The sequence below is a fragment of the Geotrypetes seraphini genome, chromosome 15, assembly GCF_902459505.1.
Source record: "Geotrypetes seraphini chromosome 15, aGeoSer1.1, whole genome shotgun sequence".
NCBI lineage: Eukaryota > Metazoa > Chordata > Amphibia > Gymnophiona > Dermophiidae > Geotrypetes > Geotrypetes seraphini.
This window is the reverse complement of record NC_047098.1, coordinates 1,159,671-1,363,055: the sequence shown is the minus strand read 5'-3', so window position 1 is coordinate 1,363,055 and position 203,385 is coordinate 1,159,671. Positions and strand designations below refer to the sequence as shown.

At 42.4% G+C, this 203,385-nt stretch overlaps 1 protein-coding gene and 1 long non-coding RNA gene across 8 annotated transcripts; one reads left to right on the top strand and one right to left on the bottom strand.

Annotated features, from left to right (window-relative positions):
- Positions 1-58,130: 58,130 nt before the first annotated feature.
- Positions 58,131-187,705, bottom strand: PAX7 (paired box 7). 5 transcript variants are annotated; one of them, XM_033922112.1, is made up of 9 exons: positions 187,614-187,705; positions 175,281-175,516; positions 174,599-174,725; positions 173,474-173,617; positions 111,546-111,745; positions 102,546-102,711; positions 99,548-99,738; positions 65,999-66,245; positions 58,131-59,752 (listed from the first exon to the last, which is right to left on the bottom strand). In XM_033922112.1, exons 2-9 carry the CDS (start codon positions 175,416-175,418, stop codon positions 59,637-59,639), a joined length of 1,329 nt encoding a protein of 442 aa, XP_033778003.1. In that variant the 5' UTR covers positions 175,419-175,516; positions 187,614-187,705; the 3' UTR covers positions 58,131-59,636. The 5 variants fall into 5 exon arrangements, with proteins under 5 accessions (XP_033778003.1, XP_033778002.1, XP_033778000.1 ...); XM_033922111.1 differs by lacking the exon at positions 187,614-187,705 and adding an exon at positions 176,940-177,024 and having other exon boundaries at positions 174,599-174,728; XM_033922109.1 differs by lacking the exon at positions 187,614-187,705 and having other exon boundaries at positions 173,474-173,611; positions 174,599-174,728; positions 175,281-175,637.
- Positions 187,706-187,749: 44 nt separating this feature from the next.
- LOC117348925 lies at positions 187,750-202,050 on the top strand. Of its 3 annotated transcripts, none has more exons than XR_004537075.1 (4): positions 187,750-187,820; positions 189,419-189,572; positions 192,273-192,430; positions 201,726-202,050. It is a non-coding gene; the product is annotated as an uncharacterized LOC117348925 (long non-coding RNA). The 3 variants fall into 3 exon arrangements; XR_004537073.1 differs by lacking the exon at positions 187,750-187,820 and adding an exon at positions 187,827-187,935; XR_004537074.1 differs by lacking the exon at positions 187,750-187,820 and adding an exon at positions 187,941-188,005.
- Positions 202,051-203,385: the final 1,335 nt, after the last annotated feature.

Sequence of the window (203,385 nt, the reverse complement as noted above, 5' to 3'; positions counted from 1 at the left end):
TGGCAGCCAAAGCACACGCCCTCACTGAGTCCAGACAAGAACAAGATGGCTTCCTGACAGGAAAAAGCAGTCATGGCTGGCTTGCTTGGTGAGGCCCACTGATACCAACTGATTCTTCCCTTCTCAGCCCTGGAGAAATTCAGTCTTCTTGGTCTTGACAACTGCTCTTTAAGGCAAGGGGACCTCCATTTGATGCCATGGCTTCAGCAGGTTTAGAGGGAGAATACAGAAATTTTGATGGTAGTGGAGGGTGAAGCCTCTACAACAGGGGTCCCCAAAGTCCCTCCTTGAGGGCCGAATCCAGTTGGGTTTTCATGATTTCCCCAATGAATATGCACTGAAAGCAGTGCATGCACATAGATCTCATGCATATTCATTGGGGAAATCCTGAAAGCCCGACTGGATTCAGCCCTCAAGGAAGGACTTTGGGGACCCCTGCTCTACAACATGGGAATACTCCATGATACTCAGGCTCACAAACGGCTTTTGAGCTAGTGGGGTGGGGGTAGGCAGACATCCAGTCTCGTGAAATAATATGGTCTGAGTCAAGCAGACCTCTGAATTTTGGTCATTCCTAAGGTCTTGTTTGGGGCTGATGGTAGTGGGAGCACTCTGGTCATGGTTTAGATGTTCAGCCTAACATGGCAAAGATGAAATGTGATTAGGGCATTAACTATTGCTTACTCAACAACTCACGTATTAAGATCTCACCAAAACAATAGATAAGTATTACCAGCAGCAAATAAAAAAACCTGGGAGTCTACTCGAAACAAAGCTTTTTTTTTTTTTTTTTAATTTAGCACTTGGGGATCCTTTTATCAAGCCGCGCTAGTGGGATTAGCACGTTGGATATTTCATCATGCACTAACCCCCGCGGACGGCTAAAAACTAATGCCTGCTCAATGCAGGCGTTAGCGGCTAGCGCATCAGGTGGTTTAACTCGCGGTATTACACTCGTTAAACCCCTACCGCAGCTTGATAAAAGGACCCCTTAGTCTTTGGAACAGACTTCCTAAGGATATAAGTCTTGAATTGAATTTTGAAGCTGTTAAGACCCTGTTAAACACTTTTTATTTTAATTTAGCTTTCGGTTCTGACATGCCTCAAAATGATTATATAGGTTTAAATAGAGAAACCTAAGGTTTTTTGTTGGGAGGGGTTCCCTCTCCCTCTCCCTCTTTTCTTGCATGATAGAATGTCTTTCCTGTATTTTATGGAGTTCCTTTCTTTTTCATGTGATTTCTTTTTCTGATGATTCAGACAGGTCTTGACCTGTTTTGGGCCGCCGCGGGAGCGGACTGCTGAGCGGGATGGACCTGTGGTCTGACCCGGCGGAGGCACTGCTTATGTTCTTATGTACAGTATTTGATTTTAATTGTTAGCTGCTGAGAAGTGTTGTAAGCTTCGGTGGGATATCAAATTTTAATAGACATAAACATTTATGACATTTGGGAAAGTGATTAAACAGTGCCCTGAGAGAGGAATAGTGTGGTATGGCAGCTCTCTGAGGCTGGACTAAGTGTTTTCGGTTCAAGGGATTTGGAACCGTTTGTAACTGGTTCTCTGGGCCACCTCACCCAGCCCTGCAGCTTTCTACTTCATGCCATTCCACATGTGCAATCTTAGCATTAGTCAGCAGATGGTACTGTTTACCTTGTTCTGCAATCTGCTCTCACCCCCCCAGCCTTGGAGCATCTCCTACATTTAAAACCCGGCTCCTACTGATTTTTCTGTGAACATCAATAATGGAATGTAGATAGCCCTGTTTTCAAATCTCCCTGTTAGAAATGCTTTACTTTATATTGAGAAATTTTGCAGAATCAGATGTGTAAATTTAATGTCTCCTACTACGATTATTCATTATTTCTATAGTGCTACCAGATGGATGCAGTGCTGTACAGAGTCACAAAGGAGACAGTCCCTGCTCGAAAGAGCTTACAATCCAAATAGGATGTCATGGATACAGTTAAGGGTGAACGGTTAATCTGCTGCTGTGGGTTAGAGGGCAGTGGGGAGTAGGGTTATGGATTGAAAGCTATATTAAAAAGGTGAGTTTTCAGTCTGCTTTTGTCAATAGGAAAGAACAAGAATGTCCCTGAAATGTTCCTTTTCCCATCTGTGCTCCATTGAAATTACACACTAAGGCCTAGCTTTACTCAAAGCTGCCTTTTGGGGATAATATTGCCAAATGGATTTGTTTTACACATCCCCTGACACTAATGAGACCTCCCAAGCCAGGGTATGTGTGTAATTTACTACAGGTCTTATTTTTGGGAAAGGGATTGGGACTTGTATACCACCTTTTTGTAGTTACACAACACACTTTGACTGGGTAACGAAACAACTGGATGGGGGGAGAGTTCCTGGATATCATGTATTTAGACTTCAGTAAGGCTTTTGATAGTGTCCCACACTGTAGGTTATTAAACAAAATGAATAAGATGGGACTAGGAGAAACATTAACTGCATGGATTAAAGACTGGCTTAGTGGTAGACTTCAAAGGGTGGTGGTAAATGGTACTCCCTCAGAAACGTCGGAAGTGACCAGTGGAGTGCCACAGGGCTCGGTCATGGGTCCGATACTATTTAATATCTTTATAAGGGATTTGCCTCAGGACTTTGAAGTAAAATTACATTATTTGCCGATGACGCTAAGCTATGAAACGTGGGCAGCGCAACCAAGCCCGACAGCACAACCATGCCTGACACTATGAGGCAGGACCTATGTTTACTGGAACAATGGTCTAAGACTTGGCAACTGAGTTTTAATGCCTTGGTAGAGGTAACCCCTGCAGAACATACACCCTGAATGGTGAAAACTTAATAAAAACTGTCGCAGAACGGGACCTGGGTGTAATCATTAGTGAAGATATGAAAACTGCCAATCAGGTGGAGAAAGCTTCAGCCAAGGTTAGACAAATTCTGAGTTGTGTCCGAAGAAGTTTTATCAGCCGAAAGCCTGAAGTTATAATGCCGTTGTACAGGTCCACGGTGAGACCTCATCTGGAGTACTGTGTTCAGTTTTGGAGGCCACATTATCAAAAGGATGTGAAGAGAATGGAGTCGGTTCAGCGACTGGCCACCAAGATGGTCTCAGGACTTAAGGATCTCCCATATGAAGAACATCTAAGCAAGTTGCAGTTATATTCTCTCGAAGAACTCAGAGAGAGGGGAGACATGATAGACATTCAAATATCTCATGGGCCGTATTGAGGTGGAGGAAGATATCTTTTTCCTTACGGGTCCCATGGCAACAAGAGGGCATCCGCTCAAACTCAAGGGTGAGAGATTTCATGGTGACATCAGAAAATACTTCTTCACCTTATTGGGAGCCAGAATTGCCTTTCTGGTGTCCTGTGTGTGATGAGCACATCTGTAGTGATGAATCTGAACTACTTGAAAGCAAGGACTCTGTTGAAATCAGCCATCCATCAACGGTGCCCCGTATCCCTCAACATGACTTTGATGCCAAATCAATGCATTTACAATATGTTCTCCAGTGGAGGCAGGTGTTGAAGCTGCTCTGTAGGGGACAGCTGTGTGCTAGAGAGATTCCCATTTCATTTTTTGGTTAGAGGAAGGAGCAGAGTCTGCAGAACAGACTTTTCTCTGGTGTTCCCTCTGTGCCTGTGACTTTGAAGCGTCTATGATCGGGACCCAAGTTCAATAAAGATAAAACATATAGAATGTTTTTTACTGCTTATCTGCTTGCCCTTATAACAGGGCTTCATATTCTGGGCCCCAGTTCTTATAGAACAAGCTTTTCACATCAGGAATACTTTGTCAGGTCGACCTATACAGTCTGTAAAGCCTAATGCTGTGATGGTCATTCCAGATCTTTCAGAAAATGCTTTTGGAATTTAGGGGACATTTGTAATCTGTGATTTCTGTGTTGCTCTATGCCTAATCAGGTTCAAGGCAACTTACAACTCGAGAAGCACATTCTGAATAGAGATATGGCAGGTTCAATGGCAATTTACAACTCGAGAAGATAAGATATGTTTAGGGGTGTAGCAGAGTATCACATTACGGACAGAGGTATAGCAGTGGAGTGTAGGAAAAGTGGGAAATTATTGGAGATACTGGAGGGGGTGATGAGGGAGCCAAGAAGTGACAGGAATACGGAGCATTGATTGTAGATGTTCTTGAAGAGTAGAGTCTTTAGTTTTTAACGGAATCTATAGTAACATGCCCGATGTCCATTGGAAGATTGTTCCATGTCTTGCTGCCGAGATAAGTATTTGTTTGTATTTAACACTTTCTTGTAGTAATAGAGTTTTTAGCTTTCTAGTTGATGAAAAGTTTTAAGAGAAGTTCAGCAGAGTTCGCATATAGAACCTGAAACAGTATAAAAAATAGTTGAAGGTAATGCTACTGGGCTACTCTTAAGATGTTTTATTTCACCACTAGCTGCTGCAGTTTTATGCGGTGAGACCTAGTTATTAACCCAGGTTAGCAGTAAATCACGGTAGCCCATGGAAGCAGAGCAGGTTCAACGTCTTTTTGAAAGAGGGGCACTGTGGCTGCCATGGGGCATTGTTTTAGCTCAGTGGCCCACCTGTAAGCCAGCATGGCCTTTTCTAACTGGTCCCTGCCTTGTCCTCCAGTTGCATGAAACAAGAGCCCAACATTGTATGAAGCAGAAAAGCCCTAGAATTAATTTTTCAGTAGCTCATAATGAATGAAAAGCCATAATTTAGGGTTCCTTAGGCTAAAGCAGATTCTTGACTCTGAAGTGGGCATTTGACAGAATTTTGGGGCACTGGGGAGAGGGAGGGAGTAGGAAGATGGACCAAGCTCAACAGGTTTAATTCCCCCAGCAATGAGTCTGGCATGAGGGTGAACATTAATATGATACAATGCCACCGATACTTGCTTGAAGATTTTTTATGAATTGATAAGGGGGACCACAAATTAGGTACTTGATATTGTATGAGTGATTAAAGGAGCTATGGTAAATCTAATGCAAAATCACTCTGCTATGTTCACATATCACTTTTTAGAAATCATATCAGCTTAAAAAGAAACATGTGCTTAGAGACATGGAGGCAAAAATAAGGGGCAAACCCCAAGAATATTGCCTCACCACCCAATCATTGCATATTCAATATATTTCAGTTGATATCAAAAAATCTTCACGCTGCTGTATACCCACAGTCTATCACCTTCTCATATGATTAATAGTTCAAAAATAGCAAACGTATCTTGAATTACAGGTTCCGACGCGGCCCGTTTCGATCCTGCGTCAGGGAACCAAAATCTTAAATCAAAGTGTTATTTCGAAGGTGGTGCTGTCTCAAAAGATTCCAAATCATTTAAAGATGTAACCAGCAGGTTTCCTTCCTCCACTGGTTACATCTTTAAATGATTTGGAATCTTTTGAGACAACACAACCTTCGAAATATCACTTTGAATTAAGATTTTTGTTCCCTGACGCAGGATCAAAACGGGCCACGTCGGAACCTGTAATTCAAGATAAGTTCACATTTGCCCAAGTATTTTAAAATGCCTCTGCTGAACTGAAGCCATTTGCAAATACAATATAAGTTCAGCTCCTCCTTAAGTCTGTGCATCTCAGGACATTTAGACAGGTTTGTACCAGAACGCTAAATGCTCCAACGCGTATAGGAATTCTATGAGCATCGGAGCATTTAGTGTTCCAGGTCACCTTTACTTTGGCTTAGTAAAAGGATTGGGGGTTTAAACAACAACATTCTGAAATAATATACAGTGGTGCCTCGCATAAAGAACGCCTCGCACAGCGAACGCTGCACACAACGAACTTCATGTCATGATTCATACAACGAACTTCGTTTCACACAACGAAGTCGCCCGAGCTTCCACGATTGCTGCCGATGTATTGCATCCTTCCGCGCAGGCACTGCAGGCAGTCGTTAGTCACTGCGCTTAACGCGTTTCACATAACGAACTTTTCGCATAACAAACTTGCTCCTGGAACGAATTAAGTTCGTTGTGTGAGGCACCACTTGTACATGCAAAAGCCTTCTAAAATAACCTATATTTGTACATCTGGTTTAAGCCATCATTTTAGATACTGCCACTAGGGAGAGTAAGGACTTGAACATGGTCTAGTCACTGAAAATCGAGCTTGATCGCTTCCATCTGAAACTAGAAGCGGAAGAAATTGGGGTAGGAACAGCAGCTAGGGAGGAGGGGAAAAAGGCCGAGCCTTCTATAGCTTCTCTGGATGTTGCAACTTAAAGTCACTTCAGAAATGTGGCCAAAATCTCAAAGTTGAGTCCTTTTTCTGAACAATATGAGACTTTGCATAATTTCCTCAGCGTGTATAAACACATGGCAATTTTGTCAAGCTCATGTGGCTTTGCTTGCAGTAAAGCTCCTATCTGAAACCTGATGGGATTGCAAGGTCAAAAATGTCAGTTATTGGATACCTAACTCAAAGCATCAAAGACGCTTCCCGAGATCCTAAAACAAAAAATTGGGCAGAATTTCAAATAAGCAGTTTGGGATTTCTAAATCTGAGTCTTCCTAACACTGTAAACACAATATGTGAAACTTTTCAAGATCATAGTCTATAATTTAACTTAGCTGCCAAATACATTTTAAGAACTGTTTTGTTCCTATATGGCTTTGAGGAGAACATTTGTTGTATCTAGACATTTGTTGTTACAAAAATGACTGTAAAATGAACATCTTAAACACTGCCTCATTCTGAATCACATTTAAACTCTTATAGCTTTATCAATTATGTTTCTTAGGGCCTCAGTTACGCCACCTCCTCCGCGGAGGCCCTAAGAAAAATAATTGATAAAGCTATAAGAGTTTAAATGTGACTCGGAGTGATAAGTCTATAGCTCACGAGTACACGTGATTTTCCCTGGAAAAGCGGAGACTTAGAGGAGATATGATAGAAACTTATAAGATCATGAAGGGTATAGTGGAAATAGAGAGAGACAGATTCTTCAGACTGGCGGGGGCAACAAAAACTAGAGGGCACTCAAAAAAATTGAAGGGAGATAGGTTCAGAACAAATGCTAGGAAGTTCTTCGTCACCCAGAGGGTGGTGGACACCTGGAATGCGCTTCCAGAGGGGGTAGTTGAGCAGAGTACGGTTTTGGGTTTCAAAAAGGGATTGGACGAGTTCCTGAAGGGTAAGGGGATCCAGGGGTACAATTAGAGGGTTACTATACAAGACAAAATGCATTACAGGTCATTGACCTGGGGGGCCGCCGCGGGAGCGGACTGCTGGGCATGATGGACCTATGGTCTGACTCGGCAGAGCCAATGCTTATGTGCTTATTGTATGAAATTGACCATCTAAGGAAGAACAGTGTAAAATGAACATAGCATAGACATTTAAAGACTGGAGACACTTATACAATTTATATCCCATTCTCTCCAGCGATCTAGGTGAGTTACAAGACAGAGTTTGAATATGAAGAAAAGTTCTGAAGAAGCTTTTAGGAAAGTTGACTTTTCGTACATTCTTGACCCGGCTTCAATGAGTTGTTGCTTCCCATGTTATTGAACAGTCAGAAGAGATGTTAGATTATCTGCACAACATAAACTCACGGATACTGACCTTTTATCTAATCTAATCCTTAAATTTATATACAGGGTCATCTTTTAAAATAAAAGCTCGACTCGGTTAACATAAGATACTTAATGAAATGGAAAGTCAGAGTTATGCTCTTAGAAAAACTCTAGCTAAAATAATATTATTTTTTTAAATTTATATGCAGTCTACTAAGGAATACAGGAAAAGGATGTACACCGCCTACACCTGCGAAGACAAATCGACCATCACTTACCAATTACACACAGACTTCCTGGTTTTCAAAATGTGTATGACACATATTCCTCTCATTCTAGAGCGCTTCCTCATCCCATACACCCCTTTCTGCACCTTATGATCTTTACAGCACAACCTTCTTGTAATAGTAAATCATAGACAACCTGCGTATGACACCACACACTACCATTTTTACAATCACTGCCGCATCCCTCACACTTGCATCTCAAATCCTCTCTTGATAACTTTGAAGCAGTGTTAAAGGCTTAAAAAAAAATTTATTGACGTATGTGGTTAATTTTTCTCGTTTTGAAGAAATTTGCATGTCTTGAACCCCATTTTACTGTTGAATTATATGCAATTACATTAAGTTGCTGACATACTGGGAACACTAATCTGAAATCATAAAAAAAATTGAAAATAAATAAAACACATTAGTAGAATGCTATGCTAGAACACAGTCTGATTGCAACTTGTATGGTTGAGGCAAAGAAGTGGCTTTGAAGGAGAGCTTTACTTTGGAGTCTGGTCTTGCCAGCAATGTTCCCTCTTAGGACTGATAGCAACGAAAAAGTGGAGCATGTGATAGACGCTCTTTATTTATGCAAATCAACTTTAAAATATGAGTGTCTAATCCAGGTTGACGCAGTCTATCCCACACTCTACTTTTTTGTTGGTATTTGACTTTGCTTGGGGTTTCTGTCCCTTTTTCTGTGTTCTGTATTTCCCCTCTAAGGACTGGCCAGGTGGATGCAAAGTATTTCTCATGCGAGCAACAAGTTCTACATTTTTTTTTTTTCGTGTGAGCAACAAGTTCTAAAAGCCAACAATTTTCCAGATTTGCAAGTATTTTTGTGAGCAACACTCTAAGAATGTATGTGCAATTGCTCACATGCTCAGCTTAGAGGGAACGTAGCCTTCCAGACAAATCTGTTTAATTTCTTTGGGGTGGTATCCTTAGATTTTAGAAAAGCCTTTGACATGTTGTATACAGATGACTAAATAAATAGAGTGCCATCAGTATGGGTCCTTAAGTGACTGACTGGGGTAGGAGCTAATTTAATGGAAAGCAAAAGAGGGTAGTCAATGGAGTTGGGCTGTGTGACGGAGTGGGTGGTGTACTGAGAGCAGTTAAGTCACTTTACAGCAGGTAGTGCTAGTCCACTGAACCAGAGAGGTGGGACTCAGGCAAAGGAAAAAGGTCTCCAGGAGTGAGTCCCTGAATACAGAGGTCTCCACTCCAGGAGGAACACTGTGAGAGAAAGAATCCTCCAAGGATGTAGCTGGGCTATAGTACCTGGGGGAGGCTCAGAGAAGCAGAGTTGCCCTCTAGCTTATATGTCCAGAGTAAGGGGGAAACACTTTCCAGGTAGGAAATTTCTGCAAGTACCTTGAAGACTCATATGTTGTTTGGCTAGGCTGAAGGCAAGCCTTTGTTGGACTGTGTATGATAGGAATGATAACCTTGTGTTTGGGGTATGGCTGGAAGCCATCTCCAAGAAAATTCAAAGCACTGCACTGAATTATGGTGCACCAGTAGGGTTACTATATGGCTCCAGAAAATTGCTTTCAATGGAAGTAAAATCCGGATGTCTCAATCCATCCTTCTTTTTCTAGAGCCATATAGTAACCCTACGCACCAAGGTCTTGTATAATACAACACAGAAATAAAAAATTCATCTGTTCACTCTTAACCCTTGTCTTTCTGTGTCTGTGAGCGCCCCCTGCTTGTCCGTCACCCTCGTTCACATTACCACAGGTCAGTTCTTTTTAACATTTTTGTAAGCAATATTGCTGAAGGGTTGTCTGGTAAAGTTTTCTTCTTTGCGGATGTTACCAAAATCTGGAATAGGGTAGATGCCTCTGCCTGAATTTAGCAAACTCTGAAGAATGGTCCAAAATTTTGCAGCTATAATTTGAGGGATTAGTACAATTTAGGGGTTGAAGTATTTCTGGGCACAAAAAAGGAGTGGGTCTTGGGTGTGATCATATATGGTGATCTTACAATAGCCAAACAGGTAGAAAAGGCAATGGTGAAAGCCAGAAGGTTGCTTAGGTTCATATGGAGAGGAATGGCCAGCAGGGAAAAGGAGATGTCTCTGATGAGACCTTTTTTAGAGTACTGTGAACAGTTCTGGAGACCACACCTTCAAAAAGATATAAACAAAATGGAATTGGTCCAGAGGATGACTAAATTGATCTGTGGGCTTCATCATAAAGCGTATTGGTTAAGACTTAAAGATCTCAATATGTTGTACTTTGAAAGAAAGGTGGGAGAGGGGAGATATGATAGAGATGTTTAAATACCTAGGAGACAAGCCTCTTTCAACTGAAAAGAAGCTTTGGAATGAGGGGGCATAAGATGAAGGTGAAAGGGGACAGACACAGGAGGAACCTGAGGAAATACTTCTTTACATAAAAGATGGTGGATTCGTGGAATGACCTCCCGGTGGAGGACTGTGTCTGAATTCAGGAAAGCATGGAAGAACACCGAGGATCTCAAACAGAGAAGATGGGATTGTAGAGGGTATGGAAGGGAAGCTGGGATAGGCAATATGGTCTCTCATTTCTGTGTTGCTATGGTGCTTCACTAGATTACTCTAATGCATTACACGTATTTCTTTCTGGTAAATATATGAGGAAACATCAGATTGTGGAAACATGACTTATCAATTAGTGATTTGGAGCAGAGGGGAGAGAGTTCTTGGCCTCTTTTAAGGAAGCTCCACTGGCTTCCAGAAAGGGAGTCCTGCTTTTCTTTTAGCTGTTGGTCATTGAAGAATAAAATCTGAACCTGCAGACATATTTTCCAAGTTAGAGATTATGGTCCTCATAAAAATATCTGTTACTTGTGCCCGATTGGAAAGAGAAGCCTAGGAAGAAGGCGCATCCTTACAGGATTCAGGGGGCTGGGAGATGGGTTCTAGGAAGACATTACACTATGGTTGTTTCAAAAGGCTATTAAATGTGATTTATTCTTATGTGATTCAGGCAATAGGAGATGGACAGCTGTGATTTTGTCATTGATTGCTAACTTTTTCTGTTCTTATACTTTTTTCTGGGATATTGTTTGGTTTTATCTGTTTGTAGACCATCTTGAATGGACCTGTTCCAAGAAGAGGATATATAAATTGTTAGAAACGAGTAAGTAAAATCTCATTTCTTATGATTGAACCTAGGACTTCATCTGCGTAAAAGTCCGTCGTGTTTTCATGCTTGTACTAAAATTATTGTGTATGTAGAGAATATCTGTTCTGCTCTGGGTTTTCATTCTTCAGAGATAAGCGAGCCATATGGCCACACGAAAATGACTGCATGAAATCCCACAACTCCCTGGCTGTATTTATCTCTTGGTCAGTTGGTAATCCAGTCACAGCTTCCACCCTGCTCCAGCGTTCATCTCGTTTCAGTTTGTTTTTGTTGTGGCTCCTGATTTAAGATCACAAACCTGACATTTCTGTGCCTGTTTTTTCATGCCAGGCGGGCAGCGTAGCCAGAACAATCGATTCTCTCTGCATAATCTATCACTACGATCCAAAACATTTAATCAACGCAAGTTCAGACTTCTCTTCCCCCCCCCCCCCCCCCCAACCATAATGCAGCCTGTTGCACTGGATAGAGTTACAAGGCTGAAAAATGTTTGGGACTTGTGCCGTGATGCAGATGAAGTGAACTCCTGTCAGTCATTAGACAGCATTTGGACCCGACATGCAGCTATTTCTAGAGGGCAGGAGGTCTGTTCTGGTCCCTTGGTTGGTCAGGTTGGGATTTCTGGGCATGCAATGATGAGTTCTTAGCAAGAGGTCCATCAAGGTGTGAAATGTGAGCCCCGGTGACCAGGCAGGAATCCCCTTGGCTACAGCTCTTTCCTCTTGTGGCAACAATATGCACAAGGCTTTACTTACAGTGTGGCTTTACTCAGAAAATGTAGTCACAAGAAAGGCAAGGCAGCACCTCCTTGGGTGGAACAGTTTTCAGAACCAAACTGAGACACTGAAAGGGAAGATCAGAACTACCAAAAATGCAAACCATTCAAAGTTCAAATGATTAGAGGGACATTTTTGATAGGACGTCCAAGTCAGAGTTGGGACATTAGGTCCAGAAATCCAGTGGAGAAAACGGCCTTTCTCAACAGCAAGACATCTATCTTTTTTCTTTTTTTTTTGGATAATGACTTACGTAGACATTTTGCTCCTTAGTACGTCTATCTTTTTTGGCCATTCTCAAATGTACGGTAAATATGTCCACATGAAAAACGGACAGAAGCAAGTTTTCCTCTAGGCAGCCTGCTTTCTTAGTAAGTACTGTAGTGAATTTCACATTAAAAGTCCCAGATACAGATGTCACTATATCTTGCTTCTCTTGTTTGGTGAGCCCTCCAAAACCCAGCCAAAACTTACTGTACCCACCTGTACACCACAAAAATAGCCCTTATGCCTGCGGGTGTCATCTTAATGTAGGTACAGTAGGTTTTGGAGGGTTCACCATACAATAGAAGCAAGATATGGGGAAATCTGTACCTGGGACTTTTAATGTGAAAGAAGAGCCCCTCTGCTGTCTGGGCTCAAATGTTTGTGTTAACATCTGAAGCCGCTTGGGCTGAGAACTTTTCAGCACCCCCTCGCATGTACTATTTTTGTATAACATCTTTGGGTGGTGGAAGGGGGTCTATGACCACTGGGGGAGTGAGGGGGGTGGTCCACAGAGTTGCAGCTGTACAGGAGCACTACGTGTCCAGTTGTTCACGGCTCACCAGTGTTTTCCATTTTTTTCAATAAGATTCTCTAGATTTAAGCAGCATTACATCTCGGACCCCTGAGGAAGGAGTGTTTTCCGAAACACGGACTGTGTCGGGTCCTGTGTCTCTATATATATGAGACAAATTGTGATGAATATCGTGGATGAAAGCTCTCAGATACCTGCACTGACTAATGGCCAATTGAAGCGCTAAGCGCTGGCCTGATGTCAACAATTGCACGAGTTCCATAGCCATGATGTAGAGCAGGGGTGTCAAAGTCGGTCCTCGAGGGCCGTAATCCAGTCGGGTTTTCAGGATTTCCCCAATGAATATGCATTGAAAGCAGTGCATGCACATAGATCTCATGCATATTCATTGCGGAAATCCTGAAAACCCGACTGGATTCCGGCCCTCAAGGACCGGAGTTGCCCATGTTTGGTCTTGCCAAGTCGTCTCCAAAGTCCCTCCTCAAGGGCCGCAATCCAGTCGGGTTTTCAGGATTTCCCCAATGAATATGCATTGAAAGCAGTGCATGCACATAGATCTCATGCAGAGTCATTGGGGAAATCCTGAAAACCCGACTGGATTCCGGCCCTCGAGGACCGACTTTGACACCTGTGATGTAGAGGGATTCTGCCTAAGATAGGAAGCAAAGAATGTGGATTACGTTAAACTGGCTTTACAGCCGAATGTCACCACTGTCCTCGTGGAGTATATAAATGCCACAGTGAGGGATGTGTGTATTCTATAAGTTATGCAAATAATAATAACTTTATTTTTTTTTTTCTATAATAACTTTATTTTTCTATACCGCCATAGTCAGGTGACTTCTAGGCGGTTCACACTGTAAGAAGGCTGGACATTCAGCGAATAACAAGGTCACAATACAATACAATAAGTCAACATACAATACAAGACAAAACAATACAATACAGTACAATACAATACAATGAGTGTATACAACACAGTACAATATAATACAACGAGTCTAAATATACTACAATACAATAAGTCTAAAGACAACACCATACATAAGTCTAATACAGTATCGTACAATGAGTCTAAATATAATACAATAGTGAAGAGGGGAAAGTTACAGATTGGGGTTCAATGGGTAATGAGTAACTGAGTATTTCTTTAGAACTTCCATTTGAATTGGAGTACTATGGATAGCGAATATCTGAGTACATGAGGGGCATCTTGAGAAAGAAAGAAAGGCGTTTAGAGGGAGGGGAGTCCTAGTGCGGGAGGGGACAATTTTAGTCCGTGAATTTTTCGAATAGGGCGGTTTTGATCGATAACTGGGAGCTCTGCCCTTGTTCAGTGACTGCTGGTGCTTTTGTGAGTATGTCTAGTCATGTGCATAAGTGGGTCATATTCTAGAAGGGTAGCTGGGATTACAGAACTGCTCTCTTACAACGGGTTGAATATTCATCAGAAATTCAGTGCCTCTTTTTTTCTAAACACCGCAGCTTGTGTTAGAGCATCTAATACTGATCAATAGGTTTAAATTCTGCCTAATGCACAGCCATGTATATCGCTCCCCATTGAAAAATGGGTGTCCCGGTCCTTTCTAGGTGTATAGAGAATGATTTTCTGAAATTGCTGGTTCCACGTGGAGCCTGCTTTTAACATGAGCTCCAAACTCTCGTACGACTTGACCAGAAGAGGTAGCAAGAGAGCCAAGAAGACGGTGCTGCAGTTCGAGCATTTCTCTGATAGAAAGTTTACTAAGAAAAGTGATTTACCAACAATGGGATGAGTTCCTGCAAAATTAATCTTTGATAAAGTTAAAGTTTTCACCTCTTCAAAGTAAGGCTTATTTTCACTTTCTAAAATGTGTAGTTTTGCCTATTTCCAGGTGCTAAGAGGAGACATCTATGGTTTCCTTTTACCTGCTCCTTCATCTAAAAATGTGTGAAGCAGGAGCATTATAAGCTGCAAACATGCCCCCACGTGCTGTTGTCTCATTCTTGCACCATTCACTTCTGTAGAAAATCTGCTGCTACAGAAAAGACAACTTTATAAGCCATTATTAAAATGGACTTGGGAAAATCCACTCCTTTTTCCTGGAACAAGCAGCATAAAATTTGGTTTTATTTTTTGGGATCTTGCCAGGTACTTGTAACCTGGATTGGCTACTTTTGGAAACAGAATTCTGAGCTTGATGAACCTTCGGTCTGTCCTAGTATGGCGGCTCTTATGTTCCTATGTTATGTCAACAAGGAAAGTCAATGGACGGGGTGCAGTTTGGGCTCTCTGGCTTCCACAGTTCCCCGTGTGGCTGCACATAGCTAACTCTGGCCCTGGTATTAAGGCAAATCCTGCCACTTGTACCACTGAAGAAGACTATCTTGTCGATACACGGACCGTGATGGGTCCCACACTTTCAGCGGACTAGGTCCTTTAGGTTTTTATGTGGATCATTTTATTTGAATGTGGATTGCTTAATTGTATCTTTGGAACTTTGATATTTTTAATAAAGTCCATATCTGGAACATCGTCACTCTACTTTTTATACGGCAACATCATAAAGAAAGGACTTCAGAGGTTGCAGCTACTCCAGAACACAGTAGCTAGACTGATTTTCCATAGGGCCAGTCAATATAGAAAGCTCGACTGGGCTAACTTCAGCCATCCAACTTTCACACTTCTTCTATAACTAAAAAATGACTCAATGCTATAAATTACCTCGTCCCTCTCCATGTCAAGTTCGGAGGAAATCACTCTTCAAAACCACCTTCGAGTTTCAAGGCCCCAAACTTTGGAACTACCTCCCGACCTGCTTATGTCAGACCTTCTCCTATCTTCAGTTCAGGAAGATGCTAAAAACGCATCTGTTTTCATAATAGTCTTGCTATGATTCATAATGTCTATGTTGCTAACCTTATTAATCTTATGTAAGCCGCAATGATTCTTAGTTGACATCTATGGGGTACAAGAAACAATATGGTATGATATGGTATAGTATCTTTCCAAGCTGAAGAGCCCTAACCTCTTTAGCTGCTCCTCATATGAGAGGAGATCCATCCTCTTTATTATTTTGTTCACTCTTCTTTGAACCTTTTCTAATTCCACGACAGTATACTCCCACAAATTTGTGGTTTCAGTAATTCACAGGTTTTTCGGTGCCAGCATTTCCAAGATATGAAGTCACTCGCGTTAGGCTGCCTTCACTCGAACACAATGATTTGGGGACCGCTCTCCCCTCTCCGTGGTCCACCATCACTTCCTGGTCTCCTTCCCGGAGTTTTCCCATCAATAATCCCACATCACTCTTTCTCCGGTGCCCGTCCCCTCTGACACAACAGCTGTCTTGCCTTGCCGGAAACAGGAAGCAACCTCGGAAGAGGGCAGAACCCCAGAAAAAGGGAATGATGTGGGTGATGTAGAGGCAAATTTACAGTATTCACAGTTTTTTGAAATTCGCAGGGGCTACAGGATCGTAACCCCTGTGAATTTCAGGGGAATACTGTATATCGTTTTTGAGATATGGTGACCAGAATTGAATGCAATACTGAAGGTGAGGTTGCACCATGAAGCAATACAGAGGCTTATAATATTCTTGGTCCTGGGCAGAAGGTTTCAGCATACTGTCTATGATGACACATATCTTTTTCTTGGCTGTTGACCCCTAAGGTGGACCAAAGTATCCAGAAACGACGATTTGGATTATTATTCCCAGTATGCATCACTTTGCATTTGTCCACGCCCAGTCTTCCAATTTCCTAATGTCTTCTTGCAGCTTTTCATAGTCACATGCATTTTAATGACTTTGAACAGTTTAGTGTCGTCTACAAATTTAAAAACCTCACTCGTAGTTCTAATTTCCAGATCATTTATAAATAAGTTAAATAGCACCAGTCCCTGTACATATCCCTGCGACACACCACTATTTACCCTCCTCCATTGAGAGAAATGACCATTTACCCCAACCTTTTGTTTCCTGTCCGATCACCAGTTCTTAATCCACAATTCAACATTGCCTCCTATCCCATGATTCTTTAATTTTATTAGGAGTCTCTCATGAGGAACTTGTCAAAAGTTTTCAGAAAATCTAGATACACTACGTCACCCTCTCACCTCCAAAGAAATGAAGCAAATTGTTGAAGTAAGACTTCCCTTGGACTCTGACGTGTTCTGTAATTTTATTCTTTGTAATTTTAGTGCTTTCCACTATCATGTCCAGAACTGAAGTCAGGTAAACTGGTCTATAATTTCCCAGATCACCCCTAGAATTCTTTTTAAAAATCAGCGTTGCATTGGCCAACCTCCATTCTTCAGGTACTATAGAGGTTCTCATTACCTATTTGTACAGTCTATGATAACTGCCGGAAACGCACCAGCATTACTGTACAGTAGTTGATTACCATTTGAAACTCTCTTATTTTACGGTACAGTAGGTGATTAGTGCCTGGAATGGACCCATATTTCGCTCTTTGCGGCATGTTGGTTCCGTAACAGCACAGTTACACCACCTCCCTTTCAGATACTCACAGGAACCCTCAGTTATGCCTCAAGAATGCTCTATTTAGTAAATGACTTTTTTCTATATTTTTACTGTTGAATGTGACCAGAAACTTTTCTGCTTTGGCCTTTTTCTTCTTCTTTGGAATTTGATTACAGAGGCATATGATTCTGGACAAGGAAGAGGTCAACTCACAATAGGAAAGAATATAAATGAAAGAAATCCCAAAGTGAAAGGATGCCAAGCTGACATAAGGCTCTGAGGAATGTGTTCCCCAAGCCCTTCTCCCCCCCCCACCCTCTACCCATGTAATCCTGCAGTGATAACAGGATGGATGGAGACAGCTGGGTTTCTTTCCAATCTGCTCCTTAACATCACAGACTCGCTTGAAACTCAACAAGTGGAGTAAACTGGCAGAGAACACTTTTCTCAGTTTTCTTTCTCCAAGAAAGTGGTGAGGGAAAAAGATCAGAGAATGTTAACTCTCTGTGTGCGGGTAGAACAGGGATGGTCTAATAACCCCTAACCACCTATCAAAAGCAATTAAACTAGATGGAGGCTAAGGGAGAGAGGGCCCTGTACTGTTGTGGGCCATTGGGCACTGCCCTATTGGCTCAAAGGCCAGTCCACCCTTGGTGTGGGGTTCTCTTTCATTCACACAATTAGGCGTTGACTTGAATTGGTAAATTTGCCTTCAGACTGAATGAGCAATTAGCAGAAAGAAATTGAGAGGATGCAGAAAGAAGCAACGTAGAAGAGCGATAAATCTATTGAGTGAATATTTGCAGATTGTGCTAATTGCTTGTGAGTGCTTTGGACTAATAACCCCTAACCACCTATCAAAAGTGATTAAACTAGATGGAAGCTAAGGGAGAGAGGGCCCTGTACTGTTGTGGGCCATTGGTTACTGCCCTATTGTCTCAAAGGCCAGTCCACCCTTGGTGTGGGGTTCTCTTTCATTCACACAATTAGGTGTTGACTTGAATTGGTAAATTTGCCTTCAGACAGAATGAGCAATTAGCAGAAAGAAATTGAGAGGATGCAGAAAGAAGCTACGTAGAAGAGTGATAAATCTATTGAGTGAATATTTGCAGATTGTGCTAATTGCTTGTGAGTGCTTTCCCCCAATGGCAAGCGAGCATGGTAGGATAATGGTTCGCTTATAAATAGCACATTTTCCCCTGGATTCTGTACAGGTTGTCCAAATATGGGTATGATCATGAGATCCACATGCAAACTAATTAGTCAATGAGCTGGTAACTGACATTAATTTGAATTTGTATATGGATCAACCCACCCAAACTTTACCTAGTAATAAGACATTGCCATTGGAAGGGATGTCAAAAAGCATCATAACATGGGTACACTGAACCCTTCTCTTTGGGCCATATTTAGTGTAGCCCCACCCAACCCCACCTAGTAATAACACAATTTGGAAGAAATATTAATGAGCAGTATATCCTCTAGTTAGTTATGTTCTATCAACTCATGTCGAGTCCTAGCAACTTGATGAATTATAGATCTAAAGAGATTGGTTTTGTGCTAATCTGGTAAGGTCCTCCAGCATCATCCCCATGGTTGTTTTCAACATGTCCAGCCATCTGATTACAGGTTGCTCTCTTTGCCTGGTTCTTTCGATCTTCCCAAACATGATATCCTTCTTCAATGATATTTCTCTTCTGATGGTGTGACCAAAATTAGACAGTTGCAACTTCATTATTTGGGCTTTTAGTGACATAATCGATTTGATGTCTTCTAGAATCGATTTGTTAGTTCTTCTGGCGGTCACTGGTATATCCCCTACCCAACCTTTAACTAGTTTAAAACAAGACATTGCCATTGGAAGGGATGCTAACTAGCATGAATAGATCATAACATTGGTGCACTGTACCCTTCCCTTTGGGTCCCATTCAATCTAACCCCACCCAACCCCTACCTAGTAAATAACACCATTAGAAGGGATATTAACAAGCATCAGTAGAGTAATAAATTAATTTAGAAGAAACAATGCCTTCCTCTACTCAGGAAGTTCTAAGATTTTTAGCTCTATCACAGTGGTCTCAAACTCATGGCCCGGGGGCCACATGCGGCCCGCCAGGTACTATTTTGAGGCCCTCGGTATGCTTATCATAATCAAAAAAGTAAAATAAAATCATTTCTTTAGCTCTAAATGACAATATTATTATTAAGACTTAGCCAAAAGGAAAGATTTATAAACTATAAAGAGTTTTTACCTCATGCAAAAATGTCATTTCTTTAACTCTTTTTTCTGAGGCCCTCCAAGTACCAACAAATCCAAAATGTGGCCCTGCTGTATCAACTGCAAGGCACTTGTCTGAGTAGTGGGGCGGGGTCTTCTCTGAGCCTGAGGACGGGAAAAGGTTGGATCTCAGTTGTCCCACTCCATATCTCATTTTTAACACATCCTGCAATTCTGAGTGAATTACAGTAAACATAAACAATTACAATCCAATAACATCTCACATAACCAATAATCCTAAAATCTGTTTCATTTATAAAACCCAGCAATACCTAATATTCATCATTCCCATTTGCATGAATAATGTCGTTGAAATGTTTTGATAAATTTCTGAAAACTGAATAAAGATGGTTCCTCTTTAACTTCAAGCGGCAAGATGTTCCACCACTGGGCAACCTGAACAGCAATCATAGAGCGACGGTGACACACTAGTCTCACCTGCTTCAAAGGTGGAACCTCCAAGCAATGCTGTTCACTGGAGCTCAATGTACGACTGGGCAAATATTGACAAAAAATATTATTCATCTCTAATAGCTGTTTATACTCTGTCTTAGCTTGTAAATTGTACAAAGTACTTTAAACTCAATTCAAGCAGCTACTGGTAACCAGTAAAGCTTAACCAAGATTGGTGTGATGTGGTTGAATCTTGAAGCTCCTTCAAATTGCATTTTTCGGTAATTCTAAGTAAAGGGTGTTACAATAATCAATTGTGGGAATCAAAATTGCATGTATCACTGTACAAAAGTCCCGCAAGGGCAAAAAATCTCTTAAGTTACGAAGCAGCCGAAATTTGAAAAAGGCTTTAGACACTACAATTCTTATCTGTGGCTTAAAAGACAAAATGGAATCTAAAATCACTCCCAGGAATTTGCATTCATTAGATACCAGAACAATTGTATTATCTAAACTCAATACAGATGGAAATAACTCTACTTGTTTTTGGCGACCTATACAGAGTATCTCGGTTTTACTCGTATTCAGTTTCACGTGATTAGTGTCCATTCACTCTGATTACACCCAAAATTTTTTCTAATCATGTCTTGCATTGAATTCTTGACCGGGACCAGGAACTGAATGTCATCGGGGTACAACTTATAGCTAACCCCAAGAGCCTGCAGCTCTCGACATAATGGGAGCAGATAAATATTACAGCTGATAATGCCGATCCCTGGGGTACTCCACAGGTAACCAGTGCCCATTCCGAGTGAGTTGTCCCCATCTCTAAGTGAAACATTCTCCCTGACAAATAGGAGGCAAACCATTGTAATACAGTACCTCCAATGGCCAATTCCTGTAATCTCCATTCAAAAATCTGATGCTCAACTGTGTTAAAAGCAGTGGAGTTGTCCAAGAAAACAAAAACAATTATTTACCCTGATCAAGCCCCCTAAAGATCGAATCTAAGGTTGAAATAAGTAGTAGTTCTGTTGAATGAGATGTCAGAAATCCAAATTGACCATTATCCAGAAGGTCTAACTTCTCTAAGAAATCCTGATGTTGGTGAAACACAATCTTTTCAAGAACTTTCCATAGAAACGGTAAAGATGAAATGGGACGAAAATGTTGCAACTACTACGCTATCCTTCAATAATGGCTGCACCACGGCTCTTTTTAGGGACTTAGTGATGAGGTTTTTGCAGGAAGGCATTGCGCCTAATTTCAATACTAATTATTGAAAAACCCAACTGGACCCAAGTCTAAAGAGTATGCAGTCTTATTCAGGATAGGATGTGTAATATGTTTGAGTATGTTTTGAATGTGTATGGTAATAAGATAATAAGCGGGAAGAAATTTTTAAAATAAATAAATAAAAATAAGGTATGTATCAACTGTCTTTCAGAAATAGGATTGAACTCAGACGATTGTTCAGCTTAAGATTCCTCTCTCAAAGGTGGAATCGTATCCCTAATCTCTGCAACTATTTTACTCAACTTTATCAACAAAAAATAAGTAAAGAGCTTGTCTGTAATCTATGTCCATTTGTCAATTTTTTTTACTATCCTAAATAATTCCTTTGATTAATTTGTCACCTTACATATTTTATCAGCAAAATAGTTTTTCTTCACCTCCAACGTCATACCTTTATATAATGCTAAAGCCTCTTGATATTCGTCTGATGGATTCTTTTGTCACAATCTCTTTCTGTCGAACCTCCCACTTCAAACCTTTAATATCGTCTGAAAACCAGGGAGCACCTCCTTCAATGGTGCTATCGAGTTGAGACGGGATTCTAAACTGTCATACCAGTAATCAGCGATCACAGATGTCTCAAGACCATCTACAGTGGACAATTTAGGAAGCCATAATTCTTTCACCCTTTGCACGTCAACGTCCTCTCTAATCCAATACGAGGACCTTGTTTCTATATATGAACAGAGTAAAGACAGGAGAGATTCCAGGGTACTTCACATCCTTACACTGAAACTACTCTTTAGCAGAGTATCTGAGGGCAATAAGGCCAGTCCTAAGAGAGACCAATTTCACGACAGTAGCACAATCTGTCCTAATACTCCAATTGGACTATTGCAACTCACTAAACGGTGGTATTACAGAAAAAGAATGCGAGAGACTTCAACTTGTACAAAACACGGCCGCAAGACTAATTCTCAAAAAGAATGAATATGAGCATTGGCTACCGATGAACAAGAGAATCCATTTCAAGATAGCCTGCATGGCTTACAAAGTGATCTATGGAGAAAGCTCGTAGGGACTAACATCTGATATCAAAGTCCCACACTCCTTTTTCAATTCACGTGTATTACAATGCTTCAAACTATCCTTCCCATCATCTCAAAAAGTACGGCGGAAGAAGATGTTTGAAACTACCTTTGAATACCAAGGTCCTCACATTTGGAACAAATGGCCAAATGCAACTAAGACAACCCAGCACATACCTTGACTTCAGGAAGAAACTAAAAGACATACCTCTTCTCCCTATAACCACTCTCTTATCTTCACCCCTTCCTCCCAACAACCACCCGTATTCTCAAAATGTAACTTCCAAAACTTGGCTGAATTCTTATTCTAAATCGCATAGATTCCTTGCAGAGAATTGCGGTATATAAGACACTATATTGTACTGTACCCTATCTTGGTCAATCAAGAATAATGTTGATGTTCTCCCAAGAAGTTGAACATATGCAACAGACAATTACAGCAGCAATCAAATAACAATGTATTCCGTATTATGCATTTAAAATTTTGATGATTGAAATTTGTATTTTTTGTTGTTTTCTGTATGTTTTCCTATTTTAATTAGCGTTCCTTTTTAATTTTTTTATGCGTTAGTGTTTATGTAAATCGCTGAGAATTCTATGTAAGATTCAGCAGTACATCAAATCCAAATAAGCATAAAAATATTATTCTATCTTATAATGTTGACACAATAATATGCAAGAAAACATTTTAATAGATAGCATAGGGTGTAATGAAAGGTGGAGCATATAGACAGGTCAGAGAGTAATAAGAGTTAGATAATGTAAAGAAACTTTGCGTGTGGAGTAGGACAAGTGCGTGAAAATGATCTCAGCTAGGCAAGTCCTGCTATGGATTTTTGGGATATTTTGACCAATAGGGGTTTTGGAGATCAGTGAACCCCACTGTGTGACTGCACCCATTCAGGTCTTTTTTTCCCTCCAATTTAGTCCTTTTTTCTTTATTCTTAAACAAGTGGTTTCTTTTGGAAAGGATTTTAATTCCTTTTTTGCAGTGATATATGCTTCTTCCATGTGTCTGTATTTTTCAAATTCTTCCTGATCAGTGTCCTCAGTTCTTGAGCTGGTTTTAAACACAGTAGGCAAATTAGTCCACCTGCTGCCAAAATCCCATATTTTGGGAGGCTTATGTAACTTAAATCACTTTGCGTTCCCTCATCCAGATTTGCACAGAGAGGGCAAAAGGGGGCCTGATGACCTTCTGTCCTGGCAAACGTGGAGACTGCAAGGTTAGCCGTGCTGGTTGCTCATGAGAAGAGGAGCTCGAAGGACTTAGAACATCTGGCAGCCCAGATAATGGTTGTCACGACTTCCACAGAAATGGCGAAACTCAGTAAAAAGTGGCTGTTGGTGGTGGGGTGCATGAAAAAGAGAAAAATCATTGCCCAGTTGTGAATGACGACAGGACAGCCAGGTGACAGAAGAAGCTGAGTGCTCGGTGTCCAGCGTAACGTTGACCAGATGCTACTCAGCTGGAATGGAATGAGCTCTGGATTTCACGTAGACCTGGAGTCTTTTGGAAAACCTGAACCGGGTTATTTGTGCCCTGGCTGCGTGCCCAGAAGTGCCTAACATTCCTTATGAAACGCTTGGAAATGCACCTGTGACTGTGGGCTTAGCCGGCCCCTCACCAGCTTCTTCTAATTGTGGCTGATTACTTTTTGTGTTTGTTTCAGTGTGCTGAGCAGCTGCACTCGAGTAAAGGCTCATCTTTCTAGTCCAGCCCGAGAAAGTCCTTTCCTAACCTCTCAACCTCTTGTTTTCATTACAAATGTTAAGACTTTGGCAGCCCTTCAGCCGTTCTCCTCTTTCCTGGGGTGGGGGGAAGGCAGCTGCACGCTGTCTCAAGCCTGGGAAAATACTTCAGCCCCTTGCAATCTGCTAGGATGTATCGACTTTTCCTCAACATCTTGAAACCTGTGTGGTCATGTTTTTCGGTCCATCTCTTTTACCTCCCACTTTTCAGCATCTAATTCACATGTGTGCAAAGGAGACGAAGCTCTCTGGATCCAGAGGGAACAGCTATGGTGTTCAGTGACTAAGTTTAGGTGCACTCTCTGCCCAGTGACTCATCCCAACAAACCAATCCAGGCTGTGTTATAGTAGGAATTTGCATACTGACCAAAACTGGTGTGGTGCACAATTGTCAAAATAATGGACCAGAAAATGTGGTGAAAGCAGTTAGCTCAGCAGGGTTTAAAAAAGATTTGGCTAAATTCCTAAAACAGAAGTCCATACATCATTATCAAGATGGACTTGGGGCAATCCATTGCTTATTCCTAGAATAAGCAGCATAAAATCTTTTGTGCTCTTTGGAATCTTACTTGTGACCAGGGTTGGCCACAGGATACTGGGTTTAAAGGTCCTTCAGTCTGTCACAGTATGGCAACTCTTATCCTCTTATGCAGAGTGGCTTAAAATATTGAGCAGGCTTCCACTGTTGTGTGCGTTTAGATGTAGAAGTTGAGTTGTGCCTGTGGGTGTGTTAGTGCCAGGGAAAGACACAGACCAAGCACGGAAGTAGCAGGTGTGAAACATGGAAGTGAGTTTAGCATTTGCACAGAAAGAACACGGGTGATGGTAATATGGACCATGTAAATGTGGTTTTATTCTTAACCCCTCCCCAGAATACATGTACATTTTTACCCCCCACAGCAGAGTCGACTTTCAGGCCAGGGAGTGAAAGCATATGTAGAAATTTCATTATGAAATCTCCTTGAATCTCTGTAGAAGGTTCCTATGCGTGGATAGTGTATGTAAAATACTTTATTCCTTTGATCAATAATCTTAGAAAGACAAAACAGAAAATACAAACAATTCCAAGCAACAGCTAAAAATGACATGACATAACAGTTGCAGAAATAATGATAAACAGAAAAGTAGCCAATGAACCGTCATCCTCGTGCACTCTCTAGAAAAACAGTCTTCAATCCCTTTTTCAACCTCTGATGCACATTCCTGTGGGCAGGACACGGAAGAGGAAAGATCCCACTGGCCTGAGAGGCAGTCTTTAGGGCTGTCTCTGCTGGTGTGTGTGTGTGTGTGTGTGTGTGTGGGTTAAGGTGTCAGATCTGGGAGTGCCCACTGGAAGGTGGCCACTGAGTCACAGTTACACTAGACTAGGGTTACCATATTTTTCTCCAGGAAACCACAGAAATATAACTCCACCCTGTTCCGCCTCCAGCCCCACCCAGTTCTGCTTTCGGCCCTGCCCAGTTTCACCTCCAGCTCCACCCCATTCCACTCTAAGCCCCGCCCCCCAAACCTCCTCTCTTCTTATGGACGAGCTCCAGCCATGTCTGGAGGGCCTGAAGCATGTGCGGCTGTGTGTGATGTCATCCGTGCATGCTCTGAGGCCCTCCAGATGCGGCTGGAGCTTGTCAGCACTTTCAAAAACCCAGACAAATGCCGGGTTTTGGAAAATCTTTTCCAGGAGCTTGGATAGTCCTCTAAAAAGAGGACATGTCTGGGTTTCCCTCGACAACTGTTATGGAAGGTCACAAGTACCTGGCAAGATCCCAAAGAGTAAAACAGATTTTGTGCAGACAATGGACAGACTGGATGGACTGTTTAGGTCTTTATCTGCTGTCATTTACTATATCATAGGAATAAGCAGTGGATTTTGGACTTTTGTTTTAGGACCATTCTTCCATAAATGCAATCCTGTATATAGCGTTTTGTTGGATAACATTGTGTGTTAGGGGGAAGAAAAGAAGCAGCAGCAGGTTTTGAACCCGTCCGTCAGTGCTCTAACCACGAGGTTACTCCTCCCCTCCTGACCTCATCAGTGCAAGTTGATTGGACATGAGCCTCTCCAGCCCTGCAAAATCATTTTGAAAATTGGACTCTGTGTAAATAGAAAAAGAGAAAATGGTATTTTTGCCTTTACTACAGAAATAAAAGACATGAAGATAGAACTGAGATGCTGAGAATGAAAATTGTATAGTTTGGGTAATCAAATTCTTGAAGTTGAGTAGGAATGTCGATTTTGGGTGTATAAAAGGCAGCTGTTAAATTTTAAAGAGAAATACACTCTATCTATAAGCTACAAATCAAACAAGACTCCCCACTATAAATTGCACTGTGAGAACGCAGTCAGTTCAGGCCTGAAAACGCTAACTCTTTACACAAGTGGAGAAAAGAGACCTCGGATGAAAGGCGCTCCCTCTCGATACATAAAAGGCAGGGGCCCAAAACACCATCATGAGTCAGAAATCCCTCACTTGACTCCAATTGTGATTCTCAGGCATGGAGAAAAAACGTACTTCAAAACAGGAACATTTAGCAAAAAAATTCCATTTTCACTTATCCTTATGATCGCCATTTCTTTATCAAACACAGTCTTTAATTCATTTGGATATCCAAAAACTTCACAAACCCCGACAGGGAATTCCTCTTTTGCTTCCAATTCGTTGGGGGGGGGGGGGGGGGGAGCTCCTACTCACTAGCCTAACAAAGAGAAAAAAATGGCACCCAGGAAGTAAAACGCCAACCATTAAAAAAAAAAAAAAAAGAAAGAGCTGGAAGGCCCTGGGGTGGGGGGTAGAGGAGTCCCCTCAGCTGAGTTGATTGAAGCTTCTTTTTTTTGTATCGAAAGGGAGCGCCTTTCGTCTGAGCGTTTCCAGGCCTGGACTGGCTACTTTCTCACAGTGCGATTTGTATATGGACTGAACATTGTCTGCTACTAATTTGGACAAGGGATTGTTTAAAATTATTAAGAAACTTTGTCGAGATAAGATGCAGTGAATTTGGGCAAAGAAGTGCCTAGCAGGGATTGGTTTGTGGATTTTCTAAATAAAATCACAGGGGTCAATTTATTCCAAGTGATTTAACTGGCCAGTTAAACTGCTTCTTTGGGGCTAATCGCCGTTTGTAGAATTTGGTCCTTAGTCTTTCTAGAATTTGGGAAGGCTGCCTTGTTAGTTAGGAGGATGTCTCAGCTGGTGGCAAAACTTGTATGGTGTAACTTCCAAACCCAAAGGCAGCTTTTGGCTGGCTAAAGCCACTTCCATCAGTACAAGAGACTGAACTGCCTAGATAACCTGGAGAAAGCAAGCCACTGATCCTAGAAAGAGCCAACCTCAGGAGCTGATCAAAGAGGTCAGGGTTCAGCTGAAGTGAATGACATCTTCACTGCATCCAGTAGCCAGATGTATACAGAGTAGGATCCAGGAAGGCTCAGGGTTCAAGGGAGAAACACCTGCGTCCAAGAAGATGAAGGAAATGGGGAGAGGCAGAGAACGTTGGCCATCTTCATTTTGAGGAGAAATTCAAGTGCAAGGAGAGGGGCTTAGAGCTTTCCATACCTCAGGCTAGAGTGAGAGAAGGGAGAACTTTGTTGTACAAAATGTTTTGCCTTTTTATTGATTTCTGGCACCTGAAAGATTTTCAGTAGACTTTTCTTGGATTGGACTGGACTTTGAACATTTGAAAATGGAAGTGAGTGGAGAATGATCCCAGCCTTAGTGGACCCATCCCGGAACCCACCAAACGCAACAGCGGTTGACCACAGAGCATCAGTGCTGCCATCTCCGCAATCAGTGCCTGCGGTCTCTCTGCTTAGAAGTCAATTCTCCTTGAACCCACAGGGCCAAGGGCCCACATATGCAAAGTAAACTGGAAAATTTGTGTATGCTAATGAGCAGATATTTATAACCTGCTTTATCTCCTATTCTGACCGGTTTACAGCAAAACATTCACAGGCTATGCTATGGTAAAATTGTCTTATATTCTGCATTATCTCCAAAAGAATTCAGTGCGGTTTACGACAAATAAATCTCCACAATAAGAGAGAAGAAATAATAAAAATTTGGTCCAATCTAAACTAAATATTCATCAAGAGGTCTGAGTGACCCATCTCTCAAATAAATATGTTTTCAACAATGTATGGCAAAGATAATAAGATGACAATCTGATCTGATTAGGTAAATCATTCCAATTGTTGACTCCAATATAGCCAGAAGATGATTGGAAGCATTTTTTATACTTAACCTTTTTCAGTGATGGAAAGGATAAAATACTTCTCCTAACAGTCCAAAAAAGACAATGGCTACTAATAGCACATGGACTCTGTGCTGACAAAGACTTAAAAATAAAACAGACTTAAAGACTTAAAAATTAAATTTTGATCTAGATTGAATCAGTAACCAATGAAGTTCTTTCAAAAGAGGGGACATTATCAGTAGTAACGACATAGTGAAACATTTTCAGAATTCAAATATAATATATAACATCATTACAAAACAGCACCAATAATCATCAAAAGCCTGATGAAAAATACTAACTTATCAGTTTATTTATTAGATACCGGCATTAAATAAACCTGGTGCCCTCGGGATGAGCCCCAAAGTGACAGACTGGGTCAGGAACTGGTTGAGTGGAAGACGACAGAGGGTAATGATCAATGGAGATGTGCCTCAAGGTTCTGTTCTTGGGCCTGTTCTTTTTAACATTTTTATACGCGATATTGCTGAAGGGCTGTCGGGTAAGATTTGTCTCTTTGCGGATGATACCAAAATCTGCAATAGAGTAGACACCCAGGATGGTGTGAATAACATGAAGAAAGACCTAGTGAAGCTTGAAGAATGGCCTGAAATTTGGAAGCTAAAATTTTATGCTAAGAAATGCAAGGTCATGTAAAAACAAGAGGGAGCTTAGGGGGTGAAAAACCTATGTGTACAACAGAAGAGCGGGACTTGGGTGTGATTGTATGTGATGATCTTAAGGTGGCCAAAAAGAATGAAAAGGTGACAGCAAAAGCTAGAAGGAGGCTAGGGTGCATAGGGAGGGGTGTGGCCAGTAGGAAAAAGGAGGTATTGATGCCTCTGTATAAGACTCTGTTGAGACTTCATTTAGAATATTGTGTACAATTCTGGAGACCAAATCTCCAAAAAGATATAAAAAGGATGGAGTTTATCCAGAGGAAGGCTGCTAAAATGGTATGTGGTCTTCATCATAAGGCGTATGGGGACAGACTTAAAGATCTCAATCTGTATACTTTTGAGGAAAGGTGGGAGAGGGGAGATATGATAGAGACGTTTAAATTCAATAAACAAAAAACTTATTAGCCTAGTGGTGGAGATACCCCATGAAAAACCATTTAAAATCAGTGGAGAAAAAGCCTCAACTTATCAACCCAATGAGCAGGACTGGCTTACAAACTCATTGGGTTGCTGTCCGTACAGTGTTGATAAGTTGAGGCTTTTTCTCCACTGATTTTAAATGTTTTTTCATAGGGTATCTCCACCACTAGGCTAATAACAGTTTTTTGTTTATTGAATTTATATTTTGTTATTGCAAATTGTATTCTTGAGAGACGTCTAAATACCTATGTGGGTAAATGCGCATAAGTCGAGTCTCTTTCATTTGAAAGGAAGCTCTGGAATGAGCGGGCATAGGATGAAGTTAAGAGGTGAGTAATCTAAGGAAATACTTTTTTACAGAAAGGGTGGTAGATGCATGGAATAGTCTCCTGGAAGAGGTGATGGAGACAAAGACTGGGTCTGAATTCAAGAAAGCATGGGACAGGCATGTGAGATCTCCTAGTGAGAGGAGGAGATAGTGGATGCTGTGAATGGGCAGACTGAATGGGCCATTTGGCCTTTATCTCCCATCATATTTCTATGTTTCTATGAGAACAACATACGAGCACAGGTTAGGCAGATCTGTTATAAAGTTTCCCTTCTTATTCCTAAACTTTGATTTTTCCAATGTCTAGAACTTTACAATAGTTAAATATGAAGTCAGAGATATGGTCATGCATAGGGACCTCAACAAGCTGACCTAGGCCACCGCCTTCAAGGGTAATAAAATCAGTAGCCCTCAGGTCAATGGCAATACCAACATAATAGAAGTTTCCAAGCACAATAAAACATTTTCATTCAAATGTCAACAAAATCAATTTTAATAATGAAACTCAACTTTCCCTTTCAGCTCCTGACAGGCAATCAAGCAACAGAATCCCCATCACTCAGTCTTGACTGAAAGACGTAAACATTTATCAAATACAGAAGAGGAAAAGCTTAAAAAAGTTAATGTAGGAACTAAGAAATGTGGAATCAGGACGGATGGCAGAGCATCATTTTGGAGAGTCATGTGTGCATAAGCTTGAGCTCTTGCTAACAAAATCACATACCTGCAGGCCACAGTGGCAGAGGCCAAGGCAGACTTGGATGTGGTTTATAATTACAAAGACTTGGTGTAATGGAAACCAGGATTAGGATGTGACCACCCAAGATTTAATCTATTCAGAAGAAGGGAAAGAGGGAGGAGAAGCTCTTGAAGTTCCAAGCACAATAGAAGACCAGAGAGAAACCAAATTACTGTGGGTTACCCAGGGATTTCTCTGTATCTGGGAATAACGCAGAGACGAAGGGAAACAGAAAGCTGGCATGTGAAGTGCTGGTCCTTCTAGTATGTGGCTTCAGTTTGCCAGGTGTGGATTGGGGTCTTCTGACATGCGAGAAGCCACTGACTGTAATAGAAATGGCCTGAAGTACATGGCTCGATGAAGAGGTTTATTCCCGTCTAGAAAAACTGAAATCTTAGATCATAGCAATGAAATCAGCTGCTCTCAATCAGAAACAAGCTGATCCCAGTGTAGATGAAGGTCCACAGTGTAACCAAGTCTGAAACAGACCCAGATGACAAATCCACATTGCAGTCCAGATTCTGAGGTCCAGGTATGGTCCAGGAATCCCTGCAGAGCCAGCAAGGAGAGTCACCTGGTTTATATTCATGACCAATCCAACTGGTACCTCTGGGGACACAATGGGTGTTGTCTCCTGTCGGACCCTCCTGTTGGAAAAAGAAGTCTCTTGGTTCTTTTCCATTCCTCTTTCAATGTGTTCTTTCCCCCTGTTCTCTGGGCCACTGGTTGAAATTCTATCCATTCTAATCTAATCAAAGCACATTTATTCTGCTTTATCAATAAGCTCTAGGCCAGTGTTTCTCAACCTTTTCAAGCCAAGTACCCTCTAAGCCTAACAAATACCAACCGAGTACCCTGCACAAACTCCACCCCATAATAATAATACTAATTGTAATGCAATTTCTTCCATTCATTTTTCATATACACACAATATAATCTTATTAATACATAATGCTTACTACAAAATTTAAAAAAAACACAAAGCACATTGTACGCAGAGAAAATGTTAATTATCATTTATATTCAGGTTTTTTTTTCAAAGATGTCAAGGCAGATGACTTTAAAATATGCAACATCACCTCAGTAACAACTATAGAAAAATAGACAAATATAGTGCAAAATATAGACAACAGATATAAATTCTGAAAACTGCCACATTTTGATCACTAAATCAAATTATTTTTCCTACCTGGAATGAGAGGGCATAGGATGAAGTTAAGAGATGAAAGGCTCTGTAGTAATCTAAGGAAATACTTTTTTACAGAAATGGTGGTAGATGCATGGAACAGTCTCCCGGAAGAGGTGATGTCTGAATTCAAAAAGGCCTGGGATAGAGAGAGAAAGAGATAATGGTTACTGCAGATGGGCAGACTAGATGGGCCATTTGGCCTTTATCTGCCATCATGTTTCTATGTAGACCCCCCCCCCCCCCCCCCACTTCTCTGAGCTATTGGAGAACTTATCCGGCTAATTGGAGCTGTCAGGGACATCACCCATTTGTGGCTGACTTATCCTGCTGTCCACGGAGAACCTATGTTACAGGTAAGTAAGTACATTTAACAAATGAGTGCAGACAATGATCAACTCTTTCGGGATTCCCTTCAGGGTTTATCTTCAGGATTTCCTTGAAAATGACTGTGTGGGTTCACATTCATTCTCACTGCTTCCCTTTCACATTGGAGAATGGAAGTGAGTGGCAGGGGAAGGGCTGGTTAAAGAAACCCCAGGGTGTAGCTGTAGAGTCCTAGGTTTCTTCATTAGGCAACTTTCATACTATGTATTATTGGATTCTATGTAAAACTAGCATGTGGCATGCATAGAATACAACAATTGGACCATCCTTATGAAACCAGACCCCATCCTAAACTGTTTTGCTTTTATAGATGTATGTTTTATTATATTTATTATTTATTTGGGTTTATTTCCCGTTCTCCCCAGAAGCCCAGAACGGGTTACATGGATACATTCTCAATATTTGGTGGCGCAGGAGGAAAAGTCCATAGTCTGCTATTAAGCCACTGCTTGCCCTGGATTGGTAGCATGGAATGTTACTACTCTAGGATTCCGGAATCTTTCAATCTTCATACTCTTTGGGATTCTGGAATGTTGCTATTCCTTGGGTTTTGGCCAGGTACTAGGGACCTGGATTGGCCACCGTGAGAACAGGCTCCTAGGCTTGATGGACCATTAGTCTGACCCAGTGGGGCTATTCTTATGTTTTTATGTACATTCACATTCTGTTGAGGGGCAGAAGGGAAATAGAGGTACATCAAGGTACATTCACAATACACTGGGGAAGAGGAGAGAGGGCTACAGAGGTACATTCACACTAGAATTGGGCTTTTAGGTTTAAATCATCACAAGTTATAGTGTCATTTTTGGATGTACTGGAGGCATATAGGAATGAACTAAAAAATGTTATGGAGACATCTGAACAGATTATATTCCAGTGGGGCATATAGAGATGTATGTGATTCTGTGATCCGCCTTGTTAAAAGGCAGATTATAAATAAAAACTATAAACTATGAGGAGAGCAGTCAGTCAACAGGTTATGTGCAAAATACTCCTGCCACAATGCAACAAAGCAGAGTTCAAATGGCAGAAGAAAAACCACTTTGACACCGTCTCCCTCTAACGGCGTTTCAATTGTTGCATGGTCTGAAAACGTAATTCCATGGATCTCGGACCTCCGCAAAAAGAAAAGAGTGTCTTTAAAACCAAAAAATAATTAATTTGGGAACATGACTTATGTACCAGTGAGAAAAAGAAAATGGCTTTTCATGAGGGTGGTGCACCCACCGTGGCTCCACCAAGCCTAGCAGAGATAACCAAGCTGGACTTAGTCTGCTGACACAACCTTGGTGACTGCCTGTCCATATCAACATCCTGAATTTGATTGAAATCCATCCTCCAAAATCAAATAGGTAGAATCAATAGCTCGCAACTGACTTGCCAAATAATGGGAAAAATCAAGGGGATTCCACATTCATAAAGATTCACCACATGAAAGTAAGTAACCCCCCATTGAAAATGGACAGAGATCCATCAGCCCTCCCTAACTGAAGCTTGAGAGAGACGTGCTATTTGAAGATGTCTCTTCATCAAAACAAGCAGCCCATTACGTTTCCCTAGAAGTCATTAGCTCATAACTGGGAATCCTTATGAGACAAAGGCATTATCTGAAGAACTACTAGATCAACCCTGAATGCTTTAAGCAATTTAGGCAGCTCTAAGACTGGCCTGATCATTTTCAGGTGGAAGCTGGTTGGGGTAGAATGGTCTCCTTTGGGAGACCTCTGCTTGAAACTCTTATTTACCGTTGAAAATAGAAAAATTGTTTGAATGTGGAGGCTTGGAAGAGACAGTCCCTGACTCTGTCCAGAAAACCCATTGTGGGAGACAACTGGCATTTGGTTTAAAATCTTGGTTCAAGGAATTTCTTGCAGAAGCCTCATCTGCAAAGTCCTAATTACTGAGCTCTTCATCGTCAGCTAGCAGAGCAAAGAGCAGCCCAAGTCCACCGCTTCGATGAAGTCGTTGAATCCATTCCTCCAAAATAAAACAAAAACAAATGAAACTGTGCCGACACGGAGCTACCTGGGAGTGTGACAGGCTGAGATGCTTGGATCCGATCCAGGCCTAGCTCTCAGCCACATCAGTGCTAGATAAGTGAATCATGACAACGTTAATGAAGGTTGATGGCTGAAAAACCTTCATTAATTGTGGCCTAATCAGCAGAATAAGAGAAGGCAGCACGTAACAGCTGTGAAACTCTGGAGGGATCAAAGCTGAACTCCTCTACAGTCTTCCACTGCTCACATTTTGATTTTTTTTCCCTTTACAGAACAGCTTTCTTTTGTCATGTTACTTAATTGCCGGATTGTGAGAAGGCTTCAGTTTTCAAGTAGCCTAAGGTTTTACTGTACAGTTCTGCTCATTAAGTTATATAGCAACAAAAATGGTTATCTTTAGGTTTTACTGTTAAGGAAGTGTGGAGAAGAATTAGCAAGAAGCTGTGAAGGCCTGAGGCCTGATCCTCTCTCAGGACCTTTGCTTTTCAGCAGGTTTTATGTTCTTATTCACACATATGGACTAATTAAATTTACACGACAGCAACAAGAACACTCCCCCTGTACCACTGAAAATGACAGAAACTTGTAAAATGTCCGGATAAAGGGTAAATCCAGGCGTCTGGTAACCCTAGCGAGATCCCAAGTATAGGATGTAGATCATGCTGCTTATCCTAAGAATAAGCAGTGGATTTTCCCAAGCCATCTCAATGATGGCCTATGGACTTCTCTTTTAGGAATAATAATAATAACTTTATTCTTCTATACCGCCACAATCTTGCGACTTCTAGGCGGTTTACAATCAAGGGAGCTGGACGTTCAGCGAGTTACAATATGCAGATGATCAGAGGAAATACAGAGTGCAGAAATTTTAAGAAAGCAAAAATATAAATATACAGTTTACTGAGAATAAAAGACATACAGTTTGATAAGAAATTTCCGAGAGGACCTGTTAGGAAAAGGTCACGCATTTCAAAAAATACAGTGAAAATTACAATATGATAATAACAACAGTTTATATATATCGCTGAACCGTGAAATTCTATGCGGACTTATGAGGGGAGAAAGGGAATGGGTAAGAGGTCGGGAGGACCTTTGTTGTGGAGAGAGAAAAGAGCGGGTTAGTTGTTTAGGTATTTCAGGAACAGGTATGTTTTTAGGCGCTTCCTAAATTCCTCATAAGTAGTCGGTGAAAGCAATTGATCTAGGTCTTTACCCCATATGGCTACTTGGTGTGAGAGAAGGTATTCATGGTGTTTTTTCAGTTTGCAACCTCTAACTGGGGGGGGGGGGGAAACGAAGTTTGAATGTGTGCTTCTCTTGCGTCTGTTGGTGGAAAAGGAGAAAAGGTCCGTAATGTATTTGGGGGCTAGTACACATAGTACTTTGAAGCAGAGGCAGGCGAATTTAAACTTTACGCGTGCTTCTGTCGGCAGCCAGTGCAATTGCCGGTAGTAAGGTGTCACGTGATCGAATTTCTTCAGCCCGAAGATAAGTCTGAAATTATCCAAGCCTTTTTTAAACTCCGCTAAGCTAACTGATTTCACCACATTCTCCAGCAACGAATTCCAGAGTTTAATTACACGTTGTGTGAAGAAATATTTTCTCTGGTTTGTTTTAAATCTACTATTTTGTAGCTTCATCGTATGTACCCTAGTCCTAGTATTTTTGGAAAGAGTGAACAAGCGATTCACATCTACCCTTTCCACTCCACTCATTATTTTATAGACCTCTATCATATCACCCCTGAGCCGTCTCTTCTCCAAGCAGAAGAGCCCTAGCCGCTTTAGCCTCTCTGCATAGGGAAGTTGTCCCATCCCTTTTATCACCCTCCTCTGTACCTTTTCTAATTCCGGCTATATCTTTTTTGAGATACGGCGACCAAAACAGCACACAATATTTGAGCTGCAGCAGGAGTTCTGGTGATTCATAAGCCTGTTTTCATCTGAGACTGAGGAACATGTTGAGGTATCAGGCAGAATGAATAAGCAAAAAAACCACAACAGGGAACCAAATATCTCTTGAAAACAAAGTTCAATAAAGTGGGGATGGAACAGCAAACTGCAACCAGGGAAATGTTCACAAAATAAATCCACATAGATGAGGCATTCCTCCAAATAAACTTTATTAATGTGAATCCACTTGACCTGACATGGTCTGTGTTTCGGCTCAAACAAGCCTGCCTCAGGGGAACTTATGGTGATGAGTAGGTGATATTCTTCGAATGTAGGAGAAAAGCACTGACACAGGACTTAACTAGTGCATCATTTGTATCTGCTTTTCCCATGGTTTACAGAAACAAGCGATGTAGTTCGTTTACTTGCATTTTTAAAATTAACATCCTGTGTCAATGTTTTCCTCCTACATTCAAAGAATACCACCCACTTTACCATAAGTTCCCCTGAGGCACACTTGCCATGGACCATGTTGGGCCAAGTTGATTCAGATTCATAAAATGTATTTATTTTGTGAACATTTCCCTAGTTGCTCTTTGAGGTGTCCTGCAGGGACAAAGTATGTCATTATATAACAATAACTCCTGGTAGCCAGAATTGAGGTGCATGCATATCAGATTTTGATTGGAGCTGCAGTCTGTGGTCCATTTTTACTTATTGCCTTTTTCAGTAGGTCAAGGCAAATTACCCTCGGGTGCAGTTGGTATTGTCCACTTAGGGTAAAATGACTTGCCCGAGATTACAAGGAATGGTGATGGAATTGGAATCTCCACTTCTCTAACTATTAGGCTACTCCTGTGTGTTATGGAGCTTTGCCACAATGGCTGAATGGAGCATAGAAGGGTGTGGGTTATAATTTCAGGATAACCCAGACTTGCAATTCATGAAGGCTCAAGTAGAGACTGAAAACCCAAATAAGCAAGAGGAAATTATTAGGTCAAAAAAGAAGAGCTGACTTTGTATTAATATTAAATGTCCAGGGAAGCAGAGAGATGCAAAACATTTGAGGTGAAACTCAAACCAGGCAAATTTCAACCAGGTTCAGATTGGGAAGTTTTTCAGATTTGACCAGATTTGATGCAGACTCACTAAAAATTTTCATAATGTCTGATACCAGTTCATTGATTTTAGGTGGATTGATTCAAGTTTTCAAATAAAAAGTATACTAAACTAATTCAGTGAACCAAGTGACAAATATGGAGACTATGAACAAAAGAGCTGAAAAACGTGGCCTGCTGAAGTGGGATGAGAACTACATATCAACTTGCTACTCTCAGCCATCTTTCTCCCCTTCAAATTCAGCTGCAATACTTATATTCCGTGAGAGCTGCTATACTCGCATTGCCCCTCTCCTAAAGTCACTTCATTGGCTCACCAGCCGCTTCTGAAAACAATTCAAACTCTTCCTACTGACCTACAAATGCATTCTCTCAGTAGCCCCTCATTATCTCTCTTCACTTACCCCCCCCCCCCCCTGGGAGCTCTGCTCAGCCAGTAGGTCCCTCCTATCTGTGCCCTTCACCTCCACTACCAACACCAGACTCTGTCCCTTTTAAGACGCTGCACCATATGCATGGAACAAACTGCCCGAATCCCTTTGGCAGGCTCCGTCTCTGGCAGTGTTGAAGTCCAAGTTAAAAGCCCACCGCTTTGAGATTGCTTTCAACTCCTAACTCCTCTTACCTTGGGGTCTGCATCCCCAACCCTATATGTCATGTATATGTCTGTTCAAGTTAGACTGTAAGCTCTTCTATTAAATTTCAAAATGTACACAGCTGTGTACACCTTTCAGCGCTATAGAAGTGATAAATAGTAGTAACACTATCATTGAATAGGGTTACATGTTATGAAAGCACTCTGGAGTAGAAAACGTCTTGATCATGTCTAGCTGTGTGGTCATCCAGGAGTGTATAATGATGGCCAGTAGCAACTTGCGCAGTGAATTCACTGTTCCCATCTCAACAGTAGATTTTCAATACTGAGAATTTCCTGCTTTTACTTCACATATGCTATCATAAATAAAAACATGTTTTTGGTTGTTCGCTCTCTCCAAGATCCCGGTTCCACATTAAACGCTTCTGCCACTCTCAAATTAATTTGCAGCATGAAGGATTTTTTAAATATTTTATTTAAGTGAAAATGTCCCTGGTTTCTTCCTGCCAGTCTTTCTCCCAGCTGACTCTTGGCTTGGCTCTCTTGTCCAGACCTGCTCAAATTTCATCTGCTTTTTTCTTATAGTGCTGTACCCAACGCACCTTACAAATAATGAACTATGAATAAGTTGGTGCAAAGTTAAACAAAAAAGCATCAAAAGTCTTGGAAAGAAACTTTGTGATTAGGAATTTGGGATATGATGAGCACAAAAAATGGACAGCAGTCAGAAGAAAATACAGCTAAGAAAATGGAATCCTGAATATATGAAGACAACTGGAAGAAGAGTAAGAATCAAGCAGACAGAAGATAAGCAAAGTTACGCCGTTCAGATGGGGCAGAGCCGAGTTTGAGTAGTAAAACACAAGGAAAAATAGCCAAAAAGGAGATCCTGCTGTCCATAGTCTTCCTTGGTCCTTGTGGAAAGGCATGTTCTCTTTATGTGCTGACTATAGCTCACTATAGAGCTACAACTTTACTGTACAGTCTTTGTAGATTTCCTCACTTTGAAGTCTTCTCAGGCTTTGTACTGAAAGAAAGGACTCCTCTGAGTTATATTGACAATTGTAGGAGGCTCCTATTCAGTTAACCGTTACTTCTATAATCTTAGTGTTATCAGCTAGTCTATATAGTTCTTGTGCAACTTTAATAACATGAAGTAAAGAATAAACACTCACAATTGATGACTTCAATTTAGTTCAACTCTGTCACAGAATCTTCTCACTCTACCAGCTTTCCCTATCCAAAAAGGGAGCTGGGAGTGTGTCCACACCTTGTGGAAATAACACTGTTCCCCATACTTAGATATAAAACTAAGCTGTGTTAGATTGTTAGAAATAAAGGCAGAAAACCTGGTGGGGGAACAATGCTAAACTCAGGTTCTCATACACCCATGTGGTCTTACAAAACATGGCAATTGTTCTCTCTCAGACTGAACAAGAAGGGTGGGCTTAAGCTCTGTGGTTGCAACCTAGCTCTCTGGAAGAAGCAAAGCCCTCTGGGGATTTAAAGTCCATAGAGCACACTTTACTCATACATCTTAGCATAAACTTATACTAGTTCTTATACAAGAGACTGAGAAAATGCCCACATATAACGATATGAAAGATTCAGCAATGATTGGGTGGTGAGGTGGCAAAATAGGGGGATTTTACCTTCTGAAAAAGCATCTCCATGTCTCTGAGCTGATCTTTACATATGTATAGCATGATTTAAGCTTTATTTAGGCACTTTTCCTGGGTAGTGCTGATATTATAATACACAAAATCTTTCACTGCCTGTTTCCTTTTTGAGGTATCTTTATACCTTGACCCCATGTCCAGCACTGGTCGCTATACATGAAGAAGGACATGGTACTACTCGAAAGGGTCCAGAGAAGAGCGACTAAAATAGTTAAGGGGCTGGAGGAGTCGCCGTACAGTGAGAGATTGGAGAAACTGGGCCTCTTCTCCCTTGAAAAGAGGAGACTGAGAGGGGACATGATCAAAACATTCAAAATACTAAAGGGAATAGACTTAGTAGATAAAGACAGGTTGTTCACCCTCTCCAAGGTAGGGAGAACGAGAAAGCACTCTCTAAAGTTGAAAGGGGATAGATTCCGTACAAACGTAAGGAAGTTCTTCTTTACCCAGAGATGGTAGAAAACTGGAATGCTTTTCCAAAGTCTGTTATAGGGGAAAACACCCTCCAGGGATTCAAGACAAAGTTGGATAAGTTCCTGCTAAACTGGAACGTACACAGGTGAGGCTGGACTCATTTAGAGCACTGTTCTTTGACCTGGGGGCCACCACATGAGTGGACTGCTGGGCACGATGGATCACTGGTCTGACCCAGCAGTGGTAATTCTTATGTTCTTAGAAATGGCAGTGTGGTAGACCCTGAACAATTTTCAGAGGGCTGTGTTTGTGAGGAGCTAGCTAAACTCAAGGAGGAGAAAGTGATGGAGCCAAATGGTATACATACAAGGGTACTGAAGGAACTTGGGGAAGTTCTAATGGCTCCACTTGCTGACCTTTTCAATGCTTCTGTAGAGTCAGGAGTAGTACCAGAGGACCGGAGAAAGAGATTTAACCATGCAGGAGCCTCACCTGCCTGGTGAAGTTGCTTTGAATATTGGGCTCATACTTTTTGCCTACTGTTAAGAGTGAATGAGGGAACCCTTTGAGAAATGTAGGGTAGTTTTGACTTGGAATATTTGATTGATATATTGGTGAGAACCGCCATGGAAGAATCTACTAGAACAAATCTGGTTTCATTTAAATTTATCTAAAATATAAAACACAAAATGCCTCAAGCCCTGTTCATTCTCAAAGAGTGTTTATCAATTGAAGAATCTGGATTTTTATAGATGTTGCTAAAGCCATACAGGAGAGGCTAAGGCCTTTTTAGCAATGAGGCAGGAAATAAAAGATCTTGGTGCCTCCTTTCAATTAGATGTCCATGTAATGTCATATTCAGCATGTAACAGGAAGCCAAAAATAATAAATTGAAAGTAGTTACAGGGGAGAGGCAGGAGGGAAATGCTGAGAACTGCTCAGAGGCTAGGCTCATGCACAGAGCCTGGGAGCTGCAGGGAGATAAAAAGGATAGGAGAGAGTCTGAGCAGGAAGCTTGGGAGAAGTTGCACTAATAGAAGCTGTCTCATTAAGAGCCCCAGGATCATTATTGTGAACTACAGGAGAGCAGAGAGATTAAGGCAACACAAGGAATTGGTGAGGAAATGGTGTGTAGCTGCTGAGTGAAAACTTGCATATCATCTCTGGAGTTTGTTTCCAGTCAGTATTCCTGATACACTAGCAGGCTCTGTGTGTGAGTCTATGAGGTAATTACTGAGGTATTTCATTATTTCTGAATCAAAAATAATTGGATATATAGATAAAGCTGAGGTAGCTCAGATATTATGTCGAAACTCTGTGAGCTGATTTCATATCAGAATAATTTTTTTGTTTTGTTTTCCTGGGAGAGTCATCTTAGGTAGGAATAAAAAGAGTTATCTGTTCTTTTGCACATTTAGTTAGAAATACATGGCCTTAGCCTAAGAAGATACTGACTTTAGCCTCATTCATCCATGAAGGTTAGGGTTTTGCTTCCTTTCATTTGTTTACCATTGGGATAGTAGCAACCATCTGGATTTTCAGAGGAGCTGCTGGTTCTAGACATGTGACAGAAAAACAACTCAGTGATACCCAATGCAAGAAAGCAGTGATACCAATGAAAACAGGTTTAAAAAAAATACTTTATTTTTGTGTTTTTGTATTTTATTGAACTTTGGGACTGAGAAACACTCTCTGGTTTTAAAAGAGTCACCTAGTCAAATATTTACTCTGTGGTTCTGGAAATCCTGGAACAAAGTTGGTATTAAGCTGAAAGGCATGACATGTTGGGTTTGAACTCATATTATCACTGACTATAATGGTGACATCAATGTAAACTTGATCAAAAGTGAATGGTAAATTAGCTTTGCTATTTATTTATATTTTAATTTAATTTACCTTGTTTAAACCACATCCAACATCAATTGTCATCCTCATTTGTTATTGGGGTTTTTTTTAAAAGTTGCAACAAATAAATACAAATATTTAAATGTTTAACCTCTGTTGGTGTGAATTGAAAGAGAAACCTATTGAAACATCTGACCATGATTATAAATAACATCTCATACATTTAATTGTAATTAAATTGTAATGTAACATCACCACTAAGGGGGGGGGGGGAGGGGTTACAAGTACTCTAGAATTTGAGATTTTTTTTTCTTCCAAAACAACTGGAGGTCTTTCTGGACTCCAAGCTAAGCTAATAGATTGAGTACTACTACCCAACTAATGCTAAATGCTCCTATCTACCCAACACTTACCACCTTAGATCTCGACAACTCTCTGGTAATTCTTATTACCCAAACATTTATCACCTTAAGGTCTCGACAACTCTTTGGTAATTCATATGCAACTCTTACGACACCTCTTATGATATTCCTGTAAACTTTTTATGTAATTTCTGAAAACTTTTATGTAATCCGCCTTGAACCGCAAGGTATTGGCGGAATAGAAATCACTAACGTAATGTAATGTTAGGGGGTGATCACTCTTTGCTGAGTTTTTTTCCTTATATTTGTTTTCCTCTTTTCCCTTCTGCTCATCCTACCATGTGGTTTGGTCGGATTATCACTCTTAGGGGGGAATTCATCCCCTTGGCTTTATTTTCTTTAGATTCCTGTTTATTCTAATTGTGTGCTGATGACATCTTTCTATAATTTGTACAGTATTTAGCTGTATAAACTAAAATTTAAAGAAATAAAAGTAAGGGAAGATCGTTTCACTTTTGATTTACACTTATTGAGGTTCTAAGAGCAGCAAACCCTCAAAAATGTTGCTTTCAAAGTCTGGTGTTTGCTCTTTTTCTGAACATTTTGAGTATTTAGATAAACTTTTGGCACCTGCTAGCTGCAGCTGGAAATTGCCTCTCGATTGTCTGCAAATTTTGCCTCGAAAGTTCATTTTTTGCATATTCAGGTATATGTAGGAAAAAATGACGCTGATTTTTTGCACGTTCACAGCATTTTTCTGGAAGCGTATCATTGTTGAGTTCAATATCAAAATCTCAGATGGAGGTGCCCTGCTACCCCCTGAAAGTGAATGAAAGGAGGAACAAGTCCTAACAGTCTCTGCAGCTCCTAAATGGACTTGTTTAACAGGTTACACACACACAAGATGATACCAGGATGAGAGACAAAGCAGAACAAGGGGTGTGACGTGCTGTGAATTAAGCACTGATGAGGCCAGCATGCTGGCAAACAAGCTTTGAATCTGTGTCTGTAGCTGTGATTAAATTAGAAAGCCTTTCCGAGGAAGAGGGCTAATGAAGTGGATGAAAAGTCGCCTGACAAGTGAGGAGAGAGAACCTCCCAAGCTGGGGAGGGAGCGGCTGCTCTTGTTGGTTTGAGTGATCCCTGTGAGGCCATTTGACTGCTAGAAATATTTTGCCAACCAATTTGTCTGTTCAGTTTGTGCTGCAATCACAGTTCCTCCCTCCCACTTTACATCCAACCCCCTGCCCTGGAATTCTTTCCTCCCTTCTCTCCCCCAAGAGCAGGCGCAGGTGACAGAGGATTTCCCAGTTTCCACCAGCAAGCATCCCTCTCTGGGTGTCCTCTTGAAACTGGATATAACTGTTCTTCCAGGGCAGAGCCACCTTTAGGGTCCACTGGGGCCAGCAGTGGATTTAGCTCAGGCCATTCCAGGGTTATGTTTATGCTTATTAAAATTTGATATCCCGCAATTTACAACAGATCAATGCGGCTTACAAAACACAAGAAAAGAACACCATTATCAAAAGGAAAGACCTAATCTAAATATTGAAGAGAACCTCCCCACAAAAAACCCCAACCCTCTATTTGTTGTGGTATCATGAATACAATCTTCTCATGTCCACTAACAAATTTAAAAATCACATCAAATTAAATGCCAAATTTTTTAAAAAAGAGAGTTTTCATCATAGACTTAAATTTTGGAAATGAAAGTTCACTTGTGGAAGGTCGTTCCATAGTTGGCAGATAAAGACTTGTACAGCCAACAAGGGGTTTAGTGCAAGTTCGACTTCTTCATGATTAAACACTGGCATCGTAACAGGGCACTTGGCAACAGGGTAAAAAACCTTTGGCATCTCTCTCAGAAAACAGAGGAAAAGGATGATGGCAATCGCTGACAACAGTAAATCATTCAGGAGAAACATCCGACCTTCTTCTTCCCAAAAAGTGTAATTGCGAGCTCCAAAATGCTTTCCTAATGTGCCTTTTTCCACACACAGGTCTGATGATGCTGGTGGGGGGTCATTTTGGAGCACCGCCTGGCACATTCCCCATCACAGCCGTCGACATCCTTCTAGGCTACACACGTGTGCCAATGAAAGTCTGACATTTATTCTATCCGTTGCTGCTTAGTAAACAGTGAATGCTTTGCCATGCACTGGTTAAAATTGGCCATACTGGTAGTGAGCCATGGCCGCCTTGAATCACTGTGCTGCTTGCTGGACAACAAGACACTCTTGCCCCAGTATTTTGCTAGAAAATCCTCTCTGCATGTGGTGAGAGGGAGCTCTGGGGAAGAAAAGCAAAGCTAATTTACGCCCCTCCTGGCCTCTGCTAGGCTGGCGAATTTCCAATTTTCAGCTAATGCGAAGGTCACGACAGAAGGCACAGAGGGCCTGGTAGGACATAATGGCTGAAGAATTGTAAATGTTGGCTTTAGTGAACACAGAATGGGAGGGGAAGCCTTCCATCGAGCACAGGCTCCTGAAGAAAGGAATACATTTTCCTTCTAGTGTGTCACATTAGATTTTCGGAGGCATTCAGGACCAGGTATGTGTCATTAGTAACACTTTGCCTGGTAATGAATCCTTTTATTTGCTCATGAATAGCTAAAGGAGCTCATTCCAGACACATCTGGCTGGGCTGCCAAAGCTTCACCTAACTTAATTTCATATCCTCTCAGTCGACTCTGAACACAACAGCTGCGGCCAGTCTTAAAGCCCCAACAGCCATATTTTCAAGATGAGCAAGTCAGGGACAACTTAGCTAACACAGACTACTGTCAATTCAAATGACAGGAAAGAGGAATGGAGAAATGAAGCAATAAGGGTATTCCAAAGCGTAAATTCCTCCAAGGCGATTTCAACAAAACCTGTAGCTACAGAGCCCTGCAGCAAACATGCATGGGTAGGCGATGTCTGAGGACGGTGCTTTAAGAACTAGTTACCTGGAGAAATGGCTGTCTGAAAACTGTGCAGGCAGCGATGCTAGGCTTGGAATGGGGGAGGCGATGACAGTCCTAGTCAAAATTTTGAAGAGAGAAACTGTTGGCAGAAAAAGATCAGATGCCAGTCCCTGTGGCTACTTTTTCCCTGGTCATTTTCAGAGGGTTCGAGGGAGTGTTGAAAAGTTCTCAGCCCAACCAAGAAGAGAATGACGTGGATATGGTTCAATCATTGCCAAAAACATAGAATTTCATTTCTGCAAATTGGCACTTAACAAAATAAGATAATGCTCTTTTCAGCGACAGTGGCAAAAGAACGCTCAGAATTTAGGAAGTTGGTTGGTTGGGCTGAGAGCTTTCTAGCCCCCCCCCCCCCCCCTTGTAAGCTTGTGTGTTTTTTCCTAGGAGAATAGCTGCACTGTCTATGGCTAAAAGTATCTGTGGACTTTGATATTTTGAACATTGGCCCCTATGCGCTAAAGCTACAAATACAGTAAATAAATATAGATATGTTTCAACTCACAAATCGTAGTTCCTGTTTCACTTTGACGTTTCTGCGTCTGATGTCCTTGGATGGTACGAGTCACTTGTCTTTTATTAGGAAGGGGTGTTGTAGTATTCAGGAAAGGAAAACATATGAAAGAAAACTGGGAACTGGTGCCTCGGCACAGACTGAGCATTAGAATGAGTAGCTTGTTGGTTTACCATTGCCTCAAAAATGGGCAGAGTGGATGGACCACAAAGGTCTATTTCTGCTGTCGTTTATTATGTCATTGGACAGAAGTCTGTAAAAATGTGAACCGTTAGCATACAATTTTAACGTATGTGATCTATAATTCATCAAGTTGCTCCCGAGAAGAAGAACGGAGCCTCTGCCATCCCTTAATCTTAGAGGTCTGTACCTTGGACACATTACAGACATTGTAGTAAACCCGATAAAAAGCAGAACTCTTATCAAGTTAATACATACAAAAAAGGAAAATGTTCAAAATGATATAAAACTCCAGAAGAAGCTTCTGATGGTTTAAACCGTTTGGTTGGGACTAATCTGCAATATTCAGTGCCACTTAACGGACAGTGCAGGTGAAAATTGATACTAAATGGTCAACTTCTAACAAGATTAGGGGTGGGTCGAGGGTGGAGATTTAGGTGGAGCTTAGCTCTAGCATTTAGCAAGGATATTCAGATTGCTAATTGCTAACCAGCTGAAAAAAAAAGCCAAGTGGACCCCAACCCCCGAAGGAAATAGAAGGCTGCCCGAGTTCCCCAGCCCCACCTGGAGAAGTCCCTGGTGGTCTAGCTGGAAAATCACGCAGGTGCGATGCTTCATTGCTTCTACCTCCAAAGCATTCCAAAATGGCTGCCATGACTTCTAGTAGCAGGTCTGATGATACGCAGGACCTCCACCCCTTTGCTATACAGCAAGTTGTAGGCCAGTTGTAAGGATATGAAAATTCACAGATAGTGGACTTATATTCCTCACATCCCATGAATGGATATAAGTCTGTTTGAATATCAGATTGTATGAGGGCATGTATCTGATATACAAAGACAATACATGCAGAAATTACTTTACAAAACGGAAACATTGGCATTTGTACATGAATCAGCTGTCCCCCCATAGGAGGAAATATTTTTTCATTCAGAGAATAGTTAAACTCTGGAATGTGTTGCCAGAGGAGTTAACATAACTGGTTTTAAGAAAGGTTTGGATAATTTTCTGGAGGAAAAGTTGCATAATCTGCTGTTGAGACAGACATGTGAACATATTTTGATGTTCCCGTTATCAGTCTGGCCGCTGCGTTTTGTATGACTTGCAGTGCCCTACACCTCGTCTTAGTTATTCCAAGGTACAGGGCATTGCAATAATCAAGCCTCAACAGGACCATCGCTTGAACAACAGAACAAAAATCAAAAGGTGACAACATTGGTTTCACTCGGTACAAGAAATGTATCTATGCAAAACATGACAATTCATTGTAAGGCCTGAATCCAGCCTTACGCCCAAGAGAGTCATTGACTCACTCACTGTAACTTTTAATTCCCTAGGCCACAAACATTACCTCTATCTTGTCCACATTCATTCTCAAGCCCTGCTCTCCCAGTCCCATCCATTCAACAATTTTGTTCCTATTCCATTACACTCCCTTGTAATTTCGCAAATTGACTACTGCAATTCCCTATAACAAGGAATAACCCAAAAAGAACTTAGAAGGTTACAAATTATCCAAAACACAGCAGTCAAATTAATTGATCACGTTATTCCACTCCTAATAAAATCCCACTGGTTACCAATAACACATAGTTTAATCTTGAAGATAAGCAATAGGATTTTGTATGTGATTCTAACACACACTCCTGGATTTATAGACAGACTTCTCATCACACATTGTCCATCTAGAACACTTCGATCCGGTAACCAACACTTTCTAATTATTCCCTCTTTATGCCACATGAAAGAACATTTTCTCTGTTACAGCCCCTACATTGTGCAACTCTTTACCCTCACATCTTTGAGAAGAAACACCTATGGACAAATTTAAAGTAAATCTAAAAACCTTCCTATTTAACGACACTTATGATAAGCAATCTTCAGATTTCAGAAAGAAGGAAGAGCATATCCCCCTCTTGCTCTATTGACCTTTAATGTTTATCTCTCCTATTACAGATTGCATTTCTCCCCCTACCCCCCTTGTTCAATATGTCATTTAAGTCTGTTGTTGCCCAATTATGTCCCCCCCCCCCCCGATTTTATCTGTTCATGACTTTGTGCACCGCTTAGACAACTTTTTAAGCGGTCTATCAAATTTTAAATAAAACTTGGAAACTTGGTGACCAAAGAATTGGACAGAGGAACAGCGCTAGATGTGGTGTATTTAGATTTTAGCTAAGCCTTTGACAGCGTTCCACACAAGCATCTAATAAATAAATTGAGTGCCCTTGGTATGGGCCCTAAAGTGACGTTCTGATTGAGTGGAAGGCCACAGAGGGCACTGGTCAATGGAGTCCATTATGGAGATCTCTCTGAGGAAAGGGATGTTACCAGTGGTGTGCCACAAGGTTCGGTTCCTGTGCCTGTTCTTTATAACATTTTTGGAAGTGATATTGCTGAAGGGCTGACTGGTAAGATTTGCCTCTTTGCAGATGATACCAAAATCTGCACTAGAGTAGACACTCCTGATAGTGTGGAAAACATGAAGCTTGAGGAATGGTCTGAAATTAGGCAGCTAAGATTTAATGCTAAGAAGTGCAAAGACATGCATTTGGGCTGCAAAAACCCAAGGGAATGGTACAGTTTAGGGGTAAAGAACTTTTGTGCATGAAAGAGGAGCGGGACTTGGGTGTGATATGATCTTAAGGTGGCCAAACAGATTGAAAAAGCAATGCTAGGGTGCATAGGGAGAGAAATGTCCAGTAGGAAAAATGAGGTATTGATGCCGCTGTATGGTGAGACCTCATTTAGCATATTGTGTACAATTCTGGAGGCCGCACCACCAAAAAGATATGAACAGGATGGAGTTGGTCCAGAGGAAGACAACTGAAATGGTTGATGGTCTACAGTATATGGCATACTGGGACAGACTTAAAGATCTTTGGAAGAAAGCTGGGAGAGGGGAGATATGATAGAGACGTTTAAATACTTATGTAGCATAAATACACATGTGGCAAGTCTCTTTCAATTGAAAGGAAGCTCCAGAGCAAGAGGGCATAGAATGAGGTTAAGAGGTGATGGGCTCAGGAGTAGTCTGAGGAAAAACCTTTTACAGAAAGGGTGGTAGATGCGTTGAATAGTCTCCCAGTACAAGTGGTGGAGACAAAGATTGTGTCTGAATTCAAGAAGCGTGGGAGGAGATAGCGGATGCTGCAGATGGGCCGACTGGATGGGCCATTTGGCCTTTATCTACTGTCATGTTTCTTATTCTTAATCTGACTCTGAACATCCCTCTGTGTTTGTGCCAGGGGCACCTGCCCCATCTGCTTCCCCCCAATCTGAGCCCACACTCTCCTGTCACCAGGGACAGACCTGCAGTACTCTTACTGTACAGTAGAAGTTATGGGAGGTGGGGGGTGGGTGGGAGTAAAGGAAGACTGTAGGTTCTGTGACCTCTCCCAGTGCCTATCTTTGAATTCAGGCCTGACTCTGGGGAGGGAGGACAGTAGTTCTCTTCACCTCTGATGTAATATTTAAAGACAGGGCTGTGGAGCCAAAGCATTGTTGAAAGAAGGGACAGTAATAGATATTATTGCTGTCCTCCTGGATCCCTTTCCTCCAGCTTTGCCTCAGTTTGTACCTGATCACATACCAGGAAAGTAATTCTCATTTCCATTCCCGCCTTGCAGGAGTCCTGACCCGGTTCCCTTTGCATCTGTACATATTACACAAAAGCTGCCTCAGTGCCACTTCTTTCGTTTCTGGCGTTCTCAAAGTTACTTTTCAACGTCTATGGATGACTTAATTTCCTCAACTATAAAATAATTAAGAAATACAAGAAAAACAACCCCCTTCAAACATTTTAACAGAGAACCAACAGGTGAAGTAACAGAGATAATTCTCAAGGCTTTGGAGCCAAATGTTTTGCCATTTCTCCTTCTTTTTGTCTATTTAAAGATGATTTTATCTTGTAAAGTGACAGAGAGGAGGTTTAATCTATGGATGGTTTCTTTCTTTGTTTTAATGTGGTTTGTGGTTTTTTTTTTTTTTTTCAGAAGGTAGGATAATGCACACCCAGGCATAAAAGAGCTTTGGCTATGTCTCTTTTTTTTAAAGCATCGGACAAAAATCAAAATATTTGAAAATGTATTTCATGGTAATTATGTCATATTTCATGGACCAATGGCATTACTGAAAACAGTCTGAATGCCTTAATTTGTATAGAAATTGTAATCATTTGTTCATTTCAAGGTGAAAATTGCATTTTTTAATTTAAATTGTATCCTGCATGATAGTCTATTAGCTAGTAAAATCATCTCCATGTCTCCCTGCTTATATGAGGCTTCATGCGTGTTACAAATCCACTTACATTCATGAAAGCTTTGTGTACGCCTCAACGAATGGGAAACGCTTTCTCAGGCTTTTTTGCCTTTTTCTTCTGCTTTCTCACTGCCTCCTCTTTTTTTTGTTGAAATATTTCCATATCTGTTATCAGCAATAATTAGATGGCGTGTAGAGAAAAATAAGCAGATGTAGAATATATTATGTAAATCCCATAACCCATTTGCCTTCCTAAATTTTTCCCTCTTGAAACACTGAATAGTGTTAGCCTGCATGCAGGTTTAAGGAGAATATTTTCTTTGGAGGAGGGAGCGGCACTGAACCCATCTGGCAAAACTAGTTCTGCACTTTTTGCTGGATGACTCTCCATTAATTCATAGTGTAGTGAAAATGGACATCTTAGATAAAAGAGAGCACGGAGGATCTTCACCTTATCTTTGGCTGGACCTAAGAGCCATCTGATGTGACAGAGACCCCTGCCATCAAGTTCAGTGCTGTGAGGAGAGCTCTCTTTTATTAGGGGTAATCTGGAATTCGGTTCTTAGCTGTGAGGTCAGGTCTGAGGGATCACACTCCGGTTATTTGTTCCAAACCTCACAAGAACATTTGCTGATAAGACTCAGAAAGCAAGTGAAAAAAGTGAGAAAAATACAAGTGAAATATAAGTTCACTTTACAAGATCCAAGGAGTGCTATTCAGGCCACGGTGGTCAGTGGTTTTAAAGCCACTGGTGGCTGTAGGTTTGATTAGACCCAGATATTCTGTGCTAGGCTATGACCAGGTCTTTGGTGGTCCCAGAACTTATGTTGGTACCAACTTAAATTCAGTGCAAAGATAAGACTGCTTTTCATGCGTTCTCATTTATCACCGGTGCCCATATATAAGAACATAAGAATTTGCCTCCGCTGGGTCAGACCAGAGGTCCATCCCGCCCAGAGGTTCGCTCCCGTGGTGACACTCCAGGCCCATCACCTGTGCAATGGTCCCTGACTATTCCTATAACCTACCTCAACTCCTATCTGTACCCCTCAATCCCCTTATCCTCTAGGAACCTATCCAAACCTTCTTTGAAGCCCTGTAACGTGCTCTGACCTATCACGGCCTCTGGAAGCACGTTCTATGTGTCCACCACTCTCTGGGTGAAAAAGAACTTCCTAGCGTTTGTTCTAAACCTGCCCCCTTTTAATTTCTCCGAGTGCCCCCTTGTACTTGCGGTTCCCCACAGTGTGAAGAATCTGTCCCTGTCTATCATTTCTATGCCCTTCAGGATTTTGAAGGCTTCTATCATGTCTCCTCTAAGTCTCCGCTTTTCTAGGGAGAACAGCCCCAGCTTTTTCAACCTGTCAGCATATGAGAAGTTTTCCATACCCTTTATTAGTTTAGTAAAGAATACTAGTAAAGAAGATTCAAGTCTGAGTTTGTTGGGCATTGCATTCCATAAACATGTGGATTATGGCGTAACCATGCCAGTATTAATAACTCTGTAACACTACCACAGAGCTCCATGTATTTCAGTGTAGAGCCCATGTATTGTAACACCTTTACAGAAGCTCATGTATTGTAGTGCCTTTGCAGAAGCTCTGAATTGACTCCCCAGTCATTAGTAGTGGTATAGAAGCTCTCAATAATCAATCAGTCAATAGAGTCAGGGCGATGATGAAGGAGATAGGTTTGTGGGTATGGTCATAGAAAATTTTGTGAACGGGGATGTATAGGAAGAAGATTCTGAGAGTCTGTAGAGACTTGTGGCCAGTTTGGGTCTGTGAATCGCCTTCATCCTAAGCAAATGGCTTTGAAACTTGTTTTTCCAGCGGTGTTCTGTGTGCTTTAGAGTTTTAGCAACTCACATACTAAAACTTTTTCAGCCTGAATTGTATTGCATGGTTTCTAGGCCTTCTCTTATCTAGACAGCAAAGAGGCTCTGAATGTCCCTTGGATTTCCATATCTGCATAAGTCCATTACACATCTCTGATTTGGAGCTCCCGTCTGCTATCTGCCATCTCTCCTTCCCAGATTAGATTAGGAATCAAATGAGAGAAACCGGTTTCTAGGATTTGTTCATAGGTTTTATTACTTTTCGAGGAAAGGTAGAGCTGAGTTAAGGCAGCTCAGCCGTGTTTATATTGATTCATTGCTGCAGTGAGGACTGATAGTAGATAGGATTTCTCTGATTTCCTCATTCCTCTAGTCAGGTTTTGTATTTTACCTGCTTCATAATCTTTCTCAGTAGTAAACCAATGTTCCCTAGTGGGCATTTTTTCTATAATTTTCTGCATCATCCCCCCCAGGAGGGGAGGGGCTGGCGTAGAGAACAGAAGAGTCTTTTCTGCCCTCCTCTCCCAATCCTTGTGATAGCCAGTAGAGAGCTAAAGGGTCCTTTTTACTAAGCTGGGGTAAAAAGTGGGCTTAGTGTACCCTTGTGCAGGTTTTTCCCACCCGCTAAGGCCGGTTTTACCACAGCCATTAAAATGTCCACTTGTTTCTTTTTTTTTAATCAATGGCCATGTGCTAATGTCCGCACTTTCCTAGGGTTACCAGACGTCTGGATTTCCCCAGATGACTTTTCAAAACCTGGCACTTGCTTGCTGACAAAATCACGTTAGGAAGTGACCTCCGTTCATGTGTGCATGCAATGCAGTGATGTCATGTGCGTGATCTCATTGCGTCATGTCCGAACAAGTGTGGGTGCTGCCTTGGGGCGGGGCTGGGGGCGGAACTGGGTGGTCCTGGGGGCGTGGCCATGGGTCGTTCCACAATGCATTTTGTAGGTGGTAAAGGGTTCACCTGATTCTGTCTTAATTTGGAGTGTGGATTTGGTGCAAGGGTGTGTTTTGGACTGAATAACTCAGTAATGGCGTGGCTACCACCCCCAGCCGTATGTTGACTTTACAGCGTCTTGGAATTATTGGCTGGTAGGGGGTGGCGCTATGAGAGATGGGCTATATTATTTACTGAGCACCTTTTTGATATTTTGTGTTTTATATTTGAGAGATTCATTATTTTTTGTTTTAAACCAGTTAGTGCCGCTGAATCACTGTCAACTGATTAGCACAATAACAACCCCCCCCCGACCCACCCCCTCAAAAATATTTTTTCTCTACGCATACATTTAGCATTTATGCGTCCCGTTGTGTGCCATTTTGAGCTGTGTACTTGGGACCTGGGTTGGCCACTGTTGGATCCTGGGCTTGATGGACCTTCGGTCTGTCCCAATATGGCAATTCTTATGTTCTTATGTGAGCCAAGTAAAGGACAATCCAGCCATTGTGACGTCACTGATGAGGTTGGCTCTGAGGCATTGGTGGAATGAGGCATTATGACATCACAATCTCGGCTCTGGAATGTTGCTACTCTTTGGGTTTCTGCCAGATACTTGGGACCTGGGTTGGCCACTGTTGGAAACAGAATACTGGGCTTGATGAACTTTTGGTCTGTCCCAGTAGGGCAACTTTTATGTTCTCATGTGAGCCAAGTATAGGACAATCCAGCCATTGTGACATCACTGATGAAGTTGGTTCTTAGGCATTTGTGAAATGAGGCATTATGACATCACAATCTCAGCTCTGGAATGTTGCTACTCTTTGGGTTTCTGCCAGATACTTGAGGCCTGGGTTGGCCATTGCTGGAAACAGGATCTTGGGCTTGATGGACCTTCGGTCTGTCCCAGTATGATCTAATTCCCTATCATTAGAATTTCAAGCTAGTTTACTGATCAACATATCATTTCTTCTGCTGAACAAATTGAGAAGACTTTGCAATTTATTAGAAATTCATGGTTTTCATTTAAAAGTTCAAAGTTTTCTTCTCATAGTCCTGGACTACTATAATTATATATTTGCAGGAGCTCAAAAAAGGTCTAATTAAGTAAATTCAAACAATCCAGAATACAGCCGCATGACTAATATATTCAGCTCATGAAAATGACAGAGTTTCCCCATTACTAATAAAGTTACATTGGTTACCATTTGAAGTGTGAATGCAATTTAAAATCTGTACATTTAGTTTATAAAATTCTTTATGATCTAGCTCCTACCTGTTGAGTTGAGTGGATTCATTTGGTTTCTACACTTTCCAAATCCTAGTAAACTGAGAAACAAGACTATTTTCTCTGCAGGATTTGCATATCAGGCCCCAACTATTTGGAATTCGCTCCCCATCCAAATCAGAGAAATATGGGATTATCTACATTTTAGGAGAGCATTAGACTTTCCTTTCTAGGAAATATTTGAAGGTTTAAATTGATTTCTACTGTAATTTTGGTTAGCTCTCAGGGAATGCCTGGTCGTCTTTGTGTAGTCCGCATCGAACTTTGAGGGTGTTTGCAGAATATAAGAATTTTTATGATGTAATGTTTTATAATAATAACTTTGTATAAGGATTATTGTTAATGAGCTAGAACCTGTGGAATTATAAAATTAATTGTAGCATTGATTCCACCTGAGAGGTGGCCAAACTTGCTTCCTAGATTTCCTAAAATACTGGAGTGTGATTGCATGTTATCCACTTTAAAGATTAGTAAGGAGAAATGGATTTGTATTTTTGCAATGCTCTTACTCATATGTTTCACTTGTCCCTCTTGATCGTACTGTACTGACTACTCTTGGCATGCCAATGTAATTTGAAAGTCTTTTTTTGTAACATCGCTGTCTGTATACAGTCTCTTCCTCTGTAAACTGTTCTGAACTGCTTGTGGTACTGTGGTATACAAAAATAAAGTTATTATTATTATTAACTTGTCTCTTCTTTGGTATTTCTGGCTCATAGACTCTAAAGTCCACCTGGTATTGTCTTAGGTTCCAAATGCTGAAATTGCCATCCAAGTTCACTCCAGCTTTATCCAACCATCTGAACCTGCTTGAAATCTAAGTGTCCTGGAGCATCGGCATGTGAAAACAAGGCGTTCTGAAATCACCACGTACACACGGAAGCCATCAGTATGGGTAAATGCTTCTATGCTCTTGTATAGATGCCTCCGAAGTGGTCTGCGTAGTTACTCTGACATGAACGTTGTAGGGGTGACAGTTACTCATGGTATAGAAAATAAGTGTACAAGGGATCTTCCAAAGGTTTCCGCACTTTTCTTTTTAAACACTATTGATTAAATATCTGATAGGCAAATTACATCACTTTTCCACATAATCACCCTGTTTTGCGATATCATTTTTCCAGTGTCCTACTAACTTCTTAATGCCATAAGAAAAGAATGTTTCTGGTTGAGCATGATAATATGAAAGTGCAAAAACCTTTTGAAGAACCCTCATATATGCATGTATTCCCTTCCTCCCCCTCCCCCCAGCCTACAACCTGGGCTCCAGAAAGACATCTTCCCAGCACACCTAACATTCCAAGCATTAAGGAATAGCAAGTGGACTTTTATCAAGGAAGGGAAGATTTCAGGCAGCTGCTTAAGATGTGTAAATGCTTTCCACCTGCAGAATCAGCTGAGTGTGTTGGGTTTGCTGGAAGATCTTGGCGTTCTACCACAGGTGGGATTTTGGGGGATATTCCTGTTTGAACCCTTCTGGAACAGTTGAAGATGAAAGATCTTGGTGCTGAGCTATAGAAGAACTGACAGAGTCCCTTCCCTGCCCTCCTCTAGCATAGATGGGGAGAGGGGAGGGGGGGGGGCGTCCTGGCATATTCTGCCCTTTCATCCTTATGTTTTGAGTCTTGTTTCTGGATCTACTTCTTCCTGTGGCATTGGGCAGACATAAATCACTTCACAGTGGCTGTTTTAATTCCACGTTTTTAATGTATAACATTTTTGCCCAAGTTACAGAGAACAATTACAAGCAGCAGGTACTTCCCCCCGTCTACTCTAATAGTCCATATAGCTGAATAAATAATGCCCATCCATGCACGCACTCACACAATCATGCGCTCGACCAGGCAACTGAAGTGAAAGACAGAAGCAACGTACCTGTAAAGACTAGGTCTAGGGAATGTTACATAGTGCTATGTGAGTATCCCAAGTTGGATAAATGAAGGGGTTAGAAGCGTCAAATACACAAGTCTCTGTTGAGTTGCCCGCCACGCCATTGGGCCTGTTCAAAATGTTCTTGGTATGAAGCCATCAGAAAAATAAGCATTAGATTTAACATCTGATTTTGGTCCCGTGTGGACCAGAAGGTCAATACCAGCTAAACTCCGGAGTGTCCTTGCTGTGGTCAGTTTGAAGTGCAGTCTTGCCTGGCATTTGGTGGTTGCCCCAGGGAGCTTCCAGGCACACTTTTCATGCTCGTTACAAGCTGTCTCTTAAACATTCTCATCCTGCTCAAATTATTCTTGTCTTAGTAGGGTATTTGAAGTTGGCTTTGTTTTTTTCTAGCAGAAGCCTTGGATTTCCACAGAAAAGCAGAAAAGTGTAGACTGCATTAAAACACTGGCACTCAGTTGCAAGTGTTTGCAGTTTTAACCAGCATGGCACTTGTATTTTAACAAAATAAAACAAAGACTTTCTAAAAACAGACATCCTATCATCAAAGTTTTTGACTAAGGAACAAGAAACCTTGTATGTCCAAGTTCAGAGAAGGGTGAAGGAGTAACTATTACACAAATGCAGTCTTATTCTCCTATTTACAGGAATGAACACTGTGGAAGTTCTGGTGAATATTTATAGGTCTGCCAGGCCTTGATGTGGCAGTTTCGACAGTCCTACTCGTAAGTAGCACCAAGACAGAATTATTGTCAAGGAACTGAATCGTTTATCATTTTACGACCACAAGGATTTCCATTAGACAGATTGGTTTCTAGAATTTCCAACATAGGCCTAGTTCATTGAATTGGACCACAGCTGAGAATCAACAGAAAAGGGTCATCCCGTTTTTCACTTCTGAGCTCCCTTTTAAAATGCTACCATCCTGGATTCCTCTGCGAAAGGGAGCACTTTCTAAGTCTCTCTCTTCAGCACCCTGTTAGGATCTAAAGTTAAGATTTTGAACCCTACCTTAAATATCGCTTTATAATTCATATTAGAATGTAATGTATGTTTTTGTAGCTTTAATGCTGGTTGTTTGGCCACACTTCTTCTCACTCATAATGGTCCTGACGCAGGGTTCCATATTAGGAAGCACAGCCCAGGAAAATAATCTAAATATTATCATTGATGACACATTGGAAACCTCAGCTCAGTGTACGGTGGGGGCTAAGAAAACAAAAAGAATGTTAGGAATTATTAGGAAAGGAACGGAGAAAACCAGAGAATGGAGGAGTCTGTTATTGAGAAAGACATGGGGGAAGCCACTGCTTGCCCTGGATCGGTATGTTTGCACAAATAATTCAAATGAAAAAAATATATCAAAAAGGATCCGCTGAAGAAAATGGCTCGTTTTCTCCTTATATGAACTCTATACAAAAAGGATGAAGAGCCAACTGAGGATTCTACAGAAAAAGCACTGTTATATTATTTCATACATTTATCACATTAATCCTACTTTCATTAAATAAATAAGATTTTTACTGGGTTGCTAGTGTGTGATTTTTGCCCTGGATCGGTACCATGGAATGTTGCTACTCTTTGAGATTCTAGAATCTTGCTGTTCCTTGGGATTATGTATGGAATATTGCTACTCTTTGGATTTTGGCCAGGTACCAGGGACCTGGATTGGCCACCATGAGAACAGGCCACTGGGCTTGATGAACCATTGGTCTGCCTCAGTAAGGCTATTCTTATGTTCTTAATACCTTTGTACTGCCCCATGTTGCAGCTGAACCTCAAATACTGTGGGCAATTCTGATTAACTGAAGAGATATACCAGAATTAAAAGAGGTACAGAGAATGTTATAGGGGATGGGACGACTTCCCTACGAGGAAAGGCTAAAGTGGCTGGGGCTCTTCAGTCTAAAGAAGAGACGGCTCAGGTGAGTAGAATGGAATGGCTAGATATGAATTCCTTCTTTACTGTTTCCAAAAATACTAGGACTAGGGGACATGAATCAAGAAAATGAAGAGAAAACCAGAGATCGAGCAGGTGTATGTTGTTATAATAGAGAGGGAAATTGGTTGGATTATGATCTTTCTCCACTTTCACATTCAATTCGATCACTGTCAGGGTTAATCTGTTTTTTTGAGTGGAGTTTTATTAACGGCCTTCCAATATGCCCTGATTTATATAGATTTATAATGCTAGGAATAAATAAGTAGGATGTCAAGATGAAGGTTTTGATGCTAGTGAGGTTACCGTCTACGTGGAAAAGGTCCTAGAAGATATGGGGTTTTGTGTGCACAATTGGCAAGGTTGCATATGCAAATGAAGGGGCTAAGAAGTTCACGCTAAATAATGCGGTGAGCTCCCCTCCGTGCTTTTAGCGAAGAGCTCTGTAAGTGAATTCATGTCAACCTGTTATTTAGAGAGGGGAAGCCACACAGCGCAAACTTTTTTAGCTAGCTTCCAAGGAAATAGGGCAAATGGGAAGGCGGAGATCCTGCTGTATCACAGGGGAGTGGCTACAGAAGAGCAGAGAGTTCTAGAACAGTGGTTCCCAACCCTATCCTGGGGGACCACCAGCCAGCTGGATTTTCAGGATATCCCTAATGAATATGCATGAGAGAGATTTGCATACCTGCCACTTCCATTATATGCAAATCTCTCTCATGCATATTCATTAGGGATATCCTTGAAAACCCAACTGGTTGGTGATCCCCAAGGACAGGGTTAGGAAACACTGTTCTAGAAGAAGAAAACCAGGACAAAAACATGGCTGCCCTGGAGGTAGAGGACATAGCGGAAGCCTAAGGATTCTCTGTGCTTTCCTGATGTATTAAAGAGGGCATGAGATTTGCATAGAGAACCTTGAATTACAAAAAAAAGGTGCAGTGTTAGCAGCTGGTCTATCTAGCAAACTGCACTTTTCTTGTCCTTGAATTTGAATGTTAACAGTGACAACTTTGTATGTTTGTTGGGGGTTGAAGGGCTTCCCTGGCTAGCCACAAAAGCCAAATGCAGAGAGCCTCAAGAGCAAATGGCTCTCCTCAAGAGGACCCCACAAAAGCATTTAGGGACATGAAGCTGAAAATCAGGTGGCAGCTGAAAACGGCCATGTAGGTCGTTTTTAGTGGATTTATTGAATAAAGTGACTTTTACAGTGTCTTCATTGGGTGTGTTTTCATGGATGCTTTTGGTCCCACTTCATGTGTGGTTGTGACACACACCAAGTGGTTTCTGGGTTCCAGATTTCATCTCTCCAGAAAAAACAACTTTAGATGCTAATGGTGTTTGTTTCTTATTTTTTCTTTAAGCTGTTCGGTGCAAACACATAGCGTAATTTCAGTCCCCCCCTCCTCAACAACCACTACTAGTTCACGAATCACCCTCAGCCATCATTAGGACATCCTCGCATCAGTAGGGTGTGAGAATCTCCTAATCTGTATTCCCCTTACGTTTCTTTGTCAGGTTTTGGTGTTTCTTTGGCGATTGATCTTGCATGCAATCTGACTAGACGACCTTTCACCCTTTCGCTCAGAAAACCCACCTCACCTTACTTTAAAGTCCCTCTTTTTCTAAGAATTCAGACTCCTACTGAACAACTTTGTCTTCGCCCTGATCTCATATCAGGATCTCACTGAAAGTTCACCACGCATAATGCTTGGCTTTTGGTCCAACGTATTTGTGGTCTATGATATAATATCTTAATTATCAACTTACTGTTTCTTTCCTATACAGTGTTTTACCATTTACAAACAAAAAATATATAACAAAACAGTCAACATGTCCTGCGCCAACACCTTGGAATGGATGGTTGGTTAACTTTTGTGTGAATATCTTGTCTTCTCCTACTCATCGTCTCTGGTCCTGGAGGAAAAGTCCATAGTCTGTTATTGAGACAGACTTGGGGGAAGCCATTGCTTGCCCTGGATCAGTAGCATGAAATGTTGCTACTTTTTGGGTTTTTGACAGGTACTTGTGACCTGGTTTGGCCACCGTGAGGACAGGATACTGGGCTAGATGGACCATTGGTCTGACCCAGTAAGGCTAGTCATATGCTCTTATGATTGAGTCTAGACACTCTTTATCCACAGCTCCGGAAAGGACTGGGATTCTGGGTTCAATTATGATGGTCCCCCAGATGCTGGCGAGTTCTTGTGATGCTGTTTCTGGAATGGTTCTAGGCGGTCCCTTTAATATGCTTGACCCGTTTCCACTGGGAGGAGACCCAGCACAGCTGAATGTTCTCCCAGCTTCATCCTTCGCTGTGTAGACAGGCTGACATTCTTGGCCAGGTAGTCAACAGCACCTTAGAAGCGAAAAGAGAGCACAGAAGTTGTTAGTCATTGTGTATCTGTAGAAGGTGCTGAAAAGTTCTCAGTGCAACCAAGAAGAGGGTGGCATGGATATGGTTCAATCAATGATCTGAAATAATGTCAAAAAACATAGATTTTGGTTTCTTAATGAAATAAGATAACACTCTTTTTAGCTAGAGGCAAAATAATGCTCAGAATGTAGGAAGTCAGTTGGTTGGGCTGAGAACTTTTCAGCACACCATCATAGGTAATAAAAGTAAGTCAAGTGTAGGACAATCAAGCCATTGTGACATCACTGATGAGGTTGGCTCTTATTGGTGGAATGAGGCATTATGACATCACAATCTCAGCTTTGGTTACTACAGACTGAAAGTCTTCTCACTATGAGGGAGTGCTGAAAAGTTCTCAGCCCAACCAAGAAGAGAATGACATGGAAATGGTTCAATCAATGATCTGAAATAATAAAACAAAGAATTTCATTTCTCCAAGTTGGCACTTAAAGAAATAAGATAACTCTTTTCAGCTACAGGGGCAAAATAATGCTCAGAATTTAGGAAGTTGGTTGGTTGGGCTGAGAACTTTTCAACACCCCCTCGTATGTAATAAAAGTGAGCCATTGTGACATCATTGATGAGGTTGGCTCTTATTGGTGGAATGAGGCATTATGACATCACAATCTCAGCTCTGGAATGTTGCTCTGAGGGTTGCTGAAAAGTTCTCAGCCCAACCAAGACGAGAATGACATGGAAATGGTTCCATCAATGATCTGAAACAATGTCAAAACAGAGAATTTTGTTTCTTAATGAAATAAGAACACTTTTTTCAGCTACAGCAGCAAAATAACACTCAGAATGTAGGAAGTTGGTTGGTTGGGCTGTAAAAGCGTTCTGAGCTCCCCTGGGATAATAAATATCGGTAACATTTTATATAGTGGTTATTGCTATGCTCTAAGGCTATTTAACATGGCTAATTCTGTTTATTTCTATTCTGGCTTAAACCAAGGGAGGATCATAATAAAACCAAATAAAAAAAATCATACTGGACAGAAGCTGGTGACTCTGAAAAAATGGTCATGACTATTTCAGCATCGAAACGAGAGTCCACGCCGAAATCTTGCCCCTTGAATGCCTCTCACTGTCCCTCCTTTCCTCTAGGGCAGTGGCTCCCTGGCCAGTTTTCAGAATAGCCACGATGAATATTCACGAGAGAGATTTGCATGAACTGCCTCCTGGGCTCTTCTTCTTTTTTTCCGTCTTCCTCTTTTAGATGTCTTGGAAATGCCATCTGGTGTTTTTTCTTTATGAAACTGAATCCTGGTTATGGCGTTTCTCTCATTCCACACTACTTCCTTGAACGAGTTTTAGATTCTTTTGAGAAGCCAGAGAAGGCTTTATAAATTGAAGATTGTTCCAGACTTACGGATCATTCTGTACCACATTGTAATACATTTTATATTTCTATAATACTGACTCTCTTTAACTCGAAATCCAAAAAAACAATTTTCTGTTTGTAATCCAGCATTTCTGTATAAGTACTTTTTTTTTTTTTTTTTGCTTGACTGTGTATATTTCTAACTTAAAAATAAAATGAAAAAAAGCTTACTAATAATTACATAAATGAAAGAACCCAAACCAGTTTCCAAAGGGGCACACCCACCACCATCCATGGGCTCTTGCACATTGGCATTTTCTGTTGGCTTCAGGAGGACCGAACACGGCTGCAGATAAATACTGGAGCCAGGTCCATAGCAGCTGGAACAGGAACCAGAAACAACTTTACCCATCACAAGGGGCGGCACTCCAGGCAAACCAGATGAAATCGGTCCTAGCCCTCGACTCCAGACCAGGAGGGAATTCTGTAGCCCATTCCACAATCAAAACTGGGAAGAGAGGGTTTGGGAGTGACAGTTCTCATTAGGACACCGTCAGAACACTCTCTCACTTGTTAATTCCCCAAATTAGATTAATAAAGAACTGGAAAGAGATATACAATTGGTGCCAGTGAGTAAACAAATTTCAGCCATCAATGTCTTGTCAAGCGCCTGCCCCAAAGGGAGACCCTTCCAGAGAGGAACTCTTATTAAACTTGTCATATCCATTAGAATTTATTTTCACGCTAATGTATGCCATCACTGGTGTTATTAGCCCAGCTTCAGCCTCTAGAAAGACCAAGGAGGACGATAATGTGACATTTCCTGTGAATGAACCAGGCGCAGATGCTGCACAAGTGTGTGCAAGAGCAAGATGCAAAATGGAAATGGATTTGAGTGTGTAAGACTGAGCTGAGCAGAAAGCAGAATGAAGTGGCCTTGAAAACCCTGGAATGGCTAAATTGCTTTGAATATCTATTCCTACATTTTTAACTCGGGGTGCATTAGGAGCCATTTACTCCCCCCTTTTACATAGCCGAGAAAGCGGTTTTGGGTGCAGGCCGGCATGCTGAATGCTCTGCGCTGCTTCCAAACTTGAGCGTCGGGAGCAGCGCAGAGCAATCAGCGTGCCGGCCTGCACCCAAAACCGCTTTTGTAAAAGGGGGAGGGGGTTAAATACTTATATAGCAAAACTGCTCAGGAGCTACGTCTCTTTCAGCTGAGACAAACAAGGAGTCGTAGGATAGAGGAGAAAGAGGACACCCAGGAGTAATCTAAGGAAAGATTTCTGTGCATGGGATGACTTTCCAGCAGAGGTAGTGTAGAGGAAGACTGAATCCGAATTCAGGAAAGCATGAGGCAAGCCCAGAGGGAGAAGAGCTTTGCAGTTGGTGTAATGGACAGATTGGAGAGGTCTGGTTTAATTTTCTAGGTGGATTTCACAGAAAATGCAGGTTCAGATTTCTGGGTGAATTTTCTCCAAGGAAAATCTTCAAAGGGAAAGTTTGCTTGCTGGTTTTCTTTGAAAATTGGTGCAAGTCTGTAAATGACAGCATCTAAGGAATTTGTGTCAATGTGGGTGGTTTAAAAAATTGTCCCACTTCCTGTCTGTCAATGGCATAGTAAGGGTGAGTGCCCTCTTCTCCGCTGTGGATGGGCAGACTGGATGGGCCATTTGGTCATTATCTGCCATCCATGTTTCTATGACTTATGCAATTACAGGTGAAAATTCAAAAAATCCAATCCCGTCCTGGATCTGTTCTAATCCATCTGTGGAGTTGCACTTTTGATTCCCAGCCTGGGGTAAAGCTGAAACTGTATCTTGTTCATCCCTTTTGCATTGTCATGAAAAAAGCCCCTAAAATGTTACGCTTCCTTTAGAATAAAGACTTTTCTGGAGCCCCTGTTTCCAATGTGTGCTGAGTAATAGTGACATAATGGAGAAGAGGCCAAGATGTCTGTCAAAGAGATCGAGCGTTCCCCATATATGTGCCACGCTGACCTGATGTGGGGTCCATGGCACCGAGACTCAGGGCAACGCTACATAGGGGCTGCTTTCAATCTTCTGACTTCCTGTCCCCCCCCCCCCCGAACCACGCTTAACAAGTAGAAGCATCAAACCATGATCAGGCAAAGGAAGTACTGAAAAATATTTAATTTGAACTTTATTTAAAATGGTATTTTATGCAACTTGGCCAAGGAAAAACCTGGCACTTAAGAAGGCAATGCGGCTAACTGGCCATTTTGAAAGTGGGTGGGAGAGGGGCGCATTGGAAACAGAGTTGGGGAGAAACCAGGAGCTACGTTGGTGCTGGTGTTTATTGTATTTCGTTTGGAAGCAGCATCGCGTGCTGCAGCTTCTCCAATGTGTTACTATCATTTTTGGTTTGTCATTTAACTCATAGGGACTCCATGTTAAGTTTTTGACTAGACTGTTTCATGTACGATTCTGATTGGTTGCTATTAAAGTGGTTTGAAGACCAGGCCTGTCTCTGCTCCATTTCTTGGACAGCATTTATTCTATGCCAGCAACCAATTAGGATGACATAAAACTTTGGCCACTGGCTATGCTAGTGCTGGCAGTGAATATTTGTCGGCAGTCATGTAACTTGTTGCATGCGATCCCCTCCTCCCAAATTTTCCCTGCCGATTGTGACCCTCCCCCAGATGGGCTCTGTCGCTGGCAGTGTTTAAGGCCCAGTTAAAAGCCCACCTCTTTGAGAGTGCTTTCGACGCCTAACTCCTCTCACCTTGGGTTCTGTTTCCCCAACCCTATATGGCGTGTCTCTCTGTCCAAATTAGATTGCAAACTCTTCTGAGCAGGGACTGTCTATAAATGACAAAATATTCAGCGCTGTATACGCCTTTCAGTGATAAGTAGTAGTTATATCCAAAGTGGTCCAGTGAGGGAATCTTTTGGGCAGGAGTGATCTCCACTCACTCCTGCCCCTATTGGCTGGCTGCCTTAGAATGGCAGCTGTGAGTTCTAGCTGTAGTGTTGTGGTACTACCAGTAGAGGTCAGCCTACCATATAAGAGCTTCCTTTGTGTAATGGGAAGAAGGAAGATGAAATGACAGAGAAATAAGATGGCGGAGGTGAGAAGAATGGAATGGAATAGGGGAAAGAAAGAAGATGGAATATAAGATATGTTGCTACTGTTTAGGTTTCTACCAGGTACTTGTGACCTGGATTGGCAACTGTGGAAACATGAAACTGGACCATTGGTCTGACCCAGTAGGGCTGTTCTTATCTTTTCACTCTTCATACTTCTTCCCATTCTCTCTTTTCCTTTAATAATGTACTTTGATGATCCTGTTAGTGTGCTGTTCATGTGAGACCGTTCTATTTGCCTAACTACACACGTCAGGTTCTTCAGATGTTTGCAAAACCTCATCTTTGCAGTTGCTTCAAGAATGACTCCCTGCCATGTTTTTTCTGTCTCACCCTCTGGAATTTTTTTCTGCCTTCCTTTTTCCCTCTTTCTTTCCCTTTTGGCTTGCACATCGGGGTGTGACTAACTTTGCACCCAAGGGCATCTTTGTTGGAAATACACAAGTATTGGAATTTGGTTAGATTTTTATCAATAGCAGGTGTGCCCAGCCTCATGCAGAAGTAACACAGAGGTCAGGGGTAATGGCACCAGTCCCCTACAAAAATTAGGGGAAAGCTGCTATTGATCCAGCTCACCAACCCAGCCGGTTCTAATTTAACCAGAAAAGTTAAAGAAATTAGGGCTGTGTGACGGGGTAAGTGCTGCAGCATATGGAGGAGAGGTCACCGAGGACAAGCCGAGAGCAAACTGGAAAGCAAGAGGAAGAACAGGATGTCTCTTTAACCCCGTGCGGGTCATTCTCTCACAACGTACACTTATTGATTTAACACCAGTGGGTGCTTTGCTGAGGCCCCTCAGGAGCTTCGACTCAACAAGTATAAAGAAAGTGCTCCAGCGAGGAGAAGAAAAACAACCCCCTGGCGGTTTCTTCATCACACTGAGCTATCAGTGACCTTGTTTTAAGGAGTCGGCTTCTGACACTGCCAGCCAGTTGCACTTAGCTGAGGAAACATTAGAGCACGTTACACATAGAAATTGCTGCCCCCTGATGTGGCATTTGGAAGAGACGATCCCAGCTGCGTATTCGAGCCAGGGGCTGATTCACCCAACTGCAGTACAATTGTCTTGGATTCTCTAAACGATGCTCCAACTGCTTTAGCGTGGAAGTATTTTACCGTGCGATTATCAGAACGGCGCACTGTGGTCTTTTCTGAGCTTCCTAGCCTCTGACTCTGACAGGTAGTAAAATGGACTCATTAATATTTAAATGAGCGCTCCGGGCGATTTTCCATCATTACCGTGTGATACTTCAAACAAGGCGCCAACTTTTGAAGAAGAGTTACCAGCAGGTCCGGAGGTGCCGGTACTGTGAAAAACGCGTCTCAGGCATGTGTTTCTGGCTGTGGCTCATGATAAGCGTAAAAAAAGAAAAACGCCAATCACATAAATTATAGTAGTTTCAGGGAAAAATCATGTCAAAAGCACTCTTCTCGGGTGTGGGTACTAAAGGTGTGTCTTATGCGCGCTTGTTGAAGGACAATGCTTTTATAATCGTAAATTTTATAATCGTAAAATCTGGCAACCCTGCCTATGACTACTCTTCTGAAAATGATACCCGGGGATCTAGAGGGAAACCAAGCTTTGGGACCATCATCAATCAGCTATGAAGCCACATGGGTAACTTTCAGGATAGGTATTTTACAACCATCTACTGGGCAGAGTTAACGCCAGTAGTTTCTCACAACAGAACCACAAAGACATTTTGAGAAAGATTCTCCTACATAGATGAACCTTTCTTTTACAGAACTGATACTCACTTTGTCCATACTGGCCATACTGGTAGCTGGCCACTGGGTCCACGCCATAGCCAGGGGTGCTGTAGGTGGGAGGACAGTAGGACTGTGAAGATGGGAGGCTGTCTACAGATTTGATGGAATCACTTCTCTGGCTGCAGCTGGCAGAGATAGAGTTGGTTGTATCCAACCCGCTGTGCAGAGGCGAGATGGAGAAATCCGCTTGGCTCTGGCTTGGCACTCCGCTGGGGTTGCTCAGGATACTCATGACCTGTGATGGGACAGAATAAGGAATAAATCATTTGGGGATTTATTCGTGAACCTCTGCTATCAGTCTGCACGCTCTCTACATAAATGGACGTAGGAACTCAGGCCAGGAAAAGGACAGCAGCTTTGTCATTTGGAAAAGTAAAGTTCACTCCTAGCTTTGTAAAGAAATGGTAAATAACATTTTGAACCTTTCTAGTTCACGGATACAGCTTCTAGACAGTGGGGCGCCACTGGACCTGAAGACGCATCGATGGCGCAAAGGGCTGCTCAGGCTTGTTTTGGGAGGAGTTTGGGCACAGGTGAGGGCGGAGGTGCGATTATGCAGGTACATTTTCACACAGGTGTGATTTATTCATTTTTAAAATTTATATACCATCTATAATACGTACATGGTTTCCATATAAACATACTTAAAAGACAGAAACCAGAGAGCTGCATCCACGGGTTCAATATACAGTAGGCAACACTGGCAATTTCTGTGCTAGTATTTTATAAAGCCCCGTACAGGTAGGGTTACCACATGAGTCCAGAAAAAGGAGGACGGATTTAGACATCCGGGTTTTACTTCTAATGGAAGCAATGAGGACAGAGAGAGACATCTGAGTTTTCCTTCCATTGAAAGCAATGGAAATAAAACCCGGATGTCTAAATCCGTCCTCCTTTTTCTGGAGCCATATGGTAACCCTACGTACTGGGTGAAAAATCAGTCTTCTCCGCCTAGTGGCACTGAATTAATGCACTTGCAGTTGCCCCTGGACATTGCCATTATTATCTGCCTCCTCCTCTCACTGGCTCTGGCTCTCCTCTGATAACTGACCACCACTTTGTTACTGGTACTCTTTCCCCATCTTCGCTGGGTCTCTCTGCTAATCGATGGATAACATTATCTCACCCCTTAAGTCCACACTGCTCCTTAGATATCTGCACCTCACATGAAGGAGTTGGCGTATTCTGGCACTGAACCTTAGAGATAGGGATTTTACAACCACACTCAAAGTGGTACGTCAAGCATTTTTCTTATCTGTCCTGGTGAGCTCACAGTCTATTAATTCCATCGAGCACCTTTCACTAGCATGGTGAGGCATTGGGAGTGGTAATGTCCTCCACCTCCCCAGGGTACATTAGATACTCAGGTGGGCTCTGGTGAGTCGTGACTAATCGCTCCTCCTCTGCTTCCTATCGGCCTGCTTTTCTCACCCACGTTAGATCATTGACGAATTAGCAATATTGTGATTTCCCTCCCACCATGGCTTAGAAATCTTGTTTGGCCATTGATCTTTGAAGTTACAAATAGAAATGAATCAGTGATTGAATGAAGGGTTAAGCAGTTTTAATTTATCTATGGAAATGGGCAAACTAACAAGTTTAAAGAAACTGCCACGTAGAGGTTTCAATGTGGATGGTGTGGGAATACAGTTGTACTTCAAAACATACCTAAAAGCAAGCAAGGGGGCTGTTCTATCCTTAAAAACCAACTAAAACCCCTACATTTCAGAGTGTTGAGTTTGGCTCAGTTGGTGGCTGTTGACTGTGGATTTCCAATGCTCAACACATGTAAGTAGTGAAGAGTGAAGCCATCCCTTTCTGCATGTCATACGATCCATGGACTTGTATATATGTTCAGTGAATCTTTCGTAAAATACCCGGGAAATCTTGAGTACCTCATCTTGAGACCTCATCTGGAGTACTGTGTGCAATTCTGGAGGCCGCACTACCGCAAGGATGTGCAGAGAGTTGAGTCGGTTCAGCGAATGGCCACCAGGATGATCCTGGGGCTCAAGGATCTCTCGTATGAAGACAGGCTGCACAAGTTGCGGCTATACTCTCTCGAGGAACGTAGGGAGAGGGGAGATATGATAGAGACATTTAAGTACATCACTGGCCGCATAGAGGTGGAAGACGACGTTTTCCTTCTAAAAGGACCCTCGTCCACAAGGGGACATCCGTTGAAAATCAGGGGGGGGGGAAATTTCATGGGGATACCAGGAAGTACTTCTTCACTGAAAGAGTGGTGGACCATTGGAATGAGCTCCTGGAGCAGGTGATCGTAACCAGCAGCATACAAGATTTTAAGAATAAATGGGATGCCCACATCGGATCCCTACGAGGGTAGCATAGAGGAGGACAGCTTGGGGACGAGTGATAGAGTGTAGATTAGGGGAGGGTTGTTGGAGTGGGCAGACTTGATGGGCTATGTCCCTTTTCTGCCGTCATTTTCTATGTTTCTATGTCCCAACTTGTGTGTCTCTCTTCTCATCTGCTTATCCTGTGCATGGTGGGACTTCATGAATGTTTTTGGAATAATTACGTGCTGTTACATTGGTATTAGCTATGCTGTGTTTGTGAATGGTGACAAATTGGAGGCTCTTTGAATGTTTGGTTCAGATAACTGAAGAATGATTGACATGTCCCGACTCTTTCTTTTACGTTACTGGGCATCTAAATCCTCCTGCGGCAGTTTTTCCCATCTAAGCATCTGCATGACCTTTGTGAAGGAGTAAGGTTGTGTGTTACGATGTTGTTCCAACAGAAATGGAGTCTTTTGTCAAATGGATTGACAATTTTGCATTCTTAAGAAGGCAACATTGGACCATATTGAAGAATGTGACCCGTGAAACCTGGTAACATGGGACAGTTTATATGTCAAGTGGATTTCTATGTCAGGCAAATAATATCATGGAGAAAGCTGAGTGCCGAAAGAATCAGGAGCCAACAAGTATCTCCATTTCACCACAAAATCAATCTTCGAATGCGAATGTGCTTATGTTGCCTGAAAGAGGAAAGGGGCTGGGACTTGATATACCACTTTTCTCTGTGGTTACTCAAGCATTTTTCCCTGCCTGTCCCGGTGGACTCACAATCTATCTAATGTACCTGGGGCAATGGGGGGATTAAGGATCACAAGGAGCAGCGTGGGTTTGAACCCACAACCCCAGGGTGTTGAGGCTGTAGCTTTAACCCCACTGCACCACACTCTTCCCTCTGAGGGTGAGAGGTGCCCGGGGCAGTGGTGCTATTCTCCTGCTCCTTCCGCATCCCCCCCGCCGTGCATGCACATCCCTTTCCTACTTCCCAGGTGCGAGCAGCATCACCAACTCGCCACCTGCATTGGCATTGGCTAGGCGTAGGAACCGGAAGTGACACCAGAGGGAAAGCCGACGCTGGCACAAGCAGCAGGTTGGAGTTGCTGCTTGCACCAGTGAAGAGATACAGATACATGTGATGGTATGTACGCAGCAGGGGGAGGAATGGGAAGGAGTGGGGGCTGTAGAGAAGGATGGGTGCCCCATGGGCGGGGCCTAGGGGATCTGGCCAGTTGGAATCTTAAGCCACTCCCAGTACATCCCAGAATGCACTGGGAGATGGGCCTAAGATTCTGGTTGGCCAAGGTGCCTAAGGCCCCTCCTACAGAAGGGGCCTTAAGCGCCTAGGCCAGTCAGGGCCTTAGGCCCTTCCCTGGTGCATCCCAAGATTGGGATCCGATCAATACAGATGTGGATAGTGTTTTAAGTTTTCATGAAGAAATAAAACGAAGACCTTGGACATTGTTTGTTTCCACATTTCTATTTTGCCATTTTCTCTGTGGAAACTTGTTTTTTTTTTCTCTTGTTTTTCGTTGGTTCAACCTAACCTGAGATGCCAATTCTTTGGCTATGGAATATTCTGCCTTCAGAGGTTCAATTTGAAGATATGGTGTTTTAGCAAGAAAGTTATCATTATGGGTCTCATAATCAAAACTTAAATATGTCTAAAACCCGCCCAAGTCGGCACTTGGATGATCTAAAAGACAGGTTGTCCAAGTGACGATAATCAAAACGGCGTTTTGGATGTATCCAGGGACATTTTAGGCTTCTGAATCCCGCTGAGCACTCAGAGCTGAAAAGGGCATTTTTGGAGGAGTGGTTAGGGTGACCTAGACTTAGGCCGACCTAGACTTAGTTGCCCTGCATGGATATTTGAACTTTTGATGAGACTGCCTAGGCAAAACTTATACGTTGTGAGTTAGACGATGTAAAGACAGGTATAAGTGCACAAAAGGTATCAAAAGTGACCAGATAACCATTGCAGATACAAAGTAAAGACCCCACACACTCTCCCCCCATATTCACTGACTCCGTTGCACCCCCCCAAAGTTCAGAATAAAAATGTACATTTCTGCCTCTGGAACATCAGCACCTGGCATAGGAAAGCTTAGTACAGCTGCACAGAGGTGGCTTAAGTAGTCTGGGGGTGGGGTGGGCTGGGCTAATGAACCAAAGAGAGGAGGACCCAGGCCCATAAGCCACTCTAAGCACTACATTCATGGTGGAAAATGTGAGCCCACCAAAAACACCCAAAACCTTACTGTACTGCCATATAGGTGCTATCTGAAACCATAAGGACTATTGGAGTTGTAGACAGGTGGGTATAGTGTGTTTTGGGGGGCTCTGGTGAGATGTTTATCTGACACCCTTTTTATAAAGTTCACAGCAGTGCCCTATAAGGTGCCCCTCTGCTCTTTTGCCATATCTGGGTGGCCAGTCTATCACAATGCTGGCCCTTCCCATGTCCAAAAGGTCTTCTTCTGGGCGTTTGGGACTTGGATGAATTTTTGGTCGAGAATGTGGTATAAAGATAGACGTAGTGGTGATCTGGACGATCAAATGGCTGGATGTACAGATAGACGATTTTCAAAATAAAAAATAAAAAATTTAGATGTACTTTTTGAGAATGGACAATTTGCCGCTGCCGACTTTGGGCGACTATTGCCCTATGTCCAATTGGACTTAGGAAATGCAAACAAAACAAGACATATATATATATTTTATTTTTTTTTTGCCCCTCCACCTAAGTCTTGATTATTTGGGGACTTGGGGGTAGGGTTGTTTTTTTAAAATTCCTGTCTGTTCATGCAGTATTTTGTGTCATTTTTGTTGAGTCTGCATGACTAATAAATCACTCTGGCGTGCTACAAATAGTTTGGAGGTTGCTGGACATTATACGATGCGTCCAGGCCCTGATTTGTTAAAAGTGAGCACTTGCTTTGCGTTGGAATTTTGCTTCCAGTTCAGGATTTAGGTGAATCGAGGCACGTGAGCTTCATGTGATATGCCAAAGTGGTGCAGAAGATGGATCAAAATGCCAGAATCTTCTCTCACCCTCTACAAAAGGTCAACTGGCTGGAGTTGCAGACTAGCAGCTCTTTTCAAACACAGGTTAAAGTCATTTTGGTAACCATTTGAACTTTCGGAAGTTTGGGAAGGATGCAGTAATCCCCCTGCAGAATGTACCGCTGCCTCTCTCCTCTTTGACCTTGCCTTTCTTTAATTTCGTACTTCTTGGTACATTACCATTAGTAACAAAAAATCAATCCAACTCTACATCTGTAAGGCTTTATCGGAAGGGAAATCTCTGGTCTGCCAATCAGTCTGAGTGACAGTCCTCTCTTCCCTTGTATTCTCCATCTCTGCCCCCCTCCCTGCTGCCATCTCTTTCCTCCGTGGTGCTGCTCCAAATCAGTCACAGGTCCGACACAAGCTCGCTACGCAGGCTGAGTCAATAAGAGCGCCAGTGCTACAAGCCCTTGGCCTTGTTTCCGCCTTTCAGGAGCTGGTTTGTCAGGGGAAGGTTCAGTGTATCAACCTAAAGATAATGCATAACGGGTCCTAACAAAAGAACAGATCTCCCTGCTACCCCCACCTTTCCTGCAACGAACTCACCCTTCTGCACTCTCTTCCCCTCAGGATGTTTCATCACTTTAAAAGCGGGGGACAAAACTCTAATTAATTCCCTCCATTTCTGAACGGGCCCTCAGGGCCTGTGGCCGTGGAGCCTGTAGCAGGAGAAATGTGCATCTTTTATGATAAACCAACACAGCTTTGGAAAGCGCAGTGCGATTAGGATTGCCTTAAACTTTAGGGTTTCTTGTTTCCTGGTAAGGCGGGGGAGCAGTAAAAATGACAGTCTAATGAAATGGAGTTGGGGAAGATTATAATACAAAGGACAGAGATGAGGGAAAGATTTTGTTATCCTCTAAATAAACTTCCAATCACTCCAAAGCTATTCTGATCAAACCCCTCTCCTTTGTCTTTCTTGCATTATGCAAATTAATTTCATCTCAGCCTCTATTTATGATTGTAGCTGGAGTTGTATGAAACCTTTGATGTTCCTTCTACATATGTCCTGAATAACTTCTAAGGGTTTCAGGCACTTGTGAATTACAAATGTGTCTGCACTGGGAACTCAGGGGGCCTGGACTGTTAGTCGTCAAACAGGCTTCCTCTAAGAACTGGGAGCACAAGAGTTCAACGTTTCTAAGGTCCAGGCTGGATACGTGCTAGAAAAAAGAAGGAAACGTTTGAATTTCACTTGAAGGTTCTAGAAACACACTTTGGCTATACACAGTAACAAAGTAAAAGAGGGCAATACCCCCCCCCCCTCCCACAATAGTTCATCCTGTTTGCTCAACAAGGCTACCAGAGCCACTGTCATCTCTCGAATCTATTTGCTTATCCAAAAATTACTGGCTGCAGATACAAGACTTTTTTTGGATAGGACTCTTGCATTTCAAGCAAGTAAGCAGCAGTCCTGGTGGGATATATAATATAATTTTATTTTTATATACCGCCAAAGCCATGAAAAGTTTGAGGTGGTTTACAACAAGAAGGACCTCTTCGCTGGACAATCAGCGAAGAGGTCAACAATTCAAAGACATCTACACAATCTTATATAATGGAAGAAGTAGAAAGCTATATAGTTCTTAAGGTTAATGGTTGAATTTGCAGTGCTATAAAATTCTTAGTTTACAAATCGATTGAACAAACTCGTTTTTATCAATTTTCTAAAATCGAGGTAGGCTGAGGAGTGCGTGGAGTTATGCTGTCTTATGGTGCATTTCGAAAAGTAATGAAGTCAGCGTTGTTGATAAATTCATTTCCTAAATGTGGATATTACTCTTAACAAAATTTTACATTGAACATTTTTAAGAAACTTGTATTTTAATCATTTGTATTGTATTTCGCTGATTGTCCAGCCTTCTTTTGTGTAAACCGCCTAGAAATTGTTTGATTATGGCGGTACAGAAGAACAAAGTTATGCTCTAACGTGCAGAAACACTGGTTGGCCATTTGCCATCATGCAAACCGCATGTCGGGGTTAACACGTGATAATGGAATTTAACACACGCAAAGTGCTAAGAAACCCATTTAGAACACAGTAATTCCGTTAGCTTTAGTAAATGGGCCCATTGCGCAGTTAAATACGATGCAGTCTTGGGACGAGATAAATGCTTAAAGCAAAACTATTGCTAACAGTATTTAACTTGCTAATCTCCACATTAAGATGTTTTTCCTCCACCCCCTCACTCGTAGCAGATGATAATCAAGTGATATACAATACGCAGACACGATCTTCATCTGTTTTTTGCTATTTGCGGGACACAGACTGTAGAAGTCTGTCCGGCACCGGCCTTAGTTTCCAACTACTGGAGTTGCTGGATCTTTTTATTGATTGATTTCTTTATCAGTTTTTTGAAGAAATTCACCCATTGCAGTGAACAGTAAGAATACATCAGACATAGGGAATAGACAATTACAGTGGTAAAAATACTTAAGTAACAATATAAGGTAAGGCATAGTCTGCTCCATTACCATGTCAACACAAAGTGAAATGAAACATTTGAATAGACAGTTTAGGGGATAAGCAGAAGAGTAACAGCAGCTGGAAAATAAGGGAATTAACTTAAAGAAAGTTGCACTTGACGTCAAAAAGTACAAGACTCTAATCTCAGCCAGAGGTTGTGGTAAGAGCGGATAGCGTAGCTGGTTTTAAGAAAGATTTGGACAAGTTCCTGGAGGAAAAAATCCATAGTCTGTTATTGAGAAAGACATGGGGGAAGCCACTGCTTACCCTGGATTGGTAGCATGGAATGTTGCTATTCTCTGGGGTTCCGGAATCTTGCTATTCTTTGAGATTCTGTATGGAATGTAGCTACTCCTTGGGTTTTGGCCAGGTACTAATGACCTGGATTGGCCATCATGAGAACAGGCTACTGGGCTTGATGGGCCATTGGTCTGACCCGTTAAGGCTATTCTTATGTTCTTATGTCCTGCTCCAGTATGCCATTAGTCTACTCTTGCCCAACATATCAGCTCAGTAGCCAAGCTGTGATCCCTCGTGTTTATCCCTCATTGATTTAGTCCCCACCAGGCATCCACTACTACTGATGTCACTCCTAAGTCTGCCCCCTGCAACCTCAGTTCACGCCCCCTAGTTTTATCGCTCCCCAGCTCTGGAAGAGATTTTTTAAAATATACTGTATCGGATCTCTCCTATCTCACGCATCTTTTGGCACAAATCCCATTCCTTTGTTGTCACTTTCCTTTGAACTGCTTCAGGTCCTTTTCTGTCCTTGGAGAGATCTGGCTTTCAAAAGCAAACACAACACTTCACCAACTTCTGCTGCTTTTGCCTCTTTCTACGCAGCAGCCAAGGCCTTGCCACATTGTTTTTGCTATCTTGAGATCCTCAGGCTCTAACACCCTAAGGTTTCTCTCTTGATCCATGCCCCTGGCACATACTGCGCTTTTGCATTTCTACACCGTCAAATGCATCATGTTGCATTTCTTTACAATCAGTTTTAACTGCTAAACATTAGACCATTCAGTGACGTAGCAAGGGTGAGAGGCGCATGGCTTGGTGGCGCCTCTCCACCCTCATCTCCACCACCCTGCTCCTTCCCTGTCCCCCCTTCCCTTTCCCTGTACCTCTTCTTGTTCACTGCTGCGAGAAAGAATTTCGACGTGCTCCTTGTGACCCTGGTGGCTCTCCCTCTGATGTCACTTCCTTTGTGCAGCACCCGAAAGTGATATCAGCGGTCACGAGGAACACATTGAAGTTGTTACTTGCGACGGTGAAGAACTAGAGTTACAGAGGAAGGGAAGGAGGGGTGTGTGCATGACGAGGGGAGGAGTGGGAAGAGATGGAGGGGGTGGGATGGAGGAGGGGTGACGCACCCCTCACCCCACTTAGACCATTCTTCTAATTATTGTAGATCTCTTCTCATGTTGTCTACTCCCTTCTGGGGCCTCTTCTCTGGCAAAATTTTCCTTCTAACCCCTTCAGCCACATTTCTTAGAAATATATTGGTCTGAATCAGCCCCAGGACTGGTCTCGAGTCCTTCCACGACTTATCCTTCTATCCTAAGAGTAAATTCCATTAAGCACCATCCAATCCAGTCGATCGCCCTGGGGTGGAGGTCAGGGAGATGCTCCTAAGCTGCCCCATTAAAATAATAGGTATCACCTACAACGTGATTGCTGACCGTTATTTCCACCTGTTCTTTGAAAATGTCTGCTAGTTTGTACAGGCCCTTTACCAAAAGAAACAATGCATACATGTTTGGAAATGTAAGGGGGGGGGGATATTCCCTGCCGTGACCATACCGTTACGATTGCAGCAGAATCAAGCACGCAGGTGGGGGACGTGGCAGTTCTCAAAGAGTAGTTTTCTGCATTGAAATGTCTTTGAAAATTGCCCTTCGCACGAAGAATAAAAAAGACCACAAGAAAAAATGTCAGTTAAAATGCAGAAATGCGAAAGATGAATTCTGGGTGCTGCCCACAGGGATTTCACATGGACAGCCGCCACTCCAACGTGCCTGCTATTTTCAGACTTTCCTGTCCATTCCAGGCGCTGCAACCCAAAGCTTTCTCTTTTCTGTCTTCAGCTCTCCACTAGGCCTCTCTGCTCACTCACTATCACAACCCCCTGCGGACACTGGTAATAGAGTCCAAGTGATGACTTATCACTTCCAAACAAGATTTCCAGCAATCTTTTCAGCCCTCCCTAGCCCCCTCCTTTCTTTCTGTGGCGAGGAACAGGAGGTCAATAAAAGTGAAAAAGATCTGAACTACAAAGACTTCTCCAATGACATATCCCAGCCTGGGGCAAAGCTGCTCAGTGCACTGATAGCTCTTCCTGCTATCTGTCCTGCTCTCCCCCCCTCTGATCAATTGAGACTATAATCAGTTAAGGTCTGCTTTAGCTACATCGGTTGAGAAAAGCCTCTGCCTCCAGCGTCCTGTCAATAGGATGGCGAGGTCAGTGGGGAATGAGCGCTCTTTAATGAATACAGTGGAAAGTTAACTTGAACGAAAAACTTGAATAAGGCTGATCTTAGGTAGTGGAGGGGAAGATTATTACCTCCTGCGAGCTTGTGTTTGCTCTTTTAATCCTTAGCTTTCTGGAAAGGCTTTCAGATCATTTGTTTAAAAGAAGAGAGAGAAAAAAAGGTGGAGACATTATCCGGATAGTACAGAGAATATTCAGAGACAGTGTCCGGATAGTACGGGGGGGGGGGGGGGGGTCTGTTTTCTATCCAATAACTCTTTAATTTTCTCAGGAGCCTCTCATGAGGAACTTTGTCAAAAGCTTTCTGAAAATCTAGATCCACTACATCTACCGGCTCAACATTTTACGCATTCTCCCTGGATTTTTTAATATGCTGCTTAGATTTAAGTGCTCTCCCGCAATGCGTGTGGAACTTAATTGGCTAACGAGCTGCTGACCATCAGTAATTGGATGCTATCCAATTACTCATGTTAATTAGCACCAATTAGGAGTTGCACATAGGGTTGTGTGTCTAGATCTCCATAGTGTGCAACCCAAAAGGGAGAGTGGCCAGGTCGGCCTGGACTTTATACCAGGTTTGAAAAATAAGATCATAAGGTCCATAAGGTCCATCAAGCCCAGTATCCTATTTCTAACAGTGGCCAACCCCCAAGTCACAAGATCCTAAGAGTAAAACAGATTTTATGCTGCTTATTTTAGGAATAAGCAGTGGATTTTCCGAAGCCATCTCAATAATGGCCTATGGACTTCTCTTTTAGGAAATTATCCAAACCTTTTTTAAACTCCGCTAAGCTAACTGATTTCACTACATTCTCTGGCAAAGAATTCCAGAGCTTAATTACATATTGTGTGAAGAAATATTTTCTCTGGTTTGTTTTAAATCTACTACTTAGTAGCTTCATCACATGCCCTCTAGTCCTTGTATTTTTGGAAAGAGTAAACATGTGATTTACATCTACCCTTTCCACTCCACTCATTATTTTCTAGGCCTCTATCATATCACCCCTGAGCCATCTCTACTCCAAACTGAAGAGCTTTAGCCACTTTAGCCTCTCCTTAGAGGGAAGTCATCCCATCCCTTTTATCATTTTCATTGTCCTTCTCTGTACCTTTTCTAATTCCTCTACATCTTTTTTGAGTTACGGCGACCAGAACTGCACACCATATTTGAGGTGTGGCCATACCATAGAGCGATACATTTTCATCTTTGTTTTCCATTCCTTTTCTGATCATTCCTAACATTCTATTTGCTTTTTTAGCTGCTGCTGCTGCACATTGAACTGAGGGTTTCAACGTATCCTCAACAATGACACCTAGATCCTTTTCCTAGGCAGTGACTCCTGACACAGAACCCAACACCACCTAGCTATAGTTCAGGTTCCTCTTTCCCACATGCATCACTTCACACTTGCTCACATTAAATGTCATCTGCCATTTTGACACCCAGTCTTCCAGTCTCACAAGGTCCTCTTGCAATTTAACAACTTTGAACATCGTTTGTGTCATCAACAAATTTTATTATCTCACTAGTGGTCTCAAACTTGCGGCCCGCCAGGTACTATTTTGAGGCCTTCGGTTTATTTATCATAATCACAAAAGTAAAATAAAATAGTTTCTTGATCATACGTCTCTTTAGCTATAAACTATAATATTATTATTAGGACTTAGCCAAAAGGAAAGATTTATCTATATATATATAAAATCAGAGGTATGTATGTGTGTGTGTGTGTGTATGTGCCGCGATCACGCAAAAACGGCTTGACCGATTTGACCGAAACTTGGTATGCAGATCCCTCACTACCTGGGGTGATATGTTCTGGGGGTCTCGCAGCCCACCTGCACACGTGGGCGGAGCTACACACATAACATCTGATTTCACCCATTCATGTCAATGGAAAATATGTAAAAAGCTGCCATTCTCACAGTAATTCTAAAACGGCTTGACTGATTTGAACGAAACTTGGTATGCAGATCCCTCACTACCTGGGGTGATATGTTCTGGGGGTCTTGCGGCCCACAACTCTATGTTGCTTGCTCAAGGGTGGGTTCACCCAACAATTTATATGTTCTTGCTCCTGGAGGTGAAACTAAAAATGTTTATAATCACGTTTTGCGTTAGTTGTATTGTATTCATTTTGTCAAATATTTCACATTATAATTTGAATATTGTACTTTTTATTAAGCTGTAAAAAAATACTTTCATTCACCACTATAAAGTATCTTTATTTGAATCCATTTACAGTGTTATTGCTATAATTAAATACCCGTGCAACGCCGGGGCATCAGCTAGTAAACTATAAAGAGTTTTACCTCATGCAAAATTGTCATTTCTTTAATAAGACATTAACTATTTTTTTTTCTGCGGCCCTCCAAGTACCTACAAATCCAAAATGTGGCCCTACAAAGGGTTTGAGTTTGAGACCACTGCTCTAGATGTTATGTTAGCTTTTTTTGTATCTGCCACAATAGAAGTTCAGAGGGAGTCACAATACTTTCTAAAAAATACATCAATTTGCACATGGTTCAAATTATATACAGAGACGATCACAAATCAAAAACAATTAAACTATAAGTTTTTAACTCTACGAAAAACGATAGAAGTTGTTACATGAATTTCTAAAGAAAGTGAGTTCCATATCTGTACTACACAATAAAAATAAGATTTATGATGTACCTGTTTAGACTTTTATACCCTTCATAGATGGAAAAATGAACAGTATATGATCATAACTATAGTGGCAAAATTTTCTCCTAATATTTTAATAAATCTTGGTAAGCTTTCTGGAACTTCTCTATACAAGATCCTAAAAGCTAGAGAGCTTAATTTAAATTCCACAGGAATCAAATATGGACTTATAAAAATCAGTCTCACTGTTGTGTTCTGTATCAAACGAAGTTTCCTCATCAATCTTGGATTTTACTGAACTCCGCTGGTGAGGTAAATGCTCCAACGCTCACAGAATTCCTATAAGCGTCGGAGCATATTCCTCACCGGCCCACAGTAGAAATCTCTATCGCGGGTTAGTAAAAGGAGCCTCAAATTAACAAAAATTCCCCAAAACAGATAATTGCAATAATCCAATAAAGACAAAACAATTGATTGGACCAATACTCTCTAATGTCGGAAAATATAAGATCGAACATGACAGCTGTCTCAATGAAAAAATAAAGATTTTTGAGCTTCTTCATTATCATGATTTTCTAGATTCAATGAGTTGTCTAAATTGACACCTAGGACCTTACAAGAAATTTCAAATTTAAAGCTGGTTGCATTAGCCAAACAGATACTGTAGAATGTGGAATAAGTTGTTTTTGTAAAATAAACCATAATCATTTGGTTTGTATTTATTTAATTTAAGATGATAAAGTCAAAATAACATTTAACAACTTATCAGAAATGTCATCTAAATTCAGATTAACAGAAATCAGCAAAAATATATCATCCGTATCTGAAACAATCCATTCTCCAGGACCATTATGATTGTATTAATGGTGTCATGAAAATATTGTAGACCAGTAGAGAAATGGGGGATTCTGAGGGGACCCCACATGGTGGAATCCAATGATTAGAAAGCATCCCATCATTAAATACTCTATACGTCTGTTGGTCAGAAAGCCCCCAAATCACTGATAAATATGTCCCAGTACAGACCCCTTGGGAACCCCAGTATCTACCCTTCTCATTTGAGAATATTGAGAATTTAACCCTATTCTCTGGTTTTTAACTAGTTCTTAATCCATAATAGGACATTACCTCCTATCCCGTGACTTTCTAATTTCCTCAGGAGTCTTTCATGAGGTACTTTGTGAAATGCCTTCTAAAAGTCCAGATACACAATATCGACTGGTTCACCTTTATCCAAATGTTTATTCCTCCCTTCGAAGAACTGTAGTAGATTGATGAGGCAAGATCTCCTTTGACTACATCTATGTTGGCTTTGTCTCATTAATTCATGCTTATGTATATGCTCTGTAATTGTTTTCTTTATAATAGTCTCTACCATTTTGCCCATCATTGACATCAGACTCCCTGATCACTTCTGGATCCCTATTTTAAAAATTGGCAGTACCTAGTTCATTTTTCAGTTCTATCAGTATTCTATCAGTATTCTGGTCCAGGTGATTTGCTACTCTTCAAACATTTTTAGAACTGATGGAAAACAGGTGCGTAGGCATGAGAATAAGGGTTGGTTCATCTGATGACTTGTAGACACTAGACCCAGCACCTGTTTTCCTTCTCCCCCCCCCCAATCATCAGACCAGATCCAGCAACTGTCTCCCTTCCCTTCAGCTTCAGCCGGTCCACCAGCCCAAGCAACCCCCTCCCCCCTTCATGGGAGCAGCAGCAATCACCCCTCACAAATACAGCAGCACCCCCTCCCTCCCTATTGCGGGTCTAACAAAGGGGCCGACGGGGGAGTCGCAGATTTTTTTTTGCCGGTAGCTGCAATCGAGAACAAAGGAGGGAGGATACAAGGGAGGGAGCTGTTGGGCACACAACAGGGAGGGAGGGAGGGGGGCTGCTGGACCTCTCATCGCGAGGGGGGCTGCTGGACCTGCAATCGCGAAGGGGGCTGCTGACTGGGAGGGGTGGGTAGGGAGGTAACTCACAGCAGATTCTTTACTGCGGGGACAAGGCCATTCACCGCTCCATGGGGCAGTGAAAAGCCTTATCCCCATACCTGCAGCAACCAATTGATTTTTCCCCCCCATTCCTGCGGGATACCCACGGCTAGCTGCGGGAAACAGTCACCATGGAAAATCTAATAGAGGGGCATCAAGTGATCTTGATGTCCTAGTTGGAGTATACAGAATGGTGCTGGCCCAGATGATAGGCTTTGAGTTAAGCAGAGAACTTTGAACACAATGTGATAATGTGCTGGTAACCAGTGTAGTCTAATAAACAATGGTGAATTTTGAAGGGTTTACCAGCATATATCGTGTTGCAATAGTGAAGATGAGATATTAAAATTGCCTGAATCAAAGTGTGAAAGAAAGAAAAGTTTAGTGCAAACCATGGAGTGTCCGCAAAATAAAAAATATAACAAATAGCCAAGTTAGCTGTTTCTCGCCAGCTGCGTTAATTAGAGCAACAAATTTCCTAAAAATAACAGTAAGAAATAAAATCAAGTGCTGTGGCAGAACCATGACAACAACCCAGCAAGAGGGAGGGAGGGAGGGAACTGATCTGAGCTTCCCGGGGCTATAATAGCTGCATCTCTCCCCTCCCCTGATGTTGAGTTGGCCACTTATCACATGGGCTTCCCTCGCCAAAAATTATTTGAAAAAATACCGCCCAATCAGAGCGAATGGCTTTGACTTCAGGTAACCTTTACACAGGCCCCTCCCCTCCCCCATGTGCTAACTGCACTGCCATGTAGCCAATCCAGGCTAAGATGGGGGGGGGGCTTGGGAGACGCCCCCTCCACCTCTCAAATCTGCCCTTGAGTCCTCCTGAGCTGGTATGCGTAATTGAAAAATTCATGAACATTCAACATATTTGTAACCGCTCGTATGTTGTCCTGCATGTCTGTTACATGTCAGCCTCATGTAATGAAGTGACAAACATGGTTCACATATGTCAGCACACCGTAAAACCTTTAGGGCACAGGTTCATTAGAAATGCAGAGAAAGGGATTAGAGTCAAGAGAAAATGGCGATTTTGTTTTAAAGATAATAATTGCATAAATTTAATTAAGACATTTCCATGCTGCAAACGGTCGTTTCTGGCCTTGCAAAGCAAGCGAGATCAGCTCTTTCTTTTTCCTTGTGCCTCACAATCTCTTCCCCCCCCCCACCCCCCCAGCCTCACTTAATGAAGGACAGAAAGCAAATGACAGAAGCGATTTGTCACCTGAAGCGGTGTCAGATGCCTGATTGACTGCTGGAGTTGTGACATGGAGTCAGGTCTCTCTCTCTGTGAGTGAGGGCTTTGGAAAGAGACTGTTGGTTGCTAATTGAGGGACATCAGGAGACAGATTGACTGTGACAGCTACTGGGCAATGACAAGGACCAACAGGAGAGGCCGATTAACAGCCGCACAAACAAGCTGTCACATCTCACAACACGTTAACGCTGAACACTGCGGATATCACTTGAAGCTCATTAACCTCTCTCTCTCTCCTTTAATTTAATTTTTAAACGGTGCTGCACCTCCCTCTGTCTTTATTTGCCCTACACTTCATATGGCAGCACCTTCCCTTGGTCAGTCAGAGGTAGATGACGGCCGTCGACAATGTGAAAGCCTGCGTGTCTGTGCTTAGGGAATCAAGGCTTATCTTACACCTGGAGGTAGGGCAACAACTCCTTCTTCATCCTCCAACTAGGCACAGAAGTCAAACCCGGCCCCGCTAGAATCAAACACGTCCCTGGTAAGATCCATTCTGCTCCCACCCATTCCTGCAAGTTTCAAGTTTTATTCGACTTTGATGAATCGCTTATTTAGCTTTACTAAATGAGACACAAAAATTGTTAAAATATAAACATATATTCTACTCATAACCTTCAAAGGAAGTTATTTAATTTAATTATGCTACTAAAGTATGTTAGATGTTCTGGCAGAAACCGATTTACAAAGTAATTCTTCCCAATTAACATTTCCAAATAAGCAAAGGCACTTTATTCGTTTGGAAATATTAATTGGGAAGAACCCATACTTTGTAAATGGATCTCTGCCAGAGCCTCTATTGTACTCTAGCCGAGGAGGATCCCCCTAGCTCTGTCAACTGAAGACTTCCTCTGAAGGTAGCCAAAACTCCCTTTGACCAAACTTAACAGGAGGCAACAATGTTCCGAAGCCACAGATGCTGGGGGAAAGACATGGGGGAAGCCACTGCTTGCCCTGAATTGGTAGCATGGAATATTACCACTCCTTGGGTTTTGGCAAGATACTAGGGATCTGGATTGGCCACTGTGAGATCAGGCTACCATTGGTCTGACCCAGTAAGGCTATTCTTAGGTTCTTAGTGGCTCAAGGATGCTGCCAGCAATTGCTATATTTGGTAGAAGGGAGTTGAGGCCACCTTTGGAGGAGGTCCTTAGCTGGTGGTGCTTAGGGATCCCCACCAGCTACAGCAATAAATTTCAGTCAATAAATTCAAAATAAAATGCCTTTTTCTTACTTTTGTTGTCTAGACATTTATTTTTCCATCAGTTAGGTTTCAGTTTCTCTTCTTTGCTTTTCTGTCATCGTCTAATTCTCCATCAAGTGGTTGCTGTCCATTTGTCTTTTCTTCTCTCTCTTGTCTTGTTCCATTCCCTCCTTACGACTGTCTCTAACATATTGACCTTTCCATTTAGCTCTTTCCTTTCTACCTTAGTCCACTCACATTTCATCCTGTTTCTCCCTTCTCGTTACTTTTCAGCTACCTATCAATTTCCATCTTCTTCTTTCACCTACTCTTCTGTTCCCTTCCATCTTCAATCTACTCTCCATTACCATATTTTTTATCCACTTTATTCGCTTTCCTCTGGTCATTAATTTCCCTGCCAACTCCCCTCTTCTTCATGGTGCCACCATTCCTAACTTCTCCCTTCCTTCACCCTTCCTGCCTAGCATCTGTTCCTTCTCCCCTCCCTACCCTCGAAACCTGAAATCTCCCTGTCCTTTCCACTCCACCCCCCTCACAAGCATCCTTCTGTCCCTCCTATCATTGCAAGTTGTTATACTTACAAAAAATTTGATAATTAAGAATAATAAAAAATAATAGCCTTACTGGGTCAGAACAACGGTCCATCAAGCCCAATAGCCCGTTCTCATGGTGGCCAATCCAGGTCCCCAGTACCTGGAAAAAACCCAAAGAGTAGCAACATTCCCTGCAAGCAGTGGCTTCCCCCATGTCTTTCTCAATAACAGACTATGGACTTTTCCTCCAGGAACTTGTCCAAACCTTTCTTAAAACCAGCTACGCTATCCGCTCTTACCACAACCAGAGCTTAACTATTCTCTGAGTGAAATTTTTTTCCCCTCCTATTGGTTTTAAAAGTATTTCCCTGTAACTAGTCTTTGTAATTTTTGACGGAGTGAAAAATCGATCCACTTGTACCCGTTCTACTCCACTCAGGATGTTGTAGACTTCCGTCTCTTTTCTAAGCTGAAGAGTCCTAACCGTTTTAGTCTTTCCTCATACGAGAGGAGGGGCTCTCTAGTTCAGAGCCAAGGCATACAGGGGGCCTCCATTTACACACCTGGAGGGGGTGTGACAGGAGCCTAAGAAAAGTAGGATGATTCATATAACTGGGTATATGGTTAGGTGTTATTGACTCCTGTTCAAGTCCTAGTGACAGATCTAAAAAGAGATTGGTTTTGTGCTAGCCCAGAAAGGTCCTCCAGCATCATCCCCATGGTTGTTTTCAACGTGACCAGCCATCTGATTGCAGGTCGCCCTCTTCGCCTGGTTCCTCCGATCTTCCCAAATATGATGTCCTTCTCCAGTGATCTCTCTCTTCTGACGGTGTGACCAAAATAGGACAGTCGTAACTTCATTATTTGGGCTTCGAGGGACATAGCCGGTTTGATCTCTTCCAGAATCGATTTGTTAATTTTTCTGGCAGTCACAGCACTCATAAAATCCTTCTCAAAAGCTTTGGTGCTGGAGAAAGATTTTATGCGTGCCATGGACCACCAGAAGAACTGAGTGCACTGTATATGTGTGCCTAACATTTAATTGCTCCCTTGTCCACCATCCATAGAGATGTTCTTGATGCAAGTATCTAAGTGGGTCAATAGTATATTAAATAGTAGATTTAAAACAAACCGGAGAAAAAATTTCTTTATATAATGTGTAATTAAACTGTGGAATTCATTGCCAGAGAATGTGGTAAAATCAGTTAGCTTAGCAGGGTTTAAAAAAGGTTTGGATAATTTCCTAAAAGAGAAGTCCCATAAGCCATTATTGAGTTGACTTGGGGAAATCCACTGCTTATTCCTAGGATAAGCAGCATAAAATATGTTTTACTACTTGGGATCTAGCTGGGTACTTGGGACCTAAGTTGGCCACTGTTGGAAACAGGATACTGGGCTTCGGTCTGTCCCAGTAAAGCAGCTCTTATGTTCACATGCGGCCCCTAGTTAAATGGCATTGAAAGTTAGGTGCTGGGACAAATCTCTACCAAGGGATCTCCGGGTTGAATATTTTTTTTATAGAATCATGCTTATTGCACATTTGCACGCTCATGTGGGCACAAGGGCTTACACTTGCTGAAACCTGGTGCAAGAATTCTGGCACGCAAGTTGGGTGCGTAAGCCTCGTATTCTATGATATTATGAGTGACCCACTCATGGCCTCTTTTGGGTTGTACATAACACTTTGGGAATACACTGTTATAGTATAGCGTGAACACAGATCCAAATTATTTCCAACTAATGTCAATCAATTGTTAATGGGTTAATTGGTGGATGGATCTCAGATTTGCATCCAGGGATATGTAAGTAAGTAGATACCGGTTCCATTTCACCCAGGCTAATGGAAGAATCACTACTGTCTGATCAGTGGAGTGATTTCACCGAGGACAAGTGTGAAAATTGCTGATAGGATCACGTTTCAGTCCTCTACTGGGCCTGGAAAACCTCTCGGACCCTCTCACTGCAGGGCTAGCAGACACCCTTTTTCTTTCAGCTCATATCACTTCTTCATAAATGATCAGGGAGTAGGAAATGTGCTTTGTTGACAGTGGAAATGCTTCAGCAGTACAGGGTGGGCAGCAGGAGCCGGAGGATGCTTCATTGCATTTCCAACCAGTTTAATGAGTTGGGAAAAGCTGGATTAGAAAGGGTGTGCTGCTTTTGGAGGGGTGCGTGTGTGTCAGCCGCAGAGCTCACGACCATATTCATTGCAAGGAAAGCATCAGGGGAGAGGGCAGGTGAGAAATGTCAGGGCAAATCGTTCTTGACAGTGTTAATATTTGCACCTTCTAACAATAATTACAAGTAAATAAATAGTGAAATGACTCTCAGCTGGAGGCTACATTTAAAGAGCAGACGCAGCTCTCAGCCAGCTGAGCACCCAGCCTTTTCTCTCTCTCACTCCCTTTCTCTCTCTCTCTCTCTGTTGCTCCCTTTCTCTCTCTCTCTCTCTCTCTCTCTGTCCATTTTTTTCTCTCTCTCCCTTTCTCTCTCTCTCTTGCTCCCTTTCTCTCTCTCTCACTCCCTTTCTTTCTCTCTCTCACTCCCTCTCAATCTCTTGCTCCCTTTCTCTCTCGCTCCTTTTCTCTCTCTCTCACTCCCTTTCTCTCTCTCTCTCTTGCTCCCTTTCTCTCTCTCACTCCCTTTCTTTCTCTCCATCTCTCTCTTGCTCCCTTTCTCTCTCTCTTGCTCCCTTTCTCTCTCTCTCTCTCTTGCTCCCTTTCTCTCTCTCTCTCTCTCTCCATTTCCCTCTCTTTTTCCCTTTCTCTCTCTTGCTTCCTTTCTCTCCCTCTCCCGCTCCCTTTCTCTCTCTCACACTCCCTTTCTCTCTCTCTTGCTCCCTTTCTCTCTCTCGCTCTCTTTCTCTCTCTCTTTCCCATTCTCTCTCCTGCTCCCTTTCTCTCTCTCTCACACCCTTTCTCTCTCTCTTGCTCCCTTTCTCTCTCTGTCCATTTCTTTCTCTCTCTCTCGCTTCCTTTCTTTCTCTCTCTCTTTCCCTCCCTTTCTCTCGCTCTACTATCCCTCTTGCTCTCTGCCTCTCTGTTCATACTCTTGCTGTTGCTCTGTCTCTTTCTCTCTTTTTCTCTCTTTCACGTTCACTTTACATATTTATATCCAGTTCACTCCCTGTGGTACTCATGGGGTTAGCTATTCAAATTATGTCTGGGTGGAAGGAGGAGACCGAGTTGTCAGTACATACTTGGTACAATGCTGTATATCTGGTAAGGAAGTACAAAGAGATTGCTTTATGGAGAAGAAGGAATATACAAATTTTTTTGACGGTCTCGGCACTTCTAGATGCTTTTTCTCACTTTGCATGTGTATATTTTTGGGAACTGAATAGAATCATAGAAACATGACGGCAGATAAAGGCCAAATAGCCCATCCAGTTTGCCCATCCGTAGCATCCACTACCTCCTCCTCTCCCTATTGGCTAAGGCTCTTAACATTTGCATCTCCTCTTCCTATAGGCTAAGGCTCTTTACACCTGCATTGTGAGGTCATAGAGCTTTATGGTTAGAGAAACATGACGGCAGATAAAGGCCAAATGGCCCATCGGCAGCATCCACTATCTCCTCCTCTTCCTATTGGCTAAGGTTCTTAACATTTGCATCTCCTCTTCCTTTAGGCTAAGGCTCTTAACACCTGCATTGTGAGGTCAAAGAGCTTTATGGTTAGAGAAACAGACTAAGATCGAGATTGGTCATTACATAAAGGGGCTCAAAGGAGGGTTACAGAAAAGGGGGAGGCAGTCTGTTAGAGACAGTTTAGCTGAAAAGGAGGCTCTTCACCGCTCTTCGTAATGTCATCAGTGAATACATTTTACCAAGGTCAGCAGCGCATCAGAAGGGAGCTGAGGCTGGCGCTCAAGAAGAGGAGAAGAATGGAGGGCACATGGCGCCAACCTCCCTCGCTATGCCACTGCTTAGGTGCCTTTTACAGAATCACGCCCTCTAGCGCCTAACTTAAAACGTAAGTCAGGGTTTTATAGGCCTATATTATGGCTGCTTAAGTCCTTTAGAGAACCGCGTGTAGTGGCGCTTAAGTCCTTCTCTGCCCCAAAACATGCCTACTTCAGAGTTAGGCGCCTATCACCCAATTCATTTTCATTTTTTTAAATTAGGAGGAACGCTCTTTCGGAGTCTGTCATAGGGGAAAACACCCTCCAGGGATTCAAGACAAAGTTAGACAAGTTCCTGCTGAACCAGAACCTACGCAGGTAAAGTTATTATTGGTTAGGGCGCTGGTCTTTGACTTGAGGGCCGCTGCATGAGCGGACTGCTGGGCACGATGGACCACTGGTCTGATCCAGCAGTGGCAAATCTTATGTTCAAGCTCATACGTGATGTCAATTTACTAACTGTGGTACTGGCAGGTGCCTCATAGAATTTACCCCAAAGGGTCCACTTGTGTCTTGATTTCTGGGAAGGTAAGTCTAGACCGCTGATCTTCTGTGGTTCCGTCATTTGTGGCATGACATTGCTCCAGCGCAGTTCCTTGAACAAAATCTAGATACCTCCAAAATCATAAAGGAAGGCTGTTATAGGGGAAATCACCCTTCAGGGATAAGTTCCTGCTGTGAAGAACATACGCAAGTAAGGCTAGACTCAAATAGGGCACTGGTCTTTGACTTAAGGGCCACCGCGAGAGCATACTGCTGGGCACGATGGACCACTGGTCTGACCCAGCAGCGGCAAATCTTATGTTCAAGCTCATACGTGATGTCAATTTACTAACTGTGGTACTGGCAGGTGCCTCATAGAATTTACCCCAAAGGGTCCACTTGTGTCTTGATTTCTGGGAAGGTAAGTCTAGACCGCTGATCTTCTGTGGTTCCGTCATTTGTGGCATGACATTGCTCCAGCGCAGTTCCTTGAACAAAATCTAGATACCTCCAAAATCATAAAGGAAGGCTGTTATAGGGGAAATCACCCTTCAGGGATAAGTTCCTGCTGTGAAGAACATACGCAAGTAAGGCTAGACTCAAATAGGGCACTGGTCTTTGACTTAAGGGCCACCGCGAGAGCATACTGCTGGGCACGATGGACCACTGGTCTGACCCAGCAGCGGCAAATCTTAGGTTCTTATATTGTTTCTTCTGCAATAGCTACTGTCTCTGGTAAAGAAGCACTTCTGATCCTGTATGTCTAAAATGATTTTTCTTTCTCATTTTTTCCAAGGCTGGTGGGGACCATTTGGAAGGCTGTGAATGAATCAACCAGCTCACACCTGTCAGCATGCTATCTGGAACTAACCGGAAACACTTGCTTCTGGGTGACCTTTCACCTCTGGCAAGCATAAGCCATTTCACAAACCATCTCACCAGGGCTGTAGCAATGAGACCCTCCAAGTTCATTAACAGAAGAGAAGAAAATAAGAATCGCATGTAAGGAGGGAAAAGATCCACTCGTGCCAGGCAGCTAGAGAGTGAGTGACAGGGGGCTGGATAAACCCATTTGGATTCCAAGCTGGCAGGATCACAACAGATGCAGCAGAAAAAGAAGCCTAGGGCCATGGGGTCTGCCTGAGAATTCCCGTCATTCCAGCTCAGGGAATATCTGCAGGATGTCTTCTCTTCCCACGAGGGTAGCTGAATACACGGGCCCCTCTTTCTCAGTTTCTACTCTTAGCTTCCAGTGGTTTTTCCAGAGTTGCTGTCTGGTCCATCACCCTACCACATGCACCCAGCACACAGGAGAACATGCCAGACTGAGCACTGCTAGGGGTTAATTTTAAGGAACAGGTTCTCTGAGAAAAGAATATTTTAGGTCACTGCAGGGGTACACAGGCAAAAAAAAAGAAGGTGCACAGCAAAAGAACACCTCATTTTATACGATATATGTATAGAAAATGCAGAGCTCCAGTCTACATATGCACTTTTATCAATTGCACACACACACAAGCACATGTGTACTTTAAAAATTAGACACGTTCACATGTAAGACCAATGTGTCAGAATGTAGAGCGGAACAAATGAGCCTAGTTCTCAGCGTATCTATCACTAACCTACGTTTGCATTTGTTGCCTCCTCTCCGGGTCCCAGGCCTCTACCCTCTGCTCTCTTTTTCTGCCTTCTCTAGCTCTTACTTCCCCCTAAAGACCTGGATGTAAGAAGCTGAGCTCTACAGCCAAGGCCATCAGAACCAGGCCAACATTATCCAACTCACTGGGCAAACCTTAACTTATCCTACTCCCCTCTCAGGGGAGGGAAGAGAGTGGGATACACAAGGGCATAATTGTGTGTCTGTGCATCGAGGGCTTGTGCCAGTGCTGAATCCAGTTTTCTCTTCACCTCAGAAGGGGGAGGGCAGCAGTTAGGAAACGAGAAATCGAAAAGAAGGGAGATGAGATGCATCATTCCTGTCCCACTGGCTCTGCTGCTGCCTTCTAAGAAGACCGGTCCATGCGGATAGCGTAGCTGGTTTTAAGAAAGGTTTGGACAAGTTCCTGGAGGAAAAGTCCATAGTCTGTTATTGAGAAAGACATGGGGGAAGCCACTGCTTGCCCTGGATCGGTAGCATGGGTTTTGACCTAGATTGGCCACCGTGAGAACGGGCTACTGGGTTTGATGGACCATTGGTCTGAGCCAGTAAGATTATTCTTATTAATGGTTCCAAGTTCTCGGCAGCAGGATCTGCCCTTGATTCAAAATCTTGATGGAGCCATGGTTTCTGTGGGCCACCCATTCCAATGTGCTTATATAACAAACACACAAGTTGCCTACAGTCCCTATATAAACAGGAATAAAATAGGTGCATTTCTGGACATTTTGATAGGGCAGTTTTTTTTTTCTCTCTGGTCTGTTTCTGGAGTAGACCTATGATTATAAATTAGACTCTTTAGTGGAATTGTGTACTTCTAGAGCACTTATCCTTTTGGATTTTGAGGTCCACTTTATAGCTTTTGGGTCTGGCTCAACTGACCATCTAACACAAAGAGTTGGGAGACATTTTGGCGTTTTTGTCTTTACAATTTAGTATCTGTGTCTTTCCTTCCCTAAATTTTTTTATAGTTGGATATTATTTGTGGGAGCTTTATTGTGGCTCAGATGTGGAACAGCGGCTTCCGCTTATCAGCAGATCAGAGGTCGATCATCTTGCAAGCCCAGCCATGTCACAGACAGAAGAAGGACTGGTAGAAAAACCCCAGATTGGATCTCACTCAGTAATTAAATGGGACTTACACAGTGCCGATTTGGTTGAGTACTGTAGAAAGAGATTATCCTGAGGGGTCTTAGAGAACGGATTGCCCCTAAATTGTTTGCTGGAGATGCAGAATTTGTGGGAAGATGGAATAATATTTTAAACCAGTGTTCACTGGATCTACTGCTTCTTTTTATTCAAACTCTGCAGAGTAAATTAGAACAAGGAAAAGAGTCAAGAAAGAAAGATTTATGCAGGACAGAGGGAACAAATGAAGCTTACAAGGGGTTTGAAGAGCATTTAGAAAAATATTGGAGAGAGATTCGGGGGGGCCGAAATTAAGAAATTTCAAAGAGACTCTAAAGATTTCAGTACTGGCTATATCTATAATTGGATGAAACCTAAAGATAATACTAGGAAACCAAATAAGAAGAAGGTAGGACTTGGATTTACATCTGCATCTTCGAGTGGAGATGATGAGGAGAATGACAAGACGGGGGAAACATTCCATGACATAACCTCAGAGTCGAAGGGGGTGGAGATCACAAGGATGGGGACGGATCCCAGGGGGGCATCAGGGCAGACCACAGACCAGATCCAGGAACAGACAAGATTCTTTGTGATTAAATTGTCTAATCGTGAGTTATCCCCCAGTGAAAAGAAAGTATTGGAGAAAGATCTTTCGTTTGTGCCAACAAAGCGGCATGACGCTTTCCAATTCCGGGTGGATTTACAGAAATTTATTAGGAAGATCCAAATTAGACTCTTCTTTAAAGATGATATTGGGTTTGGGGGGGGGGAGTTCGGGGCTGGGGGGTTGTTTCTTCTGTTTTACCTCTACAACACATTGACTTTTGTATTCCTGGAAGCTTTTTCATTGCCATTGTTGTCTTTGTTGTTTGATGTTTCCTATTCCTTCTAATAAAAAGATTTGAACGTAAAGATGATATTGGGTTTATAAAAAACTTTTCTGGAATTTTTGAGAAAAGTGATTGGTCTCCCCAGGGCCCTATAGGAGCAGTGTGGGTTTGAATCCATAACCCCAAGGTGCCAAGGCTGTAGCTTTAACCACTGCACCACTCTAGAAATCAAAATGTGAGTCAAGTACAGGACAATCAAGCTATCGTGACATCACTGATGAGGTTGGTTCTTAGGCATTGGTGGAATGAGGCATTATGATGTTGCAATTCCAGTTCTGGTTATCAGAGGCTCAAACTTTTCACACTATTTATTTATTCAATTTTCTATAGAATTCTTCCATAGGAGCTCAGAACGGTTTAAATTAATTTATTCAGGTACTGAAGCATTTCTCCCTGTCTGTTCCAGTGGGCTCACAATCTGTCTAATGTACCTGGGGCAATGAGGGGGGTTAAGTGACTTGCCCAGGGTCAGAAGGAGCGGCGTGGGATTGAACCCAGAACCCCAGGGTGCTGAGGCTGCAGTTTCACCCCTAGATGGCCAAAACAGCAAACAAGATGCTAAGAATTATTGGAATAGGGCTGGTAAACAAGGCTAAGAATGTTATAATGCCTCTGTAGCGTTCCATGGTGCGACCTCACCTGGAGTATTGCGTTCAATTCTGGTTATCTCAAGAAAGATATAGCAGAATTAGAAAAGGTTCAAAGAATAGCGACCAAGATGATAAAGGAGATGGAACTCCTCTCGTATGAGGAAAGACTAAAGAGGTTAAGGTTCTTCAGCTTGAAAAAGAGACGGCTGAGAGGAGATAGGATTGAAGTCTACAAAATACTGCATGGTGTAGAACGGGTACAGGTGGATCGATTTTTTACTCCATCAAAAATTACAAAGTCTAGGGGACACTCGATGAAGCTACAGGGAAATGCTTTAAAAACCAATAGGAGGAAATATTTTTTCACTCAGAATAATTAAGCCCTGGAACGCATTGCCAGAGGTTGTGGTAAGAGTGGATAGCGTAGCTGGTTTTAAGAAGGGTTTGGACAAGTTCCTGGAGGAAAAGTCCATAGTCTGCTATTGAAACAGACATGGGGGAAGCCATTGCTTGCCCTGGATCGGTACCATGGAATGTTGCTACTCTTTGAGATTCTGTTTGGAATGTTGCTACACTTTGGGCTTTTGTCAGGTATTAGTGACCTGGATTGGTCAAGGTGAAGACGGGCTACTGGGCTTGATGGACCATGGTCTGACCCAGTGAGGCTATTCTTATCTTCTTATATTAAAGGACAATTCATAGCGTACCAGATGTCCAGAGAAACCTGGATATGTCCTCTTTTTGGAGGACTCTCTTGGTGACCGAATGGATTAAAAATAAACCCAGCTGTTTGCGTTTTCAGCGAGTGGGAGACAAAGATCAGCGACAAGCAATGGCCACCTAGTTTTGGGGTTTTCTTTTGAACTTTCTTGCGGGGGTCCCTATTTTGCCAATTCATTTTAAAAGGACAAAGGCAACACTGACAATTCTCTTTTTCTGTTTGCCTTATACTGAACCCAAGCTATGTCTGAAGGTACAAAATGCAAGAACAGAAGGCCGAAAGCTTCCAGGAAGAGGCAGCGCTGTGTGCGTCTTAGTAGCACTATAGAAATAATAAAGAGTAGTGGCAGTAGAGGACAAGACCAGGGCACAGACATGGCAGTGAGAACAAGCTAAAGACAGCCTCTAGGTACGAGACAGTGTCACGGGATCCCTCCTCCCCTTCCCAGCAGCTGACTGACAACAGCAGATGGCTTTGATTTACAAAAGTACAGTGGGAAAAAAAAACGAAAGGACACAATTATCGGGCCGTGTAGGTTAAAAGTTTACAGCAAAATGCTTGTATCCGATAGCCTGCAACCGAAAATGCCAGAAGGATCTGAGTAAAGGCAGTCTCTCAGAGGAAGGAGTGGGTGAAGCTGGATTCCCCTGTCAGAGGAGTCATCAATTATCTCTCACGCTTTTATAAAAAGAGGGTCTCGGATGGAATTCACATCTGCTCCTTTCAAGCTTCTGTTGTTGGAAAAAGTCCCGAGTTTCCTGCGATCTGGAGTGAAGTGCCAGGCTGATGTCAGTGGATAAAACACACCTAAGGAGCTGGGCGTGATCCTGCTTCACTGTTCCCTAACGATACCGCGCGGGACACTGATACGCCAACAATGGCGTGCAGGACTTCTGCATGCTGCCTAACAACTGCTCTTGATAGTGTTCACGCTCATGTTGGGGGAGGGACCCCCCATGACTCTGGAAACTACCGTTTTTCTTCAGTTTATGGGTAATTGGCAGTTTTCAGTATAGCGGGGGGGTCCCCCCACACCCCCAATGTGAACACTTGTCAGTTTGCCATCCCTCTGAGCCCTAACAGTAACAGTTTTTAGGTGATGTGCAGAAGTCCTGCATGTGATTGTTGGCGCGGCAAATATCCGGCACGGTTTTGATGCATCACTAGAATATCGGTTTGACATTGTTTGCACAGTGATAGTTTTCTCAAACTAGTCATAAACATTATTTGGAAAAAAGGACCTATGTGAAGGTTATCATGCCACTGTACTGGGCAATGGTGCGCCCTCACCTGGAGTACTGTGTCCAGCACTGGTCGCCGTACATGAAGAAGGACATGGTACTACTTGAAAGGGCCCACAAAAGAGTGACTAAAATGGTTAAGGGGCTGTAGGAGTTGCCATATATTGAAAGATTAGAGAAACTGGGACTTTTCTCCCTCAAACAGAGGAGATTGAGAGGGGACATGATTGAAACATTCAAGGTACTGAAGGGAATAGACTTAGTAGATAAGGACAGCTTGTTCACCCTCTCCAAGGTAGGGAGAACGACAGGGCACTCTGAAAAATTGAAAGGGGATAGATTCCGTATGAACGTAAGGAAGTTCTTCTTCACCCAGAGAGTGGTGGAAAACTGGAACGCTCTTCCAGAGTCTGTCATAGGGGAAAACACCCTCCAGGGATTCAAGACAAAGTTAGACAAGTTCCTGCTGAACCGGAACGTATGCAGGTAGGGCTAGTCTCAGTTAGGGCGCTGGTCTTTGACCAGAGGACTGCCGCGTGAGCGGACTGCTGGGCACGATGGTCTGACCCAGCAGCGACAATTCTTATGTTCAAAACTTATGTACTGTGACAGTCTTGAAGCCTACACTCTTCTCCAGATCATCTACTGCAAAAACGACAGTTGTCTCTGCAGAAAAAGAGACTGATTCCAAGATGAAGAGATTTCAAAATGGGCCAAAGGAGATGAAGCAGAATAAAGAGAAGGATCAGAGAGCACAGAAGAGGAGATGATTTATAAACTGGAAAAGAGAATAATCTTCATTCCATAAATCTTCTAGAACATTCTCAGATATTCTTAAATCAGCATTAATGTTTAGTCCTAAACTGGCTCATTATGAAGCCATTAAACACTCTTTTTTTCTTTCTCTCACCAAAGCTGTAAAAGATCTTCCACTATCTATTGAAAGTCAAGGGTCCTTTCATAAATTTAAGATTCTTTTAAAAACCTCACTTCTACACAACGTGGAGTATTGAAGGATCGTCCAGTGGAGCCACTGACTAACTTGATTGGAAGAATGACAACCTACATTCTATCGATCTAATTCAATAGAGTTCCTTTCTTATTCTTTGCCACGTTTTAGATTTTAGACTGCCTGTAAATGAGAGCACGTCTAAGTGATGCACAAAGTCTGGTCTGGTTTTTGGAGTTCAAAGTCTTAATAAACCATAAATGTTGGTATTTTAGAGCCTCACTACAGCTTCCTGATAGCAATGTGTATGAATGCTGGCCACGCCCATGCCCCGCCCATGCCTTTAGATGCTAAGTAGATTGCTTGCATAATTAATAGAATAGCACTGGATGCGCATCTAGCACTTCCTGTATATACTCGAATATAAACCCGTCTGTGTATAAACCAAGATACCATTTGCACTCCCCTTTTTATAGGGGAAAAATGGTAACTTGAATCTAAACCGAGGGTTTATTCCTCCCCTACATCCCCCAGGCATTCCTACTAACACACCCTCCCTCCCAGGGGTGTCCTTTCTCTTCCCACACTGCACCGGTAGTTTCCCTGCCTGACCTGGCAATTTTCCTACCATCAGCATGCCCCATCCTCCTTCTTTCCTCCACCATGAAAAGGTACGACCCACCCCCTTCCCAGACCCAGCAGTAGGACCCCCCAGGCCTACTGTGCTTCCCTAGTGGTCTAGCGGGGTGTTGGGGCACTGAGATTTCCAGCTGGGTCCGGGAGGGAGAATGTGGGTAAATTGCTGGATAAGAATAGGCTGACGGCGGGGGAACTGCTATTATGGGTGGAGAACAAGAGACGCTACTGGGTGAGTAGATTCGAATATAAACCAAGACCCCATTTTTGGGCCCCAAAATCTCGGTTTATATTTGAGCATATACAGTATGTGCCCAAGTGTTCGTATTCTGTACATTTCAGTGTGCATATGTAGGCGTCAAGTGTTGGAGCGAGGGGACCAGTGGGTGAAGCTATAAGCTGAGAACCAAGGAAGCTCAGGGTTCAAATCCTTCCTTGTAATCTCAGGCAAGACAATTCGTCTCCCATTGGCTCAAGTACAGGGTTACATTGTAAGCTCTTTGAGGCAGGGAAAAACTGAGCCTCACTGCTTATCCTTTTGTACAGTGCTGCAAACATCCCGCCCCCCCCCCCCCTCCCATACTATGAAAGGAGAAGGATTATTAGTAGAGGTAATCCTAAAAGTGACTTGTTATCCCTGCAGGGAGAAGGACTCCCTCTCAAGGACCCCGGAAAGCTATCAGGAGACTCTAATGCCAGGATGTTTCCAATCTGCTCTGAGGGATGGAAAGATTAAGAAGAATAAAAAAAATTGCAATAAAATATGTGTGAACGAAGAAGTAATTGTGGACAAATGCAGCATTCAAATTCATTTTTCAGCTCTTTTAGTCACCATTTCAATCTTATTTTCTGCTTGTTAATGAGATCTTGTTGGTTTTGAGGGGGGAGGGGGCAGAGCTGCCAGTATTGGTGGGTAATTGCACATAATTTTCTCTTTGCCATTGATTTGCATCAGGTTTTTTTCTAATTCTGTGATATTTCGTGCCTCCCCCCATCTCTCCTCCTAACACAGCAAGTCTCATTTTAAATGCTTATTATTAAGCACAGCTTCTTAGAGAAAAAGGAAGCGTGTCACGGGGCAGAGTCGATTTCTTGCTAGCTTGGCTTCTGCGCTGCCTACCAGCCGTTCTGCAGTGCTGGCGCAGAGCAGCGATCTGACTGCACGCCATGCTCGAGGGCTTATTCTCAGACGAATCGAGCCACAAAGAGCCGGTGAGGACACAGCCCTAGAGCAGTGGTTCCCAACCCTGTCCTGGAGGACCAGCAGGCCAGTCGGGTTTTCACGATAGCCCTAATGAATATGCATAAGAGAGATCTGCCAGGCATGCAAATCTGCTCCATGCATATTCATTAGGGCAATCCTGAAAACCCGACTGGCCTGCTGGTCCTCCAGGACAGGGTTGGGAACCACTGCCCTAGAGCAAAATTGTCTCCTCATTTGGTTTGCACAATGACCAAGAAATCATTTTCTAACCACATTTACATCTTCGGAACATCTAAGAACATACGAAAAGCCAAGCTGGTCAGAACAAGGTCCGTCAAGCCCAACATCCTCTCTCCAACAGCGGCCTTTGTGGATCACATGTATCCAGCGGATCCAAAAACAATGATCTATTTCTCATAGTTTTCTCTAGGATTGTATCGGTTACCAGGTACTTGAGATCTAGGTTGACCACTATTGGAAACAGGATATTGTACAAATTAGATTGTAAGCTCTTTTGTGCAGGGACTCCCTCCCCCCCCCGGCAGTGACATAGCAGGAGGGATGCCCACTCCTTCCTGCCACTGAAGGCCCAGTAACGGGCCAGGCACCCCCCAAACATCCTCTACAATCCCCCTACCCCTCCCCCCTGAAAACAAGCGGGAGGGATGCCCACTCCCTCTTGCCAGCGGAAGTCCCCTGAAACTCCAACCCCATCCTCTGAACCCCCCGTCCTGCTCGTAGACCCACCAGATTAAAATGGCGGGCCTTTCCTTCCCCGGAAATCAGGGCCTTAGGCTCTTCCCAGGATACAGAGGGAGGAGCCCAAGATCCTGATTGGCCCACTCCCTCCTGCCACCGAAGGACCACTCTCACAGCGATTCATCGGATCGGAGAGTCAGGGATTATGGCAAACATCTGCGTGAATCATTTGCATGCAAACTTTTAAGTGCATCAATAGCTCTTCTTGAATCGGCCAAAAAATCGAATCGGTGCAGACCCACACTGTCTTACCGATCCTCTTAGTGCATCTAGGCCTGTCTCTGGACTGACCTGGTACTAACCAGAGTGCGCCAAGGCAGTTACAAGTGATCTCCAGTGGCACAACCTGCTTGCACACCTGGGAATATTGGCAGCCAGCCAGCCAGATCAGCAAGGATTACCTGCTCTTCTTTGAATATTGTCCGGACAGTTTCCAATAAAGGCAATTCTCACATGTCTAAATTTTTCACCATCCAAGGCAGCTTCTCTCTTAGGGCTCCTTCAGGACTGCCATTACCTTCCTAGATCGTGCAGATTCCCTGCCTACACTAGCTCTGGACATTATTTTTCCTTGGTTTTCCACCACCCTCTGGGTCAATGATCTCTCCTATCAGGCAAATGTACAAATTTGACTGCCTACAGAGTAGGGTTACCAGATTTTCCGTTTTATTCCAAAGGGAAAATCTGGGCCCATGGCCCAGCCCCCAGGTCCACTTTGTTCTGGCCGGCCATGCCCTGTTCCATCCCAGGCCCGCCCCTTTGACCTGCACAAGCAACGAGCGATGTTGGATGGCATTCATGCATGTGCTAGTGTGACGTGATGATGTCATACTCTTGCACATGACATCATGTCGTTGCATCCACGCATGTGCGAATGCTGTCCCAACGTGACTCATTGCCAGAATCTTTTCAAAACCCAGACAAAGTGCTGGGCTTTGAAAAGCTGTCTGGATTCTCAAAAGGAGGACATGTCTGTGGAAATCCAGACATCTGGTAACCCTATGACAGAGGATGTTACTTCTCATTTTATTATCTGCACTGGGCTATTTGCCATCTTCCTCCCCTCCAACCCTCCAGTTATACCTAAACTGCTTCTAAATCTAGCATTTGATTCCTTTTTCCTTCTTTTGGCATTTTCTAGCCTTTCTTCCTTTTCTGAATTCACAAGGGCAAAACACTTTCCTCCCTCATTCTGGGTGAGGATCCACAGCAAGATATTGTCTGGCTTATGATTCAAGCTGAAAAGTTCCGGATTCCTCTCCTCAAGGAGAATCCACAGTAATGTGAGACATTCTAAACTTCCAAAGTGAGATAAAAGTGGGACACATCATAAAGAAATTTCAGCCATGACAAAAAAGTCTCGAAGCCCGGGAAGCCAGATTTCTCCAATGACAGTGAAATTTTACCTGTGGGGAGAGTCCATTGCTGACGGGGTTCATGTGGTTGCTGTGACCCCCAGGGTTCATGAAGGTATCAGAATAGCTAGAGAAGCCATGTCGAGCTCCATAGGCAGAACTGGTTTCGGCTGCCGTGAGCCCCCCCTGGTGCATTGATGATGGTGGAAGAGGTTGGGGTCTGTGCAAAGTACTTCCTCCATCTGTGAAGAATGAAATAGGGTTCAAATGATTATTAACATAATGAGCTGCTCTCTGTTCCAAGTAAGTTTCTCATTTTAATATCTGTCTTAGATTTCTGGAAATATGGTATGATGTGCTAGACCCAGGTGTTCATTGTCTGGGGCTGCTCCAAATCTCAGATGTTCCTGAGGTTAGGAAGTGGGATCTGGAACAGCTGCAGCTCTGCTTCCTCATAAACTTCTGATCCCTTAAACCTCAAGGCCAAGTAGAAATTCCTGGGTCTATACTTGTAGCACAGAGAACAGATACAATCTGATTTTGGAATAGGAAGGGGAGAAGCAGAATTTACAACTTTGAAAATAGCCAAGTTTTCAGATGTTTTTGAAATAGTTGGAAAGAGCCTAGATCGCGCAGTTGAACAGGAAAATTATTCCACAGCTCAGTAATTTTGAAAAGTAGAGACTTCCCTAATATGCCAATGTAGATAACATCTTTCAGCGTAGGAAAAGACAATTTGAATTTCTGAGTAGATCTGGTAATATCAGATCTTACAGAATTCCAAGACAAGGGAATTAAAGGAGGGAAGATGCCATGCAAGATCTTACATGTTAAACAGGCGCATTGGAAGCCAATGAAGTTTTTGCAAAAGTGGAGAGACATGATCAAACTTACTGTTTGCAAAGATCAGCCTAGCCTAAACAAATACTTCTGGCTGGCAAAGTTACATGTGAGAATGGAGTGGATACTGTGCCATTCATAGAAGAAAGTGTTTATGAAGGTGAACAAAATCATAAGACTGGATAGGATCCATCCTAGAATATTGAGGGAGCTCAGATAGGTTCAATAAATCCTTAGAGAGACGGGAGAGGTTCTGTAAGATTGGAGAAGAGCAGATGTGGTGCCTCTTCACAAAAGTGGTCGCAGAGATGAAGCAGGAGACTACAGGCTGCGAAGCCTCACTTTGGTTATAGGAAAAATAATGAAAGCTTTGCTGAAGGAAAGGATAGTGAATTTCCTATCTAATGGGTGTCATGATCCAAGGCAACATGGTTTTACTAAGGGTAAATCTTAATTCTATGAGGACATGTGCTAGATGTCATTTATTTAGATTTCAGCAAAGTCTTTGACATGGTTCCTCATAGGAGGCTCTTGAATAAACCTGATGGACTAAAGTTAGGACCCTAAGTGCTGAACTGGGTTAGAAACTGGTTGATGGACAGATGCCAGTTAATGGAATTTGCTTAAAGGAAAGGAAGGTGAGTAGTGGAGTGCCTCAAGGATTGGTGCTGGGGCCATTTCTGTTTTGTATATTTGTGAGTGACATCGCTGAAAGGTTAGAAGGTAAGGTTTGCTTTTTTTGCTGATGATAGCAAGATTTGTAACAGAGTGGACAACCCAGAGGGAGTGGAAAACATGAAAAAGGGTCTGCAAAAGTTAGAAAAATTGTCTAACGTTTGGCATCTAAATCTCAAAGCAAAGAAGTGTAGAGTGAGTGATGCACTTGGGGAAGTAGAAATCTGAGGGAGGAAAGAGGCTGATATGCACAGATGGGGAGAGGGACCTTGGAGGGATAGTGTCTGAGGTTCTGAAGGTGTTGAAACAGTGGGACTAGGCTGTGTAGAGAGAGGCATAACCAGCAGAAGAAAGGAGGGGTGGAAGCCCCTGTTCAGGTTGTTGGTGAGGCCCCAGTTGGAGGCTGTACCTGGCTAAGGGTGTATAAAGACTTGAAGTGGTCCAGAGGAAAGCAATGAAAATGGGATGGGGCTTGCGTCAAAAGACAGGTGACCTGAATATACAGTATATACTCTAGAGGAAAGGAGGGACAGGGGAGATATGATACAGACGCTAAAATTACTTTACATTACATTAGTGATTTCTATTCCACCTTTACCTTTACCTTAAAAGTATTAATATAGAACCAAATCTATTCCAGAGAAGGGAAAATGATAAAACTAGAGGACATGAATCGAGGGTGCAGTATGGTAGAATGATGAGTAATGTAGGGAATTCTTTTTCACAGAGAGGGTGGTGAATGCCTGGAATATCATCCCGAGGGAAGTGGTGGAGATGAAAATGATGACATAATTCAAAAAAGCATGGGATAAACAGAGAGGATCTCTAATTAGAAAATGAATGGTATAGAAGAAACAGGCTGATGCTGGACAGTATTGCATGGTCTGTGTCCCGAATATGGAATTCAGTTTAAGATGGGCTGGAGAGGGCTTCGATGGAAGTTCCAGTGATTTGGAAGTTGAGGACAGTATTGGGCAGACTTTATGGACTGTATCCCACAAACGACAGGATAGTTAGATAAGCTGGAGTGAGAACCTAAAGATGCTACCAGGCAGACTTGCATGGTCCATGGCCCAGAAATATTAAAGAAACCCCCCCTCCCAATTTAATAATGAATGTATAATGTGTGCGATGACTAGGCAGACTGGATGGATAGTTCAGGTCTTTATTTACTGTCAGTTACTATGTTACAATCTAATTAAATGAATAAAGGCTTCTGTGGCTGGCATCATGATTGTTGCAGTTGTCTGGGTCTCGCCACGTCTGGGTAGGGTCTCGCCACTGTTTCAACCATCATGCTGTGGCTTTCTTCAGTACACCCAGATGTGGTGAGACCCAGACAGCTGCATTAATACATTTTTTGGATGATTTTCTCTATTCCTTTGTCTCCTATAACATTCACGATATCCATAAGGAATATGCATGAAAGAGATTTTCATGGCTATTATTTCCACTATATGCAAATCTCTCTCAATCATATTCAATAAGGATATCCTGAGAAATGAAATGAGCACAGGGGAAACCGCTCACTTACCTTGCGAGATTGCGGCAGCTGAATAGGTTGAATCTGGCAGTTGGTACGGTGGTAGTGCCGACATGCCGGTGGGTGGGAAGCCTCCAGGCAGCAGGTGATTGAAAGCTGCTAGCTGATTGGCTCCTGCTTGTTTTCGCCACCTTGCCCTCCGGTTGCTAAACCATACCTGCAGGTACATGGAAGGGGAAGAAACGACACGTGGTTGGAAGGTAGATCCAATCTGCCAAACTCTATCACTTTTAAACAACTGGAGGCCAAACCAGAAACAAAATTCAAGAAAGCCTGAAATAAACACAGAAAATAATTAGGTGTAAAAGAACATATGAATAGCTTTACTGGGTCAGACCAATGGTCCATGTAGTCTAGTAGCCCGTTCTCAAGGTGGCCAATCCAGGTCACAAGTACCTGGCAAAAACCCAAACAGTAGGAGCATTCCATGCAGAATCCCCAAAGAGTGGCAACATTCCAGAATCCCAAAGAGTAAGAAGATTCTAGAATCTCAGAGAGTAGCAACATTCCATGCTACCGATCCAGGGCAAGCAGTGGCTTCCCCTACGTCTGTCTCAATAGCAGACTATGGACTTTTCCTCCAGGAACGTATCCAAACCTTTCTTAAAACCATCTACGCTATCCACTCTTACCACAACCTCTGGCAATGCGTTCCAGGGCTTAACTATTCTCTGAGTGAAAAAATATTTCCTCCTATTGGTTTTAAAAGTATTTCCTTGTAACTGATGTCAATGTGGAGCTTGGAGCAGAGCCATAAGTGGAGTTCATGTAACAGGACCTTGGTTGGCCACTGCTAGAGACAGGATACTGGGCTTGACAGACTTTCGGTCTGTCCCAGTATGACAATTCTTAAGGTTTTATGGCTTTTTTTTGCCACAGTTAGACTCTGGCACTTATTTACAAAGAGAAAAATGTCTCAAAGCGACACAGAGCATCGGATGGACGTATTTCACGGGAAAACATCCAAGTTGCGATTTTCATAAGTGAGACATTTTTCTCTGCAGCTTGACTAAATCACAAGGGGTGTGTGTGGTGTGTGTAGGATTTGGACAGACACAAAATTTCTCTTTGAGGAAATTATCCAAACCTTTATTAAAGCCCACTAAGCTAACTGATTTCACCACATTCTCCAGCAACGAAATCCAGAGTTTAATTACACGTTGTGTGAAGAAATATCTCTCTGGTTTGTTTTAAATCTCCTACTTAGTAGCAGTGGCGCAGTGAGGGGTGAGGCCCCTCCCCTGCCCCCCACTGCCGCACGGGCACCCCCTCGTCGGTGTCAGCTTGCCCTTTGAAATCACTTTCTAGGAGGTGACATCAGAGAGAGTGACGATGCTGTCATGGGCCAGAACCTCATGCCAGAGAAGTAAAAAAGGTATGGGGGTGGAGGGTGCCACGTCCTTAGGAAGACTGTGCCAGGGATAAACCACCCTTCCCCCGCACTTCCCTTACTATGCCACTGCTTGGTAGCTTCATTACACATCCCCTAGTCCTAATATTTTTGGAAAGAGTAAACAAGTGATTCACATCAACCCTTTCCACTCCACTCCGTATTTTATAGACCTCTCTCATATCCCCCCTGAGCCGTTTCTTCTCCAAGCTGAAGAGCCCTGGCCGCTTTAGCCTCTCCTCATAGGGAAGTCGTCACCCTACTCTGATCCCCCAGTGATGACTGCCCCTCCCATCCCCCAAAGATGTGACAGTGACAGTACGTACCAAGCTCTGTGACAGCTTCAGATATTCTATAAAGATGAGCACATAAAATTTTTAAGTGCACAACTGAAAAGGGGGCCTGGGCGGGTCAGGGCAGTCACGAAGCATGTGCACAGCGTTCGGGGGATCCAAAAGGGTTGGTGCTATGAAAAGTTCAGAATGACATGGATACGGTTCAATCAATGATCTGAAACAAGGTCAAAACACTGAATTTTGTTTCTTAATGACAGGGGCAAAATAACGCTCAGAATTTAGGAAATCGGCTGCATCTCCTCGTACACGCTCTTCTATAAATGGTGCCCAACTCTGAAAATAGCGCTCAGCATGCATTTTTTTTCATCGCCTAAATTTGGGCATCATTTAGCAAATCCAGTTGTTACCGTGGATCTAGACTTATAAGTCCTGTTTTTGTCAACTTTGCTAAATAGAGGAGATGGAAGGATTTTAGCAAAGAAAAGGTTCTAGTAAGAGACACAGACAAGACTTCGGGTGAGATATTTCCTGCTGCTGAGACGCTGTTTGCTTTTTTTTCCACAAGGATCTCTGTCACAGCCAGAACATTTTACCCAGAGTGGCAGGCTTAAAAGTGGTGGGAAGCGCTGGAGCCTGCCAGCATGTTGGAATGAGAAATGGGTCTGGAATGTGCCTGAGAGAGCAGCTGGGATTCCGATGACACTTTCAGCCGCAAAGCGCTTCTTTCCCTGGCCTCAATCTGAAGCATCTCCGGGAGAGCTGGTTCCTCTGTAAACCTTCCAGCTGTGTGGGTGCTGTGGATTTAAGGGATTCAGCTCCCTCTCTGACCCCTTCAACCCTTTAATCCACGTTCCTTCCCACACAATATACTTTCCTGTTTTGTTTTTTTAGGGTCCTTCAGTGGGGCATGTGCACTGCTTTTCAACACCCATCAGAGAAGAGATATGGATGCAGGGGCATAGTAAAGGGGGGAGGGGGCTCCCTTCCATTCCCCCATACCTCTAGTTCAGGGATCTCAAAGTCCCTCCTTGAAGGCTGCAATCCAGTCGGGCTTTCAGGATTTCCCCAATGAATATGCACTGAAAGCAGTGCATACACATAGATCTCGTGCATATTCATTGGGGAAATCCTGAAAACCCGACTGGATTGCGGCCCTCAAGGAGGTACTTTGAGACCCCTGCTCTAGTTGAAGCCGTTGTTCACTGCGGTCAACAGCGTGCTCTTCGCGGGTGCCGTGCGTAGGACGTGACATCAGAGGAGCGTGTTGCTGACCACCGCGAGCAAGGGAAGGGGAGCACGCTGCAGGGAGAGGCGCAGTCGCCCAGGGCGCTTCTCACCCTTGCTAAGCCACGTTAGTGCTTCTCAACCCAGCCAGTCAGGTCTTCAGGATAACCACAACCAAGAATCATGTTAGAGAAATGCCTGCGCTGCCTCTTTGAGATGCAGATTTCTCTCGCGCATACTCATTGTGGATTTCCTGAAAACCTGACTGGCTGAATGTGCCCAAGGATTGGGTTGAGACCCCTGATTTAGGTCAGTGGGATAGTAAAGGGGGGTTGGGGGAGGGGCAGACTGCCCCGGGTGCCGGCACCTCTCTGTCCCCTCACTCCACACTCACAGCCTCCCTTCCCCACTCCCCTACCTCTTTAAGTCTTCGCCAGCGTGAGCAACTACTGTGGCCTGCTGCTTGTGCTGGCCGGCCTGGTTCCCTCTGAAATCACTTCCAGGTTGCGGGGCCAGGAGGTGACATCATAGGGAAAGGCAATGCCAGCGCGAGAAGCAGGCCAGAGAAGCTGCTCACACTGGCGGAGATTTAAAGAGGTACATGGGTGGGGAGGGGCGCGAGTGCGGCATAGAAGGAGCGGGTGGTAGTGTGGAAGAGCGGGAGGGCATTGGGGTGCCACTGTCCCGGGTGCCCCTATCCTCGCTATGCCACTGCTCATGGTGTAAACCCACAGCAAGATCTGCTATTGAGGCAGAAGTGGGGGAAGCCATGGAATGTTGCTACTATTTAGGGTTCTGGAATCTTTTGTTACTCTTTGGGGTTCTAGAATCTTTTGTTAGTCTTTGGGGATTCCACACGGAATGTTGCTATTCGTTGGGGATTCCAGAATCTTGTTACTTTTTCAAATTCTGGAATGTTGCTACTATTTGAGTTTTTGACAGGTGCTGGTGACCTGGATTGACCACTGTGAAGACAATCTACTGGGCTTGATGGACCATTGGTCTGACCCAGTAAGGCTATTTTTAGGCTCTTATGCTTTCAGATATAAAAATCTGAGGCAGCAGAACAGAAACAGGGAGGTGAAATGGGGATGATGACATTGCACAAATTTAGGAGAGCCAAAAACACTGAAGCAGCGGCAGCAGCAAAAGCCAAGATTATGCTACCGAGGTACGGGCAAAAGTAGAAATTACTGGTGAAATCTCACTTAGAATACTGGAGACCACATCAAAGATTATCAAATGGAAAGAGCTGATCCGGACGGCAGCTGTCAAAAGTTCAAGTTGAGTGAATGGTCAATTTATTAAAAAAAATTTTATTCTGTACTATTTAGATTTCAAATGAAATGCTCACAAAATTACTAACCTACAAAGTCAATTCCACAAATACAGAGATTCTAAGAACAGCATACCTGGGACCAGATTACACCCCCCCCCCCAACATAATCATAAGATAAAAACACTCAAAAACCATTTAAAACACAATAAAACAAAACAATATACAGATAACATTTCCATGAATCACTTCATTCCGTCAGTTGCTGCTTCTAAACCACTTAAAAGCTTCTATTTACAAGAGAGGTTTTTAATCATTTTTAAAATCTCTGAAATTTCTCAAAGCTCTGATAGAAGCATAACTCACACTCTGTAACTCATTAGCAGATCAACACAAAAGATTTTCAAAATAAAAATGTCTTCATGTTTTTTTTTAAATTGTCCAATCTTTTAATTTCACGTATTCCATAATGGAGGACCTATATTCATCCAGAAACCCAGTTCGAAAAGAAGACGCATCCAAGAAATTCCTGGACTCAGATCTGAGCGATCCCCTCCAGGGATTCAAGACATAGTTGGACAAGTTCCTGCTAAACTGGGACGTACGCAGGTGAGGCTGGACTCATTTAGACCACTGGTCTTTGACCTGGGGGCTGCCACCTGAGCGGACTGCTGGGCACGATGGCAATTCTTATGTTCTTATATACAATAATCAAAAACAGGAACCGCAATACTTTGTACCAATAGTCTGAAATTCTGATCCTCATGATCCTTTTTTTTAAACCGAACCAACAGTTTCAGCTTCATAAAAACACTACCCACCATTTTTTTAGTCTGAGTTTTCATAGTTAATGCTGAATCAAACATAATTCCTCAAGATCGTATCATTTTGGATAATTCTATTGTTATGTCCATGAAAAGAAAATGAACTTGCAACATCGGCAGGAAGACGCACAGCACGAAATATAACCGGTGTCTTTTTAACCTTTAATTGGAAATGATTTGAACACCTAACAAAATAATTGTTCTAAGATGTAAGCGCAACAAATCAAAACTCTTATTGATTGAAGTTTCCACCTGCCAGATAAAGTGATCATCACCTGCATAAATGCGATACGGGAGATCCAACCCATTCAGTGACCTGCACAAAGGTTTCCGGTGGAAAGAAGAAAAAACAGAGAAATGAGAGAGACATTCAGATGTCTCCAAGAAATAAATGCAGAAGAGTCAGGCCTCTTTCAGTGGAAAGAAAGCGCTAAAACGAGGAGTTATGGGATTAGGGCGGAAGGGGGAAGACTCAGGAGGAATCTGAAGAAATATCTCCTCACACAAACAGTGGTGGGTGCAGGGAATGGCCTCCCGAGGGAGTTAGTGGAAGAAAGGATTATAGGTGAATAGAAGAAGGCCTGGGACAAGTACAGAAGTTATCTGAGAGGGGGGGGGGGGAGAGGGATGATAAGACTGAGCATGTGCAGAATGGAAAAGCCGTATGGTCTTTACCTTTCTAACATACCCAAAGCCCCTAAGGATTCAAAGGGCTTCAGAGCTTTTGCTGTGTGGCAGCCGCTAGCATGTTTTTGGAAAAGAGGTGTGTGTGGAGGGGTAGTTTATCTAGGGGAAAACCTTTATAAATTTGCCCCCACATCTACCTGGACAGCAGGGGCTGGAGGAGAGAGATGTTAAGCTCGTTAAATGTACAGCACTGCGTACGCCTTTCAGCGCTATAGAAATGATAAATAGTAGTGACAGTAGATATATGGGGCAGATTAAGGTCAGTTTCAGCTCAACTCCTGCGTTTGCCTGAACCTGACTAACCACCGATGTCGAATATGATAGTGGCAGAAAGATTTTTGGATAATGCAGAGACTGTGTTAAACCGACTGATATTTACCCATCTACGGTACTTTGTAAAAAAAGTATCTTTCAGGAAAAATTTGTTTGGTAGAATAATGGAACTGCGGAGGGCGAATGTTCAGTGACGGGGTCAGCAATAGGAGACCATCACACAAAGGAAAATCTTTAACTAACTCATTTTAGCCGTGTCAATCACTATAACCTAGGTGCTCATCTTTATGTCTGGGTTACCCCCAGATCCTCCCTGGGTTGCCCAAAGTCAGGAACTCCATTTTGGGTGTGGCTTGCAAAGTAATTGGCTTCATTCACAACAACAATCCATAATGGGAGTTAACACGCAATTACACACCTTGTTCTATAACAAGTGTACCTAAATTTCATAGTGGGCGTGGCCATAGGAAGGGTTGGGGGGGTCAAGGTGCACCCAACTACCAGCCTGCTCTAGTATCTCTCAAGGTTCGTTCCTCATAGGGTGCCATCTTCTAGCTTAGCGCGGATTATCCCAGTGCCTAACTGTGGGCACGATGTATTGAATCTACCCTTAGGAGTGGAAATGTTTAGAATATCAGGATTGATACATTTCTGTCCATAACGTTTAGGCCTGGGCTCTGTTCTGGGATAGGTTCATGCCTAACTGGAGACTCCCAGTTCTAGAATTTTCCCCAATGGGATAATTCTAAACCCCAGTTCTTATAAATCCACTCATGGGGTATGTGGGGTGATAAAATAGTGAAGGTGGGACACAGGTGGAGTCGAAAAGTACAGGAATTTCTTACAAAATGTGTGTGGTCACACTGATTGTACAAATGTGCATCTTCACCAGCTCCTGAACTGCCATAAGGGTCCAAGGCTTAATTCTAGCTGCAATTTCGGCCAGTCAGTAGGAGGCGCTCCACACCACACTCACGCCCTTGCTTCCCACCCCTACCTCTTTAAATTTTTGCCAGCGCAAGCAGTTTCTCCAGTCTGCTGTTTGGACCCTCTGATGTCACTTCCTGACCCCGTGACCCAGAAGTGATTTCAGAGAGGAGCCAGGCCGGCATGAGCAGCAGGCCGGAGAAGTTGCTCGTGCTGGCAAAGATTTAAAGAGGTATGGTGGGGGCATGAGCGTGGAGAGGTGCTGGCGCCTCCACCAAGATGGCGCTTGGGGTGGTCCACCCCCCTTTACCATGCCGCTTTCACCCGTGGGCTGAATTAAGCCCAGATAGTCAATGCTAGGCCAGCATTAAATATCCAGGTCAGTGTGGCTACCCAAAAGTTACCCAGGTACCAGTCAATACTCAAAGCAATACGGAGTAGTAGCTCAGCCCTCTGTTATCCTAACTTTTTCCGGTTACTCACCCAATTTACTGATTGACTATCACTGCTAACCGGTTAACTCTCGACTCTGCCCTGGCCTCGCTCCTGGACTGTCCTGCTACAGCCCAGGCAATGAGTGGGGGTCTGAGGAGCTATTCAATGGCCATGCCTGGTTAAGTTACCACTGAGTGTCCCCTCCCTGCTCGCTCAGCATAGTTTAAGTGGTTAAACCCATTTGAAAATCATATTCAAGTGCAAACTCAGAAACAGCAGAAATACCTCCGTCTGTCGTGCATGTGCAAAACCGGAGGGTTAGGACTTCGATGGGAAACCAGGGTGGCAAGGGGGCCCCTTCTGGTGATTCAGACAGGTGACCTGTTTGGGCCGCCGCGGGAGCGGACTGCTGGGCATGATGGACCTATGGTCTGACCCAGCGGAGGCACTGCTTATGTTCTTATGTTCTTATGGATAAGTGATGTTTTGAGTTTTCGTTTTGAAAATGTTTATAAAGTGACCATTGCATGCACTGACCACTGAAGCCTCATGATCACTTTCCTTTAAAGATGGGCTTCTACCATGCTGACAGCATTCTGCATTGCTATCCCCTCCTCTTCCAGTGCCAGTGCTGGTCCCCAGAGCCCACTCTCAAATCTAACAACAGCTGACTAGCATATGGACCACTCACTGACCAGTTCAGACAATCCTCCAGTTTCCACCCACACACCCAGCCATAAAAGACTGTGAGCATCTCCCACTAGGGCTAGTAATTTGGTAATATGTCCACAGTTTTCTCTTCTAACTCACATCTACTCTGAAATGTGATTCTCTGCCACCTTTGCTAAAACCCCCGAGAAAGCTTCCAGCACTCCTGCTAAGCTTCAAAAATAACATACATTATGATAACATAAGACCTCACTATCGCCATCCCTTTTTTCCATGTTTTATTAAATCTTTCTTAAGGGGTTTTAAGTCCTTAATTAGATATAGACGCAGCATGAATTAACACAAAGGCTTCTGATTGTACACTATAGTCCTCCTGCAATTCACAAGTCTTAAATCGTTACTTAAAAAAAGCTAAGCTCTGAGCTGCTCTTAAGGTCTTCTGCAATATTCCTTCAGTCTTGCTTCTCCCAAAGAAAATTTCCAACAAAGTCGGAGAGAAAGCTCGTAAATTCCCTCTTGGTTTATAGATTCTGAACAGGGCGATACCCGTATACAGCAATAATAATACGTTGTACCAGGTGATATGTGATTATAACACACGCAACCCAAACTGAATTTTGGGTTACTTGGAAGACCTTCACAATATATTTTGGTAATTCCATGAATAAATTTGTATGCATTTTTTTTGCAAACCCGCCTAAGTCTAAGCGGAATATAAGCTTTTTAAATCAATCAATCAATTATAGTAATCAAAATGAGAAATGATTTGAACTACTGTAATGAAAAAGAGAGATAGGAAATAGCTCCTTCAATCTATGAGCTCTTCTCAACTTTGAAAACCTGTGGTATTTAAAGGATTAGGAAGGCCGAGTGTATCAGTGGACTTTAAACCTACCCTCGTCCCGCAGAATGTTCTGTTTTCCAAAGAAACACTGGAACCAATCCAGCCGATCACCTTTGGTAAGGGCATTGGGTGAGGCTGTTCCTTACCTGGACACGGGCCTCTGTGAGCTTGGTTCTCTGGGCCAGCTCTTCCCGAGTGTAGATGTCTGGGTAGTGAGTCCTCTCAAATGCCTTTTCCAGTTCCTCTAGCTGCTCAGCTGTGAAGGTGGTCCGACTGCGGCGCTGTTTGCGCTTTAGGGGCAGATCTGGCTCCGACTCAACATCCGATCCTTCATCCAACCGATTTCCTGTGAATGACCAAAGAGATGGATATTTCAGCATATGGGACACTCAGGAAGGGTGAGAACAGGAGCATAAACCTGAAAATGATCCCCTCCTAACACACCAGATATTTAAGCATCTTTGCCACCTGGATTTGTAAACATCTAAATATTCCTTTATGCTGTGTCTGGAGGGTGAGGTGAACGGCTTGAATCGAAGAGATCCATGTGATCCGAGCAAGAGATGTGAGAGGAAGACGCACTAAGTCTGGCCTCGAGCCCTGTTTCCAGCCTTCTCTTCCTGGGGTGTGGCCTATGGGGAATCATTGTTTAAGGGCGACACCTAAGGATGGATTTTGGCCAGTTGTACTCCCTAACAGTGGTGTAGTAAGGGGTGGCAAGGGGGCCATCTGCCCCGGCGCCATGTTGGATGGGGGTGTCTCTCTGCCCCCTCCGCCTCATCCCACTCCTCCCCTCACCACAAAAGTACTTTCCCTGTACCTCTCGTTGGTCACTGACACAAGCAACAACTTCAGCATGTTCCTTGCGACTGCGTCAGCTCTCCCGCTGACATCACTTCTGGGTGCCGCGCATAGGGAGAGTTGCCGGGGTTGTAAGGAGCATGTTGAAGCTGTTACTTACGGCGGTGCAGGGGGAGGGAAGGGGGGCGGGAGAGGGGCGCCTCTGCCCCAGGTGCGCTCACCCTTGCTATAACACTGCTCCCTAATTTATCTAAGTTTAGCTGCTGAATATCACTATCCTGAATGTAAATTAGAACAGTAACCCCTTTAAGAATCCAATGAAAGCGATGGTCCCCCTTTCCCAGAAATAGTCACAGAAAGACAACTTTGCATGCAATGAATATAATGGACTTTATTTATTGAGATTGATTTTTAAAATGTGTTACTTGCAACCATCCAACAATTCTGAGCCAGTTACAATCCAACACACATCATTAAAACAATGTCACAAACTACAGAAAGACATAAAAACAAATCAAAACAATAATATTCTTCATAACGCAGTCATTTACCAGAACAAACATACACAACCCAATAAAAAAGATTCACTTAAAAATTCCTATTCAATCATTTATCAACACATTTCTGGAAAAGCAAAGTTTTAACCAATTTCCTGAACTGAGGTAAACTGGTGGCATTCTTTAGATCCAATGGTAAAGCGTTCCACAATATTACACCCTTCACAGTTAATAAAGCATGCCGGATGCCAACCAACTATAACCTCAAGACTGATTTTATCTTCAGATCGTAAAGCGCGATGAGGATGATAGATCTGTAGAAGAGAGCTAAGTAGAGTTGGACATTTGTCCTTCAACAGCTTAAAGATTACACAAACCGTTTTAAAGCCAATGAAGATCACGCAAGATAGGTGTAATGTGGTCAAACTTGGATACTCCCACACTCACGTGAGCCAGCTGTAATGCTTGAATCATGAACTTTGACAGGCCCATATAAAGAGAATTACAGTAATCAAACATAGGTGTCAACATTGCCCCAATAACCGTTCAAAAATTCTCCACCAACAGATAATCTCTTAACCTTCTTAGCAAACAAAGTCTAAAAAAGACCTTGAAAATTCCTATCTTGACTTGCGGCTTAAAAGACAGCATCAAATCCAATATAACTCCAAGATATTTACACAGACTTGACAGCACAATCTCTGATGGAAATATATGTAGATGCCTTTCACGACCAATACACATAATTTCAGTCTTTCCAATGTTCAATTTCAACTTTCTCTCCATCAACTAATCTTTGATCACACAAAAACAATTCTCGATCTGCACTTGGGAATCAGATATTGGATCTCTCACTGAATATCATCAGCAAAGAGACGGAAAGTTACTCCTAGGGATTTCAATATTTGACATAGTGGTAGTACGTAGATACTAGTATTAAATAGGACAGCCGAAAAAGCTGACCCTTGGGGTACCCAGACATATACAACACTCTCTCTCACACACACAGAGGAGAGAAAGAGAGACACAGAGAGTGTGTGTGGGTATGAGACAGTGTGAGACACTCCGTCACACTCACACACTCACTCTTTCTTGGTTAACCCAGATTGCTGAAGTGTGAACAGTCCATTTGGATTTCTACCCAAGTTCTTTTGACTGGGGAGCTTCTTGTTCCAAAGTCGGCTCTCACAAGCTCAGGGAGTGAAATATTTACCACTGATAAAAGAATGTTATAAGCCGTTTTTATAAGTTGGTTTGAAAGGGGCAGTTATTCTATATCGATCCTTCAAAGATTAGGATCTTCTTGTCTGAAATTTATTGCAACATTATTTTGTTCTTCAAGTGCAGCTGTTCACAATCTTTGCACCGGGGCTCGGTGTGAATTTTATTTGCCTGTTGGATTCCTCAATAAAATGATTTCATTCTATCATTTGAAGATACGATTATATAATCTTCAGTCAGTGTTTTATTTCTATCTATGTACAGGAGACGTATAAATAGATGTATGTGTAAATAGTTGGAAATATATATATATTTTTTTTTACAAAATGTTTTGTATTTTGAGCCATGTCAGGTTTGATGTGATCAGTCAATTGGTTTCATCTTTGGCTTCTAAATCACCAAATAGCAGCCAATTTTGTTGTTTTGGTTTTTGTTCTTTGCTTTGGTTATGTTTGTTTCATGTGTTGCACCCACACATCTCTCTTGTACCTCCAAAACTTTTTACCAAAGTGGCCAGATTTTTTTTTTTTAAAGCGCTTTTGTGTTTTGCCTCCCTCCTCTCCCACATCAAATATTGCCGTCCTGATGCATTTTGACTTTTCAGCTTGTCTGGCATTGTAGAAATATCTCCTGTTCAGGCCTTAATACATCAGGGCATGAACCATGAACCATCCTGGGCCTGAGTAGCACTCACTTGAGTGAAGTTTGGTGAAACATTATTTGTGCAAATGGCAGGACAGGGGCAGCCCAGGTGATGGGGGAGTGGATGAGAGCCTGAGGGCAAGTGACGTGAAACTTTTTAAAACCACTGGAGCATGAGCAAATGTGTAAATTAAGGGCCCCAAACAGGAAGACTGCATTCCTAGGGTCTGAAGAAGAATCAGGGGGAGCTGGTAATTAGAGGGCACAGCCTGGTGCTGGAGAAGAAACAGAAAGGAAAAGTGATGTCAGGAGTGCAAGAGAAAAGCCTACAAGCCTCCGGGTAGCTCTTGGAGCCCCTGAGCCCTAGAGGTAAATGAATAAACAGGATTAGGGGAGATGGGTGAGGACTTGGAGCTTCCCTTATTAGAGTAAATGCCAGATCGCTTGGCGAGGTCTCTTGTCTTGCACTTCTGCCTCCCTCTCTCTTTTGCAGGCGCTTCATCTGCCCCTTCCTTCACTTTGCTGCTTTTACAGATGTGAGCATCACAGCTGGCGTGAACTGCAAGAAGAGCTGAAATCATGATCTGAAAGCTATAATGCCAGGAATGGGTCTGCTTTAAGTGTTGCCTGAGAGCTACAGATGTGTGAGGAATTTATAAGCTCTCACTTACCTGCCTAAGTGTGAGCCCCTTCCCCCAAGCGTATCCTATCATGGCATGTGGTGTTCAGCCTGTAGCATTGCCATATTTATCTGGAGGGGCTCAGTTAGAGATTTGCCCTCTTAGATTGGAGACTCTCCCGGTGATGCATGTTATCAGTAACAAAAATCTTATCCACGAATACAGGATGTCCGGTGCAGTACTTGGAGAAACCCCCAGGAAAGAGACTTGGGAGTACTGGTCGATAAGTCAATGAAGATGTTCGCGCAATGTGGCGAAAAGGGCGAACAGAATGCTAGGAATGATTAAGAAGGGGATCACAAACAGATTGGAGAAGGTTATCATGCCGCTGTACCGGGTCATGGTATGACCCTCATCTGGAATACTGCGTCCAACACTGGTCGCCGTACATGAAGAAGGACACGGTACTACTCGAGAGGGTCCAGAGAAGAGCGACTAAAATGGTTACGGGGCTGTACAGTGAGAGATTAGAGAAACTGGGCCTCTTCTCCCTTGAAAAAAGGCGACTGAGAGGGGACATGATCGAAATATTTAAGATAATGAAGGGAATAGACTTAGTAGATAAAGACAGGTTGTTCACCCTCTCCAAGATAGAGAGAATGAGAGGGAACTCTCTGAAGTTAAAAGGGGATAGATTCCGTACAAACGTAAGGAAGTTCTTCTTCATCCAGAGAGTGGTAGAAAATTGGAACGCTCTTCTGGAGTCTGTCATAGGGGAAAACACCCTCCAGGGATTCAAGACAAAGTTAGACAAGTTCCTGCTGAACCAGAACGTACACAGGTAAGGCTAGACTCAGGGAATTGGTGTTTGACCTAGGGGCCGCCGCGTGAGGAGACTGCTGGACACGATGGATCACTGGTCTGACCCAGCAGCGGCAATTCTTATGTTCTTAAGGTGCAAAAAAAATCAGCGTTTCTTCTGTACAGGAGCCATAAGAGCTTTAGGGAAGAATGTGAGACATAAGAGAAGCTGGATTTTAGTACGTCACATTTCTAGAGAGCAGCAAATTTACTGGTGGACCAAGAGAAAGCAGGCAAAACTCGTTATCCCCCCTCATCCTCCACAAATGCTCACCACCCCTCCCCCATAACATCTTCAGTAAAATCTGGATTTTACCAACCTGTAAAACTCTTTCCAACTCCCCCCCCCAACACTTCTATTACAATTTAACATAGTTTAGAAGCCATGGTGTGAAGCTGTAGAAGGAAAATGAATCACATAATAGATAATATGCGTTTTAATCAAGAAATCCAGCTCCAGCTAAATGACAGTCTGCATTACTGAGGTGCCCTTGAATACCAAACAGACGAGGGAGCGAGACTGACGGAATGAAAAAGCCATTTTCAGCCCAGCTGGAGACTGCCCTCTCCACACAGCATTATTGGAGGGGGGGCTGGGGAGTGAACTGCTGAAGTGTAGCCAAAGCGCAGGTTCAGGTAATATACTTTATGGAGTTTGGTACTTGGAAAAGAGAGAAGATGAATAATTCTGCTCAGCTTTCTCAACTGGCATCTGATTATTCCTCAAGGGAGGAGGAAAAGGATACGAGTAGCTCAGAGAAAGCAGATAACTGAAACCTGGGCCAATATTCAGAAGCATTTACATAGTCACTGACCAATGGGGCTTTCTTTAATTATCTTGTGCACTTACATGGAAAACTTTTGATTGTATACATTTTCATCCAAAGTGAGGTGGGGTTTGTGTCAGGGCCTGAAAGTCTGTAGACAGAAGGTGACTTTAGTGGGATAGAGAATAACTTCATGAGAACATAAGAGATGCCATACTGGGACAGACTGAAGGTCCATCAAGTCCAGCATCCTGTTTCCAACAGTGGCCGATCCAGGTCCCAAGTACCTGGTAGAAACCCTAAGAGTAGCAACATTCCAGAGCTGAGATTGTGATGTCATAATGCCTCATTCCACCAGTGCCTCAGAGCCAACCTCATCAGTGATGTCACAATGGCTGGATTGTCCTAGTCTTGGCTCACATAAGAATTGCCGTACTGGGACAAGCCAAAGGTCCATCAAGCCCAGTATCCTGTTTCCAACAGTGGTCAACCCAGGTCCCAAGTACCTGGTAGAAACCCTAAGAGTAGCAACATTCCAGAGCTGAGATTGTGATGTCATAATGCCTCATTCCACCAATGCCTCAGAGCCAACCTCATCAGTGATGTCACAATGGCTGGATTGTCCTATACTGGCTCACATAAGAATATAAGAACTGCCATACTGGGACAGACCGAAAGATAATCAAGCCCAGTATCCTGTTTCCAACAGTGGCCAAACCAGTACCCAAGTACAACCGATTTTATGCTGCTTAACCTAGGAATAAGCAGTGGATTTCCCCAAGCCAGCTCAATAATGGCCTATGGAGTTCTCTTTTAGGAAATTATCCAAACCTTTTTTAAACCCCGCTAAGCTAACTGATTACATCACATTCTTCAGCAACAAATTCCAGAGTTTAATTACACATTGTGTGAAGAAATATTTTCTCTGGCTTCTTTTAAATGTCCTACTTAGTAGTGTTATCGCATGCCCTCTAGTCCTAGTATTTTGGAAAAGAGTGAACAAGTGATTCACATGTACCTGCTGCACTCTACTCAGCATTTTATAGACTCTATCATATCACCAAAGCTTTTAAGCTATGCCTGCTGTACACACCCCTGGGCCAATCTCTTCATAAACACAGTTAATGAAAACCAATAAATAAGAATCTAAGAATGCACACGGGGTAAATTAAAAAAAGGTCACCAAAAGTTTAGGTGCTGGGATGATGCTCGTGAAGTGTGAATTCTATAACAGTAGTGTAAGTGTGCACTTTTGCACCAAAGTTTATGCATGAACAGTAATATGGGCGAAATGTCTGATGTAAATATTTGCAGCTAACTGTAGGCATTTATTAAGTTTTATTAAACTTTCTCTACCCTTTTCTTGGCAAAGCCATTCAAGATGGTTTACAAATCAAATCAAAACAAACAGCCTAAATTACATTAAAAAATAAAGTTCCAGAACCATTCTAAAACCATAAAGGAATGATTCTATGTTTCAGTCCTAGGCTCACCCTTCACCCGTCCATGCCCCTCCCAGCTCTAGAACCCCTTGGAACTTGACTAAGGTCACTTACGCACCTCACTACCAATTACCACCTTGCAACACATATAATTGGCATTTATTGGTGGTTAGAGACTATTAGCATCTAATTAAACCATTTTTTCTCTTAAGACTTCTGTGACTGGCATCGTGATTGTTGCAATTGTCCAGGTTGAGTCCCACGTGGAAATTAGTTTCTGCATGAAACCTTCACGTTCCCTCTTCTCACTTAACATATAAAAACACTGAATGGAAAGGTCTAGAAAGGGAGCTTCGAGCAGACAGTGAAGAAATCAAGACGGAGAGATGAGAACTTCTACTTCTGACATCCTTTGTTAATTCTTTCCCTTAGCTGGAGCACAGATGGGATATCCATCAAACCAGCCTCTTTCTTTTAATTCTTCTCTTGCCCCTCTGCTTTCTTCTGACTTTTGTTTGGCCTGAGCTAATGGGGCCTCCAGTCGTGCTCTGCACATCTGGGAAGTCTATAAAACCGCGGCATTTCAGTATTCCTAGCCGTGCATCAGCTCTCTGGCAGGCGAGTAGCAGACTTTGAACGCTGAATGGTCCATGAGCTGACTGTTCCAACTTCTTCTTATCTCAATGACTTTATGCCTCTTATAACACTTGAACCGCAGAGGAGAGAGAAGGAAGAAATCATCCCAAAATCATTCCTCTTCCTGTCTTCCCTCCTTGAATAATGACACGCACCTTGAGACATCTTTCTTCTATTTAACACTTCCTTCAGGCTCGGCTATCTATGATCAAGTATGAGGTGACTAAAGGTGAGATTGGCAGAACTCTCCAACACGGGACATGGAATGTCCTGGTTGGGATATTTACATGAACACAAAATGACCCCACTGATGTCATCACCTATACATGGATGTTGCAAAATTGCCACATCTACTTGTAAGTGTTGGCATGTCCACATAGAAGCTGCCAGATTCATGTGGCTCTCTTTCCACATGCCCAGCTTTGTAAAATCATTGCTACTGTCGATTGTGTTGGAAACTATAGGTGATGTTGCCAGTGACTTTTTGTGTAATTTCTAAGAGCCTCAGCGTTCAGCAGAGTCTTTTGTAAAATACTATAGGAACTGAACAAGTCCTCATCTGACATTTCAATTCCTATCAAAATGGGGACTTTGTGCATATAGGAGACACTCGATAAAGTTACAAGGAAATACTTTTAAAACCAATAGGAGGAAATTTTTTTCACTCAGAGAATAGTTAAGCTCTGGAATGCATTGCCAGAGGTTGTGGTAAGAGCGGTTAACATAGCTGGTTTTAAAAAAGGTTTGGACAAATTCCTGGAGGAAAAGTCCATAGTATGTTATTGAGGAAGACATGGGGGAAGCCACTGCTTGCCCTGGATTGGTAGCATGGAATGTTGCTACTCTTTGGGGTTCCGGAATCTTGCTATTCGTTGAGATTCTGCATGGAATCTTTGATACTCTATGGGGTTCTAGAATATTGTTACTCCTTGGGTTTTGGCCAGGTACTAGTGACCTGGATATGCCACCGTGAGAACAGGCTACTGGGCTTGATGGACCATTGGCCTGACCCAGTAAGGCTATTCTTATGTTCTTATGTAAATGACAAAACCATATGATTAACGCACCAGGATTCAAGCCTAGGTCTAGAAACCCATTGACCACTCACTAGTTTTGTACAATAAGTCAACACTGACAGAAAAGAAAATGTAGCAGCCCAACATGGAAGAGCTAGTCATAAGCTCCAGGAGACCTTTGAAGGGAAAGAGGACTGCACAATAGAGCAGTGGCGTACCAAGGGGGTGCAGCTGGCACGCTGGCACACTGGCACCTCTCACTCTTCTCTGACACTGCTGCAGTCATCTTCGGGCATCCCTCCACTTGTCATCTTAGATGCCTTATATGACACAGAATGTATAAACTTAAGTTAACTTGTAGAATTTGGTGAAACAAAGACAACTATGTATGTTAATTTCTATTGTAACCTGCCTAGAACTCCATTTAGTGAGGATTTGGCAGGATATAAGAGTGAAAATAGCATAACATAACTCCACGTTGAGTGAAAAAAAACTTCCTCCTATTCGTCCTATTATTATTACTATGTAACATCCTTGAGTGTCCCCTAGTCTTTGTACTTTTTGAAAGAGTAAAAAATTGATTCACTTTTACCCGTTCTATCCTGTATCATTTTCCCCCTCAGCTGTCTCTTTTTGAAGTTGAGGAGCACTAACCTCTTTAGTCTTTCCTCATACGAGAAGAGTTCCATCCACACCCTTTATCATTTTGGAATCACATCCTTGTGAAATACATTTGCCTCTTTCTCTTCATAGAGAGCATCTACTATAAGAGTTCAAGGCAACCCTCAAAGCTTTTTATTGCCACAAGCATTGAGTGGAAGAGGACAGATGGGATCTTGCCAGGTACTTGTGACCTGAGTTGGCCATTGTTGGAAACAGGATATGGGACTTGACGGACCTTTGGTCTGTTCCAGTTGGAAACTCTTTTGTTATTATGCTATGTTCTGAGTAGACTGGTGAGCTTTTTGCGTTCCTAGTCATTCTTGTTTAGCTTAAGAATTGTCTCCGTTTCCTCTACTCTTTCCTTTTATTTATTGGTACTGTTAGATTGTAAATTGCCTTTAGTTTCAAGTTTCCAGTTTATTAAAAGTTTGTCGTACACGAAATGTCAAGTTCTTCAATGCGTATGACAATTTAAAATTGGGAGACAAAAATAAAACAATTTTATACAAATAATTATCAATATAAAAGGAAAGAGGGGTGAACTACAATCTTTTAAAGAAGATAAAGAAACATTTAAGGCAAAAACGTCCAGAGGGTAATGAAGAATAGGGTAGGGGAGGGGAGGGGAGGGGAGATTAAGATTAGGTGCTTGAGCTACAGCTACATGGATTCCTGCAAAAGGCTCCAAATCTGGCAGAGCTTTTTGTAACCTAGATGTGCCAATTCCTAACTCAATGTCTGTTCAAAAGGGAGCTTCATGTGTTTTCCCCATCTAAGATGGCAGGACCCCAGGTAGCATGGCTTCACTAGAGGCAGGTGAATCTGACTTATTTCTTTGATTGGGTAACCAGAGAGTCGGATCAAGGGAGTGAGCTAGATGTGGTGTACTTAAGCCTTTGTGTACTACCCAAGGTATGCAGAGGGCAATTTTCCAAAGCTGTTACCCACCTAAATCTGTAAATAGTCTTACTCGGATTTGCTGTTGCCAAATAAGGGGAAAGAGCCATTCATGAGGGCAAGAACTTCACAGAGGGCACATGCCTTTACTCGTTTCTGAGAGATTTTGCCCAGGCTGTGAATGCATTTAGGAAGCAATTTCAGAAGTAATTTGTGTGTGTAGAACCGATGCTTATGACCTTGCTTTGGGGCTTTACACACTTATCAAAAGTTCAATCATTATATAAGTGCCAGCAATGTGCATGGGTGATGTTCATTTGTACTTCATAAGCCTTTTTTCAAAAAATCAGGTCTTTTTCCCTCACTTTTTTTTCCTGCATTGATTTAATAATTTTTTGTATGTACTTTAGACCTTTTTATAAAATTGAAATTTCAACAATTACTACATACTTTGAAAAAGAAACGATACATCACGTCTAATAGATAGAAAATGATAAGATTACTAATAACAAAAATCAACCCTAAGATGCTTTGTAAGAAGTCCACAAACAGGAGAGAATGAGAAAGGAAAATTGAAAGGAAGCTGGATTAACAGCAAAAATATCTCACTGTGATGCATTCCTGGCTAGGTTTTCCAGGAATCCTGTTCATTCACCCCAAACAGCATACAAACGCTTCTGTTGAGTATCTACCTGAACCTATTCCTTCATAGGCTCAGTGAAGGCAAAGATACACCCTTAACTTTCGCATTTTACATTCAGTTCAACAACTTCAGCTTTTTATCAATTCCCCGCATTCAAGTAATATAACTGGCTTACCCTATACCTCAGCCAAACACTAACCTTTTCACATAGGCAGTTCTTCTGAGCTTTCTCTGCTCAGGGAAGTCTCTGAATGAATTCCAAACTGAGACAGATATACTGCTCTCTGTCTGAGTCCCACCCCTCTGAGTCAGGCAGGACCTGTTCTGGCCAGTTAGCGCCACCCCCTGGAAGATAGCTTAACTGCCAGCTCAATGAACCAGTGCCCTCTGCTGCCCATTGATATAATAGCATCAATGCCTCCTGTTTCCTACTGGCCATACTTCTCCCTATGCACCCTAGTATCTTTCTAGCTTTCGCCATCGCATTTTGATCATCACATTCTATCACACCCAAGTCCCGCTCCTCTTTTGTGCACAAAAGTTCTTCATCCCGTATATTGTACCATTCCCTCAGGTTTCTGCAGCCCAAATGCATGACTTTGCATTTCTTAGCATTAAATCTTAGCTGCCAAATTTCATTCTTCAAGCTTCACTAGATCCTTCTTCATGTTCTTCACACTATCATGGGTGTCTACTCTATTGCAGATTTTGGTATAATCCGTAAAGAGGCAAATTTTACCTGACAGCCCTTCAGCAACTTCACTTACAAAAATGTTAAGACCAGGCCCAAGAACAGAACCTTGAGGCAGACCACTAATAACATCCCTTTCCTCAAAGCGATCTCCATTGACCACTACCTTCTGTCTCCTTCCACTCAACCAGTTCTTGCCCCAGTCCATCTCTTTGGAGTCCATCCCAAGAGCACTCAGCTTGTTTATTAGACGTCTGTGAGAAACACTGTCACCTACCGCACATCCTCTCTCCAATTCTCTGGTCACCCAGTCAAAGAAATTGATCAGATTTGTGTGACAAGACCTACCTCTAGGGAATCCACAAGATTCCAGAAACTTGACCATTTTCTGTTTTAAAAGTGTTTCCATTAATTTGCTTACCACAGAAATAAGACTTGCCAGCCTGTAATTCCCTACTTCTTCCTTAGTTCCACTTTTGTGGAGAGGGACCACATCTGCCCTTTTCCAGTCCTCCGGTACCACTCCCGATTGTAGAGAAGCATTGAAATTGATAGCCAATGGAGCTGCCATATCCTCTGTACGTTCCTTCAGTATCCTTGGATGTATACTGTCCGACCTCATCGCTTTGTCCACCATTTATAGAACGATGCTCAGTGTGCAATTTTTTTCCCTAAATTTGGATGACATTTATAGAACTGAGGCTTTGCGGAGATAAAGTACTCATGATAACGTCTTCCCACTTTCGTAATCAGCGCCTTCTCTCTAATAAATAGATAAATACATGTGCCATAGCGCTTGCCAACTGTTTCACTCCCTCAATACAATCACTCCAAGGTCTCTCTCAAGCTTTATGGATATCAATATCACATTCCCTACTGAACCACAGTTCTGCCACCTCAAGTGGTACTTCCCAAGCCTTGTTGGGGGGGAGGGGGTGTTATATGCACTGCGTTTGAGAAAACCGTAGCTTAACACTTTTTGTGATTCCAAATTGGTTGCCGCTCTGACAGGCATTTGTGTTTCAGTCCTTGGAGTCCCTCCAGCTTGTGAAAATAATTTTTAAAAAATCCAATTTTTATTACAAGTCAATAGATCATAAGCTACTGAACGGCCTTCAGCTGTTAGACTTACTCATCAGCACTGTTATATCTGCTAATGAACTTTCTGTTTCTCTCTCTGAAAATGAAAATGGGAGAATAAAGAAAGTGTAACAAGAGAGAATGAAAGTGACAAGAAAGAAGGATTGAATTAAGAAGAACAGAGAGTGAAAGATATCTTTGCGTCATCAGAGCTTTTCTGAGCCATGTCATCTGCTGTAGGCCTGGTTTCCATTGTCTCACCTTAGACAAAACTGAAAAGCGTTTTGTAAAGAAGCCTTTAGAGCTGCCAGAATTTGCACCTTAGGGGGTCATTAAAGCCTGAATGTCCAACTGACAGCATTGCACTGGCCCAACCTGATATCAATAAAACTTGACATGCAAACTCTGCAGTGTAAGTCATGTGGAAGCCACCACTTGAATATTAAAACCCTTGGCAGAGGGTGGAAGGAAGGGAGGTAGGGAAGTTTAGTTGGCCTTTTGCTTCTGTTCTTCTAGCTGTGACACAAACGCAGTGAGGTGATTAAATGGAGAAATCTTGATAAAAATGCAACAGTCCTGCAGAACTCCAACAGGGCACGTCTCGAGCAGGTGCATCACTCAGTCAAACAGCATCCAATGGAAACTTGAAAATTCTGGATCGTAGTTGCCAAAAGGCTTGCCACATGCGTAGAACAGAACTCCATCATTCTCGGGTAGATAAACTGTGGGTGAGGGATATTTTCAAAGCTGTGTCCATGGCTATCTTACAATTTCCCAGCCAGGGGTAATTTTCTAACCGCATGAACACAGAAAAAGTGCACCAATAGTTTTGCACGTCTGGTCTTGGCTGGAGTTTCAAAGCAAATTACATCTTAAAAATTACCCCAGGAACTCTGTGCCCTTGGGGTTCATGTACGTACATTTTCAAAAGCATGTGTGCCAATACAAACCCCATCTCAACCCCAGTCTGGAGCACTTCTGCTGATCAAGGCTGTGGACAGTGCTGAAAAGTTCTCAGCCCAAGCAAGAAGAGAATGACGTGGAAATGGTTTAATAATGATCTGAAACAATGTCAAAACATAGAATTTCGCTCCTGCAAGTTGGCACTTAACTGAGATAACACTTTTCAGCTACAGTAGCAAAATAATGCTCATAATTTAGGAAGTTGGTTGGTTGGGCTGAGAACTTTTCAGCAGCTCCTTACAAGTAATAAAAGTGAGCCAAGTATAGGACAATCAAGCCTTTGTGACATCACTGATGTGGTTGGCTCTTATTGGTGGAATGAGGCATTATGACATCATAATCTCAGCTCTGGAATGTTGCTATTGGGGGGGGGGGGGGTGATGAAAAGTTCTCATCTCAACCAAGAAGAAAATGACGTGGAAATGGTTCAATAATGATCTGAAACAATGTCAAAACACAGAATTTTGTTTCTTAACAAAATAAGATAACACTCTTTTTAGCTACAATAGTAACCAGAGTTGAGATTGTGATGCCATAATGCCTCATTTCACCAATAAGAACTGGATCCATGACATCCTGTTTGTCTGTTTAGATTGTAAGCTCTTTGGGGCAGGGACTGTCTTCTTTGTGACTCTGTACAGTGCTGCGTGCATCTGGTAGCACTATAGAAATAATTAATAGTTGTAATATTAATAGAAACTTATGTCTGCTTCCAAACAAGGTGCAGAAGGGACGTACACTCTATGGGAGTAATTTTTTAATGGTCACCCCCCCAAATGAAACCAATTTTACATGTGGAAAAGACCTTATGATATGTCTACAAGACTATTCACATGTTGCACATAGACATTCCCAGGGGTGTGGTCGCATGTCATTTTCACATGACTAAGGCAAAAAGAAGCAATTTCACGCTTTTCATGGTGTTAATAGTGTCACAACCTTCTGATAGTGTGTACATGTGGAAAGGGTGAGCACTGTCTCATGTCAGTACACACTGTTTCCAAAATAGCTTGCTCAGAACCATTGCTTCTGTAATGATATAATGACAACTCCCCCCCCCCCCCCCCCGATTATAACAAATATTTCCATAAACAACATGGGAGAAGACACAACTTGCACGTTTGTGAGTTTTACACCCCTAAAATTAATCTCATAGATTCCCAAGTACAAAGCAGCCGCAGTCTTCTAAGCTGCTTTGGGACTGCAGAAAAAAAACAAAAAAAAGTAAATTTCTTCCCACAAACGAGTAAACTACTTCTCATACAGGGAAAAATTTACAAAAGAAATTGAAAAGTGCATGCAATATTCCACACTGCAGAGAGAAGCTGAGAAGACCTAGGATGGCTCCTCTGAGACTTGGAAATTCGGATATTTTAGGGACGTCTCAGTTTCAAAATCTGAAAAGAAAGCGGCTTCAGATGAACTAGCTGTTGGCATTGTGAGTTTACTTTCATGTTGAAGGTTCTCAAATAAATTCATCCAAATTCTGACAAAGAAGATGATGCTCGGAATTAGGCTTTAAGGCAAGTTAGGGTCCGGCTTTAGCCCTCATCTGTCCTAATTTCTTTGCCTCTTCCCACCCTCCATCCCTTCCACAAAAGGTTTCTCTTCCCAATAATGTGGCTGCTGAATGCTCCCCCTTCCCTCCGCCTCCTCTATCTTCCCCCCCACCCTTCCATCCAGCTGGCTCTGGTCACTGTTGTTCCCAGGCAAAAACAAGGCACCCAGGAAAGTGCTGGAAAAATGTGGACAAATTTCTGATTTGCAACACTCTAGGAATGAGGTGATTGTCATTGTTTGAGTGCTAATGTATAAAGAAAGCAAGATGAAGAATCCAGGGTGAGGCCAATGAAAAGCAGAAAACAAGAAATTTTATGGCCTTAAGTGGCGTGGGCTAATGGTGATTTTTGAGGCACTGGACCATGGTAGTTACTTAGCTAAATGATTACTGTGAAACTGGCCAACAGGCTTATTTCTTAATTACTGCTGCATATTCTGTCAGGCTGACACTCGGAGGCAGACTCTGGCAGTGATAAAAGTAACTCAAAATGACCAGGGCTTGCTTTTCTGTATGTGGGACCTGCAGAGTTCACAAGCAGGAAGGCTCCAGTTAACTCCCCCGTTCCCATCAACCCAGACACTAGCAATACAAGAAACTACATTTATAATCTAGCCTTGGGCAAAATCGGTTTTAGTCTTACAAACATAGAAACATGACGGCAGATAAAGGCCAAATGGCCCATCCAGTCTGCCCATCCGTAGCATCCACTATCTCTTCCTCTCCCTATTGGCTAAGGCTCTTAACATTTGCATCTCCTCTTCCTATAGGCTAAGGCTCTTTACACCTGCATTGTGAGGTCATAGAGCTTTATGGTTAGAGAAACATGATGGCAGATAAAGGCCAAATGGCCCATCCGCAGCATCCACTATCTCCTCCTCTCCCTATTGGCTAAGGCTCTTAACATTTGCATCTCCTCTTCCTATAGGCTAAGGCTTTACACCTGCATTGTGAGGTCATAGAGCTATATGGATATAGGAATAGCAATTTGAGGTTGAAGATATCCTCACCAAGTGGTTAAAACGGCTTGGAAAAGAGCTCATAATAGCAATGGAGAGTGGTTGCTTTATCCAGTATGCCCTGATTTGACAGACAGTTCCAAATTTGCGATCTACAGAGGATGCAACTTTGGGGAGTTGTTACATCATCGGGATCATCCCGTGGGAACCAGCAGGGGAGTGGCCATCATGAATGCGGACGGTGCATGTACTGCCGATACCTGTTGCCTGATAAAGAATTTGTGATTTCCGGCTCAACAAATATAAATAAGAGAAAGTTCAGATTATGTTCTAACACTGATTGCACTTCATCTGCAGTAGTTTACTGTGTGGTTTGTCCATGCTGGAAATTTTATGTTGGCCTCACTAAAAGACCTGAACATCTGATAGGCAGAGTCTCCGCCCTGCTGGTTTCCCATTGGACATGAGACAGATGAGTTAAGATATACTCTGTTAATACATGCCACCTCTTACAAGGGCGATGTTTCTCAATTTTTGTTAGAAAAAGAACACCGTTTTATTTTTACTTGGCACATGTTACGTCCTACCGGTCTTAATAATGATATAGACTGGTTTTCAGTTTAATGGGTTATGTTCTTCGGTCTCCTGACATAGGTCGTCTCTCATAAGGAAGTGATGTCATTCTGCCCTCTTTGTAAACCTTTGAGGGAGTCAGCGTCTTTTTGATTTTAACCGCTGAGTTGGCTCGGCTAGGAAACCCTAGCGATTTGAATCCGTGATAAGCTATTGATTAAGCATAATTTAATGAATTGTTACAACTGAATGTAAGTTAGGAGGAATGATATTTATGTAGTGAAGTGGGTAACATTGATGTTTAAGGGGGTTTTGTTTTGTATTTTAGGATTTCCCCTTCTGAGGAAGCACTTAGGGGGAAGACTCGTGTTTCACAGCGTTAGGATCATTTTAATCAAGCACTAGCTGCCTGTTCCGTGACCCACTATTTACACCACTACAAACAGATAAGTGAACATTTATTTTCTGCTTTGTGAACAGACATTATAGTTGCAATGATGGTCTGAGGGCAGCCTATGTTTAGTTCACTTCACGTTTGAAAAATTGAATAGGTCGTAGGGCTGAGCACTATAAATTAATTTTTAAAAGTTTTTAAAAGTACAAACTGTGATTTGGATTTAGAAACATGATGGCAGATAAAGGGCAAAATGGCCCATCCAGGGTTGGTAGAAAGGTTTCTCTTGACTTTGAAAAGATGTTTTATAAAGGGAGTATAATTCTGAAGAAAACAAGGAATGGAAAGAGAATGACAGGAGCAATGCTACTGGATTTTAATGTTTTTCAATAAGCTTAAATTAATAGCAGGGGCCTGAGAAAGGCCTGGAGTTCCATGGACCTTCCAATAACCAAACTCTGCGCAGTGAATGTCACGACCCTCAGATTGAGGTGATCGCTTCCGTCTTTGGATTTTACAGTTTATCCCTGTGTGACTGTTGGACCAAGCAAGATATTCACATCAGTGAAAAAGTGACCGTTATCAGATGCAAAATGACCATTGTATAATAAAAGGCTTTGACAAGAGTATGAAAGTGACCATTCCAAAATGAAAGGTAACATTATTATGTGTTTTCTGTTGTTTAATTGTTTTATAGCAAACTTGTGTCTAGGAGTCCTATTGTAATGGAAAGCTCATTATTTCAAAGCAAACACCAGCAAACCCTCATCCCCCTGGAGCATTATAGTCACATGAAACGGAGCATTCCCCGGCCCTGTCTGCACAAATGAAAGAACTGTTATGTTGTGTAACTTTGTTAGTGACCCAAAAGGGGACTGAAAACAAAAAGGGCAGTCATTGAAAATCTAGAAAAGCAACATCTTTTTGCCTGAGAAAGAGCTGGATCTGAGCCAATATTTTTGAGGGAAGAAACACTGCAAGATTTTTATTGAGTCCATGAGGTTTAAGGTATAAATGATAAACAAATGGGCATTTCCATTTCTGGGACCTCCAATTTTTTCATAACATAACACCAGATTTCTAGACCACATAGCCATTAGCTCAATGCAGTTTACAAACTTTATAAAAACGGTACAATAGAGACGATTAGTTCAGAAATTTTGAGAAAAGAAAAGTTTTCAACTGTTTTCTAAACTGTTCATAAGAGCTAGCTGTAGGCAATTGGTATCGAAAATCTTTGTCATGATAAGCTGCTTGATATGCTAAGGTATGTTCAAGGTCGAGTTTACTTTTGCATCCCTTAATAGATGCTTATGGGATGCTATGTAGAATCTGTCTGCTAGATATAAAGGGGTTAAACCAAAAGCAACTTTATAATATAGGCATCCCAACTTAAAGATAACACAAACTTCCACGGGGAGCCAATATAACTCCAGATAGATTTTGTTTCTTCAAGCCATTAATCAATTGAACTGCGGTGTTTTAAATCAGACTTAACCTAGTGATGTTTTAGATGAGGTGATGCTTTAGATGCTAGAGTTGCCCCTTCAAAGCCCCTGCAGCAGTGCTGGGTCACTCTCCCCTTGGTTTTAGAGGATTCATACAGTAGTGCTACACACACTGGCATCTATTTCAACAGCAGAAATTCAAAGCTTGGTGCCTGGAACCTACAGCCTTTGAGGATGACAAGCAACAATATCTGGAAAAGCTATGAGAAGCTGGGAAAGTAGGCAGGAAAGCAAAAATACAGAGAAGAAAAAAAAATAGCAAATAAGGTAAAATGGGAGGGGGAAGACAATTTTTAGATATGTCAGTGATAGGAAGAAGTTCAAGAGTGGCAAGATTCCAAGCTATAAAAGGCTCCTCTCTACAACACCCCCCTCTCTTGCTCCTCTGGCTCCTTTTGCCCTTCTTCCTCTTGCCTATCTCTGGAACGCGAAGCTTAGACCATCACTCCCATCCTCGTTTCTCTCTCTGCCTCTCCCTGGAACTTCACGCTTCTCTCTGGACTCTGTAAGACAGGAAACTGCTTTGCTTTCTCCTTAATTGTAATGCTTATGAATATTACTTTTCTGTAAGCCTATTTCTACAATATATTCTTTATGCCATCACCTCTGGCTGTGTTTCTTATTTGATTCTACTCCTGGTGAATCTTCTGTGAAGGTATTGAACTCGGGACCTGGCGTTTGTAAGGGCGCCTCACATAACCCCTACAACCTAATATTGTGGGGGCGCTACAATCCTTACAACAATGATGCCAACTTATTGAGAGTTCACCAAAATGGCTAAATGTATATGGGTGATGCCAGAATATCACCATTATGGGCAGAATTTAATAAAGACTTTTTATGCATATTATGCCTTTATATGCCTCTAAAAGGGTACTATTAAATTACCCCTCCCCCACCTTGTACATAGTACAAGGGGTGACAAGACCTTGGGTGTTGATGTGTTCAGGGGAGCATTTTGGGTGAAAGTCAGAATTTCTGCGTATTCTTTATAAAATATGTGCAAATCTTTACAGCAGCCCCCCGAGCTTATGTCAACAAATGCCTCAATTTTGTTGACTTCATGGGACAATTTTATGTGTTTATAAAATAAGCTTAAACCTGCATACAATGAAGGCAGTGCATGCAAATAGATCTCATGAATATTCTGAAAACCCAACTGGGTTGTAGCCCCTCGAAAACTGAGGATGGACACCTGGGCTTAAGCACCCTAGAGGGTAATTGCAAGGGGGTGTGAATGAGCAGCGCATGGGCGAGCCGCAGCTTACAAGCAAAACGTACGATGTCAGCGAAAGTGCCAATGTTTAGGTGTTAATGTTTCTTTGTGCTTTTTATAGGGCAGAAATTAACGTTCTCCAACTTTTTTCATGTAGAGGGTTGCCGAGTGAATGCAAAAAGCTCCGAGGGCCACCAATAGATTTCAAGCTTACCCATACTTCTAATTTCATAAATTACGTGTTCAGACTAGGTATTTAAACGTGAAAATTTAACACTAATATTGATTGCACAACACTTCAAGGATAGATGGATTGAAACTAGCAAATTCCATAAATGAGAAACCCGAGTAACAAGCTTAAGAGTTTGTGTGGTTAGTCTATCAAGAGGGCCAGGTTGAATTTAATGCATTTACAGGATTTCAGCAACTGTGAGGGCCACAATGGAGAATAAAAACTATGGCCAATTTCTGTCCATCTTTTTCCTTTCTGTTTGTAACAATTTGGAATGAACTTCTTTCTATAGAGTTCTCCCTCATTTATCAACTTTCCGTAAAGTACTGAAGACATACGTATTTCAGAAATTTATTCTTCACTCCTCTTCTTCAAGCTAATGACTATAGAAGATAAAGTTTTGTTACCTAACATTTTGTTAACTGAGTCAAGCCCTCGTGTAGGGACGAATCAGTATATAAACCAAAGATTAGATTAGATTAGACTTTGGGGGCCGCACATTGCAGACCATTGGCATGGATGATAGTCCTAAATGTTGGCTCACAAATGCCAACTTGCACTGTATTCTATAATGGAATCTGGCACCTTATCTGGCACCTTAAATGCCCTTGAGGGATCAGTCCCCTGTACCTGTGGGGCAAAACCCAATTAACTCCAGATACACAGTTCGGCGGTGGGGATCTCCACCAGTTCTTGTAGCAGCTTCTGGGTGTGAAGTTTCAGACATTCACCCTGCATTAGTGCTGGATGGCTTTCAAGGAGAACCTTATTCTAGGGGGCGGTTCCCTCACCACTCAATTAATTGAAATAATATTGAGGTTAGGGTTTTCTTTAGCCCTTCGAGATCTCAGCTGGAGCTCTCAGGCTATTTGTTTGATGGAATGAAAGGGCAGAAGGAGCTTTGGGGGGTTTTCCATTTAAAGCTCAGATTCATTTACAACATCTGAGAGAGAGAGAGAGAGAGGGAAACAAGCCACAGACACTTTATGAATTCAGCTTTCCACCAAAAAGTGAACAAACTGGCTTAGCGTTTGACGCTTAAATAACAGACAAGTAACATTTCAAATATTTGCAAAGCTAAGTGAAAATCTTTCAATTCTTAATAAACCACATGGAGGGTTAAGGACTGAATTTTGTAGATGGTGCTGAAAAGTCATTGCCGATTGGAAAAACACCTCTTAAGGTGCCTAACTTACTCCCTCTTTTACGAACGCATAGCATGGGTTTTAGTGCTGGCAGCGGCAGTAACTGCTCCAACGCTCATAGAATACCATTGAGCGTCGGAGCAGTTAACGCCACTGCTAAAAGAGGGGGTTAATTAGCAAATACCCTTAAAAGAAAAACAATTACTGTAATTGGGTGACAGGTGCCCATCTGATTCTATAAAAGACACAGTGCTTAACCGCACCTAACACCTACGTGGGCGTTCCTATGGGTGGAACATGACTAGCGTGATTCTCCGAAAACGTAGGCCTTTAAAACCCTGACCCAATTTCAGGCACCTCTGTTTTAATTTTGTAAACGGTGCCTAAGTCTGATTGACATGCAGCCGGTGCCATTTAGTTAAGTGCTGTTTATAGAATCAGCCTCTCAGAGTTTATTTATTTATTTTAAAAACTTAATATACCACCTGTACTCACAGTTGGCAAGTAAGTTTATAGAATAGATTGGCACCACGATTTCTGCACAAAGGATTTACACCAACTACAACCTGGAGTAAATTCTCACGCCTAAATTATGTGGAGATCTTCCTTATTGCGCAAATTCCATGAACATCCCCTGATTTGCCCATGCCTACGCCATGTCTGTGCACAAAATTTACATGTGGATCCCAGCACCTAAAATATGTGCATGCAAATTCAATTAATGCCAATTACCACCCAATTTTCAGTGCTAATTGGCTTCTTTATCAATTCAATTATGCATCCAAATTTTGGGCACCATGTAAAGAATTGGAGTGTAGAAGTATATCCGAGTGCCAGGGCTGAGAGGGTAAAGCAGCCATCAGTATCTGCTGGACTCAAAAAAGTAAGTGGGGGTAGGAGGGAGGGAGGTAAAAAAAATTGGCAGAGTTGGCCGTGACAGGAGACAGGAGGGATCCCTCCTGTCTTGGCCCACCCCACCAGGCCATAAGACAGACCTGGCAGAGGCCTGCGACAAGTCTGGGAGGGGGCCAGTGGGTGATAACCCGAATATAAGATGAGCCCCCTATTTTGGGGACATATTTTTGGCCTAAAAATCTCATCTTATATTTGAGTATATACGGTATGTGTCCTCGTATTTCTGCTGCCCAACACTAGGTGGCTTCTTCTGGAATTGTCCCAATACAGGGGGGCTGGCTGGATTCAGTAAATGGTGCTCAAAAGTCAACACCAAAAATCTTGGCGCACAATGTTGGTCTATAATGGGCACTCAAAGATGAGCATCCATTATAGAACCCAAATTGGAGCACCGGGATTTATGCCTGCTGAAACCAGGTGTCATTTCTGGGCCCAATTTGGGTGCAGACAGATCCCTAGTATTTTATAACACTGCATGCAAATTTTAGAAATGTCCATGTACCTTCATTGGCCGCATTCTCCTTTTGGATTGCACGCGTTAGCAAGATGCGTACTCAAATTAAAATTGGTGTTGATTAGTGCTCAATTAATATACTAAACTATATGAGGGGGTGTTGGAAAGTTCTCAGCCCAACCAAGAAGAGAATAACATAGAAACATAGAGTATGACGGCAGAAAAGAGCTGACGGCCCAACAAGTCTGCCCACTCAAGAACCCTCCCTACTCGAGAATCCATCTTTTAAGCATTCCTCTGGAGCGACCCCACCAGCCGGTCCCATCGTCCCTTGAAGTCGAGCGTGGTACTGGCCTCAACTACCTGACGTGGAAGACCATTCCATCGATCAATTACCCTTTCGGTGAAGAAGTATTTCCTGGTGTCCCCATGAAATCTTCCCCCTCTGAGCTTTAGCGGATGCCCTCTTGTCGCCGTGGGACCCGTAAGACAAAAGATTTCTTCCTCCACCTCAATGCGGCCCGTGATGTATTTGAATGTTTCTATCGTGTCCCCCCTTTCTCTGCGCTCTTCGAGAGAATATAAGCGCAGTCTGCTCAGACGTTCTTCATATGGGAGATTTTTAAGTCCTGAGACCATTCTAGAGGCCATTCGCTGAATCGACTCCATTCTCTTCACATCCTTTTGATAATGTGGCCTCCAAAACTGAACACAGTACTCTAGGTGAGGTCTCACCATGGATCTGTACAACGGCTGATAAAGCTCCTTCTGATGCAGCCCAGCATTTGTCTATCTTCCCAGATGATTACTCCCAAGTCCCATTCTGCTACAGTTCTGGTTAGGTTTTCACCATTCAGGGTGTATGTTCTGCGTGGATTTCTGCTACCAAGGTGCATTGCCTTACATTTTTTGGCATTAAAATTTAGTTGCCAAGTACTGGACCATTGTTCTAGTAAAAGTAGGTCCTGCTCCATAGTGCCCAGCATGGGTGCGCTCTCAGATTCTGCTGCGCTACCCACAACGTTGCATAGTTTAGCGTCATCGGCGAATAATGTAATTTTGCCTCAAAGTCCCTGTGGCAGATCCCTTACAAAGATATTGAATAGTATTGGGCTCAAGACCGAGCCCTGCGGTACTCCACTGGTCACTTCCGACGTGGATATGGTTCAATCAATGATCTGAAACAATGTCAAAACACAGAATTTTGTTTCTTAACGAAATAAGATCACACTCTTTTCAGCTACAGGGGCAAAATAAAGCTCAGAATGTAGGAAGTTGGTTGGTTGGGCTGAGAACTTTCCAGCACCCCCTTGTATTGTTTCTTATAACCTGCAAATTTCAACACGAATTATGTACTGATGGTATTGACATAATTGTAGGTCTTCGATGCTTTCCTAATATGATTCAAGCTGTCTTAAATGGGAAATTTTAGGCAAAAGTAGACTCAAAGAAATGTTTATGTCAAACAAATAAAGCAGAGGGAAAATTCAACTTACAATACTGTTCAGGTCTTGAGGATGAATTGATTTTGGAATATTCATAACACTAATGAGCTCTTTAGACAATTTATTTGGGTACATTCTTGGTTCAGTGCCCAATTAAATGCAATGGGGCGAACAGATGGGCGGGACGTAGGTGGGGCTCCAGAATACTGTCGGCTCCTGGTGTCCCTACCACATTTATCTTTCATTCTTGGGCACCCCAATGCCGTCACAGGAGAGGCTCTTATAGAATTACCTCCTGCATGCCAAATTTATCAACTGGGCCACACCAGATACTTTTGCATCTGATTCTCCAAATTCCAGATGGACAAAATAGGTCTGACCAGTTTACAGCAATTATTGTGTGACTGGAGTTATCTGACACTGGAGGCCATTTGAGAAGCCCCAGGAGATGTGTAGAAGGCTGGTTTCCACGTCTAAATGGCCACAGCTACAGTTACAGAGTTTCTGCGCACACTTCTATATCTGCAGTGCCAGGGCTGTGGAGTCAGTAGATAAATGTTCCGACTCCGACTCCTCAGTTTTTTGTACTTCTGACTCCGACTCCAGTACCCGAAATTTCCTCTGACTCCGACTCCATAGCACTGGTTAATTTTCAGATCGTTAAAATGGAATGTCAAGTTGAGAGAAATGAGCATTTTCGACACCACCTTCTTTTTGCTTTTAATCAAGGTTCTAAGGCCACAGAAGCTGCTCACAACATTTGTGCTGTGTATATAGTGGGTGCTATAGCTGAAAGAATTGCTCGTGATTGGTATGCCAAGTTCAAAAATGGAGTTGTACTCCAGGTGAGGGTGCACCATGGCCCGGTACAGCAGCATGATAACCTTCTCCGATCTGTTCGGGATCCCCTTCTTTATCATTCTTAGCATTCTGTTCACCCTTTTTGCCGCTGCAGCGCATTGTGCGGACAGCTTCATCGACTTGTCGATCAGAACTCCCAAGTCCCTTTCCTGGGAGGTCTCTCCAAGTACCGCCCCGGACATCCTGTATTCGTGCATGAGATTTTTGTTACCTACATGGATCACTTTTCACTTATCCACGTTGAACCTCATTTGCCATGTCGATGCCCATTTCTCGAGCTTGATTATGTCACTTTGTAGATCTTCGCAATCCCCCTGTGTCTTCACTACTCTGAATAAGTTTGTATCGTCTGCAAACTTAATCACCTCACTTGTCGTACCTTCCCTGAAGCCCCCTTCACACCCCTGACAAAGGCATAGTAACATCTCCATTGCATTGCCCTGACCCTGATGCACAGTGTGTGTGTGTGTGTGGGGGGGGGGGGAGGGGTGCAGAGGCAGGAAGGAATGATTCCTGGTTGCTTCCGACCCTCTTGGTGCTGGGTTCAAAGTGACAGAGGCTGACTTCTTGCTATATCTTGATGAACTAGCACGAGGGGATAAAGCTGCTGAATAGGGCCATTCTTTATCAGAGGTATGTTTCTTTGGGGGGGTGGAGAATGGTACTGTGCCTTTGCTGGGAGGTTGGGGAAATGTTTTGGGTGCAGTTTGGAAAGGCCCGCTTTCATTAGGCTATGCACCTGCACCGTCAATCCATCACTTCTTTGTGTCTTGGGGCAGTGTAAAGGCCAACATAGAGCGTTTGGGGTTTTCCCTTGTGCCTTCCCCCTTGTATAATGAGAAATACATGTGTAGATGTTCATCCCACCCTATCCATCGCCACACCATATGCCCCTTCCAATCGGTAAATGATATGAAAATCGTAGCTTTGTTGATCCATTTATACCTGGAGATATGGTTTTTGCATTGCTTCCACTCTGGATTTAAAGTGCTCTCTCTTTTCTCATTCATTCCAAGCTGCCTCTCTAGGGGTGCTTGTTCCTTTTGAAAGTGCTAAGTACAGGTTAGTGAGGTCACAAGTCACAGAAGCCCCTTGAGGAAGGTTGAGCTAGCAAGTGTTCCACTGAGAAGGGGGTGGGGCAGGTTTCCTTTTTACTGTCTCTTGACCTTCCAACCCAGGGCCCTTAAACTGTCTCTCATTAGGCCTGTGTAAACAGGCAGCCGGACTTTAAATCTGCTTGATGTAACTGTAGCAATTTGTCTTATTAATTCTCACATCGATGTGCTTTACATAAAAAGCATCTTTCAGAACTGGAAAGAGAGTCAGAGTCCTAAACACTGTGCAGCTCATTCAAAAGTCGAACAAAGTTGGAGGGTTTCAGAAAGTTCATGGAGGAATGTGTAACTCCTAGGTCTGATAGAGACTGGTCTTTCTTCACTGCATAAGTCTGGAGAGCTGTTTGGCCTATAAAGAATGTGATTCAAAAGAGAGCCTTTCCCCTCGCTCGTATTTCACGGAAGGCACATAAGAGGCCTGAAAACCTTAGGTAAACTTTTCCTTTGGGGGGTTAACAGCAAATGTTTTCCTTCTTTGTTCAGATCACGCTGCAAAGGTTGGGTCTGATTTGTAGCATATGGTGTAAGAAATATTGGCATGGGGGTGAAGGGGAGGGAGAGAGAAAGACTTACAAATCCCAGGGCCCTATTATTCCTCATGCAAAAGAGGCAGCAGATCTGAGCTTGGACGGAGAGAGAATCATGTGCTTTTCCTTTTAACAGGCTGTTGTCTGCCTGATCTTGTCACTTTAAAGCAACCTATTGAGAGGTATTCATGCATCTGCCTTATAGGGCACAATGGGTCTCCCTTTATAGACTGGCTCTCCAGTTGCCTGCAGCCTTTGGCTCCTTTGTTTTCGCCCTCTCTTAATAAACTTTTGGGGGAGTTCATCAATCCGCTTGAATAGCAATGTTCTCCTTCTCAAAGGGGAGGAAAAACAGAAGGTCTCAGCTTCTTTCTCTCTTTAAATGGGGGCGGAGATCTTTAATTATTGGAGGAGAAGAGAGGGCCTGGATACCTCAGAGACCCCTAAAAAAAACCAAGCCTGAGCAAAACCAGATTTTACAGGGTTGCTGAAGTTGGACCTTCTCCTTACGCTTCCTGTGCGTCTCACTCATACTGCGTCTCTGTCGCATATTCCAAAGATATTCAGTATGACAGTGAGGTTTATGGCAAGCAAAGATGACAGGCTTTAAAATATTTTGTGGTTTGTTGGGTATTAAAATGGCATAAAGAAATCACCAGTCACACGTCACCTTTCCCTGCCAAAAGATTAGCTCTATTTACAAAGGAAAGATAGCATAGGTTGTTTTTAAGGGAATTTGCTAGGCTAACTGGCTGCATTTCCTGGAGTGAAACTCATAGCTCATGTCATGAACCATTTAAAACCAATAGGAGGAAATATTTTTTTCACTAAGACAATAGTTAAGCTCTGAACTCATTGCCAAAGGATGTGGTAACAGTAGTTAAAGTAGCTGGTTTAAAAAAAAGTTGTGGATATGTTCCTGGAGGAAAAGTCCATAGTCTGCAACATGGAGGAAGCCACTACTTGCCCTGGATCAGTAGCATGGAATGTTGTTACTCTTTGAGATTCTGGAATGTTGCTACTATTTGGGTTTCTACCAGGTATTTGTGACCTGGATTGGTCACAGTGAAGATGGGATAGTGGTCTAGAAGATGGACCCAGTAAGGCCATTCTTATGTTCTTATGGAAATGACTTATAAATTGCACAGACTGAAATGGAGGTACACCAGATGGCAATGCCCACTTTTAGGTGCATTCCTGGGCAAAGCACCTTCTCATAAAATGCATAGGCCATCCTCAGAGCAGGTGTAGATTTCTGTAGAGAACTATTTGGTAGGTGCCCAGTGTTGCCATAAAGTAGTCATTTCTCTTGATGATTTTTGAGGAGCTTTCAGATACATTTTAATTTCAAGTGTATCTCTGCAGGTTTGCTCTGCTCTTCCGTGTCTATGACAGGTGCAAAATTCTGCTGGCATTTCTTTTTGCCCATGTGAAGGCTAAGCCAGTTTTCCAAGAGAAGTTGGTCAACTCGCCACAGAGAGTTCTTTGGATGTATTATATGAAAGAATTCTCTTTCTGTATCCGGTGTTTAGGAAACCAACTTCAGGCTGCATGCTGTGCATTTCCCATGGGAGTTTCAAGGGCAGACGGGCCACCAGCACTCTCCCCAGTGGCTCCCACGTAATACTTTAAAGTCCTAATGAGTGTTGACAAGTTTAATGAGTTTGTTTGAAAGAGGAAAAAATTGGTCAGCTTGAAGTTTCTGAGTCAAATCCATTAAGAAAAGCCTTCCAGAGATACAGGGTTTCAGCAGGCACTGCACAGTCTGACTTCCTGAGACACCAGCTAGGGCTCGACCGTCTGTTCAAGGCCAGAAATGTGTCCTCTAGATATTTCTTCCATTTTGCATCATATAGTCAAAGCAAGTGAAGAAAGCTAACAGAAGAAATATTGTTTGACTAACCAAGGCCCGACCACTACTTTGTCCAGCACAACCTCAGTAACTGGAGACTTTGGGAACGAGACTGTTGATTGGTTTGTTCTGCCTCTTCATCCAAATAGGCTGCTCCTGGGGGAGGCAGAGGAAAGGTGCAAGGGTTGGGTTTTATTAAAAATAAATCTTACATTTAATTGAGACAAAAACATTACTTAGAAGAACTCAATCTCCTTCACACTTGTGGACTTTAGTTGTCTGGACTGAAGACTTGTCAGGTAGATGAGGGTAGAGAAGGGTTAGTCTATTCCATTGTCTTCACTTCTGGCTTTTTACCAGCTGCAGGTAGATGAGCAGATAGTTGCCCACATTAAAAATGAACACCAGCTCTTCCAAAGAGGAAATGACCTCAGCCTCATTAAACAGAAGGCAGGTGTGATATTGCAATTGGAGGAGGAGCCTAATGGTTAGAGCAGCAGGATGAGAATTGGGAAACCCCAATGTGACATAGAAACATGATGGCAGGTAAAGGCCAAGTGGCCCATCTGCAGCATCCTCTATCTCCTCCTCTCCCTATTGGCTAAGGCTCTTAACATTTGCATCTCCTCTTCCTATAGGCTAAGGCTCTTTACACCTGCATTGTGAAGTCATAGAGCTTTATGGTTCTAGAAACATGACGGCCGATAAAGGCCAAATGGCCCATCCAGTCTGTCCATCTGCAACATCCACTATCTCCTCCTCTCCCTATTGGGTAAGGCTCTTATCATTTGCATCTCCTCTTCCTATAGGCTAAGGCTCTTCACACCTGCATTGTGAGGTCATAGCGCTTTATGTGACATAGAAACATGATGGCAGATAAAGGCCAAATGGCCCATCCAGTCTGCCTATCCGCAGCATCCATTATCTCCTCCTCTCCCTAACAGATCCTACATGCCTATCCCAGGCTTTCTTGAACTCAGACACAGTATTTGTCTCCACCACTTCTTCCGGGAGACTATTCCAAGCATCTACCAACCTTTCTGTAAAAAAGTATATCCTTAGATTACTTTTGAGCCTATCACCTCTTAACTTCATCCTATGTCCTTTCATTCCAGAGCTTCTTTTCAAATGAAAGAGACTCGCCTCATGTGCATTTATGCCACGTAGGTATTTAAATGTTTCTATCATACTTGTATCACCCCTCTCCTACTTTTCCTCCAAAGTATACAGATTGAGATCTTTAAGTCTGTCCCCATACGCCTTATGATGAAGACCACATACCATTTTAGCAGCCTTCCTCTGGATAAACTCCATCCTTTTTATATCTTTTTGGAAATTTGGTCTCCAGAATTGTACCCAATATTCTAAATGAGGTCTCACCACAGTCTTATACAGGGGCATCAATATCTCCTTTTTCCTACTGGCCATATTTCTCCCTATGCACCCTTGCATCCTTCTAGCTTTCACCGTCACCTTTTCAACCTATTTGGCCACCTTAAGATCATCACATACAATCCCACCCAAGTCCCGCTCTTCTGTCATGCAAATAAGTTCATCACTCCCTAAACTGTACCATTCCCTTAGGTTTTACAGCCGAAATGCATGATCTTGCATTTCTTAGTATTAAATCTTAGCTGCCAATTTTCAACTCATTCTTCAAGCTTTACTAGGTCCTTCTTGTCTACTCTATTACAGATTTTGTGTCATCTGCAATGAGGCAAATTTTACCAGACAGCCCTTCAGTAATTTTGCTTACAAAAATGTTAAAAGAATAGGCCCAAGAACTGAACCTTGAGACACATCACTGGTAACATCTTTTCCTCAGAGAGATCTCCATTGACCACTAGAACATAAGAACATAAGAATTGCCCTACTGGAACAGACCGAAGGTCCATCAAGCCCAGTATCCTGTTTGCAACAGTGGCCAACCCAAGTCCCAAGTAGTAAAACAGATTTTATGATGCTTATCCTAGAAATATACTGCAGTTATGGTTTTAAGGTCAATCCAGAATCCAACCTACCAGTCTCCTAAACTTTTCACATTTATAGATACTTTTACTGTATATCCTGATACTATCACAACCTCTGGAAAATTAAAATGTTCTTCCAATGTTAATAGAAGCAGTTCTGTTTTTGCAACATTCATTCATAAACGATTTGCATCTAACCATGTTTGTATTTCTCCAAACACAACCTGTAAACATGATAACAATTGTGGCACAACATCAGTAATGGGATGAAAAAATTGGATGAAACATCCAAAGAACGCAATCTAATCTAATTCTTAGTCTTATATACCGAATCATCTCCTAAAAGTAGGTGCTTGATTCGGTTTACATAATTAGATCACAAAGAAAGATCCATTAACATTCATTGAAGCTATAGCCTAAAAAGCGATGAAACATAGTGATTTTTAAGGTTATGCGAAAGATCTGAAGAGATTAACACGATCTAACTTGAGGAGGTTGTCCATTCCATATTGCTGTTAGTAAGTATGGAAAGGAGTGTGAAATTTTACTAATGGACTTGATTCCTCTTAATGATGGAAAAGAGAGCTTATTCGTATGAGTTGTTCTCGTGCCCGAAGATCTCATGATGTTTAGAGATAAAGACATCAAAGGAAAAAACAGTCCATGTATAATTTTAAAGACTATACTGGCACATTTAAATTAAACTCTCGATTGAAATGGAAGCCAATGTAATTTCCTTAACAGAGGTGACAAGTTATCAAATTTTTTCTTTCCAAAAATCAGTCTGGCTGCAGCATTTTGAATCAATTGCAGCCGTTTCTCGTTTCCTTTGCTTAATCCCACATAAATGGAATTACAGTAATCCAGCTGTGCCAAGATAATAGCTTGAACCAATACTGCAAAATGATCTTGATGGAACAGATTAACTTTTCTCAGTGTGCAAGACTAAAGGAACATTTTTTGGTAAGATTATTTACCTGGCATTAAAAAGAGAGAGAGGAATCCAAAACAACACCCAATACTGTCTAGAAGATGATTCTAGATGCAAAATATCATCAGAATTAAGGATAACTGAAAATGGCAAATTACCAATTTCTGGGCCTAACCATAATAATTTTGGCTTTGTTGTGTTAAGCTTCATGTGAGCCTGAAGTGGCCACGATTGCAATTTAGATATATAAAAGTTTAAATCAGCTGTAAAGCTGCTCAAATTAGGATCAACTTCTAGCAGAATGAAGATATCACCAGCATAAGTGAACGTCATCTTGATGGAACTTAATTTATAGTGTTTTAATGTGGTCATATAAATATTGAAAAGAACTAGAGACAACGAAGAGCCCTGCGGGACACCACAATCTGGTGTTCATGCCGCAGAAGTCTTACCTACAAAGTTGACCACATAAGAGCGTAATGTAAGAAATCCTATATTGAATCAAGATATCATGGCAATGACCAATACAACAGTAACATTGATATTGAACAAAATTGCTGAAAGCCTAACGAGCCATATGGGACCTCAGTGACAAAATTATGTGAAGTAGATAACTTCCCATCTAACAAAACTTCCTGTTTCCTACCAGTCAAATGCGATTCGAACCATCTCAATACAGTCCCCCCAAGACCACATTCTTTCAACTGCTACAACAACTGATCAATATTGTTGAATGCAGCAGATATGTCTAAGAAAACAACCAGGTAGCTAGAATGTTGATCTAGACCTTGGAGCACTTTCTCTAACATATCACGTGAGGATAGTGTGGCACAGTGGTTACCTAAGGTTGTGGGTTAAAAACCCGTACTGCTTCTTGTGACCCTGGCAAGTCACTTAATCCTCTACTACCCCAGTTCATTAAATAGATTGTGAACCAACCGGGACAGATAGGGTAAATGTTTGAAGTACCTGTATGACACCACTTTGAGTGTGATTTTAAAACTACATAAAGGCAATATACAAGTCCCAATCCCTCTCCCTATCAGATAATAAAATTTCAGTACTCTATCTCTCATGGAAACCGTATTGAGATCATAAAATCCCCCCAAAGAGGCAAATGTAGCTTCAGATACATGTAAAAACACATCACAAGCCAAATGAACAAACTGCATCCATTTATCCAAAAAAAAAAAAAAAGAAAAAGTAGATCTAAAACCCCAAACTGCACCTACATATCAGAGCTAAAAATGCATAAATATCCAACTAGACAAACTATCTGTCTTGTCCAGAAAATCACATTTAAAAAAAGCAAATGGACAGCTGTATCAGACCCGTAAAAACATAGCAAATCCCTAATAAAATGCATCTATCTATATATATCATACACCTAAAAACAAATTTAAAACCCAAATTGCATCTACATATCATACATCTAAAAACATAAATGTCCAAATAGGTGCAGCACATTTCTCCCCCCCCCCCCCTTTCCAAAACCATAGCACAGTTTTTAGTGCTGCCGCAGGGGTAACAGTTCTGACGCTCATAGGAATTTTATGAGCGTTGAAGCTGATACCACCACGACTGGTGCTAAAAACCGTGCTACAGATTTGTAAAAAGGCCGGTTTATGTATCATTCATTGAACACATCAAAAACTCAAGCAGACAAATTGCATTTACATATCATACACTTAAAACCAAACGGAACCCCCCACTCAAATCGAGAAACGTGCACAAACAAAAACCCAAGACAAACTGCACTCACATATCATATACATAAAAACACCTCAACCTCATTAGTACGTCTACTATTAATGTGCAATCCTGATTTAGAAGTCGAGAAGGTCGCTGAACACTGGTTTGACTCACGGAATGGAATTGCAGCCTTGAAACTATAGCTTTACCCTGAGACATGAAACAGCGTTTTGGAAAGGACATCCAGAAGAGGGATGTTGTCTAGCCTGTTCCGAGATTCATGGTTGCACCATCATGGAAACATAGAAATATCCTTTTATTAAGGTCCGCTAACCAATGTAGGTTGTGCTAAAGATTATCGCAGGCTAAATGCTAAGGCATCCATTATATTCTAAGGGCTTAGCATTTAGTGCACCTTAATAAAAGGAACCCCTAAGTGATTAGCCAAAAGAACTAACTGTCAAGAGAAAGTTCTCAAGAAGATATTTTGGAACGTCAGAAAGTGTCACAAAATAGCTGCATCTTCTGTGTCATCACCCTAATTCCATTTTTCAGTACTCAAAAGACTTCAAAATCAACACTAGACAAGATATGCCTGCTCTAATAGTAGTACAGAGAATGTTCATCTTCTTGAGAACATTTGCAACACCATCATTGATGATTGCACTAGGGAAGCCTGCTTTTCAATTTTCAAACACACACTTCCCAAATAGACAAAGTGCAAACACCCTGTTCAGACCTAAGATAAAACGGAATGGATATTGAGAGCACCTCCATTGAGAGGCCAATCCGTGCATCCACCATCCTTTCCTTAGAATACTCCTGAGACTGTCCTCTTTCACCTTCATCTTATGCCCTCTCGTTTCAGAGCTTCTTCCTCCTGTGCATTTACTTGGATTTGAAAGGCTCTTCCAAATTGAGATCTTTAACTCTGTCTCCACACACTTGGGGGGAAATTCTATAAGTGGGGCTTATAGCAATAAAAATGTGGTTAATGAGCATTAAGCTCATAATGACAAAACTAAAAGTTAATTGCGTGGTAAGAACCTACACCCATGTAGGGGCATTTTTCAAAGTTAGTCATTGGTGGCATCTCTAACGGAATCATGCTTAAATTATAAGTGTGGTAAACATAAGAACATATGAATTGCCATCTCCGGATCAGACCCTGGTCCATCAAGTCCAGTGATCCGCACATACGGAGGCCCCGCCAGGTGTACCCTGGCATAGTTTTAGTCCCCATATCACTGTATGCTTCTCAAGGGAGATGTGCATCTAATTTACCCTTACCCGTATCACTCTATGCCACTCTTAAGGAGATGTACATCTAGTTTACCCTTAAATCCTAGAAGGGTGGATTCTGCAATTACTTCCTCTGGGAGAGCATTCCAGGTATCCACCACTCACTGCGTGAAACAGAACTTCCTGATATTCGTCCTGGACCTGTCCCCCCACTCTTTGGGGTTCCGAAATGCTGCTACTATCTGGGATTTGGAATCTTGCTACACTTTGAGATTCTGCACGGAATCTTGATACTCTTTGGAGGTTCCGGAATGCTGCTATTATTTGGGGTTTTGGAATCTTGCTACACTTTGAGATTCTGCACGGAATCTTGATACATAAGAACATAAGAATTGCCATCTCCGGATCAGACCCTGGGTCCATCGAGTCTGGTGATCCGCACACGCGGAGGCCCTGCCAGGTGTACCCTGGCATAGTTTTAGTCCCCATATCACTGTATGCTTCTCAAGGGAGATGTGCATCTAATTTACCCTTACCCGTATCACTCTATGCCGTTCTTAAGGAGATGTGCATCTACAAATCCTACAATAGAGATTCTGTTCACTAGATGCTTAAATTGTAGGTGCCTATAAATGTGGGGCACCATTAACAGAATGTGACCCTTTGGTCCTCGTGCTCAAGCTCCCTTTGCACTTGATACGTGCACAAACCAGCTTTTAAAAGTCCAAGCCCCCATTTTAAAAAGACAGGATATGGATGCCTCAACTCAAAAGTATGGGGTAATGGCAAGTGAGCTGTGGTTTGGCAGTGTTTTGGGCAGGACAAAGATGTGGCAAGTTCATAGACATTTAATCCCCAAATTCACACTGGTTGGGATAAAAGGCAGTTATGTTTCTGGGAAGTCAAAGATAGCCAGTTATGTGCATTCACCCCATCCATAAACATCCATTTCTCCATGTTTTAGAAGAAGCTCCACATTGACAGATTCTGTCACACACGTCTCAATTCCTACTTCTATGGCTTATCTCAAATGGTGCTGTTTATGTCATAAGAACAATAAGAATAGCCTTACTGGGTCAGACCAATGGTCCATCAAGCCCAGTAGCCCGTCCTCAAGGTGGCCAATCCGGATACCTGACCAAAACCCAAAGAGTAGCAACATTCCATACTACCGATCCAGGGCAAGCAGTCTCAATAATGGACTTTTCCTCCAGGAACTTCTCCACATCTTTTTTAAAACCAGCTACATTAACTGCTCTTACCACAACTTCTGGCAACGCATTCCAGAGCTTAACTATTCTCTAAATGAAAAAATGTTTCCACCTATTGGTTTTAAAAGTATTTCTTTGTAACTTCATTGAGCTACCTTCTGGGCTGACTCTATCCTGTTCATGTCCCTTTAAAGTTGTGGTCTCCAGAACTGTACACATCAAATGCTTGTTACAGAGGCATCATCACCTCCCTGTCCCTGCTGGTCATACGTCTCTCAAAGCACCAAAGCATCTGTCTGGTTTTTGCCGCCAACTTTTTGACTGGTTTGGTCACCTTAAGATTATCAGACTTGACCACCCCAATAGCATTATCTTGCAAGTTTTAGCATTCAAACTTGGCTGCCAAATTGTAACCATTCTTCAAGTTTTGCTCTCTCTCCCTCTTCAGATCATCCTTACCATCTATTTTATTCCCTATACTCTGAATTGTGTTCTTTGTCCTCCAGATTATCTGGATCTTCCTCGACCTAAAACGCACATTATGGTTCAACTAGAAAGTTTGCAATTTTTCCCCCTAGCCCCACAGTTTTGGAATAGATTTAAACGGAATACTTTGGTAGCACATGGACTAAATCAGGAAATAGGCTGCTGAGTGTTCCTCTGATGACTCCATTTGATTATTTAGTATTTCTGTGATGATGCAATTATGTCTTTCGTTTTGCCGCATTTCAAAGGCTTTCACGTTGTTTGGTTTTATTTATAACCAGTAGATGGCGGCACTGCGTAGCTAAAGGCTCATTAGGACTTGCAGCCTCAGGTAGTTGCATTTTCATTTTAAGGTACACTTTTCTTTTCTTTTACGTTTTTATCTCTTTAGCTTGATATTTCTGAAAGTTCTCCAACATTTGTCATCCTCCAGCTCAATGCTGGCGTTAAGGTCTAGTGCGCGTGGCAATGTCGCGTGCACTATTCCGCACGTTAAAGCCCTTAGTAAAAGGAGCCCATAGTTTTAAAACATAATAAAATAAACATACAAACTCATGACTAAAAAATACTAACAGAAGTTTGCATATGATCTTTTAAAGCTGCTTTTATGTCTTCTATGCTGGAGATAGCACTATATATGTTTTGGGTTATATCCTTTGAACGGTTTGGTTGTTTGTTTTTTTGCACTCTTTTATGAATGTCATTATTTTACTGTTTATTTATGTTGTAATTTGGATATTAAGAAGATGTTTTTCTGGCATTTGTTGTCGTATTTATTGACCCTTACGCAGCTGACCGGCAAACGTGGCCATGTCAGGCAACAGCGTTTTATACCTGGAAGCTTTTGAAAGAAACTATAAAAACTCTTTCTCATTAAGGCCTGCTTTTAATGTCTCTTTTTAAAGCAGGCCAGAAGGATTGTGTGCTGTACTGGGGTCCTGATCTCTCTGGCTGTTTATGTTGTGGGCTTGTTTAGCCTGGGTTTATTTGTTGTTTTTTGTTTTTTTTAATTGCTCTGGTATTTTGTTTCAAGGCAGTATATCGAGTATTTGTGCAATGGCCAGTGGTTAGTGGTGAATATCTATGTTCAGTGCCACTGGCTATGTCAACACTGCTGTTTTTCTAAACTCTGCAGCTGGTGTTTAAAAGCACACACTGAATGCCAGCTATAAAAATTCAATTTTTAATTCCTTCTAGTCATCAGGTTTTGAGGAATCTGACACTGGTTGTAAAATTGACACTAGAGAATGACACGCAGGAACTCAATTCCTGTAATCCCTGCCTTAACTGCACAAGCCTGGAACACTTGTGATTTTAAAGTGTTTCACATCGTTGGGGGTGAGAGGGGCATATGCTTTTTAAACAGGTCTAACACTCAACATCTAAATGACATCCTAGATGTCTTCAAAAAGGTTTGATTATTCCTGCATGACTTCCATGTCCTATCGCCACCCAAAACACACCTCTAACACACCCCTTTAAGATTTAAGATACTGGAGGGAGAATGACCTGCATGATATCTAAAAAGTCAGTTTTGAAAATCACCACTTGGATGTTTGGTGATTAAACCATCCAAGTGCTGGTTTATGCCATCTTTTGGATGATTTTCTTTTGAAAATGAGCCCTATAGTGTATAAGTTTCTTGACATACTCCATTTGGACTATTTTCCCCCAAAGTTTTACTTAATAGCGGTTTATGGACATTTCTTCCAGGAACTTGGCCAAAACATTTTTAAACCCTGCTATGCTAATGCTAATGACTTTTAAGTTTCCAAGTTTATGTAGCATTTGATATGCCGCATTGGCAAAACATCTGTGTGGTTTACATTTAATTCTAAAAAAATTAAAATAAAATGGTATAAAAAGATAGAAATATAAAATTAATAGTAAAGTAAATGAAAAATCTGATTTTGTGCTCTTAACTTCAGAATGATCATTGCAAAGCCCTGTATAGCAAACTATGATTTTGTAAAGTGTTAGCCAAATGCATCCATAAACAGAAAAGGTTTTAATAATGTATTAAAATGCTCAAAATTAGATTCTAATTGGATATATTTCGGAAGAGCATTCCAAAGTTGAGGACCATTAACTGAGAAAATACGATCTCTGTTGGATGCATATATAATTTGTCTTGTAGATGGAACCACGAGAAGATTTTGCTAGAGGGAACATAGTTCAAAATACTTCAATAAAACTGATTACAGGAAAAAAGAAATCTGATCACGTCACTCCATTATTGAAGTCAGCACACTGATTACCAATAAAACATCATTTAACAGAGAAGGTTGTACTTCTGGTTTTCAAGATACGTTCTAATTGGTTTCCACCCTATCTGGACAATTATCTAATACCTTATTTACCTTCTCGTACACTAATTGAAGACAGCGTAAATCATTTTGTCTGATACCATAATATAATGAATAATCCAATGTACTTATTACTAAGGAATTGATGGCGGAAAGAAATAAAAGATGAGAAATTGAAGGAATAAGACGTAGTTTCTAATAACTAATTTGTATGACAGCAGAGACTTGTGTTTGGAAAGTTAATTTGGAATCAAAAGTAACACCTAGAATTTTCGATGTTGTTGAAAGTTGAACTGGAGTATTGGAAAGTGTCAATGAAGAAGAAAGTGACTTTAGATTTTTGGGGAGGTCAAGGAAAGATGGTTTGTAATCAGTTCAAGTTTTGGCTCAATTTCTTGAGGATTTGTATTATCAACACAATCTCTGTCAGTGAATTCCAAAGCTTAATTAAACTTAGGGCATTAATGCACAGAATAGCACGCACTCGAATGCCCCACGAATGCCAGCATTGAACTGGCGTTGGTTCTGGCTGTGTAGGGCAGGTTTAGCGCCAACTAAAAACGCTAGCACAGTTTAGTAAAAGGAGCCCTAAATGATTTCATGGCCTATCTCCTAATCCTTGTACTTTTGGAAAGAGTAAACAAATGATCCACCCCAGACCTTAGTTTAGAGACCCCTATCATATCTCCCCTAAGCCATCTCTTCTCTAAGCTGAAGAGCCCGAACTTACCTATTCTCAGAGGGAATTTATCATTTTGGTCCCTTCTCTCTGTAGCTTTTCTAATTCCCCTATGTCCTTTGTGAGATGCAGTGCCCACAGTATTTGAGACGTGGAGTGTTTCAAAGGCGATATATTTCTATTTGCTTTCTGAGCTGTTGCTGCATCCTGAGTAGAGGATTTCAATATTATCATCTAGGATAGTGTTCTTCAACCACTAGTCCATGAACCGGTGCCGGTCCACAGAAATTTCCTGCCGGTCCACAGGACCAGCATGTGCATCAGGCCCAAAACAGTGTTCTTCAACTGTCGGTCCACGGTGCGATCGATGCGGCGTTATCTTCGAGCCAGCTCCCTCTTCCTCACTGATTCAGTGCATAAAGCCACGGGCTCCTACGTGTGTCATGTGCCTGAACAGGAAGCCTTCTCTCTGACGTTGCAACGTCAGAGGGAAGGCTTCCAGATGAGGCACGGGACGCACAAGGAGCTGCTGCCCACAGCTTTATGCACTGCATCAGTGAGGAAGAGGGAGCTGGCTTGATGATAAAATGGCCAGGCGGGAGCAGGCCAGAAGGTAAGGCATAGCATGGAGGGAGGGAGACAACAAAGGTAGGGGGGAATGATTTTATTTTTGAATTTCGTGATTGAATTATGTCCATTTTGAGAATTTACATCTGCTGTCAGTGTGCTTTGTGTAGTTTAATTTTGTGGTTAACCATTATGTGTTGTTAATAAGATTATATTGTGTGTATCTATGAAAAATGAATGGAAAAAATAGTGTTACAATTAGTACTATTATGGGGGCGGAGTCTGGGGCGGAGATTGGGTAGAGATGGGCGGGGTCTGACCCACGACTTAGCCCAGTGTTCTTCAGCCGCCGGTCCATAGAATAATTCTTTTATTTCTGCCGGTCTATAGGTGTAAAAAGGTTGAAAAACACTGATCTAGGACACCTAGATCCTTTTCCTGGGTGGTGATTCCTAATGAGGAACCTGCATCACACAGATATCGTTTGCGTTCTTCTCTTCATATGACGGTTTCCACTTGTTTATCTTAAAGTTCTCGTGCCATTTGGATGTTCATCTTGCAATTGCTCACAATCATGGCTTTCTCAACATCTTCTTAAATTAAATTCTGCTAAAATAACTCTATTAGCCTACAGGCAGCCCTGACTGTCCCTCTTTGATTCTGTTCATAGGTAGTGGAACACTTTTTAGAGGTTGGTTGTTTGTTTTTTTTTTGCTCCACCCTAGCCCCAGCAGGATCCTGTGGCATGATTCTCTCTCCAGTTCCTGACTCCCGCATCTACTTTCCTCGGTCACTGTAATTTTAAATCTTCCGGAAGCCACCATGCAGGGTCAACGAGTAGGCAGGCCCCCGAAGTCTTCATTCTGCAGCGATGCTGCACGGCGGCTGTCCACAGATTTAAAATGACAGTGGCCGGGAGGAGGTGGATGGGGGAGGGGGGAGTACAGCCATAACCAACTCTTCTGACCGCCAATCTGTGGGGAGGCCATGGTCCCTGTGGCCTTGCCCATTCCGACACCTATGATTCTGTTTTAAACCTTGATTGTTAAACCTGTTGATTTGTTTACTCTTTCCAAGAAACCTCTTTTGACCCTCCCATCCCCTAAAGGAATAAAGTACATGCACACATTCAACTCACTCATCACCTACATCGGCGCAAAGACCTGGAACAGCCTTCCAACAATCATCAAAATGGAACCCTATCTTGGATTTCGAAAGAAACTAAAGACTCTTCTCTTCGAGACGATATACTCCATTGACCAACAATAGCTTGTTTGAACTCAAAGATCTCTTCCTTGCTCCAATGTAAACTGTATTTCCAATATCCAGTGTAAGCCATACTTCAAACACCTCCTCTTTGCTTCCCCGTAGAGATCTCTTCGCCTCTCCTTCCTGCTCAATGTCCCCTTTCTCCTTTTTCCTTTATCTATTTGCTTAACACCTATTTGGGCATAGAGCGACTCACAAACTGTAGATTAGATTATAGATTATACTTTAACAATGAAACCATGAGAACTCTGTTCCATGTATTTTTGATTTCCAAAAGCAGGAGCTCGGCACTCAATTTAATCACTAGGCTTGTACATCGAGGCAAAGGGATGGCAGCCTAAACTTTTTGTAGCTTGTAGGTATAAATAGAGGATCTCAGCTGTTTTTGAATTTTCAGCCCAGAAATGGCTGTCCACCCTTTCCTAAGGTAGAGCCTGCTTGAGTGAAAGGTACTAAGTATTTCTGGAGGAGGGCTTACAGCCTCCTGGAAAGGGCAGCATTGCAAAGACTAAGAGGAGATTGAAAGGTGGTTTTGCTCTCTCGATGGTTTTATGAAACGATCTGTTTTTCATATAAGAAAACAGCTGAAGCGGGGCAGGAGGTCACGAAGTCTGACTCCCTGAACTTTGAGCTGGGGTGATTAGGGTTCTCCTTTTTCAATTTCTTTACTTCCTAGGTCTCTATTGTTCCAAGTCCAAACTTCTGCTGCTGCTAATCTGTGGGTTATTTGCAGTCCGAAGGAAGAAATTCCCGCACCCTAGAGTGTTCGATATTAGTCCTGCCAGGGGGATAAAGTGACCACTGAGCATAGGCTATGCAAAACCAGAAGGCGAGTTATTGAACTCAGTTGGACTCTGAGATTGTCGGCCCAAATCCTCCCAGGCATAAAGCTATGGAAATCAGAGAGAAAAGTTTACAGGACCATCAGAGTCAGACTGCTTGGCTGGGTCTTCTTTAAAAGCTTAAACGTGGAAGCGAAGGAAAAAGGTGAAGAGTGAAGTGAACCAACCGAGAGGTACAAAAGTTATGAAAATGATAGAACTGACATTCATGAGCTCCTTCGCTGTGTGCCAGTCACATTTCCATACAGTGATTTAGTTATCCGTGTTAAAAATATGGATTATAAATGTTGGGGTCCCTCCCCCCTTCCCTTGGTCTTTCCTTTAGTGTGTTGGAAAAGCTGATTCAGCATGGCCGGAGAATGCCCTTATTAAACTGCTCTCTTGTCACTAATACAAGCCTTTCTTCCTGGTCCTTACGTGGTAATCCCTTAATAATCAAGTTGTCTGAACAGCCCCCTCTCTCTGTTCTTGTTTACATCTAATTATCACTTTGAAATGCCACTTCCCTTTTCTCCTTTCTCCCTAGTTTCATTTCACCAGTGTCTCTCTCTCGAGAAAGCTATTACATATAATTGAAGCATTTCCAGTTAAATAATCCCAGCTTAATTTTTCTGTGTCCAGATGGTCAGACCCTGGTTACCCTTCTCAAGACAGGTAAAGAACACCTGCGTGGGTGGAATGTGGGTCTCTTTGGTTGCATGTGGTACAAGGAGTTTGAACAGAGCCTTTCTCACTATTTTCATGTACATAATTAGAAAGTGTATTTCCTCTCACTCCCTCGATCCCTCCTTCCCTCCGCTCCCAGCCCCACCCCATTGCTGTCACCCACACTTGCATTTCAGTCATTTCCCACCAGCAGACTTGGATATGGCTCATGCACTTTGCTAATAGTTCAAGGTGAGTTACTTTCAGGTAGAGGGGGTGTTTCCCTGTCCCCAAAACAGAGTTAAGACACAAGAGGCAGAAGGGATTTGAACCCTGGCTTTGCTGGTTGTCAACCCACTCCAACCACTAAGTTACTGGTTTCTCTCAGTTTTATTCGCCAGCCCCTAAGGCGCTACAAGATCATCTCTGTTGACATAACCACAGCTTTGAGCTTCACATCAGTCCAGTATGTGCAGAACACCACTTAGGCAGATAAAAGTCCATCTGGCCTATCCAAGTCATCTACTACCCCTTTCTCTCCTTTGGAGAAGCAACATACTTGTCCCAAGCTTTCTTGACTTCAGATACGTTTAGTTTGTCTCTACCACCTCCACCAAGAGGCCATTCCAAGCATTCCGTGAAAACGTATTTCCTTAGATTACTCCGGAGCCTGTCACCTCATCACTTCATCCTATGCCCTCTTATTCCAGAGCTTCCTTTCAAATGAAAGAGACTTGACTCATGCGCATTTATGCCATGTAGGTATTTAAATGTCTCTATCATATATCTCCCCTCTCCCGCCTTTCCTTCAAAGTCTACAGATTGAGATCTTTAAGTCTGTCCCCATATGCTGGTGAGATGTAATGCTCAGAACTTATAGTATTCTGTATGTTTTTTTTCATATCTGGAAGACACGACCATGTGCCACTCACGATCTGCCCATATATTTGCCCCTGCGCAGTTACTCACTAAAGCACGAAGGCGTTCCCTGGAGGAAAAGTCCATAGTCTGTTATTGAGAAAGATATGCTTGCCCTGGATCAGTAGCATGGAATCTTGATACTCTTTGGGGATTCCACATGGAATGTTACTACACTTTGGAGAAACTGGGCCTCTTCTCTCTCGAACAGAGGAGATTGAGAGGGGACATGATCGAAACATTCAAGGTACTGAAGGGGATAGACTTAGTAGATAAGGACAGGTTGTTCACCCTCTTCAAGGTAGGGAGAACAAGAGGGCAAATCTTGAGTGGTTTGAACAGGTACAAATGGATCAATTTTTTACTCCGTCAAAAATTACAAAGACTAGGAGGATACTAGGGGGAATACTTTTAAAACCAATAGGAGCAAATATTTTTTCATTCAAAGAATAGTTAAGCTCTGTAACGCATTGCCAGAGGTTGTGGCCCATTTCCTGTTATTGAGACAGACATGGGGGAACCACTGCTTGCCCTGGATCGGTAGCATGGAATGTTGCTACTCTTTGGATTTTTGCCAGGTACTTGAGACCTGGATTGGCCACTGTGAAGATGGGCTACTGGTCCAGATGGACCACTGGTCTGACCCAGTAAGGCTATTCTTATGTTCTTATGTAGAAGTAGCTGGAACTTAATCGAGCACATTGAATGGCTCACAGGCCTAGAATTCAAGTGTTTAGGATCATAAAAAATATACTTAACAGAATTCAACTCAATTACATATTTACAAGAAAATTCAACCAAAAGAGACTACTAAGGAGACAAAACAAGAAATTTCTGTGCCAAGGATGTTTGAACTTCACCAAACTGTCCCAAAAACTATCCATATTATCTGAAATGGTTTAGTCAGCAGTGGTAGACCATAAGAATTGCCACTGTTGGGTCAGACCAGTGGTCCATCATGCTCAGCAGTCCACTCACGTGATGGCCCTTAGGTCAAAGACCAGTGCCCTAACTGAGACTAGCCTTACCTGCGTACGTTCTGGTTCAGCAGGAACTTACTGAAATCAGCTTGAGAGTTGAAAGCAGTGAAATTTAGACTTTCAGCTTGTTGAAGTAACCTGAAATCACTTCACCACTGGCAATTCTGAATTGTTCCTCCATGTGAAGAAGCTATCTGCAAGACCCTAGGCAGCGTAGACCCTGCTGCAGAGCTCCTGACAACTCCTCCGGTAGTAGAGGGTTTCTCTTACTGTACCAAAACCAATAGACTAATGCGTTTGAGTGACATCAGCCACTTATAAATAAACGGTGCTGGACTTTGAGGCGTTGCGCCTTAGATGTCATACCGAAGGGGTGTGCTAAAGGGGAAGGCATCTGAGCACTTTATATAATAGGATAAATGATATATGAGCCAAACAGGAGAGAAATATTTATCCACTCAACAAATAGTTAAGCTCTGGAACTCGTTCCCAGAAGATGTGGGAACAGCAGTTTGCATAGTTGGGTTTAAGAAAGGGTTGGACAAGTTCCTGAAGGTTTTTGAGACAGATATGGGATCGGTAGCATGGAATGTTGCTACTCTTTGAGATTCCGGAATGTTGCTACTCTTTGGGTTCTTGCCAGGTACTTGTGATCTGAATTGGCCACTGTGGAAACAGGATTCTGGGCTAGATGGTCCATTGGTCTGACCCAGGATGGCTATTTTGATTTTCTTATATTATGTTCTTATGAATTTACTGTTCAAGCTGATTCAATCTGTTCTATAAGGAATACTTTTCCTTCGTAGAACATAAGAACGGTCATACTGAATCAAACCAATGGCCCATAGTAACACAGAAACATGAAGGCAGATAAAGGCCAAATGGCCCATCCACTATCTCCTCCTTTCCTGAAGAGATCCCACTTGCCTGTCCTATGCTTTAATGAATTCAGATACTGTCTTTGTCTCCATCACATCTACTGGGAGACTCTTCCATGCATCTACCACTCTTTCTGTAAAATGGTATTTCCTTAGATTACTCCTGAGCCTTTATTCCATGCCCTCTCCTCTGGAGTTTCCTTTCATGTGTATTTATGCCATGTCAATATTTAAATGTCTCTATCATATCTCCCCTCTCCCACCTTTCCTCCAAAATATACTGTATATATTGAGATCTTTAAGTCTGTCCCCGTACATCTTATAACGTAACCTTCCTCTGGACTGACTTCATTCTGTTTATATCTTTTTGAAGGTGCGGCCTCCAGAATTGTACACAATATTCTAAATGAGGTCTCACCAAAGTTTTAAGCAGGGGTATCAATACCTCATTTTTCCTATTGGCCATACCTCTCCCTTTGCACCCTATAACCCTTCTAGCTTTTGCCGTTGCATTTTCAACCTGTTTTTGCCACGCTAAGATTATTACATACTATCACACCCAAGTCCTTCTCCTCTTCGTGCACAAAATTCTTCACCTTCTAAATTGTAATTTTCGCTTGGGCTTTTGCAGCTCAAATGCATGACCTTGAATTTCTTACTATTAAAATTCTTAGCTGCCAAATTCCAGACCATTCCTTAAGCTTCACTAGGTCTTTCCTCATGTTATTTATACCATTAGGGGTGTCTACTGTAGTGCAGAGTTTGGCATCATTTTTCTGCCGAAACAGTGAGGGAGGACTGCTGCTAGAGCATTATAGCATTTAATGCCCTCTGTGGTGGTAAGAACATCATTATTGCCATACTGGGACAGACCGAAGGTCCATCAAGTCCAGCATCCTGTTTCCAACAGTGGCCAACCCTGGTCCCAAGTACCTGGCAGAAACCCAAAGAGTAGCAACATTCCAGAGCTGAGATTGTGATGTCATAATGCCTCATTCCACCAATGCCTAAGAGCCAACTTCAGCAGTGATGTCACAATGGCTTGATTGTCCTATACTTGGCTCACATAAGAACATAAGAGCTGCCCTACTGGGACAGACCAAAGGTTCATCAAGCCCAGTATCCTGTTTCCAACAGTGGCTAACCCAGGTCCCAAGTACCTAGCTAGATCGCAAGTAGTAAAACTGATTTTATGCTACTTATTCTAGGAATATGCAGTGGATTTTCTCCAAGTTCATCTCGATAATGGCCTATGGACTTCTCTTTTAGAAAATTGTCCAAACCTCTTTTAAACCCTGCTAAGTTAACTGATTTCACCACATTCTCCGGCAATGAATTCCCTTCCATTTCTCCACTGAGACCTTCATTTCTCTGCATCTAACCAGCTATAAATTTTGGCTGTCAGTTACTCTGGTATTGCACTCTTTATCAACAAGTGAAGCAAAGCCAATTACATATAAATCATACAATAAGCATTCATAATAATCATATCGTAAGTATAATCCAGCAAATATTCCTTTCTTCAGATAAAATTAATTAATGGCAAAATTATCAAAATAGCACTCTTAGTTGTGATTTACAGAGCTCCCCAGGCCCCCCCCCTCAGGTCTTGGCCTTCGACTGCGTACTGTTTGAAGCTGTGACCTCCTTAGTTTCCAGCATGTTTGTTCTTGACTCAGTGGTCAAAAGCTGCTCTCCTGATCGCAGACCACAGCCCCCCTCCCCCCTCCTATTTTCTGCTAGGATAATGGGAATCTTTTTTTTGTGTAATCAGGCTCCTGATGAGCTGGGAGACATAGATTCTTGGTAGTTGTCGGTGAGAATGAAAGCAGGATTAGGCTGAAGTGGTTGCACTCTCCATGGCAAAGGACGAGAGCTATTCCCCCATTTAAACTCCTATTCTGGCTTGGTAACTTTTCTTTAAAGATGTTTGTAATTCTAAATAGGCTACAGGTGGCTTCAGAGAATGAAGCAAACTCCTTAGAATAAAAGAAATCACGCCAATGAGGAAAATCACCCTGGAAAGTTAAGAGAAGAGCAGAGAGAAGAGTTTAATAGACAGATAAGATGGAAAAGAAATTTGAACTTGGCTTTTTAGCAGCGTATGAGTTCCTTCACATCAAAGTCCTACCAGCAGTGAATGGATGTATGAAGCGGCTCATTGATGTGGCTGAGCAAATTTAAATACTGACCAGGCTAAGTGTCCTGGGATCACACTCAGCGGAACAAGGTCCAAATAAAGATGCATCAATAATTTATCTGTATAGGAGTCACGTGTTCAAGTCTGGAGGCTGAATCTGCAAGCCTGACTTTGCATGGATAAATGATTTCTGTGTTCAAAATTGACTAATCAAACCCACAATGAAATCCTAAACCAACATTCATCTATTATAAAAGTGATAATAATGCTCAGTCAATTAACTTCATCTACACCGGCAGCGGTGTCTTATGATGGTATTATATTCAACATCATAGCACCCAACTGCCACCCAAAAACAGTAGCGTAGTCATTTTCAAAAGGTTGTGTATATATATCGCACTTATCTTCAGATGGTGCTTCACCAGGTGGGCACGGAAGATATTCCACTGTCTTCTAATCCCCTACCCACCTGGTGAAGGTCAAATGTAGGAGTTGTTCCGAACTGTTGGCATGTGGTTCTGGGAAGAAGGAGGGGAGCACTATTGCTTGGTTTATGTGGAAAGGTGAGACTACCATTGGTGGGAACTTTGGGTGTGTTCTTAGCACTGTGTGGTCACAGAGGATTTGCATGTACGGTGGGTATGTCACCAGGGCCTGTAACTTGCTAACGCATCTTGCTGATGTTATGGCAATGAGGAAAACCATCTTCTAGCTAAGGAACTTGTTTGGTACCTCCTCCAAGGGCTCAAAGGGGTGTTCTATTAGTCTGAGAAGGAAAATACTAAGGTCCCATGCTGGCGGAGGGCAGTAGATTTGGCTGGTGCACCTCAGGTTCAGGTTTACCAGCCCTTTCATAAACTTGACCACGAGCAGATATGTTGTGAGGGTTCTGCTTTCAATTTGGTTGTGGAAGGTTGAGTTGGCGCTCAAGTGGACTTTTATGGATGCTGTCCTAAGACCCATCACAGACAAGCTGAGTAAGTATTGAAGGATTGCCAAGACTGGGCAGGTGAATGAGTCCTTTCCCTCTGAGGTGCACCAGATGTGGAATCTCTTCAACTTGAGTGTGTAGGATTTTTTGGTTGATAGGCATCTGGCTGCTAGTAGGACTTTGGTCACTTCTATTGGATATGTGTAGGGATCCCAGGATCAACCTTTCAACATCCAGGCTGCTAAAGTCAGGGTTCCCAACTTGGGGTCGAGAGTGTGTCACTAGTCATGAGTGATAAGGTCTGGGCATTGTGGCAGCCTGATTGGTGGTTCTGTTGATAGGCATTGCAGGAAGGGAAGCCACATCTGCCTTGGCAAGTAGGGTGCAATGAGGATCAGTGTGGCAGCATGCTGTCTGATCTTCTGCAGTGTTCTGTGAATGAGGGGTATGGGGGGGGGATGCATAGTATAGGTGCTGGCCCCAATGTATGACGAAGGCATCCTATGCTTGGTTAGAAACATACAAACATAGAGTATGACGGCAGAAACGGGCCGACGGCCCATCAAGTCTGCCCGCTCACGAACTCTCCCTCCTTTGAGAATCCGTCTTCTAAGTATTCCTCTGGAACGACCCCACCTGACGGTCCCATCGTCCTTTGAAGTCGAGCGTTGTGGTCGCTTCAACTACCTGACGTGGAAGACCATTCCATCTATCAATCACCCTTTCGGTGAAGAAGAATTTCCTGGTGTCCCCATGAAATCTTCCCCCCTTGAGTTTTAATGTGTACCCTCTTGTTGCCGTGGGACCAGTAAGATGAAAGATTTCTTCCTCCACCTCAATGCGGCCCGTGATGTATTTGAATGTTTCTATCATGTCCCCCCTTTCTTTGCGCTCTTCGAGAGAATATAAGCGTAGCCTGTTCAGACGCTCTTCATATGAGAGATCTTTGAGTCCTGAGACCATCCTAGTGGCCATTCGCTGAATTGACTCCATTCTCTTCATATCCTTTTGATAATGTGGTCTCCAGAACTGAACACAGTATTCAAGGTGTGGTCTCACCATGGATCTGTATAACGGCAGTATAACTTCAGGCTTTTGGCTGATAAAGCTTCTTCTAATGCATCCCAGCATTTGTCTCGCCTTTGCTGAAGCTTTCTCTACCTGATTGGCAACCTTCATATCTTCACAGATGATTACTCCCAAGTCCCGTTCTGCTGCAGTTCTTGTCAGGTTCTCACCACTCAGGGTATACATCCTGCATGGATTTCCTCTACCAAGGTGCATTACCTTACATTTTTTGGCATTAAAATTCAGCTGCCAAGTACTGGACCACTGTTCCAGTAAAAGTAGGTCCTGTTCCATAGTGTTGGGCATGTTTGCGCCATCAGGTTCTGCCGCACCTCTCACAATGTTGCATAGTTTAGCATCATCAGCGAATAATGTAATTTTGCCCCGAAGTCCCTGAGGCAGATCCCTTACAAAGATATTGAATAGTATTGGGCCCAAGACCGAGCCCTGCGGCACTCCACTGGTTACTTCCGACGTTTTTGAAGGAGTACCATTTACCATCACCCTTTGAAGTCTGCCGCTATGCCAATCTTTCACCCATGCAGTTAGTGTTTCTCCAAGGCCCATCGTGTTCATCTTGTTCAGTAACCTCCGGTGTTAGACACTATCAAAAGCCTTACTGAAGTCTAAATACATGATGTCCAGGGACTATCCCTTATCCAGTTTTTTGTTACCCAGTCAAAGAAGTTTATCAAATTGGATTGACAAGACCTTCCCTTTGTAAAGCCATGCTGGTCTCTTGGAGCAGAATAGGGTGCACTTCTTGTTGTCCTTGGTGGCAAAGATATCCATTGTTGGGTGGCCCCACTTTCAGAAGATATCCTGGGCTACCTCTAGATGGAGGAACCATTTGTGAGGGTCCAGTTTTCATCTGAGGCTGTCCTCAAGGGTGATGTTGAGGTCCAGAAGGTAGGTTGCTTGAGGATAATGTTGATTGATAAGGAAAAAGGATCAGATCTTGTAGGCCTCTCTGCAGAGTTGAATGAGCCTGTGCCTCCCTGTTTGTTGACATAGAACATTGCCACATGGTTGTCTGTTTGGATTAAGATGATCTTGTTGGAGTTCCAGGGGACGAAGGCTTGAAGAGCATTCCTGATTGCCCTGAGTTCCAGGAAGTTGATGTGTTGTTTGGCTTCATATAATGACCAGGGGCCCTTGATCCTCAAATGGAGGAGGTGGGCTACCCATCCCTGTTTGTAAGTAAGGGTAAGCTGGTGTTGGGGTTGTTGGAAGGGTTTGCCTTTGTAGAGGTTCTGTTGATATGCCCATTGCTGATGCGCTGCTCGATGGTGATCTTGTGAGACAGGGGTTGGGTGTGTTGGTTCCATTTTTTTCAGAGGTACCATTGGAGGGGTGACATGTGGAGCTTGCCTAGTAGGACGACATGGATGGAGGCTGCCTGATGGCCAAGGAGATGGAGTAGCATCCTTGCCGTGACTGTGTGTACCACTGATCTGTGCTGTATAGTGCGATGCACAAATTACAGATTAGATTATTAGAGCCGATATTGCTTCTCCCTTGCTGGGGATAGAAAGGCTGTGTTGAGCGATGTGCATATCCTTGACCCAATTAATTCCAGTGATTGGATTGGCTGCAGGTTGAATTTTTGATATTCATGAGGAAGCCTAAGGATTATAGGAGAGATATTGTCTTGTTGACTGCTTTTATGGTCTCCTGGATTGCTGGTCCCACCAACAGCCAGTCATCGAGGTAGAGAAATATATATATCGCGCTCTTGCGGAGGTGGGCGGTTGCCATAGTGACACATTTTGCGAAGACTCTTGGGGCGGAGGAGAGTTCGAATGGTCCCTTGTACCTCTAGTCAACAATGTGCTCCTTGCGACTCCGTTGGCTTAATTATTGTCACCGATAGGCAACAGTTAAATTTATGCGCCAGGATGCATGGAATAGAAAAGCAGGTGTGCTCATGGGAGGGACAGTCTTGGAATTTGCGTGCAGAATTAGGGAGCTCGACACTGCTACGCCTGATCTCGCCATACGATGTCCTATGTCTGACCATGCCATGTTTTGCCACACTCTGTCATACTATATTTGCCATATTGTGTCGTCCTCGCTACAATTTTTCATGCTATGTCTGCCACACAATGTTTGAAGCTCAATGTCTACCATGCTAGCTTTTGTCATGCTACGCTTGCCGTCCTATTTTCGCCATGTCGTGTCATACTAGGTTAGCCCTGCTTTGTAATACTTTGCTCGCTATGATTTGTCATATTAGGTTTTACTGTCCTTTGTTAACTATCTTTTGCCCTCACTTTGTATAAATATGCTTTATTATTCATGTAAGGACAGGATATAAACCAAATAAATAAATAACCCCCCCTTTAAAAAAATCGCGCAATAAGTTTTTAGCACTGGCTGGTGCACTGAGTGATATGACTATCGGAGCATTCAGCGCACCAACTGCTTGTGCGGTTTTGTAAAAAAAAAAAAAAAGGGAGGGGGGATTTAGATGTGGGTATTTACACCAGGTTCCAGTTGGTATAAATCCTCATGCCCTCCCGCAGCAACAAGGGGGCATCCATGGAAAATCAGGGGCGGGAAACTGCACGGTGACACTAGGAAGTTCTTCTTCACTGAAAGGGTGGTTGATCGCTGGAACAGTCTTCCACTTCAGGTCATTGAGGCCAGCAGCGTGCCAGATTTTAAGGCCAAATGGGATAGACATGTGGGATCTATTCACAGAGTCAGGTAGGGAGGGTCATTGGGGTGGGCAGACTAGATGGGCCGTGGCCCTTATCTGCCGTCTACTTCTATGTTTCTATGTTTCTAAACAGCATTCTATAAACTGCGCCCAATGCTGAGCGCCTTTGATGCCATAGCCCTTAGCGCTAACTTTTATCGGTGCCCAAATATGGGAATCATTTACAGAATTTACATCGTGTGACAGTCTGTTGCCATGCGCTGGGTGTTACTGGCTTAACCCACTTTAGTGAAATGAGCCAACCAAAGAGGAGCCTATTTGGTCTTTAGACATAATTACAACTGGGAAACAGTGGCCACTGGCCGAGCTGAAGCCAAGTCAGCAGCTGAAGGATTTCCACTTTCTCATCTCATCGTGGACAAGTTAATTGTCAGACACTTCACAGGACGCTAATCTGTTGTTATTTTAACTGCATATGAAATGATAAAAAAAGAAAAATATGAAAAAATTAGAAAAGGAAGATAAGGGAATTTGTGGCCCGCCTGGGAGCGGCAGAAAAAGTTGCATCATTCAGGACAATAAAAGTTAGCAGCTGCTGTTAGATCACAGTGCATGCATGTTGGAAATACAGACTGAGAGAGAAGCTGAAATGCAGAATGTAAACATGGCTTAATTTGTGGCAAGTTTGTTCCAGTAATTTGTTTAAAAGGGGGTTTGTGGTAAGCCCAGGACCTTTCTCACATAGTGTTAGAAAGTTCAGGTTACATGATACAAGGGAGCCAACTTTTCAAAATGATTGGGGGTGCTGAAGCACCCACAGAGCTAGCATTTAGGACAGCGGTGTCCAACGCAAACCCTTTGCAGGGCCACATTTTGGATTTGTTGGTACTTGGAGGGCCGCAGAAAAAATAGTTATTGTCTTATTAAAGAAATGACAACTTTGCATGAGGTGAAACTCTTTATAAATCTTTCCTTAACTGCTTCTGATCATTTCCTCTATACACAGCGGAAAGCAGTGCAACATGCAGAAAGTGAAAAACTATCAAAGTATCAACTGCAACAGACAAGATTTTGGATCAACTATTTTGAGGCCCTCGCTATTATAAAGAAGGATTCTTTATGGAAAACTTGTGCCTTAAGAGTCCGGCGGTCACGTCCGCAACCGCCTTCAGCTGTCACCTCCTCCAGCACTGGATACACGCATAAGCTGTACTACCTTACGATCTGGAACGTTGCCCGCCTCACTGCTGTAACCTCACACAAGCGCTTTCCTGTGTCTGCACGCAATTGGACTCCGCCTCACAATCGCATACAGATGCAGGAAATCACTTGCATGAGGTTACAGCGACTGCCGGATGCTTAAGTCACAAGTTTTCCATAAAGAATCATTCTTTATAATACCGAGGGCCTCAAAATAATACCTGGTGGGCTGCATGCGGGGTTTGAGACCACTGACCTATGATGTGATCTAAATGCAAAGAACAGGCTGATAAAATTCTTCCGGACTTCTCTAGCAAAATAATCTAGGCTCCTCAAATCTCTTGCAATGACATCTTTTCAGAACGGTTCCTCAGGTCGCCATTCTGCCTGTGTGAAACTATCTTTTTCTGTGATCGAGCACTGTGACTGTTTTCTCTATTTCTCTGCCGAGAGGTCTACCTGATTGAGTTGAAGTCACATTCAGTCTGGCATTAGTTTCTCCTCATCCAGGCAGTTTCTCTCTTCACATTGTTGAAAAATGCCTGAAAATAGCTCAAGATCTTTGTCAAGATCCATTTCCCATGGTTTCTGGACCCTATTTGATAGATGTTTTGCATAGCACAGAAGAAACTCAGTTGGCCTCACTTCTACCTCACCTGCAATAGCCATTTTGTGAGTCACGACTTTTTGTTTCGATGGGCAGAATTAGGATTATTGATCGTGCTATGTAAGCGATGCTTCCTGTCCCAGCTTTTGTACAGTTCTCTGATTTGGTATTACTGTTGACATATTTCGGACTTGTGTGATTTCAGCCCGTTCTGGTTTACCCTCTCTCCAGCTCTGTAAGACAGAGAACATCATAGATTTGAGAAGAGAGCATTTCATGATACTCTGACCCTTGACAGAGAAGGCTCGGTCACTTTGATCTGCCGTCTTTAGGGGCTTTAGACAAAGGTCCCAGTGAAGACTGAAAGACTTATAAATTGCCCCTCTTTCTTCTCCACCCTTCTGTACCTAACCCTTACAAACGGACATCTCCTGGGGTCAGGCGAAGTGCTTCTTTCCAATTCAACTAGCCAAAATAAGAGAGGGAGAGGGGACAGATAGACAAAAAGAGAGGGAGAGGGGACAGATAGACAAAAAGAGATAGAGAGAAGGGACAAGAGAGGGAGAGGGGACAGATAGACAAAAAGAGATAGAGAGAAAGGACAAGAGAAACAGACAGAAGTAGATGAGACAGAGAGACAGAAATCGAGAAAGAGATGGGGGGGGGGAGGAAGAAGGGTCAGGGAGCACACAGTATAGTAAACCTGAAGAAAAAGAGACCCCAAATCGCCTCTTATCATAACCGTTTTCCTCTGACCACTCGGATGTGGACATACTTTAAGCATCTGACACAATCTCTCTCCAGAGAGGCAGCAGATCTGTGAATATTCTTTACTGAATCCCGAATTGCAAGCTCCAGGGCTGCTAAGATCATTCATTTCAGGAGCCAATTTGTATATACACAAAGCTTAATCACAGTAATATTTGGAATAATTATAGTAATGAGATAATAATGATGGAGGGGGAGAGGTAAGAGAGAAAAAGATTGGACAGAAACTGGAACCACTGCACAATTTCAAAGATGTTGCCTGAAAACCCCTCTTTCTGCTGGCAAATTGCTTTCATAGGTTTAGGCTGAGAGAGGTTCAGTTCTCTTTTATTCCTCTTGGTTTTTTGGGAAAGAGAGCACTGTATGCAGGAGGAAGGATGTCCCAGAGCATGTGAACACACGCGTGGAAATGTGCTGTATGAAGATTAGACAATCCAGGGCTATGAGGAGACGTCTCTTAACGGCTATAAAGGGACCTAGAAACAGAAATGGTCCCCATCGGAAGATCTCAAGCGATTCACAAGGACCGACTTCTGAATTAACAGTGAGCACGGCAGCTCCTGCTTTTCCACTGCTGCCACCACAAATGTTCCTGATCAGGAAACGTAATCAAAGATGAAAGATTTGAAGCTTCTCAGTTTCCTTCAGCTGACTCTCCTTCTCTTTGCTAGGTTTATGTTATTTGGGCCCAGTGGTTTCTCCCTCCTGATCTGAATTCCAGTCCAATCAGAACCATGTCTGGAATCTGACACTAAGGGTCTTTATTTACAAATACCTAGGGGAGGGGGTGTCCCACCCAGTGTCGATCTTGCAGACATCTCTTTGCCTAACGCTTTGAATTAGAGAATGACACAGGGACAAATTTTCCCATCCCTGCCCCATTCCTGCACGTTCCGTCCTCATCTGCACAAGCCTCAAACGCTTTCAAATCATAAGTGTTTGAGGCTTCTGTGGTTAAAGCAGAGCTTACAGGAATGGGGTGGGGATGGGGACAACTTTTTCCCCATGTCATTCTCTACTAAGAATGTCAAAGTAATACTACCACTTAGCATTTCTATAGTGCTGAAAGGCGAACTCAGGGCTGTTCAAGAACAGGATGCAATATTTCAACTGGGCCACATAGCAGAACTGTAGAGCCATCTGGCACACACTGTACCATTCACCCCTCTCTCGTTCCCTTTGGTGCCTCTCGTGTAGTCCTTGGGTACCAGGGAATATCTCCTATTTCTCAGGAATAATTAACATATTGAAATCACTTCCCAAAAATGACCAATGTCTCACATGCTGGAATTAACTGGTTTCTGCATTCTTTTTGCATGATGTAAAGGTGTGTAAAATGCAAATTTAGATGTTAAAATACTGTACTAGGACCATGGACTTTTAAAGAAAATGGGCATTCCACTTTGATGGCTTGGAAAAAGACTAGAACAAAATGATGATGGGTTTGCTTTGCCCTTGGGGGGGGGGGGGTCATTTATTGGAAAAATGTACCAAGAAAGAAATTTTACCCACAACATTTCAGTTCTTCTACTGGAAGTCTCACACGATTCTGGAATATTTACTGGAAAAATGTGCAAGACAGACACGTAGAGAAGATGAATCTTAGGGTGGGGAAGGTATTCAGGCCCCTCAACTTTTCCCTACCGTTAATCAAAGCAATCTGTGTGGGCCAGATTTTCTAAAGAGTGCCAAATCCCCTATATAGCTTCAATTGACAAAAAATAGAAATAAAAAAATGTATTTGGGTGATAGGCACCTACCCGATTCTGGAAACAGCACCTGCCACGGTGGGCACCTTTCACGTGTCAATCACCGATAGGAGCTATGTCCAGAATCTGGTCTATTTTCTTCTACAGACGCCTTAAATATAGACCAGCATTTTACATTTAAGGTATCTGACTAGCTGTCCTTCGCTCCATCGATTTTTTTTTAAATGTGCATCCTGATTGGTCTATTAGATGGCAGTAGGACACCTACTGTTGCCTCTAATTGGGATGCCGCTTTTAGAATCAGGCCCCTAATGCCTAAGATGGCATTTCTATGGGCAGAGCGTGACTTAGGTGCTGCTAATCACGATTCTCCCCAAAAAACGTTGGTAGCTGACATGGAGGCCTTTAAAACCCTGGCCTACATTTCTGTGTTTTTACATAGACGCCGCTAGCCGCAATTCAGTAAATGGATTCTAAGCGTGACTGACATGCAGCTAGCACCATTTATTGAATCTGGGCCTGTGCAACTTTAATTCACACTCTGAATAAACTGAGATCAAGAGTTGAACTGGATTTGGAATGAAGATTTATTTAATCTAATCTAATCTGCAATTTATCAATATTAAAATAGTTCAAGGCAATTTATAATATGAGAAAAAACAACTTTACACAAAGGGGAGTTTACAAAAACTAATGTCAATAATAATAAAAGTATATAAAAACACACAATATACTGATTTTTATCATATAGAAAATCCATAAACTAGGTTCAACTCTAATTTGCCAAGATAAACTATTCCAGACAGAAGTTGCAGCAGAGATAAACATAGTGCGGGGAGTGTGTGGCGCAGTGGTTAGAGCCACAGCCTTAGCACCCTGAGGTTATGGGTTCAATCCCACACTGTTCCTTGTGACCCCCATTGCTGCAGGTACGTTAGATTGATTGTGAGCCCAACAGCACAGACAGGGAAAAATGCTCACGTACCTGAATAAATTCATGTAAACCATTCTGAGCTTCCTTGGGAGAACAGTAGAAAAAAATTGAATAAATAAATAATCATTTAAATGGGACATCTTTTGAAGAAGGAAACTTCAGTAAAAAAAAAAATACTGCCAGTAATTCTAGAAGAATAGAAAAGCAGTTGAGAGAACAACTGGACTAAGTATTCTGAAGAATCTGCTCAACCACATACGATAAAGCAACTTCAAAATCAACTCTTTTTTTTTTTTTTACTGGCAACCAAGGAAGTCTAGCAAAAAGGGTCTGAAATACTATCATATCTCCTTAGGCCAAAAATCCATCTCACTGCTGTGTTTTGAATAAATTGAAGTTTATTTAACATCCAAGAACTCAAGCTCACCTACAGAGAATTGCAGTAATCTATCTGTGACAAACCCAGCATCGGAACTAACAATGCAGAATGATGCTCATCAAAAAAAGACCTAATTGGCCTGTCTTAAGGTATCAAAGGTTTTCCTCCTTAAATTTGCAATTTGTAATTCATGTTGGCATCCAAGCAGTAGAGATTACCTTAAAATTGTAATCAAATATTATTTTACTGAAAATTACCTCACATACACTGAGCCCAGACCATGTGTCAATTACTTCCCCTCCTGGACGTACAAACAATTTTCCAAACTAGAGGTATCATAGCAGGATGTTTTACTATCTGAAACTTGGCACTTGGTCTGAAAATTGCTTTAAAAAAAAAAATAGTGGTAAGATGCTTAAGTGTTAAGAAGACTAACTATTCCCAGAGAGAGCTTTTTTCCGTTAATGCATAAGTATCTTACAGCTTTAAGGCTGCAGTTATAGGCTTTAAAATCCTGCCATGTAAATTCCTCTGAAAATTTGGAAAGCTGTGAGGGGAAAGGGGAGGTTAATCCTTGTTTAATGCAGCGATGCCGTCACAGGACCCGGGCAAGGCTGATTGCGTTATCTCTCCCCAACATTTGGGTATCCCATATTTCATCCAGGCAAATAGCTGGAAGAAAACGCAGAGATGGAGGCAGTCCTAACGCCTCAGGAAAATGTCTTATTAATATCTAAATAACTTCCCAATCCTGTCTCTAAATCTCCCTTCACTATTCCTGATGAATTCGTTTGAAGTCCTCGCTGTCTCATTTCTTCAACTGCTTTCCTATTTTTTTCTTTTTCTTTTTTTAAACCAAGTCTATTTCTACATGGTAAATAAGTGAAATTCAAGCCTCTGACAGACAAGTCTCTGCTATTTTCTTATGTTAGGTAAGACTTTTCTGAGCAGCTTTTGGGGATGGAGGGGCCAAAGAACCCTTTTCCAACCCCACCCCAACCTCTCTAGTTTTTGAGGAGGTTTGGGGGCAAAATATTGGTGGGACTGTGCCCCATCCCCATTGCTCTGCCTGTGCCTTAGGTTGCTCCTGACTCTTCTTTGCCTTCTCCCTGATAAAACAATTGAAGTTTTGTTCTTTTTCTCCTAATTTTGGGATTAGTTTAAACTCATTCCCCACCTCTCTCCTCTTCCTTTTTCCTGGAAGAGAGTTTGCCCAGGTCTTCGGCTACTTGTCTGCAACTGTGATGTCTATTTATTATTGTAACTCATTCTGGGTCTCTCTCTCTCAGCATCTATCCATCGCCTGACACTTTTGCTTCTCCTTCCTGCCCCCATTATTTCAGCTGATCCCACTCACAACACTTGCAAATCCCGCCTGGTCTCTGTTTGATTACTCTGCCAACTTTAGGTAATCCCCTGATTTGATGAGCTGCCTATTGCCTTCTAAACATACATTTAGAGAGAGGGAGGGAGGCTTGTTGGTTTTCTCCAATGCAGATTGCAGCTGATCCATTGACTGATACTCCACTTTCCTCTCTTCAGTAAACACTGCCTGCAGGTGTGAAAGTGAAGCATGTTTTGTAAAGAGACTACACATCTCCTTATCCACCCCAGAGCCTAATTAAATTTGGCAAGGGCTTGTCTGGAGAATCAAAACAACTTCCTTCCGAGCAATAAGGAGTCATTACCACCTTGAGTTCCAGAGTCCAGAAGAGCCACCCTGCCTTTGAATGGTGTCTTTCTTTCTAATGAGTTTTCTAAAGCAGCCCTTCCCCATCTGGTGGGTTATGATGGAGCAGCCCCCAGACCTCTCAGGCCTTAAGAAGTTGAACCGAATCCTTCTAGATTCCGATCCAATCCTTACTGTCCTTTCTGATGCCCACTTCAGTCTAAAGGAAGGAGTTTGAGGTCAGCTGAGATGTAAGTTTATAGGACTGAACCCCAAAAACAGAGCAACAGTAATAACAACTAAGATGAAAGAAGACCCGAACCCTGAAGAGTCTTTGCCCAGGGCTAACTGGAGTGAGCCATTTAAAGATGAAAGTGCCAAGGAAGAAAGGCTCAATCGAATCTGCCTTAAAACCCTTCAATTTAACGTTTGTGCTTGAAACTCAGAGAGTGAGCACTGATTGGGGATAAATACATTTCTCACCATGCCCTGGAGCTATTACACCCCTGGCCAACACAGCTCCCTATTGAAGAGACACAGTTTTCATTACCAGCTCTAATAATCTTAAGATTATTAAGACAGTAGGTTTTACAAAGACAGCCATAAAGAATGCTGTCCTGTGGCTTCCCACAAAGAAAACCAGACATTTGCCATAAATGATTCTCAAAACAAGAAAAGGGGAAACAGTGGGGAAACTTTCTTTGCCAGCGAACAGAAATATTGAATAAAACATTCTCTTCCCTGATATGTGCATAAAATACGTGCATTTACAAGACTGATTTTGATTTAGTTTTTAGGGGTTAAAAAAAATTCCTCCTCAAAATCCTTCATAAATTATGCTGCGGAAGAAATTACCCATTTGACAGCTCCGGCCTCCCCCCCCCCCCCAAATCCTGAAGAGTTTGCACTGCATTTCAAACGCTCAGTCCTCACAGATCCAAGGATGGGTTAAATACATGAGATATAGTCTCCACTTAAAAAAAGAGATAAGTGAAATCTGATTGAATGTGGAAAGTAGAAGCCTTGAAGGTGGGTGATAGGCAAAGTTCAGATTGGAGCAAAATCATCTCCTTTTGTAGGTACAAAGAGCCGCTGAAAAGCTCTGAGCCCAACCAAGAAGAAAATGATGTGGAAAGATGAAACTTACAAGTTATTCCACACTTTTCGTTTCATTTCATATCATTGAAACGAAAAGTGGCAAAAAAAGTGTGGAATAACTTGTAAGTTTCCTCTTTCCACATTATTTTCTTCTTGGTTGGGCTGAGAACTTTTCAGCGGTCCCTTGTAAGTGGTTATTTGCAGTTTCAGGAGGTAACTTCTCTGAGCCCCTGGCAGTTTTCAGTTATCATGTGTGAATTGATCGAAATTGTTTTATGCGCTCACAGAAATTACGGCTAAAAGTAAACCCTTTCTTGTGTTTATTTGACCAGGACTAAAGCCGTTCACGCGGTGTAAATATATGTGTTTGTTTTAAAATAAAATCATTTGTATCAATGGTCTACATTAATATTGCATTAAAATCAGACAATGGCAAAAAACCCAGAAGTTGTTCTATCTGTACATTTTGGTTAAAATATTTCAAATTTTGTCATAAAAATGTTCTGCTTTCTCTTGGAAAGGCTGAAACCAATTAAATCTGTTTCATTTTTTTTCTGTAACGTTTCTTAAAGAGATGTCTATTAGTCGGTGAAGGGGAAAATAACTTAAAATTGATTGTAGTGAAAGGAAAAAGTGAGCAAGACAAAAGCTCTGATTTCCAAATGAGCGCAGGCATTTCCAAACATTTAGCAGTCCTCCAACGTTATTCTTTCTCAACAGACGGGCTTATGATATTACAAACCTATCTAACAGCGGGGAACTTTGAATAATTTATCTCCTTTTATTCCCTGCTTCGGCTCTTTGTTCAAACTTTTCTCCTCCTTGCCGGTTTTTGAATGAAAATGGACAGACCCTCCTCCATCCCTGCCTTCTTCTCCCTTTTTTTTTTTTTAGACAGTCGCTTTTTTTTAACTGTTTGCTTTTGTGGTGGAGAATCTTTGCTTAAAAAGCTTCAATAGACTCCGGGGTCTTTGTAACTGAACTTCATCCTCAAGTTTCCAATGAAAAGGGGTCGAGACGTGAGAAAGCCCTTTTGTGTACCCTCACTTCAAACTTAGACAAATGTTTGATCAGGTCATTGGAAAGCGGACTTTAGTCTTTTTATTTAAAACTAGAACAACAATAATTTGAATATCTAAAGTCCACTTATTTGTTACACAGTGTCTGTTTTAAAGCCCTGTGGCTTTTAATGTCTCAATATTAGATTTCAAAATATTATAACAAAAGAACCCCAACAATATAATTAAAATCTAATCAAAAGCCGTATAAATGCTAGAACAAAATGAAAATACAGCTTTGGTTCCCCAATTTAACAAAAGAAAGATTTTTTTCTTGAAAACAAAACAGTCTTTGAGCGCTAGAATCTAAAGTGAAATCTGAAATTTTTCACAGAACAAACTATATGGATCCATTTTATAAAAGACATTTTTAGTTCCTTCTTTTGGGAATTAGCTTTCTCCTGGCGTGAATCCCACTGGGAATATATTTTTGCAGTAAACTTCCTGACGTGTCCTTCCTTGGCATTGCTCTTTTCCTCGCCTACCCTTTTATGTAGGCTAAATCTTTTTATTTCCTTTCTATTCATCCTCAGCAAAGTGGTTCATCTCCCCCCCCCCCCTTTGTCTGCTACCAGAACTAATATGTCCAGAGGTTTCTATTTCTTATTTGTGGTGGACCTGCATTGAAACACATTTGAGCCGACCTCAAGATCGGGAAGGCTGCGCTTGGTAAACAGCCCCCCCTTCCACCCCCACCTCAATAAAAATAGTTTTGTTCTTTCAAGAACGGATTGGATTTTAAGTGGAACTTCTCACTACACCCCAGCGCAACCCTGGGCCAAGTCAGTTTTGCGGGTGCCCAGAAGCAAGACAGACCCCATGGACTGTAATTCATACCGATGGAGCAGATCAATCAACTGTCAGCCAATGTTTGAAAGCAAGAGAAAAATCGGTTTCACAAATTCATATCGTAGTGTGGAACTGCGGCCCACTTCTTTTACCAAGTGATGGAGAAGGGAGGGGTGTTGAGGATTAGCTGCTAATTAGCAAACCTCTTTGAAATTAAAAGATTCAATTGAACCCCCAACGCGCCCTCTTTACCTTTGTCGCCCAGTATTCCGTCTATGCTGTGCTTGGCTTTCTTCTCTCCTTCTTCTTCCTTTTTCTCACAGTCTTGTTGCTCATCCTCTTCCTCTTTCTTCCCGAACTTGATTCGTAGGACGCGGCTAATCGAACTCACTAAACCTCAGAAATTAAAAGAAAGAAAAGGGAGAATATAAGATGGTTTGGACAGAAACCACTTGTGTCACAGAGGCAACATTCCCCCAGCTCCCAACACACGAACCCGTATGGGGAAAATGATGTTTTCTTAGTGCAAAATGTTTCCCTAACAGAAATACGCATAAATCCTTCCAACTCCTGCAGAATCTCCCAGTTAACTTTGCAAGGAACAAACAGGTCTATCCCTTGGAAATTCTTTCTAAGTAGCTTTCGGCAGATCATATTATTATGATTTATTTGAAGTTTTAGTTATGGAAATTTGATTTACAATTTTTTAAAACTCTTCCCTGCTCTTTTGTTTGATACTTCAGGTGGCCGTGAAATGTATCACTTTTGCACTATTAAGGCTCACTCTATCCTTCATAGATTTTGGGAATAGAGAGAAGAATAAAAAAACAAAACTTCAAGAGAGTCTTTGGCTTATTTAAACAGAGGGTTTTCAGTCTTTATTAATGACTCAGGTGAAAGATCAGACTTTGCTGCCTGTTTGAAACCTGGTGAGTTTAACTGTATCAAGTTCAATTACCGGATAGTTTCCTCTGCCTTTTTGGGGTTTTTTTGCCATAACAATTTTATGGCTGGAACTGCCTTTTCAGCTGTGTATGTTATAAAGTGTGATGAGGTGGCCCATCTCTTTTTTCGTTTGGAAGGGGTCATTAATCTACTGCAGCAGATAGGTGAACGCGTTCCCCCCACAAACGGGGGTTTCTTGGGATCTAATGACCCTACAGTAGATTGACCCCTGGCACCGCTTCTCAACTTTGGCAATAAAGGTGAAAGTATTTCTCTGCTTTTCATTGATTAGACTAAATCCAAATGCAGAGGTACGAAATGAAGTCTTACCACGTCCTCCCTCATCTACAGAATGACCTCCTAACACCTTCATGGCATGATTTTCACGGTTTCATCCGGTTGTGCACACAGGTTGCTCCATGAGCTACTCACCTGAGGGAACTGTGCTGCGGTCACAATGTCCATCTTTCAGAAGTCTATCTCGAATTTCCCAGCTAAACATTCCGGGATTTTCTCTCTTGTATTCCTCAATTTTCTTCTCTACATCGGGAGTTGCTACCTGCTTTTGAGTTCAAGTTGGCAGAAAACATGTTTAAAAAAAAAAACAGTTTTAATTTAAAATCCAATTGAACATTAATACATTACAAACAAAGTTCATCAAGCACAGATATTTTCAAATAGGATGAGGTTAGCAAATTCCAGACATAGTTTAAGTGCTGGAAGTAGCAGATAATATGTGATTAAAATCAAAGTGCATAATAGAATTAGTTGGTTATGTATTAAGAATGTAGATATTAGCTGAGCCCTTTTCTTCTATAACTTTAGTTTGTAATTTGACCATATTTAAGTGTGACTCCCTCCATTCTTGATTTTCCTTTGATTTACTCCAGCAATTGCAAAAGCCACATTTCAGGAGCTGCTCGAGTGATCGTATCTGGCAGATCGGCTGACTTGCAAATGCCAACCAACCATTAATGAGGGGCTGAGTGTGGTTTGGGTTGTTTCTTCACTTTTCGCATCTGTCACAATATTAACTCACTCTGACCTCTTCAGATTGAATTTACGGAAATGCAGACCCCCCCCTCCCCACCATGGCGCTCTCGGTGACACTCACCCTGGGCTTGCTGCCTCCGATCGCCCCAGGCCGGATGGAGCCCGTCTCCTGGTACCTGCAGAGGATTTTGGACACACAGCCATGGGACACCCTCAGCTGCCGGGAGATCACGCAGGGCCGAATGCCGTGATGGGCCATCTCCACGATTTTGTGACGGATGTGGTTTGGCAGAGGTCTGCCATTGATGAAGACCCCTCCGAGCTGGTTGACTCTCCCCTGGCCCAGAGGAGTAGATACTGGAGTTTGCAACAAGAAGGGGGGGAGAGAGACATTCTGGTGAGACACTCTTTGCTCTGGTCTGTCTAACGAACTACACATGTGAAGAACAGTTTGCAATGAAGTGAACCCACAAGAACAGAGCAGATGCGTCCGGGGGCCTCTATCAATCACTACATTTTAAACTATTTGTAGCCATGCAAAAGTTTTTATTGCAGAGAAAGGTAGAGGGGAGGAGAGCACAAATGTAAAAATGTACACAGACCTCAGCCTACATGTGAGATGCCTTTTAGCCAGGCAGCCTTCATTGCTCAAAGTTCTTAGGATATAAGATCCCATTAATGTAATGTCTGCATAATTTTCTGGTGCAGGAATTGGAATTCTAATCCAGCTCCAGATCTCCAATTTGTTTTCTATTTTCTACAGTATATCTTGGAGATTAAGAGAGTTTCTCAGTTTTGGAAAGTGAAGATTTGCGGTGCATAATTTGAATGTTAACTTTAAAAAAGCGGGGTGGGGGGTGGGGGGACCCAAGCTGTCCATCAGCCCCCTCGCAGTCCAGCAGGGAATGGAGATTGTGGAAGTGTGGGGCTGCTTTAATTTCAATCAGGCACCGCTAATTCCGAGTCACTCGGCCGCCACTCCACCGGCGGCAAAACCCCCCTGAAGTGTCCCATTTTACATTCAAGAAGCCCCCCAAAGCCAGGGACCCTTCCTTCTCATTATTCGCAGTCATGTTGTGCAAATATTGTTCTAATCCTTTGAGCCATTCCTTTGCTGCCTGTTTTCCCTTCATTGCTACAAAGAAGCACTTCAACAAATCCCCCCAGCTTGTGTGTTTTTGTGGCTTCGTGGCTTTTCACGGCTTTATTTCCACCACTTGATCACGAATTGCATCTGAGGCTGGATTAATACATGCACACGGCTCCCTCGCCTTTCTGCAATTCAAGCAGGCAAGTGCTTAACGTTCAGAAAAGCACTTTGCACACATGGTAGAAAGATCTGATTGCCTCCAAACTTGGATGGAGCAACTGTTTACCTTGTGCCGCAGCAAATTCTGGCAGCTTTAGTACCATTTCCTCGGCTAAAAAGTCCACTGAGCGCAATAAGAGCCACAGGAGCTCTTTAGTACATTCATGTCTACCCATTAGCCCCGAAAAGCTTCCAGAACTGACTTTCCCTTGTGCGGAGAGGACAAGAAAAGTTTCCAAACATTGCTGCAAAGCCAGGAGTGATTTTGCAAGCGGAATGGCAGGGTTTAAAGATCTTGAGCAGTTCATACATTTGAAATCTAGCCTCACTTGATGAAAATCTGTCGCAAACACCGAGCGGAATTGACAGTGCATGCAAAGGCTGGGGACAGAGGGGCATGCATGACAGGGGGAAAAGGGAAAAAGAGCCCATGCAACCTAGTGGACCTGGTTCTAAGGGTTGGAGACGTACCTTCCAGTGGGAAGCCCGTGCGGGGATAGTTCTGGCCTGGCGCTGGTCGCATCATCCTGGGAATGGCCCCGGGTAAAGCTGCCATTCACAACCGTACGAAAGAAGTCACCTTCCCGGCTGGGGGGCTGCCTAGCAGAGCCCAAAGAAGAAGTCTTTTGCTGGCGAGCAGAGCCGTCTCCCTTTCGTTGCAGCTGTTCAAGAAGTCTCACTCAAAGTTTCCCCCCCAAAAGTTAAAGGAAGGGGGTCAGTGTTGAGAGCAGCCACTGCAGTGATGTGTGCGCTGGGCAGGAGGAGCAGAGACTCAGCCAGACTGGGCAGGAGATGAATTGTGATGGGGGGGGGGTCTTTTTCTCCACTTTACAGAGTGCTGACTTAATTTTTCTTTGGGGGAAGGAGGGGGAATTATGCCAGTGGAACGGTTTAGAAGTTGTTAAAGTGCCCAACTTAGACGCACTGGGATGCTCTGATGGACGCGCATCTTTCTTTTATTCAGGAGGACGGAAGGGGCATTGCTTTGGGTGAAGGAACCAATCGCAGAAAGAATTCGCCACCGCACAAGCCTCGTTTTGGGACGAAAACGAATATTTAGGTTTAAGTCCTTCAGCTCTTTAAAGCACCTCCAGCGCTTCCTAGGCCCTTAGGTAGACCTTTGCTCACCTTGGGTTGGAATGGCCGGACTCCTCCGGAGGACTCACAAAACACGGGAATGGCCAGTCTTTGCCCTAGTTTCTGCTTTCCTTCTCTCGTATGGTCAAAATGTGCCTCACTCCCATGAATCTTACTACTCCCCCCAACCCAACCTCTCCAACAATTTCAAGAAGAAAATCCATTATTTGGATTCACTTTTTGCAAATGGATTTAATAAGAGGGGAAAGGCATCAGTGGCAAGAAGAGCCTTAGGTTAAGGTCAGCCTGTGCTTTTTTTCCTATCATTTCATTTGCCCTCCTTCAGGTGACCAGTGGTGCGAGGTGGTCCCATCTCCTCGGGGCCTGACCCTCCTTCTGGTGGGCAGCTTCAGCACAGAGCCTGCCCCAGGCTTGCAGGAAAACTCCTTCTCAGCAGGGAATGACGCCAGGACCCCCGAACTATTGTTTTCACATGGAAAAGGACTTTTTTTTCTCTCTTGAAAAATCAATGAACACTTTTTATGGTGTATGGAGCTCCTCTCAACTCATTTTGGGAGCAACCAACGTGAGTATAGCTACCAAAGTCCATACAACGAGCGCAATTTTAACAAGATCTACTGGCGTTTTTTTAATCATTCACTTCTAGAGACAAGATCAAACTCTGAAGCGAATAAGCTGCATTTCCTACTTGTAACTTGACTTTTCCTTGTGAATTATTGTTACTGGGACATGTTAGGAGACTCCAGGCTGCTTGCCAAGACCAGATGAAATGCAAACTTAATGTGTGAGACCTGGAAAGACTGACATATGTTTTTATGCTGCTTTTAATAGTTTTGACCTAGTCTGTTTAGCTAACAAGGAGTATGGTAATATAATTACAATTTATAAACATCAATAAAACTGGGCAGAACTAGGGGACATGTGATGAAGCTACTAAGTAGCAGATTTAAAATAAACTGGAGAAAATATTTCTTCACGCAATGTGTAAATTCGGGAATTCGTTGCCGAGAATCTAGTGAAAACCAATTAGCTTAGCAGGGTTTAAAAAAGGTTTGGCTAATTTCCTAAAAGAGTGGGGAAATCCACTGATTATTCCTAGGACAAGAGCAAACAGTATAAAAGCTGTTTTATTTGAGACCTGGGTAACCTCTATTGGAAACAGGATACTGGACCTGATGGACCACCTTCTGTCCCAGTATGGCAATTCTTATTTTCTTATAGATTTGAAGCTTGCATTCATGTGACTAAACCATTGGCGATCGGTAATTTTTAGTCATAAAAAGAAACTCGTGTAGCTCTAGAAATAAGAGAAATTTCCTCTTTGTGGTACCATATAATTGTGGATTTTCTTTGTTATTAAAGAAAATTAACCAAACAGCAATCATTGTTACATGAGACAAAAGAAATCCTCAGAACCTACCGATGTTGTAAACAGTTAAGAGAAATGATTCTTCAGGGGGAAAAAAACATTTATAAATTAATTTTAAATCTTAACTTTGGTGTAACACCCTCTCCTCTTAGGAAGTTCTCAGCCCAACCAACCGACTTCCTAAATTCGGTTGTCTTATTTCATTAAGGGCCAATCTGCAGAAACAAAATTCTCTGTTTTTCACATCATTGATTGAACTATATCCACCTCATTCTCTTCTTGGTTGGGCTGAGAACTTTTCAGCACCCCCTAGTTGGTGGTTCATCTTTCTTCTTGTGTGACATTTTGACTTATTTTAATTTCATTAAATGGGTATTATTATACAGTTTAATCAAATGCTTATATATTTTTGTCTTTCAGATGATAAAGTCCTGTCGTCATAACTTAAAATGAATAATTTCAGGTGATGAGATTAAACTTTCCATATAAAACATGTCCTACTTGTATTATGGTATTTAATTGTCGAATTCTTTACACAAGTTATATTCATATATACTACCAAAATGAACTGTAAATTAAATATTGATTTTTTTTTAAACTGATTTGTTAAAAGTGTAAACACTTTTGAATTCCCAGAGCAGGGAGGGAAATTGACGATAATTAATAAGGTAAAAGATTACATCTTAAGCCAAATGATTTTTGCTGTTTTTCGGTGGTTCAGGATGCAAAGCGAGACTCAGCACACTGTAGAAAGAAAAATCTTTATAAATGTTTCCAAATAATCCACAGTAATGTCTCAGTTTATGTTTATAAAAGAGGTTATTTGAAGGAAACGATCTGTTGAAATGTTGGAGAAAAACCTCTGAGCTCAGCTGCCTATGACATTTGTTGTGAACAGAGGAAACTGGACCGGAGCTGATTTAGCTTTGAATAAAAAGAAACAAAATACACATTTTATAACAAGAAAAGGTCAGAAAATTGTCCCTAAAGTTTCCTCTGCAAGAAATTGTTAGCTGTAAGCGTTTTCAAAGAATGCAAGAGAAAAAGAGAAAGGAATGGGGCCAAAAGTTCAAAAGAACTCCCCGTTCTAGGTCTATCATCCATCCTCGTGCTCTCTCCCTTGCCCTGTGCCAGAGGGTGCATCATTACCATGTCTTTGCTGTCAGCTCTCTTCTCCACATTAATCATATAGTTTCTGTCTTCTTGTGTTGCTATTTTAATGAGCTCTTAATTTTTTAATTTTAGGTTTGGACTGTGGGGCAGACGCTTGTCAGCTCCATGGGAACTCTGCCTAGGAAAAGGCGGAAAATGAGCGTGCAATGCTCTCCTGGTGGAAACCAATTTCACCAATAATTCTTCTACCAATTAAGGAGTGTGGAGGGGGTGAAATGTCAATTGCGCATGCAGATGCTGGTGTAGGGTCACCTGGGATGCGATGGAAGATTAAAGGGGCTTCAGCATTAACTGACCAGTCCTGCCTTGATTGGGCATTTCCAAAGCATTCCTGCAGATTGCATAATACATCCTAACTTCCACGTAGGGGGGTTTCTCCCTCCATTTGAAGGAAATGCCCTCCTTAATCTGACATTTTAAATCGAGTGGACAAAAGCACCTTCCTTTGTTCAATCTATCATTTGGGGGCAATTCACCGAATTTTCAGGCTAGACAAAAAAAGTAAAGAAAGTCTTGAATGGGAGCGGATGAAGCAGGATGGGTCAATTTGTGGGGTAACTAGATTTTCTCTAGGAGAACAGGAGAGTTTCAGTGAAGCCTTCGCAGTTCTGGGCTGGTCTCTGTTTTCATTTCCTGCTTCTCTAACCCCCAAGTTTGGATTCGAATCTACTTTCATACTTTTCTGATGCTTCAAGGGAAATATCAAATATAATTTGAAAAATATGTGTGTGACTTGGTTCCCTGAAACAGCACAAATGCCCCTTAACAGGAAAGGCAGACATGGGTGTCCTCAGGTGTCAGGATTTATTTTAGTATCGGTACGGGCAACTTTGAACCAATCAAATGCAACAATGCAAGACAAGAGAGTGCTGAAAAGTTCTCAGCCCAACCGAGAAAAGAATGACATGGATATGGTTCAATCAATGATCTGAAACAATATCAAAACAGAGAATTTTGTTACTGCAAATTGGCCCTTAATGAAATAAGATAACACTCTCTTTAGCTCTGGTAGAAAAAATAACACCCAGAATTTAGGAAGTTGGTTGGTTGGGCTGAGAACTTTTCAGCTCCCCCTGGTATGTAATAAAAGTGAGCACAATCAAGCCATTGTGACATCACTGATGAGGTTGGCTCTTATTGGTGGAATGATGAATTATGACATCACAATCTCAGCTCAAAGTTCTCAGCCCAACTAAGAAGAGAATGAAGTGGACATGGTTCGATCAATGATCTGAAACAATGTCAAAAAACACAGAATTTCGTTTCTGCAAATTGTTACTTAACGAAATACCATAACACGCTTTTCAGCTACAGAGGCAAAAGAATTTAGGAATTGGTTGGTTGGGCTGAGGACTTCTCAGCACCCCTCCTATTGAACTAGACCCCATTTTTACTTTCCATATTAGAAACACTTAAATGCCTGACCCTTGATTTCTCCATTAAACAAATGAAAAATAAAGCCTAAAATATTGCCGAGTATTTTTTGGTTAATATATTTCCCTAGGTGTGATTGAGTTCCAGCTGTTATAATGAGAATTCTTGATATTTTTCTAGACAGAGACGCAATGCAAATTTTTAAATGTTTTGCCAACAGAATATTCTATTTTTTTTTTTTTAGTACAAGGCCATAGCGCATAGCTTCCTTGCCATGGGCCACCATTTTAAGAATAGATTTGGCATAAAACTGTTAATAAAGTGACCTAAAAACGAGGAGAACACCCATTTTGCGGATTCACTGAACACTGAGTTAGTCCACTTTCCAAGACAATATATAGGAAGAAAACAAAAAACAAAAGACCTTTTTATTGGACTAACTCAATGCATTTTAGGATGAACTTTCCAAGGTAACCCTTCTTCAGATCAGGAAAAAACAAAACCCAACCTGATCTGATCTGAAGAAGAGTTACCCCTCCCAAAGCTCATCCTAAAATGCATTGAGTTAGGCGAGCTGTTCCACTTTGGTTCTCAATTTGCCCAGCGCCTGGTTAGTGAGCTTGTTAATGTCTGTGTAATGGGAATTAATTTATTTTCACAGGGACTTTCTCTAGGGACGGCGGCCAGAAACAATGGAAGCAACTGTGGCAGCTTCCCCTTTCCCTTACAAAAGGGGCTGGGGGTCCTCTTCGCTTCTCCCAGGCCGGCTGCCTTTAATTCGACCCACCAAGTGTCCCATTAATCTGTGGAAACCGGATCCGCCACCAATTAATTTATCAAAGCAGAAGACTCGGGCAATCGGAAAAATGCTTTCCCCCCCATAAAGACAGATAATGTGGGTTGCATTTGGTCTGTTTCATCCTCTGGTGACTCCAACTTGTGGTTCCCATTGAGGCTTTGTTCGCTCTCAGAGCACAGACCGATGGGGTTTAAAACACCCCAAATGCGTTTAGCATTCTTGCACCTCTAGACGCTCAAGTTGCAGTTAGGGGGTTAGGCTTGCAATATGGACCCTGCGCTGGAAATGTACTATTGGCACCGAAAGTCTGGGGGGCGGGGGTGGTTGGACTTCAGTAGACCTTGCTCCACTGAAATGTATGGAGTCTAGTGGTCTTGGGGTGGGAAACGTGCTTCTTAATTATACTTTTAAGTTATGCAGATAAATTTTAAGGTATTATTTAGTTTCCCTTCAACTTGAGACTTAAATGGGGCACGTTTGAATCGTTAGACTGCTGAAAAGAATGAAAGCGTGTTTTTTTTTTGGTGGGGGAGGATTTTCATGATCTTCTGGGAAAGATATCGAGTCACATTTCGGACCCATAGCATTTCCCCAAATAATCACAAACCAGATCCATTGACCTCTCAATGCTGAAGTTTTTATTTGAAATCTCTGAAGGAAATCCCTTCCTCTTGCAACTTCTCTTCATGGCAGCAGAGAAGAAGGCAGATCCCAGAAAATTCTTCAACAAATCTGGGTAGCTTTGATTTGTGAATGGAAAAGCAACAGTGCTGGACACACTTTCTCTATCACGTCAAACGGAAAACTGGAGTTTTGTATTCTGCAACCTCGCAAAAATTCCAGAAGTTTTGATTTCCATTTAACTGCTTGAACCCGAAGCCGATTTCCTAGTTTGATGAATCCACCGTCTGGTGGCAAGTTTGCTATTCGCTGGGTCACAAAACACTAGTGTGCAAATTGCTTTCTGCAAGTTTTCACACTTAGGAAATAATCATGTTTTGGAAACGAGTAAGTCCGATTTGTTTTAATGTTCAATAACTTTTATTGAGTTTTAAAAATAAAATATACATAACAAAAATCATCTTTTTTTTCTTTTAAGAAAATAAAGCGATTAGCGAGAAGCTGCTTTGAAAATCCCAAATAAGTCACAAATTAACGGCGTCTTTCTTTGTACTGAACATAAGAACATTTCAGAATTCCGTACTGGGTCCGAGCAGAAGTCCATCAAGCCCAGTATTCAGTTTCCAACAGTGGCCAATCCAGGACCCAAGTACTTGGCAGAATCCCAAAGCAGCAGGATACCAAATCCCAGATCTACCTTTAGAATGGTTTATGGACTTTTCTCCAGGAATTGGCCAAATGTTGGGTTTTTTTTTAACATACAGCTACATTAAGGACATTTATTCTCTCTAATTTGTTTAAAGACAGTGTTTATAGTTTATTTGGTCCCCTTTAACAAGGTGGGTTACAATAATACATTTACAGTATTACAAAACAACCATAAATACAGACATAAATTTCATCCACATATCATACAAAATAAGCAGACAAGCCAAGTGCTCAGCATTCATCTTTCATTCTGCAAAAGCTTCTTCAAAAGTTACATCCTTTTGCTTTCTAATATAAAAGGGAATAAGATGCCGAGTGTCTGAACCAGCACAAGAAAATGCTCCCACTCCAGTTGCATGTAACCTTGCCTGCTTAAAAGTACGAACAGCCCCTTAACTGAGCTGAGCGTAGACGTCGAGATGGTATGTGTACAGATATTCATTCAATCTTCAACCAGTATAACCTTACCTAGAAATCAGATACATGATCAAATTTCCCAGCTCGAATTATCGTGTTATTTCATGGCATGCCCCTTAGTCTTTATACTTTCTGAATTTGCCTATTGCATTCCACTCATGATTTTATAGACCACTATCATATCTCCTATCAGCTGTCATTCGTATAATCATTTTTTCCCTAATTCTGCAGTATCTGGTTTTGAGATGGAGTGAGATAGAGGCAATGTGGAACGGTAGCATGGAATGTTGCTACTCTTTGGGGATTCCACATGGAATGTTGATACTATCTGGGGTTCTAGAATGTTTCTATTCTTTGAGAGTCTGGGATGTTGCTACTCTTTGGGTTTTTGCCAGGACTTGGATTGGCCTCTGCAAAGACGGGAAACTGGGCTAGATGGACCACTGGTCTGACCCAGTAAGGCTATTCTTATGTTCTTAACCGAACCAGCTTTCAAAGTCAGTTCCTAATTTATTCATTTGCTTCACTGTAGGCATCAAAAGATCAACCCCATTTCATTAGAATACCTCACATGGAGGCTCAGCGATGGTGCTGTATACTGCCCTGCACAGTGACAGGGGTTGATTCCCAGCTCAGCCTCTCCAGGTCATATAAGAAACATAAGAAGTTGCCCCCGCTGCGTCAGACCAGAGGTCCATCTTGCTCAGCGGTCCGCTCCCGCGGTGGCCCATCAGGCCTAGTGCCTGAACAGTGGCCCCTGATTAATTTTGTAACTTACCTCTAATCCCATCCCTATAATCTACCTCTACTCTTATCTGTACCCCTCAATCCCTTTGTCTTCCAAGTACCTATCCAAAGCTTCTTTGAACCCCTGTAGCGTGCTCCTGTTTATCACATCCTCTGGTAGCGCGTTCCATGTATCCACCACCCTCTGTATGAAAAAGAACTATGAGGTTGGAAATGCCATGGAGGCAGCATTCACGGCCCCAAAAGCACAGGGAGTTAGTTATAGCCACTGTACAATGCTGACCTTTAGTGGCCAGATTTAGGGGCCATGAATGCTGCTTCCTACAAGGAGTCCTGGTGCATTAGCCTCAGCTGAACACCAGGCCACCAATGAGTGGACAAGATTCGCCAGGCTCGGCCTCCAAGGGGGGGGGGGGGGCAATGGTAGCAGCAGTAGGTCACTGCGGATCTCCTGCTGAGCCCTAGACCCTGATTCTATAAATGGCGTCTAAATTGGTGGGATCTATTGAAAATGGCACCTTCACATACCTAGCAACACCTAACTCAAGGCACTGGTGGGTTAGGTCAGGGTCTTCTTGGCTTAAAATATCACCTAAGGCAGGTGCCTGGCAGTGCCCAATTCTTTCTGCACACAAACTCTGCCATTAACCAGGCCCACTTTTTGGGTGGGTGCCTCGGTGAGGACCCCTATCTGAAAATTAATTTTTAAATTGTTTTTTTATGACACTCTTCAATTAATGGCGCCAACTAGACCAATTAGAAAAACTAAGTTAGGTGCCTAGAACATTAATGGAAGATGCTTTTTATAGAATCAGGGTCGAAGCATGTTAGCACATTAACTCTGTTCTGCCATTGGCTACAGGTCCTTCTTCTTCTTCTTGCTGGGTCCCTCCTACTTATGCGGAAACAGGAAGTATTTCACTTGGGAGGAGGGGACAGTAGCAGGAAGAAGGAGGACACATGAATGGTGGGAGGGGGGGATCCAGCAGGGGAGCAGTGGTGGTGAGGGGGGGGGGGGGGCTCTCAAGAATGTTTACACTGGGCCTTACTCAACTCTGTCTGTACAATGAACTAAAGAAAAAGCTCCCCGGGACATTCATGATGCCAGATCCCAACCCAGATTTCATGGAAATTGAAAGCAGTGGGAGGGAAAAGCAGTCCGTGTAGATTGAGCGACAGACTGAGGACCAGAGAAGCCAGGTTCAAATTCCATCACTGTTCCTCTTGATTATGGCCAAGTCACTTAACCCTCCTTGTCTCAGATACATATTTAGGGGTAAATAACTGGCCAGCAGCAGTCAGCTAAATACTGAAAGAATTGAACTTAGCCAGTCACTGGGATATTCAATAGCAAAATCCACAGTTATCTGGTAAACTTAGAAAAATAGCTGGCTCCACCTCTGGACTGCCCGGGATTAACCTGATTTTACTCTTTTGGTTCGTTTATTTAGGACATGAATTGAAATGCAAAGAGGTAAACTTAAGTGTAATATCAGGAAATAGTTTTTCACAGAGAGGGCAGTGGATGCCTGGAGCACCCTCCGGGGGGAGGTGGTGGGACAGAATTCAAGAGCATGTGGGATAAACATAAGAGGGTACAATCAAAGCAAAATTTAGCCTATAAACAGGGCGTATGGAGTGACAGAATCATCTTTGGCCATCTATCTGGGCAGACTGGATGGACCAAACTGGGTTTCATCTGCCATCATTTACACCATTTATGGGAGGGAAGGGGTATTTTGGAGGGAGAAATGCTCCCATACTTGGGATGGGCAGAAGAGGATTTAGCTAAATAGTCAGTTTAACTGGCTTGATTCAGTGGAAATTTTAGATTTGGATGAACATAAGAAACTACTAGGATAATATTTAGCCCATTGTCAGTGAGTGTTTTTGGGTTGTTTTTTTTAACACTGCCCCCTGCAGGCTAAATTAGACCCAGATATTCTGTGACCATACCAGAATGAAATAAAGTGCTGCTACTGCCCAGCCCCTAAAATACTCTCTCTTGTTTGCTTGAAAATCGACCCTCTTACTTTTGCGTGAAAACAAGCTGTATTAAAAAAAGCAGAGATAAAGGGACAGCTGGGCGAGGAATATAGCAGGGAAGGGGTGAATTAGGTTGAAATCACAAGACACCTTGCAATGTTGGCCATTCATTTTCAACAGATGCCGAAACACATTACACGTGTTGATGGATATCCATTACTTGCCAAAATATTTCTAGAACAATTTTTAAACAGCAAAAATGTTATAAAAAGAAATGTGATACAACAAAAAATCAAAAAGAAATAAACTCTTCAACCTCCTGAAACGACAGCATCAGTTCAGCTCCTAATGAGTCCTATTCATACAAGAGATACTTTATCTCCTAAATGGTCAGAGAACCAGAAACCCATTGGCCCCAAAGTCCAGCCTAGATCTCTAAACAGAATCAGATGCCAGAAACGCATCAGCTCTGATTCAGGCTTCAAATTTTGGCTGAGTTTTGCTCAGGACTGGCCCAACCATTAGATAAGACTAGGCGGTTGCCTAAGGCAGCAGCTTCTTGGGGACCGCAGTCAGAGCAAAACAATAGAACCATCAGCACAAACTCACACCTGCATTTTGGGGTGATGATCATGATTACTGAGTTTAGCAAAATCTTGAGAAGGGTGGAATAACTTGTAAGTTTCATGACTCTACATCCATCTCTACAACTAGCCCAATATCCTGCTTCTAAGTGGCCAATCCAGGTGACAAGTACCAACCCCAGGGATAAGTGATGGCTTTCCTCTTGGCCAAACCTTTTTTTTAACCTCTTCTCTGCCCCTCACCTCTTTCCCCCCTTTCCTCCCCGCACCTTTACTTATTCAGCCCCGCCAGTAATAACTTCCGCATGGTCCTCGCAACCGCGTCAGCTCCCATGATGTCACTTCCGTGTGCCGCGCATAGGAAGTGACGTCACTTCCGTGTGCCGCGCATAGGAAGTGACGTCAGAGAGAGAGGAGCAGGTTGAAGTTGCTGGGAAGGAGGCGGGGGAGGGGCCTCACCCTCGCTATGCCACTGGGTGGGTCCTATAGATGTGACACAACACAACACAACACAACACAACACAACCTTGTTCTAATGAGCAGTTTCTAGAACTGTAAAGTGAAGTATTTCAATGAAAGCCACCTAAGAGGGTCAGTCTTTAAAAGGCAGATTAGCTCTGCTTTCTTTGGGGTTTTATTCCTTTTTCAGTTGCAGCTGGAGGTGACTTAAATTCAGCTACAATAGTTGATAACTTCTCTTTATTCTGATTATAATATTTTATAGAGTAATTGTTTGGTTATGGGAGATGTTTGAGGTTTTTACCTGCTTTAAATTGAATTGAGGCGTAGAAATACTAATGGACATGGGATGACGTGAAAAATTCACATTCACCAGGAACTGAAACTGAAGTTGCACAAATAGTCATGAAACGTTTTTGGGAGTCTAGACTCAGACCTCAGCAGCAAATGCTGTACAAATGTTGGCAAGCAGGTAAGCTAGTGCAGTGGTTCCCAGCCCTGTCCTGGAGGACCACCAGGCCAATCGGGTTTTCAGGATAGCCCTAATGAATATGCATGGAGCAGATTTGCAGGCCTGCCACTTCCATTATATGCAAATCTCTCTCATGCATATTCATTAGGACTAGCCTGAAAACCCGATTGGCCTGGTGGTCCTCCAGGACAGGGCTGGGAACCACTGCACTAGCTTACCTGCTTGCCAACATTTGTAGAGCATTTGCTGCTGAGGTCTGAGTCTAGACTCCCAAAAACGTTTCATGACTATTTGTGCAACTTCAGTTTCAGTTCCTGGTGAATGTGAGCTAGTGAGTGATGTCGTATGGCGGAGCTTCCCAAACTGTGGAGTGGGCCTGGGTGGGATCTCCATAGGTGGGTGACGGGATAATCGCATGCCAGATGCCAGCATGCCGACAATTCGGCGGAAGACAGAAGCTCGCGGGGGAAAAAATAATTTTTAAAGAGCTCCAACTGGGGGTTTGGGGTGGCAACCCCCCCACTTTATTGCATAGTGTTTGCGCTGCCGTTGTGGGGTTGTGTATGGGGGTGAAACCCCCCCACATTATAGAGAAAACGGAACTTTTCCCGAAAAAAATCAGAAAAAGTTCAGTTTTCGCTATAATGGAGGTTTCCAACCCCCGAACCCCCCATAGGTGCATCATTATTCTGTACCATCAGGAGGAAGACGGGGAGGGGAGTGTCACACAGTTTTATTTGGCCTTAAACATGGGGTCGTGAACATGGAAAGACTTTTAATCCAGTAAACAGTGCCGCCTAGTTGAAAGTGTATTTGTGGATGGTGAATGGTGGCACCTTGAGAAACATTGAAGGAATCCTACAGCCAGCAGACTTTAATGTTTAGAAAATGTGTTGACAGTTTTCCATGGCTCTGTTTCCCAATCTGCTCCCAAAGACTCTGGTTCTTATTTTACTTACTCTATTCATTAACTTATTAGGATTTATGATCCACGTTTATGAAAAGATTTACTCATCTTATGACCTGCTAAAATTCATACAATCGAACATTTCCCTTCCCTGGTCAGGAACTTTTGGCTTGCTGAGAAGCATCAGAGCTGGCATTTTCATTCCGAAATGACATGTTATCTATCTATCTATCTAGGTTCTCAGTCTGCAGCAGTACTATAGAAGCGATGACCACTAAGTCTTCTTGTGATTTTGGATGTTATATCTCTAAACATTCCCTCAGGTGGAGAGTTAGATTGTACAGCAAGTCCAGTGGAGCTGTATCTCACCTTGAGCGTGGATTTGGAAAGGTGAGTACCGTATTTTGCTTCATATATGTGCACACCCTCTGTGTGCTATATGCACGGGCATACTATACTGGTGTATTTTTTGTATTTTTTTTTACTAAGACAGACTAATTGCTAAATTAGTGCATTTGTTTTTTTTAAGACTTTTCTTTTTAGTTTTTATGCAGGTAATGATGGGTGGAGATAAACCCTACAAAAATCTAATAAGAAAATTCCTTAAAAACAAATGTATTAGTTTAACAATTAGAGTATCTTAGAAAAATAAACTATAATCAAGCGTTATATGAATGGGCACATATGCCAAATTATTCTTACGTAGATGTAATTTATATATGTTTTATGTGTGTGTTATATGCATAAAAATGCACTAATTAAATAAAAAGCCAAAAAGATCACAATGTCCAGCCTGTGGTATAATTGACCCAATTACTGGAGCTGTAAGTTAGCAGAAGGCAGATGTTTGGGTGTTTGCAGAATATATGCATCTTCCCCCCCCATGAGGACAAAATCAGTGGTGTCTTTGTCCTCATCCTCTGGTGCAGAAGTTTCTCCACATATGGCTGACTCATCCTACTGTCCACAGAGAACCTACGTTACAGGTAAATAACCACACTTTCTCCTAGGATAAGCAGGATGAGTCAGCCACACAACCCATATGTGGCTGACTATCTTGCTGTCCACGGAGAACCTACATTACAGGTAAGTAACTACACTGTTTTGCTTTGCAGGGATAATTTTATGAAGCTTTCTTTAAATTTCATAAGAATTACATGGGCAAATATAAGTACACATTACTACTACTGCTACATATTTCAAGAGTGCTACCAAATGTACACAGCACTGTACAGAATCACAAAGGAGACAGCTCACAATCTAATCAATCAAGAGAAACAAATGGGATACCAGGGCAAGGGTTACAGTTAGGGGAGGGGGAATGGTTAAAATGCCGTCTGGAGTGATGAGCGTTGATGGGCAGAGGGGAGTAGGGTTTTGAGTTGAAGGCAATCTCGAAAAGGTAGCTTTTCAGCCTACTTTTGAACAAGCTACGGGAAAGGGCGTGAGGCGCAGACTTGGGTCATCTACTCCAGACATATGGGACAGCAAGATGAAAGGAAAAAGTCTGGAATTGGCAGTAGAAGAGAAGGATCCTATGTGCGTCCCATGTGTAGGTGTTTCTGGGGCATAGTTTGAGTGGAGCAAAGAACGAGTCGTACTGTACCTGTGAATTACATATGAGAGCAACCATACACAATTACATAGGTGCAAATTTCTGTAAGATTATGCATTACTGGGGCTGCTTCTCAGACATTGCATTACAAAGACCTTAACATGGCGCCTTTTTGAACTCTTCCCATAAAATGACTTCTTGAATGTGCATTGGAAATAAGTTTCTGTGTTTTGCCTCTGAATCAACAGTTTCTTAACTATTAGATCTGAATAATTTCCTAGGCTGAAACTGAGAAGCATCTCTGGAGGGGCACTTTTAAAATTCAGACTGGAACTGGAGCTTTTGCTACTCAGTAGTTGGTTCAAATCTATTGAATGGATCGACTTTCAAGAGGCAGCAATGGGTCTGGGCGGCTCGCCTGCAGTCCTGGGCCACATGTGAGGGTTCAAGAAACTCGGCTAAGGAACAGCCCTCTAAGTGCGCCCCTCAAGGCTGAGGCGGGACCCATTTCCAGAAGAAAAGAGATGCCGCAATTGAAATGTATTTCTAGACTGCTTTGCTGCTCTTGTTCATTTCATTCTCGGAGAAAGACATGATGGAAGCCACCGCTTGCCCTGGATCGGTTGCATGGAATGCTGCTACTTTTTGAAATTCTAGAATCTTGTTACTCTTTGGGATTCTGGAATGTTGCTACTCTGGGGATTCCGGAATCTTGTTACTCTTTGGGGATTCTATTTAGAATGTTGGTACTCCTTGGGTTTTGGCCAGGTACTAGTGACTGGATTGGCCACCATGAGGATGAGCTACTGGGCTTGATGGACCATTGGTCTGACCCAGTAAGGCTATTCTTATGTTCTTTCAAAAAACAGCAAAACAATGAAAACAAAATGATAAAATATTGCCTTCATAGACTAGTCAAAAATGTATCACAAAGCATCATTTTATCTTCTTTTTTGGTTTAAGTTCCTTTTTATCACATCAGTTTTTTCAATAATGGCAAACTGTTGCCATCTGGTGGCTAAAATTAAGAAGAGCAGAAGTTACGAGTCTACTGTGGAGCCAAACCTGTGCCTCTCCCCTTTCTGAATCTTTGGTAGCAGCACAAGACAGATTTCAAGTACTATTATTATTATTATATGGGACATAATATAAACAGAGATAGTCTAATATCACTGGGGGATCTAAGCGTCATGCAAGAGCTATACTTTTTAAGATACAACTTGAACCCAGGAAAACTGCTTTTTTGTAAGTCTGCTGTTTTCAAATCTGAAATGTCAGGCTTTATAGAAATTTGTCCGGTTTTTGTGTAACACGGCCTAAGGCTCTTACAACAACAGGGGATAACCCAACAGGACTTGTTCCAGAGTTCTGTCATTTCTATTGTCAGGTCTCAATACTTTATTAATTTTTCCAGCTCTTTGTCTTGGTACTTGATTGCTGTGATATCAGGTGTGTTATGATCTGTCTGTCCATTTGAATTTGAAATGACCATAAAATCTTGACTTTTTCATTTTTTTGTGGTTTTTTCTACACAGTGCTTATACCAGGATTTGTTGAATCGAAAATCCTGCTTCTTGCACAAGCTTGCAGTGGATCATTGTGGAGATTAGCACCCAAGAAATGGATCTGGGTGTCATCTTAGACAATATGAAGAAATCTTCCATCTAATGTGTGGCGGCGGCCAAAAAAACAAGTAGGATGCTAGGAATTATTAAAAAAAGGAATGGTTAATAAGACTAAAAATGTTATAATGCCCCTGTATTGCTCTATGGTGCGACCTTACCTTGAGTATTGCATTCAATTCTGGTCTCCTTATCTCAAGAAAGATATAGCGGCACTAGAAAAGGTTCAAAGAAGAGTGACCAAGGTGATAAAGGGGATGGACCTCCTCTTGTATGAGGAAATACTAAAAAGGTTAGGGCTCTTCAGCTTGGAAAAGAGACGGCTGAGGGGAGATACGATTGAAGTCTATAAAATCCTGAGTGGATTAGAATGGGTACAAGTGGATCAAGTTTTCATTCTGTCAAAAATTACAAAGACTAGGGGACACTCGATGAAGTTACAGGGAAATACGTTTAAAACCAATTGGAGGAAATTTTTTTTCACCCAGAGAATAGTTAAGCTCTGGAATGCATTTGCCAGAGGATGTGGTAAGAGTGGATAGCGTAGCTGGTTTTAAGAAAGGTTTGGACAAGTTCCTGGAGGAAAAATCCATAGTCTGTTATTGAGAAAGACACGGGGGAAGCCACTACTTGCCCTGGATCGGTAGCATGGAATATTGCTACACCTTGGGTTTTCGCCAGGTACTGGTAACCTGGATTAGCCACCTTGGGAACGGTCTACTGGGCTTGATGGACCATTGGTCTGACCTAGTGAGGCTATTCTTATGTTCTTACCCCTGTTGTGATGTCTGTAGTCAGTTTGGACAATTTTTCTACATCCACTAAACAAGTGATCAATGATGAAGAACAAGGGTGACGCCCAAGAAGAGGAATGACAAATGACTTAGGAGTCCACCAGGATTCAGGTTTTATTGTGACTTCAATATAGTTCTCAAGATGACCCATTATGGCCGTATATCCCTGTAGTCTTCCTAAGTCAGCATTCGACAACTGTGATATGACCAAAGACATGTACCCTGATTGATATATGAGCCTCTGTTCTCGCTAAACTTTTCTGAGCAAGGATTAACAGCAATCTTTTGGCATATCACAGTTGCTAAACCCTGCCATAGGAAGACCCACTAGACAAAACATGGCCGTCTTGGGTCATTATGAGTACTGTGGTTCTACTTACTGAAGTCACGATGAAACTTCAATCCTGGTGGACCTGTTTGTCATTCCTCTTCTTGGGTGTCAGCTGATGTTCCCTGCAAATCATAAGTTAATCAAGCAGCAGCTCTGAGGGGTAGCGCTCTATTTACATGGTTCAAGTTCTACACATATTCAACAGTGCTACCTAAATGGTTAGCTTAGTAGAGTAAATGTATGATTTGAAAACATCTGTGTTAAATATTTCAAGCTGCACATTGATCGCACAAGTGATTTTTGACCTCTTTGTGTTCAGGAAAAAACAGCACAATTAAAAGGACCCCAACCAATCCGGAAATGGTTTGTGAAATTCAACACAAAATATTCTTATAAATTTTGATGCAAACCATGTTTTGTCCCTCAGGGCTCTTTCAAGGAGAAATTCTGAGGTCAGAGGTCCAGCTAAATTCAGGAAACAAAAACACTGAACTATGCGATTCTTAAATTAAAGGTAAATCAGTATGAATCCAGTCAGGATTGTAATTACCAACAATTGTTTGATAATGCACTTCTGAACACTGGCAGGGAGCAGTGGCGTAACCAGAACTTCACATTTCTAGGAGGCCCAGAGTTAACTTGAGCAATAAGTTTACAGGTCAGCAACTGTCATTCACTCTTTGCACCCAATGAGTAACAGCGGCAGGCTGTCTTTGCACTCCTCACCACTCTGCTACTTGTAGATTTAAAACAAACCGGAGAAAATATTTCTTCATACAACGTGTAATTAAACTCTGGAATTCGTTGCCAGAGAATGTGGTGAAATCAGTTAGCTTAGCAGGGTTTTAAAAAGGTATGGATAACTTCCTAAAAGGGAAGCCCATAGGCCATTATTCCGGAACTCGGGCCTAGGAAGAGCCGATGCTGGTGCAACATCAGCTTGGGGGTTGCTGCTCACGTCAGGAACATTACAGAGGTATGGGGGAAGGGAAGTGGCACATGGGCAGCAGGAGGGGGTGGGGGCAGAGAAGTGGGTGGAGGAGAGGTGTAAGAGTCTATCAGAAACGGTTTTCAAGAGTGACGGTGAACCTGGAAGACATACTGAGCTAAATCAACACGTGATAAATCATCTGGACCGGATGGTTTACCCCCTGGGTACCTGAAAGAACTTAAACATGAAATTGCTGATCTGCTGTTGGTACCTGAAGATTTGAGGGTGGCCAATGTAACGTCGATTTTTAAAAAGGGTTCCAGGGTGATCCAGAAAATTACAGACTGCTAAGCCTGACTTCCATGCCAGGCAAGATAGTGGAAAGGATTCTCAAGATATGATCGAAGTCTACAAAATCCTGAGTGGTGTAGAAGTGGATCAATTTTTTTACTGCCTCAAGACTTACAAAGACTAGTGGACACTTAATGAAGTTACAGGGAGATACTTGATTATTGTAATTCTTTATATTATGATTTTAGACAAAAAGATTTACATTGTCTTCAATTAGTTCAAAATGCTTCAATAAAATTGATTACAGGGAAAAGAAATTTGATCATGTTACCCCACTTCTGAAGTCAGTTCATTGGCTGCCAATTAAGCATCGCTTTTGGTTTTTAAGACGTGATCAAACTGATCCCCTTCTTATCTTGATAACTATTTGATACCGTATTTACCGTTTTGCACACTTCACTCACTCTAGCAAAATCTTCTTATGATTCCTTCTACAAGACATATTACATATGCATCTATTAGAGATCGCACCTTTTCAGTTGGAATGCTCTTCCAAATCATGTCCGACTTAGATTCCATTCTTGAGTGATTTAAAACTCTTTCAAAAACTTGATTGATAACTTAATTAAGTTCATGATTTGCAGGACTCAGCGATGATCAATATAAATTCAAGAGCACATAATAATCAGCTTTTCATCTTATACTTACTTAACTATTAATTATGTCGTTCTGATTTTTTTTCTCATTTCTATTTCAATTTTTACTTAATTTATTTTTAATCTTAAATGCAAACCGCATAGATGTTCTGCAAATGCGGTATATTAAACATTGAATAAACTTGGAATGGATTTATTCTTGGGAATTGAGTTCTTGTGACCTGGATTGACCATAGTTGGAAATAGGATGCTGGGACTGACTCCATCTAGCATTTCTTACCTTAACTAACCCCCTCTTTTACAAAAGCGTAGTGTGGTTTTAAGTGCAAGCCGCGGCGGTAAGAGGTCTGAGGTTCATAGAATTGCTATGAGAATCGGAGTTGTTACCTCCGCAGCCGACGCTAAAAACGGAGCTATACTTTGATAAAAAGGGGGTAAGTTATATTTTTATCATTGTCATACAAACCTTATACTTTTGGCAGTTAACTGAAAACTAAAGTGACCTGAAGTATGGATGGCTGATTTTCAAATACAGTATCAACATCAAATGTTCCTGTTGAGAGGTTGAGGAAGTGGTAGGTGAGATTATGGTTACCCACACAGCCGGCTTAGGTGGGGAGCAGATGTATATCTTCCAGTTTCATATAGGTATCCCAGCAAAGCATTTAGTCTGGGTGACTGGGGTATGTCTGAGGCACAATGAACAGAGAAAAAGTCTCCTGTTTGGATCCAGAGTGATTTCTTCGGTGTGGGTATAATTCGAAACCTTACTCTTCAGGCGAGTGTTTCACACAGCTGGAGACGATGTCACTCTCAGATGCATCCGAATCCCGATCTTGACTCTGATGAGAGGAAAAGCCGAAGATGAGAAACGCCAGGTGTCTCCATCAGCAGGAAGAAATGTGAGCACGCCGCAGGTTGCCTTCCATCTCTGAGGGCCGATTGGCTTATTCAGCTCCTCTGAAAATTTCACACACATTTTTCGTCATGACAAGTGCAGTGGAAATCATTAGCTTCCTACACTGGTGATAAATCTAATTTCTCGTACAGGCGTTTAAAATGTCTGATAAAGTAGGCTTCGTATAATGCATGTAGTGTTGCTGCATTTTTGCATGCTCACAAATGCTCCTTGCTTTTATTTTAATGGAATGATTTATGGTTTTGAATCAAGGCATTGTTTTATCATTGTGCCCTAAGGAGTAGGGACACAGAAGTGTTTTGGCCAGGGTGTGGAGACTCAAAACAGAAATGGCATCTGGTGACTAAGCTGTGGTCAAGCTTTTCTTGGCTTCTTGTTCATTTCTCACTTCCTGTGGCTGCTGTTGTAATTGCATGCTGCTTTTGCTTATGTGACTTTTCTGAGATATGGGGAGGGTGCGTGTGTGTCTCTGGGTTACATATTGCGTTTAATTCTGGTCTCCTTATCTCAAGAAAGATATAGGGGTACTAGAAAAGGTTAAAAGAGCAACCATGATGACAAAGGGGATGGAACTCCTCTCGTATGAGGAAAGACTAAAATGGTTAGGACTCTTCAGCTTGGAAAAGAGATGGCTGAGGGGAGATATGATTGAAGTAAATATGACTGATGATAAAGATGGTAGCACAAAAGACCTTCTCTGTGATAAACGCAAAAAGCACTGGGTTTGGCATTAAACCTTGGCTGGGACTGAAGTCAAAAGTATTCGATGCGGGAATGAAATGTGTCAAAAAGCCATGGAAAATTTCTTGAATGAGCCCCAATTCTTCCATGTGCTGAGTAAATCCACGGATACAAGTAGATCGATTTTCCACTCCGTCAAAAATTACAAAGACTAGGGGACACTTGATGACGTTACAGGGGAAATACTTTTAAAACTAATAGGAGGAAATATTTTTTTCACTTAGAGAATAGTTAAGGTCTGGAACTCATTGTTAGAGGTCATGGTAAGAGTGGATAGTGTAGCTGGTTTTAAGAAAGGTTTGGAGAAATTCCTGGAGGAAAAGTCCATAGTATGTTATTGAGAAAGACATAGGGAAAGCCACTGCTTGCCCTGGATCGGTAGCATGGAATGTTGCTACTCTTTGGGATTCTGGAATTTCTTGTTACTCTTTGGGATTCTGGAATGTTGCAATTCCAATTTCTAAGTTCAAGGTACAATGCAGAGAGTGACATGTTGGTGTTCACGTGTTCCTGTGGTTTAAAAATGTATTAATGTTTGGGGGGGAGGGGGGGTTCATTACCCTTGTTGTCTAGGATTTGTTGAAGCTTAATCCCGCCCTGGGTTTCATTTATCGCTTAGAAGTATGATTAAGCGATTAATCAAATTTTAAATAAAACTTGGTTCATTAAACTCTGGGACCAGGTTTTTCTTTGGTTTAATTCTTATATACCACCTACAAGGTGAACATTCAGGTGTGTTTGGCTTATTAGTTTTATTTATAATATTTACCGCAGGCTAAATTAATGCAATAAGCATCTCAATTCATCACTTATCCCCCCTTTTAAAAAAACTTAGCACGGAGTTTAGTGCCGGCCACGGCGGTACCAGCTACAATGCGCATAGAATTTATATGAGCGTCGGAGCTGTTACCGCCATGGCTGGCGCTAAAAACCGCACTACGGTTTTGTAAAAAGCGGGGCGGGGCGTTAGTGAGTGGTGCATCGGTTCAGCACGCACTAAAAATTCACTTTGAAACGAAACAATTGTGAAACTACTAAAAACACTTGAAAATCAGTAAAAATTTGTGATAAAACCAAAACTGAGAACACTTCTCCCTTCTTTGAAGCAAATGTGGAACACATTTCTACAGCACAACTTTGTAAACCTTCCTGCTGTTCTAGGGCTGGGTAAAATCACTCCAGTAGTTTTGTGACATGAAACACAATTGCCCAGGATGCTAAAGGCAGTGGAATGACCAGAATAAACCACATCTTGTATCATGTGAAAGGCACACTACCTACGGGCTGAGTTTGCACTTTGACCCTGAGGAGTCCGGTGAATGGTTACGTTGCTATAGGGAAGTCTGATGAGACCCTCGAGCAGGGGTCTTCATTAATGATTAAGCTGGAGTCACTTTGAATTCTAATGAGCTGAAGGAGAGCGGCCAAATATCTTCCAGTGTGTGCCAATGACATCCACTCCCACTAATCAGATCTACCAACAGTTTAGAAGTCAATTTCAGCTTAATGATGTTACATTACATTAAAGTACTTGTATTCCGCAATGCTACTATCAATAAAGTGAACGTTACACCCGTGGCTGAATTATTGACATCTCATCCTCACGATGGAACAGAACATACGCAGGTAAGGCTAGACTCTTTGACCCAAGGGCCACCGTGTGAGCGGACTGCTGGGCACGGTGGCAACGGCAAATCTTATGTTCTTATGTTTATTGAATGGTAACCCTAAGGTTGTGAACATTTCCAAATGCATTATCTTTTGTCTTTTGAGACATGTCTTCTTCTTTAAGCAGGTGCACCCTTTCTGTCCTGAGTCCGGGTAGACAGACAGAGTAGCAGAAAATCCTTCCAGAAGGACAGTGGGGGCTGCTCTAGAGGTCTCCGGGGACTGACATTGACCCCTAGTCCTTGCGTTGAAGAACATTGACTTTCCGTCTTTCTTGTTATATCACAGGCCATAATGGGGGATCTCCAACACCTGTGCTCCGATCAATCAGCCTCTTCTGATGCTCTGCTCAACTGGCAAGTGTCAGCCACTGGGTTTCTGTCAAGATCCAAACAGGGGAAACCAGAGACTCTCACCTCTTGGGGATCTACACGTATGGGAAGAACAAACAGCAAAATGTGTGAGAAAACTGAAGCAGTTGTCCGTGCTTAATCCGATTCCAAAGGGACTTGTGATATCACTGTAAAATGCTCTGACTGCTAACGCCACGCTGTATCAGAAAATGTAGATTTATAAGGGCCTGGGGTACTGTCTGTGCCAAAATCACAGCCCTGTCTGAGACATGTGGAAGCGTGACCGAAAACAGAAGACTCGAGAAAGACTGCTTTGGTTCTAGTGATTTTCAACAGCTGCGATGAAGCAAAGGGAGCTGAACGCCAAGTTGTCACCAAGTAGAGAAGAGCCCTCGCACCTGTTGCTTCAGCTCCTGCTCTGAAGTGGGTTATGTCTGACTGACATGGATAAAGATCAAAAACTTCCTGCAGAGATATGAGATAAACTAGACTTGGTCCTCATCTGGGATGGATATTATACTGAAAAGCTCTCATCTACCTACTGTTGTACTTGGCATAGAAGGACATTTTCAGAGCTGTCTCTTTGAGACAAATTGTCAGCAAATTGTCTTCAGTTTGGTTTCATGCACAGGTTAGGTATTTGTGGGGGAAGGAATGAGGTGTATTCTGAAAAAACACATACACATATTAAAATTTCAAATTTTGGGGACTTTTTACTAATCTGCATTTACCTAATCTTCCATTTGTGAGTCACCCTCACTAGTGGTTTGACCTTCTCAGTAAATGAATGAGGAATGGCAGGGAAAGGGCAGTGAGTGGACCTTACACTTAATGTAGGATACGGTTTAGCATTTAGATCGTGAATGCAACTGAAAACGCAGAACATTTAATGGCACTTCAGTCCCATCAGGACCCTGAAATCTTCACAAGATAAGTGTTCCACACATTATACGTTTGAAAGAATTGGATATAAAATATAAAATTCACATTTCTTATTTTTCAATAATTACTAACACATGTGCAGTGACTGGGCGCTATGATGGTTCTCCTCTTTCCTGAATAACAGATCCCAAAGCGTTCTGCTCAACAGTGCACTATCGAAACCAAAACCGATCAAATACGGTATTCCGCAGGGGACTCTGTTATCCCCCCCTCCTATTATTAAATCTCTATGTTAGATCTGTCCTAGAGTCAGGAGTGGTCCTGGAGGACTGGAGAAGAGCAAATGTGGTCCTTCTCCACAAAGTGGAAGTAAGAAGGAGGTTGAGAACTAACATCATTGGTGAGTAAATTAATGGAGACATTTCTAAAATAAAGAATAGAAAGGTCTTTTGTCAGATTAATGTGATTAATTTCTTTGACTGGGTGACCAAACAGGTTTAGGGGGAGCACTAGATGTGATGTACTTATATTTTAATAAAGCCTTTGACTTGGTTCTGCATAGGTGACTGATAAAAAATCTGAGTGCCCTTGGTCTGGACCAAAAAGTGGCTAAGTGGGTTAGAAACTAGTTAAGTGGAAGACGAAAGAGGGTGGTGGTAACTGGAGTTCACTCAGAGGAAAGGTATGGTACTAGTGGTGTACCATTGGGATCAGTCCTTGATCCAGCTCTTTTTAATGCCTTTGTGAGTGATATTGTGGAATGGATGTCAGGTGAAATTTGCCTCTTTGCAGATGCTACAAAACTCTTATTGGTGTAGATAGCATGAGGAAGAATCTCTTAGCAAAGTTAGAAGAATGGTCCCGAGATTGGCAACTATGATTTAACGCTAAAAAAATACAGGTTTTTGCTCTTGGACTACAAAAACCCAAAGGAGGAGAAATGCTTCTGTGTTGGAAACCTGATTGTTTCTGATGATCTTATAGTGGCCAAACAGGGAGAAAGGGTGAAGGCCAAAGCTAGAAGGAAGCTTGGGTGCATAGAAAGAGGAACGTCCACCAGGCAAAAGTCTCTGTTTAGGCCCCTTTAGAATACTGTGTGCAGTTCTGGAGATCACACCTTCCTAAAGATATAACCATGATGAAGGAGTCTTCATCATAAAACATATCGAGACAACCTCATAGACCTCAATATGTGTAACTTGAAAGAAAGGTGAGAGAGGGGAGATATGATTGAGACATTGAAATATTTCACAACAGGCGTTTCTCTTGCAACTGAGTGCATAAGATGAAGTTGAAGGGGGGAAGACTCAAAAGTAATCTAAAGAAATACTTCTTTATGGAAAGGGTGATGGATGGTTGTGTGGAATGACCTCCTGGTGGCAGACGTGGAGATAAGGACTCTATCTGAATTTAAGAACAAATGGGGCAGACATATAGGATCTCTTAGAAGAAGAGATAGTGGATAATATGGATGGGCAGACTGGCTAGGCCATATGGTCTTTTTCTCTCATTTTCTATGTAAAGATTGAGACAAGTATATCGGATCTTTAAGGAAGATGAAGGAATAGTCTACGATCATTGCAATTTGTACAGAATTCAGAAATTTGACTTTTGTTAAGGCTACTAAGATTTGAACGTGTATCTTCATTTTTCGTAGCTTTGTATTGGTTACCTATTGAATATCGCATTAAGTCTAAGCTGTCGTTATTGGCTTATGTAAGTCTCCATCAACAAGCTTCATGGTAATTAAAGAACTGTTTCAAATTTATGTTCTGCTCATCCTACTGGATTTTTCAACAGATGCACCTGGATGTGACAAGGAAGAGCTCTCGTTCTTATGCTGGACCTGCTGAACAGGACAAGTTGTCTCTGGTTCTTAAACATCAAGCAGATGATTGTACTTTTAAGAAACTGTTGAAGTGCCATTTGTTTTGATGGATGAAAGCGACTCTTTGAGCTATTGTTTCAGAACTGATCTGGAACGAACAAACCAACCAACTCCAGTGTTTAATAGAATTTGTTAATTTTGACCATCTTGGAAACTGATGCAGCTATTTGCGGGGTGTATGCTGAGAAACCTATGTTGCAGCTCTGTTTGTAGCAGATGGAAGAAGCCAGCGAGGAGGTGCTCTGGGTAATAGATAAGTACTTTGGATTTTCAATGCCTTTGAAAATAAACAAATTAAATTAGAGTTCTTTGATAGTTGGGCATAATTAAACATCCTTCTAGCCTCTTGAGGCCTCTTTTTTTCTCTACACAATTTTTCTGGTAATTACAAGGATTCTCTTAGTCATTATATTCAGATTACGAGGAGGTGCTGAAAAGTTCTCAGCCCAACCAACCAACTTCCTAAATTCTTACTGTTATTTTGTCACTGTAGCTGAAAAGAATGTTATCTCATTTCATTAACTGCCAATCTGCAGATCATTGATTGAACCATGTCCACGTTATTCGCTTCTTGGTTGGGATGAGAACTTTCCAGCACCCCCTCGTATTTACTATAGGGTGTCACATGCCCTTGGCCCAGCCCTGTGCATCAAGGCCCACTTTTGATTTTGCTCCTGGGAGGAAAGTGAGAGGGGTACCCTAGAGGGAGTGAACGAGTGGACTTGATTCTAGTTGTGGGTTGAGAGGCATGGTTGGGTGTGATCCCAATAGGGATCTCTGTCAGAGGAGAGAAATGCTGTAGATCCAGAGGGGGTTATAACCTTCTTAGAGTAGAAGGAGGAAGAAATACTTCAAAAGGGGGCTTTCCTTCACAGGGAGGTCATGAAGATTCCACAAATGAGGCTCCTTGCCCCCATTGTTTCATGGCTTGGTTATTTCAGGCAGCTCAGTATGGGGGGAGGGGTGGCAGTTCACAGATGCTAAGGGACTCATTAAAAAAAAAGAAAGATGTCCAAAAGAAGGCATAAACCAACACTTAGATGTCTTACTAGTCAAAATGTCCAAATGATCATTTTGAAAACTTTCTAGACATCTTTCTGGTCATTTTGTCTCCCGTGTGTCTAAATCTTAAGGGGGTGTGTTAGAGTCATGTTTTGGGTGGGCTTAGGACTTGGATATTCTGCAGGAATAATCAAACTTTTAACAAAATGTCCAGGGCCCCATTTAGATGGATCTAGACTAGGGATCTCAAAGTCCCTCCTTGAGGGCTGCAATCCAGTCGGGTTTTCAGGATTTCCCCAATGAATATGCATTGAAAGCAGTACATGCACATAGATCTCATGCATATTCATTGGGGAAATACTAAAAACCAGATTGGATTGCGGCCCTCAAGGAGGGACTTTGAGACCCCTGATCTAGACTGTTTTAAAAATGAATAAGGGTCAGAAGATGCCCAAATTGATCAGGTGACCACTTGAAGGATTAAGGCGTAACCCCCTTTACTCCCCCAGTGATCACCAACCCTCTCCCACCACCCAAAGATGTGAAAGAAACTGTACTTTCCAGCCTGTA

What these genes read in the sequence shown, in the direction of transcription:
- PAX7 (XM_033922111.1), bottom strand. Translation starts at nt 177,024, where the DNA reads ATGGCAGCTTTACCCGGGGCCATTCCCAGGATGATGCGACCAGCGCCA. An exon ending in CGGAATACTGGGCGACAAAG is followed by an intron (nt 111,746 to 173,473) that starts GTAAAGAGGGCG and finishes GGTCATTCACAG; the next exon opens with GAAATCGGTTGGATGAAGGA. An exon ending in AGCTGCCGCAATCTCGCAAG is followed by an intron (nt 99,739 to 102,545) that starts GTAAGTGAGCGG and finishes CATTCTTCACAG; the next exon opens with ATGGAGGAAGTACTTTGCAC.